General features: G+C 43.6%; 6 protein-coding genes across 10 annotated transcripts; 1 reads left to right on the forward strand and 5 right to left on the reverse strand.

Annotated features, from left to right (window-relative positions):
• The first annotated feature begins 10878 nt into the window (after positions 1–10878).
• CIT (citron rho-interacting serine/threonine kinase) lies at positions 10879–84417 on the forward strand. 2 transcript variants are annotated; one of them, XM_074920706.1, is made up of 47 exons: positions 10879–10974; positions 11738–11879; positions 13175–13350; positions 14658–14759; positions 14962–15104; positions 16040–16133; positions 17451–17654; positions 18873–19026; positions 26388–26568; positions 33762–33867; positions 34728–34871; positions 36201–36320; positions 39796–39966; positions 40239–40292; positions 40839–40892; positions 42026–42166; positions 42537–42662; positions 45515–45610; positions 47262–47378; positions 47795–47904; positions 50801–50975; positions 52326–52523; positions 54668–54721; positions 62289–62486; positions 62967–63160; positions 63670–63805; positions 64213–64317; positions 65722–65862; positions 66028–66135; positions 66834–66996; positions 67243–67407; positions 68637–68774; positions 69033–69213; positions 69422–69513; positions 69804–69908; positions 70788–70957; positions 71948–72028; positions 72239–72374; positions 73632–73771; positions 74636–74728; positions 77031–77139; positions 77265–77393; positions 78257–78337; positions 78955–79033; positions 79149–79331; positions 80208–80511; positions 81012–84417. In XM_074920706.1, exons 1-47 carry the CDS (start codon positions 10879–10881, stop codon positions 81033–81035), a joined length of 6213 nt encoding a protein of 2070 aa, XP_074776807.1. In that variant the 3' UTR covers positions 81036–84417. The 2 variants fall into 2 exon arrangements, with proteins under 2 accessions (XP_074776807.1, XP_074776808.1); XM_074920707.1 differs by lacking the exon at positions 42537–42662.
• Positions 84418–86478: 2061 nt separating this feature from the next.
• PRKAB1 (protein kinase AMP-activated non-catalytic subunit beta 1) lies at positions 86479–95592 on the reverse strand. The gene is made up of 8 exons (XM_074920728.1): positions 95552–95592; positions 94131–94305; positions 93091–93257; positions 91260–91353; positions 90139–90253; positions 88739–88872; positions 88165–88233; positions 86479–88082 (listed from the first exon to the last, which is right to left on the reverse strand). The coding sequence occupies exons 2-8, from the start codon at positions 94293–94295 to the stop codon at positions 88005–88007; spliced, it is 822 nt and encodes a 273-aa protein (XP_074776829.1). The 5' UTR covers positions 94296–94305; positions 95552–95592; the 3' UTR covers positions 86479–88004.
• A 7171-nt stretch (positions 95593–102763) lies between these two features.
• Positions 102764–120112, reverse strand: TMEM233 (transmembrane protein 233). The gene is made up of 3 exons (XM_074920736.1): positions 119875–120112; positions 112662–112796; positions 102764–104621 (listed from the first exon to the last, which is right to left on the reverse strand). Exons 1-3 carry the CDS (start codon positions 120061–120063, stop codon positions 104610–104612), a joined length of 336 nt encoding a protein of 111 aa, XP_074776837.1. The 5' UTR covers positions 120064–120112; the 3' UTR covers positions 102764–104609.
• Positions 120113–134799: 14687 nt separating this feature from the next.
• On the reverse strand, positions 134800–199882 carry CCDC60 (coiled-coil domain containing 60). Of its 3 annotated transcripts, XM_074920716.1 has the most exons (14): positions 199093–199882; positions 174202–174285; positions 171467–171558; positions 157295–157471; positions 153079–153201; positions 152038–152142; positions 150261–150351; positions 148188–148416; positions 143417–143504; positions 142702–142800; positions 142202–142324; positions 140712–140843; positions 137942–138131; positions 134800–136494 (listed from the first exon to the last, which is right to left on the reverse strand). In XM_074920716.1, exons 1-14 carry the CDS (start codon positions 199501–199503, stop codon positions 136396–136398), a joined length of 2043 nt encoding a protein of 680 aa, XP_074776817.1. In that variant the 5' UTR covers positions 199504–199882; the 3' UTR covers positions 134800–136395. The 3 variants fall into 3 exon arrangements, with proteins under 3 accessions (XP_074776817.1, XP_074776818.1, XP_074776819.1); XM_074920717.1 differs by lacking the exon at positions 142702–142800 and having other exon boundaries at positions 142202–142330; positions 143414–143504; positions 171467–171573; XM_074920718.1 differs by lacking the exons at positions 142702–142800; positions 174202–174285 and having other exon boundaries at positions 142202–142330; positions 143414–143504; positions 171467–171573.
• Positions 199883–221609: 21727 nt separating this feature from the next.
• HSPB8 (heat shock protein family B (small) member 8) lies at positions 221610–225720 on the reverse strand. Its single transcript, XM_074920734.1, has 3 exons — positions 224807–225720; positions 223583–223646; positions 221610–222356 (listed from the first exon to the last, which is right to left on the reverse strand). Exons 1-3 carry the CDS (start codon positions 225183–225185, stop codon positions 222197–222199), a joined length of 603 nt encoding a protein of 200 aa, XP_074776835.1. The 5' UTR covers positions 225186–225720; the 3' UTR covers positions 221610–222196.
• A 2558-nt stretch (positions 225721–228278) lies between these two features.
• SRRM4 (serine/arginine repetitive matrix 4) lies at positions 228279–278402 on the reverse strand. 2 transcript variants are annotated; one of them, XM_074920720.1, is made up of 13 exons: positions 278153–278402; positions 257136–257279; positions 254644–254727; positions 254240–254311; positions 252727–252753; positions 251874–251924; positions 248849–248947; positions 247714–247870; positions 238935–239272; positions 237127–237339; positions 236750–236860; positions 234999–235145; positions 228279–234392 (listed from the first exon to the last, which is right to left on the reverse strand). In XM_074920720.1, exons 1-13 carry the CDS (start codon positions 278281–278283, stop codon positions 234128–234130), a joined length of 1839 nt encoding a protein of 612 aa, XP_074776821.1. In that variant the 5' UTR covers positions 278284–278402; the 3' UTR covers positions 228279–234127. The 2 variants fall into 2 exon arrangements, with proteins under 2 accessions (XP_074776821.1, XP_074776820.1); XM_074920719.1 differs by having other exon boundaries at positions 247714–247876.
• Between the last annotated feature and the right edge of the window lie 9956 nt (positions 278403–288358).

Below are 288358 nucleotides of genomic sequence, written 5' to 3' on the forward strand. Positions count from 1 at the left end.
ATTGCTTCCCCAAATTTACATTTTAAGTGGAGAAATTTCAGCAAAGGCCAAAGCGGAGGGAAGCAACTACCTTCCAAAGCTTTATTGAATATCCTCCCAAAAGAGGCTGTATGGCTTGCCTGTGCCACACAGTCTGGGCCAGCGCTAGTAATCCTTGCTCCTCCCTGGGCCAGTTTTGTGCTATTCAGTGTCAGGATAGGTCAGATACATGCTGTGTCAGTTTTACCCCACTTTTTAACTCCAAAAGAGTAACCTATATACAAATAACTGAAATATTTATGCATTTGCCCTTCAAGTGTTTTTGTTTTTTTAGTGTTTCAGAAGTTACTCTGTGGGAAAAAGAAAATGCTTCCACATAAAATGATATGTCTGCAGAGCTCATGAAATATTGCCTTACTCTTTGGAGCATACCAACATCCCTCTCCTGTGCAGAAGCCTCCCTAGGAACTTGCTGTGGGCATGAACAGTAAGAGCAGGCTACTGTGATTTTTATGGCATCTGCACATGTGTCACCCTTGGTTGCTTCAGTTTTTCTCCTGATGACTTACTAGCTCAATAAGGTGTAACATAACTAACTTGAAGTGCTATAGCCATCAGAAATTGGAAAATCATTCAGCAGCACATTTGGTAGTTAGCCTAAGAGCCTACCCCCAGCTGATGGGGGAAAAGGCTTGTGGGTGAAGGAGGTTATTTATGGGAATCATTTGCTCCACTGCTGTAGAATTAGGTCTTAGAGTTGAAAAGAGAATCTGTAATAAAGGAATCTACATTTTGGAAAAGTGCCTCGCTCTGAGCTTTAAATAATGCTTTATTTAAAAAGCTGGAGTTTTATTTGTGTTTATAGGAATAAACTAGGGGTTCCCCTCTGCTAGCATGTGCTCTGGAAATGATCTTCCAGCCTTTTGTGTTTAGTATTTTAGCATGCTTCTATTTAACTTTAGTTTTCTGCTACCATTAATTGTATCTATTAGTTGTTGGTCTGTTAAAACCTTCCTATATCTCAGTTCTTTGGAGAATAAGAGTCGTTGGAAATAGTTGGAGAATGCTGTCTAGGCAAGTTATTGTGTTTATAAAACAGAAACATTATGTTCCTCTTTATTTACAATAATTGTAAATGGAAAATTTCTCTGAAATTACATATCCCTCTTTCAGACACCTGAAGACCCATTATCACCTCCATAATTTTTGTGTTGCTTTCTCTATGAGAGAAAATGTCCTTTATTGGCCTCTCTCAGAAATAGTCTCATCAATTGGGAACCGATTTAGAATTCTTTTAATTCAGCAGATCATTAGAATATATATGGCACTTCCAGGGAAAATCAAACCACGTGGGAACAATAAAGACTGGCAGTTATGTCTGTTCAACAGTAATAGTCCAGCATCTAGGGAAAAAATTATGATGTATTTTTCTTCTGAAGCCTATCAACCTTCAACTAAACTGGGTTTTGTATTTTTAGCCCATTAAAAAAATACCAATAGTTAGGATTTTTTTTTTTTTTTTTGGGGGGGGGTGGGGGGGCGGGGACGGGACGGGCAGAAGATGGCTGAAAAGACAGACAGCTGCAAGGACTTGCAGCAGATTCTGATGCTTTATTTTGTTTGACCTGAATTAACAAGCTTCCTCTGTTGAAATATCATAGTCTATGTTGGGAATTATGTCAGGAAGCACAATATGTGCAGTGTGGGTGAGTGAGCTTGCATAAACTGTCAATGAAGATCAATTATAGGAATTATTGAATTACACATTAGATAAGAAGCAGATGATTTCTTTTTGCATGCGAGTGCAGTGTTAACTATTTTTGTCTAAATTAAAATATAGCCATATAGGCAGTGAAAATCTGTCACTAAGCATCACAAGCTGCCCAGGCTTATTGATTATTTTTTTCTTTACAATTGAAGTCCTGCAGTCTTGTGGCTTTGGCATGAAGCACTGTGCAGATGAAGCAACAGAGCATCAGTCTACTAACAACGTACAATTTATATGCAGCTTGGGCAGAAATGGCCCCTTACAAAAGACTAGATAGGGATGAAAAGGAAAATGTTATTTCGCAGTTGCCATTTTCTGATGTGTTGGTACTCCCGATTCATGCTGTGGGAATTGTGTGTTCTGCTCGTACCACAGCTAGGCAGTTGATGACAGGGTGGTGAGACGGGCTTGTTTCTGCACCTCCGTCATTTATAAATACCTTGTATCAGCCTGTTTATTGGATCTTTTTGAATGTTGAGATGGCATTTTTGCCACAAGAGGCTATATATAAAGTGGGAAGACTGGTTCTAGAATAGCCATCCTTTAGCAGACTCTACACAGCTGTTGAACACCACTGCCAGCATTGCCTGTCTGTGCCCCTGGCTCACTTTGGTGCTGAAGAATACCAGCTTGACAAAACAGAAAAATAGAAGGATTTAAAGAGCCCTTTTCAAGAGAGAAATAGCTTTTCTTATTTACAAGAACTAGATACCAACTTTTGATAGGCATCAGAATGAAACCCTAGAGAATATAGGGAGGACAGAGGTGCAACAAACTACGCAGCCTGTGTGCAAATACTCTTTTATTCCAGCATCCTGTATTCTAAAATGTAAAATCTTTATCTGTTCATGGTGGATTGAGTTGGTGCAGAACCCAGCCTCCTCTGCTGCTTTTACTGCTGTCTTCTGGGGGATTTTAAGTGGTTGTTGGTGTGCTGCTTTGGAAAGGTTGTTAGCAAATAGCGATTGCATAGCATAGATTTTTTGGTGATTTTTTTGTAATTTTGAGGTTGGATACTGGGATTTTTCTGATAATTTTTGCTATGAAAAGCTGACTACTTTCTGATTCATGTTTAAAAGGTTTAAGAATTGTATTATGTATTATGTCCCAACAAGTCTGCGCCTCTCTTTTTGTTTCCAAGAAAGTAATTGCTATTAGCTGTTTTCATCTACTGGCACAGCTCATAAATGCTGCATCTGATCCATTTCAAAATTTCAGAGAATGAATGCACAAGTCATTGCTCTGAGGAAGACTGGATAGCTGAATGATAGGAAGAGCAAAAAGTAGAAAAGTAGTACTTATGTAAGTCATTCAATTCTAGAGGAATTTGAAACAAGTAGCATAAATCCACCTTTTATTCAAAAGCAATTTTTAGAACATTAGGTCCATCTGCAGTAATTCAAAAATATAGGAAAAAAAAGAAAAATAGCCTTAACACACCCCCCCCCCCCCCCGAAATGTTTATTACACAAAAACTCTTTTGCATGGAATCTCCATTCCTCTTTCAAGACTTGTATTTTAGTATCCAGCCTTTGGCTAAAAATGGCTAAATGCAATTCCTTGGCAGACCATGAACATTTCATAATTGCAACAACCTCCCACCGTGCTTTTTTTTCGTTTGTTTGAGGAAGAACATACTAATTTCATAGCCTTTTCCTTCCAGGTAGCAAGGGAAATTTAAAAGTGTCAGAAAACAATGTGACCCAGGCCAATTACCATCAGGAATGGTGAACAGCACTCCAAGAAGAGTGATTTGACCATGCAGGGACCTCCAGAGCAGTCAGAAATTGTCATTCAGTTCCTATATGAACATTAAGTTACTTCACTGTTTGTCAGTGTTATCTCTTAATCACTTATTCATCACATTCTTAACATGGAAAAGCTGTTTAAAAAATCAGAATCCCACAATAGTCACAGTAAAATATTTCTTGGCCTCCAAGCAAACAGTATAGAACTAATCCTAGAAGAATTAAATAAAGTAACGTGTAGGCTGTCATTGCTAAGTTCTTCAAGACAGGAATGAACACACCCACTCAGAGCAAGAACATCTAAAATCTGTAAAGTAACAAAATCGTGATTCCAAATGAAAAAATAGACGGGAAATCGTACCTACATTTCTTTTAGTCTTACCTGGAAGAGTCCTTCTACATTAAAGCTGTCATTGCTTCATCTGATGCTTTTATTTATACTCTGAACAAAGTGCTACTATTGTTCTTTTCTACCCTATTATTCATTGTTGCCACCATGCTTATAAGGCTGCAGTGCACAGATTTTTATTTACTGGAATTTTAAAAATAAATCTTCAAAAGAAAAAAGAATTTCTTGCAAGTTTAGTTATATGAAGAAGCCAAGTCTACCTCTGTATCTAAACTCGCCAGAGTTAGTAAAAAGTGTTTTTTTTTTAAAAAAGAGCTACATAATTTTAACAGACATATTTTGTTTCATCTACTTTTTTAATTTCAATGCTTCAGTCTGACAGTATTTGTTTTACTAAGCTGTACGTAAGAGGGAGTGGTTTTATCTTGCTTTCAAATAACAGATCTTGAAACTCTGTAGTATGTTGTAGCTACATCTGTCAGTCAACACTGGGCTGCAGGAAAGCACTTTATACCTCCCAATGTCTTTTACAGCAGGGGCGACCAGAGCAATTGCCTCAGCATGTGGATTTGATATGAGCAGGCTCTTCCCATCTGAACTGTAGTTTGCCACTGGCATTGAACTGACCTATTAAAAAAAACAAAAAACAAAAAACCAACCAACAAACTAACAAACATCCATTCAAAAAGGGGGATGTTTTTCACTTCAGTGGAAAACTGATTTAGTGACGCGTCTCTCCCCAGATGGCTGCTTGCCATTTTGCTACAGAGTGTAGTTTCAACATCAGTGTAACCTTATTTATTCCAGAAAACTCCAAACAATAACCTGTTCTCCCCAAAATGGCAAAGGTATAGTGAGATATGAGTATCTTTCAACGCCATCTAGCTAACTCCTAAATTAATTCACATTCTTACACCTTTCTGGAAGTCTGCCAAAGAGATATATGGGTATGCATGGGTCTGCTACTCATCAATATTGGATAGGGAGATGTCTGTCTGGCACATCTCTGTTTCTGGCTGATCTCAGGGACAGAGATCAACTAAGAGCGTACTACTTAAGAAAGAGTGATTCTCTTTGGGCACTTTCCCTTGATGATGGTCAGATTTCCAGTTTCCAAATATAGAGTGTGAACTGCATTGAGTCAGAAATTCTTTCACCACAAATGAGGATACACAATGTTCCACAGCCCACAGGAGGGTGGGGAATGCCAGGTTTCTAAATGGAATCCAACACATGGCAATGAAGCCCTGATGACCATCCTACAGGCAAGAAAATTATTGTTGTAAACTAAAGGGTGTCTATCCTGTGGATTTGTTGATTCAAGGCAAGTCCTCCTGTGAACATCTAGAATTCATATGTCCTAGGATCAGTATAAGATAAAATTCTGATGATGTTTTAACTGTGCTCTCAAAAGAATTTTGTATCCTCACTGTAAAGGTATCTCTTCATATCTTCTTTTGGAATCTAGGTAGAATATATTTGATATTGCCATCTTTTACATGATCACCGTATCTAAATTCCAGAGTAACTGAGTATTTTCTTATATGCAATTTCTAGATGATAAACTGCACCTGTCCCGTTCTAGGTTTTATCTTCTACAACAGAGTTCAACATTGCTTTCCTTTCCATATCAGTGAAAACATGCAAGTAGTTCTTTAGCTACATTTAAAACAAAATGTTTATTACAGCTGCTCAGATACTTTGTTGGTTTTGCTTTAATTAAGCCCCTGTCACTTGTTGCTCTGCAACACATAATTCCCATTAAGTCATGACAAATTTAGTTTTCAGCTGCTCCAGGAGATGTTAATGTGAACACATCAATATTCATGTGCCTTGACAGATCGTGAGGTTTAATAAATTGCTTTCTATAAAACAATTTTTGTGGAATCAGGGGTGTTCCTGTGATAGCACAAAGGAAGCCTGAACCTGAAATATATAAAAGATCATTTGCTTTTCACTGCATCTGAAAGTTAATTATTTCTCCAGAAAGAAGTATTTGTTTTAGGATAAATATAAAAAATAACGTGGAAGACAGTTTTTTAAAAAAAGCTTCACTTTCATGTGGTTAAATGCTCTGTTTGCACATAAAAAAGACTGTTAGTGACCCAACTCAGTTACCATTTCATTTTGGTCACACCAGAAATTTATCATGTTTTGGCTTATAGAGAAATCCAACATATGGCTGTATGTTAGGAGAGTTGGATAAGAAAACAGGTAGTCACTGAAAAGTGTGTACCGGAATGTGGGATCCTTAGAACTGAGATTAGGTCTGAAGAGCATCATATATTTCTGTTTGCATTTTTATAAATAAATAAAAAGATAGATGGTGGCTATGTATCTAATAGGAAGGCTACCATTTATATTTAAAACATTGTTTTAATGGATTTTACTTCTGTAAATATAAAGAAAATAAAAGCAATGTATAAACAAGCCCCCAGTGAACATTATCACCTCTATTCTACTACTACTGGCATATTGCTAATACAATCCAAAAAAGCCGTTAATATTAAGATCAGAACAACCTTGAAAAATGTTACCAGCTGTAGCTCTGCACCTAACTCCTAGTGGAAGTCTACAGAAGAAACACCTAACAGCCATTTAGGTCTTTTAAAGTTTCATTTCCGTTCTGCTTATCCTACGAGAATGGTTGCAGAGTGGTCTTTTCCAATAATTCTAAGGAGGAAATTAAATATGCTGTAGAAGGAAAGAGTAATTGTTTTCCTGGTGATTATTTCTCTTTGTCTTCACATCTTTCACTGAAAAGGAATTTACTTTCCTCTTCCATAACTGTTATTCCTGAAGATGTATTGTGTAACTATTTCTATCCCCTGTAGTATGCATGACTATTACATCTAAGTTAGATATTTTGTGATAGTTTGGGAAAAGAAAGAAAAGAAAGTGGAAAAATATGTGCCTAGGATCTAAGGATTATTTAGGTCCCATTAAGCAATGGTAGAGCTGCTATTAGCAAGGATTTGTGATAGTATTGAAGTCAGCCAAGTTTCACCCTTTATTTTGATACAGAAAGTGGTAGCCCAGTTATGATCAGGTTTAGGGCTAGGATAAAAATGGAAGAGCTTGGTTTATTACAAGATCTTTTAAATACTGGCGAGTTAGAGAAAGGGATAGAGCAGATAAGGGATGATTTTTTGTTTTCATATGCATATAGATTAGCTATGGTAAAGACCAGCCATAACATTCAACAAAAGAATCACTGAAGAACATGATTTATAACTGGGGTCCACATACTTTGGAAGCTTATGCTGCAAACTGCTCCCAGTCTGCATGAATAGATTAGCATTAAAATTGGGAAACAACAGAGCTGAAGAGATTTCCAAGGTAGGACAAAAAATAGGAGTTTTTTGGTCATGCTTAGCTCTTAAAATTGTGATAGCACAAGCCTTTTTCATTACCTTCTGGCCACATGTAAAGGTGGAAGTTAGCATTCTGGGAGCAGTCACGAGTGTCTTGCTGCTCCAGAGATGAAGACATTTAGGAGTGATGCTGCTGTAAATACAGAAGTTCACAGCCAGATGGTGTTAGGGGGGATTTGGCATCTCTCTGCCCATTAAAATCTGGCGATCTTAGCTTGGATGAAAATTTGTGTGCCAGGTTCTTGGCAAATAGTTGGCATACCTGCATGCCTGATCTTTTACTTTTACATTTAGTTAGTGTCTTAGACCCCGAGCAGCCTGAAGGGTGTTGCAGTGACAAGCAATCTTTGGAACACGGTCACCTTGGCGCATCATGCAACAGAGTGAGGGAGGAGAATTTTGGCCAAAGAAATAAAGGGAAACCCCTACTCTTATAACAGAAGAATGCCAAACAGATGGTAACCAATTCAATTCATGGTGAGATGGCAAAACATGTTGAGCACCATATTGGGAACTGTTTAGGGAAAATCACAGAGCTATTTATTCTGTTATGCTTTTGAATGACCTATTAATTTAATTGTAGGGAATAAGCCCCTGTTTTGTACAATTGCAGGTCTGCTGCTGATCCTTCGAGCGAGGTTATCCACAGGAGTAGCTGTCATGATCAAGAAGTGATATATAATTTGACCGTTATAAAGACAAAGAGCTAGTGTAATACGATTGCTCTTGATAAAAGTATCAAAAGTATGAAGGAATCACCACATTCACTCTGAAGACTTCAGATCACCAATTTAAAGAAAAATAAAATGTGTGTTCTTCTGAAAAGGTATTTATTGTCTTTTTACCTGAGACATCAGAAATGGGTATTATCACTGAAACTGCACAGCTTTTCTCTCTCTCATCTCCTCCCTCCATCTGCCACTTCAGATTCTTTTCTTAACGTTTGATAACAGTTCTGGTGCAGCTGTATTTTTATGCTACTGTTTCGTTTTGCTGGTAGACATTCTTGTCTATGTCTTTTACATGGCAACAAAGAAAAAACAGTAAGTGATCTACCACATGGATTCTAGCAAAGTATATATTTAAGGGTCTTCTTAAAGGGAGCTAACCTAATTTGAGCCCTCACCTAAATTATGAGGAAAACTATCTGTTCCAAACAATGCTTTTGACAGCTTTCTTGCTTGCAAGCACACAACAGTACGCAAACAAAAAAATCTTTATTTGGAAAACTAAATTACAGACATGAAAATCATAGCAACTAAACTCATACCATTGTTGAACCTGCTGGGCAGTTGAGAGGCCAGTTATCCAGTGGAGGGAGACTTGTTAGCCAAGCAGCTCACCTGGCTGGTTAAATTTGGGATATTGTGTGGGAGACCCAGAGCTAATGTTCATGTTGTAGAAGGGAAGCCTAATGTGGTTGAGATGAAGACTTTAACGACCCATCTCCCCATCCAGTTTGTGGATCAGTGTTCTACACCATCCTGCAGAGCAGATGGAAAGAGAATAAGCCACTCCTTGTTAGTTGAACAGTATGGAAATGAGCTGTCAGAAGGAGAACCCAGCTCATCTGCTTCCCCCATTTTCTAAATCTAAACCGTTGTACAGATACGGTAATTTCTCAGGTGGTATTGTAAACAGTGCAGATATTTAACAGTAATTTTTGCAGTTAAAAGAGAGGGGTCTAATGGCATTTGTGCAGGAGAAAGTAGGCTGGAGAAAGTCAGAAGTGCCTAAAGTTCTCCTCTTAGTTTGGATGGCAGACAATGAGACTGGTCCAAAATCTAGGACAGAGTACTGTTAGATGTGATAGGGTTCCAAATACCAAGGCAGAATGTGGTATTTTACTAAAATGCACTAGCGTGAAAATTGACCAGTTTATGAAAAGGAAGCTCTTTATTGCACTTCTTTTTAAGAGCTGATCTCTCCTGTGCAATGCAGCTGTGGATGAGACATAAACAATGACAGTGTCCTGAGTGGAATCCAAAAAGCAAATTTGCAGTGCAGGTGGTGGACAATAAATTAGATTTTAAAAACTCTTTTAGGTTTAATACCTTGAAATGAACCCAGATATGTAAGTTTCAGACAAGAATACACCAAAAATTTGTCATTGTTCCAGGGATGGACTGGAAGAGGTGGAAGGAAGCACAAATCTGTGAAATGACTGTATAAAGTCACAATGTAATAAATCCATCAGTGCATTACTTTATCAGCTCGATGCCAAGCCAGTATTAGCATAATTAAAATGATTGCTGGATAGCAAAACATGTTGCTTTATGTCACTGCACAGCAATGAATTTTTAAGGAACCCCATCACCTAGACTTCTGTTACCAGCTTAAATCCTGCCAAGACACTGTGTAACAATGAACTGTACTTTGATAGCGCCCTGTGTTCTGCATAACTGATGTCTGCAGATAGAATCAGTGCTTCTTGCTGATGTTCTCCACTGACATCACTGCACGGATCCATTGTTAAACAAGGTCGTGCTGCATTCCACTTAACATTTTGATGGATGGCACGTAGGCACTTTGGAGGGGATGCCGAGCTGGAACATTTTCACCAATGCTTCACCTGAAAGCTAATTACCCTATATATGAATAAAATGGCCGCACACATCACACGCACAAAAAAATCTGGCACATGAAGGTCAAATAAGCATTTTACAGAAGCAAATTTAAAGCTTCTGAAAACGTTTTTATTTCCCCTTTGGCTGTCCTACCTGGCAGTTAGCTGCTGCCAACTATGACGTCTAGTCTATGGTTGAACGAGCTCCAGTCAGAACTACTAAGAATGAGTCATTTTTGCCTTTTTACGATTTAGGGGAAAAATAAAAAAGGTAAAATACAGGACAAGTGGTGTTAAACTCTAGGGGTACAAACCCACGAGAGCAGAGCAGCGTCTCAGCGACAGCACACGGCTGTGTCCCCCAGCCGCGAGCTGGCAGAGCTCAGGCCCGCCGAAGGCCGCGGGGCCCTGCCTTGTCCCTTTACCGCTCCCGCCCACAGGCCGGGCGAGCGCGGCCCCGAGCGAGCGGCTGCCAGGCCCGGAGCGGAGCGGGCCAGGGGAAGCCCCACACCTCCCGGCGCCCCTGAGGGCGGGCCGGCCGCGCAGACGGCCAGCCGGACGGTTACAACCGTTGACCGCCGCCGCCCGCCGCGGGCAGTGACGCGCCGCTGACGGCCCCCGAGGCGGCGGCGGCTCGTGACGGGCGCGCTTCCGCCAGGGCGGCCTCGGGATTGGCTGGGGCGGGGCGCTTGGCGCGCGTCCCCGGAAGTGATGGCGGCCGGGACCCGCCCCTGGCTCCGTTCAAACCTGGATGGCGGTAAAGCGGGGCGCGGCTGGGGGGGCGCGGGCTCTCGCGTCGCGGGCAGCGGCTCCGCGGGTCGCTGACGCCGCCGTTTGGGGGGTGTGCGCCCGCAGGGTTTGTTTTCCTTTTGCAGCCTTTCCCTCTCCCCGCCTTGCCCAAAATCATGTTAGTTGCTGTGCCACTCCGCATGCGCTTAAAATTGCTAGTTTTAATAAATTTTGTCTCCGAGGAAATACAAATCTTGCTTAATTTATACTCCCCCCTTCCTCTTTATATATAAAATTAAATGCCTCTGCTTGAAAGTCCTTGTTTTCTTTTTCAGGTGATCTTTTATACAAGATAATCTGTAAAGATGTTGAAGTTTAAATGCGGTGCCCGAAATCCGGTAGAGGCAGGACCGATGGAGCCCATCACCAGCAGAATTTCTCGGCTAAATCTGCTCTTCCAGGTAAAGGGCATCTGTCCTGGCTTTAGCTGTTCTTGGTTTCACCTGTGTCCATACCCAGCGTATCACAATACAGCTTTGCATGTTTGTGTGGACACTCAAAGTGTGCCTGTGGGGTTCTTTGGAGAAAGGGGTAAAAGAAGGAGATACACACTTTGAACTTCAACAAGTTGTCTGGTTTGCACAACGTTCAGTGGATAGTAGCTGATCTTATGTTTATGTGCATCTGTTAATGTTTTAGCAGCCTGAGTAGATTTTCCAATGTAAAGATGGAATATTACTCTGTCCTGTAATCTGCAGTTTTTTCATGGCTGGTGTAGCTGAGGGTTTGTCATGCAGTAGGTTTACCTCACCAGCTGCTGTTTGATCATCTGAGGTTCAGCAGCTTTTCCTTCTAGTGCTAATATTGATACTGACTGCTTAAACCGTTTGTACTATGAAAAAACCACATGGTATAATGTTAAGAAAAAAGCCAGTCAGATCAGCGTCATCAATAGGATGTAGACAGTTTCAAGAAAGCTGTGCTTTGAACTTTAACCATCTTTTAAGGATTGCTTTATCTAAAAGTAAAATACCTGTAACAGCTATTACAGATAGATGTACTGAGTTGATATATTTACCTCACACTCCTGTATCATTTGTCTAATTTCTGAGGTAGTGATTTTAAAATGGATAATATATAATCTGCTCTATACATATGTTATTGATTTGAGGTTTTTCATTGTTGTCTGAGACTCCATCTGCTGTTGCTTCTTTTTTTTTCCAGGGGAAGCCACTCTTTGTGACTCAACAGCAGATGTCTCCTCTCTCCCGGGAAGGCATCCTTGATTCTTTATTCGTTCTTTTTGAAGAATGCAGAAACCCTGCTTTAATGAAAATTAAACATGTTGGGAACTTTGTCAAGAAATGTAAGTTTGTTTGATTTAATTTTTTAGTTTGTTTGTTTGTCTTCAGTTGCCATTTTAAAAGAAAATTTCTAAGAATCTGAAGGCTTAAATAATGCTTTAGTCACTTTAATTCATAAATGACTGTAACCCAGGACTTTGAGCATCTGACTTTTTGTGGGCAGACTCAACATTGCAAAGGTGATTTTGGCAGTTTTAGTAAGTAGGGCTTTGTTCAGGTCCAAAAAGGTCAAATGCAAGTGGCTTTTGAATTGCTGTGACTTGAATGTGCATCCTACTTAGTCTGTACTATATTTATAGTTGAGGAGGCACTTTCTTTAGAAGTCTCTGAGTACAGCTTACAGCAAAGCTCCAAGTATGCACTATAGAAGGATGTCAGAAGTTGAGAGCGGGACAGTGACTAGAGGTATGAGAAAAAAAATACAGAAAGGAATTTGGTAATCTTTGACTTTTTCAGCTTGAAGTAATCTTTTTGGATTCCATGTGTTATCTGAATTTTGCATGTGTACAATATAAATAGTAATTCTGTGCTTCAGAAATATGACTTCTGATGGAGTGAATGTTTTACTGATAATGTGCTCAGATTCTTTTTGGGTAAAAGAGAAAAAAAGGGTTCATCAATTTTTCTATTAAGTTACACTGGAAAGCCATTTGGTTAAAAGTAACTTATCGTGCCCTTTATAACAGTTCCATCCAACAGTTTCTAAATATTATTAGAGAAGAGTAATTTTCTGCTAGTCTGAATAATTTTTAGAACAATCTACTGTGAGCAGTTGATTATCACAGTGTATGCTGGTTGAAACTAGTCAATGGAAAACTTGAACTGAATGTCTGAAATAAATGTCTATGGTTATTTGTTAAACAATAGACTAGTGCCTCCCACAGGCAGAGGAGAAAACCCTGCCACTTGACTCGGTAGAATTGGCCGGGTGAAGCCCTCAAATTTAGAGAATACCCTTTGTGTTGGTAAAGGAGAGTTGGAAAGAAATTGGAAACAAAAGAGGCTATCAGCCTATGGTGTTATGAATGGGACAGAGTTATGGTTGCTATGGGAACTGTCTTAGCATTTCCTGATTCTTTTGTATGTACCATATTTCAGTCTTAACTATGCATTAATACAGTCTTTTTCTAGTTCTTAGGCATACTGGTTGGTTTTTTTTTAAGACGCATATTCTGGAATGATTTAACATTTCTTGGGAGTCTGGAACTAAATGGCTTTTTTGTGTTTTATTCCCTTTTTTGTGTTTATTATGAAACGCTACTTGGCTAATGTAAAAATAAGTGTTTTATTTTTATAGATGCAGAGACTATAGCTGAATTAAGGGAACTGCAACCCAGTGTGAAGGATTTTGAAGTAAAGAGTGTGGTTGGCTGTGGTCACTTTGCAGATGTAAAAGTAGTAAGAGAGAAAGTTACTGGTGATGTATATGCTATGAAGGTGATGAGCAAGGAGTCCTTGTTGGCACAGGAGCACGTATGTATATTTTTCTGTTATGACAGTAGAACAATAAATTGCAACTTGTTGAACATTTCCTTTTTGTCACTATTATTAGAATTAAGTTTAAAGTGTATCTTGGGAAGGATCATCTTACATTTCAGTGAAGTAATGCATTTGTAGTTTTTCTGTGTTTAAAAGCCATTGTCATAGACTATGAATCTATTGGGTGAGGTGCCATTCAAAACAAAAGATGGCTCTTGTCTTAAAGAGCTTGCCATCTAATTGTAAGACAAGAAAAAACAGATGAAAATACTGGATCAGTATCGATCAGCTTGATGATAGCTTGAATTTTCAGGCACTCCATTAAGTTTTTTATTTTAAAGAGCGACGTAGAATGTCAAGAGTGGGTGTGAAGGCAAACTGTGGTGACTGGATTTTTATGGAGAGCCTCTCACTAGCTTGAGAAATGTGTTACTTGAAAACTTAAAAAAGAGATAATGGAGGTTGTTATCATAGTTTGGTGAGAAACAGAAGTTAATCTTTCACTAACATGACAAGTAGGACAGAGATACTCCATGAAAGACCTCGTGAATTTATACAGCAATATCTGCATCACTTGGTCCCAGTATATGGTGCAGTTAGATTGCTGCTGAGATCCCTTAGCGTTGTTTGTGGCTATCAGAAATGAAGATAAACTAAAATTACCCTTGCTATGGAATAGGTTGACAAAAAAGCAAAGTATGATACTACCTTCAGCATGTTCAGCCTTCTTGAGTGTGGGTCAGTGGAAGTAGGGAATGTTGATCTAAATGAACTTGCAGTATCTGTTATATTAATTCCTGTTGTCTGGCTGCACATCTGAACAGTTAAATAGTTGTTAGAGGATGATTTCAAACAAGCCTTGTATTTTAATACCTCAAAATGAATTTATTGCTGAATTAGCTGTAAGACACTACCCTGTAATTGCTCTAGTTTCTTTTCTGTTTGTCTGAATCTTTTGAGATTAGTATTATTTTGTTAAGGCCAGTCTGAATGAAGTCAACCAAGACTGCACTCCAGACTGGTAGATGCTTCACCAATTTGAAAGGGAAGCTGGCCTTTGCTGCAGGGACTATTCAGTTGAAAGCAGCCTAGACCACAGAAGGTGTGAGGGGAACAAAGGAGTAGAATTCCTTTTTTTTTAAAGGTGGACATCACAAGGAAATAGCATTTAATATTTTCTGTGTAATTTTTTTGTGATTTGTGCCTTTGGCATAGACTCAAATCTTTCTGAAACTAGGAGATTCTAATGTATTCTAACTCATTTGCATCATGATATAACTGAACACTTCCTTTTTTTGTAGGTGTCATTTTTTGAGGAAGAACGCAGTATATTATCTCAGAGCAGCAGTCCATGGATTCCACAGTTACAATATGCATTTCAAGACAAGAAAAATCTCTACTTGGTAATGCCTGGTCTTTGCTTCTTTTCTCCTCTATTGAACACTATTGCCATTGTTCTGTTGAAGAACAGTGTGATGGTTGAAATGTGCTCATCTGTAAATTTTCCTGCATTATATGCCATATGTGTCCAGTGTAATATGGAGTAGCTGAATCAAATATCTTTTGTATATACGAACCATATGTTTTCCTTTAAAATTTACGTAGGTTATGGAGTATCAGCCTGGAGGGGACTTACTGTCACTCCTAAACCGATATGAGGACCAGCTAGATGAGAGTATGGTGCAGTTTTACCTTGCAGAGTTGGTGTTAGCCATTCACAGTGTCCATCAGATGGGTTATGTACACCGGTATGTAGAGACTGCTTTGCATTGCACATAATATTTGATCAGTATCATTCCAGAAAAAGTGTTCTGGAATGGCGCATTCTTGTTTTTTTTATATTTAGTCCTCTTTCAGGACAGTATTTCACATGCTGTATCAGAGAAGAAAATTAGAAAATTAATCAGACTCAAACTGGAATTTTAGCTGAAGGCATTAACTTTGATGTAAAGTTCAAACTAATATCAAGAAAGGATTGTTACATATATTTTCTGGAGGCTTAGTAAAAAGAAGCCTTAATGTTGCCCTACAAAAAATGAAAATATTTTCCAGAGATTGTTGCTTTTGGCACCAAGTAGTATGGGAAATTAGTGTAATTGTTAAAACTTGTTGTGTGCTGATTGGTGAACGGGGCGGGATGTTGGAGTAGTTAAATGAGTTTTCTAAAGATCATATCAGGGCTTGAAGGCTGTTACTATAAGCATTTCCAAATCATATTGGTGTGTAATAAATTTATTCCATTCTGAGGCTTTGGAAATGCTCTGAAATATTTTAAGTTCCAAGCAGCTATAGTGGCTGCACTTAAGCGCATAGGCTGTGGCTTTCTAATACAAGCTAGGTGCCTGGATTTGAAAGATGTACAGAACAAGTTGTGACGAAATTTGGGAAGAAAGCTACGTAATACTTCCACTGTAACTCAGTTACAATGTAGTCCAGGTGCGAAACCACCTTCTCTTTCCATCATCTGTCAATAATTATTAACTTTCCAAGAAATAAGGAGAACTTTCTTACTTTCATATTTGATTGGAAACAGAATGACAGTAGGAAATAAGAGTCCCACTTGTTACGGTTTTATGCAACTGAAGACATGATTGAGCGTCGCTGAGTAGGGGTATCTGTTCTCTAGATGTGACAGTGGGGAATGGTATGGAAATGGTACTGATTGCTTTCTTCTTGCTTACAGAGATATCAAACCAGAGAATGTTCTCATTGACCGAACAGGACACATTAAACTGGTGGACTTTGGGTCAGCTGCCAGAATGACAATAAACAAAATGGTAATAATGTGGATTTAAGCTTTGTCTATGACTTGTTTGGATAGTCCAGTCAAAAAGGGAAAAACTAACTTGTTATCTGTTCCTTGATTACAGCTTGTTATTCTGCCTTTCTTGTCCCATATTCACAATGATATGTTTCCATTTATGAATGGCTTTTCAAACATGAGCTCAAGTATCTTTTGCAGCTCTCAGAAGATAGGTATTTGCTTATTAAAATTTTAATACACAAGTAAGGTAAAGGCAAGTCTACTTTCTCATGGTGCTGCACTGCAAAACAAAATCATACTTCTAGGGATTCTTACAACTGTTCAGTGCTGTGTTAAAGAAGGACATGGACTTATAATTGTTTATAATTGGACTGAAAATTGTGTTGTTTGCAGCTAAGGTGGCATAGTTTTGAAGACTGGGAGCCCTTGATTGAAATGAGTCATATTCCAATGTTCTGGGCTTTACTCACCAGAAAGCACTATCTTCAAAGCTGTGAATTGGTTGAGTTTTTTTATGTTGCTTGTAAATTTAGGTAACTGCATACAATTTCAAGTGATAATTTGAAATTCAAATATATCTAAGTGAGAATATGAAGTTCTATACCAGATTCCTGCCTTGTTTTACAATTTTTATTTTTTATTGCATTTTCTTAGTATTGTGACTCTTGAAATTTTGTTTTCCCAGTCCTTCCCTTTTCACTGCTTCTCTGCATTGCATTTGTCTTTTAAATTTTTTCTTTGCATTATGTTTTCAGTCCTTTTCAAGTTTTTCTGTTAGTTGCCTGTTGTTTTGTTTCATTCTTTAAGCCACTCAGTGCAAAAACTATCGTAGTTTTGGCTCTTAATTATCTTTCTAAACACTCCAGAAATTCAAATACCAGTACTTAGCTGGTCATGAACACGAGGTAAAAAGGTAGGGATGACACAGAATGCAATAAGGGTAGGGAATACTTATGTCTAAATTTGACTATTTTTGAAATTTCATCTATGATGTCCCTATTAATACTAGTTGAAGCAGTAGTGCTAGAGTATGTATACTGCTTAAAACATCACTGTTTAGTAATCCTGTTGATACTGCTTTTCTACTTTAGCTGTTTGTACTTTCTAGTAACAGTTAGCTCCAATGATTTGACTCATTTTATATCAACTAGCTTGCTTTCTGTTTGTTTATCAGCAGTTTCCGTAACCTTGTACTTTTTTGCTTAACAGCCTTGCTTAAAATTCACTTGGAGGGCTGAAAATTGTGTATCATTTAAAAAAAAAAAAAAATCACCAAGATCACAAAGAACAGAAAGTGCTGTAATTTCACTTGGTGTATCTATGCTTCTAGGTCAATGCCAAGCTACCTGTTGGCACACCTGACTACATGGCACCAGAAATGCTAACGGGGTTGAATGGGGATGGCAAAGCTTCTTATGGTCCAGAATGTGACTGGTGGTCCCTAGGAGTCATTGCGTATGAAATGATTTATGGAAGATCTCCATTCACTGAAGGGACTTCAGCAAAAACTTTCAATAACATAATGAACTTCCAGGTAGAGAGAATTCCTTCCATGTTCTTGAGTAAAAAGGCTGTAACTAAAGTTCTGTGTCTTTTACAGCGTGAAAAGAAGCTGATGGATGTCTCTTACTTTGTCATGTTCATAAAATATTTAGAATATATGCTTTATATTGTATTTATATGTCTCTGTATTGTAGATATTAATTTTTTTTTGGTAAAAGGTGTCTAAAAATAACTGTCTGAAATAAAAAATTAGCTGTCCATCTTGAGCAACTATAATTGCAGCATTTTAAAAATAATTTAAAAGAGGGATTAAAAGGGTGAATTGTGGCTTGATAAAGTTTCTGAGTCTTACTAAGTGTTTCTGGATAGTAAAGGTAAGGGCTAGCTATGAAGAGCTACAGAAAGACTTGAGGATACTGAGTGTCTGCATGATGAAAACATCACATGAAATTTAGTGTAAATAAATTTAAACCAATGCATATGAAGGGAAAAGTATCCCAACTTTACCCAGTGGTGGGCTCAAGAACAGTATCTTGATGTTATAATCTATGCAAATGTTAGTTTAGTTCTTGGTAACAGTCCAAAAAGCAGCACATAGAATGGTAGGAGTTAGTAGGAAAGAAAAAGAAGAAAAAAAAAAAATAGTGTGTAGCTGGGAGGAAGTGAACGGAGAACGGTTGCTTATTATCTTGCCTAATATGGGAATCAGGTGAAAGTAGCCAGTAGTAACTACATTGCAAACATAAAAGGGTACTTCATATAGGACGTTTTCATGCTGGGGAGCTCTTTGCTCTAAATTTGCAGCTACACTCAAAGCTACACTTGAACACATTATGTGTTCAAGGAGTGACTAGAAAAAATCATAGAAGAAGAATCCATTGAGATCTGGCAAATACAAAGACATCATTCTGGTTCAGAAAATCCTAAGCCATAGATCCTTGGAACTTTGTGAGAATTTTCTGGGGAAGTGTCTTGTTTTACTCTTCCATTTGTGTAAGCCATTGGCCATTGTTCAGCATAAGATGATGATCTGGGACTACCACTTGTCTGATCAGGAATGGTTGTTCTTGTGTTCTTTACTGCAGTAAATGCATATAAAACCCTATCTGGAAAAAATGCACAGTGCTTTTATTTGTATGCTATAAATATTTATCCTTTGTGCCTGACATATCTCAGAATAACAAAACTTAATCTTACTGTTGTGGGACTGTTTTCTGACTGAACAGAACTCCTTTTCTTTCTAATGCAGAGATTTCTGAAGTTCCCAGAGGATGTGAAAGTTAGTAGTGAATTTCTTGACCTGATCCAGAGCCTGCTTTGTGGGCAGAAGGAAAGGCTGGGTTATGAGGGACTCTGCTGCCATCCATTTTTTTCTAAAATTGACTGGAATAATATCCGTAACTGTAAGTAGAATAATACTGTATTTATAAACAGTTCCTGGTTTTTTGGGTAACATGAAAATTCGTACAATGTCAGTATTTAGGTGTGTTTGATCTGAATAATTATTCATAGTGAAACAAGACTGTGTTCTGGAGCAGGTGTTTTTAACAAAACAATTAATTTTGTTTTTTGGATAGGATATGTTAACATCTCTCAGGTGAAAATTGTAAGATAAGGTCACATTTAATACAATTCTATATGAATTTCTGTTGCAATTGTCATATTACTGCAGGCACTAGACTGGAAAATCAAAATGGTCCTTTCCATGTCCTTCCTCAGATTAAAATGCATCATTCTTTCAGGCCTTTTACTACTCAATTTGCTTAGTTTTGGTTTAATCTCATTAGTTTTGGTTTCATCTCATTATTTTTGGTTGTATCTTTAGCTTTCTGTGTTTCACCACTTGTGACCCAACTTAAGGTTGTGTTGTTTTTTGTTTAGGATTTTTTAGCTCCTGTAGGTGATAAAATGTCCGTGGTCCTAAGGGCATTGGAGTTTTTCCTCAAAGTCAACGTGGCTAATATAGGACTAATTTTTTTGTCAAAAAACCTGTTAATTCCACTCGGAATAGAATAAAAACAGTGAGGCAGATACTTTTCTATGCAGAAAATTGTTTATAATACTGTGGAAACAATGGAATTTTAATATTCGGAAGTACTGAGGCACCAGCTCCGTGGGCAAAAGCAAATATTTCACAGATCATCCAGTGATCTATGTATGAGAGCCTGACTTGTGCTGGATAGTATTTTAAATTATTTTGACTGTAAGATTATCTGGGCAAGGAACATGTCTGCCTTATATTCTTTATCAAATATGCTGTAAGAGCAATGATTGTGCTCCATTTTCCATGATAAATTGCTAAGCCAGAGCTGCTACTTTTGATGACTATCTCAGCACTTCAGCTGTCAGCTCCACAGCATGTTTACTCACTTTTCTGTTCATTCATTAATTTTGAACTTGTGGAGCTGCCGTTCTGTTAAATTCTGTTTTTTCTGCCCTTTGAGAGCCATTGAGCCTTCAGTCTTTTTCATAATTTTAGCATACATTTCCCAGACTTCAGCTCACTATGCCTTTTTTCCCCAGAGCCCAGCCTAAGCCACTAGTTTCCATTTCTGAAATTTTTGTATGGGTTTAGTATCATACTATCTCAGATCTGGAAAAAAATGGCATTTGAACATATGTTCTGGTGTTTCCTTGGCAATTGTCTGTCCAGTATTCACACAAGTGCACAAGTTAATTGAGTGTTCTGCCATTTCATGTGACAGCAGTGATAGTGCTGGACAAGCCAGTAGGCAGCTGTGATGTTGTTACGATGTTGAAATAATCATTTGGGATTTCAAAAATCCCATTTCTGCAGCTGGTCAGTGGATTGCATCATTCCCTGTAATATCCGGACCTACCTACTGTGAAGATTCATGCAGTTTTGACCTTTGACTTCATTGTTATGTCTCATACTTTATAAAACCCCACTGTAACTAGCACAAAACACAGCAGTCTTCTTGCTTTTAGCAGCAGATTCAATGTATCACCTATTGCTTTGCTCTCTGCAGTGGTTCTCCATTTGCAGGTTTATTCAGAGCAGTGTCACTGTCATTCTATTCAAAACCCTTGTTGGGTTTGACCTGGACTATCTAAAAGTTAAAGGTTTCTTTCTTATCTTGACCTCTGCTGATAGTAGTGTTTAACTGGAGCAATGGCAGCCTGAGAAAATTAGGAAACAAGTGAGTGATGGAAGAGGTCACAGGATTTAGATTTAGATGAAAAAAAAATCTCACTGCCTCAAATTAATCTGGTCAAAGATTTTGGTGGTATGGAATGTTGGACTTGGTGATCTTAAAGGTCTTTAACAACTTGAGTGATTCCACGATTGTTAAATTCTGTGTTAGCACAGTCAGACTTTCCTCTAGTCTGTAAAAGCAGTGTTGTTATTTCTATTTCAGACTGAGAAAGGTAGGGAAAAAATGGGTACCCTTCCCTTTCAGGTATTTAAATTATCATGCTGGGAACTCCAGGATAACCATTCTTAACGCACCAATTTTGGTTAAGAATGTGTCTTTAAGGGTTTTTTTGGTGTTATATTTTGTTGTTATGGTAACTTATGAAACACTTGACTTTGCAGTAAACTCTTTCCCAGAGGTGTTTAGTTGCCTCTAAAAAAGCTCCCAACTTCCTTGGGTTCAAGTAGCATGCATCTGTAGAGCAGCTCTTCACTTACAGAAACTGAATCCAACCATTACATCTAAGGTCAGGTTTACCTGAATCTGTGTCAACAGGTAATTTTCCCCTTCCTTGCAGTATTTTACTGAAACCTATTTAGAGATTCTGCTTTGTGTATTTGTTGATTTCTGCTAATGAATTACTTCTGAAGCTTCTAATCCTCCCCTCCCCCCCAAACAAAACAAAACAAAACTTTCAAAAGATTTTGTTAATTTACTTGATAGAACTTTCTGAAAATATTTTTGAATTTGTCTACCTAGAATAAATATATTTCTATCCGTGTTTCAGCTAAATGATCAGGATTTTAAGTGGAAAGTTGACAACGGAACTACTTGAGTGCTTGATATGTATGTAAAATCAGAGGTAGAGAATGGGAGAATGATATACTTATCAGCAACAAGGTTCCATTCTATGTAATTTGGGTATTTTGTTGATCACCTTTGGTTATTTGAAATCCATAAATTACATCAGCTGTTTAATTTGGAACAAAAAATTTGCCTGCTGAAGGCTAGCTGAGAGATGATCAGAAGACTCACTGTTATCTAAGCAATATATATGTATAGCATAAAGAAACTTTTATTTTTAAAATTGTTTTATAACTACAGTCCAGGGAGGTCTTGAAAATGGAATGGCATATTTGGATTTGCATGAGGAAACTGAGAAGAAAAGAATGTCTTGTGCAAACAGAAGAACTTGAGTGTTGAAGACTGATTTTTAGGCTTCTGCTGTTAGGCAGGAACCCAAATCTCATTGTTTATAAGTCTGAGACTTCCTTATCCTTGTGAACCCAAAGTTGTCATTCAGTATGTTAACAGTTAAATGTGTTTCATTTAAATGCTTGCCTTCAGAAAAACGTGTTCACTTTTGTTTCTCTAAGTGGAGATCACTTTCATGTCAGCTAGAAGATCACTTTTATTAACAGAAATATGTGTTGGATTACTGTCTTGACAGAACAGTAAAGATGATATTGTATCAATTGGTTAGAACTAGTATAATGCCTTTTTTAAAGTTAAGTGGTCTTAGAGAAAACATCCTTAAATTACATAACTGGGACTTTTTATTTTCTGTTTCTTTTTTCCATAACACTTTACTCAAATAGGCCTCTTGAAGCCTGAGGAAGAGTAATGCCTAACCTACTTAAAAAGGCTTTGTAGATGCTTTTCCTCAGAAAGCATATATAGATCATCTTGTAGATCAGGAAAAGACACATTTTTACTCTTACGAAATGTTCAGTACTTCCTTTAAATTTCCAATTTCAGCTAAGTCTTTCACCGTCCCAGGGGAAATGCAGTATCTCTTTTCTGAATTTGCATGGAAATATTTTGAAAGGATGGAAAGACCCGATTAAGGCAATGTTCCTTGAACTAGTCATAAATACACACACTAATGCAGAGTTAAAAAAAACCCACTTCCCTCCATAAGAGACATTTTCTCTAATCTTAATGATAAACTGGTTAAAGTGCTGCAGTGTATGTGTGGTGGTTTTAATTTTTGATTTTTTTCTTTTTTTTTTAAACTTAGCAACTTACAACACCCCCTTTTCTTCTGAAAGTCATTCTTTGGAACAGATGGAAGAGGGTTACATCCTTCCACAAGTGGGGAGGTATCTAGGCAAGCAATTGGCTTTTTTAAAACATGCAGTTCTCTACAAGATACTTTAAATGGTAAACAGAACATGTACGTTCATTTGTAACATACAGGAGGCAGAAAGAGGTCTTTATACCCAACCAGTTTGTATGAGTAGAAGTGTCAGGTTTACTGTTGTTTTGAATAATAGTTTTGCCTCCCTTTTGGGTGAGCCTGAAAAAAGTGAAAATTTTTCACCTTGTCAGATGCAATGGCATGGTTTTAACATTTAGTTCTCGGAGGCTTATCTTGACCCTACTAAAGGATTCTTCTCTTTAAAGAAGCAACTGATAAGCACATCAATGTATTTGCGTTCACCAGTCTTCATCTTGTTTGGAAAATACTATATTTGTGTGACAGTGTTCTTATTTTAGGCAAGAAATAACTTCACTAGAGATTGTCACCACGTGACCCACACTGGAGAACAAAATTGCTTGTCTGTTTTAGCTTATTTTTACAAGACTACTGTTTATTCTGTAAATATTTTGGACATCAGACAAAGGACTCTTTAGTTTTAGGAATAAAAGACTATGAAGAAGTTACCAAATAATTAACAAAATCAGACAGAGTGGGTCTAGCTTTTTTTTTCTTAAACGTATTTCCTCTTACTCCTAAGTGAGTCTTCCTCCAGTGTCCTGAAACTTCTGAAGAAGTTCTTCTCATTTTCAGTCACTGTTGACAGTTCAGAACTACTTAACATCTAGAGGTGTTTTTGTTGAATGACTGTTCTTTCTAAGTTTTCCTTTTAGTTGCTACTATTTCTTGATACAAATATCGTAACAAGGTTATACTGCACAGTTGCAGAGCTTTTGGACTGTTAGTCATGGATTTTTAGTAAAGGCAAAATAGAGGACAAATTATTTTTCATTATTTTTTAATCTAGTGTTCACAATTTTTCTTCTTTGTTCACATCTTTTATTAAACATTAGAGGAAACTGTAGTCTAAAACATTGTGTTCTTTAAACTAGTTTCCCACCAGCCCTAAAGGTTTGCTCTGTCTTGCATTTGGTTTTATCTTTTTGCATCCAGTGTTCCTGCATTGAGTGCTTTTCATCTTTCTATGTGCATGCTGATCTTAGGCATATTTAAATTATATTTTCTTTTATGCATGTGGTTTGACTAGGAATTCTTATTTTTGATAAGAGGACTTTCTTTTTAATTACAAGGGCTTGAAGATGACTCTTAAGATCTTCTTAGCTAATTTCTGGTGAGAAGTAAGGCACTAGATCTATCTTTCAAAGATGAAGTTATCTGTCAAACTGAGGAGTATATAACAGGATTGTTACACCATTATAAAAAGGCAGCTATGTTGGTTTTTTGCTGCCTCTTTAAGAAAGATTCTAGACTTCCCCAGACGAAGTGAATAGTTTGCTGTTTTCTCTATTGCTTTACCTCAAAGGCAATGTTAAAAACCCCACAGCAACCCCTTCCTGTAAGAGGATATGCAAAGTTCTTTCAGCAGAGGTCCTAAACTAAAAAATATTAATCCCTGAACTTATCCTCCTCTGCTATGAATTAAATGTAACTTTGGATTTATTTGCATTAAAGATGATCTACTTACAAACTGGTTTCTTTTGCTTCTCTGTTTTTAATCATTAAGAACATATGAAAGAGTAGCTGGACATTATCCTGACATTAAGTGAATTTAAAAAAAATACAGATGCTAATCAAAAATCTGTGTTCCAAAATTATGTTTACAGTACATAAATGTCAGCATTATATTTGATCTAAATTTGTATTATAACCAATGAAATAGCAGAAATGAATAAATTTATTATACTGACAGAAAATTTAAATGTTCTGGAGCCAGTAAGTAAAACTGCTTACTGTAGAACCTATTTAATTTATATATTTTCCCCATTTATCTCATTCTAATGTACTTGGAACTAATGTACGTGAGCAGCATCCGATCTGCTTCGTGGAATTTCTTCTCACTTCCCTGCTTGGGAGCAGTGTCAGAATGGCTCCTTGGGGAGCTGCTAACAAAGCCTGCATGTGTAGTTGTGATTTGGCAGTTTATACAGACAGATTTTTTTTTTTTTTTTTGGCTATTAATGCTGGTCTGGTGGGTAGTTTAAGTGTACATTTGTCTAGAGAATGAAGAGTTAAAAAGCGGGCTGTGAAAGGCTTTGGCAACCTAGAGGGAGCTAGCAAGCTCCAGCCGTGACTCATTCTGCCTGTGTCAGTCAGATAAGCATCAGCATCTGTCACGAATGCAGGCAGGTAGGGTTAAACTCCGAGCATGCAGAGAGTGAGGAGCAGGGAGCCTGCACTGCAGGGGTTGTAATGTTTGTTCCTGGTTCTTCAATTCTCATCAGCCCTTCAGCTACAGGAGATCTATACTGGATCCATGGTAACGGTTTTAGCACACTACACTTCCATCAGCTTGTGACAATGGGCTGTGTTCTAGCTGCTGACTGAAGAGCTGTCTCCTTTATAGAGCAAAAAAGAGATTAGTAGATGTGCGGGGAGTGAGGACCTGAGTGATGAAATAAATAAATTAAAAAAGAAAACCTTACAAGACGTGATTTAATGAGGTAGGAATTGCACAGCAGGCTTTTGCATTCATTCTCTTCACACGTAGCCAAGCCAGCAGGTAGCTCGGGTGCTGCACATCATTGAGAAGAACTTAGTCTTTTGTTCAGTTGGTTCATTAAACTGAAGCAAACATGAGAAAATCAGCTGAAATTAAACAACTGCTTAACAAGTTAAGTAGTACCAATTTAGAAATTCTAGTAAGAAATACATTGTAATTCCTGCTATTTATACCTCTCTTCAGAACTGATTGTATCAGAGCCAGACTGCAGTGGTGTCCCGACAAGAGTTCCAGATCTTCAGCAAGCTCTTTTAGACAAATAAAATCTCACTGATATTTCTTCCCTTCCTAATGGCCAATTAGCTCCTAGTAGCTATAGTTTATTAGAATCTTCCAGGAGAAAGACCAGTTTGCTGTTGAAGTCTATGCTGGGAAGATTCTTGGTGCTACTAAAGGGTAGATAGATATGTCCCTTATCGGACTAGCAAAGGATCAGGCTACATTCTCATGTAGTGTCATTAACTGGATAGGTTGGAGACATTTTATTTTTCTAGATGAATAAGAATTGAATTACTTTTAGCTATATTACAGTAATGATTTTCTTAGCCTAGTGCTTTGATTTGATTCAATGCATATGTCTGAAAAAAACCCCTAATCTGAAAAAAAACCCCCAAAAATCCCAAATCCAACAATCTCAAATCCCCAACATAAAACCCAGTTTAATCTGTGTCGGAGACATTCTGCCTGCAGAGTGGTAGCCATGTTGGTAGCTTAAGGGTTAATCTCTTGTTGCTGTAATACGATTTGAGAGCAGCAGCTCAGTCTGCTTGTGTTAGCAAGATTAAAAGCAGGAGCTGCAGTGCCATTGCAAGCACTGAATGAGTGGGACTGTTGCAGAGTGAACTGTAGCTGAATTTTGTCTTTTCTTCTTGCTTTTTCTACCAGCTCCTCCCCCCTTCGTTCCTACTCTCAAGTCTGATGATGACACCTCAAATTTTGATGAACCAGAGAAGAATTCGCGGGTTTTATCCTCTACGCGCCAGCTGAACCCAGCAGGCTTCTCTGGTGAAGATTTGCCATTTGTGGGGTTTTCATTCATCAAGGCATTAGGGATCCTCAGACCAGAGTAAGTAGGAATTATTGCTTAAGTGGATAGGATCGCTGGAAAAATGCAAAGGTTTGTTACAGTGAGGATGGTGTGTGTGGGGAAAAGCTGTTTTAACTGGCCTGTACTCTGCTTTAGGGAAGCTGCCAGATTCTGTCTTTATCTGTTGCTGCTGTGGCTTGTGCATGTCCTACTGTTCTGTGATTATTTCTGGGATGAGGGGGAGAGAAGGGAAGGAAAGAGTGATTCTAAACCAGTTATTGTTAAAATTGTTGTTCAGATACTTTGAATTAGTTGTTGCTGTTAACCAGGGAGAGTAGGTGATTGCATTTCTGGTATTGCAGATCCCTGAAAGAAGGAGAATACTGAGGAGTTCAGAGATGGGAAAGGCGGGGGGGGGTGGTGATGTTATTTTTTTGGGTTGGAGAGTGGGCACCAAGTGCTGGGGAATGTGTAAGGCTGAATCAGTGATCCACAGAAATGGAGCTTCACTAATCTGGGAATGTGCAGTGGTGGGTCAGTGAACAAGAGAAGGAGCTTCATGGCAGCTAACTGTGTGCTCTTGGGTCAAGTTAAATACAAGGGCTGGACATTGCTGTATTGTGTGTTAAGAGACTGGAGATTCAGATGAAGTATGCAGGGTATCTGTTTGTGGAGGAAGGTAAAGATCTAGAAAAAATGGTTTTCCATTGAAAGAAAACATGCTTTCTGAGAGAATGGAGTCCGAGGAAAAAGAAGAATATAAATAGTATGGTATAAACCATTTGGTGTGGTGTGTGCTTAGTTTCTGATAACAGAGCTATTGAAAAAGTATTAGTGCAGTACCTTAAGTTGAGAAGTCCTTACCTCAGTATCGTGAGGCCTCAGGATTGCAATGGCTTTAGCTGGGTTAGTGGCTCAATGCACTGGGGCACTGTGTTTTTGTGTGAAGCAGCATTCACTGCTGCTAGTTAGTTCGCTTAAGGGACTTTGTTGTCCATCTGTCTTAATCAAGTTTTTATTTTTTTGTCATATTGGTTGTGATAGTCACTCTGCGGTAAGTGTGTAACCTAACCTGGTGATACTGTTCACGTCTTTGATCTTGCCCAAACCGTGAATCAAGGTTATATGATGGTTATGCCAGTAATAAAAAGGGAATCTTTGACTTTTCCTCCTCAGCAGAGTTGCTTTTATGACAAAAATGGAAGGGAGAGGACATAACAACCAAAAAAGTATTATTTTGGTGAAATGATCTAATATTGTCAGCAGAATTAGAAAAATGGAATGTTATATCTGTAGATACCTGGGGTTAAAATCTATTTTGATTTAGAAGTGTAATAACTTACGGTGTTATCTTTTCTGCCTGGGGAACTGCAATCTATCTATTAAGGCTACATGATCATTCATGTAACAGTCAGAAGAGGCTCAACAGTGACCATATATGTATGGTAAAAACGTATATGTAATAGGGGTCCAGAACTAGAACTGAAGAGGACTGTGAGGTAAAGTCGCAGGAACAGTGGTGTAACTGTGCTGGAGGTTGAAGGCTGAAAAGTAATATAGATATAGCAGATTGACTGATATGTTTTCTTTGTGGAGCCAGTACCGAAAATGTGTATTGAAGATTTATATTTGAATTTTGGTGATAGATGAGAAGGGGCACAGGAAAAGAATTTAGAGATTAATGTGCTCTAGAGAAATTTTGACTCAAGTAAAATTTCTGCTTGTTGTGGCCTTTTTTTCCTGAAAACACATCATGTTTTCAATTTTCCCCCAAATAATTTTAATATAAGCAGGTCTTAGTGGTTTCTTTTTTTGAATGAGATCTTGATAAAGGCACTTAGATATTTTCAGCAGTAAATACTTGCATTTTATTCTAAAAAGATGATTTAAATATGGCTAAGAGAGTATGGAGACTTTAAAATATCTGTATTTAAATAATGCAGTGACTAGCTTATTCTCAATATCACTGCAACATCGTGTCATAACGATAACTTCTTACTTATAAAATATTGTGTGATGTGTGTTTTACTTGAGGAAATAGTCATGTTTCTGTCCACGCTAGCTTGAATATCAAATTCTAGATGGGGAAGAGACCAGTAAATGGGGGATAGGCTTATCTGTTGTGAATCTTGGTATGTCATCTCTGAAAGGTCCTAAGTCATCAAGTTTATCAGTCCAGAATTTTTCTTAGAATTTTTCCTCCTGAAGTATAACCCTTCTGGTTGCTAAGTGATGCAGATCTGTTTTCCTGTGTCTGCAGCATGATAGCTCTAATGCCTCTAGTGCTGCTCACAGTTAGGCCAGGAAACTGCAGAGTGCCATTAACAAGGTCCTTGAAACTTTCATTGCTTTTAATTTGAGGGCTGTCAAGCTATGAAGTTTGGGGTTATACCCTTGCCCTTGTTTAGTGGACAGTAAGCAGCCATAGCTGAGCTAGGAATTTTAAATACTTCAGAGCAAGAGCAGTTCAAAAAAAAATTGGACAGAAGAAGGATGAAAGAAGTTCTGTTTTCCATTCTCCTTTCTCCCAACCACTTAGGGTTAGAAGGGTTCACCTAAGTCACTTAAACCTGTTGCCAGAAATTATGTGGTCAGTGTGTAGTTCAGAAGGGTCCACTGAATGAAAACATTCTGCATGTTGCCCCGTAGCATGAGTTTTGGGAAGAATTTGTGACCCTATAACACACGTAAGATTTAACAAGAGTAAAAGGCATGACAGTAATGTGTCATAAGAAACAATCAGGAGAAATCAAGGGCATTGCTTATGTCATAGATTCCTGTACTAGAAAAGTGTTTGTTAAATCTCCTGTATGATTCTCAGAGCTGGCATCAGGCTGCAGAGAAGGACTAGCTAACTCCTTCTCCCATCATGGCCTCTGAATTCTTGATTTGGGGGAGAAATGTCTGTCTGGCTGCAAATCTGGCTGGTGGTTTGGCTGTGAGCGTGTGACTGTGACAAGATAACAGGCAACTGAGAGTTTAATTCCATTAAAAGCCAACCCCACCTTACTTCCTGTCCCTAACTGTGGCTGGTCTCCAGTGCTTAGAACAAGTGAGAAAAACCCTTAGATGCCAGAAATACACATTAAGTGATGAAAGAAAATTGTTCTTGTCCTTTGCAGGTGACTAGCACAAGCCCTAAGGCATAAGATAAATATCTTATAAATCCAGGGTTAACCAAATATACCTAAATACCTAATAAAAATAAATACCTAATAAAATATACCAAAATACCTAAGAAAAAATACCTAATTTAAAAAAAAAAACCTATTTATGATTTACATTTTTGCATGCCTCTGTCCTCTTTTAGACTGGAGTAGGGAGCTAAAGGGGTTTGACTACATATGATACAGAACTCAGGTTAATACAAAATACTTGTTAAACCAAAACCTAGAGATATATATTCACAGACAAGGCTGACAGTGGGACTAGTTTTTAATTATCAAAATATAATAAATGTAATCTTAGTAATTAATGAATTGTAGTCTGTGAGGGTTTGGTAGGTCCAAATCTTTTCTGTAAGTTCCTAAGTAGTGGTATTTTTCAAGATTTCTTTTTTTTTTTTTTAAAAAAAAGGATGTGGATTCATGATATTCATTATAAAGTACTGAGAGTTAAAATGGGCCATTTTTCTAAAAAGAAGGAATACTGATTTCTTCTAACAGTTTCTTGGGTTCTGGTAAACTCTTTCACCAAAGATAGATTAAAGAGGAAGCACAGGATGAGCATACCAAAAATATGCTTTGCTTCAGCTAGCTCTATTCACAGATTGATGGTATCACTGTTTGTTTTTGGTTGGTTTTTTTTTAGGCCTGAGCAAGCATTTAAGAGGGGGCGGAAGGTACAGATGAGTATAATGCTAAAAAGAATAAAGCATGAGGGACGGGGGATGAGATTATAGGCATGTTGTGTGGGGGCCAGGATTAGGACAGATGGTGTCAATCGTTGTGAGAAGGAAGAAGCACCAGGTGAGTTGGGGGTTTATGAGTGGCATAAAAGGACAAAGGAAGGTATGAAGTGTGATGCACAAGAGACGTGAAGATATGAGTTCGATACCCTAGAACCATTTAATAGCTTTTCCTATACTAATACTTTTTTTTCTTTGTGTCAGCCACATTAAGACTGGAGGAGCTTTTCACAACTAGCACCATTTTTGATAGTTCTGCTGGTTGAGGCTGTTGCTGATCTAGCTGTGAAATCACTAGATAGTCAGCTGTAAGTTAACTTGTTTTTTAGTCATGCAGGCATGCTTCTTTTGAAAGTAAATTGGCACAGCTAGTGCTATCAGCATTTGGTACTATAGACTTGACTTTGTTTTTAATCTTTTATTGCAATTTTCTTGTTGATATATGCTGGTTACCTTTTGTTAATATTTTTTTCACACTTCAGAGGAAACAGCAGAAACTGCTCTGTTGTGTTAAGAGAATTGATCCACACGTAGCAGTTAATTAAGCGAAATATTCTGAGATGGTACCAACTTGAATGATAGCTTTGCATCATGGCTTTTGATGTTGGCTTGTATGTGTTTAATTTCTGAGATGATGCTGACTGAGGAAGAATATAAGTGCCCCAGCAATATGGGTATTTTCCACCTTGTCATGCTGTGTTGAGAGCATGACAAGGCTTATTAGATTAGTCAGTATCCCATTTCTCTTGACTTCCTCTGTCTGCCCCCTTTCTGATACTTTGAAGGCTGTATGGATGTTCATGAAGTTGTTCTGATATAATTTGTACACAGGAGAGAATTACTGGGCAAGGATGTCTCTTAAAAATTGTGTCTCCTGTGCTAACTGAAATCACAGTCACTTGGAAACAGTACATCTTATCCCCATGGCAGGAAAATTGTCTTGTCACCAGGACATCTATTTTTAAGGAATTTCTTCCTTCCTTCCTTTGCACAGGGATGAGGAAGAAAGATTGTAGTTCTAGTTTGTAGCCTTCTCTTTTCCTTACAAAACTGACACCAACCCTGAGGAGCAGCTCCCTCTACAGTCACTTAATGAAATTCAAACTTCAGTCAGTGCGAGTCTCCTGTGCTCTGTCCCATCTCATCACTCCTGGCTGAACAACGTGTCTTTGCAGAGCTCTGTATCTTTTTGCCTGAATCTGTCCTGTTACTTCCTGTGTTACCGTGCATATGGATGCTTTAAGCTGGCTTGCTAGGAGAAATTTTTGAAATGCAAAATGGTGCCTGTAATATTAGGCTCTGAGTCTTTTAACAGCAACTAAAATACACAAAAATAACACGTTAGCTTCTTTAGGGAGGTGAAAGAGAAGCAGCAATTAAAACCAGGTCTGTGAGAACTGGCTAGAGTTTTCTATGGTATGTGTTAGATTTGAAAAGAATAAAAGTAAAAAGGTGATGGCTAATGTTGAAACTATAATTTAAAAAAAAAAAAAATTACTTTAGCCAGTACAGCTGAATTTTTATGATAAAAAGATGTTCAGACTTGTCTCAGTATACATTTGCAGCTATTTACATATATTTGATTAACATTTTAAAGCAGATTCCTTAGTGTCTTTTTTAGTTAATGTGAGCTTTAATTTGTATTTTTAGACTGCTTTTCTCCACTATTCATTTTTAGCCTTGTTTGTACACCCAGCTGTTATGGGATTTAATATGCATCTTTCTCAGATGGTTGCTTTTTCTCTGTAGGAGTATAGACACGCTTTATAAATTGATTTTTAAGTATGATAATTTGATGGATATTGGATTGATTGGTCCAGGACTAAAGGAATGCTTTATAAAAGCATTCACTTCTAACAGCTGTTTTTTATTAAGTCCTGATCATATCTGTATTGTTGACATGCAGGATTCTTTCTTCTAAGTTTTTTCCCCGATCAAATTTCTATAGAGATACTAATATTTGACCTTTCAAGGCAGAATTGGTGGATTTTGCTGTGTTTGTTTGCTAATATCAAAGCAGTGTTTCCTAATGACTGCTTAAGGTGGTGGTACTGAAGATCTGTTTTGATACAGATATGTTGCAGCATTTTCATAAAAATCTGTGTGTCCTTTTTGTGACTATCCGGCATATCTATTTGGATTAAGAAGTAGATTTTTCTCAGAAAATGGTGGTGATGGAATCAAACTTTCCTTGGTGTTAAGAGACTGTGCTGCTGTGTGTGGGTGTATGGCTATATGCAGAGAGCTGCTCAAAGCTCATTTCTCTCCATGGGGATAACTGGCTGCATACCAAACTGTGGCCAGGAGAAGCAGAAAGCAATGTGTGGGCAGACTGTATGATCTTTTATTAGCACCTTCATTGTACTTCTGCATTTTCATCCATCAGTTAACACTGGTTTCATCATTAACTGCTTAAATATCTAGTTTGAATCATTTTATGCGAGGGAGAACGTGATTTTTTTAAAAAATTATGTTTTGATGTGTGTACTTAATTTTTTGGTTGCAAATTACATATTTAAAACTGCAAAGCACTAAAAATATGCTCCAAAACATTGATGGCTTTCTATCCTTTTCTAGAAAGAATTGAGACTAACAGAAATGGTAAATTTCTTAAACGTTGACTCCCAATTAGACAGAAAGCTTAAGAACACATAAATATTTTCCTCAGGTTTCCAGAGTCAAATTTTTTTTGAATAGCATAGTTGTGTGTCTCAAAAAAAATTACTTATAAGTGAACTCTGAAGTTCTGCAGTGTGACTAATCATATTGATTGAGTTTGTAGGGATCATATGAGTTGGGTTAGGAAAGTTGCAGTTCAATTTTGATTCACAGAAGGTAACTAAGGATATTAAATTCTTCCTGTGGTGCACAGTATGACATGTTAAAGTTTTTAGGGATTTTGTACTTTGATGATAATTTAAAGACCCATTTAAAAATAAAATGCAAAATAAAAAGCAATTCTGAAAATTTGTTATCTTCCCAAATGGCTACATTGAATTCATGCTCTGCTTTTGTGACACTTATAAATTTGTACAAGTTATGCAAAAATGTTGCTGTGATTTATTGTTTTGCACTCTGACATAAGTCACTGATAGAAAATATTAATATTGTAACTAGAAGTACACATGGATTATTTAATAATGAACTACTGTCATCAGGTTTTATGGTATGTTTGATCTGAAATGATGGCTGTTAGACTGTGATTGCTGCATCTTTCTTTTATCTTGGTATAAGTAAGTACCCAATGACTTTACCAAGGCTGCATAAATGCAGGTGTTTGTACCTTTTGCCTGTATTCATGTGCTGTTTGGCTTTGCTCTTTTAGATCTATTTTTTCAAGTGTGGATTCTCCAGCCAAGGTCAGCTCCATGGAAAAGAAACTTCTTCTCAAGAGCAAAGAACTCCAAGACGCCCAGGACAAGTGTCACAAGGTATTTATTTATGCGATTGGCCATCTCCATTGCTCCAAGAATCTGCAACCACTGTATGCCCAGGGATCTGTCAGATGCTGCTGATCATCCAGACTCGTGGTGGGCAAAGTGCTTTTCCTTCAGTGAGGTGGCTTCCCGTTCAGTACAAAGGGAGATGAATTTAGGCCATGCTGTTGCTCTAGATACTTTTATCTTAACAAGAAGTGGCTCTGGATTTTAAACAGTCCTTTTCTCAGCGTGACACAGACGACTGCTTCTTCCTGCAGCCTCTTCATCATACGCACAATTACGGCAGTACTGTTCTGAGGTTCTCTTCCTAACTCATCAGCTTCTACTTACGTAACTGTTGTGTCGTCACTGGTTATGGTGAACATCTTATAACAGTTGCTGTGCTCCAATAAAGGGAACCCGGTGGAGTCTTTTAAACTTACTGTTTGTTTGAGACTTTTATGAGAGTTCAATTACTTTTTTCCCTGCTCTGTTCTGGATTTGACCATTTGCTCCTTACAAGGAGATGGGGGGAAACCATCTCCTGGTCCAGCATGGATTTGGGATAAGGTTAAAGTGACCCATCTCTGCAAGTCAGGTGAAAAATGATTGTGTCTTCTTTGCTAACTGGGGTTCGAAGAATGACTGAATATGAACAAGCAGCTTGAATGAATGGGGTGACTTAGACTTACTACTTGTCCTTAAGAAGAACTGTGCATTCCTGGAGCAGAGACAATGGTATTGGAATTTAAACACCATTTGGAGAAATATAGCTAGAAGTCTCTTGGAGACAAATTCCTTGCAGAGCTCTGAAAGTAGCAGTTAACAAAGCTTTTGAAGCCCCCTTTATAACCTCTTGATATTTATTGCAGATGGAGCAGGAAATGACGCGGTTGCACCGGAGAGTGTCAGAGGTGGAGGCTGTACTTAGCCAAAAGGAGGTGGAACTGAAAGCCTCTGAGACCCAGCGATCCCTCCTGGAGCAGGACCTGGCCACCTATATCACAGAATGCAGTGTGAGCCCTTACACCAGTCCTTTCAGCTCTGAAGGCCTGAAATCTGGTGGTCTTTGCCTTTCTCTTCCATCATGGTTTCAGTGGGGTACTTGATGGAGAGAAAATAGTATGTGAGAGGATAGCTGTTCAACGTGGAGCCCTGGATTGTTTGCAGAGGCTTGCTTCTCAGTTTTATTCAAACTTTGTGTCGTGGTCATGTGCTTAGAACATACAGAATAACTACTGTCCTGGTCTTGCTGAAACTATTAATGTTTGTCTTACTGGCTGTGCTAGAACATGCTTGGATTTGACTTCTTGCAGGTTTCTTAGCCAGAAGAAGATGGGGCCTAGTCAGTACCTAGACAGACATCGCCAAGGACAAATAAGAGCATTAAGAAACAATGGTGTTGCCTTCATCTGTGGTATTCTGAGTTCAGACTGATCCAGTTCCCCAGTGTAATGTTAGGGATGATGCTAGGACAGGTGCTATTTTTCAGGTAGAATACAAAAATGAAGCCTTAAAACCATGTCTTCAAAGATCGTTTGGCATTTTTCGTGGGAGCTGGAATGTCTGCTCAGTTGTCTTGGCAAGGTTCCAGTGAGGATATTTTCATTCTAGTTAATAATCTCTGTATTTTCAGTTGGTTATAATATTCTGTTTCCTCTCTTGTACCAAGCACAAAAATCCAGATAATACTCTGTTTCAGAGAATTGAAAAGCATTTCTGATGGGTTTATTTGTTGGGAAGCATAGCTTAAAACAGAGTGGAGTGAATTCCCTACACTAAATGCTACTAGGTAAATAAATAAAATTCAGTTTGCATCTTGCTGTTGAAGAATAATGCACAGTTGATAGGAGGACCACTGGTCTGTCAAAATTTGCAGGTAAGGTGTGTGGTGAGATACAGAAGCAGCTCTTCTGTTCTTTGTAGAAGTTTAACGACGATTGAAGGATTTAACAGCAACAAGAAAAATGAATAGGCTTGTTAGTAACATGAAGTTGAAGGGTTGTATCTAGGTTGTGAATTAATAGTGCTAGATAAAATATAGATAAATGCTGTCAGTAATGGATGCCTTGTGATCTCTGTTTTGTTTTTGTCTCTAGACCTGATGTGAGGAAGTAGAGATTTGAACTAAGACTTAAGTGTAATAAACAGTGTTCGTAAAATGGGCTGTTTCTATCCAGGTAGAAGCAGCATTGGCTATGAATTTCTTTAGGGTTTCATCACTGGTGCCTTGATTTTTTTGATGCCTCACTGCAGTCAAGGAGGCATTTATATAGCTAAAGATCTTTATTATGCAACCATCTGAAAAACGAAAGACTATGTATTGAACATTTTGCTTTCTGCAGAGCTTAAAGCGAAGCCTGGAGCAGGCACGGATGGAGGTGTCTCAGGAAGATGATAAGGCACTACAGCTACTTCATGATATCAGAGAGCAAAGCCGAAAACTGCAAGAGATCAAAGAACAGGTATACCTGCTTCTTTGGGGAGCAGAGTGGCTATCTACAAATGGGAATTCTTGGCATATTCTAGCTCTGTTGCCAGGATTATGTTTTATGTTGGTAGGCTGTGATGACTCCCAATCTATGTATTTTTACAAGGTTTCTTAAACAAAATGGGAAGCAACAAAATTACACTTTTGTGTATAGTAAGCACAAACTCCAAACTTGCAAGTTTTTCTGTTTCTAGTCCTGAAAGTATCTATAAATTAGGAGAAAGTTGCAATGCTGTAGTAATATGGTGCCTTAGAAATGACCTACCAATTTTAAATGGTCAAGCTATACAAATTTCACAACAAGTTAATGAGCTAACCTTAATTTTGTGTTGTGTTTTTTTTCTTCTTTCTTATATGGCCATTTAAAATGCCTAATAGTCTTTCAAAACAGAATCTGTGTTGCCAAACTGTTCTGTTCCTAATTTAATCTATTTTCAAAGTAGATGTTGTTAATTCTTTTTCCACCAGAAGCTTGTTGAAAATTCGTTAATCCATACAGTTGTTCATAAGGGGGGTGGAAAAAAAAGTCAAACGAAAATATGGTGACAAATATGGACCTTTTTAGGATTTAAAATGGTCTACAAGACACAACCCATTCAGTTTTGTGAATAAATAACAACATATTGTATTGAGAAAAAGAAATGGAAATTTGCTATGGTGTTTAAACACTTCTTTGCAATTATCTGTAATTTTTCATCTTCAAAGCACTTTACAAACATTAACTGACTAATTTCATAGCGTTTGAGACAAGGAAGCCCAGAAACCTTGGAAATAATTCTCCAGACATGAGCAGCTCTTATGTAAAAAGTAATGAAATGCAAAAACAACCCTCTGGATGTAGCAGGCCTCCATAGACTTCTACTGCATGCTTCTGGATGGTTGTTTTATGTAATACAAGGGATCTAAAGCTCATTACTCTCTGTTCTGGTGCTTTGTTAGCAAAGTTGTTTTAAATATTGAAATGTGGAACATAGTTGGCGATGATAAATATCACTAGATTCTTAGGCAGTACCAACACATGCAACAGAGGAAAAACAATGCAAGTAATTTTTAATCAAATATTTTATCCCAGAATCCCTTAACTTGGATTGTGAAGATTCATGATGACATAAAAATATTGCTTAGGTTGACAAATGAATCTGTAATATCCCGCAGACTTTAATTTCTGGGGTGGTCTTCTGAGCTATCTGAACCCCATGTGCAAGAACACCACAACAAAATATGCAGAGATGTTTTTGCTGATTCATACCAGCAGGTGGATCTTAGTCATTAAAGACTTAGATCATTATTTTTAAGTCAGAGGGAACTGGGAGGTGAGATGGAAGAGTCCCTTAGAGTTTTGCTGTTGGAAACCCGAAGCTTGAGAGAGAATGAGTAAAATTAACAGCAAATCATAAACTTTAAAACCCAGTAGTTAAGCATTTGGTATTTTCAGAGCAAGACTGTAAGTTCAACTTAACATCATGTACTTGAATAGAAGAGCGTGATGGGTTTGCGTTTCCTTTTTGTTTGGGATGTGTATTTGATTTTTGGTTTGGTTTGTTTTTTTAACTAAACCTGTGTTCTGGTGTTGATGAAGACCCATATGAATGGATGAACTTGCAACAAATTGAAATCTGTGTTTTTGGAAAGGCCCACTCGTGTATGTAGCTACCCTCATGTGATTTGCTTCAGGTATATGCCCTGGGCTTTGCCTGTCCGTTAATATGTGCTTAAGTACATCTTTGATAGTTTTTAAACTATGACTAATGCATATACGAGAGTTATTGTTCTGTGTTGCCTTGAGTGATGTGGCCTGTTCCTCTGACCTGACCACGAGATTTATTTAAAGATAGTCTTGAAAACGTGAAGAAACAAGAAAAACTGAAATGTTACTAATTATCTCCTCTTCTTCCTTCTTTTCTCCTTCCCCATTCTCCTCCCTTCCCAAACACTCATTTTCACAGTGGCAACTGTAGTCATACCTATAATTCTTTGGTCAAGTGTTGCTGATAGAAAAGCCAAGTATTTTAGGAAGTCTTAAAAAATTATGATTTCTGAGCAGAACATGTATTCCTTCAAACCATTCTGCCTTTTTTATTCACAAATGTATTTGTACAAAATGAATATTTGAGTTACTGTATGCTTGCTTATTATTAAAAGGCTCTAATTTTTTTCAGCAAGAAAAAAAGATCATCCATAGAGACAATAACTGGAAAGAGTAGGCCCCCTGTCTGCCTTACAAATTGGAGGACCAGTTTGGGGATTACAAACCAAAGAGCCATTCTGCCATGCTCCCTGTAACAGATAGTAAAGCAATCTGTTAAAGGCCCAGCTTCTTTAAATACCTGCATAAGGTCTCCACGTTGCTAGAGAATCACAGGCTGACATTAGGGTCAGTGTTCATGCGATCATTTGTCTATCTAGAGAGAGCTGGCTGTCTGGAAGAAGTGATGACAAACCTGATTTTGTCATGAGACAGTTACTCTTTTGAATATGGGGGTAGTCAGGCGTATTGTAAGATATTAAAATGGAAAGAAAGATAGACTCCCCCACTGTCAGTCCTTTATAATCTTTATTCCTAGCTCTTAATGTGCATGTTTTGTACTTTCTCAGCTTCATTAAAAAATAATTTATTTTGTTTTTTTTTAAAGAGTAATTTTATAAAATGTATACTTACAGGACTTAGTAAATGCTAAATAAACATACTTAAATTTGTTTCTTTCCAGTGAGGATAGGAGAAGCAATCTCACAAGCTCGTCTCAGTTTGAATACCCAGTCTCCTTGAGACAATCAGTTAAACATCCTCTTCTTCTCTCATTCTCCCCATCCAGATGCCCTGTCTTGTAGCATTGTGCGTGGGGAATCATTACTTCTGCCTGTATAGGGTGATTTTTAGACAGTTTTTCTAAGTTAATATTTGATTTTAGGTTGTCTCCCATACAGAGCAATATGATCCTTTTTAACTATGTCAAGAGAAAATAGCTGCCGGCTAGAAGCCACAATATGCTACCCCTCTGCTTCTCCTTTCCTTTTACCCAAGCTGTGCAGATCTGTGGTAATTGTCATGTTATCAGCCCAAGAAAATGTATCTTGAGGGAGCATCTGGGCATTTAGTAGAGACATCAACTCAAAGGCACATTTCTGTTTCAGAAATTAGAAATGTAAGTAATTTTTATCATTTGTTTGTAGATGTATGTATGTGTTTCTGCAGTGAAGCCACTCTCAGAAAGTCAATGTTTTGACTTTATGAGGTATTGACATGAAAATGGCAAGACTCAAACCAGAATACCATGGATATGATATTTTATTTAGCTCTTATTGTTATATTTTGTGCTTTACTTTTCTTCCAACTATTTTTAAATGTGACACTTGCCTGCAGTCAGTATTCTGGGATCTGCTGTTCCAAGTATTTCCCCTGTTGCCTCTAAAATGGGATACCTTTTCCTTCTCTTCCACCACAACTACAGGAATATCAAGCTCAGGTAGAAGAAATGAGGTTGATGATGAATCAATTAGAAGAGGATCTTATTTCAGCTCGCAGGCGTAGCGATCTTTATGAATCGGAGTTGAGAGAGTCCCGACTGGCAGCTGAAGAATTCAAACGTAAAGCTACTGAATGTCACAACAAATTGCAAAAGGTAGTTTAGGCTTCATGGGAGAGGGGGCTGATGCTTGCCTGAATTTCTAGTGCTATTTTTATACACACACATATAAGTTGTGTGTGTCCTCTAAAGATTAGTGTGGTTTTGTACAACTAATACAAAATGTCTTTCAACTGTACACTTGAAGTAATGTAATTTGTACTTTGTGTAACTGCTTGTGTGTAAATTGCATGAGGTGATGACTATATAAGGACCAGTGTACTACGACTTTTCCTGAGACTTTTATATATTTTATATTTAAGTTACAGGTTAAAGATCAAGGGAAAAATGAAGCAGGAGAGTTGTATTCCAAATTGGAGAAGGTATGCTACTGTCCTGGAGCTTGCTTCCTGGGTCCATATTATGCACAGAAACCAAGAGTGTCTTTGGCGAGTCAGTGGTGTGCACAGCCTCACATCCCTCCCTATTTTATTTTATATATAAAACAAAAAAATCTTCTTGGTGTGACTCTCTGTTCTTTCTGATCTGATATGAAGCTGTGTCTGGATATCCTGTTCTTAATGCATTGTGTACAAAGACAGGCCATCATATGTAATCTGAGTTTGGAGCTAGGTTAGTGATATAAAAGGGCTTTCTTTATGAATAAAGAATAGCAAACGAAAACTAAAAAGAAATCTGAGTATTCTCACACTGAACTATCTGCTTGGTGACCAAAATATGAAATCAACCAGAAGATAGTAAAATGGGAGTAGATTTGCCAAGGAACACTTTGGTGTGTTGGAATTTGTGGGGAGAAACAAAGATTTTGGGGAATTGAATTAAAATAAATTTGGTATCATAAGTAGAAAATATTTTTTCCTTTTTGATTTTCTGACACTCTTTCCCCCCATTTTTTTACTTAACTGTAGATCAATACAGAGCAGCAGGCCAAAATCCAGGAGCTTCAGGAAAAGCTGACAAAGGTAATGTCTGGGTGGTGAAAGTGAATTTTCCACAAGATTTTCCAGTAAAACCTTAATGCAGAGGAGAGACGCACTTTGTTTTATCCTTAAAAATAGAATTAGTCATAGCATGGGGGATGATAAGGAAAAGGGGGTGGGAACTGGTATCTGAAATCATTGGTGTTCTCAATATGCTTTTGGCTCTTGAGACATGTCAACAGTGTTTATTTTTACAAATGAAGCTGAGTCAGAACTGGAGTAGTGTAAAGAAATTCTAATTTAAAAGGCCAGTTTGGGCATGCTATATGCAATGCACTTGTCCCTTGCTTCTGAAGACAAGGTTCTGATGGTTTTGGCTCACTAGTAAAATGCATGTTGGACTTGGTTAGTCTCCCAGTATTTTTAATTGCAAAATCACTTTCCACTTCAGTTATTCACAGAAAAGATGTTGGATGATAGGGGTTCACAACAGAATTAAAATACCTTAGCAGTGTAAGCTGAAGGAAGTGCATAATATCTAATGTTTGCAGTTGTGGTCAGTCTGTCACTTAAGAAGGCACTGTAAGAGCGGTAGGGGAACTTTTCTTACTGGGATCTTTCAGCAAAGAATAAAGGAGTTGTCATAATAGTCCACTGAGAGAGCTTTTCAAATTCGGCAACTGCTGAGAGGGGGCTTTTTCAAGGTTAGTGATCTACAATATGAATAGGAGGCTAAAACTATGTAGAAATAGTACTTCTAATATTTCAAAACAGTTATGTTTTAATGCTCCCTCCCCTCTTCTCTTTTCATTCTACAACAGGTTATTTTCTTAGTCTTTTAGTTAGAGTAGTTTCTGAATTCTTTCTAAGAACTTCAGCTGAATTTGGAGGTAGACTTTACTGTGAGTACAAAGAGACAATTAGAAACTTGTAGATTTCCTGGATTCTCATTTTTTTTGTGAAACAGAAAAGAATTACATAACAGAAGTTAGAATTTGGGTTCCTGCACATGTCTGTAGGTTGTATTAATTTCAGACTGCTAGGCCAAAGTTCTGTGGCAATTTTATTCTCAGTGTTGACCATCTTAAGGTTATGAACTTTTGACATACCAAGTTTTTGTGTGTGTGTGTTTTCCTTACAATACCTTTTTTTTTTTTTTTCCTTTGGACATTTAGGCTGTGAAAGCTAGCTCAGAGGCAACTGAACTTCTTCAGAATATCCGCCAAGCAAAGGAGAGAGCTGAGAAGGAGTTAGAGAAACTGCAGAATCGTGAAGATTCTAATGAAAGCATGAAGAAGAAATTACTTGAAGCGGAGGTGAGTGGAGAATGTCTATCTAGAGTAAATTAGTTATTGGGATGTGTCTCAGCTTAGAAACCCTTATCTGAATGACTGTGGACAGCCTGTATTCCTGTAGTAAGTATTCATGGGAAAGTGATGTTAGACATTAATCCATTTTTAATTAAAAAGCAGATAGGTCTTTGAAGAAAACTGAGAGGCTTTTTATTTTCAGTGAGAAGTCAGTAAGGATATGTGGTTAACATAAGGGATTTGAGGCATGATGAGGATTTCAAATATAAAAGACAACCATATATTGACTGCTTCAGATGACTTTTTCTAGAAACTTATTGCTTTGTGATAATGCAGAGTGGGTTAGCCTAAATGGCAGTTAATAATTACTCTACAGGAACGGCGCCATTCTCTGGAGAATCAAGTGAAGAGATTAGAGACTGTAGAACGAAGAGAAAACCGTCTAAAGGAAGATATTCAAACCAAATCTCAACAGATTCAACAGATGGCAGAAAAAATTCTGGTGAGCAGAGGTGAAAATGAAACATAAAGGGTAAGAGTTTGTAAGAAAGGGTAGGAAAGGAACGGAAGACATAGAATTGCATTGAATAAGGTGGAAACTGCTGAATAAAGGGGTTTGTTTCTTGTACCAGTCATACTGGAGAAGGCTTAAGCACTCAAATACTATTAGCAACTTTAGTTACAAACTCACTCCTGTACCTTTAGTCTTAATACTGCTTAAAATTCTCAGTGGGAACACTTATAAGTCAACTTAGTAATATTTAAATTAATTACCTAATAAAGTAAAACAGGACAGGATACTGCAACAATAAAAACATTGATATCTAGCTTTTAAACTAAATTACAAAGAAATTGAGCGATCAGATCTACTTGAAATGCTTACACTTTGAAGCAGAGAGAAATTAGTCATCTAAACTGTTTGTCTCCAAAGATAATATTTGTCAGGAATCCATTTTCACCCACATACCTCCTTTGTTGGCAATTTCTTGTTTCTCTCCTTGTTAAACCAATTAAATCTTTATAGCGGGTTGGTACGTCAGTCTACAGTGAACCAAGCAGAGGGTGTTCCTAATACTTTGTAACAGGAAGCATAATTTTATAGTGGAATAATTAAATTAATTTTGTGTTTCTCATGAGATCTCTTTCTGTGTTGCCAATATGACAAGGAAAAAGAGAATTACATCTTATTGGTAGCAGTCCTGAGCATAGCCACACCTGAGGAAGGCCAAATGGAAATTTTAAAATAACTGTATTTGGAGTTAACAGATGATCCATACTTATTCTGGGTAATAGCTGCATATGTAGACTTCAGCATCAGAATGCCTAAGCGTGCTCAAGAAAAGGTAGAATTGGTTCTTTAGTGCTGTTTCTTTCAAATTGTTTTGATAACATGAGTGCATGGTAAGTAGGAGACTATGGTTTTGCTGGGCTCAGAGCCAACTTTATGTTTAGAAATAGTGTAAAACTTTGAATTGTTTCATAAGCCTCTTGTGTATGGTTGGGATTTGTTCCTTGGTTTTGATTACATTCTCTGTGGAGGAAAAACTTGAAGGGAATGGAGAAATATCGACTAATTGTTTTACACTGTGAGATATGTTTAGCTCTTATAGATAGTTTCCATGGAGTTCTAACAGAATGTTGGACACACAAAAGTATTTTATAGGAAAGTCAAACAGGCATTGAAGAAATAAGCCTACAGAGTCCTTCCTAGTCCCATGCAGTTCTGATCTGGGATCATAGGGTAGTAGTTTTCATTTTTCTCCACTGCTACCCTGTTTGCTCCCTCAAGTTGATCTCTTTTAAACACTTTTGACCTTTCCGAGCCATAGATCGAGAATTGCGTAGAATAAGGTGGAAATTGTTGAATAAAGGCATTGGTTTCATGTCCACTCATCTAGCAGTCCTGAGAGGTACCTGCTGATCTGCTTGAATAAGAAGTAAGAAACAAGTTAGGGAAGATACTTATTACTGCTTGAAAGTGTAGATTATTGATATGATGCTAATAACAAAGTTAGTGCTACATAGAGAATAGTAAATGAGAACTAGAATGGTAAGAGATTACCTTTTTAAACCCACACTGGCTGTTAAGTGCCACTGCAGAAACTGATGAAGCTTCTGCTACAATATGAGCAGTCTGATGCTGGTAGCTTTGAAGCTGCTGCTGATCTGGTTGTCTGATTCTCTGCCAGGACCTGAAACGTGTGGGCTTCTGGGGGAGGTGAGTTGTCCCTCTTGTTGCTGGGAGACATATTTCAATTGCAAAAAGCAGCAATCTCCGTTCCTTGTAGAAGTGTCGGGTACTAGGCACTGTAGATGACCTACTTTTGTTGAACCTCCTCTTTGATTCTCACTTCTGGAAAAAGAGGTCTACTGCAATTACTGGAGAAAAAAGGTCTTAGCTTGTTTTCAAGATGAGGAAGATCAGAAAAGAGAATATGAAAAGAGCTAAATTAGAAATATCAGGCAAGTTTCCTGTGCTATGCAGTCACGAAGGTAGACAGGAGACCTGGATGCATCCCAAAACCTGAACTTGTCTATGCAAGAGTCAACCCAGTGGTAATGAATGACAGACATGGATCTGCCTCTTGTTCTAAGGAAATTGTTGGAATGGCAAATACAACAATGAATGAGCATAAAGTTCTATACACAACTCTTGGAGGAGTCCTGTTGAAAGGTGATTATAGATATATCAGACAGCAGAAATAGCTGACTTACAAGATACAGAATTATTTCAGTTCTTACTGTTCATGGCTGAAACTATCTGATGTGAAGTAAAGAGGTTAAAAATATTCTGGTATGTTCTACCATATCTATGGCATCCTGTACTTTACATTTTCCAAGCAATTTATAAATAGTTATTCTGACAACATTTGTCTGAGGAATATAGCAAAGTAAATACTATTCCCACTCTCTGAATTTAGAACGAAAAGCATAGACAGCAGTGCCCCATTATTGAGCTCTTCCATGAGAAAACAAGTGAGAGACCTTGTTAAAAATAGATCTGGACTTCCTGTGTTGCCACTTCTATAAAGTGTTTATAACTGCTTGTTTTCACAAAATGTCCTTGGCCCATCTTTGAGAATATTTTACTGGGAAATGGAGATTCTTACTGTGGAAGTAGAACTCTTTAGTAGTATATCTGCTCTACAGTAGATGGGTCAGCAACAATATGCAAAGCTTAAAACTCATTATGTGCAGCTTTCATGTTTTTTTACTATCACAGCCCCGGTCTTGGGATTTTTATAGGGTGAAGCCTTAAAAAAGAGAATGAATGAATGTTTAATACCTGTGTAACATATACACACAGCACCTACTATTTCTTTGTGTCTGAATATGAATCTCTGCTGCTTTTAGGAGCTGGAAGAAAAGCATCGTGAGGCTCAGATTGCAGCACAACATCTGGAGTTGCAGCTGAAACAGAAGGAACAATTCTATGAGGAAAAACTCAAAGTAAAAATATCTTCTTTTCTTCCTACAAGCTTTTGTAGGTAGAGTGAGTTCAGGGAAAGACAGTTGCCTTTAGGCTCTGATTGCTTTGTATTATGAGTTGCCTTCTTGCTTAACACTACTGAAGTGTTCAGAGAGCTTAGTGGAATCTGAGTAAGTTTTTCTTCTAGCCCATGCCATTGTACCTTATCTGTCTTTAACACTGCATTAAAACAGGTGGCACCTGAAGTCAGAACTATAGGAAGGTAGTTGCTGATTGTAATTTGTCTGTTGCTGACTAAACAATACCTACTTAATGCTATTGGATCTCACATCCTGAATAAACTTTCTGTTCCTACTGATGACTTCTATGAGTATTCACACAGCCTACCTGCAAGTTTTAAATTTGGCAAATACTATAGCATTTCTGGAATTCCATCTTCTTGGAGCTGTAACATCTGCCAAGAAGCCACAGAAACCACCCACTTTGTTTTTGTCTTTTCCAGGGTAGCATAAGACAAACAGTTAGAAATAGAATCATAGACACCGTCTAAAATTAGGAAAAAGAAATTGGAAAATAGGAGTATGTGCACTGTCTAAGGATTTTTTCTAAAGAACCTGCAGTACATCAGCCAGTAAATGCATTTTGTAAGAATCTTTGTTTCTACTAAGCATAATCTGTTTTCAGCAATCTTTGTCTAATACGTTTACCTAGGACTTCAATTCTACATTTCAGCTTAAATATGAGAGGATGTAGTATTTAAGAGGAGAGAAGAAATTTCTGTAGGATAAATATGAAGGAAAAAAAGAGAAATAAGAAGGAAGATCAGAGGTAGATATTGGGGAAAAAAGAAGTGGTGACATAAAAAATGGAAAAGAGGATAGGGGTTGGAAAAAAACTAAAAGAAAAAGAGAGGCAGTGTGTTATGGCAACATATGATATAAGGTTTAGTAGGAGGAATCAGGAAACCAGGTGAAAGGTGTTCAAAGGGATGAAAGAGGACATGGGATGCTTGTAACTGGAACAGTAAAAAATATCCTGTGGGGTTCAGACTTCTGCCTTTGAAAACTTTTCTTTGTAGGAAGTGATTTACTGATTTAAAGCTCTGGACATACATGTATAACATTCCTTTTTAAAAACATGTAACAATTGGTTACCTTAGTCCTGTTCCTAATGACAGGTATTTGTGCCACAAAAAGAAGTGTTTTGCTTAGCGGTTTCGTTTTGTGTCTCTGACTTGAAGAATTCATGGGGTCTCAGTTACATTCTCTTGCATACTTGTGGAACTTACAAATTGCTTCTGAGCCAGGTTGGTAGGGCAGCCAAAAGATGTGCATTACCTTATTTCCTCTACTGGACATGTTGGGGTATAAAGTTTTTCTGTTTTCTGTCTGGAATATTTCCTGAACACAGTTTATATGACTTGAATAATTTTTAAAAAATCTACAGTATCTCCATGTCTTCATAAAATTCTATTATTAAATTCAGTCTTCAGAGATAACTGAGGGAGTGCTCTTTTCTGGTGTTCACTCTTCCATGGATTTTATGCAATTGCATCTTGGGTTTAATTTTGCTTGAGACTGCTTAAAAAAAGTGTCTTGATGATTTTCTTTCTGCTTGCCCTTTGCCCAGTGAAACAGATATAACTTAGACAAAAGTAATGTCTTCATTTAGGTGTTGGAAAATCAGATGAAGAAAGATCTTGCAGATAAGGAAGCGCTTGAGAATATGCTCAGAAGACATGAAGAAGAAGCACGTGAGAAATGTAAAGTCCTGGCTGAACAGAAGGCGGTATGTATAGTTGAATTGGAAATCAAAGCATTTTAAAACTAGCTTTTTGAGACTCTGATTTCCAGCAAGATAATCTTGTTTGAGGTTTTGTAGAGCTGCTTTGAAGGAAATCCACTGATTAATACTGATTTTAAGACATGGGGTTTTAATTCAAGATATCTTCAAGAATATTTCCTTAAATGTAGCAGCATAGCTTGCTATGTACCCATCATTTTGTGCATTGATAATATAATGGTTGCTTTCTCCTAAAATGAAAAGCAGTTGTCAATAGCTCCAGTTATCCATCTGTAATGCTCTTTTGGCCACTTGATTGGTTTTCTTCTTTTTGTTTCTGGGAAAAGTTCAGACATTTTTAAAACACTGTATTTATAATCACTTCTGTTGTGCAGTCTCAAGGGCGCATTGCTCTGTTTCAGATGATCAATGCAATGGATTCGAAGATTAGGTCACTGGAGCAGAGAATAGTGGAATTGTCCGAGGCCAATAAACTGGCAGCAAATAGCAGCCTTTTTACCCAGAGGAACATGTAAGTATAGCAACTGCTATCATACTGGGCACCACTGAATGATGCTCAGTAAGATCTATGCTAGTAATGTAAAAGTGATACTTTCTTGCAGGCCTGCTGTGCTCCCTGCTTCTTTTTCAGTGATGCAAAAATTTGCTTGTGCTTCAGATAGTTGTGGTTCACTGCATATTTTGTGTTTCCTCAAACATGACTGGGAAAATTTGTTGGTGTTGCAATGTTTACTTTGGAGCCTTTCCTAAGGCTGGTGCTTTGTGCAGGTTTACCAGATATGTTTAATGTATAGTAATAATTTTAATGTCTGAAATACTTCTGGAGAAGTGTATATAACTTTTTTACACATACATATTTCTAATAGATCTATATTTTCTTTGGTTCCTGCAACGGTTACATGATGTTGAAATAGAAAGCAGTAAACACCTTTCTTTCACAAACATTCCATCCTGCCCTGATGGGTGAGAAGACAAGTAAGAAAACTAGATTAATTTTTTTTTAAGCAGAGTTTTTCTGCATGTTCTTGACTTGCCAGTTGTGAGAGTGAGGTGTGTTGCTGAAATGGACAGAAGTAAGGTGAAGTAGGAGATACCCCAGCTTCAGATTCAGAATGCTGCTTCCATTGATTTTGTTTTCTTCCTAACCCAGATAACACCCAAATATTTCTGTTGCCTTCTCAACTTCAGCCTCTCTTTAGTTCTCATCAGTGACCAGTATAATAGTCAGTTCAGTGGTTTTGGCGTATACTACTGTTTAAGATCTAATGTCATCTTGAATCACTCTGTAATCAGCAATTGCTCTTGTGGTGAATACTCGTTTATTAAACACAGAGGAAATCTGTGTCATATTTTTGGTCTGCATGAACTTTATTTTGCTTTGGATTTTAGCTGAGGTTCCTTGTCCTTATAATGATGTTTTTCCTTCATAAATGACTTAAAGGCATTCTACTTAAAGTATAGGAAGAAGTGTGGCTTGTTTTCTATGTCCTGCAAGGTAGGGCTAAAGTATTACATGCTCTTACTGAGTTAAGAGATTGATCAGCTTCAGCTTTTGCAGAAAGGTTTTCAGTGTATGTCAGTTGTTGAATGCAATGTCAGATAGTGTCTCTGTGGGAGGTACTTGGATGGATTCACCTATAATATTGAATAGAAATTAAGCAAGGATTAATTTTGGCGGAGTTGCTTGGGTTATTTTTTTTTCCTTTTCAGTGGTAATTATGCTCCAGATATGTAATGGCTCCAATTTTTGTTGTATTTCAAATATTTGGCAAGTTATTTTAGCCTGAGCAGCCAGAAATATTCGCAGAAATAAAAAATTTATGTTGCTTATGCTCCAGATGACCTCCAGTTAATCACCTAGGAAGTTTGTTCAGGCAGCAAAAGCCATAACTTACCTTCAGTCTGAAATAAAACAAAAGTAATGTCTCAACGAGTACCTGAGAAGCATATGCAAGGTCTAGTGCCACAGTCATTGGTGCTGAACTGACTGTAAGAACTTAGCTGAGCTAGATGCATCCTCCTAGAGCAGGACAATTGACTGGAGATCCACAGGAAACAAGAAAAAAATATAATAATGTTTGCAAGAAACATAATTTTATGGATTGGTAGAGGACAGTACAGATTGGTAGAGGACAGGAATTAACAGTTCAAGAGAAACTTGCTTTATTATGCATGCAGGTAGCTAATGAAGTTGTATTTGTTTTGTAAATTGTGGTGAAAATCTATAAATATGTTGTTGGACTGTGTTTGAAATCCACAAAAGCTACAGCTAATCTGAGCATGTTTGAAGAGGAGAACTAGTGATTAAACCCTTCAGAGGAGAGGGGAACTCTGCTAGCTTTTGTTCCATCAGTATCAGAGGAAACTAATGATTATCAGACTCCTGAGAAGAGAGCCCAGTAAACATCAAGAAGTGAAATAGCACCATTTGACAGTTCTGACTGGCAATAATCTGCAGAGGTAAATTAAAAGAGAAAGGGTGAAAGGGTGGTTTTGTGTGCAATGCACAGAAATGTGAGTCAGAAGACTTAAGTTCTATTTTTAGTTTTGTTAAGTCTTCCTGTTTGATCTTGGGCAACCCACATAATTTCTCTGGGATAGGATTAATAACATCTTATCTCACAGTGAACTTCTTAAAATATTAATTCATTAATATATGTAGAGCTTTGTGAAACTTCTAAGTAGAAAGCACACTATGAGGCAAAAATTTCCAATGCATGATAAAATTATTCCAGGAATTGTAAATAATGTAGAAAGACCTTTTTTTCCTTCTTTTCTTTTTTTTTTTTTTTTTAATGTGGGTATTCATTTCAAATTCTTATGGTAATAATTAATCGTTGCCAGCTCTCAAAATTCTTCTGAGCAGAAGTAATTATTTTTTTTCACTTTGTAGATTAAGATTTTCATCAGAGGTGACAAAGCTTCACTTCAATGTAGGTCAAGTTCTAGGTCCATTACAACTGGAAAAAAACCTCAGCAAAACAACCCCTCAAACCCTAAACCATAGGGTTTCTCTCATCTCAGAAATCATTGTGTGAAAGCAACTATTCTTAGCATTTCTTTTTCCTGTATAGAAAAACATGTAATAAGGAATTGGTGAAATGAGAATGAACTGTAGCTTAAATGTTGTTGTAGATTATTGTGTACAAGATTAATTTTTCTGTGCAATATACAAACATGGAATTTAATGCTCTGGGCATATGTTGATGAATATATTAGTACGTGGATCTTTTGCAGGCAGGAATAAAGAGTTGACTTTTTTTTTTAGGTTGGGATATAGAATTTAAGCTATGACCTTAACTATTCTACTTAACAGGAACCTTGTATATTCTTCCTTACTTCCTCCCAGTGAAACGACCTATGCTAAGGACATTTTGGGTTTGTCATTTGTGCTTTTCTCCTATTAGGAAAGCCCAAGAGGAGATGATATCAGAGCTCAGGCAACAGAAGTTCTACTTGGAAACACAAGCTGGAAAGTTAGAGGCCCAGAATCGAAAATTAGAAGAACAATTGGAAAAGATGAGTCACCAAGATCACACTGACAAGAACCGCCTGCTGGAGTTAGAGACTAGGCTGCGAGAGGTGAAAACTTGGGTTTAATCCCTCCAAACAAACTTAACTTGAATGTACCCCATGTTAAGTATTATAGTGAGAACTAGAATTAATTTGATTTAGTTCTGTGTGTCATAAAAAAGAGTATTTTAAGGTATATTAATTTAGTTTGGTCTAGCAGTACTTTTTTTTCCCCTAGGAATAAAAAAAAAAAATTAAAATTGATCATTAGAGGGAGATAAAAGTAAGTATTAAGGATTTGTCATTCTTAGACCTAACTGAATCTGAGCTTTTAGATCACCTTGCTTTCTCAGGATCATATTTATGGTTCTTTGTACAATATCCTTATAAAGTTGTCCAGCTAGAGTGGTTGTGGTGGTAGAGAATAGAAGTTCAGCTATGTGCAGTGACCAGCTTAACCATTGCCTTAGAGTCTACAGAATAGAAAGTAAAGGACACAACTGAATTGCTGTAAGAAAACAGGAGACCTGTTGCTTCATGCACATTTTTCAGAAGTTTTCTGGAAGGAAACCTAACAGTAATATGAAAATATGCATTTTAAAAAAATTGTGAGCTGTGCTTCATTTTTAGTTTTGTATCAACTAGTTTGGATCCACTTCAAATCTTCTTTTACCTTCTCCAGTCTCACTCCACTAATTTTCAGCTAAGACTGAAATCTTGCCTTTAGCTAAGAGGGTTGGACGACCAACACATGTCCTTGTTTGACCGGAAGTTGGTTGGGACCAGTGTAAGATTTCTGGCAGGCTTGTCGCGCATCTACAGCACAACAGACAGATTCACTTGGGATAGCAGACAGCCTGAAGAAGGTGCTAAGGTTTGGAATTGATTTTGAGCACTGAGATCTGTTCTGCTGCTTGTTCATTTCTTATCCATTTCTGGAAATAACATGTTTATCCCTGAGTATGCCTCAAGAAAACCTTCAACTGAAGCCATTCAAATAAACCCAAAGCCAGATGATCTGGTTGGTTTCTTTAAAAAGACTCTGAAAGGAAAATGAAATATGAAAGTCAATTGCAAAATGTATGTAATGTTTACGTGCACGTAAAGATTAGTATTGATTAGTATTTTATATCAACGTTTGATATGTGATATTTGAGTCACACCTAGAACTATTCTTGTGCCCTAGTTGTTGCTTCAAAATGCCAGGTTGCTTTTAACCTTTTTTCAAAGCAAACCAGTAGTTTTTAGGTAGTAGACAAAGCTGTGTCCTTGACTTCTCAGTGACTTAAACAATCTGTCAAGATGTGATTTTTGGGATAGACATGGCAATAGCATCTTAAAGTGAGGTCTGAAATGAGATTACATTGCCTCTATTTTCTTTGTTAGTAACTTATATTTGGTATGCTACTTTTTCTTCAGGTTAGTCTAGAGCATGAAGAACAAAAGCTGGAACTCAAAAGACAGTTGACAGAATTGCAGCTGACACTCCAGGAGCGGGAATCTCAAATTACTGGGCTTCAGGCTGCACGGACAGCCCTGGAGAATCAGCTCCGTGAAGCCAAAACTGAACTAGAGGAGACTACAGCTGAGGCAGAGGAAGAGATTCAAGCTCTCACGGTGAGCCCTAAAATTTGTACTATGAGCTGTGTGTGCAGATTAGAATTATGTAGATGCATGTTTCATAAAGAGATTAAAATGAGTGTATACTATTTAATTTTAAAGTTTCAGAACAGGATATGAATTGTGCCTTATGTTGATAGAGGCAGGAATGGCTAAAATGTCGAATTTTGTCTTATTACCTTTAACCATACCAAAACTTCCTAGTAGTGGTTCACTGCTGCCAAAACTGTAAGAGCATTATTACTTTTGTGAAGAGGTGAAAGCTGCATAGAAAACTGTTTAGAGTTTTATTTGGTGATTTACTTACTATTTAAATAGAATCTCATGAGTTTGAAAGTACTTGATGATCATAAATGTTGTGATGATTTTTTTTCTCTGTTACCCTGCTTTGATGATACTTATTTGGGGAAAAACACCCCAACAGATTCCTAGGAAAATAGTGTCATTAGAACATAATTTTATTCCAATGATTATTTCATTAAAAATTGTCACGTGTGTCTTGCAGTCTCTGGTGAGGTGTGTGAATGATATAAGGGAAAAAAAAGCTCAATTCCCTGCCCTCTGTAAATGGAATTTTAAATTATATGCTGCTGGTTGCTGTCTCTTGAGTACAAAAAGATGTTTTCAAACTGCTTGATTCTAAGAAATATTTCCTTCATTAAAGATTCCCAGGGCTGTGGAGGGAGAGAGTGGGGAAGTATATGACCTGCTACCAGCTAACTCCCATTGAGCAGCAGTCTTTAATGACCTTCAAATCCAGTTATTTTGGAGTGTTGAAAATGTGCATTCTCTTGCTCCAGTGGCACTTGATCAATGAACTGCTCCGAATATTTCTGCCATTGCTATTTTTTGGAAGGGATGGTGGGCTCAGCTGAGATAGGTGCTTGTACTGAGTTGATGCTTTGAGTAGATGAATGGGAGAACTGTTCACTTGGTTTGGTTCTAAAGCAGGTACATGCTGGGAAAAGACAGCAACAACATCAAGGCTTAAGGGTAGCTGAATAGAACATGGCATCAGTTTCTTTTTTGCTCAAAACTGAGGCGGTTCCCTCCCAGCTGAAAGCTTTGTGTAAGAACTAGTATCAGTGCCAATAGGATGGTGATGTGCTTGGTATATTTACCATGACCTGTGTTCGCTCAGTTATTGCTTCAGATAATTTGGCAAAATGATAGTGCTTTTGGACCAGCTGTTGTAAGATAGTTCAGTTTGGGCTTGGGAGTATTTCTGTTACAGATTTTTTTAATATACTTTTTTTGGTTTTCACGTTGCCTGCTGTGGTAAGATGGCTTTTCAGCTCTCATATTTGACTTCTGTTGAACATTTTTTTCCTGTTTAGTCTCTTGGCTCTAACAAAAGTGTTCTGAATGAAGAAAGGTGGCTGGATGTGCTAGTGCACTAACCTTTCATTTGTTAAGTTTTCAGATAGCATATGACATTAGACTCTTGTTAAATCAGTTTGATGAATTTTGAGAGAGGCCATGAGGCTGAAGCAAGAACTTTTGCTTTGTCATGCTTTGCTTGTAAATTAGAAGGTAAAATGGTGCATGCAATACTGCATTCTTTAAGCATTTGCACTTTTCCGTACTTTGGATGCTGTCTTCCAAAGAATTGATTGTTATGTTTCATCACTGCTTTTTAGAGAGGCTCAGGATTAAATGGTACTTTATGGTAGGAATCATGTAGATTGACAGAGCTGTTCGGGATAGCTTGCATAATACTTCATTATAGTTTTTCTTTGCAAGTGTTAAGCTGTGTGCAGTATTTACTTTCTATGAGATACCAGTCTAGATATGGAAGTAAAACCAACTCAAATTTAAATGTCAAGAATGTACAGACTTAACATGGAATCGACATGTCTTCTGGTGACCATTTCGGATGGAACCTTTTACATAATTTCGTTCTCAAGTTTGTACATTTTTCTAAAGTAGTTCAGAATTGGGAGTGTAAGTGTGTTTTGATTAAGTAGGATGTGACTTTTGCTAATCAGTTCTTTGCCACTACAGAGTGCTTTCATAGCCTGCAGCATCTGCCTTCCAAACTTTGCTTGCTGGTAGATTGTTCTGCAGTTTGTTTAGCAACAGCTGTTGGATTCAAGTTCTAATGTATGAAAAATTGATGATTAACTTCTTACCTCCTTTAGGCACATAGAGATGAAATCCAGCGTAAATTTGAAGCCCTTCGTAATAGCTGCACAGTGAGTATTAAACACAGATCATTGAATTATTTTGAAATTAACAATAAGGAAACAAACAATTTATGTATTTAATCCTTGATTACACTAGTTCCTAATGTGGACTTCTGGCTTCAAGGTGTTAGTAGGAGCTAGATGGATTGGATCTGATTTCTTTTAGGTTTCAGGTAAATCTCAATTTTGAGGTTTTAGTCTGATCATGAAATCAACACTGCTTTTCTTTTTGGAGAAGAAAGTAAATTAAAACATCCCATTGCAGTGTAGCTAATAAGAATGGTGTAGCAGCTGCAAAAAATGGTTGTAGGTGAAGATCCTTTCTGGTCACAAGAAGAAAAGATCTACCCGTCCAAATCCTGAGCTGCATTGTAGATCTAGGCCAGAGTGGAAGAGCCTTCATGCTACTCTGGGTTTTAAGGAGGACTTTAACACTGTTTGAAGAGGCAAGAAATGTTACGGTTCCAAATAATACATTGACACGTAGTCATCTGCTCAAAGAGCAGAGAGTACTGTAGGATCTTAATTTGCACCTTCTATTGCTTGAGATCTTTTGACATGCTTTTAGATGCATTTCATCAGTTGAGGACAGATGTTGGAGGGTTTGTCAATCAATAAAGATTCTTGCAGATTTACACTATCTTCAGATTTATGGTGCTTGATGGACAGCATCTGTCTTTCAATTACATGAATTACAGAACCAGCACTGTCCTCTGGATCAGCACTGATTGCCAGTCATCCTAGGCTTTTCCTCCTTACCCCACCCTATAAGCAGGGCTTAACTGCTGGTTTTTTATCTTGATTGTTTCCCTACTTCCAGTGATTTCCTCACACTTACTTTAGATCTACAGCATGAAAAATTATCTAATGTGCAAGTTTTCATCGTTCAAAAATATCTTTTCAGGTGAAAGTCTGTTTTCCTCAGTTGCTCTTCAGCACTGAGCAAGGGGATTCATCTATTCTGTTCATAGAATATGCTGACATGAAGAAATGAGGAGGTAGAGTTTACTGTAGTGTGTTAACCTCTATCTAAAAGAAATCCTGCACAAGAAACTTTACTTTTTGTTCCCTTCTTTGTTTACTTAGATTGGTCCTCTAGCTCCATATGTGCTATCACGCATCTCACCTCCATAGCTATCTTCTTTTGTTCTCTCTTGCCCTTTGTAGAGAAAGACACCTTTCTATGAAAATGCTCATGTGATCTCCATGCAGGCAAAAAACAATTATGGAAAATCTGTAGCTTCTTTTCACTGCATGTTAGGCTGCCTTTCAGAGGTTGTAACTCATTATCTAGTAACACTTTGGCTCTGTAAGTGTGGTGAACAATCTCCAGCAGTGAAGTGACCCGTGACATTTCAAGAATGCTGAGTGCTTCAAAGGTTCTGCACAAAAGGATGTCTAAAAGTGTTGTGCATTGTAAGGCCCTTCAGTGGGATAAGTGGGATCAGACATCCTCATCAATAAGAAATTAATTAAATAGTTCCTAAATGAATAATACATGCTCATCATACATTCTCTTTCCAGCCCAGAGAAGGCATGTATAATTTAACTAACCATGGATAGAAACTTTCTTGTTCTGTGTTATGAGTAGTTCTTCTAGCTCTCCATCCTGTCTACTGAGGAGCATGGAGAGAAGATAGAGGACAATCTTCTAGTGACAGTGAGGGATCAGGCAACGTTTATTATGGTGCCTTCACCGGAAGTTTCAACCTCATTTTTCTGATTGTGACCAGTATGATGCAGACTTTGCTTTTTGGCGACCATGTGATTCTAATTGAAAGTGATTAGAATTTATACTCCTTTTAAAATAAGATAACACTTCAAGAGAATAATTGTGATCTGCTGGTACTTACTCAGCATGATAATGAGTGGGTTTATTCTGTCAGCAAGTTTTCAAAAGATACCCCTTTTAAGCTGAAACAAACTCCTTGAACTAGCCTGGCAAACATTGGTATGGAATTATTTTTTATTTAATCTTATTGAGAAGCCCAAAACAACATATGTTATGAAAAAAGGATTAGACCGGAAAAAAAATTAAAGATTGAATTACTTCAGTACTTTCATAGTATTCAAAAGGTAAATACTTTCTTTGGTATTTCTTCTGTTTCTCTAGCTTCACAAAGGTCACACTTTCCAATTGTAGAGAAGGCTTACATCTCAACTTTGTGTCTGCTTTCCTTGTACCCTCATTGCACTCTTCTTCCTTATGCTGAGGTCTCTGACCAAGTAGGCATCTTTTAGGTTCTCCTATTTGTTCACTTTAAATTTGCTCTGTTTTGGGGTGCATACATAAAGACCATTGCTATGTTGTCAGTTGTAATTTCTGCCTGTTTGTGAATTTATATTCAGTTGCTCTGATATTTCTGCATTGTTTCATCTTGTGACATCTTTGTTTTACTACTAGGAGTCAAAAAGAAAATGCTAGCATTTGCTTTCTCTGCCTCTCAGTTGTGCAAGAAATACTAGGATACATAATTACAATAAAAATCGTAGACTGTAGTACCTGCTGTACACACACACAGATGCATGTGGGCTCACATGAAGAGCAAGATTTTATCATAATCTTCTCACAATGATGGTTCAACCAGCAAATCTGTTGAGAGAGAAGGACTAGTTCTCTACATTTAAAGAGCTATTCTATCAAAAATATAATCCATTGAGTGTTAAAAGTATTTTCCTGGCAATCAGAAAAAGATCAAGAAATAAAAGACACTCTGAAATAGGAAAATTTATGTATTTGTCAGTTGTTTCCAACTGCCTCTTAATTACAGCTTGTTGCTGGATCATCAACACATTTGAAGTTAAAAATAAAACTAAGTTAGCTAAATAAGAGTAGAATTGTTTCAAAAATAAAATATTCAGTAAGTGGATGGTAAAGTCTATAAATATTTAGAAGAAAAGAATTCTATAAAGTATTTCCACAAAGCTTAGTAAAATAATATTGTTATTCCAGGGAACCACCATCTGAATATTCTAGTTTTTTTCAGGTACAGGCAGTTGTTTTTTCTCTAGCAAGGAGAGTGTCATTTCTAAATACTAACTGGATATTGTATTCCCATTTTTTCAAGATTTCTCCAATAAAACAAGGTTTATCTTCCTTGAGGTTCTTTTGTCATCATCTTAAGTATTAACATTAATACTTAAGTATCTTAAGTATTAACAAGCTTGATTCTGCACTTGTCTATGAGACTGGATATTGAGGCATTAAATCTGCAAGCCCGTTAGGCACACGTATCATTTTAGTCATGCATAAAGTCCTGCTGATTTTGGTCTAAGATCCTGATTCCACATTGGCTCAATGAGTTGGCATAGAAGAATAGTCTGTGTTCATAAGAACTTTCAAAACTGTGTCTGAAGATGTTTTATACTTTGAAGCTAAATTATGTTTCAGAGTAAAGGGATCTTTCCCACTGTAACAAGGCTAAATAGCCAGGCAAAAACTTTGAGATGGCTTTGTTAAATTTGTAAAAAAAAAATAAAAAAAAAAAATAAAAATTGGCTGTTGGGTGGGATGGGTTATGCCTGATTCTCATTTCACAGAAAATGTGATGGCAGATGCCAGTTACAGATTGAACTGGAGCTTTGTAGTTTTTGTAGCCTGACAAAAAGTCAGAGACTTCTTGGGTGTTGATGAGGTGTTGCTGTGAAAGAAGCTACTGGGACCTTCACCATGGATGACATCATCATCATCATTTGAGGCTGAGGCTCATGGTTGTAGAGGTAGCTCATCTAGAACTACAGCAGAGGAGTACAGGAGACTATGTTTTAATGATGGGTTGGTGTGGGAAGGAGAAGAATGCAGACTGTGCAGTGTCTTGCTACTCTGCAGCTACTAACGAGAGCAATGTCCCTCAAGCTAAGCCATGATGAGATTTTGGAGACCGAGATCTCTGTGTAAGGTGTGTTTCAAGTCACAGATGTTGTCTGACTATGGAAAGGGGAAGAAAATGAGGAGTTCGTTTTTATATATACATCAGACAGGTAGAGATACAAGACTGGTATCTATCAACAGCAGTGTTCGTTAAGAGTCTTGGTATTTCCCTGCTAGAAAAGCTTTGTCTCTTGGATCCAAATGTGAGTATGTTAAGACAAAGTGAGTCTGATGCTTGCTCTTGCTTCCTTCTCACAATAATTTGGGGCTGAGAGACAGCTTTTTCTTTTTTCCTATTAACTCTGACAGTTAGCTTTCTAGTAAAGATTAATGAGGGTGGGGAGGAGTGGAAATGGATAGCGTAAAACTATGCATTAGTCTGGAAGTTCTGTATTAAGGTTTTACAAAAAATTTCATTAAACTCGAAACACCATGCTGCTGGATAGCATCCTGAAACAGTTAACCTTGGTGTGTCCTGGCATTTTCCTGCATGTTTGTTGGTATCTGAGAACTGAGACGTCTTCATGAAGGAACGAGGTTATGGAAAGGTTTGCAAGCTGCAGTTAGTAGTATTCTAAAACTGGTTCCTCTTCTCCTTTTTCTTGTGATTTTGATACATGGAGTATATGGATGAAATTTTGTACATTGTGTCTGATATTCAAACCTAATCATCATGGCCCTGAACTGATTGTTGCTATATTTAATTTGTGATGCTTGCCTGGAGAAGTTTTTGTAGGGCCAGGTATAATAGCTGTGAATCTGTGCAATCTCACAATAGAGAAACACTTTGCTTTTCTGAAGCTATTTAATGGGGAGGGAATTGTGCTGAATTTTTGCTGAAAAGCGGTTATGCTTGGGTTGCTCTGTAATATTTAAAAAATGAGATACAGTCTTCTGTATCAGTATAAAGATAAGTTGTCTGCTTAGATGTGGCATGTAGTGAACAATCTGACAGATTAGCATGGTGTAGTTAGATTCTATCTCTCCTATGGATTAGTCATGATGAAGATGAGCATAGATTGAGGAAAAAAGTTCAGTTGCTCTGAGTGATGATACAGTGACAGAGATAAGGCTGCCTAGATTGTCTGGAATTGCTTTTCTAAGCTTTCAAGTGTTTGGTTGTTTTATAAACTTTAAATGTGAAGATTTTTGTAATTATATTACAGGTTTCTAAAGGATATAATAGTTTTCTTACAGACTTTCCTTTAATGTACTTACAAAACTAATTGCAGAATAGCTCAGGGTTGGTTGGTTGGTTTATTTGGGGTTTTTTTGCCTGGGGATTTCCTTAACTGAAAAGATAAATACCTAAAGGTATTAAATCTTTTCAGGTATGGGATTCTGGCATAGGTTGTATGTATGTATGTATGCTGAAGACAGCATTTCCTATCAAATGTCATTTTTTGATCTGTGTTTGCTTTCTTCTTGGTTCCCAGACCAGGCATTTATACCATGTCCCATTTTCCAGTGTCAGTATTATCTATTGCTATTCAGGCTTTATAGTATCTCTAAATTCTGTAACCCTGTTGGGTTATACACAGCTCTAGGTAGCTTTTAAAAATGAGATTTGTCAACAAATTTCCCCTCTCCCCATGAAAAAAAGGAAAATTGTATTGAGAAGAACAAATTTTCACTCTTTAAAAAAGTACAAAAAAATTATATAATGTATTTGGAATTTAAGCCAAGTCATTTTGGAATTGTCAATAAATATACTGTTAGGAAAATATTCAAGGAAGGAGATCACATCACTTCTTCTGGAACCCTGCTTTGTTATTTGTCTTAAGTTTTCCAGAAATATCCTACTAGATAAAATGTAACAGTGAAATTAAAATGGTCTGGTTTAATTTTTTATTTAGGGAAAGAAGTCAAAAATCTTAGAATCTAGAATAAAGGCAAATGGCAGCTTAACTTCGAGCCCTTAAGGGATAAAATCAACTTGAAATACAGCCAGTTTTAAAAAAATTAAGTAGTTTGACACATTAATTCTGCATGTCACCTTTTCCGTTTTGTTTCCCCCATGTCTGCTTTCTTGTATTTCAAAACTGGTTTATTTTTTATAGAATATATTTATATTAATATATAAAATATATGTGGAAGAAACCACAGATGTATAAAAGATGTCTTAAAACTGCCTAAACATGTGGTGTGGCTAAACATAAAAGAAGTAGAAAAATATTATCTTACCTGGCAGTCAATAGAAGTCTCAGATGTTACTTGTAAGAATGGCAGGTAAAACACTGTAAAAACAAATGTTATTTTGTTCCTTTTAGTTTGTATAAATACACTTCTAAGGTCTTATCCCTACAGCCATATCGACACTAACACATCCTTATGACACAGTCTATGTTCTTTGAAAACTTGAGGCATTGAATACATAGAATACGTATTTTGAGTAGGGCAGTAAGTGTGCTCAAGAAACAACCACACAATCAGATTTTCATGAGATATATTGTGTTTTAGCGTATGAATCATTTTGATTTGACCCTAAACATATGGGTAGTAGGAACTCCCCTTCACCCAGCAGGCAGTAATGTCAGTTGGACTTTTTCTGCTGACAGTTTAAAAACCAAATACTGTTAATTTAGATCTAGGAGAGGCACGGTAAAAGGCTGCCAATATATGCATTACGGATTCTTCAAAAAGAAATGGTTGTCATCTTTCCAGATAGCTGAGAAGAGCTGCATGCTCTATGCTCTACTGCTTTAGATATTTAAGTCTTTGGCTTGTGTAGGGAATTGGAACATTTAAATTCGAATGTGTGGCCAACTGTGCTCTGGGATTTTATTTTTTCCCATTTAATGAAGTATCTTATTCACTTTTCTTTGACATCTAGGCAAAAAAGCCTCTAGAACGTATTTGTAAGAACTGAATATCAATTGTATAGAGCTTTCCGGTTTCTGAAATTCTCTTTATTAAGCTGATTTCAAGATTATACTGAGGTTCCTTTCTCTTCTGTTGTGATAACGTTGGTTTTGAGTTACCATATAATGCTATTCTGATTAAACAAATGGACGCTTTCACATCATTAAAGGCAAGGCTATTGTCCCTGTTGAATTTTTGCTTTTCATTGATTTTTCTGTTAAGTCTGTTGTGCTGCCACATTCTTTATGTATCCAGTGCTGCCATCCATAACGCTGTTACTTTGATAGAATATACTTCCTAAAATTTTTCTGCATTTCCTGGTTACATATAGTAATATAAAGGATTGCTAAGCAGATTCATCAGATTTTACTTCCTCTATTGCACCTCTTTTTCAGTTTCCTTAAATAACATACTTCAAAAGCCTTTGAGATGTACTATCCTTATTTCACTTAAGGAGAAATTGAGGCAAAAAAAAGTAAAGTGCTTTGGCAAAGCCATGCTGTAAGTCAGCAGCAGATCTGAGAATACAGCCACAACTCCTGATTCCCAATCCAGTGCTTTAGATGTGACAGTTCCCTCTCAAATAATAAATTGCATTGCAGCGTATTTATACTCTAAACCAAATTTTTAAAAAGTCAAGCTATTTTCTGTAAGAAACAAATCTATTCCTAATTGAGGTATACTTCTGTGCATAAAACCTACCACTACAACATTGTTTTTGTTTAAATTTGAAAAAATTTAAAAGCCAGGCTGTCTCCTTGCTTGACAATAAATGGCTTTATGAGAACACTTTTTCAAAAAACTGTATCACTGACATGTAATTTAATTTATTTTTCTTTCTAGGTGATTACGGATTTGGAAGAGCAGCTGAACCAGCTCAGTGAAGATAATGCAGAACTGAACAATCAGAATTTCTTCTTGTCCAAACAACTTGATGAGGCCTCAGGGGCCAATGATGAAGTTGTCCAGTTGCGAAGTGAAGTTGACCATCTCCGTAGAGAGATCACTGAGAGAGAGATGCAGCTTACCAGTCAGAAACAAGTAAGGCTTTATAAGTCCGGATCGCGGTCTCATTGTGATAGCTAACGAATTATTTGAAAGGCAAAAAATTATTTTTAATCTGGAAACTATAAGAACATGCTTCCACAAGCAATGACTTAGACCAGTTATCGTTTAAGCCTTCCTTCCTAGAGCAGTTGAGTGAATGGAAATTTTTGGTATTTCTCATTGTATTTTCGTGCAATTTTATTTAGAAATTTTGTACTCTTGAAGATGTTGTAACTTAAAAGTATGCATTTTAATTTTGTGACCCTGGAAATTTCAAAAATTTCATAATGAGATAGAACTGACATTAACGGCAATCACAAGTGAATGTATGGAAGCCTTGAAATAAATGGGTTGTGATTTACCAGCTTATGTTTGCTGCCAATTTGCATGTACTCTAATTTAAATGGTAAGGCTGAAGCTTAAAGTGCATGCTTCATGTGGGATGTGAGAATTGATAGGAGGATTTATTTTTAGACTATGGAGGCCTTGAAGACAACATGTACAATGCTGGAAGAGCAAGTAATGGACTTGGAGGCCCTGAATGATGAACTCTTGGAGAAAGAGCGTCAGTGGGAAGCATGGAGAAATGTTCTAGGAGATGAGAAGTCCCAGTTTGAATGTCGAGTTAGAGAGTTGCAGAGGATGCTGGATACTGAGAAACAGAGCAGGTCTCTCCCTCCTCCTCCTCCTTTTATTAACTTTTATGAAAATGTTCTATAGAAGCTAGTACGAAAATTATATTTAGAATAGGATATGGGAGTTGATACTAAATATAAATTCTTGTGAGGTAGTTCTAAAAATGGTTTATTAGTTAATAGTCATTCACCAGTGATATTGTTCCTTTTGTTTCTTTGCAAGCGAGGGATTTGTGGGGAGTGGTATTTATCATTGTAACTTATAAAATGTCTTGATTTATTATCTTCTACTTTATTATATGGAAAAACAGTCTTTGATCCTAACTGCCCCTGTGGGGTCTTGAAATTTTCAGACTGTAGTTCTAGCAGGGGCAGGAACAGGGTTATAGAATATAAAAGGGTTGCAGCAAACAGGCAGGCTTTATAAAGTAACATCCTGAATTTGAGGCAACCCCCTGAAAGAGTTATTGATGCCACTGCATGCTAAGAAGAGGTCAAGCCCAGAAAGGAGTTAGGTAACATTATTTTCCATTTTAATACAGAGTGAGAGCAGATCAGCGTATTACTGAATCTCGCCAGGTGGTAGAACTAGCTGTCAAAGAACACAAGGCAGAAATTCTAGCCCTCCAGCAAGCACTAAAGGAACAAAAACTCAAAGCTGAGAGCCTTTCTGATAAGGTAAGCTAGACTTTCATGATTAGATGAGATACTTTTCTAGAGATATTACTTGTAGAAATGTGGTCTTGAGCAGCTTTTTCAAGATGTTAGAGTGAATTTAAAGACTGAAGGTCATAGAATAAAGTTCTGTCTTTGAGCCAAAGACCTCGGATTTCCTTTTAGAAAAGACTAAAGCAGAAAGCAGCCTAAGCTGCTTGGAGTGTACGGTGAAGTCCTTCAATAACTTGATATCTGCATTTGAGCAATGGCATATCAAAATAGTTTGGTTGGTTTTCCCCCCTTATAGTAAGTAAAGAGTAACTGTATCATTTTTCTTTAGCATGTGCTTGGTGAAGTTGCATTAGCATTGTGGAACTCTATATTTATTAGTGTTCAATATTATTCCACTATCTATCCCACCTGCCTAGCTCAATGACCTGGAGAAGAAGCATGCTATGTTGGAGATGAATGCACGCAGTTTACAACAGAAGCTTGAGACAGAAAGAGAGCTCAAGCAGAGACTTCTGGAGGAGGTAACCTTGGAAACTCATAAATGCAGAAGGTTCCACATCTTGAGGGGGAAAAGTTGTGTGAATAGCAGTGTTACACATCCATCCTTCTGCTGTGTTACTGGGCACAATAATAAAGTTGGGTACAATAATAAAGTTGAGGGCTTTGTTTTTACTTAAAACTTTGCAAAGTGTGTGGTTGCGTCAGAGCAGTGAAAGTGAACTGCTCCTCAAGGGCAGGTGAGCTGGCAGTCAAGGGTGACAGCAGGTCAGGCAAGGACAGGGATGTTGCAGCCAGTGGGCACAGTGCCACAGTACCTGAAGAAGAGCAGAGCAGGCTTGGTGAAGGTAATCGGGTTCAGCCAGTGGCCCCGTGATCATTACAGAAGGCTGTAGTGATGAAGCACGTCCTAGGTCAGGTCTGCAAGGCAAGGGCCGTGCCCAGGCACGGCATTCTTACAGCATAGCTCTGACCAGACCGAGTGCACACACTGCAGCTTAAAAACAGCTCTGGAGCCAGTGTGCTGAGGGTGCAGGGGTGGAGGCCACAGGTGAGGCTTCTCACAGCTTTTTTCATAATTCAGCTAGGTTCACAGAAGTCTGATCCAAGGTTACACACCCGCACCCTATCAGTGAGGTGTTGGGTGCAGGCAGCCAGGCATGGGCAGTGGGTGAAGAGGTTGCAGAGGAGGCTTTCAGGGGAAGGGTGGTTACAGACAATTAGACAGGGCAATTAGAGCCTTTTGGTGTACTTGGGGTACTGACAAGGTGTCCCAGGGTTGAGAACTACATTATGTATCCCAGTGAAAGATCTATGGCTCTTGTTTTATAACATATGAGCCCTAATGGTTTTCATACTGGGGGACTTTCTCATTAAGAAAGTCTAAAACCTGAAAGAATTAGGAGTAGTTTGTCATGTGCCCTTTTCTGTTTCTACCTGGAAACAAAGATGTAAACAATTGGACATAGATTTTCTTATATGACTGTAGAGGAAGGAGTTTATCCTGGTATAGGAAATAATTTATCTTTTTTCATTACAAAGTATTGAGATGGCTTCTGGTGGTTGTAAAGAGAGCTTGAGAAAACGGTATCAAGAAATTCTTTATGTATGTGCAGTCTTATTAACAATTACAAGATTTTAAATATTTTAAAAAGGAAATAACTTGAACGTGCAGTTGAAAGAAATGGTGTTACTACAGATCAATGTAAATGGACTACATAGAAATGCTTGTTTAGTCATAATGATTCTGAAAGGAAGGAAAACTTCTAGAATACTGTAATTTTCTAGCTTTTAAAGAATTGCCTGTTTACTTTTAAGTTCTCCAATGATGTGTATTTTGCAAAGAGTGATAAGTTTTAATAGCTTTTATTTATTATTACAAACAAACAACAAAACCAAAACACTGGCCTTTGTTTTCCTCTTAACAGCAGGCAAAGCTGCAGCAGCAAATGGATTTGCAAAAGAATCACATCTTCCGCCTAACTCAAGGTCTGCAAGAGGCCCTAGATCGAGCAGATCTTCTGAAGACTGAAAGAAGTGACCTGGAATATCAGCTGGAAAACATTCAGGTGAGGATGAGGAAGCAGTAGGCAGGACTCTGTGCTTCCAGATGTGATCTACGGTTTCTGTGTGACACTTTCCTGATACTATTTTTTAGCTCTTTTCTGCTATTGAATTTTTTGTTTGTTTCTTCTATTAAGATGAAATTTCTTCTACGTATGTGTGGTTCACAGGTTCTCTATTCCCATGAAAAAGTGAAAATGGAGGGCACTATTTCTCAGCAAACCAAACTTATTGATTTCCTGCAGGCAAAGATGGACCAACCAGCGAAAAAGAAAAAGGTGGGTGAAAAAGGTTTGAGAGGCATGGAATTAAATGATGGTTTTGTGATGAGTTATGTGCTGTGCATTCATAATATTCTGTTTTATTTTTCTTTGTGTAACACAAATGTGTCCTCATTTAAGAGCATTCTGCGTTGCTGAACGCAAACTTTTCTAGGCAGAATGTGTTCATTGTGGTTTTTCCAGTATTTTGTTATTCCTACAATACTTATGTTACAACCCAGTAGCTACACCTCAGTGAGGCTGTAGAAATACAGAATTTTAACTATGCTTTTATTTTTAATGGTAAGTATGTGTGTGTGTATGAACATATTGTGTATCTAGAGTGGTTGTCTTGTAGTTACAGCATAGGATTGATTAGTCAGGCGATGTGACTTGTGTCACATCTTTGTCATAAGCCGTTCTGTCATTTTGAATTAAGTAATTTAATTTTAACCAAGTATTTTGAGATCCTCTGTTTAGATGCTTTCGGAAACTCAAGGTGTGAGTACTAACAGGTAACGTACGTCCCTCCTTTAAATTAATCCATATCTCAACATTTTCTCTCCAGTGCCAATATGAACTAAAAATCCATCCTTACGCATATCAGAATTACCATTAGGCCCTCTGGCCGGACTGCCACTAGCTAGTTTCACTATGCCTAGTTTAAGCCATCTCTTACTAGGAGTTAGGAGTTGTCTGTGTGTTTCTGTTGCTAGGGCCTGTTTAGTCGGCGGAAAGAGGACCCTTCTTTACCCACACAGGTTCCCCTGCAATACAATGAGCTGAAAGTGGCACTGGAGAAGGAGAAGGCTCGTTCTGCTGAGCTGGAGGAAGCTCTACAGAAAACACGCATTGAGCTCAGATCTGCTCGTGAAGAAGGTAGGGGTTAACAGAAAAGGTGAATCTGGAAGGAGGCGCACGTTTTTGGTCTGAAAACGTGCCTTTAATTGTGTGCCACTATAGCAGTAACATATGTTGTTTAATTCTAATCTACTGCTGTGAAGATGCAATAAGGCTGCACTTTTTTCTGCGGGCTGTAACCACTGACTGGTTACACAGAACCACTGCTATGAACTAGTGTTTCATATTGGTTATGTTAATGAGTGGCATTTATCTCGTCTATAGCTGCTCATCGGAAAATATCAGACCACCCTCATCCATCTACTCCAGCCACAGCCAGGCAGCAGATCATCATGTCTGCCATAGTCCGCTCGCCAGAGCACCAGCCTACTCCGATCAGTTTGCTAGCGCCGCCCTCCAGTCGCAGGAAGGAATCCTCCACACCAGAGGGTAGGTTCTTGCTGAACTTTACTGTTACTGCTTTTCTGTCTACTATTTCAATGCAATCTCTTCTTTTTAATTTCAATCCTAGATTTTTTTCACGATAGGAATATTAGATAAGTTTTGCTTTTGGTTTAAAATTCTCTATTTGGATTATATAACTTACCTCTGGAAACTTCAGCAATAAAATAATTATTTAGCATGAATTGTTTTAAGAGCTTGGTTTTTTCAGAGGAGTATGTTTTCTGTACTACTCTCTGCATTGATCAAAAGGATTTATGGTTGTTTCCTTAGCAGTTTACATCTAAACCGCAGATTTGTTCTGCTGAGCGGAAAGATTCTATCAAGACTTTTGGTAAAGGGAAAAGACTTCTGTTAGGCATAAAAGGAAGATACTAGGTCAAATACAACATTAATACACTATCAACTAGAAAAAGGGGATAACCTTGTATATCCTTGAGAATGGAAGGGAGAGGATCATTGGAAGAAATTGAAGGATTGAGGGCTCCACTCATTTATTCTTAGTTAACCAGTATTCCAGAGTGAGCATTGAACCAGAGACTGAACCAAAACCTGCAGCCTTTAGCTCGAAAAAGCCAGAACCCACAAACTGCTCTGGCCATCAGAGGTAGCTGGGGAGGCACAAGATGGGTAACTTGGGTATGGGAAGATGTCCTCAGAGGCAGATCACAGACAGCAAAGAAAATCATGTTCATCAGTAAAAGCCTTGAAGGATAAACTCTGCTCAACATAGATCCCCTAACAGGGATTTTAGGTGTGCTTTAAGATATGCTGGCACTGATTGTTCGCATGAGGGCTGTATGAAGGCGGCCTGCTGTGTATTGATTTACGACTGTATAGGTGTTGAAGGGTTTGTTAGCTATAACCAAAATTGAGAGATGAGTTTAGCACATTGTAAGAATTGGAGCTGAGTGCAGACTTGGAATTTAGATGGTTTGATTGACATAATCTTGCTACAGCAAACATTAGCCATTTCAGTTCTACAGTCTGTTCTCAAGCAGCACATTCTGTGCATCTGTATAAGGTAATTACTGAGGTGGTAATGTAGCTTAAGATGCGCAGATTGCAAAGGAAAATAGACAGTGTCTATGTTCAGCAGGGCTTTGATAGAGATATGTAGTCACTTTTTATTACCTGGGCCTTAAAATGACAAAACCTACTATAATTTTCATCCCTATCACAGTTTTCATCCTGATAATAAATTTTATACCTTCCAGAGTACAGCCGACGCCTGAAAGAGCGAATGCATCATAATATCCCACATCGTTTTAACGTGGGGCTAAATATGAGAGCAACAAAATGTGCGGTGTGTCTGGATACTGTGCACTTTGGACGGCAGGCATCTAAATGCCTTGGTAAGAGCAGAGTGTGTGTATAATGGTAGAATGAAAAAGCATCAGCCGTCTAGAACAGATTTTTGGTGAAAGCTGAAGAAAGGATCAAGCATGAAGACTTGGAACTAGTTGGTGCAAACATTCTACATCAGAAAACATCTGATGGTTTAGAGTAGAAGGAGATTCTTGGAAAAACTGGGATCTGTGCATTAGAAGTTGAGGCAGCTGTGTCATGATTTTTTGTCTTTTAACAGAAGTTTTTCTCTGTCCTTTTGTCAGAATGCCAGGTGATGTGTCACCCAAAATGCTCAACTTGCTTGCCAGCTACTTGTGGACTGCCAGCAGAATATGCCACGCACTTCTCTGAAGCATTCTGCCGGGATAAAATGAATTCTCCCGGTCTGCAGCTGAAGGAGCCAAGCAGCAGTCTGCGTCTTGAAGGATGGATGAAAGTGCCAAGGTATAAACATGAATCTCGGTGCCATATCAGGTGCTGAAATATTTGGAACAGTTCCTTATCTTACCTTGGCTCTTACAATGTGATAATTGCTACGTTCCCGTTACAGTTATGTACTACCACTGAAATTTGTCTTTCTAGGAGTTGCATGCTTGTTTTATTCCGAATCCAAGCAGAAAATCCAACCTGGCTTTGTTCTTATTTCCTTCAGGAATAATAAACGTGGACAACAGGGCTGGGACAGGAAGTATATTGTTCTGGAAGGAACGAAAGTGCTCATTTATGATGCAGAAGCAAGAGAAGGTAACAGCATTTCTAGCAAGAACATTTTTTTTTTTTAAATCTTCAGATTTTGTTTGGTGAGTTGAGATGCTTAAAGATCATCACTGCTTGCTATGGCCATACCTGATTTAGCTAAATCTTCTATAAGAAGGCAACGTTGTTTTTGTAGATCGTTAACAGTTTTATTAGCTGGAATGTTATAATAATCCAGCTGTGACGCATCCAGTGTGTATCCACTTCATTCTGCTGTCACAGTTATTTTCTTACTACTTGTTTGTTCTTTTGTAATCTGTCTCCCCATTCTCCTGCAGCTGGACAGAGGCCTCTGGAGGAATTTGAGCTCTGCCTTCCTGATGGTGATGTGACTGTTCATGGAGCTGTAGGAGCTACTGAACTTACCAATACAGCAAAGACAGGTGAGAATCTTATGTAGATGAGGTCAAATGGATTTCATCTGGCTTGCCATCACCTGGCATTCTGTTTGGCTGAATAGAATTTTCTCCCTTTAACTTGCATTCTGTAACTGTGTAATTTTGAGGTTACCTCTCTTCGAATTACATGAATAGGTCAGTCATCTAGATTTAGTTACACACAGGCTGTTGCTTCTGTCATGGTAGTTGAACTGTGAATAATATAATCATCAAACCAAATGGAAGTAAATTTTAAGAGTTTTGTAACATACTTAAAAGCATTCGGTTTATTTAAATTTCTTCTCTCAATGCTCTCTATCAAGTGTGAAGTGTCATAATTCATGCCACCATTGTGCTCTAACCAGAAAGTCATTACCTTAGAAATACTGTGGGGTGTATACAGTCTCTTATTATGAAAACATGTTGATGTTTTGATTTGTATGTATTGAATAGAACTGATGAAAAGATTATGTATGTCTTGACTTTAACATTAAAGGATACAGACTGTTAAAAACCAAGGTTTCCATAACCAATTTTTACAGATTTTTCTTGAACAGTACAGGGAAAACTTTAGTCAAATGGCTGTTTTTGTACTTTTTTTCACAATGGAATTTCTTTCTCTTATGAATAAAAGGCAAGAAATTATTTTTATTTAGTAAAGACAGCATTGTATTTATGGATTGCATACATCCAGCTAATACTTAGCTTTAAGGAGCTAGCCTGTGCAGGACCTGTAAAAGGAGAAACCTATGTATAAATTGCCATGGTAACACGTCATGATAAATACAACTTCTCTCCAATGAGGCTGAAAGGTGTTGATTTTAAGTCCACTGACAATATTCCAAAAACTAATCTAAGTCTTATTCTATCTATATAACATCTCAGATGTGCCATATATCCTAAAATTGGAGTCTCATCCACACACCACTTGCTGGCCTGGTAGAACACTCTACCTGTTAGCACCCAGCTTCCCTGACAAACAGCGCTGGGTCACAGCACTGGAATCAATAGTGGCAGGTGGGAGAGTTTCCAGAGAAAAAGCTGAGGCTGATGCTGTGAGTATAAAAGTTTCATTTAATAATAAAATATTCTGGGAGGGAGCAGAGTTTTGAAAAATATTTTTTCGGTATTTGACATACTGAGGTTTAACTGAAGGTAAGTTATTACTTCTGCCTCATGATGTACCATATAAGTACCAGGAACTAGTTCACTGTGAGACTGATGCTCTAGATTACAATACCCTTCTTTAAACTTGGGGAGTGCAGTAAGAGGATCCCAAAATTATATCTCTCTAATTCCAGCAAATGGAAAAGGAAGAAAGAGCAGTTAGGACATGGTTTAAATCCAATCTCATAATGTACCACATAGAATGAGCAAACCTGGAAAGAAAGAAAGAAAGAAAGGAAAAACAGCAAAAAGCTCCCTCCTCAGTTATTCTTATGGAGTTGGGGGTTTTTGTTTCTTCTGGGGGAGGGGTGTGTGTTTTAAGTTTTATTCCTGATAAGAGGTTAAATGGATTTGTTTTGGTTTTGGATAGCCTTTTACATCATTGATGCACTGATAACTTTTCTGATGAAGGAAGATTTGATGCTCTGACATTGTGTATTAGAAGTTAGCTCTGGAGGCAGGGAATATCTGACTAGCAGGAAATCATCTCTTTTTCTCATGCTAGGATTCCTTTTGTCTCCAAGAAGAGTATATGCTCCCAACGTTTGGACTTTTTTTTTTTTTTTAATCCTTCCCCTAGGAAAATTTCACTGCTCTATTGCAGGAGCCTGAGGGAAATGGAAAGGATAGAGACAGCAGTAGGTTCTGTCTGAGTTTAGGTTAATTCTGATCGGTTTGCCTAACTGTGTTTCAGGTAGATAAAAGCTTACTGATTCTTTTCTAGGAGGTATCCCTGCAACTTTTAGCTTTCTGAGAAAAAGAAATCTATGCCAAGCATTTTGCCTGCCTGAAATGATGACCTTACATTGTTAAAATACTAAGAGAGAAACAGATAAAGATTAACTCAACCGAAAAAAAAATCTTTTTGTCATTTGCAGAAATTGCTCGGAAACTCCCTGCTGAAGCTAGAGGGTGAAGACCGTTTGGATATAAATTGCACAATGCCCTTCAGTGACCAGGTAATAATAATGTTCAGTTGGGCCTTTCTGAGTATTGGGTATTTCACTCATGAAATTAGTAACTTGATGACAATATGTGTAATCATATACTTGTTTGTTGGTTTGTTTTTTCTCTTCACTGGTAAACAGTATCATTCAAGTTTGCTCTTGCAGCATTCCTTGTTCTCCTCACGTAGTGCTATTTCTATTTTTTTCCTGTTGTCACTGTAGGTAGTACTGGTGGGTGCAGAAGAAGGTCTCTATGCCCTGAATGTACTGAAGAACTCCTTAACGCACATCCCAGGAATGGGTGCTGTCTTCCAAATTCACCTCATCAAGGATCTGGAGAAGCTACTCATGATAGCAGGTAGGGGGCTATATGTTACCATTTGTCCTGCAGTAAATATGTGGTAATTGGTTTGTACTGCTAGGAGTACTGCTGTGCCAAAGGCTTACAGGCTTTCTTCTGTTTTTTATCAGTACATTGTTAGGAATCAATTACTGTGGTTAACACAGTATTTTCTGAGGCTTTCTTGTAAAATGAATGTGTGAATGAAGGCTCAGTTAAACCTTCGGGAGAAAGTGATTTCTCAGTTTCCAAAGGTGAGAGAAGGAGGAACCAGGGGCAAGATACTTCCAGCTTAGGGGTTTGTCATAATTTTAAATTCAATTTTAAAAGCGTTAAGATGATCAGTGAGTATATCTCTTCCTAATCACTACATAACCTTTCTTTTTAATGTAGTCAACCACTGGAGGACCACGATGGGATCGCTGTGGCCTAGGGCCAACAACTCTTAACCTCTCTTTCTCTGAACACTAATCCATGTAACAAAATTGGGGCTTCTTTCATGGTTTGTTTAAGATTCCTTTATGAAAGGAACACCAGCTTTAATCTCCATCTGTGGTTTTCCAGAGATAATCCTTCCTACACTGATGTAGGCATGCTGAAACATTAGGGCGTATCTTCATCTGAAAGCCCAAATTATCAAGTGTCTCTATGACATTTGTAGGGAATGAAAAACAAATTCTCGCTCTTGTTCTGTTTGTTCTGCATTTTTCACCCTGTAAAGATTTAAGCTGTCCGTACTTTTTGTTTAAAGATGGTAGAGAAAAAAGCAATTGGAAAAACAAAATCTCACACAAAGTTAGGAGAAGGCTATGGTACTGTATGACTAGACTTCTGAGAGGAATTGGGCTTGGTCTGTAAAGCAGTTTTATTAGGGCACTTCTGGGAAATCCATTGCTGGTTCCATTGGCACGGAGAGGCTAAAGGACTTTACTTTAAGAAGTTCTGAAGGGTTAAATTAAACTTCCTGGCTAATTTTGAATAGTGTCCTAATGAGGCCACTCTCATTGGCATCTACTAGACCCTAGCTACACTAATAATCCATGGAGAGAATAGTTGTTCTCCCAGTGGATTTACTGCCTGTTGTGTGGTTGGGTTTTTGTAAGTTTTCTGTTTCACTTTTCATAGGAATAATATGGAATGAATTCTACATGGTGCATCGTGAGTGTTACCACAGTAACAGCCTGTAACGATAAGCTGCTGCTTAGGCAACAGAACAGACTTTTATAGAGAATAGGGAGTTTTCCCTTGACGAAATGTAACCATTTTTGTTTCCAGGAGAAGAAAGGGCTCTGTGTCTTGTTGATGTAAAGAAAGTGAAGCAATCTCTAGCTCAGTCTCATCTCCCAGCCCAGCCTGATATCTCACCTAATGTTTTTGAGGCTGTCAAAGGATGTCACCTTTTTGCTGCTGGCAAGGTAGGATACTGCTCCCTCTTGCCCTCAGACCACCCTTTAGACTGCACTGAGTTGAATGTTAATCAGAGCAAGCATCTTTATTTCACTGGCGACAAATCCAAGGTCTATAGTCTTGTTTTAAATCTTTTTCTTCAAATAAGAAGAGTATAGGGGCTGAAGAGAGGCTGAGCTGGAGACAGCATGGAGGACCTACTACTCATATGAATCAATTCAGTCAGGATGGCATGATGGTACAGCCTAAGCTGCTACATAACACATACAGCGTAGCATAGTATAACTGTGTCCTTCAATTTAGAGGTTTATAATTAGTGAATTCCATCCACTGCTTGTTCCTGAATGTCACGTAACAGTTTCCAGGCTAGCAAATTTACTTAGGTGTTTGCGTCACTTAGTAACTCTTGATATTTACAGTAATTCCCAGTTTTAGCATGGAACATTTAGCCACAGCAAAAATTCCCTTTAACAGTTACTTCTACAGACTACTTTGATAAAAAACTGAACATAATTCGTTTCAAAGTGATGGTTAAAGTGACAGTTTCAGGGGTTAAAATGTAGACCTTACCTATTTGAGTTTCTTATCCCTTTTGATGATAGATTTTTCTGTGGAAAACCAAATTTTTTGTTAACTTCTTTCAAGTATAAAATAAATCATAGATGAAGTTCAAATTCACATTCTTTTTTGAGAATGTGAAGAGTCTTTTCATTATTTCACTAATTCACAATAACTACCCTATTAAAAATGTACTTGTTTATCTCTGCAAAGTTCTTTCTGTGACAAGAGGTACTCAGATCTGTTTCACATGCTCGTCATTAGAATTTACCCTGTATTGCCATCCTGAACCATACTTGTAATCTTCCTTACAGGTTGAGAATGGTCTTTGTATCTGTGCAGCCATGCCCAGTAAAGTGGTGGTTCTACGATACAATGAGAGCTTGAGCAAGTTCTGTATCAGAAAGGTAAGCTTAGTAATTCCCTTCACTAGTTAAGGTAATTCACATGTTGCACTAAGACTCTGGGTTTGGAGCAAACATCTTAAACCTTTTTGCACGCCTAAGAAAATTTGTTTGCCAGCTAAAATGATAACAAAATGCAACGTGTGCTGACTAAAATTGGAGTAGGCAGAAATTGCCTTTAATAAGAGTTGGCATATTTGGAGAGATGCAGAACAGAACTGTGGTTTTGGTTTTGGTTTTTTTTTTTTGAGATACTGGACTCAGCTGTAATCATACCCTTGCTTATGTACCCAGAAAATTATCTTAATTATCCAGCAGTGTTCCCTCACCTCTATTGTCTTTGGAGGAATCCATAGCAAATGACTTTTCCTTTCTTTGCAATTAGGGAAGCCATGGGTATCTGAATTTGTTTACTGTACCACTGAAAATCAAAGGCTATTTGGTGTTACTCCATCTCAGGACAGGCAGCTGTTTCCCATACTTACCCTGATAAACGTGTACTTTCTCCTGGCCAGCCAATGAGGCAGTAGGGTATGGATGTCCCTCAGCTGTGTGTAACCCTGGCTACCTGCAGCCCCAGCACTGTGTGTTGCTTCAATCTTCCCTGCTTGGAGGTGAAAAGCAGAACTACTGCAACTCTTCAGACAGACAGCTGCAGGCAGATAATACTCCGAGCATCTAACCCACTATTCCTCTCAAAGCCAAGTCCAATTAATTGTCATGAATAAATTTCATATGCTCATACACGTCCAGAAAAAAACCCAAATAACAGGGATCTCTCTGCAGAACAAAATGTTTCAACACTGCCCACCTCAAAATGGGCTGGTACCCAGAAACTCATGTTCTCTCCAACTCACAAATTCAGGGGACGTTCAGGTTAAACTACATATCCCACTGAGCTTCTGCAGGTTCCTTTGAAGGCACTGGTTCAATTTACAGCTTGCCTGAGGTTTTTTTATCCCCACGGAGTGCTACACTGGCACTGCTGTAAGGAAGCACAGTCGGCACAGTAATTCAGATGCTGGCCTCCTTGGAAGTAAAGACATGTTTGATGGAGAAGATCTTGGCACAAACAATGTGGATGCCAGCAAACCTGGAACAGCTACAAGCATTGTAGCCGATACCAACTCTTGCTCACAGCGGAGCAGCAGCCGGCAGGAAACACTGAGGATGTACAGTCACCGTCCTCTGTTCGTGCTGCCATTCACCCCCGTAGTGCCGAGTGCCTTGACAGGGGCTTACATGCAAAACATGCAAAGGCGTGTTTCAGGAGGCAAGTTTTCCTTATCTTCACTAATCCAGACAACTGAATTTAGATCCTAACAAGATGGCAGCAAGCCCAGAATATGTTTTTCTGTTCTGCCAACTAAGTTTCCAGATAAACTGGGAATTATGCAAGGAATCTTGTCCTCAGAAGATCTGGGGAGCTGTGTGTTGTGTCAGCCTAACCTGCAGAGCTATCCTAGCTGTTCAAGCACAATGGAGGTCTTGGTGGACAACACGTGTGTTACATTGTACAAAGACAGAAGGGAGATTGTGTGTGTTTGTCTTCCTTTTGCTTAAGGAGCTATCAAGCTAACTTCTTAAGTGTTAGCAGCAGAGATACTTTAGTGAGCTGATTCTTTCTGTTGGGAGAATCACAGCGATGGACAGGCCTGCTGACAAGAGTTGCTCTGTGGGTTATGAAGATTTTGGGAGTTGACTGGGGTCAGTCTTGCTGCAGTTGTCTTGGGATCTTCCGTTCACATTTCTAGCAGCTGCCCTGATTCCTGGTGACTTCCAGGCGAGGAAGTGGTTGTTCTAGCACAGCTGCTCTGGAGCTGGGGCAGTTTTGACTGATAGGCTTCCTAGTGACAAGGCTGGCATTCAACCTGAACTGCTCATTCCTGGTCTTACGTCATCTCCAGAGGCTGTTCAGACGTGCAGCCTCTGGTGTGGCTGCGACCTATTGCAAGTAGGGAGCCACTCCCTACTGCTCCAGAAAACTGAGCTGCAGAGCAGAAGAATGTCTTCCAGAATATCATGTTCTTCCAAAAGGAAGAGGTTCTTATTAGGGCTAGCACCTGGAGTTGAGTTGGCATGCGAGGCTATACTCAAGCAAGTATCGCTTCCAACAAAACAAAAGGTTTTCTTCTCGAGAGAAAACATACTTTTCCATACGCTTTTGAGAGACTGTTAGTGACTTTGAGGTTGCTGTTTCTCCCTTTTGTAAAGATAAATTGACAATATATAATCTTCCAGAATAAGCAATATCTGTAAACTGTTACAGGGAACTAATATCCATCCATACTTTCCTCTTTTCCAGGAGATTGAAACCTCTGAGCCTTGCAGCTGCATTCATTTGACCACTTACAGCATCATCATTGGCACCAACAAGTTCTACGAAATTGAGATGAAGCAGTATACACTGGAGGGTAGGAGACACTTCCTGAGGAACACCCCAAGTGGCTCCACAGATTCTTTTGGTGGGGCTTTTCTAAAGCAGTTTAGAAAAAAAAGTTGGTGCTGACTGAGCTGGTTTTCTTCATTCTCTGTGCAGAGTTTCTGGATAAAAATGACCACACTTTGGCCTCTGCTGTGTTTGCTGCTTCCACCAACAGTTTTCCAGTCAGTATCATCCAAGTGAACCCAACAGGGCAGAGGGAGGAGTACCTGCTGTGTTTCCATGGTAAGTGTGTGGTATGGCTGTGCAGTTGTTGCACTACAGCCGCTCTCTTTGGTATCTGAACTGTCAGAAGGTACCTAAGTACTGTTGGAGAGGGAAGCTCAACAGACTTGACATTCTAGCACCTGGTAGCAAAGAGCTGTTGAGGACTGTGACTCTAAAATCCCTGGAAGAGTTGTGGCTGGTGGTTTAAACGGTGAGAAGATGCACAGGGCATTGGCACTAGAACAGCTCTTACTGATCCAGTGTGCTGAGGTGCTCTTAGTCAGCTTCCTTCTGGCGTAAGAGATCTCTGCCTGTGGGTCTGTTGCCATGTGTGGGCTTTTGTGCCTGAAGGGAGGGGATAGTAGTCAGTGCTAAGTGAAAACAGGTGTTTGATTGTCTTGTTAAAATATTAAGGGGGTTTCAGACTTTGGCTTTCTTGTCTGGTTTCCATACAGACAGATGAGACTTTTTAATCTTATGATGAAATAAGAGGGTGTTGTTTTGTTGTATAGCTGCTTTTGTTGGCCCTCTAGGATAGTGTCATGAAAAGGCACAGGAAGTCTTCAAAAGCCCACTAGAAGTAATTTTGGGTGAGTAACAGTAGGAGTCTCAGTATCTTCCCAACTGTAGATTAAATAATAACCTTAACTGGTATAGAGAGACCTAGAATTGCAGTACCTTTTGGTACTAAAAGTGTTCCTACATCTAGGCAATTCAGCGTCAATTAGAGTAATTAATGACACTCTAGGGTTTGCAAGATAGTAAGCACCCTGCCTGCTAAAAAGCCCAGGATCAATTGCCTCTGTCCTTCAAAAATAAATGAAGAAAATTCAGGCACATGCTCTTGACATTACATGACATGACATGACTTTTCTTGGCAGAGTTTGGTGTCTTTGTGGATTCCTATGGAAGACGCAGTAGGACAGATGACCTGAAATGGAATCGCTTGCCCTTAGCTTTTGGTAGGTGTTGAGGGACGTTCACTTGGATTATGGGAATTGTTGAAACCAGGAAGCATCCTTGTGGGACAGGTATCCTTCACTCAGCACTTCTGATTCCTCTTCCCACTCCCAGTTCTCCCAGAAACTATGGGGATTTTCCCATGATTTAAGATCATTATAAATCATTAAGATCAGATGACAAACCTTCTGAAATAGAAACTATTTGAGGAAAACTAAACCAAAGTTGGATTTCCTTAATGTTCCTAGTCTGATGTGATTGAACTGGCTAGTGGGATTTTTAATGTTGCTTCAAAGTTTCTGAAATGGTCAAGAAAATATCACATCAGTGTGGTTCCCTCAGGCTGTTCACACTACCTAATGGGATTTTAGTTTTAAAGTTCAGTTAATAGTCTATTTTTAATGCCTTTTTCGTGATACTTTGGTTAGTAAAATTCTTCAGATACAGACAGTTTAAAAGCAACAATCCTTTAAGCTTGCATCTCCCTACTTAGTGTCTGTGTCTTATTACAGAAAATATGTTCCCTTAGTTTTCCTAAGGGGCTGTGAGACTTTGTTGTGCTCACTGATGCTTTTTAGAAGTTTTTAACTGAGAATTTTCTTTTGTGTTTTCTCTTCAGCCTACAGGGAGCCCTATCTGTTTGTGACCCACTTCAATTCCCTTGAAGTGATTGAGATTCAGGCACGAGCTTCTCTAGGGTAAGTTGTTCTTTTCTCATTACTTTGAACAGCATGTGCTGCAAGAATATGTATACTTGCCAGAAAAAGGCACAGTGTTGTCATTGTGAAGACTCTTTCCTGCAATTTTACCCAGAACTCCTGCACGAGCCCACCTGGAGATACCAAATCCACGGTATCTAGGGCCTGCAATTTCATCTGGAGCTATCTACTTGGCCTCCTCCTACCAAGACAAATTAAGGGTGATTTGCTGTAAGGGCAATCTAGTGAAGGAGACCAACAACGAGCAGCACCACAGAGGATCTTCCGCTACACGCAGGTACGATGAAGTCGGTGTGTTGTGGTCCCTGTGCACCTCGAGAGCAAACTCTGCTCCAGGTGGCTTTTCCCCTGATGCTGTGGGATGCCCTTGTTCCACTCTTAGAAGATAGAGGCTGGCATTAGCCAGTTATTGTAATGCCAGAACAAGGAGTAGTGTCGCTGATGTTTTAAAATCCAGGAGGCAAAGAAACATTAACTCTGTATGTGGGAATATGTGAGTAATCTCCACAAATGCTCTGCTCTCTTCAGCTGGCTGTGTTGCGAGAGCACTGTGACTTCAGAGCTTGGTGAGCTCAGATGCCATTGACATGACACTAGACATTGACTCACTGTAACAATCTCTAAAGCAAGAGCCCCTTCCTCTTACATAACGTGTATGCCTCAGGGAGACAGCGCTGGGCAGGTGTGATATGATTGTGTTCTGCTCAGCAGAACAGTGATACTTCAAAGGGTGAATACCAGGGTCAACAGTGCCACTGTGCGTTGACAAACTTTAGAAACTGAGGCTTGTAGCTCATCCTGACCTGGCCTGAACACCTGGAGCTACTTTTGTCTGTGAAAAAGCATATACCAGATTTTAGTGTACTTTCATAAGGAAAAATACACTGCTGAAGTTTATGACTGTACTTTTGTGGCCTGTTAAGTAGATGTGACGTATGTGAGCAATTCATTAAGGCACTTCACTAGTGTGGCTGACGTGATGGATACTCAGCTATCAAAGTGTCTTTGCACTTTTCATCATGCCTCAGGGAGGTCTGATGCTTTTTCACCTAAACACTGCTGGCTGCTTGTGGAAAGTTATATTTTTGCTAAAGAAAGCGTAACTGAAGTTTTTGTTGCTCAGCTGTTCATGTCCATTGTTTTTGAATGACAGTAGCCCTAACAAGAGAGGTCCGCCCACATACAATGAGCACATAACCAAGCGGGTAGCGTCAAGCCCAGGACCACCAGAAGGCCCAAGCCACCCTCGAGAGCCAAGCACACCCCATCGGTACCGTGAGGGCAGGACAGAGCTGCGGAGGGACAAGTCACCTGGGCGACCGCTGGAGAGGGAAAAATCTCCAGGCCGGCTTCTGAGCACCCGCAGAGAGAGGTCCCCTGGAAGACTGTTCGACGAGAGCAGCCGAGGACGAATGCCTGTGAGTGGTGCCAGAACTCCTCTTGCTCAAGTCAATAAGGTAAGTCTGGAGCCTGGAGAACTTTTCTGTTCTCGGGAAAAGATGCATCAGAGCTGGTGGTACTGTAGAGTACAAAAGAGCAAATCAAATCTCATCCCCCTCTCAACTTCTGCTAAAACAGAGCACATACGGTGTAACTCACTGTGAACACCTTCCCTTGTGCCAGTTCTGTAACTGCAAAAACAGCTTGACTCTGGAACAGGCTAAAGTCCTCCAGATCTAAAAGCAGAAGTGCATTTCCTAACTGCAGTCAGGTTATTGAGGGCTTGAAGGGGGATGGTGTCTGGAGAAAGGAATGTGGGAGCCTGCTGTGTTCAGGGTGGTGCTGACAGTACTTGCCTTTGTCAGTGGATTAGGAGTGATGGCACCTGGCAGCAGGCAGGCGTGCAGCGCTGGCTCAGCGGCAGTGCCAGGACTGAGGTGATGGACTGCTGCTGGCACCCGGGCAGACGTGAGAAAAATACGTGCGACTCGTAACTGTCATTTTATTTCCCTGCCAGGTCTGGGACCAGTCTTCAGTGTAAGTCTCAGCTAGGCAAAGTTACTCATCTTGACCTGCAGGAAAAAAAAAGGAAATATACTGAGTATATGCACTCCATGTCTGCGGCCTAGTTACCAAAACAGCATTCCTGGGCCAAAGCCCGCTCCGCATCAGGAGACGTGACGCTTTTGAAGATTGTTCGCATCTCAGTTAATTTCTCTGCACTTTCCTGCACTCCTGTTTTTGCACTTTGTACTACTGTTACTCTTTCAAGCAGTTCATGAACTTTTTGTACTCACTTTAGTCCCTAGTGGTTCATCAAGGAAATTAAACGGGACTAGAGTCCCACCCCAGGTCTTTAATGTGGTTAGCACCCCTTAGCAGATAATTGATCATAGTTCTGAGACATGCTGGGAATTCCTGATGGCCTGGAAACAGAAGGGCCAAGGTGAGTGAGTCTTTCAATAGGAGGTGTGATTGGATATTCTCTACAGAACACAAGAAAAATTACTTCTGATCAGTCCGTTCACCTGCCACTTCTGAAAGTTATTTTGTTCTCACTAAAATTGCTCTAGAGCAGCTCTGATGGGGAGGGAAGAACCCTGCTTTAAACGATCCCATGTGCCCGGCCCTGAGACAAAGTGTGTTACCTATAAGCTACTGGGGTGTAAGACTTTATCCAGGTCTTCTGCATGACAGTTCACTGCATGCTGCTGCACCATCACTGGCTGCTCTCTCCTTTTAGGTTGCTTTGCTGAGTAGTGTATAGTACCTCACTTGTAAACTAACTGAAACCTTTAGATTACGCTGCAAAATAACCGTTAATTACTCTGGAAATTTGGCAACGAAGAGTTCACAAGCCTTATTCTATGACAAGAATTACAGTCAGGCTTGTGTTCTCCTCTCAGCATTGAACATGGTCCTGACAGTCTCACGTGGCCCCGAGCGAGGAGCAGCCCCAGGCTGGCTCTTCCCGTGACCTGTAACTTGTCGTACAATAAGAACCAACTGTCATGGCACAAGAGGATACTCACAATGAACAGCTTTAGCGGTTACTGAACACCTTCGCCTTTGCTTCTGCGTATCTAACCTCGAGCCCTTTATTGCTTTCTATTCTCTTTTGCTGTGAACATGAAGCAGAGAGCAAATGATTTTCGAAGCAGGTTTTGACCATTCAATCTGCAATAGCAACATTCTAAGTGAACAACCATGTTCTTTACAACTGGAAAGAGCAAAACTGCATCCAATCTTCCCTTGGCCACACTCTTAAACTTCTGCTAGTCCCTTGCAAGCCTGTGCTAACCTGTTCTAGAAACCCATAAAAATTCAAATACCTTGTCAGTGTCCTTTGGCGAGTTTCATGAATATTGTATTCCGTTCTCTTGTCTGTTGGGTTATTTTAGGTCAGATGATTTGGCAGGAAACTTGCTGAAAGTTTTTGTCTCTTGGTCTGAATATTTTGAAGGGTCACTGAGATCAGTCTTTAAATCTTTGCATCTCATGGAAGATCTTCAAGACCTCAGAAATGGGCTTGTTGAGTCCTGAAAGTGTATATCTTGTGTCTTGTTCGTGAAATGCTTCCTGCTATAGAAATAGCTCAAAGGACTGTACATATTTACAAGAAACTTTATATTCGTAACAAAAGGGAATTGAATTGGTTTCTACTTTTTTATTGTAAACTGTGCGTTTTTCAACACTAGCTTTTTGTTTTAATGGTGGTTGTGGACAGCCATCTTCAGACGCTGGAGGGGCCTCAGCTTAGTCCTCCTCGCTCCCATGAAGAAATATTGTAACATTAAATTGCAATTGAAGCTTGTTAGCATAAATGAGGTTTTAGGTCTCTAAAAGTACAGGATTTTTCTTCATTACCTTTTTATTATTGACAAGGGAGGGAACCAGAGGGACAGTTCAAAGCTCCACCTGGAAAGTATTGAACTTTGTTGTTGAACAATAACCAAATAAAACAAATAACTATCTTGACTGGCATGGTGAAATGAACGCTTCCTTCTCTATAGAGTAACACTGAGCCATCCTACCATTGCACCCAGCATTAGAGGCTGTGTAATCTATAGGCGTCAAAGCTTACCAAAGAGCTAAACCTGACAATATTTAGCATTTTAATAGTTGTTATTCCCTGAACAAGTAGCGTAAGTGGCTTCACAAAAACAAAGCATGTTCATAGGAACTAAAACAGGTGGATTTGTCCAAATATTTTACTAGAGCAGCAGTCAGCTGCAAACACCTACAGCTAAATTCTGCCCTCACATACCGAAACAGTGCTATGGGTAGAGGTAAGACACGTGTGAGTATCTGGGAAAACAATCTCGCCCTGGTAAGTGACCCACACATCTTGAGCTGGAAAAAATAATTAACAATAGTGTGATCTAATGACAGGTTTGGGATTTATCCCGGCAATGTACTGGTAGCAAAGCGGACAGAGACAGTTACTCATCTCACCGCTGTAATATGCTGGTGCTTTAAGGCCTAATAGCTGCAACTTTAAAAAAAACCAAAAAAACAAAAAACAAAACACGTTCACAAATCAAGTCAGATTGAGTACAACCTGCAGAGTTACTGTACATCTTAACTTACACCTGCTGGGAAAACTTGCTAGATCAGACTTAAATGTAAATACATCTATTTTTAACTGAACCAGTTTTTACAGGGTCTGAAGTATTCTTTCACAGGAAGAGGTTTTTAATATTCACACTGCTGCCTACAGTAACTTAATTTGTCCTCCTACTGTTCAGTGTTTTTGGTTCTGTGCACGTAACCACCCCCTTACCCCCAATAAAGGGCTTGTTGGAGGGTGTGGGGGTGGGTTACTAATAGCTCCTCTTACATTTTGGTCTACATGACATTCTTCATGAAAATGCTCTACATAAAAACCAAGCTGCTTGATTTATCTATTGTGCCTACTATCTGATGTATATGATGAAATGCTAACTTGTTAAATGTTCCTTTATTTCTATTTTACTGTGCACAAAGAATACTTATTTAAAGCTCATTGTTGCAGTCCTATGATGCATGATCAGAAATGTAACAAAACTAAAATAATCCAGAAACTGGTGGAGTAAAAAAAAAATTATTTATTGAGCCTTTTGATTATCAAGAACCCTGCACAAATTCACTGTCAGCTTGACCACCCCACACTGTGCTGAAATTTAGGGGGGTCGGGGAGGGCAGGGAGCTCTTGTTATTTCTGCCCTAGACACTGAATGTAACAGCTTACTCAAGAGACCCAAAAAATGACTATAACAAAAGTCTCTGCATCTACCTTAAAAAAAATGTGCTCTCCTAGCAACAGCCAAGAATAAACATAACAGCACAGACTGTGAGCTGTGGGTGGGGAATGTGAGCTAATAAATCCAACTCTTGATCCAGCTTTTGCCTTGGGAGGGATTTGATTCATCCTGTTACAATAAGAGAACACAGCATGATTAATTGAATTCATTCACCTGTCAAGCAGAAAACAACCTAGCAAAAAAAAAAAAAAAAAAAAAAGACACCCCAAAACCACCCTGCAGCAAAAACCCACCAGCTTGCATCTGCCAGGAGCCAGCCCTCCCACAGCAAAGAGGGATTGGGGGGGCTGAGGGGCTGCTGTGGCTTTACCTGGACAAAGCTTGTGGCTCCTGGTAGATGGTGGTTGAGGCCACAGGTGTCAGGGAGCACCACACCTCTGCCACCTTGCCTGGCCCCTGCCTGCGAGAGGCCCCTGGGCAGTCGCGCTCTGACCTGCAGAAGGAGGTGGAGGTGATCCCAGCACAGACCCTGCAGCTGGGCCGCTCGCTGCCCACAAAGTCTGGGCTCCTCACCCCAATTCCTGAGGCAAACAAAGCTTTTCTGGGGGCTGCAAAAGCTAATGGTGCAGTGCTGGCTGCAGATCATGCACCAAGAGCTCTACTATCTGAGACACGGCTGTAGGCTGCAAGTTAAACAAAATAAAAAGGTTTCTATAAAATAATTGGTTCTGTCCTGTGGTTCCACCATACCAGCACCAATGGAAAACTGGAGTGAGTCATGGATATATGTAATTGGAGAAAATTAATCCACAAAGCTTAGCAAGAACTAATAAGACTGAGTCCATAAATACCATTAAGTCTTGCATACTTTCACCTTCCTGTTTCTCAAAGTTTCAGCTTCTTTAGTCTTTGACTCATGAAACATTTGTTTTGCAACTAAAAAAACCCAACCAAAACCCAAAACTTATTAAGCTCCCTCTAAGCACCTCTTTCCTTCAAAAAAAAAAATTATTTCTGCGTTATTCAAATAAGAAACGTCTGGTATCATTTCCCTGCTGGCACTAAAAGCATTTAAGAAGACTCACTGCATGACTACTGTCTGCCAATACACTTGCGCATCTACTTTTCTCTGAACACAGCTGAAGAAAAAAATGCCTTCCAACACTTGTCTCTGCTGACGCTCACCCTACCCGCCAGCCTCAGGCCTGCACAAACGCCCAGTTTGCTGCCACAGCAGGTGACCCGCGCTCGGCCTCCCGCAGCCCACCGCTTGCCCTCGCCAGCCGCGGGAGCACCTGCAGGCTGCCAGCCCTCCTCCGGCGCCCCCGGCCTTCCGCCACCACTCCACCACCGGCAGCAGGGCAGGGCACGACAGTCCCGTGTCCCGTTCCCCCCCACCCCGTGTGCCCCCCCCCCGCCGCTTCCGTGCACCAGCTCCGCTGGGCACCAGCACCCCTCTGGGTGCCACCACGGACGGAGGGGCCGATATTTAGTGGCAGGGACCTGACAAAGAATGGCTGCGGTCACACGCTTCACCAGCACAGACTTCTGCGCTTAAACATCGAGGTGCTTTGCCTGAGTTTCCATGTCGACAAAAGGCACTCCAGTTCAATTAGCTAACTGGAGCTGTTCCAACCCAGTTCCCTTCCTGGCTATTGATCTCGTTGGTCAGTGCCCCAACACAACCAGCTCAAGCTAAGAGGAACCTCTGGCTGCCCCGCCGAAGCACATGGGCCTGCTCCACAGGTACCAGCACCCCACGGCCTCCTCCCCATCAGCATTTTCAGGTGCTGAGCCATAGGGCAGAGGGTGTGGGCTGTGCACTGCGCAGCCATGCATGTGCCCGACACCACAGACCAGAAACAGCCAGGGAGAGGCTTGGGAAAAAACCAGGCTGCTTGAAGAGTGGCTGGAAGAAAGAGAAGCCTGTGGGAGGCCAATACCAACAATTTCAGTACTAAGGAACAGATCGCTGGAGCTTTTAAGTAAACAGACTCTTGTTCTTCCTGTAAACTTTACATCACAAACACACACTAACACCTCCCTCCTCTTCTTTACTGACTGACTGGAAACGGACAAATTATATCAGGCTGCATTTATGAATGAAAAGCTTGCACAATCCACCAAGGCATAAAACTGCAATCAGGCACTCACAGGTTATAGAAAAAAAATAACAACTCACGGAAGCTAAGGTTACCACAAATGAGAAGGATAATAACAAATCAAGTCACCTACTTTTCTTGAAAATGTTTTATTTGTTTCTAAAGAGGCTGAAAACAAAAGCAATTCCATATTTGAGAATACCAAATACTATCCATAGCACAGAATGAAGAAAGAGTTTTCAGAGAAAACCATTGCACCAGACCCAGATCTACTCAGCTACTCAGGATATTGCAACAAGGCGAGTGAACAGATCTGAGGATGGCAAACCACCCTTCCGCTGTGGCTGGCTCCCCTGAACGCTGGCTGCTGCAGCTTTCATCCTCCTTGTGGATTTGTGCGATGTGCTCCTCTCTGCAGCCGGGGCGGGCGGGCTGGTTATCATTGGCACAGTCACTCTCAGGCACCAAAAACCAGAGAGCAGGACCCAGCAGGTCCCCTCTGAGCTGGTTCCTCCGGGGCAGGCCCGAGGCATGCCGTCAGGCAGTTTTGCATTAACGTTGCATTTGTTTTGGGATAAAACAGGCTGCAAGTACCAAGTACAGGCACCCTGGTGTTACTATACTCTTAGAAAAGATAAACAGAATAAAAAGTCGCAGAGATCCCCACAGCCCTGGCTGTGGAAGCACCAGGGATTTTATACCCACAGTCAACACTGCAACCTGGAGCAGAGGTCCAGCTCCAGCCCTGGGCAAGGAGGGAGCAGCGCTGCTGTACCCAGCACCCTGCAAGGGGCAAGTTTGGCCACTGGGATACAGGGGACTTACAGTCACTGAAAAACTAAGCCCTAAACTGAATACATCGATTTCCTCACAGCTACCTAGCCCAGCTTAAGGAAGTCCTTATCAGTGACAGCAAGAGAAATTGGTTTCAAAAAGCAGATTATTGCAAGACACATTTATCATTTACAGAAAAATCCAGCCATTAAAAACAATTGTCTTTACCAGAAATTCCACAGGGGAAAAGTTGTATTTCAGTTCTCATGAAGAGAAAAACTATAGAGCTATTCACAGCAGAAACAGTGCACCCCAGTCTACCGTAAAATAAAAATGAGCTTGTTGGTGATTGTGTCGCTGATTTTACCTAGAAAAGGCTGCTACAACATCATCGATATTCACACTTATTTCAGCCGTGCAAGTTCGGAACTTGCTACTGAAGTAATTGCATGTTTGATGAGTTATGAAACAGTAATGGCCTTGCTTTTGCTGAGTGTTGAGCTCAAGTAAGATTCCACAAGAATCCTGAATTCTAGACTTTGGGCTGGTTTGTCTTTGGGCTTACAGTCTGCCTCACTGCTAAAGGTCTTTAATCTGTTGCTGCCCTCACATTTTTCAGCCTAAAAAATTGGTGTTTTTTTAACTGAGCTGACACTGGGCACTGCGACCTTTGCCATCCGTCTAGTTGCCATGAAGCTGCCATCTCCAAGAACTTCCAAGGTGGGACTGGGAAAATAAGGCAAATGTAGGAGAACTTGGAAGTCTCAGAAATGATATGAAATCAGAGTTCATTTGCTACAGCACAGAGCAGGAGTACATTTGGTTAAGAGAAGAATTCTTTTTCTGAGACTGCACTGGCCCAGAACAACCAGTCACAAACTACTACGATGTTCATATCGGCTTGTACAGCAAAGTAGTCACATATTTCTTCTTGTAACGATGTGTAGCGCTAAGCACCATGACTCCATCCTACAGGAGATGGAAAACAAGTGAGCATGTTACATGGTCATCTAAAAGCTGCAAGTGTGAAGAACACGCCCTGGCCTCTCACCTTGATAGAAAGTGCGTAGAGGTGGTTCAGCATGACATGGTTGGGTTCAGGGAGCAGAGCAGGATCACACTGGGGAGTAGAGGAAGTGAGACAGGGTGACAATAACGGAACTCACAGTGTACTCACCGCAGCTGATGGGCGATAAACACCAGCTGTAACTAGCCGCACCCTCAAATACGTCGCACTGCTGCTTACACTGAGTCCATAAACAAACACAAAGTTTCAGAACAATCCCAGACTCCACCAGGGTGAAACCCTCTGCATCCTCACTGGACCATGAAACGGGCCTCAATTATTTTCTATGTGCTTCTGACATTTTAACAGTATTGCACTGGGAAGATTAGGGTTTCTGTGAGTAAAATAGCCATCTAGTTTTCTTTCAGCTTTGAAGAGTCAAGCAGAGAAATAAATTTACTTCAGACAGATCCATCTGGACATATATAATAAGGAATTTACCAACACGGCAACTATTCTGAGGTTTTTCCTTGCCTGTCCCCTGTCTGTCCCCAGATTTTTTCCCCATCTGTTCACACCCTCAAGGCCATTATTCAGCAAAACAAACTAAGGTACTTACAGAAATGCCTGTGTCCTTATTCAGGATGACCTGCAACAGGTGGGGGGGAAGAATAGGTGGCGATTTAAAGCGCTCCTCTGCCTTACAAACGTAGGGCTCCTGGTGGTACGGTCCTGGGGGCGAACTGGACAACTCTGCCAGAGAGATGTTAAATATTTATTCTGAAATAGCCTGTAAGAATATCTGCTCTTTATAGGTACATTTTTAGTGGTACTTCGATTTTCACATCCAGAAACATGAGGCCAAAAGAAATCAATGGCACATAAGTACAAGAACTGCAGCAGCTGACGCGGTGCCAGAGGATCAGTCACTGCCCACAAAGTGATTTAAGATGTCCAAAGTCTGTCTGACTTGAGCCCAGCTGGGAAGTCCTGAGGGCCCCACTGCACTCCAGCACTTCACTGTCATCTCTGCCCAGCACTTCTCCAGCAAATACCTAACAGTAAACATTGCTCTACAATGTCACCTCCAAGGGAAGCACTAAAAACATGGTAGGCACATGTAAAAGGCAGGTATTATTCCCGTGCAGGGACAGGGTAATAGGAAGGGCTCTTTAGAGTCTAAAGCCATATAACGAAGGGTTCTTACAGCACATGGAGGGGAAGCATCTACCAGAATCTTCTCCTGGCTTCCTGAAGCATCCCAAGTCTCACAAATCACACCCTTTCTCCAAAAAGGCTTTCTCCAGGGAAAAGTTACATAGATCAAAAAACAACCAAATGCACCTTCTGCCTCAGAATCCAAGGACAGGTCTTCTGAAGGAGGATTTAAGGTGCTATTTCAACCACAGTCTACATCCCTACAAAGGTCTATAAAGAACAGGTGGCAAGGCTGATCTCAGGGATGACTCAAGCTAAATCTTACCTCTCTTTTGTTACACTCAAATATGAAACTTAAAGCAAAAATATAATTTTCATATCATTCTAAGATATAGATCGTTTGTACTAAACTAAGAGGATACGACATATTCTTGAGCCTGTGTTAGCACTACTAAGATACACCTAATTGCTACCTCTTAATGTGCAACTTCTGACCCATCTCCTTAGCAGAGAAAGGAGCAGCGTAGGCTGTCAACACTGGTTTGATGTTGTAAGGTAGAGACTGATCCACCACCGAGTGTGCCGAATCCAGCCATTTCACACTGCACAGGCAAACAGTTGTTAAGCACCCATGACTTCCTCCTAATTGGATCGACAGTGGCCTGTGTTGCTCTGTCAGAGGCTTCCCCCTTCATGCATTCCACTTCCTTCCTCTGTGCATTTGTGATTCCTGCACGCATCCACAGGGCCTGACAAAAGTGGAGGTTAATCTATACTGCAGCTTTAACTCCAGATGAAAAGGAAGATAGAATTTTTAACAGCTCTAAAAAGTGTGATATAAAATCACCAGTAAGCTCATACCAGACATGTCTGAACATTTTTGGGAGTCCACCATCAAAGCATCAAATACTTCAAAGTCAGTTTTCTTCACCTGTATGATGTTGTTGACGGTACCTAGCTGGCTGGTTACTACCGGCTGGGAAGAAACAAGATACAAAAGTCAGAATAAAAAAGCTGGCAGGACTATTAGATTCTCAAAGCTCACAATCAGCCTTACCAAGAATGAGATATATTGTTTTTAAAATATGCTGGTACCAGATATGAAAAGAGCTCAGCATTAGTCAGTGTTAGGTTATGAGCAAGTGCAGGATTTAGGACTGAGGGGGATGCATGTCAGTTGAACCTGCTAGGTTCACAGCACTCAGTAAATTCTCGAGCTATAGATAAGGCTAGGATCAGGTTTGGGCTAAAGTTAATAGTGACAATAAAAGGAGCTAAACTTGACTTCTGGCTTCTACAGGGCTTTCAGATCCAGGCTAAGATCTGCATGGCCTAATGTAGGACAGAGTATGGTTGGTATTGCTGGTTTCCTACCAAAGCTAAGACTGGAGTCCAAAGCAGAGGGTTCAAAGAGCTAAATTTGCTGCAAGGTAAATTCTGCCAGGTTCTGCAAGGCTCGCCAAGACAGCAAGAAGACAAATCAGCAGCTGTGAACAGTTAGTTCTGAAGCAGGTAAGGACTGCTGGGTGGGCTGGGATTAAAGCTCATTTTATAGCAGAGGAGAAAGTGAAGGCCTGGTAGATTTTGGCACAATTACTGGACCATGAAAAGATCTAGAGCAGCAACAGCAACCTTCTGGCACACATAGCTAGTACAGCACAGAGATTTGGGCTGTCAGCAATACTACAGTGCTTTAAAAGACAGTTTGGCACAGCACAAGAAAAACTCCCCACTTCTTATAAACCCATAGCCAAGAGACCTTGTCACCCATTTGTTACAAAATCTCCTGTTCTTTGAGGCCATTAGTCTGATGCCGAGACCTAGGCCAGCTGGGATCAGAAATATCTCTCTTTCCAGTTAAACAGTCAGTTTCTGTTGTTAACCTTCCCTCTGAAAAGGCCTGCTATTGGTAGAGAAACCAGCCAGTTTCTCATCGTCAGATGCCTCTACGAATAAATACAGTGAATTGAAGAAAACATCACCTCTGAAGGATCATGTGTCCACTGCCCATCCACAAAGAACTTGTATTGGTGCTCTCCTTCTGGCAGGTCCAGGATTGCCACAAAGTTGTTGTGACTGAAATTTAAGACAAACCATCAGCCCTGAAATATTCTGAAAAGTGCATCAATCTGTACACTGTGACAAAAAATGTAACAGAGAATACGAGCCTCCTTAACATGCAAAAACTTAAAAAGGCAGTGCCACATTTAAGAGAATCTCACGCAACTTAAAGGTAAAGGATCAAACTGAGGTTAATGACAATTTACTCTGTGATACTAAGTCCCTACACATTCAAAATTAGTATCCCCATTCCTGGCATCAAGGAATTAGCACTGAGCTAAACTGAGCTAAACTGAGTAAAGCCATCCTCATATCTTCACGTTACTTGCTAGTATGCAAGACCTCATTTTATCTGCGAGACTCCTGTTGATGGAACAAAATGAGCTTACTCCTATTTCCTGGCCTTTCAGTATTTGCCATCATAAACTGCATTTCACAAATGCCCATGAAATGAATAAACAATGACCAGAAGGTGAAAGTAGCAACTTGATACTTTGGGTATGAATAGCTGCTGCTTGGTAATTTTGATACTCCTGCGTTGTGAACTTCCCAATTCTTCAGAAGTATTTATCAGCATCTCAAAGAAACTAAGAAACAGTTGATCCTGTGTGAACAATTCAAACAGGCCACACAATGACAGCATCTACTTCTCCTCAAGTAAGGAGCACAAGCACACCACCACACAGCTGGATCTGGAATTCCAGTTCAGAATGATGAACTCCTTCACTTGAGCATATTTGATTTAGTAACATGATTTTATGCAGCCTCTAAGGAGATCCAAATCCTTTCCCAGGATATCTAATCTGGCAAGAGACAAACCTGGTGGGTTTTGTGGGTTTTTTGGTAGAGAGACATTTTTGTCCTTCCAGATTTATGTCACCATTTCCCATCTCCCAGGCTTTCTACTTACAGTATGACAGTAATACTGATGTTCCACTGGCCTTTTTGCCAGCTCCTATCTTGATAATTTATTTCACATTGTTTATGCACAGACCAATCCTCCCATACCATTTCATCAGGCCACTGTGCTCCTCTCTCAAGTTTCCTAAGAAATTAAGGCACTTCTGCAACAATGACAATGCAGGTAGTCACTCAGAGAGATAAGAAACACCAGAAATTGGCAGGAGACCAATCTGTCATGGATATGTCATCAATGACAAACAACAGCGCTCAGATCAACAGCTAAATTCAGACTCTCTGCCATCCATTAAGTTTTAAATTTTTGGCTTAAATGAAATACTTAGTCAGGTATAGAATTAAGAGCTCCAGAGCTCTCTAGCAGGAAAAAGCACTTGCTACCTTAACTCAGATTTATTCTCTTGTTCATGTAGTTTGCCAGCAGGTATCCCAAGCTCAGAGTTTCCTAAGCAGAATCGGGATGCTTTGAGCTGAGCAAAAGCCAATGATCCGGCAAGAAAATACATGTGCCATCAGAGATACTATGCTTATAACCAGTTTCACCTTACATACGCCAGCTCTACCCCAGGTAGCAGAGTCTGCACAAGGATTGTTTTGGGTCATTCATGTGTGGTTCCTAATGAACAAATCACTCCTTCAAAACTGACACACAGCTCAACCTTCATCCTGTGCCATCCAAGAATCAAAGTCAGACTCTCAAGGGCTTGAGGAGAGCAGCAGGACAGGGGTAAATCCAAGCACCACACCAATCTATCAACTGACCACCTTTCTCACCACACTAAGCATTCACAGTCCGTAGGGAATATCACTGACATAGCAGCAGCAGTTTATTACCTCCTTGTCAGAGGAATTTTACTCCAGTTGTTGAAGGACCCAGACAAATAAACTTCTTTCCCTCCTCCAGTCCAGCGAAATACTGTTGGCCGAGCTTGAGTAGGGGTTTTATCATTCACTTCCAGATCTTGTTGCCAAGCTAGGAATTCTTCTTTCTCCAATGGAGCCTACAAGCAAAATGTCTTAATCAAAAGGAATTCTCTCCTGGCAGAATTGGACAACCTACATTTTACCGAAGGCATTTTTTGCGCTCAGTCACGATTCTCTAAGCTACAAGTCTCCAAGTAGTTTTTGTCAGATGCAGATTAGAATCTGCATTTCTAGATGCTGTTCACAAGTTCATTTGCACAAATTCTGCAAAGATGTTAAAGTCTTCCAAATCTGCAGAAAGAGCGGAAGGCAAAATAATCCCCCTTCCTTCAGCCTAAATTATGTTTAAAAGAAATGACTTGAGCTCACAAAAGTCTTCAAAATATACAGATAAAAGAAGAGGGAGAAAAATAATTAAGAAGAAATACCCTTAAGAAGCATTCAGATTACAGAAACATAGTAGGCACAAAATTTGTAGTAGGCAGAAAGATTATGAGTTGTCTATAGGAAACAGCTCTGACCAACAATTGCAATCTAAGTGTAATTTTCTTTTAGATATTCTTACACAATACACAACAAGGCATGTCTAACAATCCATCTGATACTGAGCAAAAAAACCTCAGTTAACAGATCTTTTAATATGGAAAATAACAGACAGGTAAAATGTCATTGTTAACTGCAAGAGCATTAAGGATCCAAATGAAGCTGGGGCAATGTACTTAAAAGCTTTGAGTCAGTTACATTTTATTTTTTCTACAATTAATTCTTGGCAGAAACCATGACGTATCTGCCTGAACATCAATGCACTATCTCTCCTTAGCATGGGAAGCAAAGGAAACAGTTGTGTGTGTAAACTCAATGACAGAATCATTGAAGGTTGCTAACAGCCCCACAACTGAACAGCATCCTCAAGTTATCAGTGTTAGAAAACAAGAACAAGCCAGCAGTACCTTCATTTCCTCTGAATGGAACAAGTCTGCATCTTCAGGACTGTCCATTAAAATTTTTGGCCTGTCACCCTCTTTTGTACTGATAGCTCCTCCTGAGCTGTCACCTCGGGATGCCTTATGCCCATGACGCTCCAGTCCAGCTCGCTCACTGCTCGTGTTCCCCATTTTTAAGGGCCTAAAAGAGCAGGAAAAGCCAGATTAGCACATGTACTTTTGAAGTCAGAACACCCGCAGGAGGGAGAGCAGGTTTGTCAGCAGACTTGGATTCTGGTTTTGAGTAAAAGACTCTAAGAAACGTGATTAACCCAAAGTGGTTAAAATTCTATCACACCCAGAGCAAAGACACTAAATGACAATTATTAGCTACCCTTAATAATGTGCTAGAGCTCAACATCCAAGCATCTCTGCCAGACTCAGCTGCTCTAAAAGCTGACCAGGCAGGTGTCTGTCACTGCAGCACACTGGCATTCTGTCTTCCCAAGCTAAGTACTTGTTCTGCTTTCTCAACACCCTTACGTATAACGTTCTACCACGTCGGTTGAAACATCAATAGAACTTTTTGTTAGAATGCATCAAAACCTCCCTACTAGAAATGTGACTGCACTAGAAAATCAGAAGTTAGCTGGGGCGGCCGCCTGCTGAGGATCCTTACAGCGGCTGGCTGCGGCTCTAAAGCCCAGCCAGCACAGTCCCACTGACGCTCCACTGGAGACTCTTCTCAGGGAGGGCCAGGGGGCTGCTGTGCGAGAAACACAACCCTTCCTCCTGCTCCACGGCCCGTGCGGCCGCTGCCACAGGGAGGACTGAAAAGTCTGAAAGACTCCTTCCAGGAGAGGAGCAGCAACACAGGGGTGGCCAAGGGGGCTGTGTACGAACAGGGCCCGGCAGAGCGCCCAGCAGGTACCAGTGTGCGTTCGGGATGCTGCCCAGTTTCCTGTAAACTCCAGTTACGGACACTGCCCGACTTTCAACTGTACGGATGTTATCTCAGGCACAACCTAAAACCAGCGTCAGTGAGGGGGACTTAAGTGAACACACAGCTAAACAAATAAATAATGTAAGTAGCACAACAAAAAAGCAGGCGTACATACAAACGCTAACTGGTTATGTGAGACTGCAGCAGTGTCGGGCCTTCTAGATCTAGATCTTCTCTAGATCTTCGGGCGTTGATTCTGCGAGTCGGACTTTGGAGAGGCCCAACTCCCCCCGCCCCTGCCGAGCCCATCGCCGCCGCCCCGCCGCGGGCCCGCCCAGCACGGCGGCGGCAGCTCGGTTCCCCCGCCAGCGCCCAGGAGGCCGTTACGAAGGCTCCGGGCCGCACCCGCCCGGCAGCCCGGCGGCACCGGGGTCCCCACAGCCCCCGCCAGCCCCCGCCTCTCCCCCCAGCGCCGCTCCCGCCCGGGCCGGCCGCGGACACGCACCTCCCGCCGCCTGAGCCCGCCGCCGCTCCCCTTCCCCTTCCCCTTCCGCTTCCGCCCGGCCGCCGCCCCGGGCACAACCCGAGCCCGGCGCGCAGGTTCCGCAGCGGCCCCAGGCCCCGCCGCGGGCGCTCGGGGGGCGGGCGGGCTCCGTGTCGGCTGCCGCAGCGGGAACCGCACCCCCTGCCCGCCGTGAGTGCTGAGCCCTGGGCCGGAGGAGGCGGGCTGGGCCTCCCGAGCCGTGTTCGGGTCGCAGCGCAAGTTGGTTCTGGGCACGCTCGGGGGAACACGAGTGAGCCCCGGGACGCTGGAGCGAGGCCATAAATGCGCTTTTTAACGGGAAACGGGAGCAAGAGCCAGCTGCACGGCTGCTGACAGCGAGGTGGTCAAAGCTGCCTGGGAAGCCACCAGCACACGGCTCTTTCCTGGAGGAAGCACAGATGGGAATTTAAGTCCTTAAGTGATAAATGTTTCCCAAATTATATTACACTCATATATTTCTCTAACATATTTCTGTAGGCATTTCCAATTACACTGCCGCATTTTACCCTTTGCTCTTCATCAGCTGTCGCTGTCTTTCTTCTACTTTTCTAACAGGCATAAAACTGTGCGGGCTGCAGGTTCCCGGGTCGGCAGTTCTTTTTACAAGAAAACTGTTGGGTTTTTTTCTTAACAACGGAAGCAACCAGCAAACAGAAGGATTCCTACCAAACCGAAGCGTATCCTTGTGGCACGCTGTATGTCGCGGGAAGGATCCTGCCGGGACAGCCAGATCCGACGGGAGTGCCCGCCTGGCTCCCGCGGCGGGTTTTGGAGAACAGCTGCTCCTGGTTTGTCTTTCATGGGTAGAATATCTCGGCACGGGACAGCCTGCCAGAGGGGGTGCGAGGGGAATGTGTGTGGGCAGCTCTTCCCCAGCCCCTGCGGAACAGTTACCCTGCTATAAAATGCAGCTGTTGTTATTTTGATATTTCACACAGCTTAGCACTATTAAATTCTTTGTCTCCAAACCAGATTGTTTTGCTCTCCCTAGTTCTTTTTTGGCCAGCACCAATGCACGTGCCTCTGCCTGTGCTGGTTATGTCTGCAGACCTGGAGATACATGCTACCGTGTCGTAACCATTGTGACGATCTGTTTACAGTCAGACTCATCGCAAGCAGCAGTACCTTCACTCTGGGGCCCATCCTCACTTCTTTGCGATGGTTTTTGTTACTTCTAAGAACCACAGGCAGGTAATAAACTGCAAGATAAGGACTGCTAACAGTTCATGAGGCTGTGGGAACTATTCTGTGGTAGGTCCAAGCATTACTCCAAGTTCTGCTATTAAAATGTGATGGTTCCTCCCTAGCTGTGATGAACCATCCATCCATGGTGTGATTCTGTGTAAAATCTTTGGGAATTACTGGCCTGTGGACAGGACAGAGGCAATGGACGCCTGCATTGTGACCTCTTGGTAGTTGGGCTTCACTGTTGCTGCCTTCTCCTCTTTCTTTTCCCCATGACTGCTTTCTCTTCAGCCCTGACTCTGTCAGTCATGAGAGGTGGGTGTAGCACAGCCCTAGAGCCTGTAACTCTTTGTGAGGTGCCTGGTCCCCATGAATTATGAGGGTTGGATGACATTACACCATGACAACAAGTCTTATGTTGGGGATTTGCCACTGCTGCCCGCTAAATCATCGCCCTGCCTCCTCACAGGCATGTCTGTATGCATGGTCCTCACATGCACTGGTGTATTGTTTTCTCCTATCAGCCTGAGTGGGAGCCCAATTTCCTTACAGCTGTTAATGCAGGAGATGTGAGAAGCAAGAGATTAGCTGAAGAAATGCCACATGGGCCTGGCAGAGCTCATCCACCCACTGATTTTCTGGAACCCTGAAGTTTTGCTCCACCCTTTAACAGCATCTGTGATTTTTTGCCTCCTTCCATGCTCTGCAACCTAAAGGGCATAAAAACTCCCCCTCTCCCGTTCCATCCAGTTACCAGCCTCCACATTACAAAGGAAGACTACAAAATACCTTTTCTACTCCTGCCCCTTTACATACCTGTTTTAACCTTCTTACTGCCAGATGAGGATGTAATAGATGGGGAGCTGGTTCATATTCTTCCATCAGGACTTCCATGTGTCACAAATGAGGTTCCTGGTTCACTTCCCTAGTGAGAATGTCAGAGGTGTCACTTGCCATTGAAATAATTTAGCAGACAACTCTCTCTAGTTTTGTAAACAGCCATCTCTCAGATGGGGGACATAGCAAAAGACCACTTAGGCTTAGCCCTTGCTAAGCACTCCTGACATTGGTACCGGAATAATTTGTTCCTTAACTGTCTAGTTGTATACATTGCCTTACAATTCTGGGGGATGCCCAAGACTAGTGATCGTAAGCACCGTCACTGAGAAGGAAAGAAAGAATTAGATAAAAATATTCCTCTTGTTTCTCACACTAGCTGCTAGCATAACCTTCAAGAAGACTCTTAATCACTTTTGTCTTTAGCTGTTAGCTTTCCATCAGCCAAAGGAAGGTGGCGATAGGTTGGGTGAATATTGCAAAATCTTTTAGTTAAATACGAATTCAGAACTGCAGATTATTTTGCTCTTGTGTATTCAGGACCCTGCTTGTGTTCACTACCCACATTTCCAAGGAACAAATACTCACCTTAAGCAAACCTTAAATTTAGACATCACAAAAGCAAATATGAAATTTTGGTACTAGCAATCACACCAACCATGTGAATGCCCTAGGACTTACGTTGTCTGCTCAGGAAAAAGAAGTGGTGGTATCACGGAAATTGTATGGCAAATCACAACAGTTTGCATTGCAAATGGTAGGCTGGAGGATAAAAGCATCAGGGGGAAATGTAACTAGATAATTTTGAGTAAGAAATTCCCTGGGCAAAAAAAAGCACAGTCTGCTTTCAGACTGTCCACAATCCATAAAACAAGATAAAAGTAATCGATTAAATGCTTTATCAGGTGTCATGACTGTGCTACACCACCTCACAGGGCAATGCGAGGTTTTAAAAGGAGATGCTTGTAAAACACCTGCAGGGTATGAAAAGCCACATGCTCTCTGTGTTATTTACCATGTCACCAGCCACAAGCAAAGGTCAGCTCCTACCACTACTCACATCTACCTTCTTTAATAAACATGAACTAGACCTGGCTTGACTATTAAGACTCACATGAAGCATTTTATTCAGAAATTAATTTTAAGGCATTTTGGTTCTTGGCTCGTAAGATGATGAGACTCAGCAGACTTTGTCAAAGTTCTAACAATCATGACAGAGCACTTTTGGTGCTGTACAGGCTGAGGGGTCAAGCGAAGTGATATCTTTACTACTGAGTCATTCTACCCCCTCAGAGATATCACTTACCATCTTTCTTCATCAGCTGACTCATTTTTAAAGAAGGACCAAACGATATATCTGAGGTCAGGAGAGACCAGTATTAGAAGAATGTATGATTTTGATTAAAAGGGGTGAAGAATCATCTTTTCAAACCTTTCAGGCACAAAAAGTCAAGGCTAAACTTGTGCTAGCCCCACAGAAGGGATGGCACTCACCAACCACTTGTGCTCTAGGCCAGAATCTCATTTTCACTGTTTGGATTATCTCCTGGAGTTGGTTAAAATCAAAAGGCAATTAAGTCTCCACTGAACACTGGTTGAGATATGGGTACAGGATGCTGCCATGCTTCACCATTACCACACAGCCTGCTCCGGTGTGCATTCCTTAATTTCAGTGGAATTTCCCTTTCTCTTACCCCAGAGTATGTATTGAAAAAGAAATGCATTGGGATAAAGTCTCAGACTGTGCAGTTTAAAGTCCTCATGAATCTGCTGGTATCTGGTAAAGTCTTTTGCTTGACACAATGCAAGCTTATTTAGCCCAAGTCATTGCAAGTGAAGTGGAAGCTGACTCAGCCCTACAGTTAGATATGACAAGAAGAGCCATCCTCAGTCATGAGCTGGTAGATCAAATTCAGACATGCCATAAATCACGTTATAAAGGACACGTGAGCAAGTGTTTCTTGTAGCCTCTGTGCCACGGAGAGCGAGTTAGGTGGCAGCAGCAGCAGAATGTATCCGACAGTTCAAAACAGGATAAATTTAACTGCAAAAGCCTTCCAATTGAATTTCTTACTACAACCTTCCTTTCTGCCTTGGGCTCCCAAGTTTGTTCCTCCATCTTTACATTGGCTGAGTGATCTGTCTCCCAACCCCATCCTCCTTTTAGGTCACTTCTGAATTTAGCCCATTTAGCCAGGCTGCCAGGGAGTGATGCAGAGGAAGCTGGGCAGCCTCCTTAAAGGCTCACTCACATTTCAGGGACACATGCCGTTGCTGTGCATGCAGAACATGCCGTTGTGCTTGGGAAGCGGAAAATTGTGAGCGCACATAAAAATCACTCATAGACCATTGCATCTCTTCTCAATTCCTCTAGTCCAACATAACACTGCACACACCTTCAGACGCCTACTGATTAAAAATGAGGTTGGAGATGGGAGGACAGCAAAAGGAAACCAACATTCAAGTAGTTTCAGCCTGAAGGTACTACCCATGAAAAACTGAGGGCTCAGCCTCAGAAGAGCTGCAGCCGTGCAGACATGCAGACTACCCTGCACAGGCCTTCTGACGTCTCTGACTTTGCCTGGAGGTATCTCGTCCAAAGTCAGGGTAGCTTCCACAGGTATTCAACTTCCTCTTAGTTTACCCCATTATCAGGAGTGAAGGTGTGGTGATATGGGCTCTTCCCTCCACGAAACAACACATTCTACAAAGGCTCCTGAACAACTGTCAGGTAACCAGGGTGTGGATTACAAGCTTGGCCCTGAATCAATCCAGTAACTCACCATAAGATTCTTCATATTAAATCTTACTTGCCTTGGAGAATCCAGTCCTTCAAGGGCATCCTCCTGTGCATGTGTGCACACACAGTGGACTTGAGGTAAAAACTAACTGGGAAGATGACTCAGTCTCTCCCCTACTGATGTAAAGCAATAACAAAATCCATCTTAGATAGCTGACAGACAAAGTTAGGGGGTCCAGGTAAGGAAATGAGCTTAGAGAGATGCTTGCACACAGTTCCAGCACATGCACCTGGACTGATTCTGAGAGCGATGGACACTGTGGCAGCAATCAGATGCAACCTGTCTCCAGGCTGAGAGGCAGGACACAGTTCACACTGTGAGCACATTTCCAAAGATACAGCTACAAAAGCAACAGCTTCTGAAGCCTCGAGCCACACTGTTCATGGATTGTGTTTGCAACCCCATCAATTGAAGAGCCACTGCTGATCTTCAAGTCACAACCTGTAAACTGGGCAAGCCTGCAGTGAGACACCCGAAGAATTTCATTTCGCATTGTCCCCTTGATTTTTTTCTGCTGTGCAATCTGATGAAACATACACTGCATGTTGTTTAAGTGTCTGGCTGACCCCCTTCATATGGTAGCAGAGAAACTCCTCTTATATTTAGAAGCCGTCTTCTAGGGTTACATATCAAGATACATGCACACTGCTGTTTTGCAGAATGCAGCTGCCCTGTAAGAAGTGAAAGATGCTAACATGATCCAGGAGCTGAGGCCAGCAATTTCAAGTTTCCATCTGTCTCTGCCTGTAATACACACAGGAAGGAAGGAGACCTGGACTTCAGGCATTAGTTGGTGCGTTCAGCATGCAGAAAGACTGCACCAAAAAATGGAAGCCTGGAGCAGCTTTGTGGAAGGAAGAGTGTTCACCTGCCCAGGACACAGATGTTGAGCTGAAATATGTTTTACCGCTTCTGCCCCCCCCCCCCCCCATTTCATGAAATAACATCATTCAGAGCATACATATGGCAGCTCTTCTTTTTTTTCCCCCACCAAAAATTGCAGATGCGATGCGAATAATAATGGGCCAAATCCAAATCTAGGTGCATGTCAATGAAGAGCAGGTAATTTTCAAAGTCTGTCACAGATACTAGAATTTGTTTATATGCCCCTCAAAATATAAAGCAGGCACTAATTCCTCAGTCAGACAACTGCATTCTGCCTTCCACACCTACTGCTATTGGCAGAGGTCTTGCTGATTTGGGCAGTAAAATATCGTTAGTTTCCCTATGCTTGATACCTCACTTCGTACAGGTCTGTCATACCTACAACAGAATGATTTGGTTATACAAGGACCATATTCATTTCCAGAACAAGCGGCGTTTCATTGCATTTCACAAACATGGTTGAAAATTTATGTCAACATAAATAAATTAAGAGAACTGATACCAGTACATTAGTAAAGCAAAAATAAGACTACCTGTGACATAGAAGCACTAAAGGACATTAGAGGAATTGCTGCATTTTCCCCTCCCTGTCACATTAAGTGGTTTAATATAAAGCCTTTATTTTTATACCAATCAATAGCACTGTAAGGTAGCAACATTTATCTTGGCTCAATTCTCAAACAATGGCTCAATTCTCAATTATATTAAGAGCGAGACTTCAAAGATATTTATGAGCACCAAGATGCAAGTTAGATTTCCAGTATGGTTTTCAAAAGCATCTGAACAAGTCAGGTGTCTAGCTCCTATTGATCTAAATCCTTGCCAGGCACTTTCAAAAAATACTTCAAGTTGCCTATCCTGATCCTCTATTGCCTGAATAACTTTGGAAATCTTTCTCCCCCCTCACACCACTAGCTGTGGTTTAGTTTACAGTACTGAAGTTTATTATTCTGCAGAAGGATGAAACACTTTTTTTTGGTACACCCTTTCTGACTTTTAGTACACTGACATAGAGGACTGTCACTACAGCAATGCAATGGTGTTTACTTTGATGCCAGCAATTCGAGGTGGTGAAGATCTGACCTCTGTTACCTGCTGAGACACCTCGTTCGGTGACCTCATTTGACCACTTTTTGACCCTCATGGTAGGAAAGCCCCAAAGAGACCATCGAGGGACCATTTTGAAAGGGCCTCAACACTCTCTGGGTGCTATTTTGAAAATGAGGCAAAGAGCCTACCTTGCTGATATTTTGAGCATCAGCTGATCTCTAGCAACTTCTGAATGTACTAGCTACATTACAGACTGGTTGTACAGTATCATGTAGGTCAGAAATCCTGGTTTTGCTTTGTTCCATTTCACTCTGAAACTGTCCAAGGGGTTAGAAAAAGGGGTATTACTCTTTCAAATAGAAAAGGCAACAAAACTTAGGAAAGACACTTCCCACATACCAGAATGGACATGAATTAAAAGTAATTTTATTCCACTTCTCAATGACAGTTCTATCATATCTGGTAATAAGGCAAGCTACCAAAAGTCCCACAAGACATATCAGACCATTGAAAGAGTATTCAAAAACCAAAGAGGAGTTCACAGAACAGCCAATTCTTCGGATCATCAAAATCAGTGGCAAGATTCCCACTTGGACACATTCAATCAGTATAAATGCTGAAGAAATCAACTGATTTCACCAGTGTTTGTGAAGTTTTATACTGGAGTAATTAAGGATATAGGTGATGCATCACTGACTTCAATGAAAAAAAGAATTTGGCAGAAAGAAAAGCGAGTAAGCACATAAAAAGTATATTATCAAGGCACAGAAAATGCATGCTACTTCCAGGCATATGTTTTAACAGGTAAAGGTTTCTGGGAGCCTTTTTTTTTTTTTTTTTTAATAGGTAGTTGTACTCCTGCCAGGCATGGTTCTTTTCTCACTTGCACCTGCAAAGCTCCCATGAATTTCTGGGTAGTCTGTCCAGATTTATGTTAGTGCAAAGAGAATAAGTGTAAGTCAGCATAGCTTGCTTGAAGATGTAGTAACAATTTAAAGCAAATGGAGCAACAACCACTGAAGATGTAGCCATCTGTCTTAACGCTCACCAGAGCTTACTCCTTTTAACATGGAATATTTGTGTGACGAAACAAATATATTCTTTCCAATAGTTTTCAGGTAATAAAAAACAGCTGTCCCATGCTAAGTTTTCTTAAGGTATCAAGAAACTGCAGTAATTTAGAGGCCATCAATTTTGTAACCTTAGGCTGTTCACTGAGTAATGTCTTAGGATCAGCAAGAGTGTATGTAACTATGTGAGGGTACAAAAGTCTGTCCATCTCTAACTGCATCGATATATAGACTATTCATAGCAAGATGAGAGGATGAACTAAACAAAAAGACATGAACAAAGCAGAACACAATGAAACTATGTGACTTGCTAGAGGAACAATAACAAAGGGATGCAGAAGAACATCTATTTAAAAAGAAGATCTTTTGTCAGTTAAAAAAAAAGGAACTTTTTACATATGTGAAGTTGAAAGAGGAAAATATGATCAGTGCAACTTTAATGCAGGACTGGAGCGAAGTCAAGGGAGTTCAACAATGAAAGACAACAAAACAAAAATAAATCATCAACAAAAATATGGATGCTATGGAAGAAGAGTGTCTCTTAATAATCAAGTGATTAAAATCGGTCCCAGGTGGTTAAAAATCCAAGGTAAAGACCTAAAAGCTGAGGATGACAGAAGAAAGCAGCCGCTGAGTCAGAGTACGCCCACGACATTATAAAATCACATAACAGGATAAAATCACAACCCCATGGTTATGATTGTGTTATGCTGAGACTATTTTAAAGTAATAAAAATATCCTTAATGGCCTGATCCAAAACCCACTGGAGGCAACAGAAGTTCTTCTACTAGCTTCAGCGGGCTGTGCATCAGATCTTATGTTGCAGACTATAAACAGTCTAGATATGTTGGCTTTGTCTGGCTAAGGTCAGCCAGGGAACATCATGGATCCAGCATACATTCCATGTAAATGAGAAAGAAAAGGGAGTTGATAGGGCAAGATCTCATTATACATTCGGGTAAAAGAGAAAATGCTGCTTTATACTGAGATTTCTTATAAATAAATAATTTTGAAAACCTGGTCACGCCATGCTGATTAACTAACTGGACTATCAGTTCATCCACCAGCAACATGCCTCTGCAGACTTGTAGGGTTGAATCTAAGAGTCTGGAATGAAGGGTTTCCTTCTCTTCTTCTTTTTCCCCTCCCGAGATTTACATGATGATATCCTCCAAGTGCAGTCCTGGTCTTCAGATAGCATGCTGCAAGGACACAGAAATATGTATTTTTAAAGGAGGAAAAGACAGAGAGTTTTCTTTGTTAGATTAAATTATTAATTCTACAGATCTAATGGATACATTATGCCACATTAGTGGCACTTGTTCTCTTAACAAACATCCTCTAGATTAGTGGTTCAATACAGTGTTGAATCAAAGAGCTATGTTTCTAATGGCACCAGTCATCTGTCAATCTGAGCTGAATTTTTAAACTGGGTTACCTGAATCAATGCAAGTTAGGATCTTTCATTGCCAGGAAACAGGCTCTTATCTGACAAAGTTTCATGAGGTCAACAGCATCTCTGCTTCTTTGAAGTGATACATAAAACAGTCAGGCAAGAACAATACTTTCAGCAGTAGACAACTTGGTAAATACATCCGCAATACATGGCAGATGTTTTAAAAAGGACTGGGTAACCTCTCTTGTGCACCCGCATTAGAAGAAAGATCTGAGAAGTTCCCCCAAATTCTTGGCAGGTCTCAAACACCACCCACGGATGTACTGATCTCCCTGGTTTGTCCCTGGATGCCTAGCTCTCTGCCGGAGTCCAAAATATCTTCTCCATCAAGCAGCTATCTTTTAGCAGCTCCTTAAAGAGAGTTTTAGGACATGAGGCACTAAACAGTAAGTATATCCTGCAGACAGCATTAACTCCCGTGTTGATTGTCTCTTGGATGCTACTCAGGACTCCAGTGGGCAGAATCTATTGTGGGGACATTTCCTCCATGTGCAGATGAAACAACTGGACCAGAATTTTTAATGTGGCTTGCTAAGGAAATGAGGTTGATATAATCACATTGCCCCTGTGCATCTACATGTCTGCCACTACTCAGCCACTGAAGCTGATTGAACACATCTGGCAGAGAGAGGACTTTAAGATCTTACATTTGTACAAATCCAGTAAAAAGAGGTAGGGTATCAAGGAGTTAACCAGTTAGCGCCCTTACTGATAGAAAAGCAGCAGTATGAGCTCACCGACTAGGTGGACACCAATAATTAATGTGGGTAAAACACGACAGGAATTCCCTGGCTTCAGACTTTGTGCTCTATCAGTTAGCAGCAGGTCAATCCCTGTAGTGAAAGGCAGGTAGTCTTCCTTGACTCTTTTTTTCTGTGGTAAGGTACAGAGAACAGCATTGCCAATGTAAAGATCTGGAGGCTGGCTGTGTAATTCCTGTCATCTTACTGCCCCTCAGTTTATTCTGTCTCTAAAAGAGAGACAGTCCCTCAGTGAAACTGCTGCAAAGCTTTTGAGAGTCTCAGGAAGGAGACAGCAGAGATTTTAAAAATAATCTTGCATGCCTTTTCCCCCTGAAGAATTATTTCTAAGTTAGTAAGAAAAACTTACATATACATCTGTCCCCATTGCACAGTCTAAACGCTTACTCCTTTTCCTTCTACCAGTAATTACCAATGTTGTATTACTGCACATATGCTTGATTTAAGGCCCTGCTGATTATGAAACAGTATAAGCTAGTACTTTCCACACAGCCTGGCTGTGTCTCTGTCTTCCTTTGAAGCCATGCTGACAGGTGGTATTTCTGTGACTCCCATGGGGTGAAGTTCTAGATCAAGTGAGATTAAAGAAGGGGTCAGAAGTTCACACTCCTCTACGAAAGCATTAAAATATCATAATGGTTTGCATGAAATTCCGAAGTCACCGAACACAACAACGCTTCTCACATGTTATTACCAGAAGATAATTCTACCCTGCCTGTGGCCCTGGAGTTCAAAATAAACAAAGACAATGAACTTCTGTTGTGAATTTAAAAAGTCTTGGACACTGGTCCATTGGCAGGAGTTTCTTGCATTCCTTTCCTGCAGTATTTTGGCTACCCTTCCTCATAGCAAAGCTGTTGCCATCTCTCTCAGAGCTCTACAGAAAAGCTTATGTCTTTAGTTCACTCTAACACCTCTTATTAGGTCTCCACATTTCTACTTGACTCACTCCCAACTTGCCTAGTCTGCAGAGAACCACTATAGAGGTGCACAGAAGACATGGGCTTTATATGATGTTTTGTGGCTCAATTGGGACACAAAACTTATGTGAGCTCTAGTTCTGCCCTGAGCAGCTTTGTCAAGTGTCACTCAGATGCTAGAGATAGTCTAAAAGTATGTGCTGCAAGAAGCTGCATATTGTTTCAGACTAACAGGCTGTGCAGCAAACCCAGCAATGGAATAAGAATGCATGATTCCTGTGGTAGCATGAAGTAGAATATGACATGTTACAATCCAGTTAAGAAAAGGGTTTGGAATACCTGGGGTGTCCTTCACTTAAGTAAGAAGGTCCCAGCCAAGATTATGTTTCCCTAAATCCTGCCAGTAGGACTCAAATGAAATCCAAAGACACCAAAAGTCTTGTGTATTCAGAAAGCAAAACAAAACAGAATTTGGAATCTGCTCCAAAAATTTGAAGACTGCTCTGAAAACACAGATCATGAATTACTGGACAACCCTCAGTCACTGCCAAAATTATTAGCTTTTGCTGATCAAAATACTTAGGAAAAGACAGGAAGGCTGACTTGAAATCCCTTCAAGTCAGTGCAAAGGCTACTAACAGGCTTCATGAAGGAGCGTAAGAACAGAGGCAGTGGGTCAGAGCAAGCAGCCACCTTTGCAGCACCTCCTCTCTAACAGCGACATCTTACAAATGCCTAATGGGACTGTGTAAGAAAAGGCTATGTCCAGGGTGATACTTCTCCCTCTATTGACTTCCAGCTCTGGCAATCTGCAGTTTAGAAACATCCTGAGCCCAAGATTGTATCTGCATCTTTGCATTTAAACTTTTTTTTTTTTTTTTTAACTTCATATGCTACTGTTTCAAAACATTTGTAATTTTTGTATCCACAGCAACCAGAAGGAATAAGTCCCACAGCTGCATTGTATGTCACATGGAAAAGGACTTCCTTGATTAAAGCTGTTTTCCTGTGGTGCCACTTCATCTCATTCATAACAGACAACAATAATCACTCTATTCCACTGCCTTTAACAACCAGTTCCTAAGCCTTTCTTTCCCAAGCCAAGGAGATTGTGTCTATTTTGTCTGTCCGCATATAAAGGTTTTTGCATACCTTGCAGCCCTTCTCTCTGTTGTGTTTTGGTTTTTTTGTTGTTGGGGTTGGGGTTGGGTTTTTTGGTGGTGGGGTTGGTTTTGGTTTTGTGGGTTGTTTTGGTTTGGTTTTTATTTGTGTGGATGTGTGTTTATATATATATATACACTGCACCTTTCTTAAGTCAAGGACATCAGGACTAGAGGCAGGATTCAGGATGTGGTTCCAGCTGCGTGTCGCCTGTCATTAGGTGTCTTGCCATTCACTCCCTAACCAGGCACATTACAGCTGATTAAGGCCACACGCAGGCTATGGCACACAGCTCTGCACTGTTTCAGTTAGTAGTGATGCCTCTCATGGAAGGATATCAAATATATCCCTTTTCTCACTGCAGTTCTTGATGGACAACATGCCTATGGGCACATACACAGGGTTAGACTCAGTGGTGACACAAATACTGGTTTAAGTTACATCTGAGCAAGCAGTGGAAGTGTAATTCAGCATTCAGGACTGGCAAGGTAGGAGTGCAGGAGAAGCTGACAGGAGAGGGTAAAAGTTATGGAATGGAGTAAGAATAAATCTGGCCTAGTGTGGAATGAGGGGCAGCCCTGATTCAGCACACACCACAGCTTAACTCTCAGTGATTCCTCAGCATAATGAGGAACACCCCAGTTTACATTGATCAAGACAGACAAGTTTTATTGCTGGGCTGTTCACTCCAGTGATGCAAGTGACAGCTTCCCCTTGTCTACATTCAGGGTCATGACTGCAGAAGGTAGATAGTTCCCAAGTGCTGGGTGGGCCCTGTTCCAGGCTATATATATATATGTATCACTATATATCTTGATATATAGTTTGCTAAAGATAACATGCCAGTGTTGAAGACAAACGAGGCTCTCCAAGGCAGCAGCAGAAGCCCTGAGTTGGCTTAGCACTGAGTTAATCTTCAAAATGAAAAGTCAAGGCTGTTTCTTCCATGCAGACGTAGGTGTCGCCTGCTGTTATTCCTGTGCTACCGTTGCTCTGCAACTGAATAAACCAAAGGCAGCATGCGAGGCAGCTCAGGGCTCAGAGGCAGGAGTTTTATGAAAAATGAAAGGGTCTCCCATGAGTCCACCAGTATTACTGGGGGTATAATTGGGAGTATAACATCACTCTTTGTTCAAAGCAGGAATTTCTTACACTTCCTCTCTGCAGCTTCTACCATATCTACCCTCAACACCCCTGACTAGATGTTTTTCTCCTGGCTGAGGCACGTGAAGTACCACAAGAGCTCCCTCAGCAATGCTTAAAGCACAGGTATTAACCCCTTTCCTAAGCAAGATGGAACACATAGTAGTTCTGGGTACTGAAAAGAGAGAAGAGGAGATGTGGGAACAAATGGATAACTTTGGTTGGAATTTTTAATAGGGCATGTGGGTTTTGATATCCAGAGGCTACTGAAATTCAGCAAGTTGGGCACTGCCCTCATTGAACTAGTCTTCTAGAAATGCCATTCATAGAGAGGAAATTACTTTCCAGTAAATACTGAAGGAATCTGCATCCAGAGATGGAGAAGTATTTCAGTGCTCAATTCACAGTGGTTTCAATGAGAGATGCTCAAGAGTGGCAAAGAGAGTTTTTTTGACACTTAAGTTGTGCGTTTGCACTGGAGACAGAGAAACTCTGTTGAAGACAGCAAGGGACTGCTTGGGACTGTGCAAGAGTGGTGGTGATAAACCACAGGGCAGCATCCCCCAAAGTGCTGGAGCAACTGCCTGGCATATCAGGTGCCTTGACCCAGATGGAGCTTCGGAAGAAGGATGTAACTGTCCAGGTGCAGCTGTGGGGAGTGACTGCTGCCTGTCTTTGGGGCTGGGACATTGGTGGCCTCTCCAGTGGAAGTGGTACTCTGAAGCTCTGCACTTCCAGGGAAATGAGCTTCAGGAGGAGGTGAGCAGACTGCAGACCATCAGCATGCACAAACAGGAGACCAACAGGGTCTCCACAGAGACTCTGCCTGAGCTCTACAAAGCAAAGGATGAACAACTGAAAACTACACTTGAACAAGAGCTGAATGGAGACTTACATTGATGGGGAAGGCCTGATGTTTATGACTTCTGGCAGGAGAAGGAAGGCTCCTTCTTGGCCTGCAGATCCTCCAGGACATGTGTAGCCAGCCCCCTGGAAGAAGGTGAGGAGTTGTTTTGAAGGAGACTTCAGAGTCAGCTGAGCCTGAATCAAGTTTTTGTACCAAGAGGAGAAGTTGTGTAACAATTGATAGAGATTCCCTCCTGCCAACCTGACTTGGATGTCTCAGGTTTGTTGCTTTCCAGCAGCTCAGACCCAGGATGTTGTGGAAGAACTCCCAAGGCTCAAGGCTCATCCAGCCCTCAAACTCATTATACCTTAGCAGGACCACAGATAAACCAGAATGAGCTAGTGACATTTATCAAAGGGTTTGTGAATACTCAAGTAACACTCTGTGAGAAGCTCTAGCAGTCATAGGAGAACAGATAAAGTACTAACACAGAAATGGAATGGTAGGGTGGTAAACAACAAGCCCTAGGGAGAAATACATCATAATATGGAAGGAGAATACAAGGGAGTACTCCCAGTGGTAATTTCCAATGAGACTTGTCCTTTGAAAACCAAAAGAAGCCACATGAAATGTCAGCAGGAGCAACTGGGTAATATGGTAGCTGATGAATTTCATGATAAAACACACAGTAATGAATCCTGGAAAGGTCAAGCTTTTCATACATGTTGCTGATGTCTAAATTAACTTTCAGAAAAAATGCATATGTAGGTCATGGAAACATCAAATCTGTACCTAATGGTAAACAATGGTTACAGGGCTAACTATCATATTATTCTATTAGGCTATTTTGTACTATCCTACAAATACTGAAGCATATATATTAAAGTTAGTATGGAAGTAATTTACCATTACTTCACATTAGCAGAGTACGAAGCAGCTGTTAGTAAATAATCTTGACCAAGGTACAAATGGATGCGAGATAACTGCACAGAGAATGCAATGCCATCCACACCAGTGGCATGTCGAACTCAAAGACAATTTAATGTAAAATATAAATGTCCAAGAGTAAGGCAGCAAAGGGGACTCAGGTAAGCGTGGAGGTTGGAAAAGGGCAGTTGGGTGCTCCTCATTTTCACATCAGAAAAATAAAGAAGATCGTAGCTCCCATCAAACACTTTCTTAGAAGCAAGGGCTTTTTGGAGTGTGACACGTAAGAGGGAGAAAGGGAACAGTGAAGAGACTGGAAAGCCAGAGAGCAGGGTGAATCCAGTAAACCTTGAGTCCTCACAAAACCCAAGGTACCATTTGGCCAAATCTCTATGGAAACTACTCAATGAATACAGAAATTAATATCCCAGCAGTTCACTGAGGGCTCCCAGGCACCTGGCAATGCTTCCACCTAACACAGAGATTTTTCTCTTAAAAAAAAAAACACCAAAAACCCAAACAGAAAACCAATTTTTAAAAATCCTCAAGAGACAAAGCTTAAGATAAAACCATAAAGTCACCTTATACCGATTTACTGCTGCTTACTTCCTTGAGGGTAGGAAAGAGAGGTGAGTACAAATACTAACTAGATGTAAAGTGTTAACTGCCACTAATATCTGGCAGTGGGCATAAAAAAGCATTCACACGTTCAGCACACAGGGTCCTACTGTAGCAGAAGTGAAATGTTGACTACAATTAAATGTAGGTAGTGTGCCCTGGTTAACGTGAATGCTTCAGGTCAGTGCTGTCTGCCACTCCTCAGGCTGCCCTTCTCTCCTACTTAAAAAAAAAAAAATATTGAGCTGCTATCCTTGTCTGAGAAATGATGAGTAAGGTAGTAGAAGCGAACAGAGGAATTTACTGCTGCTGTCAATTACAAAACTTGGCACACCCTGCCTGAAGTGACTTGGTTTTAAATCTGAGGGCTGAGCAAACTGAACACAAGCTGAACCAAAGACAGATTCATGCTTGCAAAATGCATGGGAAATTAATGAATATACAGTAAGCTTCTGATTCTGCAGCACCATCCACTAACATCCTACTGAAATGGACCCCATCCCCACTAAACTCCCTGCAGTTCAGTATGGTGTACTTCAAATTTTTGTCTGAAAACGTCGTACATGTTTAAACAGCTACCCCATTCCACTCCCCAGAGGTGTCTGCATTTCAGTGGTGGATGAGGTGATCTCTGTTTATAGTTTATGCATAAGTTTGCACAGCACACTAAAAGGCTCTCCAGCCAAAACAGCCAATAATAAATTGATTTAAACTGGTTATTTTAATGGGAAGTGCACATTACTATGGGGCAAAGAACAGATTGTCACACAACCTTAAGAAAGGATATCAATACCCTAATTACTTTTGTCCTCTTTTCCAAATAAGCTCACAATCCATCTCGGTAACCACTTTGTATACAGAGATTTATTTGTTGAGCTTCTTCACTATTGTTGCAGGTCAGTCACACAGCACTGAGAGCAAACGACCTTATCCCACAGCAAGCCAAGTCAAAATTACATTTACAGTCACTTTTGGTATAGTTATGGTCACCTTAATATCAAATAGTAAAATAGCAATTGACTGTCACCTTCTCCTTGCAAAGCTAAAAGATCTGTTGGACAGATTGTGAGATGGAAAATTAGCACCTGGAGACTGTATTACCTGAAATCTAAGGATCTCTATGCACTTGGTCTTACAGATGGTAAACTGGCCTCAACTGGAAAAACCTTTGGGAGCTGCAAGAGTTTCTAGAAAATCCACTGCTGCTAAGACACAGTTGTTTGCATTTGACCACGGACAATTCGAATTTTCTGAATTGCAAAAGAAGTAAAAATTGCTCTTTTGGAAAACATGCACACATCCCTAAATTTTAACATTAGTAGATAGTTCTGACAATCTTTAGTTTCACATTCTGAGGCCCGTGCACAGAGGAGAACTGCTTGCATTGGAACTAGTAGCATTTTGCTTACCGTTGTGAAATGAACTACGCAATAGATTCCAATGATGACAAGGCCAATGATAATTGATGCAACAGCAACCCAGAGTGCATTGCGACCCAGTCTTTTTGACCCTTCTATATCTCCTTGATTATAACTGTTTAAAGCCTGTAGAAGAAAAAAAAGAATTTGTGATTTATTTTTTTTTTTAAACGGAAAAGCGACACAAACCAATGCGACTGCTTGGAACTACTTTCTGTGCACATTGGTACTGTAGAAAGGACTTCAGAAAATGGTGATTTACTTTGTAAAAATCAACTGCCAACAGTCCAAGGTAATCAGGGAGTCTAGTTTCCTGTTCCACTCATTTTCAGTACAGCTCTTTTATTTTCAGTGATGAAATATATTCATATGATGAGTTTTCTTGTACACACCAGCATAAAAGCTGTCAAATCAAATCAACTCTAATCCACCCACATAAATCAGTGGCTTTTATCTCCGGAAACATTTTTATAGTATACGTGAACTGTTAGTTGGCCACTTCACTCGCAGTGAAATAAACTCTTATGCTTTATAGAACCATAAACATGAAAAGGAGCATAAATAGGCTGGGTTTTTTTTACTGAAAGCCTCAGGAAAACTTCTTAGAAAAAGCTTACTAATTTCTTATTTTTCCAGTGTTTTACTTTTCAAAACAAAATTTGAAGAATTAATATTAGGTAGTTTCCTGATGGTAGAAAACAAAAATAAAACAAAGAAATACAGATCCATCTGAACAAAACATCTGAGTGCCATCTTCAGGGGCTGGAAATTCTGTCCCCTCGCATTTTTTGAATACACTGATAATTATTATCATCTTATACATCAGACATACAGGTATTAGCTCAACAGACTTGAGTTTATTTCTATCCACCCGTGATTTGGCAGATGCTTTATAATTACTACATATAGAGATTGCAAGGTGTAATAGGACCGCTCTGATCTTCCAGACTTTTGTGAGACAGACTGTAGGATTTTCTGATTTAATTTCTGTTTTAACCAGACCATATTTTTAAAAGAAAAGATTCAGTGAAGGACACTGAAGTATTCCAGTACATGAGTGTAACTGTTTGTATTAACTTTTTCCCAAGAATAAGATGCTATCAAAGAATTTTTTAAAAAGAGTATTATTACTAAGAATTATTTTGTAAGATTAGGAGAGTTTGAGTTCATAAACCATGACAGTTAGTCCAGATTTCTTTATCAGATTGCATTATTAAACTATCTCAGCATACTTCCTCAGGGAATCAGGTTAGTTCATAACCTGTTCTTCCCTAACTCTTAAGTATTTCAGGAAGTATCCCAGAAATGGGAAGTGCAGGAGAAGAAATATGGGGACCTGATCAAATGAACTGTTCTGCGGACTAAATAATTCAGGTTGTCTTTAGAAATGAAGAAATTTAGAAATTTAGAAAATGACTGCATGAAGTATCACCAAGTGCTATTAGGAAAGTGCTTTAGTTATGAATTACTTCTCGTAGTAAAGACAGAACAACAGTTACTCAACAGAATGAAGATCTGAGGCTGTGGAGAGCAGGAAAGTAATGAACTTCAGAGGATACCAAGCATTGTTGTAAAAACTTTTTTCCCCAAGCAGAAAAATAATGAGGGACATTATCTCTGTGTTGCGTTGATTAGTGAGCACACAGAAGTTAATGGGCTAGACGCATCCTTGGTGTTAGCACTGCAGTAAGATCACTCGTGCCAAGACAGTCCCAAAGCAATGAAGTCTATATTCCTAGAATTGCATCTCAAGGATAAGTGCAGGTACTTATTCTCTGGTGTCTAAGAAAGACTGAGCTGCTGATGCACTCTTGCTCTTAAAAGAGCACTGATACATTTCTTCCCTTCCTGGAAGCCTACGTGCCTATACATTCCTCTATTTTATTTCCCTAAAGAATATCGCTAATACCTCTGCTCTGCTGTCAAATTTCATTGAGGTTGGCTAGTGGACTTAAAGGATACAGTGGGGAAAGAGGGAAGGGATGGAAATGAGAGGCGGACACAAACACACAGTCCAGTAGGATGATGTCACCTCTGATCCTCCACCAGTGCAGTCTCCTGTTAAAGGGTGGCTGGCACAGTTCCTCTCATCTAAGTTACTCCACTGCTTTCAGAAGTCCTGTGTACAGAAGAGCTTTCTTAGGTTTTCTCAAAATACATTCAGGAAGGTCAGTAAAAGGACTATCAGGAGAAACTGGCTTGGCTTGGTCTCGAGCAGGCTGACTTCTCCTTCTGCCTCTGTCAGCAGTTATGAATGTGACTGTGGCTACAGGGAGAAACATGGAGAAACATCACTGATACCCCAGTCCTATACTTTGTTCCCCCCCTCCCCATCAAAGAACTCGCTTTGCATGACATCTAGAGGGGTCCTGTAAACACTCTAAACTCAGTTCCCCTACATGTGGTCTCAAGACTGAGACAGAGCTGTATGTGAGACATGACAGCACCAGCTTGCAGTTCTGTGCAATTTTACTAATGTACTTAGGAAGTCTGGAGAATGTCCCTGTGATTTCTGCAGGTGCTGCATGAATAATTCAGCCTGTGCGCTTTAATAAATAATGTCATTTTAATATAAATCCATGATGAAGAGGAGGAAAACAGCATTAAGGATAAAGAAGAGGATTTGGGAGAGACATGAAGGAGACAAAAGTTTCTTTATTAAGAGGTTTAAATTAAATGGCATAACTTAGCATTCAAGAAAAAAATAAGAGGTTTGGGGGAGTGGTTAGGGTCTGATGCAAAGCTCTTTGAAGTTCATTTACTTCCATCTGCTTCAAAAGGCCCTTGGATCAAGCTTTCAGTTTTCAACATTAGACACAGACAACATTAACTGTTAAAGCCTTAAATGTTACACCTGTTTATCTCCAAGGGCTAGGCACTATATACAGAATACAGCATCTGTGTGTGATATCTGGTCTGTCCAACTTTTAGAACTAATTTCAGCCATTTTCTATCTAATACTATATGATTTCTCAGGTTTCTGCTATCTCTCTCACTATGAAGTCATAAACTAAATTAAAGCCACAGTTCCACAGCTGCTTATTTACTTGAGCAATCTCAGTGACTTCACCAGGTTCACACACATCTATTTATAAAAGATATTCTCAGTTCAACAATGAAGCAACTTAACCTCATATGAACAAATTTCCTGAATTAGCTACAAACTATTAATCCCTTTTAACATGCATTTTCTGTTCCACATTCCCAGAGCACCGTTTACGGCAAAAGCAGAAATACTACTGAATTACTTCAGAAATCCTCCTCTACACCTCTTACAAATCTGGCAGACCAGACTGTGGTTCTCTGATCAACATTTTCTAGGCTTTCCATAAGCCAGGCTGTAACAAACTTTATTTGGCTGTGCCTGGAAATGAGACTCTCTATTTCAAACCAAAGGAAGAATGAGACATGCTGGCTCAGTATGACTCGTCACTGTGAAAACAACTTATAGTGAAAGAGAAAGAAGAGGGGGGACACAAGGAGCAGTTCAGAACCAGGCTTGATTTCTGCTTCTTGGCAAATGAAATGGGCAGATGATGAGCAGGACACGATGAAAGTGGTGTTGCAGAGGAAAAGCTTACCAGTTTGCAGAGATACGGGCCATGCAAAAATGTTTTTAAGAACAGCTGCTGAGTCTTGTTGTTTAATACTCCTGAAATAGGTACAGGCTGTCCCACGGGGTGTTAGATGCCCAGGTACCGACAAACTACTTACAAAAAGCTGTATGAATAATGAACTTTCCAAATAAACTTTCCAACTAAAGAGAAGTACAGCTGTACAGGAACACTGGTTTCTATGCTAGTCACTGACCTGACCAAAGCCAACACACAGTACATGGCTTGTTAGGCACGCAATTAGAAGAGCGGGATCCCCTCAGGAAGCAAGTTCCATCCTTTGCTGTCCCATGATTTCCACCACCCTCTTACTCGTTGTCTCTGCTTAGGGAAACTAACACACAGACAAGGCATCTGAATCCAAGGGTAACAAATACGGTCAAAGAACTTGTTGCCGTCAGAAGCAGATGAGCCAAGATGGTCACAACTTGACCACACACATTGTTTGAAACATGCAAATGATTAAAGAGAAATGTGTCTACATAAAGAGGGAGTTAGGAGCAAACAATGAGGGAGAAACAGCTTTTGAGAGACTGTTTTGAAGTTGTTACACATCTAAAGCGCTATGGAATTAGATGACTAATTCAACATACAGTTCTCTGAAATAAAGACAACCAAAGGTGGTGAGAAAGGCCAAAGTTCATTCAACTATCAGAGCTCGGTGCTGGTATTAGAAATATCCAATTAATTTCTCGGAGTTGTCCCACGGCCTCCCTCTAGCTCTGATTCCATGAGTCAGGTACAGCCAGTCCACTTGAGCCAGGTCTCAGCTACAAGGGCAGTTCACTGCCAGTTAGGTGCTCTTTGGGTTCACAACAGGGGGAAAAGACACCACTGCAGATAAGGAGCCGAAGAGCTCAGTGACACAATGCCTAGCTGCAGCCTCGCACCAGAGAAGTCTCTTCTGTCACATGAGTCTCCTGACTTGGTACCTGCCCCCCACACTCCTGCCCCTGATGCCTGTGGTCTCACCTACGTGAGAAAGAATAGGGCAAGTCTGAGCGAGGCACCTCTGGGGTTGTGTGAGCCAACTAATTGTACAGCAACACGATACAGCTGCTAGAAGCAACAGGAAGCAGAACTGATGGCATCTGGCTGGAACTGCAGAGGAGCACTGAGAACAGCAATCCTACAGCCAGCAGTCCTGGCCGGGACCCTGGGGAAAACAGATCTCCATTTGCTATAAATGCCAAACAATCCTCACATCTGCCAGTGACCAGCAACTAGTTTGGGGGGGCTGGTCTTGTGATGCCAATATATCAATGGACACTGATGCCAGTAAGTGTTCATTCTACTAGCTAACCTCTTACCCCTGTCATGAGAAATAGATTTCTTTCACAAAGGAGGTATGGAACAAGAAAAGGTTATTATCACAATAGGGGGAACTTGGGAGAGGTGGATTCTAAAAATACAGTCAAGGAGGTAAAATCTGAAATGGTAAGGTTTGTGCCCCCAAAGGTGAGAACAAAGTGAGGAAACCAGTGCTGGAGTTGTAAATGGGGCAGCAGAAGAGACTGAAGACAGATCTGTCATTTAATTCAGGGGTGTGTTAGAGCCCAGACTCTACTTTTAGAGTGAAAACATTGCCTGAATTCAGAGCACTGAAGGAGGACATGACCTAGGCAAACAGGGTGCTGAACCATGCCCCTCTAGAAGCCACCAGGACTTTTCTTTCCAGACCCATTCTAAGAAATGGAAATTTATAGAGAACTCCACTTTTATGGGTCTTTATCTCTTCTGACACAAGATCTCAGACAAACTCTGCAGACTATAAAGGTATCGTCTTGTCGGAAAAGAAAATAATCCACTCTTGCATCTCAGTGTTAACCCTTAGCAACTCTAGGAAACAAGCTGAGAAAGAGACAGAGGATGTAGATCCCAGCAGAATAAAAATAAAACCATCATTGGTCAAAATGCAGAACCTGGAGTTGACCTTAATGGAGCAGTTACAGGTTGCAGCTCCAAAAGGCAGGGGAATCAGGCTGTGGAAAAGAAGTTGGACATGTTACTTTCACAGAAAAGGAGAGGTTTTAGGTAAGAATGCTGTTGAAACAGAAGGCATTCACATACAGTGGAGATTACTGGTTTGGGTTTTGTCTCCCCCCTTTAAGGGAGTGGGCAGCTGAGACCTGTACAGACTGTTTAGCATTCAGGAAGTGCTCTTCCCACCCTGGTTTCCACATATCCCCCCGGTGACAGTTACTTACACCTGACTCCAAACGCCTGCATGAACCAACTAGGGCGTGGGTGCAGATTTTTCCATATGTGGTGCAAAAATCTTTAGAGGCCAAATTCTGTCCTTGACAGTTAACTTCTGTGCAGCCCTAGTGCTTTGGTGAAAGTACTGTCACAGTGAACAGATGCTCGCAGCCCCAGATCACCAGCTCTCATTACTTTATATAGCACCCTAAGTGTCCACAGACAGAAAGGATGCTGGGTACCAGCAGAACCAAATCTTCTCAAAGCAAGGAAAAATGCATGTTGTATAGTTAACAACAAAGAAAATAAACACATAGAAGAAAAATTAAAATGACAGCTAATACTTATCCAGACAAAAAAAGGTTGTGAAGATGGCTTTGGAATAGCTTCTTCAAGGAATTTGCAAGCTTAAGGCACGTATCCCAATATTTAGGTGTGATTTCTGATCAATCTTACTGGTTTTAAAAGAGTGTGCTTTAGTGTATATTAGATATAATTATTCTCACACTTAATTGCAAAAAGAAACAACTATATTTTATACTTACCTTTTCAGCCTGGCTGTCAGAGAAAAGGATGAAAATACACAACATGTTTTAAACCCTTTTCAGCTCCTAAACAACAGAAATACATTGCAGTATTACTGATTACACTGACCACGTATCCTATTAGAAAAGTCTGGATCTGACTCTGCAACTTTTAACTCAAAGAAGATTGTGTTCTAACAATCCTTGTGAAGTTAACGGGATTGGTGGATTATTAAGGACTACGCAAATCCCTCATGGTTTGTACGAGTAAGGCTGTTCTCTCAGTGTACTTGATACTCAGTTTTATAAGGGGTTTTGCCAGCAACCTACTATCATTATCGTTGTGTGTATTATTCTAGCAGACAGTATCATGCTAAAGAATTTGTTTTCTGGAAAAAAAAGGCACTTCTGTGTGATTAGCTGTAGTAGAAACCACACCTGTTCCTTTGCAAATCTAATTTCTGCTCCCCCACTGCCACTTTCACACACAGATACTATGCCCAATTCAGTGTGCAAGCTAGTTGATGTAACAAACCTCATGAACTGGGGTAAACCTCCCTCTGCTATCTAGTCCGATGCTGAAAACTGGATTTGAGCTGCCTTTAACTCCCCGTTTTCTATCTGCTGCTGGTAGCTAAGCGGACATCCTGGCTGAGCCGCTGATGCTCTCAGGCTCGCTGCTTCACCTAACTTTGTCCACACACGCCCGGGACAAGCGGTTAAAAGGCGGCGGGATGCCCGGCAGCCTGGCGGGTCCCGGCCGGGAGCGGCGCGGCGGGGGCCGGGCGGGCGCGGAGAGCCGGCGGCCGCCCCGCAAACCCCCGAGCCCAAGGGGGCCGGAGCAGCCGGCGGGGTGCTGCTACTCACCATGACGGCGAAGACGAAGGCGACGATGTTGACGGGATAGGCGGGACAGAAGCAGGCGAGGATGCTGAGGAGCAGGTAGTTCTTGGGCCGCGGCTGCGGCGGCCCGTCGGGCAGCTCATCCTCGATGTTAGTCTCGGGGCTGTTCTCCAGAGCCCTCTTGATGTCGGCACCGGCGGGGAGCGCGGACATGGGGCTGCGGTGCGGCGGGCGGGCGGCTGGAAAAGCCCAGCGCCGCGCCCCGGGCAGGCGGGACCCCGCCGCGGCGCCGAGCCAAGGGACCCGCCCGGCGCGGCGCCTCCCCGGGACGGCACCGCCGGCGGGGCGGGGGGCGGCGCCCGCCCGCACCTCCTGGGCTGCCCGAGCCCTTAGCCCGGCAGTCGAGCCCGGGGCGGAATCGGAAAAAAGGAAAAAAGGAAAACCGGGCAAAAGCCGCCGAGTGTTTCCAGCGCCGCGACCCGGCGGCGGCTGGCCGGAGGCGGGCGGGGGTTCCCCGGCCAAGCCCGCTCTGCCCCCGGAGCCCGCCCGGGGCCTTGGGCTGTTCCGGGCTCTCCCGAAAGTTTCTGTTTTCAGTTAAAGGATTTTGACTGGGTTTGCCTTACCCCCGGGGAGCACTGCGCTGTGTCGGCAGACTCCCGCCTCCAGAGCCGGCGAGCTCCCGCAGCAAGTGGCGTCAGGTCTGCAAGGGCATTCCCTTTGATCTGGGCTCAATTTGTCATCTCCTCACCCCCGTGACTTGCGAAATTTAGCAAAACCATGAAAGATTGCCAGAAAATAACCAACTTCAAGCATTTTAGTGGCTCAGGCCCAGCGTAATTTGGCCAATTTTTAGCAAGTGATTCAGTCCTTGCTGAACAGAGCATCTGTCAGGTGAAATTCGCTTTGGGGGATACAGGAAGGGGAGCAGGGCAATGAATCTTCATTTATGGTTAAGGTTATGGAAAAAACCCTAAACAAACCACAAAACAAGTAAATAAAGATCTGATTCCATCGTAGGTTTGAGGTTGGTGAGGAAAAGTATGACAGCCTGCACCCAGAAGGGAACAGGCTCCATTTCTGCCATGTGGTATAAGAAAAAAAACTTTATACCTGCATGGACCTTCAGCAAAATGAAGAGACTTCTGAACAGATGGACGGTGGAGTTGAGATTTTGTTCTGTCTGGCTCCCCCTGTGTGCATTTCATTAACTGAAGTTACAGAAAACTGTAAGTTGTGTTTAGAGCTTTATGAATGAGCTACTTTTGTCACTGGAGGTTTTACAATTGACTTGAATAGAGCCACAGTTTCCCGTTTCTGGATGTCACCCTACAAGATAAAATGCAGTCACCACAGTAAAGACATAAGAAATATATGTGCAGTATTTTACTTTCATAGACATTAATCATCTCTCATCTGCATGTCTGGAATATAATGTAGAATGAGAATCTGCTGATCTATCAGAATGTCAAAAGAAAAGATTCTACATCTTTAGGAAAGGGTAAAAAATGCTGAAGTTACTCCCGCTTGCCAATGTACCTATTAGTGTTCATGCACAAGCTCTCTGTAGCTGTAAAATCTCTGATATGTTTGCTCTCAGGGGCCTTTATACACCAGACAAGCTCCGGAAACACAGTTCGCATCACACCACACAATTACTTTTAGAGTTAAGTTCAGTAGGGATGGAGGCCATGGACTTACCCTCTGCAAGGGGTCAACATCTTCTGGAGCCACTCAAGCCTTCAATCCATGAGAACACTTTCAACAAAACATTGTAATGGCTTAATGAGTTTGAGTTTGTCTGCTTGTAGTTGAAACACAGGTAAATGAGAACTCATTATCAGGGATGTGAATGAGAACACCGAGCTCACTTGCGGCAGTTTGAGCTATTAATGTTGAACATAAGCACAACAAAAGGCTGCCAGCACATCAGCTCTGGAGAGAAGGCAAAGTTGTGTGCAGAGGTTAGCCAGGGAGACTTGAAACTGGGCTGTGAGGAAAGGATGTAGATTCTTCCTGTCTAACATCAGACATTTAGTTTAAGGACCTTTGTGGAGGACCTCCAAGAGGGTGATTCAGAGACTAGTGAAGTTATCAGTCATGTCAGGCCAACAATCTGCACAAAATCTTCCTCTGAGGACCATGAGCTGTAGGATGCATCTGAGCTCTGTTAAGTTGGACCATGTGAATCCCTTCCCAGGGCTCCCAAAGACACAGACCTAATAGTAGAACCTGGGGTTCCTTGTGCATTTCTAGAAACAGTAAAATTTAATTGTTCAAATGAGGCTGCTAAGGGATGCTAATGGATTGTAAAGAAAGCAGGAGACAGGAAGCGGTGAGATGTGTGGAGCTACAGAAGATATTATAGATATTCAGGGGCAATTTGTGATAACAAGAGCTCATTAAGAGGTTCTTCAGACAAAGGTTCTGTCATGAGGCAGTTATTGTAGCTGAATTTAGTGGTTTGTTTTATGTAGAAGATGGGTTAAAATCCAAGAAGTATATCCTGTTAGGACAAGATTGATTAAATTTTAAATGGCACTGACTTGTAGCCACTTACTGAGGTAAAGAAAAAGAAGGAGGTATTCAGCCAATAGCTTGGTTTCACAGGCTGCAGTGATGGAGGGTAGTTATATTCCCCATAACCTGGGGAAGGCTCTTACCTCAGAGGAAAGAGCCACTGTGCTGAGATGGCTCAGCAAAAAGCTGTGAAAATTATTTAAGGACATTAACTGAGAGTTTTAAGAAGTAGTTCCATGGAGGACAATCATAAAAATATCCCTCCAAGAGAATGAGTCAGAGTAGCCAGCATTCTTCCTTACAGCCTTACAATGCAAGCTGAGTCTTGAAAAAGGAACTGATCACTCTATGCAAAGCAGAGATTTTCCCAGTGATGTGAGTAAGGCAAGATGCTGGATAAATTGCTTACCATGATGGGAAAAGCAGATGGGCTAGAGACATGACAGGTTTCAAGATTATTTTTTCTAAAGGTCTTCTTCCCCTGATTTCAGAGGGTGCTACAGCTCAACAGCAGGATTTGTTGTAAGGCAGAATATGGTCCCTCCACCACACTTTGCTGTGTTGCTGGCTGGTAGGACTCTCCTCAAAGGCGTGTCCATGGCTCATAGTGGTTCTGGAAAGAAGTTCCAGTGTCTGCTCACACAAGTCCATATAAAGATCGAAAACGGTAGTTTAACGCTCAGAGGTTGTTGGGGACTAACATGTATGTCCAGACAACATGATACAAGGAGCTTCCTCACTGGTTCTTCACGGCACTGAGAGAGCCGAGACTGCAAATCCTGAGCGCTAAGAACCCTTCTCAAGTGTAGAGTCACACCAGAAGGAGCTGGTGGGACCTTGTAATGGCCTGAGAGACTGGTCAGATAGGCTAGGCTTCCCTAGCTTGGTGTAAGGCGAGGGAGGAATTTCCAGATCACAGTTCTTGCTGGAACAACGTGGCAATGCCAAACTGGCCCTACATGGGGCTGTGTTTGATCAGCACAGTCGGTCCCTATGCAGCAGACCTGGTGACGTTCACAAACCTAATCTCAGATCACGCTCTCCTGTGACAAAAATGAGCACATTGCTGTTTCCCAACTACTCTTAGAAAAAAAGAAACTAACTGAAATTTTTTAAGAGTGTGCAGTGTGCCCAATGGAGTAATAGTAACCTGACATAATGCAAACAGTGTCTTCCTAAAACAAACTGTTCTTCCTCAGTATGGTCACACAGCTGCCCACCATTGCCTTTGTTTCCAACCCTTCTGGGTTATTAAGCAGAAAAAAAGGACCATAGAAATAATAAAGGAGACCTGTGAGAAACACCTTTATAGTTTTCCAAAGAACTGTTGTTCTCTGGCTAGAGCATGTACTCAAGCTGTTCCAAATACAGCAGACAAGATGCTTGCAGGAACCTCTCTCCACCCAGTCTTAAAAACCACTTTCAGGGAAGGAAGTCACATTAACAGGCAATGACCATGTGAGGCTCCAAGCTGAGTTCTACTTATCTATAGAAAAAAATCCTGTCAAGCATCTTCCAACATTTATCCTTCCTAAGAGAACAGTGAACCTGGCTACTATATAATCCCAGGGGAAAAGCATAAACTGGAAATTAAGTAATTCGATATCTAAAATTCTCATACTTTATCCATTGCACAGTAATTTAAAATTCTTCATATACTTCATCACAATATCTCATGATAGTAAAAACCATCCCTGTTTTACAAAGGGAAGAAGCCAGCCCCCGGGGATGGAGGCTACGCATACACCGCAGGGCTGGTGCTTCTGCCATGTGGCTCAAAGCTCTGACTCTCCCCCTCCCCCAAAAGCTGGAGATGAGACATGAGGCTGGATGGAGGACTCCCATACTCTGAAAAGGAGCATTTCAGCTTGTTTTAATAACTGCTTGTACAGAAGTATTCTATGGGGAAGCAGGGGAAAACTAATGTACCGTTTTATTTTTAAAGACGATTCTGTATCTGGTCATCCCGGTCTTGACAAGTAAGTGGGAACATCCCTCCCCTGCCTGCTGTTCATTCTCATGATTGCCAGGCAACATTTAGCACCACTTCACAAACTCAGGGACTGTGGCTATGAAGGAAAACAGAACTGCCTTATTGGTTCTTGCTGCTAATAAGTTATAAAGAAATCTGTGTCACCCAAGCAGCGATTGGAGGGAAATGACTCCCTGTCTGTTCCCAGTCAGCAATGCCAAATGAACCAGTGGCTCCAGGGTCTTCAGTTTTTTGTCTTTGCAGGCTTACTGCTAAATCAGTCCTTTCTTCTGTACATTCTGCACATTTCAGTGTCCAAATCTGCTTTGCACTGATAGGTCTTTGCTTAGAAGCCTCTATTTACAGTGAACTGAGGTGAACAGTCTTTTTTACTCCTGCCTGGACTTCAGCTGTTGAAAAAAAATTTCTTTTTTGAGGCCTTAAACCCAAATACCTCCACAGTTTGAGGTTTTCAGGATTTGGACCAGAACTCTGTGTCTGGTGCTAATTGTTAAGAGAGAGGCCATATTTCTGATTCTATATTGCAGTTAGAGTTGAACAGAAGTTACAGAGAACCCTGAGTGAGGGTGAGATATAAGAGAATAGCTGCCCTGGTTGTTACTGATCTTCAGATAATCCTTTCTAATCTTACTTGCTTGGCTCCTAGGACACTTCTTATTACAAATACAGAATGTTTATGCAGGTGTGACATTTTGTCCTGGATTCAGAACAAGGAATGAAAGTAACTCAAAATAAGGACTAAAGAAGTAGCCTCAGTGTGATGGCAGTGAATATACTACTATTAACCAACAGAATGCTTGGATAAAAATGAAGATTATAACTAAACCAGTACAGCAGATGACTAAGCAGTACTAAGGAATGCAGGACTATTACAGTTTGAAGTTAAAAAGGAAAGAAATTTATTGTAATTCATTGTGTTGACCCCAACATAGCTGTGCAGTGAAGGTTTACTTGCAGGCTCTGTGAAGTAGCCATTATGCTTTTGGTTTTAGATGTTCTGGTATCTCCTAGCTGCTGTTCAGGGGATTATGTTGTTTGTATAGTGGAGCTTGTAGACAGAAGCAATTTGTACAGGCATGCTGAAACCACTAAACTTACTTAAGCATTAAAAGAAATGAGAGAGGAGAGATTTGGGAGGCTGCTTAAGGCTGCTTACTGCTACCTATCATTTAGTGATTCAAAATGAGTATTTGGATCAAATTCTTTGTCAACATCAGGCAAAGGAAATTGTTATAATAAGCTATCATAGAGACAGTTGTTCCTAGCTCTGAAATAACATTTTGTGACACTGTCAATAGAGAAACTTCTTAAGTTCCTTTCAGGCAGTGCTGGGTAATGACAAACTAGAATTCCTTTATCCAGGAGGCAGAAACTAAACCTACTTGAGGGCCCTTAAATTCCAGTTGATTCAGTGGGAGCCTAGAAAAGGTGTTGTCAGTTTATGAGGTTGAATCAAATCAGTACAGTTTACTGGTTTTCATACATATTATATATTCACAGTTACACTTTTCCTAAGACAGGGAGCTGCTGTATTATTTAACTGAATACTGTAGCCAGGGAGTTACAAGAATAATTTTGATGGTGATTTCTCATGGAAAGCACAGTAGTGAGTGGACTTATGAAGACAGAGACAACTTGTCTGAAAATTATTTCTTTTCCATGAGAAACAGGTAAGAGTCAATATCAGTGCATGGCACAAATCAGGAGGTATATTTGCCCTTTAATAATGCCATAAATAAATGAGAACATTCAGGAATCAAAAGCTAAATTCCCAGTGGCTCTTTTTTTTTTTTCCAACTTGCATATATTTGCATTACATTGCACTTCAAGAATTAATTTAGACCTTTCCCTAAGTCTGTTCATATCACTGTCCTTGTTTCTTGTAGTGTATAACCAGTTAAGGCACAACAGGGGCATGTCTCATTTTTCCTGCTTTTGAAGTGGTCAGAGTTTAATACGCAGCATATTAAGTAATAGAAAGTGTAATGGCTGGAAGAATGCATGTTGCCTTCCTTAAAAATGGTGGCTCAGGATGCTTTTTACTGTTATATTTCTGTGCGTATTACTGGGTCTGTGGGGCTGATGCATTATTCTACCACTGGGATTTGTGTATGCTGATGCTGTAATAGGTATTGTGAGAGAAATGCTTTTCTTAGTTTAAACATAACTTTGCTATTTTAACCTTGCAGCTGTATACTCTTTATTTTTTGTTGTGGACTATAACTGAGGGCTGTGGCTTTGCAAACAGAGGTCTATGATAAGCTGTTAACTTCGGTAAATTATTCATGATAAATAAATATGTGAACAGGGAAATGTTCAGATAAAAATGAAAGCTTCTTTCACAGTCTGAGATTGTTTTTTCATTCACTGATAACCTTCTGAAGTACTATCATAATTTGAAGCCAATAAATAAGTTGACTGTGCACTTAAAACACATGTGAAGATGTCTTTTTATGTTTTTCATGCTCTGTCCTTTTTCATTCTACCTCCTGGCTTCTGACCTATCTGATTTAGTCCCTTATCACCATTAAAGGATCCATTATGCCAACTCAGACAGCAGTGGACATCTGCTCAGAGCGTGGGTCACCTGTGCTGTGAGGAGCCCTTGTTTTATCTCAGTGTTCCATTTCCCTGCAAATGAGTTCATGTTCTTGGAAATTTTTCTCCTCGTGACTGACAAGACAGTCTGTTGTAGTGGTCCCTTTGTAGCAGTAAAATGGCAGGATTTCTCTTACTTCACTTTAACCATCTGAAAACAGAGCATCGCAGCTCAGCTAAGTCAAATTTCCTTCAGAATCCACATGGAGAAGAATGAAGCTGAAGTGAGATTGCATGCCATAGGATTAAAAGTTAAGGAAGATGAATCCCTGGCAGAAATTTTGCTTATGTCACTTCCAAAGCACGTTTTGAGTCCATTACTGTGCTAAGAAGTGTTCTCAGCAGCTGCCTTCTGTAGCATGCCCGAAAAACTAGAAAATTTAGCTGTGCTGAAGAGAAGCAGTTGCAGAGGCTAAGAGCCCTTGCAAAAGGAATATTCAAAGCCTCTCCTCTAACAAAGGAGTCTAGCATACGTGTCCTTCGTGTCCTCATTACCTTTCTTCTTGGGCCGGGGGGCTGGTCCCTGGTTACTACGGGCCTGTCTGCGATCCAGGGTGACTGGGTGCAGCCATACCCTCATGTGTCAGCTGACACCTGCTCTTTGACAGGCAGGCGCAGAACAAGAAGTGTCGCTGTACTGTTCAGTTTGACTGATGAGGGACTCACATGTGCTTTTTGCCAATATCCAGGGATGTACCCAGTGGTGCACACACTCTGCTGGCATTAATTGCTGGTGGTGACTTAATTGCTTTGACTCTGGCTGTCACCCTGCCCTCTTCCTTACACATTGGCAGCAGTGAGACTTTTTTTCTGATAACGTCCCATGGACCTTAGTGTGTACTTATTGCCTGACTGAACTCATGTTTGGATTTGCTGCTCAGAGTTAGCAGTTATTAAAACTCTTAGATAGACTTACATCAGTTTGATTGTGCTCTGCTCAGGTTTTGCAAGTGACTGAAATATTAGTCGTTTAGTTGAATGTATTTGGAATATGTTAAAATAGACTGATTATGTTTTGAAACTTTTCTACATCTAAGTGCAGTGTTTTTCAAATTCAGACCTTCATCTGCTAAGACTGTTATCACACACTGACGTTCCAGTGCTAGTTTCTCATGGACAGTATCATTTATATAACCTAATTAAAAACAATGTTAATAGCATTTATTTAAAATACATCATTAAGAAGACATATTTATTTCTCTGTCACTCTATGTGGACAGCCTATACTAGATTAAATCTGATTTTACCTGTTTTCTTCTACGAATAGTTACTACTAGGGGGTTTAATAGCAGACACCACCTCAATTATATCTTACTTTCTTTTAAACCGGGCACCTTTTTTTTTTTTTTTTATTTCTTGTTATGAGAATTCATTTCAGACATGGCTGTGCAATGCAGTGCTGTAAATTCAGCCTTTTTGAAATATTAATGAACATTTATTTTCTAGGAGTTCCTGAAAACATTTATAACAGGCCTAGTAGTTTAAGAATTTGAACAATTTTGCTAGCTTGAATGATATCTGTATTATCAAAGAAACTGCAAACTACGCTGTACTAGCAAATAACGGAAAATTGTTGTTTTGAATAATTTTAATAAATTCAAGTGTTTCAGGATTATTTAATACTATTTCATATTCTATTGAGGCATTTGATAAAGACAATTTAATTAGTTCTCACTCACCCCACAGTCAGTCTGGAATCTCTTCATAGACTTCTCTGGATCAGCTCCAGCTTCACACAATAAAAAAAGAACAAAACACAGGCATGGCTCTGTGTATTGCTCTGTGGCTGGACTAGGTCACTTCTGTTAAAGTAGAGTAGGGCTTGAACCAAAAGGCTAAATGCACCCATTAGGGAAAGTTTGGATCTGGACTCAGATCTGAACTTATGGGATAAGCTGAACACTAATTGTTCTGTAAATAATTAATAGACTTAGCACTTTCCCACTGTGTAGCACCCCATAGGAACCATCTGTTTTTCTCTCACACATATATACATGTACTCTTCTTTCATTAAGGATTCCCAAATACAGTAATTAGAAGAGTCATCAAATTTAGATATGACTGATCAATGCCCCTCCAGCTTTAATTCAGTGTAATTGAGGTGGCCTAGAGCACACTGGTGAACATGGCCCAGAACTCATTTAACTATTACATGAGGAGAACACTGAATGGGAAAAAGGCAACTGAGACACCTTTTCTGGGACACAAAACCCACCAGGAAATAGCCTGGATGTAGACATGATTATTTTTCTTAATTTATACATTACATTTATCACAATTGCAAAAAAACCCCTGTTTGAATGTATAAACTCAGTGTTCACTTTTGTCCTGTGATGTCAAGTCAAGTTGCAGTACAGATAAAGCTACTGACCAGGTAGATACCCGCACGTCAGACTGATAAATACGTAAATATCCTGTTCTGGGACAGAACTGCCATGCTATGGTCCATGACTGTCAAAAATCCAGATCCAATACCATCACAGAAAATATGCTCCTTGGAGGGCTACTCAGCAAACTAAGTTTTAGCCACATACCTCTAGCCAGGTGACTTCTCTTAGCCCGCTCTATAGCTAACAGTGAGAGAACTGCTTCTCCAGAAATGATCAGAATCCAGAGTACCTGCCCTAACTTGTGTGGGGGTAGGTACTTTCTGGACTCTGGATTTCTGTGTGGGTTAAGGGCTTCTCATCCCTTTAGCTATAGAGGGGGGTTGTAATTGTAGAGGAAGACTGGCTACCTAATGTTCCTTGCCTGTGACTGAGGAGTCTGATTGCCCATTGCTCATCCCCACACAGTTTCCCTGCTAAATGATTATTTTGTTTAATAATTCCAGTATTTTCTTTTTACACTTCATGCATGAGAAAATCTGGTCATTCTCTTGCAGAGTTTGGAGAGGGCTTTTAATAATATTCAATCCTTACTCATGTCCTGGATTCTTTTTACAAGCTTGCAGTAATCAAGTCTATTTTTTTCAAAAGAAAAGCTTGCTTTTTTGTCACTTTTATCTCAGCCACTTAGATTATATGTGTCACAGTTCTTCCTTTTTTCCTACAACAAATAGGACCGGCTGGGCATTGCAATCTTCCCTCCACACATTCTGTGTGAAATTCTCATTACAGACCATACGTATTTCCCTTACCTGCCCTACTTTGTAAACATGGTTTGTAGAACCATAGGCAGGAAACAGCCTCTTATGGGCAAGTATTTGTTATAGAATATTCTGAGAAATATTCTGATAAACTATCTGTGCAAGACAATGTTTTGATGACTGTTATAGTAATCTGGCACTAGAAATAAATCAGATGCCCCAGCTGTCAACCATGATGGGTTCTTTTAAAAATTGACTACAATTTATAGCATAAATCCATCATATATAGCTGGGTGTAATTTACAGTGCAATGTATTAAGATATAGCCACCCTAATAAAAAGCTATATATCAGGCAGAAGAGAAACTACCATTTTCCAGGAAAAAAATAAAAAAAGGAAAGAGATGTCAACAAAGAGAAAAGGCTTTCTTTTTCAGCCTTTCCCTACTTTAGGGTCTAATCCCGCCCCTGTGAAGTGCACTGTAAAAGTCTAGTTCAACAATGCAAAAATCACAATCTTGAAAACTGGCATTGTTAATCAGGACTGACACCATTGAAAATAATGTGGGGAGTGATGCAGTAATTAGTCCAAAGCCTGCAGGTTTGTGTAGCTCCAGCGTGCCAGCTTCTTTGGCAGGCATATTCTGATGGGAAAGAGTTAACTCTGAGGTTGCTCTACTTTGTGCAAGAGCAAATTATTTCCCTTCCAGTGGAATATGACCTTTATTTCCCTTCTCAGCTGCAGAATAATCTAGGATCTACCTTTTATTCCTTAAGACCACACAAGGATGGAAATGGCCACCTGCTGCAAAGAGGAAAAGAGTCACAGTCAGCTGTGGCAGCATCCTCAAAACATGGAACGCACTGGCTGGTCCAATCGGATGAATGCTGCTCTTTCCCTGCCCTTCTGGCACAGCAGGGAAAGAGCATTCCTCATGCCTCACTGTTGAAAGGGATCCTGAATGAATATCCTTTCTGCTTCCAATTACCCTGATAAACAGATAAATACAACTTCAAGCATGCTACAGTGACACTGGTATAGTAGACTATTACCCAACAGTACCAACTTTTCCCTCCCTCTCCAATTTTGTCATAAAACACAAGCATTAGGTAGACCAAAATGCATCTACATCCCACTGTTGCCATTGGCCGATGACAGATGATTAAGATGACCACGAGAAACAGGGCAATTTCAGGGTGTTTCAGGCCCCAGTATGTCCTCCTAACTTCTCATGAGCAGCTGTTTATGATCTTTTTAGGAGTAGGAAATACATTGATTTCTTTTATCCAGTAGTCAGTTAAATCAAGGAAGCCAAGGTTTTACTAAAGAAAAACACCCAAATCCAGGGCTGCAAATTTTAAAATAGGAGGAAATTACATTTCCTACCCAAAACTGAGGGGTGGGATGGAACAAGCCATGCCAACCCTTGCGTGGGTTGTAAGAGAAATGGAGAGGGGAAGATGTCTCTTTCCAAAAACTGTTCTTCCAGCTTCTCTAGACGATGAACCTGGTGGGCTGGCTCAGGTAACCTTCCCTGATACAGAGCCTGCGATTACTTTCAAAAGTACGATTCAGTTCCAGCCAAAGTGAGAAAGATTAAGCTTTACTTCCAATCATTGTGCTCCAGGCAGTGGATGAAGAACAGTCCTATCTACATACACGTTTGGTGTTGTTATTTCTACTCTGATGATTCAAAACAGCTCTGATATTATTTTCCATAAACCAGTCCTTAATAGTACGAAATCATTAAATTGTTACTTAGATATGCTTCCCAGTAAAATGCCCCTTGAAGGGGCCTCTGAACCTTTTAACATCCAGAAAGAGGTTATCAAGTCTTTGGAAGATAGAGAAGTAGGATAGGGACTTCAGCAAGAAGACTGGTCTGTACAGAAACCACTCTGCCACTAAACAGCTAAAGGATTTGTCCAGATCAATGACCTCATGCCCTTGGTACATGTCCAGCACTCATCCTTTTTTGGAAGCTGCATTTAGGCACATGAGGAGAAATCTCACCAGAGACAGGAAATTAAGGTTGGGGTATCTGAGAACTCTTCCCAGCTGCATTCCTTCTGTCACATCTTTTTTTCCTCTTTGATTACTTTCCTTTAGTGGTTGGTCAGCTTTCCTACTGGGAAGCATATTTTTATTTTCCTTTGTATAGGCTCCCTGCGTAGCCGAAAGTATGGCTACAAGCACTCAGTTAGTGCCCTGAATAAAAGATCAAGCTGCTGGTTACAAGATCAGCCGTTTCACTTGTCATAACAACCTATTCTGATTTTACAGCAATCAATAGTCAACAGGGTCAGTAAGAAGCTTTCCATTAACCTTAATATCCTGGGGTTTGTTAGCTTGAGCTTTTATCTTCTGCAGTGCTACAGCAGTGATATTTATTAAAACTTAGCAAAAAGAATTGCTGTTATTGATATGTGAGGCTAAAGATAGTTGCATCTCTAACATGCTGGCATGGTGCCATTAATTTACAAGACAGCAGAATAGAGTGGCAATACATAAAGATGAAATTCTGATTAGAAGGACGTACTCCGACTTCTGAATACCCCTACAATGACTGTGACATTTACTCACAACAGCCTATCTCCAAGAAAGACAGAGATATTTATTTTATATCCCAGTTTATAAAATGCTGCTTTTTACATCCAATGTAAGACACAGTGGGAGTGTTGTTGTTGATATAATAGGATGGTTGGCTCCTTTTCTATCATGGTAAAATCTTCCCTATGAAAAGAGTAGGGATGACAGTTTCAGAACCATTGTAAAGCAAAAGGGAAGGGTGAATGGTCAAAGAGGCATTATTATTTTATGAGTTTTCCTTGCCAGCCTACTATCCAAGCAATTCTCATGCAACAACTTTCTGTCCTGCTACCAGTGAGACCCAGGACAATGTTATTTCAGTTTCAGAGAGGTGTAATCTGGGAAGGGTGGGGTTTAAGATGACACTGGGAACAGATCAGGCAGCAGGAAACAGGATCAAGATTCTCTGAGTTCAGTGCCAAAATTCCCCAGACATCCCTTCAGTGCATCAAGCAAGTGACCAACCCAAGCTTACATGGCTTTTTTGGCTAATGGAATTTGTGAATGACTGGCCCATTAGCTGAAATGGGCAAGGACCAGAACAGAATGGGAGGAAGGATGAGTGGATGGAACACTCACCCAAGCGGCTCTACCACAAGCTCTGATGAACTTCAGCAAATTGCTTGGACTCTTGGTGCATCCATCTCCGATATGTTAACTGGAAGAGTTTCAATAATGCCAAATGCCAGGTGTTTCACTTTGGCCACAACAACCCCCAGCAGCGCTACAGGCTTGGGGAGGAGTGGCTGGAGAGCTGCCAGTCAGAGAGGGACCTGGGGGTGTTGATTGACAGCCCGATGAACAGGAGCCAGCAGTGTGCCCAGGTGGCCAAGAAGGCCAATGGCATCCTGGCTTGTGTCAGCACTGGCGTGGCCAGCAGGGACAGGGAAGGGATCTGACCCCTGTGCTCGGCACTGGTGAGGCCGCACCTCAGTGACTGTGTTCGGTTTTGGGCCCCTCACTACAAAAAGGACATTGAAGGAATCAAGCGTGTCCAGAGAAGGGCAACGGAGCTGGGGCAGGGTCTGGAGCACAGGTCTGATGGGGAGCCGCTGAGGGAACTGGGGGGGGTTAGTCTGGAGAAGAAGAGGCTGAGGGGAGACCTCATCAACCTCTACAGCTACTTAAAAGGAGGGTGCAGAGAGAGGGGATGAGTTTCTTGAGCCAAGGAACCAGGGATAGGGCAAGAGGTAATGGCCTCAAGTTGCACCAGGGAAGGTTTAGACTGGATATTAAGAAGCATTTCTTTCCAGAAGGGGTTGTTGGGCATTGGAATGGGCTGCCCAGGGCAGGGGGGGAGTCCCCATCCCTGGCGGGGTTGAATAGTTGGGTTGACCCAGCGCTGAGGGATCTGGTGTAGTTGGAAACGGTCAGTGTGAGGTTCATGGTTGGACTGGGTGATCCTCAAGGTCTTTTCCAACCGAGATGATTCGGTGATTCTGTGAAATGGGTAACTCTGAACCTACCTTCCAAGGGTCTACTGAAGCAGTGAGTTGAAGATTGTGAGACTGTTCACAGAAGCGTTTGGGAGAATCTAAGATAATCTTCAGGTAAAACTCCCGCAAGTTGAAAAAGCCCTGTGAGACTGTTCACAGAAGTGTTTGGGAGAATCTAAGGTAATCTTCAGGTAAAACTCCCGAAAGTTGAAAAAGCCCAAGTCTTCTTTTATCTGGATATGGACCTGTAGCCTCTTTGTATTGTTCCAGTCCTTTAAACTGGCAGACAAAGACTTGAATAAGGTCAAGGATGTTCCCTGAAGAAACTCCAAGTTTGTCAGGAAGCAGCGAAAGAGAAGCTGCTATTTGGCTCCAGAGGACCTCTCCTCTACCTCAGAATAAAAGAAGCGGAATTTTTTTTTTATTAGGCTGGTGCTGGACGGGAAGAAAATACAATCTATTTTCTTTTTAGAGGAGAAGTCCCTTTTGTTACCTGGTGGCAATAGGAAAGAGAGAATAGCCTTGTCAAATGAAAACACACATAAGATATTTCACAATCCCACAAAAACATCAGAGACTCCTAACATTCAGCATTGACATCCTGCTTTGGGAGCTCAGAGAGCTGCTCAGACATTAGCTAATTACATTTGGCACAATCATCTCATCTTACATGCAGACAGACACATTAGGTCACATGCTTGGCTGGTATAAAGTTTTTATTTCAGCAGCATGGTTCATGCACTCCAGCTGAGGACAAGCCCTTTTGTTTCCATTTCTTAAATTTAAGAAAACCCATAGCCTTCTATCTGCAGTTCCATACAGTGAGGAAGGACAAAGATGAAGATTTCACTTTTGTAAACACAGTTCAACCAGGAGCTCTCAAGCTGCTAAATTAAGATTTCTTTTTGTTTGCCACAGGGTAACACAGCAGCATTGACACTGAAAACTTGACTCCAACCATGGTGAAATGGTCCCAAAAGAACAGCAGAATTTGGGTTTCTCAAAACCCATGGAGGGCTGGAAGGAAGTTAGAAGAAAAGGGAGCATACAGTAAACAGAGTTGAGATCTCACAGGTCAGAAGGAGACCTCATCTGGCTCATTTGGCAGAAGCAATGCCACCAATTTACTCAGGTCTACAGAGTTTTGGAGGGAAGTTTGCCCCTAGATTTTGAGGTGGAGGGAAAAAAAAGCACAGATAGGGGAAAATAAGGCTTTACTACCTGTGCAAATGCTACCTTATCGCCACCACATACAGAATGAGAAAAGTGGGAGTGCGACACAACTTTAAAAGCTTACTTTTCTCTGATGGCTGTAAATCAAAGTAATCTGTGCTCTTGGATCTTTTCCTTGAAAAACATTTATCTCTTGATAATGAGGAAGGGACAAAATATGGCCATTAATCAGTGACGTATTGCACATCAGTGGTCATTCTTCTCACCTGGACCCTATGATGGCATTGTTCCCCCTTGCTGTGCCGGACAGAACAACGGCATTTCTCCCCAGTTGGTCTTCTGGAAGCTTTGACAGGCAGGTAAGCAGCTCATTGAGATCATCAGCTTAGAAGGTCACTGGGTCACTGATTCCATCACCCAGCAATTGTAACCCACCACGAAATACACAGTTAAGCCCAGACAGGTTCACAAAGGTCATGTATCTATCACTGTCGACGAGTTCAGGGGGGTCAATTCTACTGTCTTACCCAGCAGAGTAATGGCAAACACATGCTAAGGTAATCAGGGCAAAACATACCTTCAGGTGAAAATCTGGGAAATGCATTTAAGGATGCTTGTTTTTTCAATAAAAGCAAGAATTAATCCATAATCACATAACAACTACAGGATAAACTCAATAAAACAGCTGAATTACAAAAAAGAATTAACGAAAAAAAAAATTGTCTTAAAGATACCCTGTTCTTGGGATATTTTTTATAAAGGAGAGCTAAAATGAAGAGCAGAGACAATGCTATTTAGATACAGAAATCAGTACATCTGTACTGAGTTATTATACTGTAGGTATTGTCTGAAGAAATGACATGACCCGTGATGAGAAACTCAGTCTTCATCGTGCATGGTTGGATGAGACTAAAATCTGACAATGTGTCCAAGAGATCAGACAGGAAGGAGTAATAGTATTTAGCTTTTATTTTCTATGGCTGACTACAGCCACAGGAGCACTGTAGAGGGACAAACTTCACAGCTGTGCAAGAGTGGTCAGTGGGACCTCCTGAAGTTAACTCCCCTTCCCTCGTCTTCCTTGGGGCAGATCTCAACAGGCAGTTTTCTGCTTGAAGACAGCTGTAGCTAGAAAACCATCTCATCTTGGATTAAAAGGTGGAGGACTGTGCACTGAGGGGAGCTACTCTTGTCTGAAACCACTTTCTGAAATCCTCTTCTGGCATCTGCACAATACTTTCACGTACAAACTGAAAGAGAAAAAGGTTCTTTCCTGAGCTTTTGATTCATGTGTAAGAGACATAACATGTGGGAAAATTTGACCATTGTGACAACAGAACAAATGTAATGGCTTTCTGCAGACAGTATAGTGCTCTGTATCACCAAAATATTTTTAATGCAACTTGCAGAACTGCTGGATATGCTCTAAAATGAATTAAAAGGAAAACTCTACAGTCTTTATTACAATTTATATTCTGAATCCTTCCAAGTCAAGCCTTTGTGTTTTAAACTTACAGCTGTCTTCTACCTACTATTGCAGTACATACATTAAAACAACTCGAAGTGAGAACTTAATCTGGAATCTCTGTCAGTATCAGCCAGTTCATATTTAGTGATGCTCTTCTAGCTCCTAAAATGCAACAGTTTCCTTTATCTGTTCCAGTCAGAAGGAGCACCAAACTCCTCCTTCCTCTGTGGCGTGCTTTGAAAGACAAAAATAAATAGATAGGAGATCCAGCTATGCTCACGTGTTTTTCTGTATTACTATTGCACTGTGAGGGATCACAATGCAAAGGTAACCAAATGTAAACACCAAAAAAATGGGTCTAAAACCAGCAAGCAACAGAGACTTACATATTGAACGTTAAGGCAAGGCTGCCTCTCTGGTTAGTGACTGTGCAAATTAGAGCACAAGACAAAAAGGCTATTTTTATAAGACATCAAGAAAATACAGGTAGCTTGACCTCGACATGTTGGGTCCTAAAACCTTTGCCTTTGTAAGGCACGATTAACTCTCAGTGTATGTAAGACACAAAGTAACCTGCTGCCTCTCAGAATTTCTGTTGGTCTTGTAGCTTAGGGGAAGTAACTGTGATGAGAACAAAAAACACAAGGTGGCACCATTGCCATTTTTTCTAAGTTAGTGACCTGGTTAGACTACACACCAGTATGCATTCTATGTATATTCTCTTCCCTTTCTTGTGTCCTTCCTCTTCTGCCAATTGCTTCTAGAACAAGAGCTGAGCCCAACTTAAGATCTTGAAAAGCAGATCCTTTTTTTTTAATGTTGCTGAAGCAAAACAAAGATATCTGCAGAGTTCCTGGATCAGTGGTGTAATACTTGAACAGCTCATGGATGTAACTGCTGGGAATCACAGGCCTTTTCAGGGCACAAGAAGTTAATGTTTCTCTTCAAGTGTCCTAACAATTTATGACAGATGCCACTTTTACTGTGGCAGTAAATAAATCAACAATGACATAATAATAAAATTATACTGATTAATAATCCAATACTTGTCATAATGTCTTTCATCTGAGGAGTTCAAAGTGCCTTGTAAAAGGTGAATGGTAGCATCTTCATTTAGTGACGTCCTAAATTATTTCATCTGGTAACTTTCCACTGCATGAATTTCACCCATAGGTGCCTGCTCTCCCCACCCTCATCACACAGAGAATCAAGAACTAAACTCATCTCACCTCCACAGCTGCAGCAATTTCTGGAGAACACAGCTCCCACACTTGTAGATCAGCCAGAGCCTTAAGAAAAGTGTCTGGATGAATTTTCAAGTCAGGACTCTTGCCATATTTTTCCAGTTTCTTTAAGATTTTCTGTACATAATGGTCACTCTTCACAGACTCTGGGAGTCTGGCAAGCAATACGGGAAACCTTTAGCAGAAAGAGGAACAGCAATAAAAGAGAAGCCATGGGAACAAATGCATATCTGATTAATAACTCTGGGTTTGCCTGGCATTTCTGCCACTTCACCACCTCCATAACTTCCACAGAAAAAACAGCTCTTTAGGGAATGCAATACTCAGTGTAATTCTGAGTGAATAATGAGAAAGAGCTTTACTTTATTGGACTTGTGCACCAATTCCCTCTGCAGAGCATTGAAATAGATGCTTCTTCATTGTTCATTTAAATTTTGGATGACAAACTTGGGTATGAAAGGAAATAATAAAATCCTAACAAATGTTTCCATTTTACTACAGATTTGTCCTCTTCATCTTTTCTCTATTTATTTTGTTTAGGCTCTACGGATTTTCCAGTGCAATCAGTGCCTGATCTGATACACTTTCTGATTCTCTTTACTATCCCTATTCCCTGTGCTATCATCATTCTCCTCTCTCTATGTGCTGACACAAATCTCCCCGATGTAAGTGCACTGTAACATGCAGTCTTTACCATCTCACTCTGAATACAGAGATTCAGAAGAATTACATATTACAATAAAAATAAAATCATTGTGAAAAGAATGCATTTTTTTTTTCTAATGTTCTGTATAAATTCTGCAGTGCTGCTTTGACAGTCCTGGAGACTGATGTTTCAAACCTTTCTATACCACACATGACTGGGGTGTGCTGTGGATTTCATTACAAAGGGCTGAGGCAAAACATCAGCAGGAAGAGCTGCCTCCCTCCAGTTTAGGATGCATGTTACCGGGACAGCAGGAAAGGGGTGAGGAATTTCCTCCTTAAACCAGTAAAAGGGGAAAGATCTAGGTTCTCATCTTCACTATGGCCAGTTCTACACTCAGCATACCCTGCTGGCATGTGCATGGCCAACTCCTTATTATCACTGACTAGATTACCCAGGTTACCATAATCGTGTCACACACGAGCCGTTTATAACCCATCCATGATTACGGTACTTTATTTCAGAAACGAGGCTATGTTTAGTGTACTTACATCGCACTGTTCATATTTTATATTATTTTCGGTTTTTCTCACTTCATGAAAGAGATAAGACAACTCGACTGACAGCATATACTAGTAAAGTGTTCCTACTGTGACTCAGCTTTCTTGGCAAGGCAGCGTTTGCAAGAATATGGGAAAAACCAGCCCTACTGTAATGAAAAAAGTGGTATGGTGAAAGCCATTTCTCCGTCATGACTTGTGTCTCCACAAGGGGGTTGACCAGCCTTGTCAGAGAATTCCCTCTTCATATCCCTCATGGATAGCACTCTGCAGAAGGGGCCTGGCCTAGAAAGCTGTACTCATCTAACTCTGCTGGCACAGTCAAAGCAAGACAGCCTCCTCACTGTGGAAGCACGATTTTCATATGAAGGAACAGTGGACTTGGAGTACTATTCTTACACTGGAGGAAAAGTAAAAAGCCATATTATAATACAGTCTCCTTTATACTCATGAAGCTTTGTCTAAATTAAGGCCTCTTCTAGAGGGATTTATAAGTATAAAAGCAAAACCACATCCACTCTAGTTTCAGGGCTTATTTACATGCCAGATCTTAAATTTGGGAGAAAGCTGGAGCATGTATGTTTGAAAGCTAAAACCAGACTTCTGCTAGACAGGCCAAGACTAGGTTTATTCATTAATGCATGACTGATGTGTTCCTAATGAGTCCTAGGCCACCTGCATTTTGGACCTGAGATTAGAAATGGACTTTCTGTTATCTCAAATTATGAAGGACAGAAGGCTTACTAGCAAAGAGAGCAGGCTGAAAAAAAACAACCAGCATTCCATGCAAGTTTGCATACTCTATAATCCCAAATCCAAGGAGGTCTCATGGACAGGGCTATAGGGGACACACTGCAGTATTCTGGTAGGCTATTCCTAGTGTGTATCTGGAAGTTGATCACTGGATACAGCTAATATCCTTTCAAGCATAAACTACTAGTAATCTGCAGATCTGCTGTACTAGGAATCGTTTAGGTGATTACTTGCTCTTGTAAGCGTCACAGTATCATCCATATGCAGTTCAAACACTGGCAGGGAAACATGTTTCTTTACATAGATGGACAGGTAAATCAAAGTCTCCTTTGCCATCAGTTTTAGTACTGTGAATGTTCAGTTCAGTAAGAAGCTGTGAATCTAACCCATGTACATTTATGCAGTCTCTCCCATCTGCAGGGTACAGTGTGTTTTACACACTTCCTGGTGGAATAAGTCTCCTATAAAGCTGCACACTGGGGAGGGCATGCAAACACAAGGACTGAGTGCTTTTTGCCCAATGTCACTGGAAAGCAACTCATCACTATCCCCTTCCTTACCATTTCCAATTAACCTATTTGCTGAGCAGGCTGAGATCTTCTCCTAGAGATCATATCTGTATTTTTGTTGCTACCAGTTTGAAAAGCCTGCATTTGCAGCAACTGATTCAATGGTTTTTAGGGATTCTTGGCTTTGGGGAGAAAAAAAGGAAAAGAAAAAAAGCTTTCTGTACTAAAGACAGAACTCTGGGACACTGGCCACCTCATTTGAACTGAGGATTTCTGTGCCTCCTTACCAATTTAGTCTACTTTCATCATGTTCTCTTTCAGATCTTGTGCTCAGCCGTCTTATTCTTTCCATGTCTCTTCTGAAATACTTCAATTGTTTCAAAGCTTCATATTTTTGATAACATCGGTCTTCCTGCCTCCTACAAAAAAACCTTAAAAGTTAAAGCTGTGTTTTAAACATTAACATACTTCTGCATAGTTAACTGGGAAGTTAACTAAGGATGGCAGAAAACAACGAACGTGAAGAACACATCCTATGTTCAGTCTGTGGACACTAATAAAAATTGTTGGTTTTGCAGTGTTTTGTATACATTAATATTTCTATAAACACATTAAGTGTTTATGTTTTATATTAACTCTAGGCTGGAGGTAAGAAATGAACTTCAAAATCAAAACATTTAATCTAAAATTCAGCCTCCACTTTCTATCAGGTATCCACTGCTTAAAACTAAACAGAATACTGTACAGTGATTTAGAGTAAAATATTACTTAAAATGCAACAGAAGAGAGGTGAAATATAGAGTGACCTGAGCTCAAATTCTGACCCAGAGACTGAACTCATGTATGCATTCCTACAAAAAGTACTACTAGGTTTTAACAAAAATAAACATCTGCTTTTCTTCCCAATAAATTACTTATACTGTATCCTGCTAAACTGAGGTTTCATCTCCAAATGGTGATCAAACAGAATATACTTGTGTGGCTGTAGGGAGAATGGTAAAATAGCTGCAAGTAATAAGTTTCCTTCTGACTTGCCCTCCCATACTGTAGAATGCTGGAATGATTAGTTCCTTATGCAGTCACAGCAGCTACTCAGGGAAGAAAACAAGGACCCAGATCCTTGGAGACAAAAAAAAAAATCTAAGTATGAAATGGAACGGAAGAATGGAAAGAAGAAGGAAGTGAGAGGGGAAAACTGTGGCTATGAAACCCTTCAGAACAGCCATGTGGAGAAGGATATCGGGTCTGATGCTTACTGAGACAAAAGAATTTGCACAATCATAGGTGAATGTTTCTGAGTAAAGGAAAAGGATGGCAGGCTTCAGCTGGTCAACAACGTAGAAGTGTCACTAATCTGGGAAAAGGTGTTAAGAGAGGACACTGAGAAGAGTCAAAGTAATGTTGAAGAACAGTACAGTGATCTCTGATCTAAAAACACAAGACAGTCATGCAGACTGTATGTAGACTGAATCTATTCTTTTGTCTTTGGGTGAAAAGGACTAGGATGTCCAACGTAAATATATCCAATGTTTTTAGCAAAAGTATTTCCAGAAAAGTAATTCAGAAATATCTCAAAACACTGCTGTAAATATTTAACCTGTAATATATTTTTTGTACACAGACAGTTATAAAATTTTCTATCATCATCCCTGTATTCTTATTTTAATGTCAATCCATACAAATGCATCTTTAAAAGGCCTGAAGACAAGTCCTAAATCTGGTCAGAAGCAAGGCGTGTAGTGTTTTAAAGAGTATACAGAAAACAGTCTCTTCCTACCTCTCAAGGGTCACTAGGGTATCATGTAAATGACAAGCTGCTTCTTCACGTACTGCTGTGAACTTTCGTCTCATATCAGCACGCAAGTTAGATTTGCTTTTAATGAAAGAGCCGATATGGCACCTGCAACTAAAATAACACAGAAAATCAGAATTAATATCTTGGGGCAACCATCTGTGGTAAGCACCTGTGTTGCTCAGAACATACAGCAATGTGAGCCCATATAAATTCTGAGATCTCCTTGTTCTCAGTAACAATCCAAATTTAAAATAATTTCCTTTTTTTTTTTTAAATTAAAAAAAAATTGTAAATAATATTAAATTTGGATTTTTATAGTCACATCCTTCCAGAAAAGTGCCTTTGCACTGCACTGAAATGTACTAAATGTGCTGCAAGGTTTCACTGGCCTGCTCTGGTCTTATGTAATAAAATGCTCCCCGACATTTGCACACCAAATTCTTTTCACACAGAGCTGAGTTTATACAGACTTGTACCCTTACCCCTGCCTTCTGGGCCTCTGCTTCCTTGAGAGTATACTCTCTTGGTCCTTAACGAATGGCATGTTTACTCTGTAGTTCTTCTGAGCCACTGGCAACAAGCTAAGACATGACAAGGTTTAAAATAGCGTACAGAATGCTTTCTTCAGAATGTGAAAAATTCTACAGGTGCTGATAAAACATTCTTAATATTACAGACTTGCTGGAGCTATCTGGGTACAAGTTTTATTTCTCTTGACCTCAACTCAAGGGGAAAAAATGCTTTAGCAAAGTCTAATTGTAAGAATGGTTTGTCATGTTGAGCTTATAGCTGTGGAAACCACCACTGAACTGAGGAATGAGGGAACACATCTAACATAAGCTTAGCTGGAAATGTTGTAGAGAGACTACTGAAAAATGCAATGGTAGAAACAGAAACAATTCTACAGGAGTAAGATAGAACATCGCTTTTTCTACAAAGCTGCTGGAGCATAAGATCTATTCTGTTTGCAAAAACAAGACCCACGGGGTATTTTCCAGAGAATACATACTACTTTCACAGCAGTAAAATGGGCTGTTCTGCCACCCACACCAAAACATGTAAACATCATCTGAATTTACTGAATGCTGGATTCAGTTGTTCAGAGGAAAAACAAAAAAAAGAAGAAAAAAAAGCATAAGCTCTGTCCCAAGGAGTTGCTTCTCCTAGTCATTCAGAAACCATCAGGCAACGTACCACTGCAATCCAATCTTCTTAACCATATCCTCTTGTTTATGGACATCTTTTGACACCTCTTCAATTGTTATCTGGGTGACTTTCTGTAGGGCTGATAAAAAAAGTTCTGTAAAAACATGTGAACTCAATAGTGCATTCCTCTCTTCCTTGCAGAGAGGATGCCATATATGCTGGCCTGAATGAGACATCCTAAAGAGACCTGATACTTAGTATTTCAAAAAGTTAAAGTTTCCTCTAAAAAAACCCAGCTGTTTTAAGAGGTTTCAAGATACCCAAATACAAATGCACCCAATTCATTAATTACTTTTGAAAACATAAGCTTTGTTCTTTCAGCTGCAAAAAAACCAAACTGATCAAGTAGGAGATACTAAATATTTTTTATATTAGATGCCTGTAAGAATAGTGTATTAGAAAAACACGTAGATTTGAACAATCTATGCAGAAAGTCTATTTTCAGTTCCTGTACTGTGTTGTTAGCATTCTACTGGCGTAACTGTCAAGTCTTCTGAATTTCTAAGTCTACTGTATCAGTTTGCCATTCTCCTTTTAAATGTCATGCAGAATTTAACATCAACAGGTATCTAATTACCTCTCTCTGTCTCCTTATCAGTGTCCACTAAAACTTAAGATGTGTCCTCAAGTAGCCCTTCATTGGCTGTAGTTTCACGATTATCCAGATCTCTCTCACTAATAACACTCTTTCTTCTCTCTGCCTTCCACTGTAATGTGAATGCTTATATTCTCCTCTCCCCTGAATACCTGGAAAGCCAATTTAGCTCACTGTTTTCCTTCAAATTCACATCTTTGTTTCCATTCCCACTGCTGTTTCAGTCCTGCTTTGATGCCAGACCCCTAGAGAGACACGGAGAGGGCCATCTTCTCTGTGTTATTCCCTCCAATCACTCATGCAGTAAAACAACTGTCACACTTGTTTTTAAAAAATCCCAGTGTTAGCTGTCAAATTTTAAGTTATCCTCTGAGGTGCTCAATATGTCCTACATGATAATAATTGACATTTTACTGAGCACTCAACACCTTGAAGTTGTAATATCCAAATTCAAAAGCTCCTACTTTTTTGGGAAGCACCACATATAGTACAATAGAAGATGACTGCTGAATGTTGACTGTGTTAAATAGCAGCACAAACTATTTCTACTTGTTAAAAGTACAGATTTGAATATTATACCATGAATTTATAAATGTAAGACTTGGATGGAACAAGTTGCTGGGCATCAGCTAATGGGCTAAGATTTTAAGAACCGTACTTATAATGAAGATCCTCTAATAGCTGTGGCCAGGTGAGTTTCAAGAGTGCCAAGGTCCCAGTTGGAAACTCCCAAGTTCTAGCACCGACTGGTTCTAATGATGGCTCCACTGTGCCCCTTACTAGTCTCAAAGCATAAGCCTGTAAGATGCTGGCTACAACACTGAACCTTCTAGAGCTCTAGAGCTGAGGAGCAGTGTGAATGCAAATGCTGACCCCCACAGGGTCTGGAACCTGACATCAATACAGGCAAGGAGCCTCTGCTAGAACTAAAGATGCACTCAAATCTCATCTGCTCTTGGCATGCAGCATCAGAACCCTTTTTAGAAGAACACAGTCCTTTTCTATTTATGTTTACCATCTGGACAGATTGAGTAGCTGGATATCTGAAACCCATCTACTCCACAGATAACGGTGCTTTGGGGGAAGAGGGCTATACTAAGCAGTGGCTGCATTTGATGTTTTCTCCAAGATCAGTTGAGCTGTCTACAGCCCGTTCTGAAAGCAGACCTGTTGGCAGATTTGGGAGGGAGATGACAGGAAGCAAACCAGGGTTAGTACCACAAAGACAGAGCTTCTCTTTCTGGCTGATCAGCAGAAACAGAGGGCACCTCTCTGCCCTCCATTTTGTAGCATTAGAACCTGTTCCAATTCTCCATCTGGAGAAACTGGGAGAACAAACACTCAAGCTTGTCCATATTCATAATATTTTTGAAATATTAACCTCCAAAGCCATGAACTAGTCAGACGTTAATTAGAAAAGAGAAAAACAGCAAAGAAGAATGTAGTGATTTCACTTGACCTTGATTTCTATGCCTTAGTAAATCATCTGTGAAATGGGGTACTAATATTCAGACAATGATCAATCCCAAAGAAAAGCCCCAAATTCAGGTGTAAGTTTTATAATGAAGACTCTTTGCAGAAATATTTATACCTCCCCTTTAAAATTATGCGTTTGACCGAATGAAAAGCTAAACTGCTGGCTAGAAAGCTTTGGAGATAAAATCCAGTTAGTGTTTAATCTCTCAGATACAGGTCTCACATTTTACTTCATAGTGTGAAGAAAATCTGTGTCATTTGAACTGATCTGCATACACACATTCTTCATTACGCAATAACCATGAAAAATTAGGTTTACATTTAGTACATTTAGATCCCATAGTCTCTGCCTGTATGAAAAGAGATTTTTTTTTAAAATGTGATGAAGGAAGCAACCTTAGAACACTAATCTGCTTTATAAAACCTTTGACTGCTTAGGTGGGGACTGAATGATAAATGAGACTACCTCAGCAGTGACCCGTTGTTACACCACAGCTGCAAGGACTGCAGTTTCCACATTTACCTTTGCCAACATGATGTAACATTTAAACTTTTGGACTAGTACAGGTCCTCACTCAGCAAACAGCACTGAAAAATCAAATTTGTATAAGCAGAGATTCTACAGCAGCAGTCCCCAAACTACAGCATTTAAATTACAGTTCGATAAAAGGCTTTATATTGAGTTATGACTTCTTTCCTTAAAAGAAATCTTTCTGTAAAATTCACACTCAGCTGTATCTGCTAATTAGCTGCCTATTACAGCTGTATTTGCTAATTAGCTGCCTTGCCTAGAACCTCCTTCCCATTGCTGAAATATATATATATATATATATATATGGATGTGTGTGTGTTAGGGTTGTGTGTGCTCTCAAAGTCATGTCTGTATGGGTTACATGAAGCTTTGTGAATTTGGGGTATAAGGCTACAGGGCATTTCTGATTTGTCCATGAAGCATCCTATAATCAGAATTCTGGATTAAACATGATTCTAGCAGCTTCCCAGTTCATTATAGAATTTAACCTTTGCTACAGAGCAGCCCTGCAGAAACTAACTTCCATATATTTTAGAGCTAGGAACATAATCCTTGAGGGAACCAGACAGGTAACTCAGGCCAGCCCCCTGAAGTCACGGGCAATCATGGGATAGCTGTTGCTCCAAAGGGTACACTGAACAACCTTCCCATACCTCACACATACCACAAGAGATTTCCTTATGTCTCACAGCAAACGGAAGCTCCCCAGCTGTTACAGCTCTCAGTGTTATTTTCAAATCCCATCTCAGGCACAAACCAATTGTTCACCTACATCTGTAAACAAATTGCTTGCAATTATAGCTTGGAATTCTCCCCTACTCCCATTCATGTCAGAGGAAGGTCATTCCTCTGTGCTCAGCACCATGGGAAGCAGCAGCTGGGCAGGTAGCGTATGATATTGGCGCAAGCTTCCCAATACATCCATCCAGCTTCTGTCTGTCTGACCCAGAGAACATGTCCATTCCTTTACATTTAAGAGCAATTAATTGTTTTTTCTTCTATTCATTTAAATTGCTTTTGGACTTGACCATACTTCCAGCAATATATTGTAGCAAAGAATTTCTGAGTTTAATCATGCATTGCATGAAAACACTTCCCACTGCTTTAAATTTTCTGTCAGATAATTTCATTTGGTGTGCCATAAATCTGGTGTCAAGGGAACTTGTGAATAACCACTCTCTAATCACTTCTCTCCATGCACTTCATGATGTTACAGAGATCTGTCATAACGTTGTATTCAGCTGTTTCTTTTCTGTACGGAAGAGCCCTAGTCTATTTAACAGGTTCTCATCTGGAAGCTCGTCTATGTCTTTAATGTATCTCACCACTTTTTTGCCATCAAACTTTACTACTTCTGATACCAGCCTGTCTGAGTTGGAAGGAACGGAACTGAACTGAAGGAGCACACACAAGACATCTGTATTTTTGCACTGTGTTTTCTGCTTTGTCTTCTACTTCATTCTTAGGGTTCTTCTTGCCTTTTTGAGAGCTACTGAACATTCACAGAAGTATCCCAAATGACCCCAAGAGCTCCTTCCTGAGTGGTAATTTAGGAGTCTAGCAGGGCATGATGTCAGCCTAATAATGATGACATAAATATCAGTTGAAAGGTGATTATCTGTAATAAATGCTAGCATGCTTTTTTGGTCCAGCTTTACTTAGAAGGAAGGGAAAAGACTTAAGATTACCTAGCTTTGTACTGAAATTCATTGCAGAGCTAACAGATAAACTATTCTGTCAGGTCTATCAAGCACAGGTAATCACTGATGGATGAGTAGGAAGAATACAGAGGAAGAAACCCCTAAGTTAAACAGAACCCCCTAAATTAGACAGATACATATTCAGTGGATCAGTTGGTTATGGCAGAGAACATTTCCACTGTCTTCACCACCTGCTGACCTTATAGATGTGGATGACAGTCTAATTATACAACTACTGTAACTGAATATTAATTAAAACTCTTTACTTAATAGTCACAAGGGATTATATTGTCTTTGAACCAATTTGCTAATAGGGAGGGCACAGAAAGACTTGTACAAAGTTCCCTATGCTTGAAGAGAAATACAATGGTACATCTTGCAGTGTCTTTGACACAGGTTCTCACTAGTAACACCAAACACAAATCCATTTGATATTGGCAGTCAAGAAAAGTGACTTACACGGGAAAAGAGGTGGTTGTTCTTTAGCTTGTGCTGACTCACTCATAACATCAGATGAAGCTACGTTAACCTTGATGTTGTCTTCAGAGCAAAGTACAGTGGAAGTTTCACTGCCACGAGGGGTTTGACCACGGGGAGATGACTGACTGCTAAGCTGAGAGATATGTGGAGTAGATATCTCGTTTATCTTCCTGCTCAGTGGATTGTATCGTGCTTTCCAAGCCCATTTCTGCACATAGAAGAAAAAAATTAATAGAATGGAGGGGTTTTCTATAGTGATTTGACAACAAAGAATCATATTTCTGTAACTAATTCAAATATTAGATCCTTCTGGTCCTCCTGTAACCTCACCCTCACAGATTTTCTCTAGTGACTTCAAACAAGCTACTGATTTCTTGGGTAGGACCTCCTCCATTTTGTTATCTTTCTTCAATACTCCTCTGCTGTAGCATTAATGCCAACAGATTAAGGTAATTTGTAAACAAGTACCACCGAAACTGTAGAGAGGGTTGCTAATAGAGCCACCTTCTCATGTACAGGAAAGTATAGGTCAAAGTGGTTTGATAAATGTTTGGGTCTCCTCCCACCACCCAGTAACTTGGCAAATGAATTTCATGTGTCAGGAATGTAAAACTGAGTCTAAAAGCAGACTGAATTCTGCAGGTTTGATAATCAGACCAATATGTATTTTTATAAAGCAAGTGCCCCTGCAGGAACCCAATATTTCCACTAGAAGTTTCATATCAAATATGAAAAGCAGTCCAAGTAATATTACCGTAAGTGACAGAAAGGAAATTGTCATTAATTCAGGGAGGAAAAAAATAAAAGCCTCAGCAATGTAAATGCTAAAAGACACATCAAGACTGACATGTACTACTTCTGCTCATGTTCATTTGGACCTGATTTTAGAGAATTGGTAAGACTGTATGGAAAAAACAGAAAGCCTCATATTTAGAAACAACTCTGTTATTTATGTGACTTGCTAACTTTCCCTCTGTTTGCTAACAGCAGGAAGAATATTTGCATAAAACCCACAATCTTAGTCTTTTAAAAGTTTCACAACTTGCACTGCTTATTCCCCAACAGAAATCATAATCTTCTATTGAATCACTTTAATTATTATGTCATGAGAGCATGAGCTGCAGGTGTTGACAAATAACAAGAGCAAATAGCCTGCATGTAACAACAGCTCATATTTCTAAGAGTACCTCACCTGTGGTTCTAAAAGCAGTTTACAGAATTTGTTTAATTTAGCCTTATAGGAGGCAAAGCAAGGAACTAAAAGCTTAAGCAAACTGCTGAAGATCAAAATATAAGATATGCTATAGAGTGAGAAACCCACTGGTTCTTTATTGAGTTCTTGTGGTTATACTCCTAAGCATCATTCATTCCCCCTTCATTTTCCTCCAGTTGCTTCAGCAGTTTCAAAAAGAAAAGTTTTTCTGAGGTTTCAGAAAGATAGTAAAACAGTTACCAAGTGTTAAAGATAATTTTATAACGTTTCATTTCCTCTCAGGTATTGACTTTATTTTTCTTCTAAAAGGCTTTCATCCAAACGGCTTGTTTTCTCCTTTCTTTGGCTTTGCTTTGAACGTGGCGAGTGTATCTGATTTCTTTAAAGGCCTCAGCATTTGGCATTTGTTTCCAAATTTATCTTTAAATTTTGTGTAAAAAGGCAACCAAACAAATACTGACTAGAACTTACTAGAATAAGGTCTCCAGGCTACCAGTCCAAAATCTCCACGTGACTGAAAGAGACCTATTCGTGTGAACAAGTACTGCTACAGGACTCTGGGTCATAAAAAAGGGGGCAAATGCAAACAAGAGGATAGTTACGTTTTAGCTGAATATTGAATTCTTCCCACACCAGTACTTATCACTAAGACCAAGCTACAGCTTCAATCAGCTACATGCTGCTCCTCCTATTACCTAGCATCAAATTGTTTTACTTCAGAGCGTAGACACACAAGTACTCTGCAGTCACAGAGCATAAAACATGGTTTCACAAAGTTCAACTAGGCAACAAAACAAATGCTTGAAAAGTTGCGATTAGGTCCTAAGGAAGAAAGTTACCTTTGTGTTTGTAATAAACAGCTCCCACCTGTATGTTGCTAACTTTTCCTCCTCAATTTCTTTTACTGTTTTTTTACAACCACCAGGGTCCCTAAGTGAAAACAATTTAATTAGTTTTCTATTTTGAGAGTCTTGCTTTTATTATAAGTTCTTTTAAGAAATGCAATAACTGGAGTGTAAATGGTGGCTGACTGCTACTATGATGTATATCTTTGCTTATAAGAAATGGAAAAGGAAAGACATTGCAAGGTATATAAGCCATGATTAAGTTACAGTCACAAGTGAAGAACCACCTAAAGAAAGCACAGTCATTTTACAAACTATGATGCATGCACTGGGCCAGATTATGCTCTCAGCTTCCTCTGAGCAAGTACTGCAGAATTTTGTCCAGTATAGCAAGATTTTATGGATAGAAATGACAAACAGGTTCACATGAGTTTGATTTTTCAGTGCTGTTGGCTGAATAAGGACCTGTACTAGTCTAAAAGTTTAAATGTTGTATCATGTTGGCAAAGGTAAATGTGGAAGCTGCAGTCCTTGCAGCTGTGGTGTAACAGGTCACTGCTGAGGGTAGTCTCATTTATCATTCAGGCCCCATCTAATCAAAGGTTTTACAGAGCAGATCAGTGTTCTAAGGTTGCTTTCCTTAACCACACTGAAAAAAAAATTTCTCTTTCTGTGCAGAGACTGTATGATCTAAAGATAAGCTTAATTTTTCCATGATTACTGTGTAATGAAGAACGTGTGTATGCAGATCAGTTCAAATGACACTGAGGGAGAGGAGTGATGGTTAAAGACAGCAACAGTGAGCAGAAAGTAGTATACAACAAGAGATTGCACTACTTCAGAACCTGGAAATTAATCCAGAATTTATGCATTTATGCTCTGCTGTCAGACTGTATCCGTGAGACTTGCTGACAAACTGTTTCTTTTATCCCAGTCTATTGGTTTGTCCTTATATGTAAAGGGGTGAAAAACCCATCCACAATACATACTGGACTGATTTATCTCCTCCAATTTATCAGTTTAATTCTATATAATGCTACTATGCCACCTCTGTTATACATAGGCACAATTTGTCTTGACAGAGAATATACAAAGAAAAACAACAGATTTGAAGAGCTCTGCACTGCAAATCACAGCATAAACCGTTCAGTTTTACCAAACACTCATGAATAACTTAAATATATGTTATGTCAACATGATTATATTAACTAAAAATGTTGGGAACTTAAATTAATGTTTACTTTTAACAGTATAAAAGTGCAGAAGCAATGCATCTTTTACAAATACCCGTCACTGTCATACAAAATTGATAGAATAAAACCAGCTACTAAATATCATTTAATAACTGGCTTTGTTCTGTAATTATAACGTACATGGAATTCCTGTTGAGTTGACTGGGATAACCCTCCAAGGGAAGGCTATGGAAATATACATACATCTATTACTACATGGATTTAATTTGCATAATTATTAGCCAAAAGAGAAAAAGGAAAGAAAACACAACTAAATTTGGCTGGCATAGCTTGGTATTTTCTCCTACCGTTCTGCAACTTGCAAGAAGAGAACCATGCTGTGCTACTGATTGACTGTACAACTCCATGCTGACTGCATGGGGACAAAGTGGATGCAAAATTTCTTTATGTTGCATGCCACAGAATTAACAACATTTCACTCAAATAGTTATTACTTGAAAGAAGAGGAACAATCACATATAGAGGACAAAAGATCCCAAACTCCTCATCCCATCTACTGTCATGCATTGCAGACATACCTTGGATTCCAGCAGGTTAATATGGAATGTATCGAACTGTTGGATTCAAGAGTCAAAGCTTCCAAAAGCCAGTGTATGGCACACAGTTGTCGGAAAAGATGTTCACTGAAAAGAAGAGAAACAAATGTGTATACTAAAAAGTCAGGGAAACAGTCAAACTGGCATCATGTTGGCTGAAATAGATACATCTAAGCATTTCCATAGCAGATTGTTGTTATTGTCCCAGTGAATCCTAGACACCTCTCAAGGTTTTTTCAATGTTGATACATAACTCTGATTCCTGAAAGCGTATTTTTGGATATGAAATTTTCAAGGGACTTATTTTGGTGACGTGCTCAGTGCTTTCATACCTATGAGGGTTCCAGCATTTATCCCTTTATGGTAGGGATGCTTATGGGTTTTGGATTCTACAGTAGATTTTAAGTTTTGCATTTTTGAAAAAGCAGTGTGTGAGTTTAAAATGTTGGACCCATCTTCTTCTGAACTAAGATTATCTTTGGCATTTTAGCTTATTCCACATGCAAATGTAAATAAAGACACTTCTGGTGAGCAATTGGGTTAATGGACATAGAACAGAATAGATAGCGAGTATTAGTGACTAATACAAAATATATACATGTGTACACAGTACAGGTACTGTCTTCTCCCTCTGTCTTTTGTAGGTCTACTTTTTTTAACTAGGAAAATTCTAATTTTGAGAGCCTTTCCTGAAAATGAGCGTAATCTTGAAAGCTGTACCACATAAGCAAAATTTTACACAACTTAGTGCTGAGTCAAGATCAGCAAGGCAAATTATGTGCGTTTGTGTACATATGCACATACAAACTTTTCAGTAACCCATTAGGGTTCAATCATTTCAAGTTAGAATTGAATGGTTGCTGTAAAGACAGACTGTTTCACCTTAAACTCCTGAATTTCTCAGTATACAGCTAGAGCTGCTGTTCAGCTGGTAAAAATGTATGTGCTATGCGTCTGTGTTGCTGTGACTTTAGCTTATGTTCTACCAATGAAAACAGGACATAAATCTGCCTTCAAATGTACCTTTTTGCTCCAGGGGGGCTTGGAATCAAGACACTGGTATAAACTTGAGTGAAAGACCGTAAGGTCTTTTTTTTTTTCTTCTTCCCTGACTTCCTCAGGGGGTTGTCTTCTATAAGAGAATAACTGTGGCAAAGAACAAATACTGAAGTTAAAAAAAGAGTATGTGAAATGAAGACATTGCCAATAAGACTGTTTATTGTGTTCACATCACCACACTCCCTATTCTCCTCCTCACATTAAAAAAAATCCCACGTAGGTGTATTTCTAAATTGTTAATTACTGCATTTATTATCATTTATTAATATTATAAACCTGATATTTATGTTTACCAGGATATATAATTATTACTTCTAATATGTTTACAGTGCTTTATAATTTATAATTATAGTATTATATGTATTTACATATTTATACTACTACTTATTATTAGTAATTAAGCATTTATGTGAAATCAAATTTGGGAGCAGGCAAAAACCCATGACTGATTTGTTTGAGAACAGATGCTGTGATACTGCTTACATTCCATTACACTTGTTTTCTGTTGGTATCACGCCAATGGCATCAGTGGGATTATATACACAAGGCCAAAGTTTCAAGATGTGCCTATAAAATTCTGTTCAATTTTTCCTGGGTTAACATATTGTGTGCACAGAAAACAAAAAATATTAAGTTGAAAAGATTCACCCCAATGTAAAAGAGTCTGGAGTACTGGCCAAACCAATGTTAACAGAAAACTGAGCTCTTCACTGTTACAAGCCTGTCTGGCCATTTACACCTGTGCAAAGCATTTATAAAATGCTACCAAGCAAGAAAAGGAAAAGTTTACAGCTGTTTTTCCCAAATGTAAATAACTACCTGCACCTGGTGTTAGACAATGGCGATTCAAGATTAATAAGAGCAGTGAGATATTGTAGCCTTCATATATCAATAGTACACAGAAGACAGGAGGTCCACACAGAAAATATAACATGAACATAAATTAGTATAAAACTGAAATGGTACTGGCCATTAAAAAAAATACCTGAGAGGTTAACTGAGGTCTGAGTGGTGGGTGAGTCTTAAAGCTATATGCAGATTTCTTTAGCAGAGACTTCCTAGATGAATGAATCATTCTGGATTAACATTTCCCTTCCAGATCTGAAGCAGTTTGGGGATGCCAGCTTACTGCTGCCTACTGTGAACTTACAAATAGTTGGACCAAGAGTTGAGGAGTGTGCCCCAAGCATTCCACTGATACAAATTTTCTAAAGCAAAGCAGCAACTATAAATGGTACATACAATGCTGGCATCTCAGCACTATATTTACACAGAGATCCACACGTCTATTTTCTTCAGTTAATTAAGAAATGAATAAGCTTACATATTGTTTTATCTAACAAAGGAGATATTTAACAAAGATATAAGCTGGCAGGTGTTCCTGCTGTCCCAAAAGAAATTTCTTACACAAAACCACAAGAAGTGGACTTGTTCACTCAGATAATCTTAGATAAATTGTAACTGCAAATTTGTACTTATTAGAGGTGATCGGGCATGAATTCCACAGACTTTGTTGTTCACAACAACACGTCTGCCTCGTGCTTCCTCAAATCACACTTTTGATTTTCTCTTCTCTGTAGCCCTAATGAACAACAGAATGCCAGAATAGACAGTGGAACCATGGTATACACATTGACATGTTTGACAAGAGTCCATATTCCTGCTAATGAGGAATAACTAATATTTACTTCTACTTTGTCTACTCTTATGATAAGAAGCTGTTACCAAGTTAAGAGTACTGATACATTCAAAACAGTCGATAACACAATTAAATGCTACAACTTATACAACAGCAGTAAAAAAGTCCCAGTAGAGGGACTAATACTTGCTGTTGTCTTACAGGAAAAAAGAGGAAGCGAGGTGGGAAAGGCCTACATTCAGCACTGGAATCTGTGCACACAGAACCATGCCATTTCACCCGCTGTGAACGACTGAAGCCAGACATCATCTGTTAAAAAGACACTTTGTGCCCCAAAAGTTTAACACAGAGCTTTTCCTATTCCATGAGGTTCCTACTTTTTGAAGTCAGCACTGTGAAAGTTAGGAGTGAAGTAAGTCTCCAAAACAGAAAACTATCTGTATTTTGCATCTAGGCTCTCCTGCCCTGACCCCCTTAACGTCTTTCCTACTGCAGACAAGCACAGGTATAACAGCACACAACTGGAACTAACTTGTGCTGACAGTTCCTGCATGTGTGTAAATCACATGGGACACTTTGAATGAGTAAAGGCACACCTGTCAAAGCCACACATCTCTTGTTTCACATGTGTTTCATTGTGTATTCCCATACCACCCAACACACCCTGGAATTGAGAAAATTCTCCATAAAACTCCTCAACCTGTTAAATCTAATGATTCCCCTGTTAGAATTTTTGGCAGATGTTACAAGGTCTTTCCTCTAAAAATGAAGTTAAACTCTCAATTAATATTAGTTTTAATACTAGTGTTACACAACACATTGAAAATATTACAGTATATCAGGATTACACAAGGAATTTTTGCTAGTGTAGATTTTGATGTTAGTTGTAAGAATTTTTAATAAATTTTTACAATACGCAAAAAATCTTGGTGCAGATGTAGAATTAAAGTGGCTTTGTCAGTATCCACCCACAAGCCTGGTATATTCTGCACTAGTAAAAGCTTTTTTACTGCTAGGAGAAGCTATACTTAACCGAAGATAATTTTGCCTATGCAGGTATATCTTCATAAAGGAAAGAGGAATGTCAAATCTTTTTAGGTCAGTCTTGCTGAAGAAAGAAGCCTTTCCTTACAAGAGAAAATAAATTACTTCAGTAATCTGAATGGTCACAATAATAAATGCAATGGTATTTTTCATATCAGTAATGAGTTATCTGTCTGCAATAAGTGTGGATTAACTGAGTTGTGGGCAGATAGAACAGTTACATATCAAAAAGAATAATAAGCATGAAGTTTGCAGAAAGCTTTCAGGGATGTTCTTGTGTATTAATCTTTTTTTTTTTTTTAATCAAATAATTTTGTTTACCTAAAATGTTCATGTAGCTTTCATTAACCTAGGATCGAAGTTCTTCATAGTGCCATTTAAATAATTCAGTTGTAGGTGACTTAAGTAAGGAGAAAGTTTTAGATAATGCACACAGTAGAAGCTAACATTCCAGAATACTTTGACTCATACTCTATACCTTTTCTCCTTCCATAACACTATCACCCAGTAATACTCTATTCCTTTCACATCTTTTCTAGCTATTTGGCTAGTGACCGTTTAGAATGCTGGATATTAAATGTTACTCTAGTAAATATGACACTTTTCTATTCAGAAACTCTCAGCCCATCTATGCTACTTGTTTGCTGTTTGGTCTGGGTTTCATATTAACTGGAAAGATTTTATTTCTTATTTTTTAATAATGGTTATATATTGTCCCTCTTTACGACTAGGGTGTGACTGCATCTCAGATGAGTCTGGAGACTGAGTTTTCCAACTTGAGAGTCAGTTCATGGCAAAAAGGTAAGTGAGAGGCAGCTGGTACCTGGGAGTGACAAAAGCCACAACAAACTGATGAGAAAAGGCTGTTAGAAATGGGTAAGCTTTTGATGCAATAAAGTTTCCAGCTCTAGAACAGCTATTCTGTCCTGATGAGCAAGTATTTAATTATCACACAGTGAAGGTTGACAAATGGAAGACAACTACATTGTTGCTAGAGGCATTAGAGGTGCACTGAAAAGACCAGTGTGAGCCAAAGGACTGAAGACTATCTCATGATCAAATGGAGAGAAAACCTGAAGAAGGTAGTAAGAGGTCTGAACTAGGGAAGAAACCCACTCTGCAAGCTAAGCCACTTACTCTGCTGAATGCAATTCTTTTTTATGCTCAATGCTGTCGTCCTACTGTGAGAACAAAAGCATTGCACAAACTCACCAGGTCTCTTTCCTTCTCAGAGAAGCAGTTCTGAGCTATGAAAGCTGAGTTCACTAACCTTCTGCCTACTAAATTTCTTCCTTTTTAAACAGCATCTCAAGCTGCTTCATTCTTCCATGCTCGTGAAGTTTACAGCTGCTCACCCAAAATTTTAAGCATTTTCTCTTTCTAGTTCACACAAGTAGTAATATTCTGCCTCAATACCAAGTAATAACAGAAACTGGAAATTGTTGGTTTTTCAAACCACTGCCCTCAGACCACCAAAAGCCCTCTGAGTTGACTTACGTGTTTATTTCTTCCTCTGACTCCTCTTCATCGGAGGAGTATTTAGGTGGCTGGAACTCAGACCTCCATCTTGTGCCCTGAGCCTGCTGGGCTTTCAGTGTGTTCTTCCTCTCCAGTGACTCCTGATGAAGTATATGGAAGTATTCTCCACCTTGCTTCACAGAATTGACGTGATGCCTGACAAAAATCATCACAAGTTGTCAGTGCACTAAAGACAAGCTTTCAAATTGACTGATTTCTCAGTTGCCCACCAACTTAATTTTTAACAGATTTCACATTCTTCTATATTCAAGAGTTCAACATTAGTATTTTCTTCTGCAGTATGATAACAAAGGACAACAATTCCCCAGTATAAGCTGGGAGATCTTTCTCTTATCTCTTTCAGCACCACACAGGTTAACTATTGGATGTCTTGAACTCAGCATCAGTTTGTCCACTACTTGATTTAAGAACACCCTAATTCTAATTTATAGCAGCCAGTTCACCACTGGGCCCCTCACTGTCTTAAACTCAGCTGTCAGAGCCTGACAGGCACTGCCCTGAAGCTACCTGTTAGCTGCTAAATTCCACTTTCTGTCAGAAGGCTGCATTGTTAGTAACAGGGAAGGTGCCAGTGAAGCCTGTGAGTGAGCTGAAGACAGCAGGCAGGGTATTACTGCAAGAGAAGAAAATAAAGAAGAAACCATAATGCACTCCCTGTTGGATGACAATGAGGGTAAAAAGAAGTGAGCTAGGGCAGTGAAAGGGATATGGCACACAATTACTCTATAGCCTTTGATTAAAATGTTAGCAAGAATGTAGCAGCTGATCCAAGTCAGACAAGCATGCTATCCAGGCATAGGACACATCCCTCTAAGTTAATGTGTTGCTGACTTTTCAATCAAGTGTCATCAGACTGTATCGATTCTTTCAAACACAATCTAGGCTTGAAAGCTGGGCCTCATTTGTTTTACTGACAAGTAATAACTCCCTTTTCTTGTCAGACCTGTATTAAAGCACCTGAAGGTCATATAGGGTGCAAATTTCAGGCATCGAATTCACAAGTTCTCAAGGGAAACAGTTTACTACTTCCTTGCTTCCCTTGATGAAAAACCACTTGCACAATTTAATGTCAACAAAACCAAAAACCCAATCCCCAAACCATTATTTTTTAAGTTCAGCAACTATAAACACAAGCCTGAAAACATTTCCAGTTCAGGTAGATAACCTATCCGCTATATATTTTTACACTAACTTCGGAAAAAGAAGAAAAAAGATAAGAAAATAAGATGTTCCTGATAAGAAATGCTGCATGCTTCAGAAAAACGTAAAGATTTCAGAGTCATGTCAGGCTGGCTTAACGTTCTTCTTAAGAACCTAGTATTTCGCAAAACAGACTCCTCTTTGAATCCTAGAAAATGTGTAATGGCCTCAAATTCTTGCTTTATGTCCTTTTTCAGTATTTTTCTCTCTTTTCTTTCCGTCATCTATCAAGACACTTGTATGTAAAAATATTTTTTCCCTGTCACAGTTCTTTCCCTACATTTCTGCACCCACTAATGTAAATCTTCCTTCCTAAAGAGCAAATCCCCTGCTGTAGATGTGTATTATAATGCCACAGATAGCGAGCAGTGTGGTTATTACATGAATCAAAGACAAGTGGTAGAGAAAGATAATTATAAACTAGAAAGTTCTTTCACACTACCAGCCATAACCAGTATTATTGGAGCGAGATGCATAAATGGGAAGTACAATCAGTACTTTTTCTTAAGGCTAATCTAATATAGAAGGCTTTAAGATGTGTATACCAAAATCAAGGATCACTCTCATATATCCATAGGAACAGGAAATGTTATGCACACTTGTGAATGAGCATTTTTTGTCTATGACTTCCTTGAAGTCTCAGGTATTAACAAAAAGCAGCTCTACAGTCTGCAAGTACGGAAAAAGAAATAAAATAGAATTAATGTTCTAGAATGCAACACATAAAAAAAATCTGTCATAACTACCTGATTTAAACAAAAAAATCCTCATCCTCTCATAATTCCATATAATTATTTCTGCGATATTTATGAATGACCCTAAAGGTTCATGGACTCTTGTCAGCCAAACAGTAAAATAAATCCAAACTGAAAATACAGAGGTGACCAATGTACTTTTCTACACTGTAGATTTACAGTATATTGCTGGAATAGGATATAAAATATTTCTTCATTTAAATTCTGGCATCACAATACTCTGTTTATATAAAACTTAATAAATTTAGCTGCACTGTCTATTTGACAAGTAGGTGAGAATCGTTCATTAAAATGCAAATATGATAGAGATGAAATTTGGAATACATTTATTAAAGTAATTGAGCTTCAGTCAACTGTAGTCACAACACACATTTTCAACTGCTGTTCAGAAAAAAAGGTTTTGTCTTATTTTTCTAAGTTAATATCTTTATCAGAACAAAAATTAAAAGAGTTTCCTCAGCAAAAGTAATGTACCACAGAATACTTCAAGTTTTCTCTACAGCAATATACTCTTATAGACAAGGTGACATGTGCAAAGAAGTGACCCAGTTGGGTACTACAATACAGAAACAAGAGTATTTTTAGTGCTTGGTGTAAGTACGTTCTTATTAAATTACTCTTTAAATCCTTTAGGGACTCAAGGTCATCAGTTAATTGTAATTCATGGCCATTAAGATACTGGGAAATTGAACTTTTACTGCTAAGATTTGATATTCTTGCTGCCTGCCTTTGAGTAAGAAATGACTCACAAAAATAAGAGGAAATCATAAATTTGTCTTAATTATAATTTAGGTGCTAGAAAAACATTAAGAAGCTATAAAATAATGTCAGAAATGTTTGCATCAGGGTAAAGACAAGCTAGATATTTACCAGCTTTTTTTAACTTCTGTTTAGAGATACCGAACTTAAGTACATTGGGTCATCTTCACTAAATTCAAAGGAATCATACTATTTGTCCCACAAGATAAAAATCTTACAACCTCACACCTACTTTGTACATAAACAAATTCAGTGGGAGATGGTTTACTAAAGGAATGACATGCACTCCTGAACATGGAATGCCAAATCCTTGCTCAGGTAAGCTGTTATTTATAACTCCAGCCTGAACAGAGCTGCTAGAAAGATGGGCAGAAGGCTGCACACCCATGTGGCTGCCCCTCTGCTAAGCAACTGTATTCAGTGCTGCAGGTGGTGTTACCGGGGTGCTTCAGTCTCATGAACTCCTCCTGCTAACCTCCCTCTGTCCCATTCCTCGAGGTGCAAAGTAGCAGCAGTCTGTCTACACCAGCTTGATTCTCTGCTGAACCTTATATTATGCTTGCTGCAACCAAAACCTGCAAGCTGTAAAATAACTATGTATCTATTAAAAAATTTAGCTACATACAATATTTCTCTGATCATGGAAATTGTCAGCCACTGTTTCATAAAATGGCTTATTCAAGTTTCTTACCTTAATGGATACAGCCTTTATATCAATTAAAGCTAATGACTGAACATCTCCTGCTCCATAGAAAGTATGGGGCCTTTTCCAGAGGCTTATAACCAATTGTAAATATAAATGAAACCAATGTGGCATTGCTCTGAAAGCCACTGAGCACAGACTTTCTAAATGCCATTTCCTGTATTTTCATAAAAGCATTTCAATCTGCATCTGCAACAACTCCCTACTGGACCAGTAAAAGCTCCTCTTTGGGCACAAGGCCAGACCCTGCTGAGGGTACTGCAAGGTGAGTATCAGCTGGGCTTCACCTAAATCACTGCACTAGTGACAAACTGAATAACTGAATATGAGCAAATGCTTCCCAGGTGAAAAGCAAGTGCAATTTTAAGCACACTGTCACTTAAAAGCATCTTGTGAGTAAAAATTTTCTATAGCAGAAAAAAATACAAGCAACAATCCATTTCTGTATAAAACAAAGCACAGGAAACTTTGAAACTACAGTAAACACTGCTAAACTGTATTCTGAACATTGCAGACTCAAACCATGGATTAAAACCCAGTATAATTCTTCTAAATGAACACTTAGCATTAACTGCAGCCATGCCATCATGAGGTGTGATCCCACCACAAATCTCAAATGAGGCCGATGAGTATTTGGATCCTGAAGAATTCAAAGAAATACCCACTGAAGGAAGTGGTGAGAGCAGCGAGCTTGCTTCATTTGGATTATACTTGAAATCTATGCCCTTAGCTAGTTGTAGGGGGCACTTTGGTACTAGAGGGTCTGTCTTTTTGAACATATAATAAAATGGAAGTCCTGACAACCTGAAGTTATTACAAATTCTATGATAATCTTTTCAGGAGGGCAAGCATTACCACCTGCATTCTCATCAGATTTTAATTGATGAAATGTCACTGTCCTTGCTGCTGTTTCAGTTGGAACAGGACACTTCTTTTAATCACTCCACTCCCCCAAAATACTATGTTCTGTGTACGTGCATTAACATACATCAGACTCCATTTGAGCTGTTGCTGCATTCTAATAATAGCTGTAGTAATTCTTATATGTCCCTTAACTTTCTGACAAGGCGCTGCAACACCTAAATACCTAATAATTGTAAAACAGTAGGAAATGCCACGATAAAAGAAAATCCATATGCACACAGCGCTTTTCTTATTTACAAAGCACACACAGAACAATAGGAGGGCAAACTCTGCATTTGTTGTAAATTGTCAACAGTGATACTGATTTATACCAGTGGAGAACCTGTTCCATTCTCTTATCAGTAAATACTGGAGCTGCCGACTATTTCACTCAGTTCTTTAGTGCCTTACATTCAGCATTGTAATCTATGCCAGTATGTCCCAAATTTATTTACATACAGTCTGCTTCACACATTTCCTGAGGGTTCTAAGGCAGTTTCATTGTAAATGAGAATTAGCACATTGTTCACTTAAAACATACTCAGTGAGTTATTACAGGGTTACACTACTTACCTGCTGAAATTACCAAAAACTGTGGAGTTAGATTTACATGGTGGTGAACCTGAGCTAGCAAGTCCTACTATTGAGCTCTGGGTTTGGGGCATATCCTGAAAGCTTGGCACGTGGACAATAAAAAGCTAGCAACTATTCACAATTAACATGTAGATACTAATGTAAATTAGTTATGAATTCTGGTTTGGTAGTGCTTACAGCCAAGTTAGAGATGCAAACATATACAGAGGCAATGGAGAGTCAGGAACACACTGGTTACTACTATTTAATGGTTCAGTAATTACACAGTAAGAACCAAATGGGTAAATACTCATACATCTAGTCTTAGAAGACCAGATGATAATGACATCAAAATATATTAAATGTAGTTACTAACCCACAGAAACTCAGACATATGTCATTGATCATTTACCATACTGAACCATTAACCATCCTGGCAAGGAACTAAAGTAGTACCATAACAACATCTGTCTTGAGTAGCTGAAGACGTACAAACAATCTGGAATATCCACATTATTTCAGATGTAGATTCCCATTTTATTCTCCTGCAGATGAGTACAATATTCTCTACTCAAATGTCTCTGTTTAAAAACCAAAACCAGGATATGCCTAATGGAAAAATGCATATTATCACATGAAAATCTGACCATAAAATAAAGTCCTGAAACAAGTGAAGTTAAAATAAGACATGAGCGAATTTGTGGTATTTTCACAGAAGGTTGTACAACAGGAAATAAGGATCTTCAATAGTCAAAACAACACCCCACACTTTTATAATAGATATTGCTAGGTGAATGTATTAATGTATTACTGCATATTTAAAGATGTCTCAGAGTGGTTTTCAATTAACTACAAAGGCATTAAAATACAGAATATGATGCTTCCATTATGAAATGAGACATAACCTCTACTTTGAAAATGAGGAGAGGTTTTCTAACATTGAGAAGCACAAACATATTTGGCTATCTGGAGGTACAAAGAACAACATACCAAAAACAATAGTTTATTTTTAGTTGGAAATGTGTTCTCAACCTAGAAAGAATGGAGGGCAGCAATCTCTCTTTTAAGAAGTCTCAGAACATAAGAACGGGCACACGCACCCAACCCTCCACTTGTGCCATGCTGTAACTCCTATTCCTGGTGATCTTCATACAAAAGTTTTCTTTAGGTGTAGACACATTTAGGCTTCCAGCTCTTGGTGTCTCTGGAGAGGTACGTAAACAAAGGTGAGTGGGGGAAGTACTTCCAGAGCAGCACAGAGAAGACAGCTTTGTACTTATAAAGGGCAGAAAAAGATATCTGTGAGATTTCAAGACTTTGCTTTAAATTCTTCTCCAAAAAGCTGTAGGGAAACTATTACTAGAACTTCAAGACAAAAATTCATCTGGAGATTTCTGGGCTTTCCATTTTTTTGGCTGTAAGAATGTACAATAACAACTTTATGTTCATATTACTGACAAAAACTCACTGAGTGGAACTTCACTGAAGTCCCTGATCCTCTACCAGAAAACACTGCTGATTCAAGATTTTTCACATGAAAGTAGAAACCACTCCTCACAATCTCGTGTCTTACCCTACCACACAAAGGTATTTACAGAACAATGACATGTTACTACTAAATAACAGAAAACCCATTTTAAGCATTAGCTTTGTTCAAAAATTCAGTGACGATGTGTCACTTTGTATCATAATATGTGGGATTAGACTGCTGTATTTAGACAGATAGTAAAATCTAATGAGCAATGGACTAGTTCCACTTATGAAACTTCAGACATAAACAAACATATTTTTGCACAAAAGACAAGGAGATTGAGACTCAAATGAATAGCCTGGAAAGGCAGAAATGTTGATGGGAATAGCAGTCTTTCCAGTGATTGATGAAGGAGGCAATGATTCATACATCCATACACTTAAATGGTTGTCTTTGCCAATGACTGCTGTCTAATTAATGCGAGCCATCATTCACGTAAAAGAAAGTTTTTGCTTCTGGAAAAAAAAATGCTGGAGACTGCCAGAAGTGACAGTCTAGAAACATGCCAGTTAGAGTGATTTCTGCCAAGCAGTAAAAGGGCATAAAACACTGGTTTCCAAGCAACTGACATTATGAAGTATTAAATACATTGGAAACTAATATTGTCAGATAAACATTTCACCTTCTCAGTATTGTCTCAGGCTCTCCTTTGCTTCTTAACTCTACATTGCCTCTTCTCCCTGCTTTTACAGACTCCACTGTATCTTCCAGTAAACCACATGAATTAAGGAATGCCAATTTATCATAATCTCTATAGGCTAACATCTTCTTTATCTGCATATGTTAGAATAGGATCGTATAGATTGACAGGTAATGACAGACAAGGTCATAACCAAAACTCTAAAACCAACACATTTCTTGCCATTTAAAATGTTCCAGTAGTAGCTGCCATTTCAATCACAAAATTTAAACAGTTTTATATTAAAGTCAGCTACACGGCCCTGCTCTTTGGGTAACAGTCAGTCTAACTGTTGTTGCAGGCATAAAGAATGCATTAGTAGAGGCTGGGCTTTCTGCATGCAGAGTGACTTTTTTAGAGATCTGCCTTCAGGAAACTTAAACCATTTTAAAGAGTCATCCAATTTCTAATTTAAAACATAAAAAGCAGCCAGTTAAAGTGCCAGCAGTTTGACATTTAGCTTTATTTAACTAGCACAGTAAGACAGATGCATGGGAACCATTTTCTTAAACTATGGGAAATGCAGTGCAGAGGTTTAGCATGCCCTTTTTCCAAGTAAAGGCTTGACCTGCTCATGGAATGGCATGGACACTTCCCCTCTGAGCTTGCAGCTCAGAGCTCTGGACTCCTAGACACCACTGGCTGAGGATGACCACAACTTGTCATTTTTAGACAGGCACCTATGCTTAGATGACAGTCACTGTGCTGTTTCCAGTTTCTATCACCTTTCCTACCTTTGTGGTGGCTTGACCTTGGCTAAATGCCAGGTATCCACCAAGCCGCTCTATCACTTCCTCCACCTTTCCCCTTGTTTCCTCAACAGGGCAAAGAGGGGAAAGAAAATAAGATAGAGCAACCCTTGTGGGTAAAACAAAAGCAGTTTTAATATAATCAAAGTGAAGCAAAGGTCCACACGCAGAAGCAAAAACAGAAAACAGATTTATTCTCTACTTCCCATGAAGAGGTGATGTGGGGCCTTCTCAGGAAGCGGGGGTCCCATACATGGAGTGGTTGCCTCGGAGGACCAAGGGTGACCCCCCCCCCCCTTTCCTCCCAGCTTTATACTGAGCAGATGTCACATGGTCTGGAATATCCCTTTGGTCAGTTCGGGTCAGCTGTCCTGGTGTGTCCCCTCCCAAGATCTTGCCCACCCCATCCCACTGGGGGAAAAAAATGTTGGAAAGGTGTTGTGTGAGCACCACTCAGTAGTAGCCACACCACCAGGGTGCTACCAACACCCTGCCAGCTCCCAACATAAAACACAGCACCGTGAGGGCTGCTATAGGGGAAAACCAATTCCAGACCCAGTACACTTTTGCACAAAAAAAAAGTATTTTCAGCTATTTGAAACAATATGCTTATTTTTAAGCACTCTTTTTTTGTGGCGATGTTTAACAAGAGTATTTCCAGTACACTTGCATCATCTTGGTGTGCTGAGTTAGTCTACAGAAATGATTTATGGCAACCTGCTTTTATTATGGAGTTTCCAATACTTTGGTGATCTCTTTTGCTATATAACTGTTCCTACATCTTTCTTCAGCTTATTAGCTATAAAGACTTCTACTTTCTTGGTTCTCATACAACACATTCTCATGCAAGTCTGGCTTCCTTAACATTATTTCTGAATTACACAGATGTCATTGGAAAAAAGCAATAAGAAAGGGTCTCCCTCAGAGCTAAATGCCGTTTCAAAAGGGATGTGCTTCTTGAGTTTGCTTTGTTTTAGTAAGAATAGCAATAGAAATAAAAATATAATTCCTAGCTCAATGCTAAAGATATTTGAATGCTCAAGGACAAAGGTGGTGTCTTTTCTGCCATGCTGTATTCCACCCACTGAATCTGATGTTGGGAAATACTTCATCAAGTAAGTCAGAGCTACTCTGTGTCTACATGGGCAATCTCCACTGGAAGTAAGATATATTGATCTACAGAGGAAGATGTATTATCATTATCTACAGATTTCCCAAATGGTTTTTCATTTTATGCTGCACAAAGATAAAAGCAAATTCCTTCCTACATTTTAATGCTGTGTTGAGGTAAAATGATATCTGAGAGCTGACGGGTGTCTCCCTAAAGTGACTGGGTACAACTCATCAGTAAGGATGAGCTGGTACAACTTTCTACTTGGGACCAGCGACTGACAGTTTTGAAAGGTGAGTAGTTTGAGCAACCCCTGCATTCTGTCATCATCCTCTTTTATATCATGATGAGGACTCAAGAAAGTATAAGAGAATATTACTGAGAGGAGGTATGAGGTCATAATTATAAGGTATATCTTCAGTTTAATTATGCTTTTAATGTGTAAGGTAGAATATTAAAGCTTTATGAATGCAGCTAAGTCTGTTCCGGTAATGACTCTTCAAACATTTTTGAGATAATTTAAAAATTCATACCGCTGTGCTATGTCACTGTGATCATTAAAAAACTTCCTCACAGTTTGTTCCATTATACTCTTTCATACAAACAAGCTGCAAGATCACAGGCACTACTTCTTGTGAATATGTATCAATTAACGTCCAATTAAGACAACTGCTGCGTGTTCCTTTTCAATCAGGAGGAGGAAAAGCAGCAAAACCTAAATCCACAAAAGGTCATTTGTATTCACTGACTCCCTGTAGTATGTATTAGCATGCTGCTCTGCTAGCTTGACTGCTTTAGTTGAAATTAAAAGTTGCCACCCTGGAGAAGAAAACTCCAGTTTTCTTCTTTCTTTCTTGCGTTTTCCATTCTGCTTCTTTTTTTCTAAAATAGCTCCTTTTCTATAGTCTGAAATTGTTACTAAGAAATATTGCTGACATGTCCTTTGGTCCAAACCAGCAGTGCAGTCATTCTCACTTGAAATTACCTCTTCCCACAACTTTGTATCTCTTTATTTGGTTAACAAGTCTGTAGGTTTGATTTCTTTGCTCTTCTTACTGTTCTTTTTCCTACGTGCAGATTCAAAGTAACACTGTGCAAACACTCAAGATGAAGGGCTAGCACATTGTCACTGTTAAAATGTCATACAATGACACTCAAAGACTATTTCCAGACTTATGCCACACAATAAAAATTCAGAAGTCAGTTAATGTACACCTTTGATTTCCAGATATCAAGTCTATTGGATATTTTTCCTGCATACTGGGTTACTTGGCTACTGTAATTTCAGAAAGCATTAGAGAAGGTGAGTTCCTATTTCAGAAATCAGTTTGTCTGACTTCTCAAGCAAATTTCTCCATAGCCATTATAGCTCATATCATACTTCACTTCTTAAATAATATAAAATGTGGGATTCATGATTTAATTGCCACAGTAAATAGAATAAATTATATTAGGTGTGTTACAGGATCCCTATGAGGATTAAAATGTAAAAAACGTGTGGTATTACATGATATGGAGAGGCAAACTTCATTTGAGCATATATTCAGACAACAGTGCTTTCTAGAGACTAGCATTAAAGTGACCATTGCCTACACAAGAGCAAAAAGGCACATTTCCCCTGAATGTACTAAGCAGCCTTGACTACACCCTGACCATACTAAACTCCTGATCTTCAAAAAACAAATGTGTGTAAATGTATCATTTACTGTTGAGTAAATACAAAAAGTAAATATACATTTATTTGTGTGGTAGCTCAAGATTTAATATTCCCTTACTTCATCTTCCATCTGCTTTAAATGTCATGGAAAACTTGTGGTGAGGAATGTTTCCACCCAGGCATTTGAAATCACATGAAGCTAGTCTGGAACGCAACTGTGAATTAAATTTATGGGACTAGAAGATGGCAGTGTTGTAGATACTTTAATAGGTAGGTATTGTCTTACTTATCAGCACTTCAAACTCTGCTTGGAATAAAGTGGAGTTGGGTTCTTTCCATCTTTCACATCAGTAAAAAGGATTATGCAAGCCAAATTAAATATTTAACAACAATTGCACAACAGCACATCTGCAGGTGTGGTACAGGTATAACTGATCAAGACATAACAGACAATTCTGTAGATAATGTACATAAAGGAATATAATCTTGTTTGTCCCTTTAGCCGTATTGGCTTCTGGAGGTGAGAAGAGATGAAAGACTAAAACCTGGGGGTTTAATCACTCAGAGAAAAGATATGACATCGCAACACATTAGGATCAAATCTATTCACATCATTAAAAATCTACATTTAACATAATTTTGCAGATTGCATTATCATTAAAAATTCAGTGGAAGGCAAATCTGCATTTACCTTAATGTGGTACAGGAAACAGAAATGTCTTCAGTTAAAAGTAGGCTAGACTAAACACTTCATCTCTTATAGGAAACGACTGCGCTCACGCAGAGTAATGGGCTGGCTCTTTTAAGAAGTCTTTCCCTGGAGCTTCTAATTTAGTAGGCCAGTTTTTGAAAATAAAAATAAAAGTCAGATAAACAGAGGCATCACTGAAGTCTAGAAAAATAAGTAAGGCATTTATGTACCTGAGAAACCCAGGTTCCAATTGTAGCTGTCCCAGCGATAATTAATCTTACATCCCCAATTTGTCTTTCATAATTTACTTATGAGAGTAATAATATTTATCCACCTAATGCCTAGCAGTGCTGCAGAGATTAATGAGACAATGCTTGCATGTACTTGAGTACCAAGTATTGTAAGATTTATCATACTAACGGCATAAGATATTGGTAATAAGATTAAAAAATTTTAAAATCATTTAAATAGGAATGGTAAGAAAAAATATGCCCTATACATAAAAGAAAAATAATTTTTTTTTGCTTTCAGTGACAAAAGCAATCCTCATTCACACTCTGCCATCCATATCAATTCAAAACTATGCATTCCTGCAGTGAGTTTAGTTCAGATACATTGCCTAAAATTTACAGTTTACTTGACAGAGTTGCAGAGGGGTCAAGTGATTTGCACGAAGTTACATAAAAAGTTAGCTGCTAGCCAAGAGTTAGGATCAGTACCTTGACACTTCATTTGTTCAAACTGTAAATTGTAATGAAATGAGTTTCCAGCTTGCTTCATCCAAATGTCTAAAAAAATCAATTATTTAGGTTTTAAAAATCAAACCTTTCAGTACCAAAGGTGATGGTCATTTTCATCCCACAGAACACTTGCAAGTATTTTTTGTCCTACACATTTAAAAATAAAGAACGTAAAGAAACCAAAAGCAAGCTCCAAGCACCTGCAACTCGTATATCAAGTAGTAAACTGATCTTTGGCAGGTTATCATCAAAAGAACTTTAACTTGACCTCAAGGAGACAATCCCACTGAAATTTAGCAACTAACAATGAATGCAGGCAGTCAAACGTAACTAATAGTGCATTTATGGCAAACCCGAGTCATGCTTTATTAAAATGGCTTATCTAACCTTCAAAGTACCCAGCATTTATTATTTTATGTTTATTACTATTTTTGGCCAAGTTTATCAAGTGAAAATTCACTAAAAGTGAATTAACAAAGCAAATAATAAAAATAATTGAGGGCAGAGAAGGACAAAGGGAAAGAATGCGAAATTTAATGTTATCATGAGTAACCAGTAAAATTTAGAAGTTGCTCTGATGTAAAAATTTGGGAATACTTAAAAATGCTACATTACTGTGAAATGTAAAGTTCCGATTCCTCTACAGTACTATATGCAAAGAAACTACTTTTCTCTAACTTCTTTGAGATTTATACAGTTACAATCTCAGGCAGACAATGGAAGAGCCTAAATTGTCTTCAATATGTTATGCTAATACAGTATGTGTTCTCTTGACTGCCATATTTGCTTAGGTTTAACCTAATTATTAAGTTTTTATATAGACGTCTGTCTTATTGCTGCTTGCTTTAATTCAATTATTTTTATCAAGTGAACACTCTTCAAAGACTTAAAGTCTAGGAACCTTATAAACACTTGTGTAATCTGTACCCTGCTGGGGCTGGCAGTGGTAATTTGTCAGTTTTATTTGCAGCAGGCTGTAACTAAACCTTGCCAGATGTAAATCATCTTTTTGTACTACTGCTTGCTGTTTCAGTTGCAAATGAATCCCATTTCTTAGCTTAACACTCACATCAAGAAAGCTAGAAGGTTCCAGGAAAATTTAGAAAACCCTAGTCACCTACTACAATGCTTATTATGCCGTCTAGCAGCTGTTTAAGTTAATACTGAGCAAATAGAGTGAATGGTCTCTGTAGGCAAGTTTGGAGTGCAATCAGAATGTGTGACTACAACAGAAGAGCATATTGAAGCCTCAATCTTGTCAACTTACGCACCACCGGTAGTGACAATGGTGAAACATGGGTGACAACACAGCCTAAGTACATTGAAGAGTATGAGTGCCTAAATGGGAGAGTAGTCTTTGCCAAAGTCTTTTCCCATTAGGTCTCCCTGGGTTTTGGTTTTATTTTGGTTTTTTTTTCCCCTCAAATGAGACCATAAGAAATGCCCTGCTGGGACAGAACTTTGTGTCCAGTGGCAATAGAAGATACTTTCTAGGAAAAGCACACTGAGCTACTTTCTGTGGTCAGTTCCATAAAATAATGGTTGCTGCCCAAATTCAGCTGGCTAAAAGATATATAAAATCCCAAATGCATATCCTATTGTTACAGGTCACTACCCATCAGATAAGGGGCACAAAAATCTATTCCTTCCATGTCAGCATCTTCCTGACACTCAAGTTGGTATATCCCAAATCAGTCTCTGCAGGTATTTCTGTAATGGTGGTAGATATTTTCATTATTATGTTCCATCACATAATGGACATTGCTCATTTTTGACTACTTTATTACCAAATCTTGGCACAGCACTGTGTCATGCAAAGGACGTAACAAGCAACTTTATGAAGAACACTAAAACCATGTAGTATTAATATAGACACAGCTATCAAACAAATCATTCCTTGTACAGCACTCACAATATTTTCAGTATATACAAAGCCTACAAAAGAAGGATTGTAAAACATCTTTTCTAAGCTGTTAGTACAGTTGATTATTTTGCTTATAATCCAACTGCTGCCTCTGCAGAACCGAAGTTTCCTTTAGCCTTGACTGGCCAATTTTCGTGTGCTCTGGATTGCCTTACCTTGAGTGAGCTAGAGCTTTACTAAGAGTCCTCAGCTCCTTTTCTGTTTCTCTAAATGGGGAGAGCCTCTTCACTGGTTCCAGAGGATCAGACTGAAAGTGATCAAGCTGAAAAGAAATATTATTGTATTAATTAAGAAGACCTTAACATAAAGAAGGTATGTGAGGTCTCATGGTTCAGTTTTAATCACCAAATATTTTCTGAGATGATCATCATCTGGGACAGCATTGTGTCATTTCACAAGCATGTAAACAATCTTTATATGATACTGCTGTGCATGTCCATGTGTACATGTGTTCCAACAGCTTTTAACTCATTAGCTGACTTCAAGTTTGACAGAGATCTTACAGGCAGTTAAGCACCCACAAGCTTGATTAAACTATGAGGCAGGAAGAAGAGATTGTTCAATGGCCTAGACTTAAGGAATGACTGCTGTGAGTGCTTATGCATTAACAAACTACAAAAAGCATGCATGGGAGAGAAATCTTTTAGAAGTCCCAACCCAGAAAATATTTCAGACTCAAAGCAAGGAGGTTGACATTCATAAAAACCAAAAGAATAAGAAAAACTCCACAGACAGAGCCGGGTTTGGAGCGCAGAACATAATGGGTTTATTATTTTATTTCTCTTATTAAGAGTGTACAAACCAGGTCAGCAATTTTACATAAGGGAATTAAAATCACCTGCTTAATACATTTTTCAAAATGCCAGCAACTTTTTTTTTTTGTCTGAGCAGCTATGGAACTGAAAAACATGGGAGATGAAAGCTTATATTTGTTGTTGAACTAGCCCTGGCTTAGAAGCACCCTTGGGGGGTTTCCAGAGAACAGCTACATCAGTTTTGTAGAATTACAGCTGCATGCTGTGCATATGCAGTGTTTTTGTATGTTTTAGGTAATAAAATATGCAGCTGAGGCAGTGTTCAATGTGCAAAAAGTACACAGCTAGATTGCTATCCATTGGGAGGTGCAGTGCTGGTGTTTGGAGACTGAGGTGCAGCCTAAGGTATTCCTTGAGGCAGATCTGTGCATTTCATAAGTGTCTTATTTTTCTGGACACCTTAAATTTCCAGTAAAGGAAATAAAGATGATCCTTTATTATGCACTCAGGAAAGTATGCAATAGGATAACACAGATCTCAGTTGGATCTGTGCAGAGAAATGCTCACCTACTCAAGAGGCTGTAATTCTTATTTCAAATCTTTATGCACATCTGAGCATACTGGTTTTGATTGCTGAAACAGGTGGCACTCTACATACGGACAACACTTATGATAAGATTGAGCCACATACTTTACCCCTTTTTAGTTGTGGGGTTTGGGTTTTTTTCTTTTTGGTTCTGAGAACATTCTGGAAAGTGCAAACAAAAGACAAGACTTCTTTTTGATGAGATAAAAATAATAATTGTAAATGAGAACTGAAAAGAGAAAAATTATTAATGAATGCATTGGTGGAATGTTTCGGGTATTCAAGTCAGAGTGCTTCTGTCAGCAAAACAACTGGCACAGTTGCACCTCTTAGCAGGACCTCCACAGCACACCTTACTTTTCAACTTTGTTTGCTTCCAACAAATCTGACTGATTTGAGTTAGATAAAAAACGGATATTAAATATTGCGTGGTCATAGGTGAGGTGATATTGGATGCTGAAGTCAGGCTAACACACATGCTTTCTTAAAGAAAAACTAAAAAAATAATTTAAAAAATCATTAGTGTTAGTTCTCAATTTTCATATAATGGTGAACGTACCATCCTTTCTATTTTGTTTACACCTTATTCTTCTCTTTTTTATAAAAAATTATGGTCAAATCAGCTGCCTGGTATTCAATTTTGTTCTAAAGAGAAAGGAGATGGATCAGATTTTAAATAAGCTAACACAGACAATGCATAATGAAAAATTAAATCTTTTTCCAGGATTGTCAAATAAAATTCAGGTAAATTGTTAAATGCATATAGAGAAATTAAAATATATTTTAATTACAACATTTTATTTATGTATTACAAGGCTTGAATTGCTTCAGGATAGATGGCCAATGCTACTCTGTATTGCTGTATGACAGGCCCACGTACACAACATATACTTGGATGGTCTTGGATGAATTGGAACAGACTCACCACAGTAACTGTTCTGTGCTGACCAAAAAGTGGCATTTAAGTAATATTATCTCCAGGCTTTTTAATATTTAAAATTGCAGGTTAAGGTCACACCAGACAAAGGTTGAAAAAATAGATATAGGCTAGATCTTCAACAACTGTTAATTTGTACAGCTCTACATAACACCCAAAGGAATAGAGCCCTTTCAGCTTCAGGTTTTTGAGATCCAAAGATGTGCAATATTGACCTATGTACTTTAATAAAAATATGAATTTTTGAAATAAAAAGACATTTTGAATGTATTAGCCATTTCTGTGCTAAACTGCAATATAGTTTAAAGGTCAGTCTTCTAGAACTGATGCATGGAATAACACAGCTAAACTGAATTTTCAGAACACTATTTTTACCAAATTACAATAGAATCCTACAACTCATGAGTGATTTTTTCTGATACCTTCAGGAGGAATTTTACTAGATAAAACCTATGAAACGTTCATCAGTCAGCAAAAGGCTTGTTCCTGATGTACAATAAGGCTTTAAACCTTGAATTCAACAAACATATCTATACAAATAATTAAAACATGATGTTTGCCTGTTGCTTTCTTTAAGTTCATCTTGAATCAAAGCTTCACCAGTAGTCTCACCTCTGCATTGAAAGAGTCCTCGTCAGTATTTACCTCAGCCACTTCCTTGGGTGTTTTTTCTTGTCCCTCTTTTTTCACTGGTTCCTAAGAAATGAACAAACCCATGTAACTGTACTTGAAAGCCTGCTAGTTACCCATACCATAGCAGGTCATAATTTTCAAAATTGGGTGGTGCAAATAGGTTTTTCTACAGACATACAAACTAAAGCAAAAATAACGGCTAGTCTATTGTAGAAATGCTTAAAACATCACTAAGTAACTCTGGTGCACAAATGGATTCTCATATGAAGCACCTGCTGACAAACTACTGTGCAAAATGCATACATGCTTTCTAAACTACTATGCTTAAATGCTCAGAAAATGTAACTTTTCTCTTGAAAGACTGTTACGTAGACTACTGTGGCTAACATAAGAAGAAAATCCAATTTTCAAAACCAGGAATAGAAAGTGACTTACCTGTAATTGCTCTTCCCTGAAGATACACACTGTGATAGACCACTATTCTGGGGTCCGTGCTTTCACCCAGGAAAGGCACAGACTCATAAAAAGCCCTGAAGTCAAAGGCAAGCACACTTTCAGAACTCCTTCAAACGTCAGTTTATTCAAATGGAAGGAAGACATATTCCCTCCTATTAAAAAAACCACGTATAGGTAGATTAATAAAAGACCTTAGATCCCTCAGCAGTGTATAGTGCTCAGGCTAAAAGGATACGAAAACACTAATTCCTTTCTGCACTAGTTACAGATCAAAGAGCTCATTTATTGATACCAGCAAAGTAAAGTAAAGCTGGAGGCCCTAGCAAGTCACACCCATGTAGTCAGGGTAGAGCTGATGTATAAAAAAGGCTTCACAGAAGACTCAAAGCTGCAGATGAAATACTTTCTATGCTGTATAGCTTTTGCACAACAGAGCAAAGATTCAAGTATCTAAAAAAAAAACTTAAGAGCAGAGCATTTTGCTTGTAGGAATCTTGACTTGAGAAGGCACAAAATTCTTTCCAAATTTATGTTTCTATTTAACATTTCAGCAGAACAAAGGTTCAAAGTGTAAGGAACAGTATCTTCACTCACTGGAGAACTGCGAACACCAGCGTTCTAATGACTGAGGCAGCCCACAAACAAGTGGAAAACTAGGGGGAGGGAAGCAAACCCAGACCCAGAAATGATACTAACAGCCAAGTAAATGGAATCAAAGGAAGATTTTCTGTAGCCAGCATATAAGGATGAGCTAATGAAATGTCACAAGGAAGATGAAAGGCTCCACTGTTTCATGCAACTGGGGTGCACTTGACCAAGACTGGTCAGCAGCAGAGACAGGTGGCAAATTGACACTACTCAGGAACACAAGTCTTACAGAGGGCTACCAACAAACCTGAAAGCCCACCTCAGTGATGGAGAAAACCTCATTCCCTCACTGAACAAGAGAGGGATCATTTTACAGTCTGAGTGAGCACCTATACTTCACTCTTAGGAAATGCTAATCAGAGATTACTGGAGATGAACATACATTCGGTAGGAAGAGTCTGTTACACTGAATTTTAGGGAAAATAAGTATTTGTCATTACATAAATTTAATCACCAATATTTAGTATATTGTTCCAGAGTTCAGTTATTTATTTTAACCATTTGTAGTAAGAAGCAGATTCTAAATACTAAATGTCTTTATCTGTGAAAACAGGCTTTCAAAAGTAGACTGGATTTTAGAAGTGAGTTGCCAAACAAAACTGTTTTAAAAACATAATCACTTCCAGCATAAAACTGAAATACTCAAAACTACATTCTTGTATATTCATGAACACAATGATCTATACAGAACATAAATAATGCTAAAACACAAATAATTATTTATTCATTTTGATTTACCCTTCCAAATTTCAGAGTAGTCTTAAAGGTAGAAGGGGGCCAGATGGATGGAACAGAAGACTTTGTAGGTGAAACACTGAGAGAAGCCGGTTCAGAAGTAATTTGGCTTTAAAATTGGAAAAGTTTTCATATTTTGGGCAATATTTAACCTGTATCAGGGAACACGATTTTCTGAGTATAATGAGAAAATCCAAGAAATTCTAAGTATTTGGACATCCTGCAATCTTCTGTCTCCTCTTCTGTTACTATTTCCGTATGGCTATCTTCTCTGCATTGCACATCTATTTATAATCTGCAATGCTAACACCACAGCATCATCCCATAGCACAATAAGCAACAAAACCAAAACCCGTAAGCTTGTGTCAGTTTTCTCATCACCTCTGCCATGGGAATAACATGCAGCAGATTTGCACTGATGGGACTTTTTTTTTAATTGCACATATTATCTGTACTTAAAGAAAAAGCTCAAAGAAATCTGATCTGGACTTGGAGCAGAGCACTCCAGAAACAGAATTTCCATTCTACTTTGCTCCTGACACTATTGGTTACTTTTTTGCAAGCAGAAAATATTGAGAACAGCCAGGTACCACTGCTTTTACAGCTAGTGATACCTTGAAATACATGATTAAAACTAACTGAGAATAACTTGGTAAAGGGAAGGAAGAATGGTGGAATGTAGTGCTAAGGTTTCAATGGCTTGAAAGCACCAGTACACTGATCACTGGTATAGGGTGTGGAGCCATGTAGCTATATTAAAGTGTCTAATGCCACAGAGCACTGAAGAAAAGTTCTCAGGTGCAACATTTCCCTGCATCCTACCTCTGGCCAGCCACGTCTGGCAGTTCACGAGGAAAGGAAGGACCGCTGTGAATCTACCTCACCTTTGCACAGCTGCTCAGGGACAGAGGTATCACACACCCCCACACAGCCCCCACTCAGGCACTGATAATGTGATTCAATCAGCCTTATCACAGAAAACAGGAGGGAATAGCTTCCTTTTCTACATTATCTTTCATTACAGTGTCATGTATTGAAAAGGTGCAATATGAGCTTAAAATGGTAACACTACATAATTATAAAAAGTAGAACACTAATTTGCAGTGCAGATATAAAAAAACTAAGCAAAAACAATATTTGTATGTCTAATTTGTTAAACTCCATATATAATAACCATCTGAACAATCTTTGGAGTCTGGGTGTTGGGTTTTTTTTAGCGGTTCCAACTTACGAAGACTTCCATCATAGTTCATCTAATTTGCTTTTAAGCCATCAAAAGGCCTGTTTCAGTGATCATTTCTGCTTTCATTATAGTGAAGTAACAAAATCTCATACAAGTCCATATGTAAGAAACAATTTTAAAAAACAAAAAAAAATATCATAAAGTAATATATATGAAACATCAACTTCAAGTCAGATTACATGAGGAAATGACCCCAAAGTTTTCCACAACGATTACAGTCATTTTTCTCGAGATCACATCCAGCAGCACTAGGCAAAATGAACTACAACAGTACTGCAGTAGGTGGAGCTCGATGCCATCTGATTGTCTGTAGCTCCGGTTGACCTGGAGGACACCCCTGTCAGGGCTATCACAGGTGGCTAAAGGCACCCAGGAAGCCCTGGCATTCCTGCTTACTGCCTTAGACAGCTCTTTGTATGTCCTCTTCATCTGTAGAAAGAAAATTGAACGCTCTTGAAGTATTTCTGTACTAACAAATTCTTTCCAGTAGCTTGTTTCGGTCAAAAAGCACTGTCTGCAGACCCTAGATTTTACCCTAACAATTCCCAAATATTTCACTTTCTCTTCTAAATAATTCTGGGGATTATAAATTGTTCAATTCTGCCAAATCCTTCCTTTTATTAAACATTCTCTTGATTTCACACACCTGTCATCTTTGCAGATGTCATTCTGTAAGTTTTGAAAATTTCCGGTGTTCTTCTCCAAAACTTTTTGTTGAAATAGTCTGAGTTGGTGGCATATATACCAGTTATAGATGGAGAACCGAGGTACATTAAGCATACTTTCAGGTTGCATATTTTCAATTTTTTGTTTATGATGATTAAAGAACCCTTTTCCTTTGCAATGCCTTAAGTTTTTTCATTCTGGATAACTCATTAAGTTTACATGCTATTGCCAAAAATAGCAGATTGACACACCTATTGCACTCTTCTTCCTTCTAATATATCACTTGAATACGAGCATTATGGTTTCATTTGCAAACTGTGAATGTGTTTTGATGAAAATAAATCAGCACAACCTCATCACAAGCCAACATTTAGTTATCCAAATGCAAGATCGACCTGGTGAAATATTTTTTTAATTTTACAAAAATGTTTAGAAAGCTTTTATGAAGCACTACCTAGAGACAACTGCTGTTCTGCAGGTGGGATTCAAAATGTTGAATTTTAAAGGTAGCATTCTAACCAGGTACTCAGGATATTTTTTTTTCCCCTATTTCTTTTACTGCTGCTGCTCAATACTGACCCTTTCTGCCCTTTCACTAGAACGTGGGAACATGCAACAGACATCAGGACCAGAAGATTTTTCAAATAAACACAAGAGGCTCTGAGGCAAAGGACTTCACTGAGAATATATTGCAGAAAATTTAGATTTTTTTTAAGAGTAATGCTATTTTAGTGTTTCAGGTTAAAAAAAAAAAAGACATAACTAAACCTGCAGATATAAATATACATCAGCAAAGACAAGATACCTGATTTGTTAAAGTTGTGCTGTACCATATCAATAATGTAAAGCACTTTGCAGTTGAGAATCTCTGTTGCCAAGGGGAACAATTGATAAGAGCTATTGCAGCAGCTTCCGTTCTTGGTTTCTGGTCAGAAATGGTCCCAGTATCAATGGAAAGGGGCACCCATCCCGTTGTTTTACCATGGGTAGTTTTAATGAGTGAGGGAATTCCAGTCCTGTTAGGTCTCCTACTGAGCTCCAATGAACACATTACTGTCAATACAGACACATCAGGAAAATGGAAGGAGACAGCTGAAAAGTGAGAGAAAGGTTGTCTGCTAGTGAAGGCATGAGAAAGAAATTTGGAATAAGTAGATTCAATTTCACCTCTGTGAGAGATTTCCTCTGACACTCTAAATAAAACATTTAACACCTTCTCCCAGCTAATAGAAGCCTTTTTTTTTTTTACTACAATGAATTTTGGTACAAACTCCACAGCCCCTTGTGCCTCTACTCCACATGTCCGAAATGGGAAAAATAACACTTCTCTTATTAACATCCATGAAGCATTCAGATATTATAGTGATGGAAAGCCTATGTACAGAAAAACTGTTATTTTCATAACAAAACCAGCTCAAAGAGCTTGTCATTGCTTATTCCATAGACTACCCTCCATTTCTCATACTCCTTGGGGAAATCCTCTTTATATTTTCTTGTCTCCAAAGACTATTTACCTAATTCTGATAAGTTTAGTAAATTTCATAAAATAACTGGATCAAATTAATCTCAGTTGTAATACCATTGCTGTCAGTGCAGTTACTTTTAACCCCTTAAGCAACTACATTATTTGAGCTGCCATCTTTATAGTCTCCATAAACTCTTTTCATTAAGATTTGAAAATTTCGAAATGTGTCCTTGAAAGTCAATGTAAATAAGCAAGCAAAAAAAATATTATCACTTCTTTGTGACATCTCTCTAAACTGCTTATACCTGTCTTCTGTTTGTGTCATTCACATGGTCTCCAGGCAACATGCCAGTAATTTAGGTATACACAACAATCCCAAAGCCATTTATTCACATTTTTTGTTGCATACTGGCAAGGATAATATTACTCAGCCTTAGCTAATGTTTTGTAGATATTTTCCCCTACTGAAGTCAGAACTACAAATGTCCTCACCAAATCTTTTTCCAGAAGACCAAATGTCCCAAAGATATTCTGGATTGCCAAAAGCCCATTTTATTAGAAATTAATCTGTGCCAAACTTAAAAAATAAAATCCTTTTGCACCACAAAAGTGCTCACTTCCTTCTTGCATTTAGTAGAGTTTAAAGTAGATTACAAAAGTTCTGAAAAGAACCCTTTAGGCACAAAGGACACTCAGAAAGCAGAAACATCTACAAACATCTCTAAAAAATTAGTTTCTTACTTCCGGTAGTCTAACACAGGATTTCTTATTGGAATGCTATGCTAAAAACATGGAAGTTCATGAACCAAGGCAGGAGTACCTAATAAAATTATCGGATCAATATCTGCTACAGCACAGAGTCTCTATTCAATCCAAAAGCAACAAAACAAGAACATGCTCTTCTGTTTTATTTCATAGTAAGAACAAAGTTAATTTGAGAAGGAGTTGGGGGAAGACACAGCTGGAGAGCAGAGTTACCAGCCTCAGGAAATTCAAGGAAATGTAATTGAGAACAAATTATCTCTTTAATTACTTTTGACCAAATCAATAAAAAACAGGGAATAAAAAAGCATGATGACTGCCACCTGGTAGAGGACAAAAAACACCAAAGTTGAAAATTACCACAAAACTAAAACACAGCCATGTTAAGAACAAAGCACTTCTCTTACAGAAGAAAAAAAAGAAAAAAAGTGAAGGATATTAGTTCAATAATCAAGCAGTGCATGCAGAAATTAATGGTTGGTTTTGGCCACTGTTCACTGTTCTCAGCTGTGAAGACTATTAATGCTTTATTATGTTGTTTGAATTTCAAATTGTCCCCATCATTACTCAGGGATCAGAAAAAAAAAAACCAAAACAAAACCCCAAGACCTCCTGTTTCCTTCTGAACTTCAATGGTTTCTCCCATGCTGGTTTTTACTTACTAAACAATGTAGGCATTATTTATTATTTAGGTTTCAGGCACAGCACTTATTCTTGTCAGTGTGTTAATAAAACAGAGCAAGATCTTACCTCTCCTTTGGCTTCATTCCCAGATATGAGTAGTAATACTCACACCTGGAGGTCACAAATGTGTAGCTAAGCATGGCTGGCTCTGAGTGTGATGGATGGGACAGTCTTCTGGCTAGACAGAGATGGAAGGACTACAATGGCACCCAGTAGCAGTGAAGACTCCAAAGCCTATCTATCTATAACACTTACATGGTCCCCATTACTACAGTAGTTTAGCAGTTTACCACCTTTAAGACATTAATCCTCACAACATTCTTGTCAAGTAGGAGTGTGGTATTATCCTCTTCGTTTATATGAAGAATGAAGGTAGAACAAGATAAATGACTTGTCCCTGGTCACATACAATGTATACCCAAAAAGCAGGGTAATGAAAAAGCAGGTCTAGGAAGCCATAAGCTTGCATCTTAGTCTGGAAGTCCCAGATCCCCTCCCAGTCTGGCTGAATCTTACAGCAGTTGTCACTGAAGAACGCTAGAGGTAGCAGGTTTCTGAACCTCTTCCTTTCTCCTCAACCATGTTCTAGTTTAACATTCCACAACTGTTCTTCATGTGGATGCTGAGCACTGAAGTTAACATGGATTTCAGATGTGCTGTTGATACCTTGACCTCTGCCTTTTTCTCTGTCTTATCGCGACTCCTCACGGAGCTTAAGATCTTCAAACAGTTCCTTTGAAAGTCTTGGCATTTATATGCGAGCAGGACAATCTATTTATTTTACGGGCTGAGTAAAAGAAATTTCACTCTGATGTGACTTTTGCTTGGATTTGTTCTTGAAGGGAAGCAGAGGCACCATTTTCCACCTCCAGAATTCTGCATCTAGTTTCATAGCAAATATACTGAGATGACTGGCTCCACTGACCCTTTAGCAAACACTTCACAAGGTGTCTGACAGTGATCACCTGCTTTATCCTGCTTCACAGTAGAGCCCGTTTAGTTTGAGACTAAATTCTATTGTCTAGTAGAAACTAAGTTTCACAGCACCAAGGAAGCAGCAAGGTGGCCTGTAGCTAAGCACTAATTCTCTAGGGTGTAGTTCTGCTTTCTCACAGGTCCTCATACTCAGGTGTTACTTCAGCAGGCAATAGCAAAGGGTTGCAAAATGCTAAACTGACTCAGGAGCCTGAGACAAAAGTACACTACTGTGTAATAATCTTCACACTACACTGTGCCATCTGAATAGCTTGAGTGTTTTACAGAGGTACAAACAGAATTAGCAAAAACAGTGGCCTTAAAAACAAGTAGTCAAGAAAGGTAAAGAAATTAGTCAGTTTACAAAGATGTCCATATCTCAGTGATTTTTAAATAGTAAGCTGTCTTTGAGATACACTCTTTCCCTAGAAGTAAATAACTCCTCCTTCCTCTCCTGCCCAGCTTGTACCTTAAACTCATGCACAGACTAAATCCTTCACACAGGGGTAGTATGTCATTCCAGCCCCACCCATGCCAATTATTTGTAACCTCTATGCAACAGGCAGAAAAGACAGGATGGCAATGAAGGATCAAGCCAGCAAATGAAGTGCCTTTGTTCTCTAAACCCACAGTCACATTAGTTTGAATTTTCAATAATTTTGAAATTCTACATTGCAACACAATTTTTTCCCCCCAGGAATATGTCTTACAGTTTTTTGAATAGGTCTTATTAAAGTGCAGACATATCTAAAACTTACTTACTTTTTCAGTGGAACAGAGCTGACTGCTACTAAAAATATAATCACTGGTCCAGGAAAAAAAAAAAAATCTCAGAAAGATGAGCTACTTCCTATTTCACTGTCAGACCTACAATGGAAAAAAATTTCAAGTGACAACATAATGCAGACAATACAGTGAGATATTCTATATAGCCTGAGGTAAATGAAACTGGATTTGGAGTCTTTTTCCTTTTTCTTTTAAGTTGCTCTAGCCCACTTAGGGAATAAATGGATTTGGGGCCATTCCCACAGAAACACATTCTCTGAGAGGTCCTGGGAGCAAGCTTGCACCACTCCTACTGGCTTTGTCGATAAATAGAAAATGTCATCCTGCAAAAACTCTTAAGCAAGTATTTTTTATAAGATTTAAAACTATTTTAAACCCCAACAATAAAGAAAAACACATTGAAAACCACAATATGACAGGTTTCCTGGCTCAATTTTCTCAAACAACAGCTGGCCAAATATGCCAGACTCGCAGGAAGGAAAGAGCTGGCTGTGCTTTCTAAAGGACATTATTTCAAACAAACTAGATCTCAACTCTCTTGATCTTAAGAAAAAAAAAATTAGTTGGCATAGGGACAGGAAAACTATTGGTAGAATGAACAACTACTTATGGTTACATTCACCTCTGGAAGGAACTGGGGACACATAAGCAAGCCCAGTTTTGCCTTGTAAACAGAATGCACAGTGGATCAGTACCAAGAACTGTCTCAAGCTCTGAGACAGTTACTGTCATAACTTTCTTTAGAAAAATCTCTTTCATGCAAGAAAGTTGAGTTCAAAATGATCAGTTTTATGTGGGTGATTTTGCTTTACTGATGTCTCAGAACACCTGATAGCTTGTTAGTACAGTTCATTACAATTGATTGCATCCACCTGTATTTGAGTATTAAAAAAAGAAAGGAAAAAGGGCTTAAGAGAATTTTCCCAGTACTTGAAGTCAAATTACTGGATTTCTAATTACATGAGCTAGCTTTGTGCCTACTCAGCACTTATTTCTAGAATGTCTCAACCTGATGAGGTATCCTTATTTTTTCTCACATAGACGAAGCCAGCCCATCTGATGTGAACAATGATTTGTTAGAAGCCTCATAGTGGATGAAGCTCTGATTTCTGGGCAGCCAGACCCAGAAGTGGTTCATGTCCTGCATCCAAGGACAAAGTGATTTTTCCAAATCATTTATTAAAGAGGATGGGCAGGACCAATGGAGGCTGGGAATAGCAATGCCATAGAAAACCACAAGTTTATTTGATTAATCCTAGCTTCCAGAGCTCTATGACACTGGTTGCTCACAGACAGCATCTGCAAAAATTCAAACTTTGCATCAAAATAAGTGTTTGACTGTAAAGTACCAAAGTGGTACATAATGTAGTCATCATTTCCACGATTAAAATTGGGTACTCTCAGATGACAGTAAAAACACAAGAAGGTGCTTGTGTGGGGGCAAAAGAAGACCTAGAACTGTGATAACACCAGAGGTTTAAGACACTATAATTGATTGTTATTTCAGACTGCATGAACCTATTTGCTTGCAAGGAATATGCTATAATTTGTTTTACCGTGATCCTGATCCTTCTCTAGAGAAAAAGCTGTGAATAACTGGAATAGCCATAGTGATTTTTGCTTGTATTTTTATATTCACAGGACACAAAAATAAGACAATAATCTTCACCTCTGTCACAGGCTTTACTTTGGTTTGGCATAGTAAAAAGAATGGACATTACTGAACCGCTTTCACAGTAAAACTTTTAATGGTCTCTTAGTAATGAACTTTCGTCCTATGCTGAAGACTGAGGATCATCCTATTCAGGATCACGCAAAAGAGGTCCATCTTGGACTTGTCCAATTATAGATTATTTGATTTACTCAGAACTAAGCTAAGAAGCATTCAGTCATGTGAACACACATACTTACCAAAGCCCTGTTGAAGTAGACAATTTTTTTGGTCCACATACCTAGTTTGCTAAGAAGCTATAAAGTCTAGCATAGTCTTAATCAGTGTGGAAGACTGTACGTATTTTAAAGGTCTGAGAAGTCTTAGGGATATGTCAGGAACCTAATTTCTGGACAATCCACATGGATAGTGTAGAATTAGCTGTGGGACTATGACACATTCTAGGGAAATGGCAGTGTTTTAGGATGAATGCTTAAGCTAACATATTCTGTTTCATAGCTCTGTTTTTTGCTGAGTAATATCTAAACCTCATATAACAACAGCCTGAAAGTGTTGGAAAGGCTGGATAGCAATACTGTGGTTGAAGAAGAAAATGTCAAATGTATAGGGAAAATTAATCCTGAGCTTGTTAAAGCAATTGTTTCACTTGTATCTTCCCAGCTCACTAGTGGCACTCTTAATGTTATTCTGGGATCACCGTGACTCATGTTTCTGTAGAAGAAAATAACAGAAAGCCAACATTAACAGAAAGCTCAGCTGATTAAACATCACTTCCTCCCATCTATGGCTTTCCTAAGAAAACTTGTGTGGAGGAGAGCTGTGCTAACAGATTGCTTTCCAAGTAAGGAATCTAAATGAGTTATTACTCAGCCTAAAGAGTTATCAAAAGTAACCACTTTTTTTTTCTCCAAAGTGGTAGGTGATATCTGTAGATCTTGAGCTTTGGACAAACAAACATTACATCCATTTCAGGGAGGGGAGAGAATGTTTTTTTTCCAAAGACAGCTAAGATTCAGCAACTAGGAAAAACAAAATCCTACAAAGAAATGCTAGAGAAGTTTAGTAACAGTAATTCTCTTCCATCACCACATCACTTTAAAGCATTTTTAAAAGGATGAAGTTTTCTAGCCACATCCAGATAGATAATATCCTAATGCACAAAATGCTGTTACAGATTCTCTCCTCTAAGAATGCAGACAGATTAATCAGAATCTCCAAGCAGATTGCCAAAACCAAAACTTTTGTTTGGTGTTACTCCACGTGCAGTGATATATCTAAGGTCAGAATGTAACTTTGCATATGGAATAGCTAGACAATGAGAACAATCTAGTAGGATCATTATGGAATTTATCATTTTTTCAAGTTGTGTTTTGTCTTTCAAAATTTAAACTTCTACATTTATCTTGCACACTGTCTAATCTTTTGGATATTCTAAATCACATTCTTAAAACTCAGATGATTGAGTTTGTATAATGAGAAATTTAATGACCTGTAAAATGAACAGAATGCATCTGCCAGCCCTAAAAAAGTAATCTTTCCACCACATGCACGTCACAATATGTGACTGACAGTTCCATTGTTATTTTTCCAGGCAGCCACTCCTGTTGCTTCCCTAAAAGAAACACGCATTTTTTGATTTAACATGAAGACTAAGATTTTTTAAATGCTTAACTGTTTCTTAAAACATTTTTCCAATAACACTAAAATAGAATAAATAAAGAGTATACAATGGTTGCTATATAAATGCACGTACCCCCCCAGGTAAACTGAAAATACATAATTTACAAACAAAAGACAAATTCTGAACCACCATTTTATTTCACTGAAACATACCTTTGTTAAAGGGTCATATTCTCTACTGGAATAAAGATCCTAAGTGAATCCATAGTTTGACAGGGATGAATGTGGTCCACACTGCAACAGCAGAATGAATGTGCAGCCACAGACTGGTTGGCATCAACTTCATCCATGATAAACATGAGACAGATTAAGGTGTCAAGAAAAGCATCTTTGAGGCTGTGTTTTATGTAAAACTACAGAGTAACCTTTACTCCTGATACCAAGTTCAAATCATCCCTTTTGTCTATACCAAGGTTCTACAAACACGTCTGCATAGGTTTTAGTAGCATACAGAACTAAAAATTACCTGTTTAAAATTATCTATTTGTAATTAATACTAAAACTTAAGCATGCATGCACACAACCCCCCCATTTGTACCTAGTGTAGGCTGGATCATAAGATTAAGTTAGTTAGCATTCTGGCACAGATTTAACTAGCTTATCTGCAAATAAAGCTCTATACTATTTTATATGCGACTTACAGAAAGTCTTAATATTTAGGTACTCTACACCTTTTGTAAAACAAGTTCAGTCCAAATCGCTAACATCTGACACATAACTAAGGGAATAAACCACAGCTAAACCATCAAAACTTGACTTTCCAAAGGACAGCTATTTTCAGAAGCATTTTGTGATAGCCATGCCAGCTGCGCACACAGACTGCATTACATCTGTGGCCCATTCTCCTCAAGCACTGTCTTTGTTTTGATTTCCTATTTTGTATTCCATTAGTTTTAAGGCTGTATGCCATACTGCCATTAAATCACCGTTTTCAAGCAATAGCATCTTCCAGCTGACCTCAGAGCAAAATAGCACAAAGACTTACATTCATACAATTTGCTGTTACAACCAACAGGTGCTGGAAAGCCTTACTCCAAAGCTTATCTATCTTACATAGCTAACTTGGTCTGACTTACCAGTTATTGCCATGCACCAACTCAGATCCCACATAGATATTATCAGCTAACACTAATTTAGGAAAACAGCTGAAAGTGAAATACCTGAAGGGAAAAAAAATTACATACACACTATTTCACAGAAAGCAGCTTTCTTAAAGGGAAGGATCCAAACATTTCTGATGAGCTAATGGAAATGGCAAAGTCACTATTTGGAAAAGGTTTGTTTTGTTGGATTGTTTTTGGTTTGTTGGGGTTTTTTTATTTTTTTAAAATCTGTTTTTATCTGCTTTAACTTAAAGACAAAGTGAGCTCACTGATAGCAAGAGTGATTTCTGACTGTCAGAGAAAGTTGAATGTTTCTGTGTTGCTGAGCTTTTAGAAGAAGTCAGAAAAAGAAAAAATAAAGCTTTCATCTGATGAACCTGGATAGGGATCACTAGGATCCTGCCAAGGTTTAATTTCTCATTTTTCAGGGATTAACATCATTGTTTATAGTTCAGGCTGTTGCATAGTGACACAAGCTCTAAGCAGGGTGACAAGAAACAAACCCAACCAAACAAATAACAATTCCAAGACATAGCAATGCCTCTGATGGGAGTTTAAAGTTATCTTAATTTACAGAAATCCACCTATGAGCTTCATCAACAATGGCAGCATTTGTCGAGGCAGAGCTCAGGGGTGAAGTGCCCAAGAAGCCTCCAGCGACAGTACAGCTGTCTGTACAGAGGATTCAGCTCCCTGAACTGTAATGAACAATTTGTCTCCCAGCTTTGATCTGCTGTCAGTTTAGCTGACACTAACTCCAGGAATTAATTTCTAACATTTCAGGGTAACCTAATAAAAAAAAATTGAAACAGTGCACGCTAGATCTCTGTAGATAACTCATCACCTGCTGCAGGTATTAACAGAAAAGTTAAATGTGTTTCTGTTACAGTGCAAAGGCTCTCCACTTCGTGAATGCATAAATACATAACCCTAAGACAAAGCATCAACAAGGTAAAGCAGCATAAAGGACAGAATATTTTAACCATATGCTCTAAGTTAATACTGTGTTGGTCCTATGATTTGAGGAACTTCTTTAGAGAAAAGGCTTCCTTTGTACAACTGAACACATCTTTCATTGGAACGATCTGCTCACTTTGGAAAATGGGTTCACAACTAGAGGGAGACCAGCTTCCAAGTTTTTAAAACCATCACAACGGAACTGGACTAGAATATGTTTGGGGCTTAATTACATTTGTTATGGATTTTCAATTATTTTGTCAATGTAATAAATGCACTGTATGAAAGTCGTAAATACTTCTAGCTCTGGCGTAACTAATCGACACTAAACAGAGCAGTAAATACCAGCTTTAGAAAACATTTAGGAAGGGAATATAAACTCTCTTTAAATTCAGTCCTACTGTTACTCTGTCATTATGCTGCAGATGGATCACCATCCATGTCAGTCCACTCTGGGCAAAAATCTTTGTCAGCAGCAAACTGCCACTATGTTGTGGTTTAAAGTTGTCACACTTGACCATTGTGAACCAATGGCAGTCACACCATTTGTCACCAGCCAGCCAACAAACCTGCCAATACCATTACACCTGCAAGAAAGTACTAGTCCTAAGAGTTACCAATGACCAGACTTCCAGTCCTTTCCTGTTTCCTGTTCCCCTGTATCCAGGCACACGTCTGGCAGTAGGTTGTGTGACAGGAGGGGAATGTTGCTTTCTGGGCTCTCAAGTGTGATTTTTAGTGGGGAATGCTTTGCATGTAGGCTCTATGAAATAATGTTCACTACCTGCGGTACTGTGTCACAGCCTCTCTGACATATTCAGCACAGCCAGTTGGCAGACCACAGATCAAGATGACCAGTAGCAACTGGCAGCTGGGGTCAGACAGTACCACAAATACACAAGGTATCAGTCTAGTTGTGGGAGAATTCAACCATAAGTCGTATTCTAAAACTGTCAGACATGACAGATTTGACTTTCTGCCGTTAACTCACCAGTGAAAAAGATAATGTTTGTCCTTTATTTTTAGTCTGTCATTATGAGATAACTTCATTTATTCTTAAAACAAATAGCTCCCCAAACAGTAGGACAAACAATTAGCTATGAGGATCACGTTATCTGACAAAGCCATAAATCTTCCTCTATCTGAACTGGGAGCTAACAGATTCAAGGAGTGCGAGCAGTTAAAGAATGACTTTGACAGGAGAGGGAGAAATCAACCAAGACAGAGCAGAGTTCAGTAACACAGGGTTCCTGAAGCACTGAGAGGGAAATGTTGACACACAGTGGGACCAAATGATGCCACACAGGAATCCTGGACAGATCAGGATTCTCAGTATGGAAGACCAAGGAGGCTGTCTGATCACTGGGAACAACTGGTTGTACCTCCAGGAAAGAAATGAAACACAGAAGCCAAAACTACTGAATACATTTCAGACTGAAGTACTGCAGTCCAAGGACTGCTCTAACGGATGAGGAATGACATGATTTCACCCTCCCAGAAGTGCCACAGGCATCAGCTCAAGGCCAAAGACACAGCAGAGTGCACTCACAGTGACTAGGATTAGCCAGAGACTTCAGTGGGTTCTGTAATTTACTGCAATCTAATTGCAGCAGAGAAAACATTACAAATAACCCTAACAGCTTTGCAGTCTCTTTATCTAAACATACGGATTGTTACCTTGTGCCCAATGTAATACAGCTAGAATTTGCCTTTTATTAGTAAGGAAAGTTATTAAAAGTCAAAATCATTCTTAAAAAGGTAAGATCTGTAATGGATGCAGTGTATGAATGTGTGATTACAAATTTATCACAACCACTTTATGAAGAATCTTCTGACCCTTAAATGAAATTGTGTAGGTGTGCAATATGAAGTAAAATGCTTGCGGACAAACATCTAGCAGTGTTTCACTTGAAGAACTGTACCTTACTCCATGATTACTCCACTGAGGTTGATAGACAGGAATACGAAATATGAGCATTCTACCCCCATCAGTAACGACGGTGGAATCTATCTTTTGTGCCTGCTTAGATTAGCAGAGAGGACATATAAACCTTTTAGCAGTATGTCATTGAGAAATTAAGTTAAAACCTCCCTCTTAATACACTGGAAGAAAAGGTTCCAGGCTACAATACCCCAAACAATGTCACAGCCTAGTTCTCACAAAAAACCCACAAAGTAACTCCTTTTTCCAAATGAAGAGCATCCGAAGTAACATTATAGTTACTACCCCCGTTCCTCATACCTTGCTTTTGAGCTCTTAATGTAACGACTGACAGTTATATAGCTGCCTAATTAACTTGACTATTGTTCCCTAAAAATACTCTCTATCTTAGCTCTCCTTCTGTGCAAGCAGCATAACGTTAATTTAATAGAAAGATCACATTATACTACAAGGAATGTAGTGACATTCCATTATGTCCTTCTCTCCCTGCTTACAGTCCTCCCCCGTCATTGCTGCTATGCATTCAACACTTTTTCTATAGGCATTTCATGAATAATGAGAAGCTACTCTAGCCATGGAAAGTGCTGCCTTCCACTGCTTGCAATTTAAGATACATCATTCTACAGTCTCAAGGAAAGCGAAACACCACCAATCTGATTTTACACAAATGGTTCTTCTTCTGCAATCCAAACTTAAGCTTGAATTATTACACTTCCCCCCACACCCTGCCTTCATTCACTTTGCCTATGCAAGGAAATATTCCAATTTAAGTACACATTTCAAAGTTCTTGCATTCAGATAAGCTTACCCTGAAACTGTTATTTTCTATATGAAAAGGATATTTTCTCCTCTGCCATGCAATGTTTGGGGCAAATTAGCAAGGTCTTCTGCCTAAACTTCAACTTTCTTAAACTGCTGTCTGGTCTCTTCAGTTCATGTCTCCTTTTTCAACTGAATACATTATTCTTCATCACTTTCTATCCTGAACTCTCAGGTAGTATTGCTCTGCTCTGTTGACCAGAGTTAACCAGAGATGACTGATAACGACCTCTACATTCAGTCTGCAAAGTGCTTTTAGCATCATTTAGTGTAAAACTGATGTATATTATCCTTCCTAGAAACAAGAACAACCCAACCTATCTACAAATCTAGTCCTGCATTTCTACATCAGTTCCAATTTTTTTTGCCCCCCTTGTGAATATAAAAGTCTGCACATTGTTCATGTTCCCCTGCCCTTAATCAAACCACCTCCTACCTGTGATCACATCCAGAGAGGTTCCTAAGCTCCACATACACAAAAGACCTGGGCTTTCCTACCTGAAAAATTTTCTTACAGTTCTGGTACACATACATTCATTCCTGACATAACTCCACTGAACATAATGTTAGAGAAATCCACCAGCGTCTAGTAAGATCAGCATTAACATTCCTTTGTGCTATCTGAATGACATGAAGGAATAGGAACCAGAAACGTATCCATTGAATACAAAATGTTAAGCCTACTGTCCAGGGCAAGTTCTAAATCAGTCATACCCATAAACAGTAACAACCATTTATTTCTTCCATAACACTTCTAGTCAAATATCAAAATGTTTTTCACCATTCTCTCCCAAAAGTAGCCATTTGACAAAATGTTTTCAGTTATCAAAAGTCACTTTTAACTACCAGTCTGAAGCCAGGGAAGCACCATACAACGTGTGGGAATACAACAGAAGATTGGTGAGGAGGACTGTTAACACACTCAAGTGACTTGCAGCTGGGGTGCCGAAAAACACATATATCACACTAATTGTTGCTTAGCTGTGTGTGCATGATGGGTGGAATGTCTGTGTTTAGGTAACAGACCTGTGAGAGACTCAGAGGCACCCTATCAAACATCCTTGAGATTCCTGCCCTGCTGTGGGAAAGATCAAAGCAGAGTGGAAAAGTACCCTGCAAAAATCCCCGATATATACAGGTAAAAGCAGCAGGTTCAAGATCTGTTTCATTCTTTGCCTCTTTCTGGCTAGCAAGGACCAAGCTCTGCAGTGCCTGCATCCCTGCCTGCGTGCCTCTGCCTGGGTGTTGCTGCGGAGATCCCCCGAGTCACAAGGTAACAAAAATAAATTTACTCTTTGCATTTCATCTGTGGTTTTGTGGTTGTTCTTGTGTCCTGCCTGTGCTGGCTAACACACAAGGAATAGTCTGTTTCTTCCATTGTGTAACCCACAGAGTATTCGTATGCACACTTTAAGAGAAGCAGACATTAAACCTGTTAAAAATCTAATGCTTTGAATATTCACTGTAAAGTGTAACCTTTGTAACGCACTTCTCTCCTGCCCCAGGCAGGATATTGCAGATCAATTCCCAAACCTAGGTGAGCAATGTGCTTCGTTATAATGACAACTCAAGCTGTAATCACAGAAGTGTAATGCACCATGACTGTACCAGCAGCCTGACATTTGGCAAGTTTACTAAAACCTTAATAACAATGCATTATTTCATTTGATATGCTTCCCTTAATTCATTATGGAAGCGGCCTTTAGGAACAGAAATTGAACTTTTGAAATTGATTAGACTGTTTTGAGCTTAATAGCATGGAGATTGTGTGGACCTTACCAGTTAGCTGCTGTTCTAGAGATATGTCAGACTAATTCAGCAGTCATAAAACCTTTATTTTTATAGAACATAACATTTTCACATAGTTAGGCTCAGGTCAGAAGTACCACCTAACATTTAATATTCACTTTAGAAAGTAAAACTACCACTCAACCAAATAAAAGCCCAATATTAAAAACATAGTTTCCTAAGCATATGCCCTATCTCTAGTCTCATTTACATCACCATTTTTGTTTCACACTCTAAAAGACAAAGCAAGAACATCTACAGTAAACATCGAGATCAGGATCAGAAAGTTCTTCACTATAATACCAGGTTTATACTTTGCATATGCAATTAGCTAAGATAATTCACTTCGCTCAGTCACTTTCTCCAAAGGTGCAAGAAAGGTAATGATTGTCAGTCTCACAAGGCCATGAAGAAAAACCTCACGGTACATGAGTGCTTAAATGTTATGGTTAACAGTAATAAAGCCAACTACTTCAGCATTGGACTGCTGCTTTTCTAAAATAGCCAAAAATCTCTAATAGACATGTGAATACAGTGGCAGAGCAGATCAGAAAGAAGAATAAAAAATGAAATTCAGAAATTCTGCATCAACAACAGCTTCACTATACCTGCTAAATAATCTCAAATACTTGGTCGGCAATGTTCTTGCCCTCTTGCTAGAATTACTGCAATATGATGTAATATTCCTCATTTTGTCCATGGACACATGCAAATAAAAATTTTAATTCCTCAAAAGTGATGTGACTGACATCTTTCAACTTTTTAGTAAGGGCTCTCAAAAATTAAACCCAAGTTAAAAGAAATAGATTCATGGCTCAGGCTAACAAAGATAAATGAACTTAATTAATTAAACAATAGTAGCCAGTGTACAGACTAACAGCCTAATCTGATATAACATTTGTTGAAGGAGGCAGAAAACTATCTGCTATTGTGATTTAGGTATATATCCAAATTTGAATAAATATGTCTAAAACTGAACTTTCCTTCTTAAATCATTTTCTCTGTTCCAGTTTTGTCTATGATCACACCATTATCCATCACCTCACTTCACAGCTTCCAATTCTTTCATTCCACTCCTCCTTGCAGTACCACTCTCACATAACCAAACTGCTCCAGACTATTAGTTCAGTCACCTAAAGCTGTACCCTCTTCAGTTATTCTGTAGCCAAATTATCCACAGGCTGCTTATTCACCACTTTCTAATATGACCTTAAACCTTATGCATTCAGGCTTACTAACATTTAATAAGGTGTACATAAAAGCAGCAATATAATGGTACATTATTATTACATTGCAAATGTCTGATGGGTCAACACCTCCTCAGAGGGGTGAGAAGAAAGTCACCTATATGAGAGAGAGCGCGATGCCATCAGACTGTTCCAAATGTTCTCTGGACTTTATTGTTGCAAAAGACAAAGGCATCTGTTACTATTTTTATAAAGGAAAAGGAGCGTAGTGTTACGGTTGCTAACATAGTTAAAGGCTATAGATGATAAGACTGTTAAAAAAATACTTGAGCAACTCATTCTATTTACTGGAAATCAACATTATCTGTAGGATGCGTACGAGAGTTTCACTTGCTTGTTGCTAGCAGTGACCCTGGTGAAAGCTGGAAGTACATGTACATCAGCATTCATCATGGTAAGTGAAGCAAAGATATCACATCAGATGGATAACGTACACAAATTCTGCCCTGCCCAACGATTACCATGCTGAGAGCTTGCACACATCCGTTATCGATAGAGGTTATGAAGCCTGTAGGAAAAGTCATAACACCCACAGTTAGTTTCTCCCCCATGCACACAGGGCAGAACAGCTACTTCTCTGTATGTTTACTACGGAAAGAAGAAAAAACCCATCACTTCACAGCTTGTATCTGGTTAACACCAGAGGAAAAAATAAACCACGAAACCAAAACACAAAAAGCCCACAACACTCCTTTACCTATTAAAAACAAGAAAATGAAACAAGAGAAGGTTAGTCAAATAAAAGCTATCTGCAAAATCCACCTATGTTAATCAGGCACAAGAAATCTCCATGGAAACCTAAGTCAGGCATACCTATATAGGCATTGTATGGTAGGCTTTCACATGGAAGCATCATGCACTGGTGACAAAGTCCTTCAGACATTCCTTAATGTACATTCAGCCAGGTCTCTTGGAGGTATAAAATGATGCAGCCTTTCATTTCCGTAACAAGCAGTAGAATCTTTCTTACAATTCAGAGTTCATAGTGTCACATTGTAATCACTGTGCAAGCACCTGCTTCTTTTGTTTAACATGTTCTGTACTTAACATCACTAATATGTTTTGGCAATAGCAAGGTGATAAACTGTAGTCAACTGATAGAAGTCAGTAGTTGGACCACTGCCCCTTCTTGTGCAAACTATTTCTTTCTCTTCTGTCCTGAGCATTTTTAACACATAGGCTTATGGCCAGCTGTAAGCTGCTATGAGTTTAGAGAGCAAGAAAAAAAATGAGGAAAACATTTTGTTGAAATTTCGTGTTCTTCAGATAGAAAATTCCAAGGTATTTCTGAACCTTCTAAATCTATAATTAAATTGTTTTTTTTTTTTTAAAAATTACTCAGGCATAGCACTTCTTAGATGCAGGTGTGAGACCAGGGTTGATCAACGACCATATATTGGTTTCTCAATTCAGAAAGCATTAGGAATGTCACCACCCCAGCAGAGTCTGGCCTGACCAGTTTCTCCATTTTGGAGGTACTAGGAAGACACCCATCACTAATGTTTTCCTGCTCTTCCCAGAGCAATAAGGAATTATGACTGACCTTCACATCAGAGAGCTGGCACAAAGAAGGTTCTTTGCATTATAAGTTCTGCCTTGAAATATATGGTTTTAGTCTTCTGGAAAGCAAGGTTTTAAATTGGAAATCCTGACAGATCTTTAACTGCAGCAATAACAAATAACATCAGTGTAATTTCTCTTGAAAGAAATTGCTCTGTTTTCTACTCCAGTTTCCAGCTTAAAACCTTTCATTGCTGATGCTGTTGTCAATCTTATCTAGTGACCTATTTACCCAAAGCACAGAATTACGGAACAGAGTTTTATGATAAGTACAGAGGAGGCTTTGACACTAATAACACTTAAGAGTTTGTGAGCTTGGATTGTTTTTAGGGCTTGGTCAGAAAGGCCACCTTTCTTTCATGTAAAAAGTCAACAAGCCACCTCAGAGGTTTTGCAAATGAATTTGTCATAGCAATTAAGGGAAATAAGCTATATAAACATGATAAAAGGTGACTAACATCACCATGCACCGTTACATTAAGGAATAAGAAAGAGACCTTTAACACATTGCTCTGAACACTTAGGAAATAAAAAATACTGTCTGGATAGCTACATTCTTTGACTTTCAATGAATCAGTGCTGTCTGCAATGCGCTCCCGACCTTTGAGAGGGGAAAAAACCTCAAATTGAATGAAGTAATGTCCAAGTATTTGTAATGGTAACTTGAATAGCTCTACCTAGCAGTATGGATATGGGCTGATATTAACAGAATGCAGAACCAGGCAGCCCCACAGTATGACTCCTCCCTCACCCTCCAACAAGTTTCAAAAAGTCAAGAACATGAAATCCATTGGGTAGATGCTTCGTGTAGCTACTCTGGTTAAAATGCATGGTCCATTCAACTTACTAGGATTCTTAAAACCATAAGGGTCACAAAATCCACATCATTGTAAGAGCTGACCACTCAGTTACACTTGGATAATACTGTACAGGAAGGGTAAAAGAAGCCTCCTTTTTGTGGTTTTTTTTTGGGGGTGGGGGGTGTTGTTGGTTTTTTAAACACAAATGCTACACTTCCTGAGCTTCCCCCAGCCCTTGCTAATATCGCTAGTAGTTTGGAAGGGGTTTATTTTGTTAAAGTGAGTTGCAGTGGAAGGGAATTCTTCCACTGCCTTGGCCCAGCTTTACTTAGTATTTTCAGCATAGAACAGGTACTGTATTCTGTGTGACCGCAGTACAGCAGTTTCCAATGCAACAGTGTGAGCAGCCAAATATCAGACACCAAATTTATTTCATAAAGATACAAAAAGCATCCATGAACATACAGCTTTTCTGAACACATTTGTTGCCATCAAGTAGATAAAGCATCCTAAACGTGCAATTATTACATATAATATCTTATGCCCATCTAATTTTCTATAACCATCCCAGCATACTTACTCAAATGTTCTTAGCTCTTAAAATCTATTTTTTAAAATAATACCAGTTTAGAAAGTAGCATTTGCCAGCAGATATTAGCATACTCAAGTCCTGTTGAATTCACAGGGCTTTTAATCATCATCTTGTTGTTTACAAATTTTACTGTCATTCATCATCGCAAATCATCAGCTGTACTTGTGGCTGAAGAAAACGCTAACTCAGAAGACAGAGATGAGTGCAAATGCATTAATCAGAGAGCATGATTTTTACTACCAGGAATGTTATGCTCTCAGACACCTATAATTAGACATATCCAGTATCTACAATCTTCTCAGTTACTCAACATATTATGGAGACTTCTAGGTGTGGGTGGGAATGGGGTAAATAACACCCATATAAAGCAAAAATACAGGTAATACAAAGTATTTTTAGAATTAGGCTATAGAAACACATTTCTGTTCCAAGTATCTCTGAAAAACACACAAACAGATTTCTGCAGAGTACACTGGCAGCTTAAATAGAGAGAGCTGGTGTGGGAACAGCATGAAATCAATGGGGCTTCCTCAGTTTGTGGGAATGGAGGGAAGCTGAGGACAGGTCAGATAATTAGTTTTTTTTTTTTCAGTTTTTCAATTTAGTAACGGTTACCTTTCAGGAAAGGGAAGAAAAAATGGTTAGTCTGATATTTTCTGGACTATGCAGTGTTTTTAGCACTCTCCAGAAAAAGGAACAGCAGGTGTGAGACTACATTCCCCTCTGATGGCTTCATGAATCTAAAGCATAAACCACAACTACACATTTAATCATCATATAGATTATTTTCTGTATAAATTGTATACTTTTAATTCGGTAAAAATTAAGAGGTGAGTTTCAAACAGGTTTCAGAGCACCCCTAATGATCAAATCCTGGTATCATTATTCAGTATCAAAACAACAACCACCACAAATTAGCCAACATTTTCATGATTATCAGAATGCAGAGGGTATCTGCAGTTGAAAAAAAAAAATCTTTAAAGCCACTTCTAATATTCAGAAGGAAAAATGTTTTAGACATTAAGGGTTAAAACAGGAACACTGGCAACACTTGCTGGATGTTGAGTAATTTACAGAAACAAGCCTCTGAGTGAGGACAGCCAGCAAGATGCTGCTTTAGGTAGTACATAAAAATAAAGTGAATGCCACCCATTGTCTATTTAGAGCTTAAAGCACTTGATCTAAAACTTTAAGCTCTGAACGCAACACACACAATCGGAGCAGAAAATTAAGTAGTGGGTGGACAGAATCTTTTCTGCCTACCCTGAATAATAACCACGGTGCTTCTGCTGCAACTATCAGAGACTATCCCTTGGGCACTCCATTAAAAAGCACATAGCAAAGTGTAGGCTCAAAGTCACAGACTGATGTTACAGATAGGCTGGAGAGACTTCACTCTCTTTCCACAAGGAAAATTGCTCTCTGCACAAAACAGCACAGAAAACTCAGAGCTTCGAGTCTCCTTGCATGAGGCCAACAGCACTGAGGAAAAGAAACCAAACGGCAGAACACTGCAAGCTCATCTCAAGCATCAGTGACTGAGTTCTTGCCCTGTGGTTTAATGATTCAAGCTTGACTTAAAAGCAACTTGAGACAGTTCAAGACCCACGAAGTTTGTGGGTATGCAGCACTAAGGGGACGGGGAAATATAACCACACAAACCATCTACCTATCACAGACACTCCTGGCTAATTGCTTTATACCTTCCTGAAACCCAAATACAGATGCCAAGTAAAATACAATATATTTAATCCACTACCTTCAAAGCCATCCCTACTTATGTAAGTTGTATTACAAGCACTTTGCTTTTCATACCATTCCTATGCTCAACTTCTGAGCTTTTCACCCACTTCAACTGCCTCATTTATCATTCCAGCTTTTTAACCTCACGCCCTAAGTATGGTTTCTCTCCTTTGATTTTCAAGACTTGTTACCTTTCCCTATTTTTCCTTAAACACATTCTCATTATCTCATGTTTTCCTTTCCATTCATTAGCTTTTATTGTCTGTTCCATTTTAAGCGCTCTCATTAAGAACTTTATAAAGACCGGTTTCAAAAGCCAGTTACCAAATCACATTAGAGCAGTCCCACTTCATATAAAAATGTTCTGTACCATCATCAAATACTACATCAGATTGTGATTATTCACAAGAACGCATGGAATATTGTTCTAAACATTTCTTTAAACAGAAATAATTATTCCCTTCCTTGGAAACGGAAGATTAGTTTACTTACAAGAAAAGCCTCCTTACTATTCTATTTAAAGCGGAACCAGGAAAGTCAGGCCTACCTGTGCAAGCTGCCCCAAAGAGTAGAGGGTGAGTTTCTTCGGGTCTGTGTAGAGAATCTCTCCAAGCTCCTGATAAGGCTTCCCAAGGGGGGTGAAGTGTCCCTGAGTGAACTGCTTTTGCCTCCTATAGTAGCTTTCCCAGAACACTTGTTCTCTTGGAGGTTCACTGCTTTTGTAAATTGTTCTGCTTCTGGCCACGACCTTTCCTTCCTTCTGAGCAAAGCCAGGCAAAGCCTGAATGCACACAAAATCTTGAGGATTCAACACTTTAGTGGCTGCCAGCACCGTGGTTCTGCTGTTCTTCTTAGGTGGACCTGGTGCCACAGGTGCCTCGAGTTTGCTGCCCCTACCTGCATTTGCTACCGCAGGTGCCTCAACCCTGCGGTGCTTAGGTGCATCTAGTACTGGCATTGTCCCACAACGGGAACCTCGGTGTTTTTACTTCCTAAATTATTAAAAACTCTAGTTGCCAGTCATGAAAACACATACCCACTGCCCAAACTCTGAAGCAAGTCTTTTTAATTTTCTAAAGCGTAGCCCAGCAGAATTTGATGCTAAGGTCTACACGAGGTCTCGTTCCCCTCAGCAGCCCCTCAAGGAGTAGAAAAAAATCCTGAGGGGTTGAGACACCTAAATCCTAACCAGTCACGTGGGAAACCCCCAGAGCCAGAGCACCTCCCTCTGCAGGGTTTCCTTCAGTAGAACCTCCTTTACACCTATCTATAACACCAGCACACCCGCCCCTGCCCGCGGCCCCCACGCCAAGGGCCTCCCAACCCCCGGGGACCAGCCAAACCTCCCGCCACCGCCTGCCCCGAGGCGCCGCGGGGGGCGAGGACCGGCCCCTCCCCTCCCCCGCCTCAGCGGCGCCGCGCGACACTTGACGGCCAACACGCCGCGTCACTCGGTTGCCCGGGAAACGCCGCGCGGCGCCACCGCACGTGCACGGGCACCGCGCGCCTGCGCAGAGAGGCCCGGGGGGGGCGTGCAGGAGGGGCTGACGCGAGGGGCCCGTGCGGGGGGTGCGGGGATCGTGCGGGGGGTGCGGGGCCTCATGAGACAAATTAAGTCAGAATCCAGTAGAACTGCCCAGCAGGAATTCGCTATGAGCGGCGCTGGGGTCGCCCTGGGGATTCTCCACCATGAGGGCTCCCGCGAATGAGCAAGGGACATCAGTTGGCACACACACGAATCAGAGCCCTATTCATTAGGTTTCCTGGAAAGGGGCGTCTTATGATAACGGGTTCCCAGAGTTCATTTACATAGTTTGGGCATGCGGAGTGAAAATAGGGTGAGGGGCTTTGGCGAAGTGGTTGGGGGAGGGAGTAAGCAGTCTTCTTCACAGTGTTCGCTAGTGGACTCTCTTTCCAGAGCGTGCTCTGTGTAGTCCAGGTGTCTCCCTCCTGAATCAGCAGAACCATCCTCTCTATAACAGGGTCTCTGTGTCTCTCCGTTTGAGCCCCCTTATTTCATTCTAGGGGTTGCCCAAGTGTCCACTGAAGGCCTTGAGTCTGCTATCAGTGATTTACGTAGGGAGCTTAACGAGCTGGGATGAGCCTCTTTAACCAATTAATAAGAGATAGGAGAAGAGGGAATGGCCTCAAGTTGCACCAGGGAAGGTTTAGACTGGGTATTCAGAAATATTTCTTTGCAGAAGGGGCTGTTGGGCGTTGGAATGGGCTGCCCAGGGCAGGGGGGGAGTCCCCATCCCTGGAGGGGTTGAAGAGTTGGGCTGACCCAGCGCTGAGGGATCTGGGGGACTTGGGAAGGGTCAGTGTGAGGGTCATGGTTGGACTGGAAGATCTTCAAGGTCTTTTCCAACCTGTGATTCTGAGTGTTTTAATCTTACCTAAGCAGACAAAGGGACCTAAGGAAACAGATGAGAAGTCAGGAGTCCTTGAGAAACAAATAAAGCAAAACACAAGCAAAGCTTTCATATATCACATCACAGTTTAGTCTTAATAATTGTCAGAAATTCATTTGTTTGAGCCCTTTCATTCCCTTTCGCTCGCACAGGCCATGCACAGGGTGCTGAGACTTGCATGGGCCGTTTGTGGGGGGCTGAGCCTCACACAGGGCCGTGCACAAAAGGACAAGCAAAGAGTCCTTTGGGGGGCTGAGGCGCAAGACTTGCAGCAGGGTCTGTGTGTGGGGTGCCCGGCGCCCCACGTGGCTGCTTGCTCGCCCCTAGGGATGAGGCTGCGCCCTGCGGCTGTGCCACTGAACGTTGCTCCAGCTCCGAAGGGCTGGGGGGAGAGTTGCAAAGGGATTCCTCTTGCAAAACCCACACTGGGGGTCACCAGGAGACAGCAATTAGTTCAGCATTTCTCCAAGCATGAGGTTGCCTATAAAGATGGAATTTTTCACCTTTCTTTCAGCTGAGGGACAAGCCAAGGTGTTCCCCCAAGCTTAGGGACACCAGAGCTTGTGGCCAAGAGAGGACAGGGCCGTAAATAATGTGTTTCATCTTTAGGTAAACAGAACTTGATCACTTCAGAACATTGTTAGAAGGCTCAGGGATTAAAGCACTGGGAAGTGGGAGACCTGAATGTCATTATGACAATAAAGGTAATATTCATCAGTATTTGAGTTAATTAAATATAATCCTTGGCTTCTCTCCCAGGCAGCAGCTTGGGGTGTGTGGCAGAGCAACCCCAGCCCCCTGGTGCCAGGGGGCCTCAGTCAAGTGCAGCTCAGCCCTTGAGAAAACCCATCAAATCTCACTCCTCCTACAACCGTTTTCAGTAAAAGCCTTTCAAACTTCACTCAAACCTTGTCAAACAAGCAGTAACTGGTGGCAAATGAGAACTCAAGATGAATTTAATACTGTATCTATTCAGCCCTAAAATACACGGACGATCAGCAGCAATAGCACATTATTTGAGGTATATGATTTCCAGCAGATTGGGTTTTTTAGCCTGTCAAGATCACTTCAACCATTTGAATCCTGTGAGCTCTCTAAAGGGATGGGGTAACTGGAAACACCTCCTCCTTCCCTCCTCCCCATCTTTCCTATCAACCCTAAAAAAAAACACCCTTGCAAATATTTCCCTGCATTTTAATCTGTCTAACACTTCTTTTCTATTACAACTTTTGATTTAGAGTGATGTGACCAGACATGAGAGGGCAGAAGCGGTGAGCTGTGGCCTAAGGAGCAGAGCTGGGGGGCTCCTCAGCCCTGAGGCTACAGGAGGATGTGGGGGACGTTTTCAGCTGGGAAGGATTCTTCCACCTCATTTTCCTCCCTGGGTTTTTATATTTTGCAGGCTGAATTGTTCCCCAAAATCCCATGTCTTGTGTGGCTTTGTTTTTCAGGAGAAACTTCCCACCCACACGCAGGTTGAGGCCAGAGGTGCTTACACATGGATCTGCTAAATTGTGGAGCTGGAAATCCAATTTCTGCTACTTTTCTCATTGGCTGCAGCTTAATCATAGATGTTTCCAGCTGAAAAGAAATATTCCCACACCCAGTGTTTGAGACAGCTATGAGAAATACCACAATTTGGTAATGATGACCCTCCGAGCACCTGCTTTTGTTGTACCTGGTGTACGAGTGTGTTTTCAACTAAAACATTTGAGAAAGAACTAGTTTCAATGACTTCCCTAATACAAGTGGTGACATCTCATCTAGCACCTGGATTTCAGCTCTGGGGACTTCATGGAAATATCTGCTAGACAATCACTATGTGAAAAACATAAAAATGGCATTTTGTAGCAGCCTTCATGCCTAAAAATGTGCTTCTACATCCATACACTGATGATTTGCATCAGAAGATGGTGCTTGATAGGCTTTGCTGTTTGGTTTGTGTTTGGAGAAGCCTCAGCTCAACTTTCATCTGCAGCAGGTTGAGACCTGCCAGGGGCTTCGGGTCCTGGATTGGAAGGACCCCAGCCGAGGCACATCACCCACAGCACCTTCTGCTTGTTTAAATTGAGTCAATCCAGATGCTGCAAGTGCTGCTGAGGAGTGAGGTGGGCATGCGGGAGCCGCCCTGCACCCACACCCTGCAGGATGAAATGCTTTGGAGTTATGCCCAAAACACACGCTGCTTCCCCAGCAGATACATTTTTTAATGGCCTTAAAATAACCAAAGCACTGTTTGGATTCATCAGGATGCTCAGGGGCCAGGGGGGCTGGGAAGGGGACGTGCCCAGAGCAATGTCCTGCTGGTGCTGGGAACACCCTGTCTCTCCTGGTCTCCCCATTTGTGCCCAGGTCCCCAGTCCCACCAGTGCGGGCACTTACACCCCATAGGCAGCGCGTGAGTGCAAGCCTTGGGACAAGGCTGTTGCAGAGATCATCATGCCTTTCTCCTGGCTGTTTGCAATTCATTTCCCCCAAAGTTTGTCACTGGGAGCCCATCCTGCCAACTCTTTCCTGGCAAGAAGTTCCCTCCGGAGCCCCGAGCTCAGAGAGGAGCAAGCTGCCTGTGCCTGGCTCCTAAGTGTCCTTTCCATATAAATAGGCTCCCTCCAAGACAGAGAAGAATGTATTATTCAGAAACAAACAAAAAAGATGGAACTGTGGGTTCGCATTTTTGGAGACACACAAAAACATTTTCCTCCCACAGCTCACAGAGACTCCCAGGTAAAGCTCTTGTGGTGACCAGCTCCTGTCATCCAGCCGAGCCAGGTGGATCCTCCCAGCTCATTCCTTCCCCAGCTCCTCCACCCTGTTCATCCTCTAGTCCCATTTTCAAGAAATACTCCATGCACAACAGGTATGCATTTTTTTTTCCCTTCCATGTCATTTCTCCATCCAGCTGACAATTTTTGGTGGCAATTTAACAGCTTTTACAAATTACATTCCTATCTTTTCCTTGGTTATTGTTAGAGAGGAGAAAGTCCCATTTTTCACTGCGATCCTTCAGGTTTCTGCTGTCACTGTATTTAAGACTTTTTTTTTTTTTTGTCCTTAGCTTTTATTTTCTTATCCCTCAAGGGCAGCCTTGGAAATTCAAAGCTGTTTCCTGACTATCAGTGGATCTGGTATTCTCTTTTGGCAGCTCTGCAGCAACTGTCTCTTTTCCTTCCATCCTTCCACCTAAATGACACCCTTTTCTCAATAAATTACCCTTTGTCTTTCAAAGCAACGTTTCCACTTGTGGCAGTTTGGATATATAATAGTTACATCCCAGTGGGTACCTTCAGGAGCATCAACTAACAGGCCAATACAAACTCAGTGGTGCAGAAAATAGAGAGATTTACGTATTTTGGGCTTTATTTCCCCCCGAATAATTGGGCTATGCTCTGAATTTTCAAAGTTTGGGTTTAAAGATATGGTTTCTCATCACAAAAAAAACCTCTCCTGGAATGGAGGGATGGCTGATCCCGTAGCAGGATTCTCTTTTTTCAATAACATCCCTTGTGGTCTCTGGAAAATGCCCAGGGCAGCCAAGCCCACCCAGCCGTGCCCCCTGGCATAGAGCTTCCTGGCCCCCGTGTGCTGACCACAATGCATAAAGCACCAAAACCTGCTGAAAGCACAAATCCAGCAGCACCAACAGTGCATGCCCAATTCCCCTGCCCCATTTTGGGCATTTAGCAATGTTCACGCATCACCAGCGAGGAGCAGCGGGGAGGCAAGCAACAGCCGGAGCAGAAGGTGCAAGGGGAAGGCAAATGGAAATATCACCTGCAGTAACAGCCACGGGCCTCTCGCACAGTCCCTAAACACATGCGAGTGGCCTGGGGAGGTTTTCCCCCACCCTGTATGGCAGCATATGTTGGAGTGGGCCGGGTTGCTTCAAGTGTTTGCAGAGCCTTGTCTGGAGAGAAAGCGGCTGTGCCGCTAGGAATGAGGAAATCTGTTACATCATACTTTGCAGTTATCCAGCGTTCTTCACTCTTTATGGCAGAAACGTGCCTGAAAAACAGCTGACCAGCAAAAACCCTGATTGCTTATGCTGCAGAGGAAACTGATTTTGCAAACATTTCCTAACAATAAGGACAGTGATCGATTAGCGCTGCTGTTGCTCATGATCCCGCTAATAGAGGGTAAACATGCAGCATGGCTGGAGCAGGCTCAGCTGGAGCAGCGGCTCTGGGGTGTCCCCAGGCTCCCTGTGGGCAGGGAGGGCTCCTGGGGACCACCCCCCTGTGCTGGCTGGGTGGTCCCCATGAGCCCTCCCTGCCAACGGGGACATTCACACACCCCACACTGCTGGAGGTGGGGATGCAGCAGATAAAGCTTGGGAAGGTCGGATGCTCACACCCTGCTCCTATTGGATGAGGATGGAGACATTCAAGCCCAGGGCTGGTGACAAGAGCATCTTCCCTGGCTCCTGCAAGCTGCCCAAAAGCAACAGATTGGACATTTTTGTAGAAGTTGTCAAGATCCAGACCTTGGCTTTATCAGCCTGAGACTTTCTTCTTGCAGCCCGGCACCTTCTGTCTCATTTCCAAACACCAGACAAGCCAAACATTATTTTACAATCCCAGCATCTGGCACGCAGCTCTGGGCAAGCCTCTCAGCCTGTCACTGGTGAGATAAATGAGCCTGTTTCAGTGGCCGACTTCATAAAAATATATGAAGAGTAGTTAACAAAAGGGTATTTCACAAAGCTGGGAATGCAAATGCAACCTCCGAGATAACTAATTAACTGAAGCAGCTGTAAAAAGGGGAAGCAGCTTCCCATCTGTGGAAATAGATGTCATTTTATAGAGGCTCTAATTAGTTATGCCCAGTCCTGCAGCCGTTTCTTTGGTGGTACACGCAGGCTGCCTCCTGCTCTGCACCTCCCGGGGCTTTCTAGGCAAAGAGGGGGAGAGCAAAGCTGGGGTTTCTTGAAAAAACCCTCTGTGAGGATCAGATTTCAGCTGGTACCCAAGCACCAAACGAAGCCAGGGTCGGTGGCTGGCGCAGCAGCGTAGAGCCGACAGGCCCAGAGCAGCAGCAGCTCTTGGCCCCGGCTGTGCAGCAAGGTCAGCCCCAGTGACAGTCCTGTCCTGGTCCTGGGGAAATCTGCGCTTATTCATCTCCTCTGAGCGACTCATGAGGATGGTTTGCGGGGTCCGTGGTTCAGCAGCAGGGTCCCAGTGGGGTTACTGGTTCTCCCCATCATAGCTGCTGCGGCCTGGGGGCTTTCGTGTAGTTTGGGTGTACAATATCCACAGTGTGCCTGGGAGGTGTGCTTGGGAGGGTTAATTCAGCAGAGCTCTGGGTTTGCCAGCTTTTATTTGGTGGGAGGCAGCACGTTTACAAATACAGATTTACAGTCACCTTGTTTGAGTCATTGAGTTGTCACCTCCTTGAGAGGGAATGTTCCTGCTGGGGCAAAATCCCCTCCCAGCTCTTCCATGGAGAGGGATTTTCTTCCCTCCTCAAACCTTCCCAGCAATTTTGGGGCAGAAGCTTTAGGTTTTGATACAACCCATGCTTTGGGCTGTACCCCTGCTTTGCACCAAGAGCACAGCTCACACCGAAGCGCTCCCCAAGGGAATGCTGGCACCCAGAGGGATCATGCTGGGGTTGCTCCCCACCTTGCCACTGCTACAGCCTGCACCTGCCCCTTTTGAGCTCTTCTTGTGTAATCTTCAGCTTTTTCTTTGCTCCTCCGCCTGCAGGGATCCCTGCAAACCCCCCAGCCTGCAGTGAGCTCAGCAGGATTAACACTGGAGCGGGGCGTACCACGGGAATTAGTCACCGCCAGGACCTCAGTCAAGTGTTTTATTTAATGCCCTTTTCCAAAGGCATTTGTACTTGAAAAAATGAAGAATTATGAGCTCTCTGCTAACAAGCATGACTCAGAGGAGCTGTGGGCACACAGCATTTAAGTGAGAAGTGTCTTCACAGCCCTGATGGCAATGTGGGTGAGGAGGGGATTGGGGCTGCTGCCACTCGCCAAAACAGCCACAACCCGCCTGCCACCCGCTTTCCTCCACCCACAGCAGGGCTTTGCCCTCTGCCATGGGAGAAAGTGCTGCTGAGAAAGTGGGTTTTGCATAAAAACCCAAATCCAAATGGCTTACATTTGCACTGCCAACAGCTTTGCCACAGAGGGAATGGCTCTGACTGCCAACGGGGAGGGGCCACCACTGAAACTGTACCCAGCAGCTTGGCCACTGTCTGACAGCAACCGGAGCTGCTCTGGACAAAAAGCAACTCTGGCATTTAGTGCACTGAGCAAACCTATGCCCAAAACATGCAACAGGGCAATGCTCTGCTACCAAAGGCCATGCTGCCCCTCACTGTGCTGTCCTGCCTCCGTGGCTGCCAGGAACTTGCTCAGCAAGAGGTTCATGGGACATTGCCAACCCTGCCAGGAGCTGGCTTTAAAACAACATGCTTTTGCCAGACATTACCTGTAAACTGACCTGGTGCAGAGGCCCATGCATGGAGCACCGAAGGCACAAATACATGCAGAAGCCATTTGGGGGTTGTCTGACTCCCTGTGCCAACACCCCAGCGCTTGCTTCGGCGCCGGTGCCACAGCAGGGCACAGCACGGGCATTGCAGGAGCAGGGAAAGTTACAGGAAAAAAATAATGATAATTTATTCAGCATTTCATGACACATCATCTCCCACCTATATCCAGCACCAACCTTGCTGGGAATTAATGCATTGGACATCATCAGCAGCTGGGAGATACTGTACAGGGGGAGGACAACCAGCGATTCAATTTATAGGGACACAAGCCTTGAACTTTCTTTGGATCAACTTCCAGCGCGTTACCGGGATGGGGGGGCAGAGGCATTTGGAAATCCTGCCAGCTCTTTCCCAAAGTGGAGGAGGAGGAAGCTTTGCCTGCACCAAGCCCAGTTACTCCCACCCCTGTAGGGCCCCCGAGGGAGCGGCTAGGACAGGGGCCCTGTGTACCCCAGGGACCTCTCCTCCGCTGGTCAGGATGGGGACAGTGACTTTGCACAATGCTGTGTGCCGGTGACTCGTGACACCGCTCTGCCCCAGCCAGCCACAGCAGCTGGCAGAGGCTCGCTGGGAGCGGGTTGCAGCCCAGGTATTACTAGACGCAGTGGTTTTATTTCTGAGGGCAGCGCTTTGGCCAAAGTTCAGCTGGTGCAGTTTGAGCTCCAATACCAGGATGGGTGCTGGATGCGTCCTGTCCCACCAGAAATGCTTCGGTGCCAAGGGGTGAAGGGGCCCAGCCTGGACAAACATCACCATGTCCCATGCATGCCCCCATCCAGCCACATGGCTTCCCACAGCGAAGTCTTTCATAACCCTCCTTTTGTTATTATAAAAAGAAAATAAGTAAGAGAAGCGATGACAGTAAATGATCCTAAGCTGGGGCACGCATGGCTCTGGGTTGTGCAGCACCAGCTTTGCCAGATCACATAACGCTCCCTGTTTTGCACTCCCTAGGGAAATTTCCTCCCCTTTTTGCAGAGCTGGAGCTCTCAGAAATCTCTCCTTGCTGCTGTCCTACTTAGAGAGGGAGAAAAAAATTAAATAAGAGCCCATACAACATCTGTATCAAGCTGCAGCATGTTCCTCCTCTCCTCTGGTGTCACACAGCATCTTCCCCGTGACTCGCCCAGCCCGGGCTTGCAGAGCAGGAGCGCTGGGGCAAACTGTGGGGCCGGGGCTTGGCATGGGAAAGCAGCCAGGCTCCACGGCTGGAGAGGGCAAAGCGGGCGCTGCCGTCAGCCCGGAGAGGTGGGGGGTCCCTCCGTGCCATCCTGGCGTCTGCGGGATTGGGGTCGTTTTTCCAAGCCCCTGAGCAGCAATTCCCAGCACGCACACAGCCGGCTCCTCAGAGCTTGTCAAAACTTCCTCAAGTGCAACACTGAGTCTGTGCTCCTGGCTGCGGCTTGTTAGAATAAATTGAAACGTAGAGGGAAAGTCATTAAGATCTCTTTCATTAACACCATTCCTCACAGGCCTGGAGAAGCTGAGGTTTTGTCAGATCACGTTAGCACCAAGGCTTTGCTGTTTCCAAACCTTGAAGAGATTCTTCCAAAAAGCGCAACCGCCCCCTCGCCTGCTCCCCTTTCAATCCTCAGCTATTTTTATTTCACTCCTTGAGATAAAAGTATGTGTGTGGGGGAGGTATTTACACACACATAAGAAAATATAGATGCACATAAAAATAACCTGATGATTTGAGAGAGACATTTCACTTCTGCAGAGCTTTCCGTTCTCCATTCCTTTATAAAACCAGAATGCTGAAATTGTTGAGGCTCGGGGCGGGGGGGGGGCGGTTGCTGTGGCTCTCGTTGCAGATGCAGTGAGCATCCTCCTGCCCACAGCAGGCTCTGCTTACACACAGGGTCTGAAGTCCCTGATGGACGAGGTGGCAGCTGGGGAAAGCATGCACTGGGTTAGTGCTGAAGTTCCTCAAGAGAAAAAATAAAGAGACTTTTGTGACCCTGGAAAGTTTATGGCTCACAAATGCAGCGGAGATTAACTCCTACAGAAATCTTCTTATACCTTATTACATTCATGATACATTTCCAGATGTATAACTGTCTTCACGATGCTTTTATGTTTGAAATACTGTTTCTGAAGGAAAGCGAAGGGGAAAGATGGGTGCCCAGTACCACCAGCCACAAGCCAACACTGCCCAGTCTGGGAGCTAGACTGTGCCTGGACATGGGGATGATGCAGCATCTGCCCATCCCGCAGGGAGAACAGCCCAGGGGCTCACAAGCCCGCTGCTTCTCCTGCACCCTGCACATCCCATGGGATAGATTTAGCACCCACTGACCCCAACAGGAATTTGGGATCCATTGGGCAAGACCGGTGTCTAAGCAGCACATGGATTTGGGAGGGAGAGAGCTCACACAACAAGGCGGGCAGGCTGAGCCCAGCGCAGGGTGAGCATCTCTGCCAAAACCAAGACAGCTCATGAACATGAGACCCAGGGCAGTGCTATCACTGTCCCTACAAGCCACAGCAAGCCAGGACGTCACTGCTGCCCTGCCGGTGAGCACATCATGGGCTGCACCAGCCAAGCCAGCATAGCTTGGCTGTACAGAACATCCTCACTGGCTCCGGCCTGGGGGAAACATGATTGCTCTCGCAGAGCCCGGCAGAGACGGTGATGCACTTGGGCTGGCTGCTGCCAGCCTTGTTTTGACTTTCTTTTTAACAGGCTGCCGCACGCAGCATTCTTAGTGACAAGTGACAGCCTTGTTGCATTAACAGCACTCCACCAAATGGCATTACTATTATTATCTGTTTTCACGAGTATAATAGATAATATGACTACCCCCCTCCAAAATAACCTGGTGTTTGAAGGAAAGATTCAGATTATTTGCTGAACATCTCAAGCTGTGATACCGTGTCGTACCAGGAAGCGTTGCTGTGTGTTACACACACCATACCTGCAGGAAGCTTCTGGCATTAAACCGCAGGATAGCAGTCACTGAATCATTTTGTAATTGCAGGAAGAGATAACAAGAAAAAGCAGCACTCTGGCAAAGCCTGCCTGGCCAAGGTTATTTAAAAATACCTACCCCCAGCCCTCATGGCTTTCTGCAGCTCGACTGGGTGCCAGAAACCCCACACTGCTGGTGAACATGTGCTCCCTGTGGGCTCAGTCCATTGAAATAACTGCTGGGATCTCACCCAGGATCTCTTCTCCCAAATTCTAAGCCAGATCCCACTACACTGGAAAAAACACAGCAACGCACCCCGCCAACGACCTCCATTTTGTGTTAAGCACAAAGACATCTCGCCACCCACTGGGAGCAGCACCCTGCCTGCCGGATGAGCCCATCTGCTGTAATGAATCTGACAACACTGGAAATAATTTTTAAAAGTGTATATAAAAAAATCTTGCCTGGAAGTGGACTGAAGGGGCAGCTGCCCCACATGGCCCAGGCTTGGATGGGACTGGCAACAGCAGTTTCTGACCCAGCAGAGGGTCAGAGGACCCTGGGTGCTCCTCGCCCCATCAGTATTCACTGGCACAAGTGGGAAGGGAGGTATGGAAGGGAGAAAGGCTTCTCAGGAGCCCAGGCACTGCTCTCCTGTCATCCCCAACACACTCTCCTGGGAGGCAATGCATCCAAGCCTCACGGTCTCCTCTGAGCACCCCAGCCCACCCCGGGGAAGTGAGACCCGTCAGAGGAGACAAACCAGCCTGCACACGTTTCTTTTGCCATGACTAACAGCTTAAGTAAACGACTGGGTAAACACGCTAATTTTACTTTCAAAACAAAAACAAAAAGCCGCAAAGTCCTGTTCTTCTTCCTTGAGTAAAGATAAGTGTATAACTATTGGTATTTGTCCTCTCAGTGCTTTCACAAGTTGCCAGCGTTTTAAAACCTGGCAGCCACTACAAGACAAAGTGACATATTTAGCTCAGAAGTGAAAACGCTCCTCACTTGTGAATGCCAAGGAGGGGGAAAAAGAAAAGAAAAAACTGCGAGGGAAGTGCCTGCTGCCCCACGGAGTGATGCTGGGGAGGCTCTGCAGCGTCGTCTCAAAGCTGGGGGGATGGAGCCTGTCCTTGGGGACAGCTCTGGGGATGGCTGGCATTAGGGTGCTCCGTTCTTGCATTTGGGAGTCTGAGCACCCTGCAGCAGGTGGTTTTCCAACAAGAAATACAGCTCCAGCCATTGCATCTCACTCACGCTGCAAACCCCAAGGCTGAGCCCTGACACCTTCTCTTTGCTTAGAAATGGGTTTGGGCCCCCCACCCCCACCCCCCCTGAAATCCCAGCCCTGAGAGCCACCTTTCTAGGGAGCAGATGGGGAGGTTTGTTGACACAAAGGTTTCCTGCATCTACCTGGGCTCTAATTTTATGGCTCCAAGGAGCAGCACCTCACCCACACCCCCAGAGCTGTCGCTCCGCTGGGTTTGGCAGCTTCTCCCCATTGCTCCAGGCTCACAACATGGTCACGCAAAGGCCCCGAGGAACCAAGTCCCGCAACCCCTCCTGCTCCCCACATACATCCCAACCTCCACAGAGAAGCCCAGACCTGACCCTTCCAGGTTCGGGATCTCTCAGTGTAAATTGCCATCAGATGCAGGACTGAGACGAGGCCGTTTTCTAGGCAGTGCACCATAAGGATCTCACTTGCTCTGTTTGATGACTCCTCTTGTGTTGTTTCAGTAGCAGGTGGTGGAAGGGGGGAAAAAACCCTGTAAAATGTTTAACATCCCTTTAGCTTCAATTTATCTGAAGAGAATTCAAACAGCACAATTTCCCCCTGCCATCTGGGTGCCACTTTAAAAGACATTTTCTCATATCATTGCAATTTCAGAAAATCTTGTTGTATACTATGGAAATGCAGGATGCTTCCCATAAATTGTGCATCAGCGTGAAGCTTTTTAAACCTCAACTGCAGCTTATAATATATTTTGACAGTTCACAGACAGCACCCGAGAGACTTTCCCAGTTCCAACACCACCCGTGCAGGAGAGCCCAGCTTCGGGCGCTGCTTGGTTTTGCCTTGTTTTTCTTTAGTAATGGGAAGAAGATTCCCTTGCAGAGCTTTGAACCTGCTTGCCTAAACACTTGAAGATGCAGGCTATTGCATATGGGTGCACACAGGTGCATGTGTCCGTGACTTATGATTCCCAAAATAGCACTCCAAAATAGCTTAGAAACACACTGAGCTACTCCAAAACCTTAGAGAAATCTCAAAGGTCCTTGTAAATGTCCTGCAAGCAGGCAGCCTGGAAGAGGAGAAGGGCTCTAGTGATGTCCCTGCTGCACTCAGCCCTTCTTAGACACTCCAAGCCACTGCAGGGAAAGCTGTTCCTCACAGACAGCCAACCCCAAAACACAGCTCCAGAGGAGAGGGGCTTTGGTGCCCGCATGAGCAGTCACCTTCAGCACCCCAGCCTGAGCAGAGACTCCCAGCCCTCAGTCCCAGCCATCAGCCAGGTGAGAGGGACACCCCAGACCCCAGCTCTAAGCCTTGGCTTTGCTGACCTCGGGGCCAGAGCCTCGACCCCTGCCCACACAAGCAGATCCCTTAATCACGGGGCAAACTCCTATGACCAGTGATAGACAGCTCAGCCAATTTCTCGAGTCCTGTGAGAGCTGTTTGTCCCTGTCCCTCCTTGGCAGAGGGAGAGGCAGAGCCCCTGTACATCCCGGGGTGCTGCTCCCCTCCAGCCCCACCAACCGCCTCCGCTCAGGCATTGATTCACAGCCAGAGGAAGTGACTGAGGAATGGATTGAAGGGTTAACACAGGTCAGCGGGTGGTTAGCGTTAGTCGCCTGAAAGTTTAATGATCACATAACTAGAGCAAGAGTAACTCTGGAGCAGCCAGTTCATCAAGGGGATGATCTGTAGCCCGCGAGGGAGGGGGCATGTGGCGACCGGCCGCGCCTCCCCGCGCACAGGCAGGGTGTGCTGGCAGGGCTGCGCCCACTTCGCCTGCAAAGGGTGAAGCCGCAGGGCACGGAGCCAATTTTAAATCCAGCTGGTCCTTCCCTGGGGGAATCAAAACAGCCCCCCCCCCGGAACTGTCACCAGCTACACAGCTCTGCTTGCCCCGACACGTCCCCATTCCTGCCAGTGTTTGGGCACCCCCAGCCTCAGCAGTGGGGTGCACAATCACCATCATCGGCCACGTCCTCTGAGGTGCCGGGGCTGGACCCTGAGACAGCCCTGGGCTGGGCACATAGAGGGAGTCACTCCTTCCCAGGGGACACAACAGGAAGGGAAAGGTGGGCATTTGGGAAGAGTAGCGACTATGTTTTAAATCCAGTGGGTTTGCTTGGTTTTGAAGATACTAACGATTTTTCCCACGTGGGTCCTGTGTGGCAGAGGAAGGCAGCTGCCCTGGCTCCACAGGAAGAGCTGGAGCCAACACTGAGCCATGCTCCTGGCACAGAAAGGCAAAGCTTTTGTTATCAAACATCACCTGTCACTGGAGGCGTCTGGCAGCTCACTGAGGTCAAGGGCTAAACTCAGGTTTGGTAAATGCAGGACTGGGTCTACACCTTGCAAATCGGGTCTGGATGAGGCCAAACCACGATGCTATCATCCTTTGTAATTTAAAGAAAGAAACCCAATCTTGATAAATACCTGCTCTGTGCAGTTCAGGGAAGTCAAGGACATTTCCAGTGAAGAAATGGATGTCCCTGAGGGACCAAAAAGCCATCTAAGGGCTGAGATCAGCCTTCCTACTCCACGCATGTCACTTCATGAAGGCCTCAGTTTCCCCATGGTACAGAGCAGGACACTTTCAGACCTTGAAATGCAGGATGCATCTTTCAGGTTTGCACTGATACCATCAGAAACCAGCCCTGGGAACTCAGGTGGATGCTGGTTCTGTGGTGTTCTTCCCAAAGTTGGCTCCTGCCAGATGCAGCCTCTCGCAGCTCGCTGGGGAGGAGTTGAAATGCTGAGCACGCCTTCCCGGCGTTCACCCTGATTTTCAGAAATTGCAGTAAATCAGTACTGCTGCAAATTGGCCTCTTTTTTTGGCTCTGCCTTGATGTAGAAAGGAAAACAAATGGAGTTTTAAAATGCAGCTAATCAAGGAGTTAAAGAGAGGTTAATCCTAGTGGATTAATCAACTCACAGAGGGATGGAAAGGAGGCTTGGACAGGGAGGAGCAGAAAAGCAGCCAAGCCTGTTGCTCCTCCCAAGGTCTACGGCAAGTTTCAGGGAGAGTCTGGAGATGGTGGCAATGCTCCTTCTTCCACCCAGCTGCATCCAGCATGGGGACCACACAGGTTTGATCTAGCTAATAACAAGCAAATCCCAGGCATAGGTACACCTTTCTGTGAGAAAACACTGAATCCTCAGTGCATTTGTTATCACCCTCCTGGGAAAAATAGTGAGCAATATTTGACTTCACTACTTCCACCTACTGTCCATCATCTCCCTTTGATAAAACCCAGGATGTGGGGCGGTCCTGTCTGGGGTGAACCCCCCGCAGAACTCAGGGGGTGGACAGGGAAAGGAGTTTTGAAGAGAACCGAGCTGCCCCGAGGCTTTCCACCACCCCCTGCAGAAAGCAGCACCTGCCATGTCTGCCCTGGCCACCCTGCAGGGTCCAGCCTGTGGCTCCTGCAGCCAAACCCAAGCATTCTCCTGCCCAGTAACCCAAGATATCAGCATCCGCCTCCCGGCACAGCCAGGCATTCTTCATGGAGTAAAGCCTCTTTATAGACAGCTAATTGAGCTTAGGCATAAGAAGGGCTTGAACATAATTAGTGACAGTGTAAGCAAGGAGGTTTAAAGAAGGTTATTAATGATATACACCACTGTATACAACAGCATAATCACCAAAAAAATATTAGATCCATTAAGTATCATTATCAAAGCCTCGAGCTAATAATTTAAGCTTAATTAAACTAATACGTTTCTCCAGCACTGGCAGCAGTACTCATCCCTTGGAAGGAAGCAGCAGCCAGGAAGGCTCAAGCATTACTGCTGACCCTGGCCATGGCACCAGTGCCCGTGCTGGCCCTAGGCTCCAGGTTCCCAAGAGCTGAGCTCACTTCCAGATGCTTTTAGAAGCAATTCACTCATTTCAACAGGAAACCTTTTGCTTTAACAGCTCAAAGACCTGGTAAGTAATGTCCTACATGGGCATCTAACACATTGCAGAAGGTTTTCCCCACTGGTGGCGAGCCCTGTCCCTGACCTGGGTCAGGCTGGTGCTGCTGGTCTTTGCTCCCTGGGGCCTTTGGCTCGAGCGTTAACACCATTGAGGAGGACAGTGACATCTCCCAAACCTCCCTTAGCTGGTGCAGGAGCAGGGGTCCAAGGTGTCCCCCTCCAGCACCCATCTCTGGGGCTGCCTGGGTGCAGACAGGGCACCGATCCCACTGCCTCCCCACACACCTGCCTCCTCTCCCTTGTTTTGAGCAGCTCTTTGGAGACGGGAGGAGAAATGACTCTGAGCCAAGATGGTCATGATGATCTCATTGCTAATTATGCAGAGAAGTCATTTAGCTGTGGCTGCGTGTGATGAAGTGATACGACAAGAATAAAACCTCACAGCCACTTTGCACATCACAAACTAAAGAGAAAAAACCCCAAAGTGATCAAACCCAAGCACCTCAACCCGTGTCTGCCACTCCGTGAGCCACTGTGGATGCTGTGCAACCCCCAAACCCACTGCAATTAGGGACAGGCAGCTCAGTCTGGGAAACAATTAAAAATCCCATTAGCTTTGCTTTCCCCTTGCCTTTGTCTGGGTCTGATTTCTGCCCCAGTCCCAGCAGCAGGATCATCACTGCAGCAGAACTCACCATCACTTTAAAGAGGAGGCTAGGATTAGCACCAGCCTTAGTAAAAGCACTCACTCACACCTCATTTTACCTTCACGCTGGAGATGATTTAGCTTGATTTATTCTAATTAGTTGTAATTTATTGTTTTAATGAGCTCTTCTGCAGGCTTTTTGTGCTTTCTAACCACACTCCTTGGCTGCTGTAATACCTTTCAAGCAGGTCTTTTAATAAGGAGAGGTTTCCAAGGCTGCCTCGGATAGAAAGCTTTTTGTTGCAGTGTGAAAGAAGAAAATTAAGAAGAAATCTGCTTCTCCTATAGGATGGGTTTGCTGTGGAGCATCTGGCTGGGAGCAGGAGGTTGCACTTCAGCACATCACCCAAATGGCAGGAGACGGCTCTTAATTACCAGCAGCGTTTGCAACTGGGCTTAAAGACTGACAAAAGAAAACAAATAGGAGAAAAGTCTCTTTCCCTCAGCTACAGCTCATTATTCGAGGGAGGAATTAATGGCTAGAAGATGTCACAGTGCCTGGAGGCAGCTGTGGCTCCATGAAGGGGTTAGTGATGCTTCACACCACGGTCACACACACACTGGACACGCAGGAGGGTCTGTGCTGCTGCTGGGGGTCACCAGGCTTGAGCCTCAGTGCACACCCAGTCCTCCCCTGAAATTGGTGTGGGCAGAAGCATCCAAAATGATGCCATAACTGGCATTGTTTTATCTATGGAGGTCTCTCTTCCCCTTCTCTCTGCTGGGATGGGCAAAGCTTCAGGAACTTCTTGGTCTGCTCCCTGCAGCAGCTGTGCCAGTTCATGGCCAGGAGCTCCTGCTGAACTTCCTGGCTTTTGGTTTAAAGGACACAGAAAGGCCATCTTGTCAGCCAGGGCGAGTTATTTCTATGACATTGGATTATTTCATTAGAGAAAAATAAAGTTTTGCTTCTCTGTCCCCAAAGCCATCATGTGGCAAAGTCTTTTCTTTGGAGACATCCAAAATAAAGCAGATTAAATTTGCTTTGCAAGTAGAGAACAAAACAAACAAAGCAAAATCTCCAACAGAAGAGAAACTCCCAAAGAGAAACATGAAAAATCCCAAATGACCCTGACTTTAGCAGAGAAACATTTGGATGGTTACAAGATATTCTCTGGGGGTAAAGGGGTTGGCCTGTACCAAAGGGGCCCAGGTTTGTTTGAGAAATAGTGAGAAACCCTTGGGGAGCTGGGATGCTCTGGAGGGCTCTGGGAAGGAAAAACACCCAGAAGTGTTATATCAACTCCCCTGTGCAAACCCAGAGATAATCTGCAGGAATAAAAACCAGCTGCCAAGTGAGAGCCTGGAGAGCTGCGTGTTGCCTGGAGGGGCTGGGGGGAGGACTCAGAGGATGCTGGAGGAAAGCAGGCTGAGCTCCTGCACACCCAGTGGTGCATGCACAGCTCAGAGCTGTACAGAGAGGCTCCCAGAGTGGCTGGGAAGCACAAACATCCCCATCAGCCAGGAAAAAGGTCTCTGTAGCCACCCAAGGACCCCGCACCACAATCTAACTGTGCCAGGAGCAAGCGAGAGACATCAAGTGCATCTCTGCCAGCTGAGCCAGCATCCGTGTCCCGAGCCACGGGCAGGTGTGGATGCCAGAGCAGTGCTTGCCCAGAGCAGAGCTGGATGCAGCCTTGGGAGCTGCTCTACTGGCATTGGCCGCAGCTCTGCCCAGGCGCGAGCTGGCTCCTGCCACGGGAGCTGGAGAGTCAGAAAATAAGACCAACCCAGTTCTTCTAGGAGAAGAAACTGGGCCTCTGGAGATGCTTGGTGTATCTGGACAGCTCTAGAGCTGCTTGTGGATTATTTACCCTGCTCCACATGCTGCCAACCAAAATAAATCAATTCAGCTTTTGCTTCCATTTTAGGAAAATAAATCCTCTGGGACAGGCTGGGAGCTGGTGCCCTGTGAGGAGCCACGTGTTCACCCAGCCTGGCCCTGGTGGGGTGTAAACCGCTGCTCAGAAACTGCTCGGCCCCACTGGCCCATGTCCCTGCCTTGCCGAGGGCCAGCGGTGCCAGCAGAGCCCCTGGGGCTTCCTAAGCAGCTCAGGACAGACAGCAGGACGTGGCCAAGAGGTTTATCCAGCCTCCTCCAAACCAAGCTTCCTGCCGCTGAGCTGCCCCGTGAGCTCTCCCAGGGCTTGGGTGACCTTGTCCTTATCTCTGTGTCCTTCAGTCCATCTGCAGCGGCTGGTGCAGGCAGGAGGACTGTTTCCCATGATGCAGCCCCCTTATCTCATGGCGCTGCATTCCCAGGCCCGAGCCCTCCCCATCAGCCCAGCCCAGCTCCGTGTTTGCAGCACCAGGAATCGCCCGCTTGTGCTGCAGGAGGGATCACCACTGTAGAGAAGCTAGAAAAATCTTCCCCCCGCCCCCAAAAAAAAAAAAAAAAAAAAAAAAAAGGCCATATGAACCGCCCACATTTCCCTCCAGCTGCCCAGGAGAGCTTTGCTGGGGCTTAGAGCCAAGCTTGCAAGCTCATGGTGCTGAGATGCATTAAGAGCTGCTGGATTTCCAATCTCAGCCCCGGCATCTTCTCTCACCAGAGCGGACACACTCTTCTTGCTCTGGCTGCTTCACGGGCAGTGAGGCGCGTGCTGACACCGGTGGCAACAAAGAACCTAATGCAAATTGCCCAACATCCGACTGCTTAATTACACCAGCCTCTTTCAGATGTGATTGTGTATTTTATCAGAACTGATTTCTTAGAAAGAAAAAAAATAGTCTTTCAAACATCTGCTCCTCTCCCCTTCCTGTCCGGGGCACAGCCCCATGACTGCAGCATCAGCATTGCTCTGAGAGCAGGATTGGAAAGGCCTGATGAGGATGGCTCCTCCTCCACCTCCTTCAGCAATAAAAATTATTTGGCTTTGAATGATGTGGATATCAATAAGTCTAACGCTACTCCAGAAGGAGAAATAAGGGAGAACCAGCCTCCCAGAGCGATTCAGACAGAGCCAGCAGAGAGGTGCTGCTGTGGTTGAGCTGCCCCACGCAAGGTGAACTGCTGATAAACACAGTCCTGTGCCTTCTCCTGCGTGACAGGGGTCCCAAAATACACAACCCCGGGTCTCTAGCCCTCCTGAGCCCCCTCAGCCAGCCCTGGGGTTGGACCTACAGGAAGCCTGCTCCTCCAAGCCCAGAGGATGCTCACCCACAGCACCTCCCTGTTAGAGCTGATATTAAGCTATAAACTGTAATGTGTTATGACACCACCTGATGCAGTGTAATTGCTATAAACCCATGAAATGTAATGTAATTGGCAGAGTGGCCATTATAGCATTGTGTTACAGGTCTAATGGCTTCAAGCTGTTATCTCACATGCAGGCTGAGGATGAGCAAACAGCTCCTGCTCCCTTCTGGCCCCAGCTCTGCAGCAGCCTGGTGCCCCAGAAACACACATTTCCTACCTCATCCTCCTTAGACACAGCGGAAGATGCTAGTGCAGAAATGCTCCAATGTTTCCAAACTTATTTTTCCACTTGCAGAAACACCAGTAGAGATTACTTTTTTAAAACCTCCTTCACATCAATAATGAGGCCATAGTTAAAAAAAAAAAAAGGCAGATCTCCACTTAATTATTTCATTAGTATATGATACTCCAGACAATCCAACAGCTTGAGAAGCTGCTGGCTGCACAGGTCCAAGCACACTGCCTGTGTAAGAGGTCCTTATTGCTAATTGCTGATGCCAACCTCAGCCATTAAGAAATTATTGCTAATGCATCTTACAACAGTCTTTATAAGACATTATTAAGGAACTCATCAGAAAGCAGAACCTAATAAAACAGAAGGTGATAAAAAAAAAAGTCTTCCCCCAAACTGCAGGATCAGCAGGAGAGAAAGCTGGGAGCCATCATTTCACTGCTGCAGCCCCAAAGTTGAGCCTGGGACACCCTGTGCCCCAGCCCTGGAATGCAGCTGCAGCCTGGGGACCTCCTCATACACCCGGGGGTGGGAGAGAGGCTCACCTGGGGCTAATTCCCCCTGGCAGCCCCCTGCAGACTCGCAGCTGGTCCCCTGCTCCAGCAGCCCTGCTCAGGGGAGCTGTCGTCTGCCACTCGTGGGGTGCACGGTCAGGGCTGCCCTGGGCCTGCATCCAGCCGCTTGCTCGGGGGTGCTGAAGCCTGAGGGTCACCCCAGGGACACATGTGCTTCTTCTGGGGTCCTGTCCATGACAAGTGAATTGACGGGATGGGGCACTGGGGACAAAATCAGGGTTGGGCCTGGGGATGTTTTTCTAAAAGACTGAAAAAAAAAAATTCTCTGAAGGTCTGAGGAAGAGGAGAGACAGTGTGCTGGAGAGGTGTCACCCATGAGGCTCAACAGCTCCACGCGGCACAGGGACACGAGGCTGGAGCTGTGACTCGTGACTTTTTTGCTTTCCATCCTGGTGTCGGTATTACATTTCGAGGATTATATTTTATTCATAAAAATTGCTGTGCTCACAGCCACGCCTGGCAGAGCTGTCGTGAGTGAGCCCGGGGCTGGCTCCCATGGATGGGCGTGGGGGTGTTGTACACTGCCTGGGGTGCTGAAAATTAATTGCTGTTGAAAATTAAATATAATATATAAAACTGGGACAATAGCCCCCAGGTTCCCTTCTGTGACCTGGAGTGTGGGTACCATTGTGGCCCCTGAGCACCGGGGCCAGGGTTTACGGCATGTGATGGGCTGTTGTTGGTAACCACATCCCGAATGAGCCATAGCGGAGCATGTGAGGTTGTATTTTTAACTCCAAGGCCCTGGTGACATGGAAAACCGAGTGCCCAGTCCAGGTGCCACGCAGATCAATGGAAAAACTCCTGCTGCCCATCGGCACCTCTGCTTTGCCAACCCCGGGCAGTGCAGCTTGTTAACAAATCTTACCCAGTGCTTCACCCCCGGGAATGGTTTTAAGGCTGTGTGCAGAGCCCAGCAGAAAGCACTTGCCGCTGAGGAATTAGCTGGGAAGTGCTTCCCTGTGGAGCTGCTGGTGGGGACCTGGCAGAGTGAGATGGAAATGGGGATGGTTCAAACCTGACTTTCTCAGCTCAGAGGCATTTAGCATCCCCAAGCAGGAAAAACATTTGCAACCCCTCAAGAGGGTAAGGAAAGGATGAGCCCATGGTCCTTGCCAGGCTCGGTGCCTCCCTGACACGAAGTTAGCTGGGACTCAGCATTCACTGGCTGCAGAAAAGGCTCAAGCAAATCCTTCAGCCACCCATCAGTGCAAACATCCCCACACATCTTTCTTTTCCTTCCCCCCATGGGGAGGATCCCATGACAGACGAGGCGAGGTGGCACGTGATGGCATTCCCCCTCCTCCCTGCCACCCTCCCGTAGCCCTGCACCTGCCCCGCTGGGCTCAGCCAAGACAAGCAGAGGCTAAGAACATCGACTGGGTTTTATTCCTCAGGTCTGACAAGTAAAAGCACAAATTGTCTTTGGAAAAAAAAAAAGAAAAAAAAACCCCAAACCAATGTTCAAAGCACGCAGACGGTTTGCGTTTCTCAGGACGGAGGCCGTGCCGTCAAGCTCCGCCACCAGACGCGCGTCCTTTGCAGAGATGTAGTTTAAAAAAAACAACCCACAGAGGAGGAAAAGACACATGTCAATTTTAGAGAAAAAAGGGCCCTTTTTTGCTATTGTTATAAATATCCCCTCTGAGCAGCTCAGAGCAAAAAATAACTGTAACAGGGACATCCGTTCTGCTCGGCCCCATGGGCACAAAATATCTACCGGCACCTCAGATGGCTACAAGCCCTCTGGGATGGTGGCCTGGCACCCGGCGTGCATGCCCCGGCTCTCATCTGGTCCCCCTGTGGGGTGGCGGGTGCTGCCATCCCCACGAGCAGCACCCGTCACCCTTGCTGGAGGCTGTCCAGACTCCACGCCGCAGGGGGCTGGGGAGCAGGGGTCCGGGAGGAGAGGGGAGACGGGGGGAGGGATGCCGGGGTGCGGGAGGGACGCAGGTCAGGCGCAGGTGGCTTCCTGGCTCTCGACGGGGATCTCGCTGCTGCAGCCACCCTCGCTGTACTGCTGGTAGGGGGGGATCTGGGGCGCCTCGATGATCAGCAGCCCCTCTGGCGACAAGGAGGCGAAGACCGTGATGGGGTCCACCTCATAGGGCAGCCTGCAAGAGGGGAGGAAAGATGAGATGGTTTAGGAGCTGGAGGGCCGGGGGGCTGCTGGCTTGCAGCATGCTGCATCCCTGGTGGACGTTGACCCTTGGGAAGCCCACACAAGACCCCCAGCGTGTGGGGAACCACTGATGCCCAGCCAGCAGCCCAGGCACAGGGCTCAGCAAAGCCTACGTAATTACTGGAGCGCCTGGGAATGTGCCGGGGATATTTAAAGTGGCCTCCTGGCCTGTCTGGCCCCTTTGAGTGCTCTGTTTAATCTCCCCGGCAGATGTGTTTGACAGGATGTCACCCGCTGCTTGTGCCGCCCAGGCTTCTGCAAAGCAGGAGTAAATCATCTCCGTGCCGCAGCCCACGTCAGCCCCAAGCCTTGCCCGTAAAAGGAGCCGCCGCGGCTGCCGAGCGCCGAGCAGGAGGGAGCACAGTGCTTGCCCCAGCTTTCCTGAGGGAGTTTGGGATGCACAGGGCTCCTTTGGGGTGGAAAAGCAAAGCTGAGCTGCTGCCAGCTGAGGAAACCCTTCCCATGCCCTGGGTTTTGCTGCTTCCCCCTGTTAAGCCCCTGAGCCCCGCGGCTGGGGATCTGCCCCCAGCATGGGCAAAGTGCCGTGGCTGGGGCTCGCCTGCCTCCGGACTTGCCTTTCGCTGTTGTTGTTGCCAAAGTGAGCCATCGCGGTGAGTCAACGCGATAGCAATCTAACTGACATCATTCGGATGGATATATACATGTACATTCACACACGGGGATGTATTTTGGAGCTGATGGTGGTGTCAGCCCGTCGTGTGCCGCTGAACCCCGGGGGATGCGCAGGCACTGTGAGCGCGGGTCCTTGCACCCCTCTCGCTCCCTGCACCCCAGGTGGCTCCGAATGCAGCCCCAGGCCTCGAAGAGACTGACAAATCCCCCAGAGAAAGACCTCCTCCTCTTTTACCTCCCTTGGGAAATCACAGTGTGGCCTGAACCAGCCAGGCACATGCTGCAAAAGGGCAGATTTTTGGGTGAAAACAGGTGCAGGAGTCCCTGCATGTGTGAGCCGGGACACGGGGACTGGCAAAGCTCGGCCCCAGTGCCATCCCCGTGCTGCCTGTGACCTGCCTGCACCGCAGGGACAGGGTCCCACAGCAGGCAGCAACATTTGGGTGCTGGTCAAGGGGATGTGGCAGCCCCCCCATGCCCCAGCCCCTTTGGCAGGGGGACATCCCAGGGCTGGCTGGTACCTACTGGATTTTCTTGGTGAAGTTCTTGGAGACGATCCCTCCTTCCACCTGCTGCTCCTCGTGTTTGCCTGCAGGGAAGGGCAACACCCCATGTCACCACCTCACTGGGAGATTACTTTTTTCCCCAACAGACAACAACAAAACCCAAAAGGAAAGTTTTCAGAGGAGTGGTTTCCCTTCTCCAGCACAAATCCTTCCCTCTGAGGAGGGCTCTGGGAGCCTCCTCTATGTGGGGAAGGAGGTGCCAGACAGAGCACACCCATATTCCCAGTGAGAGCCTGGGGTCTTGCAGGCTGCCAAGAGCTGGGGCTTCGGAAAAAAGTCCCAAGACATAATAAAACCCTTGGAGGTGGCAGTGTCCCTCCTTGTCCTGCTCACCAGGCTGGGGTCCCCTCCACCATACTGTCAGGCTGGGGATCCCTGTGCCTGGAGCCTCTCTGAGGTTAAAACCACACTGGTGGCTGCCCAGACCCCCCTGACCTGTGGTTTTCCCTCTGTGATGCCGTGTGCCCCAAATAAATACCCAGGGCCATGCTGTGTGGCAGCCCCCAGCCCACCTTGGGGACCCTGGCCTGGGGCGCTTGAGGACGATGCGGAACGTCAGTGCCAGGCTGCTGAGATGCTCAGGACAAGGTGCCCACGGACACCCCAGATGTGGTGCACCCCGCACCCACTGTCCCCACCATTAACTGTATTATTAGGGAAGTGCTTCTGGCTGGCTTGTCTCCAGGCTGGGGCCTCTTGGGCCTGGGGTGGAGGCCATGGGGCAGCTGCCCCCCACTTCCCAGCACTGGAGGGGCCTCTCTCTTGGCCCCTTTAAAGGGAACCTCCCTCTGCGCCAGCCTCACCCCAGCTATAATTAACTGAGCCAAGCTGGGGCCCCTCTCAGCAGCTCGCTGCAGGGTGCCGCTGCCTGCAGCTGCGCCTCCCTGACCAGCCAGGGCAGAAAGCGGGGAGATTTACCTCAAAGGAGACTTGTCCTTTTTGTTTTTTGCAGCAAACCACCAGCTTGTGAGCTGGGTCCCCCCATGGCACCCCTGAACTGCCCATGGGGCTGCCCCAAGCCCTGCCTCAGCCTGGGCCTGCTCCTGAGCACAGAGCTACCGCCACCGGCTTAAAATAAAGATGATTTTTCATTTTATGGCAACTTCTTGAGCTGGCACGGGCAGGGCAGGACCAGCTCCTTTACATGCCCCATCCTCCTCCTCCCCAGTGCCTTCACTCTCACCTGACACCTCGACGTAGCCATCCTTGGTTTTGACCGTCAGCTCCTCGGGTTTGAAGCTGTGCACGTTGACGCACACCTTCCAGGGCTCGCGGGGAAAGGGCACGGGGCTGCGGCTCTCAGGGTACCCCCCGAAGCGGGCGCCGTAGCCGGGGCCCATGGCAGAGGTGCGGGCCATGCCGGCGCGCAGGGGACCCGGCCAGGTGGTGGTGAGCCGTGGCCGAGCCCAGTCGGGCCAGTCTGCCGTCAGGTCCCCAGGGAAGGGTGACATCCCAAAATCATCGTCCAGCAGGCGTGAGGTCAAGCCAGGCTCCCGGAAAGGGTCGCGGACGCTGCGCCTGCCGGGGTAATGGCAGGAGAAGGGCATCTGGCTGTCGGCCATGGCTTCCTTCAGAGGGGTCCAAGTGTGTCCACGGGGCTCTCCCACGGAGCCTCAGCCTCTGCGTGGCCGCTCCTGGCTGTGAACTTGCTGAGAGAGCCCGTCCCGGAGGAGACGCATCCACCCCGGGCAGGACACGGGCACGCGGGTGGGCGCTGCGGGGACAGTCCCCTCCTTCCCCGGCACCAGGTGAAGGACGACGGAGAAAATCAATTCAGGGCTGAATCACTGGGAGCTGGAGGAGCGCAGGAAGGACGGAGGGAGCTCTCTGGCCGTGAGAAAATGCTTCCTGTCTGGCTGTGATCCCAGGGACCAGGGAGAGGAAAATAAAACTTCTTCTCAGGAGAGGGAAAAAAAAAACCAAACCAAATATCCCAAGATTAAAAAGCTTATCTCTCCCCTCTCGCTTCTCAGCACTTTATGTGCGACTTTCCCTGCCGTTCCTGGGCGAGAGCTGCAATAAATGCCTGAGCTTGGAGCCGAGAAACTTCTCTAACCTTCCAGCCGCCGGGCGAGCACTATTTATACGGATTTGGGAGGGGGGGTGTGTTTTGCAATTCCTGCCCTGTCAGCCGAGTATTTTGGAGAGGATGAAACAGCCATGGAGAATCTGGGCTGTGGCAGCTGACCTCTCTCTCCAGCCTGAGGATCCTGGCTGCTGTGGGGCCACGGCACTTCAGCAGCTGCCCTGGCTTCGCCACCCTGCACCCAGCCCACCTGCCCAAAATAGCCCCGGAGCTCAGGGCCAGCTGCTTTCACCCCAGAGTCACCTGTTAAAAATACCCCCTCAGTGGGGCTGGGCCATGCTGCTCCCTGCACTGTAAAGCCACGTGTCCCCATGCCACCGAGCAGCCCGCTGTACTGGGAAATGGGTCATCGGTGGCACACCTAGCGCAGCGCTGTGAGGGCGGTGGGACCCCACAGGTGGGTGTTTGAGGGATGCTGGGGCAGGGGATGGACCCCTTTTGTGGCCAGGAGCATGCAGCACTGCCCACAGGGCCCAGGTGCGAGGGGTCCTTGGGGATGCAGGAGGAAAGCCGTGCTCCAGCTCTGCTTCCTCGGCTTGCCTTCACCAGGCAGGCCCGGAGAAATGACCCTAACCGCAAGAAGGGGGAGAGGGACCCTGGGCAGCAGACAGGCAGGGTCCTCACAGCGCTGCTCAGCACCTGCCTCCTCCTCGCCCTCCTCCTCTTCCTCGCCCCACGGCATGCCCCGGCCCTGCCGCAATCGCCGTGCACGGGCAGGGCGAGGTGTTAATCACAGCCGCGCTGCGGCGGGGCTAATTACAGGGCAGCGGCGGGGAGCGGGCAGCGCGCCGTGGGAAGAGGTGCGGCGGCAGGGGGGGGTGAGCTCCCGGCCAGCATCCACCCGGCAACAAGGCCCCGACCATGCAAGCAGGGGGTACCTGTTGGGGACAAGGGGCTCCCCATGGAGGTGGTCCAGGCACAGCTCTGGTGGGCGATGGGATGTGCTGGAGGATGGGATGTCATCAGCAAGGTTCATGCTAGATACAGGATGACTTCCTCATGCTGCATCCTCCCTCCTGGCTCTGCCTCATGCTCCTTCTCTCTAGCATCTGCAATTTTTCTAATAGACTTGATGGAACTAATTACAGCAGGAAGACTTTAATGCAGCACAGGCCGTGCAGCAATTCAGCTGCTGGTCACTCCAATGGCATTAATCATGCTGCACCGACGCGGCATCGCTGGGGGAGGGAGCTGCCTCTCATGGTGTGGGGTAGGGCTGCTCCCCTGTGCTCAGCTCCTTCACCCCCACCATGTGTGGGGACAGTCAGCCATCACAAGGGTCTCCCTGGGGACTGAGGGGGATGCCTAGAGATGCCTGGGGAGGTCCCAGGTGCTGGCTGAGCACCCCTGGGTGTGGGGAGGCAGCTGCCAGTGGAGAGGCAGAGCATCCCCCTCCATCATCTTGTCCTGCCCAGCTGCCCCTGCCAGGCTGGGGGCTCCTGCTGCTCAAGGGTGACAGCAGGGTGTTGTGGGGGACATCGCCACACACTGAGCCTGAGCTCAGCTGGGCACCTCTCGCCTTGGCTGGGGAGCAGGATCACCTCAACGCCCAGCTCTGCACTCACTCGGGCAAACACTAGCCCATGGGGAGAGGGGGACAAGTTCTGAGGAGGTTTTGGGGTGCCCCATGATCTTGCCATGTTTCCAAGAGCCTCCTAACATCTCCAGTCCCACGATTCCCTGCGTAGCTCCAGGCCACCCTCCCTCCCTGGCTAGGAATCCTCCCTGTCGCCTTGTTTATCCCGATTAGTCACACGTCCCCTCCCGCCGGCTCTTGCTGTCTCTGGGCCATCCCAATTTAGCTCCTGTTGTCACTCCAAATCTCCCGGCTGCGTCTCACTGCCGAGCTGGCCCCAGAACATTAGTTCTGGGGAGCATGAAGTGGCCTCGCAGCCTCCCTCCTCCTCCGACTGACCTGCAGACACTGCCCTGCTTCCCCCCTCCATGGATCCATCCATGCTGCAGCCAGACCCTTCCTGGGTGCCCCTCTGAGCCCTGTTGGGAACAGCAATGGGGGCCTGGTGCAGTGCTACTGCTCCCCTGTGGGGCTTCCAGCCAGTCCAGGGGAGGACCCCAGGGTGAGAGGCATCATCTGGGGTGACAGAGAGTCCCCACTGCCCTGTTGCTTATGGGGGAGTTGGGGGAGTACCCCGGCTCCTGCTGAGGAGGTGACCGCAGCGGGACCCTGTGGTGTGGGAGCACCATGCAGGGCTTGGAACGAGGGCTGTGTGTGCAGGGAAGGGCACAGCCCTGGGGAGAGCACCAGCGATCCCAAACAGTGACCTCCACGGAGAGACAGCTGCGTTTCTGGCTTGGGCTACCAGTGCCTGAACAGGGCGAGGGGATCCGAAGTGCCTGGCAAAGGGCAACAAAAGCCTGGCCCAGCAGGGGAGAGCTGCCAGAAATACTAGCCCACAACTTTTTTTGCTTCAGTGCCCTGAGGAGCCAATCCTTGGCAGCTGGGAGAAGAGGCACATGCCCTTCCCTTCAGAGCAGCTGAAACAACCCAAAATATCCCACCACGCACAGTCAGGTCCAAAAGGAACATGACAAACAGGGCTGCGATGAGAAGGAAATACTGTCTGAACCTTTATTGGAACCCTTTTTCTAACCAGGCTAACAACTCAAATACCCCAGGAAGACTAAAGAATACAGTATGCATTTTGATGGAGAGCAAAGGGGGGTTTACAGTGAAGTCAAATGAACAGATGCAGCGGTGCCATTTGGTAAGGAATTGACCAACAGGGGAGAAAACAAAGACATTATTTTCCTCGCGGCTTTTCTCACATCTTTACTTTTGTACTCAATCTTTTCATTCCCTGGGTTTCAAAGAGGGACAGCTGCCCCCAGGCCGGTGAGGTTCAGGGTGTTGTTCTCTAGGCAATAGCCCAAAAGTTGGGATGCTTGACCACGAAGCTGTTGCTATGACAGCGGATGTACCAGTGCTTCGGAGACCCTCCCAGTCATGTGCAAACTTCCAGGTAGCAGCAAAACTCATGAGCATTATTTATGCCCTGGTAAAGAGCTAATAAAACCCCACAGGACACTAAAGGGCAAAGTCTTCACTTAGGCACCGGAATCCGTCCCTTTCTCAAACAGATATCCTGAGAGCCCCGAGGCTGAGCGCCGCGCAGCTCCTGGCCAGCTCTGCGGAGCAGCCCGGCGCTGGGCACTCGCCTGCTGACACCGGAGCCGTATCCACCCTCTGCCAGCCCGGGCAGCTCTGCAGGTGAAGAGGACAATGGCTCTGGTGTCGGTGGAGTGACACTGGCACCGATTGTGAATTTTAGCTTTTTCAAAGCTGGGGGAGGATGCCTGCAGCGAGCTCCAGCTTGTGACAGAGAGGACAGGAGAGACTTCCCCAGTCCTGGCCTGGCCTGGCCGCCTTTCCTGAGCTCGCGCCTGGGCAAAGCTACTGGTTCTGTCACAAAGCTTGGGGAAGGGGGCAAAGTAGGACATGGCACGAGGATGAGGGTCTCAGGATGGGGCAGGGTGGACATCCTTGCTTCCTGGCAGAGACCACAGCACTTCAACCCTATCCCTCTCCTCACATCAATGAAAGGGTGACAAGTCCCCCCTTTCCCCAGTAACTAGAGAGCCGAGATGGGGTGAGTGGTGGGAGATCAGAGATCGCTGGGATCTCTGACAATCCAAGGAGCTCTACCTACGTGGCGTGGAGGAGGAAGAGCAGGGTTATTCCTCTGCCACAGCTGGTCTGTTGCCTTTGAACACCCAGCACCTTTCCAGGGGGTTGTGATTTGTCAATAGAAGCTGGTCCAAGAAGATGGAGGATTTTCCCCTGCCTTGCTCATCTCCATCTAAATGAGGTTCCTCCCTAAATCACTGGGGATTGAGCTCTAAATGAACCTAATTTGTCTGCCAGATGCCTCCATGCCAGCAGGTGACAGCCTCAGTAATTCACCTCTCTGATAACCTCTCTCCAATGAGAACATTGGAACATGAGAACAAGGCAACACCTCAAAGGCTCCTACCTTTGTGGACCCAACGGCAAGACCCAATATCTTTTTTTAAGTAATGCTCAATAAATAGAAGAAATAAATATTAAATAGAAGCTAAATCCTCTCAGCCTGTTCAATATATGTGCAATGCATAGCAAAATAACAGTGATTGGCTGTTGCAGACATTTGGTCCAAATTCAGTCCCCCAAAACAACAAAAACATTGAGAAAAGTTGCAGTCAACATAAAGAAATGCTCAGCTAAGTGCTGTAACCCATGAAGAAAAGAAGTAACAAAATAGTGCTTTAAAATATCCCTTATCTTCAGCAAACCTGCGGAGATTGTGTTGGGTTTTCTGGAGCCTGGCTGGGGTTGGGAGAGGTGGGATGAGCCTCGCTTGGTGTGACAAACCCAGAGCCAAGGCAGGTCCAGGGAGTGGGGAGAGGTGACAGCACGACTCTGGGGTTGGGGACATTTGGGAGTGGGTGTTGTGATGTGTGCTCTGCCAGGGAAAGGAAACTGGGGCACTTGTGGGATGAAAACAAACTCGTGGGTGGGAAAGAGCCTCTGTGTTTACGGAAAGCAAAACCCGCTGAGATAGGGCTTCCAAAAAATGGCTGAGAGATTTTCCTGAAGCCTTGAGGCTGCGGCTGGCCCTGGGCATCCCTCGTGCAGCCGACCACAGGTGAGCAGCGATTCACCAACACCAAAATGACCAAGTTGCCTTTCCACAGGTGAATGCTGCTCTTTGCAGAAAGCACCAGCAGCAACCTGAGACACTGGACGCAGAGAAAACAATCCATAAAAGCAATGAACGAGTGAAACAACCTTAAAAAAAAGCACTGGCAAAAGGCACAGAGACAGAAAAGCTCACGGGCTTCACACAAACCAACAGAAAACCCAGCTGTCCACTGACAGGGAGGGTGATGTTCCAGGTTGTACTAAAAATTTTAAATAAGTTAAAAAATAAATACCACCACTGAGGAAAACGTATATGCACATGTGCACATATACACGTACACACACAGACTTGGTTAGGTCCTGTCACCAGAGGCTGGATTTTGCAAGCATCTTCAGCACGGATCACACTCTCACGGTCTCGTTTCTTTAGTTTTTCCATGGGTGGGTCATTGCGCAGCGGTAAACACGGCAGGGGAGTCCTAGCGACGGCATCCTCCCAGGGAAACCAGCGGTGCCTGTGCAGAGCAGCTCAGTTTCGGGTTGTGCGCTGGCTGCGGAGCCAAGGGAAACAGCAGCAGTGGCCAGCTGGCACCCGGCCGGTGCGAGCACGGGCCGGGAGGAGACTTCCCCTTGCAGCACCACAAACGCCCTGCTGCTCAGCTGGTTGGCGAGAAGACCCTCGCTGTCACCTCCGTGAGGTCCTAGGCCCATTTCTGTGGTCACATCCATTGCGTTCCTGCACAAATCTAATGAGAAACCCTGGATTTTAATATGGGAACACAGACGGCTCTGCCCTGCGTGCCTCTGTCCGTCACACGCTCTCCGCCCTGCTCCAGAGAGCACAGACAAAGGGACACGTTGGCTGCAGGAGCGACCGTCACTCCTCCAGCCGCCTCATCGAGAGGGGCCAGTGCTGTAAACCTTTACACAAGAACAATGGCATGGATACATTCAAACAAACAAATAGATCCAAAAATAACTTATTGTTTGGGAAAAAAAAAAAAAGAAGATAATAAATAAATACTGGTAACAGTGACCACCTGCATCCATTCTGACATAGAATTAAAAATAACAATAATAATAAATAAATAAATAAATAAATTACAAGGTTTACTCCAACGCAAGTCTGCTCGGGAATCCCCAGGAGCGTTTAGCTGCCACGGACTGTCCAAGCAGAGGCAGTCCTTGAAGCAGGGATCAGCCGGACAGGTCCGCGAGCTGCTGCTGTCAGCCCCCGCAGAGTCATCCCCCGTCCCACGGTCGGTTAGTGCTGCTGACCCTGATGCGGTGCTTCAACCATCCATCCCCAGACACAAGGAACTCAAGTCAGTATTGTGTTTGATATTTACACCAGTTGCACAAAGCCCCTCTTTTCTTTTCTTTCCTAGTTTTTCACCTCCTGACTTGCTGTTTCCTTGCAACAGATTCATGTGTGCGTTAGGGGGTGTTAAGGAGCATGAGGCTACATTTGAAGTGGTAGGTCTGGGGTTTGGGCTCCCAGCACTGCCTTGGGGTCTTCTCGGGGAGCAGAAGGATGGGGCGTTTCAGTATCAGACTGGGAGAGACTCTTTGGGGAAGAAGTGTGAGGTTTTCAGCCCTTTACAAGAAAGGGAGGTCACTGCAGAAGATGGCCAAGGGGCTGCTGCCAGGGCCAGCACAGCAGGGGAAGCAGTGGCCCTCCAGGGCTTTGATCCCTCAAGCACAGCCCTAGAGCGTTTGCTCAGCCCTACCAGGAACACTTTTCTCTGTGTCCTACAAAGCAGCCTCCCAGGAGACAGACACATGTCCCCACCAAGCCACTGACCACACCAGTGCCCAACGCTCAGCCTTGGCCACCCTCATCCTCACATTACCTGCAGAGAGCAAGGCGGGGGATGAGGGGCTGGGAAAAGGGAGGGCTGTGGGGGTTGAAGGCACAGGACAAGGGGGACCAGCAGTAGGAAGGATACTGGGAAAAAGGGATACCTGGCATAAAACTTCCCCTCGTACCACCCTGGTGGAAATACACCCCATGCTGATGTGCTTTCCAAGAGAGGACAGGTTTCTGTGCTTGCTAAGGCGATCATCCAGCTCCCTCAGACACCACATGGCCCTTGGCCCTCCTCCACTGGCGGCTTTGCCCCTTTACAGCTGCCAGCGGGCTGGGGTACTGTAGGTAACTCTTTAGTTGGCAGGGGGTTGCATTTCTTTCAAGCCCCTCTCCTCCTCCACCAGATGCTGGCCCCACTTAGCCCTTTCTGTGACACTTAAACGACACACCTCCTTGACTCATTAAGCCCAAACTCGTTAATAATCATGCAGGATGGAAGGGGAGGGTATGGAAAAAGGGAGGGAGGGAAGTCTTAAAGCCAAATTAGCGTCTCTATGCACCCAGGTGTTGTAAGAGAAAGAAACTCCTCAGCACCAGCTCAGCCTGTGCTGGGAGAAGCCTTTGTTACCCTGCAAACACAGTAATTGCGCAGGCAGCTGGGCTGGCAGGCCTGGCAGGGAGACAAAACCCCGGGGCCCAGGGCTGCCCAGGCAGGCAGGGCCCTCCCGCCGCTGCCCGCGGCTTCTTGGAAAACCAGGCAATTAGTGGGGGGTCCTTTCTGCCCCCCTGCACTGCTCCATCCTCCCAGTGACAAACTGGGCACAAGGGCATCCAGGCCCTGAGACAGAGCAGCTAACCCTGCCTCAGGGGAGCCTGAGGGTCTCAAGGAGAAATGATTTCCTGAAATCCTCCTGGCGCTGCTTAAAAACTGCTGCCTGTTATGAGGAAGGGGGATGAGGGTCCCCTGGCTCAAGCAGTGTCTTTTAAAAACCCATGTGCTCTCCCTACACCCCACAGCTAGGCCATCTCTGTCTCTCCTTACAGTCCCAGCAGCACTGCACACCAAGGGCAAGGCTCCCTTCTGAAAAACCTAAACCCAAACTGCCAGATAGTTCCTCCGAGAAGGGAACCCCCCAGCCCCTATCTCCCACGCCTTGGCCTGACCCTCAGCACACAGTGTGGCACCAGCTCCCCTCTCCCTTGTACGCCACTGGCCCCCCATCTACTTCAGACCTCAGCAGTTTGTTTGCAAGCAAGTCGCAGTGCTGGGGGGAATAAAACAACCCGGCGAAAGATGATGCATACCTGGTAGGAAAGGGCAGGAGAAAGAGAGGGAATGTGTTTTTTTTTTTCCCAGGAATTACGTCAGGAGGGATTTCTAGACTTCTATTTATAGCAGGGACTGGCTGACCAGCAATAAATAAATGTTCTCTCATGGGAGAGGCTTGGGCAGAAACTCTGGAGGAGAGACCCAAGGGACCTGATATTTGCCTTGGTGGGGACAGGTCACTCCCACTCATCACCAAAGCTTCCCAGCAAATTCCTCCCTAACCGGGTCTCTCCCTCCAACAGAAATTAATTTGCTGTTTCCTGGTTTGGCAGAAGGGCAAGGAGCTGAATTCTTTCCTTTGGACCAGCTGGTAGTGCTTTGGAGAGTGGCAGCGATGGGCAGACGGGGCCGTCAGGGAGGATGGAGCAGGCCTGTCTGACAGAGCCTCTGTGAAGCACCGAGCCTTCCGCCAGCCCTGGCCTGGGGAGCTGGGCCCGATCCACCCACTCCGAGACGTGCCGAGGGGGCTGCACCGGGCGCACGAGGGCTCCTACTCCGGACCGGGGAAGGGGGACCCGGCGCTGCCACCGCATCAGTACTGGGGATGATTGCTATCGATGGCCAGGTAGGTGGGAAGGAAGCGGAGAATGCCAGGAATTTGGAGGCGACGCCAGCACACGAGCCGGTCCGCGGCACTCCCTAGCGCCGCAGGCTGTCGGAGCTGCCGCCTGAGTCAGAGCTCCTGCTCCTGCTGCGGCTGCTCCTGGGGCCCGAACTCCGACTGCGGCTCCTGCCCTCGGCGCTGCTGCTGCTCCAGCTTCGGCTCCGGCTCGTCCGGTAGCTGGAGTAGCTCCGGCTCCGGCTCGGGGAGCGGCTGAAGCTGCTGTACCAGGAGGAGTAGCTGCTGGCGCTGCTGGAGGAGGAGGGACTGGGGCGGTAGTAGGGGATGGGGCGTTTGCGGGCGCTGTGGGGACAGAGAGACACGGGTTACCAGCAACACAAGGGCGGATTTACTGCCAAAATCTCCACAAAGCACTGTTTACTCTGCACACACTCCCCCAAAACGTGACTGTTTAAAAGAAAAAAAGAGATCAGGTTGCTGACAGGCCTTGGGATTCAAACCACCCACTCCCACAGCCCTGGGGAATGTCCCAGGCACCAAGTCTGAGGCTGGGCTCTGCTCGGTCTTGTCCCAGAGAGCCCTCAGTGTGAAGGTTAGAGTCCATATTTGACTCTCAGCAGTGTGGGACATTTACCACAGGAGAGGGTGAAACAAAAAGCCTGTGGGGGATGCTCCTGACACGTGATGGGTGAGTCCCTGCTCTGACTTCATCTGCCTTTTGGATTCAGCTGTTGTAAATGAGACCCGCCTGCCCCATCCTCACTCTGCCTGTAGCTGGCAATCCCCAAGCTTTAGGAGGGGCAGAAGGGCCTGCTCATCAGGACCCGGGAAACGGGTCTTCTCCTGTAGAAACGTCCACTGGCAAGTGCTGGGACCAAGGACAGCCCACATCCCCCTGGGGAGTGCCAGCTGAGCCTGCCTCCCAACCATGGGGCTGCATGGCCTTACCTGGTGATGCGCCGAGCTTCGAGGTGGCTGGGAGAGTCTCTCCTGCGTTTCCTCAGGGGTGAATAGGACCGTCGCCGCCGCTGCCGGTCACGTTCCCTGTGCGACTCCTTCTCACTGGAGCTGTACTTGTGCTCTCGCTCACGGTCTCTGGGGAAGGCACAGGTTGGAAACAGTCACTGCTGGGTTGTTGTGGGGTAGGTTTTGGATGTGGAGGCACAGGTGAGCGGAGGACACTCAGCTCCAAAAGGGACCACTCTAACCAAAGTGGCACCAGCCCTGCACACACTCACTGAGCTGGACAAAGGGACACTCAACTGGCTGGACAGATGGACACCTGCTAATTGCATTTGGGGTTTCAGCAGTGTCTCCTGGTGGTCCTGTGCTGCCAAGCTAAGATGGCTTCCACATACCTGTGTCTGTGGATACACTCTGTACTTATCTCTGCTAAAATTGCTCTTGCTGGCCGTGCCGCAGAGGCAGGGAGAACAACTCTGCCAGCAGCCCCCATGTAAGTGGAGGGCCCTTGGTATCCCTGCAGGGCTGTGCGGCTCCACACAGCTCGTCAGGAGTGCTGGTGTTGCTATGGTTTTCTCTTTTGTTAAATTCCCATACACGTCAGCACAGGCCCTTCTGTGGAGTGTAGCTGACTTCATACACCCTGCTCAATGCCATCTGCAGAGCAACATGTTACAGGTCAAGGGCCTGATCCTTGAACGCAGGAAATGTTCTCCTATACCAGCACAGGGATTGACACAGACTGCAAGAATCAGACCCTGGGAATGTAACAGTTCAAGGGTGCAAAATGTTCACAGCAGCAGAGATGTTACCAGAAATACCTGCCCAAAGGCATCTCTAGGGCTGAGCTATGAGATGTGTGTTTTCTATGGTGTGTGAAGGGAGCAGACTTGCCTGGACTGTATTTCCCTCTGTAAGGCTGTGTGAGTGCCACCACGAGGGTACCTGGCATCTGCCCATGCAGCAGGGGCACTTCCCAGGGCCTTACTCTTTGGTAGAGCCACGACTCTTGAAAAGTGGGGTCTTTCCCTCCTGCAATAAGATCCCTCTCTTACAAGGGCTGTAGCGGGCTCCTTGGGCGATGAAAGCTGTGGGGAGACCCAACCAGAGCCTAACGCTCTGCCCACCATTTACACGAGCACGATGGAGAGGGGCACTCCCCGGGTTTTTCTATGAGGCATCTCCCACTCGCACGAGGCAAACACCACCAAGCAGCCATCTGCGTGCTCTCGACTGCGTCGTGTGTTCCCGCAGGAGCTCAGAGCGGAGGAACAGGCACTTCACCTGCCACATACTCTGTCTGTGAGATTCTATGATGCTTCAAAGCCAGGGATAAAGCAGGTCTCCTTCCCAAAAACCTACCCCTAAAGTGCTTTGTGTGAAATTCCCCTGAATCAATGCAGGGCAGTCCCTGGCTATAGGAAATCTGCTTTTCCCATGAAAAGTGAAAGGTTCATCTCTGGGATCTTCCCTCTGCAACCAGCACCAGCTCTGGGGCAATAAATGGTGAGAAATTTCCACTGGACTGAGAGCCAACATAACATACTGCCATATGCCTTACTCTGTGTCCCCCTGCTCCCTCTCACCCTGGTGCTGAGGACTAAAGCACTCAGTGAGGAAGCTGAGGGAGCAGTCTGGGGCTGGCAGAAGCCAGCAAGTGTGCTGGAGTCCAAACAAGTGATGGAGGCAGTGGGAAAGAAAGAGGCAGCAGATATCACGTGAGGAGACAGCTGTACCTGCTAGGGCTGTAGCGGGAGTAACTGGGGCTCCGACGAGGCCTTGAACTCCTGCTCTCAGGGCTTTTTTTGCAGGATTTGGAAGAGTAGCTGGGGGAACGTGAAGAAGACCTGGGGATAGGCAAGAACCATAAATGAGTTAGAGGTGCTGGAGGGTGATGCTGTACCAGACTCCTCTGAATCTGGCCTCTTGGGGAGTAAGAGGTGCCCCATATTTCAGGGTCTCAGCTCAGCTGCGGGTGGCCAGTTCACCCCAAGCCATGTGGGTCCCTAGGCACCCCCCAAACTCTTACACCTCCTGCTGCAAGGAGCCTGCCAGCCTGCAAGAGTTAGACATTGCCCAGGCTCACAGAGACAGCCATTTTAGCTGGCCTTACCTCTTTCCTGAAGAGCAGGACCTGCTTCGGGAGTACCTGGGAGAGGCCTTGTGGTGTGAGGAGCGGGAGCGGCTGGAGCGGGGGGAGGATCTGCCTGTGCTGGTGTACGACTCGCTGCGGGAGCACGGCCTCAGCGGGGAGCTGTCGGTTGGGGACGGGAGGAAGTTTTGCTTCTTCTCCTCCGAACAGCTGAGACACAAGGACAGGCACCCTCTGTGAACATATATTTGGACAGTCATTGAAGCTGTGACTGAACTGGGACTGGTCCCTGGCTGAGGGGAGCACCATGCTCCAGCCAACAGGTACTCCCATCCTCCCATTCCCCAGCTGGGGAAAAAAAAAGACCTCCCGGCTCCCCAGGCTGCTATTGCAGGAGACCCTGTGTGTGTGGGTCAGAGCCTAGGAGCTCACCCTCCAGACTGTGCCAGGGAAGGGCTGTGGAAGAGGTCTCAGGTGGTGCCCCATGGCCCATACACCAGAGGTGTGTGGTTGGCAGAGCCTGGCTCAGGCCAGCAAGCAGTGCAGGTCCTGGGGAGGGAGCGAGGTGAGAAGTGCTGGAGCGAGGGAAAGCCAGGGCAAGGGCCTGTGCTCCAGCCTGGCTGTGGAGCAGCATGAGTGGGCACTGAGCGGGCACGTCCTGTTGCCTTTGGACAGGGCTGCCTGAATTCCTCCGCTTCCAGAAGTGCCCCGGGTATGAACTGGGGTTAGAGCCCAGCAGCGATGCAGCCTCCCAACAGCCAGGGCCAGCTGCAATCCCAGCTCCACCCATGTGAAGGCAGAGTTATCCCACTGGTGTCACAATGTGAAAAGTATATACAGCCCTAAAATTTTACCCTCTGACTGAAAATCGAGGGCTTTTTCTTCCTAACACCAATTCCCCTGGCTCCCTCTCCTCTCTCATTCAGTGTTCCCGCCCCCAGACCACATCCTGACTCTAACTTTCAGCCTTTAAGATCCGAGGGCCTGAGCTGAAGAGCTCCCTAACACCACTGACTGAGCATAGCCTGGGGTACCAGCCACCGCGCTTCAGCACCTTCAACCCCAACATCACCTGGCAAACCCCCAGGAATGGGAGGTGGTGATGGAACCTGCATCTACTTCCCTCTCCTGATGATGACCTGTGGCACCAGATGGTTGTTTGACTCCTGCCCCAGGCCCTGATGCCCCGTGGCCCCAGCACACAGATCTGCTGTTGCGTTATCCTGCAACCAGCCAGGCACTTGCCCTTCCCTGTGCTCCCCATCTGCAGGAGATACTACCTTGTCACCCAGGACCAGTCCTGAATGAGCTGGGAAGGGGCAGGCTGGATTTGGCTCACTGGACAGGTGAAAGAACAGCCTGTAATGGTTTTAGTGAAGATGAACCCCGCTTCCCTTCCCCACAGTAAACAGAGGGAGAGAATTAGCATGGCAAGCCCCTGATGCACCTTTGAGATTTTGCCCAGAAGCGCCAGCAATTCTTTCCTTTGACATGGTCACACCCAGCTGGGCAGGGATGTGTTCAGGACACAGCTGGACCCAGGGCCAAACGCTGCATTAGCCACATCAATGCCAGAAGAGCCGGCACAGGCGATGCCCAGGGGCGCAATGGCTGAGTTTTCATCTTCCTCCTCAGGTTACAGTATTGGTCATTGCTGGGTTCTGGACTCCAGACTGGCAAGACCGTGGGTCTGATTTATATCTAACTGCCTCCAGACCACAAAAACCTCCCTGCCAGCTCACCACTGCAACTGGCGAGCAGGCAGGAGATACAGAGCAACAACGTACCAGGTATTTGGCTGCCAGCAGCAGCTACTGGTAATCACTGACCTTCGGTCTTGTCCCTGGGCATCTGGAGACAGATTTTCCAAAGCTGTTCCCTTGTTCTGGGAAAAGCAACTGGTGAAGGAATTTCCTGAATCAGAGCTGTTATCGCTGTTGGCCAGTTTGGGCTTCCCGGACGAGAAGGCATGGCCAAAGCCATCATGGACTAGACTTCTTTTCTCCTGGCTGTCCTTTGACCTGGATGAGCTCGTTTGAGTGGAGGGAGGGGAGGAAGTATCGTTTCCTGAGTCATATTCATGATACTCTCCATTCTGGCTGGCTAGGGTGCCAGGCGGGCTGTCTGTTTTGGTAAAGAGGTCAGCAGAAGACCCTGACTGAGAGATCTGAAAGCAAAAAAGCCATTTGGCATTGTTTGAACGGGTTTGGGGGGGATTTTTTTTTGGTTTTACTTTGCTTTTTTTTTTTTTTAATTAAACCCAGAAATTTTACCATCATGATGCACTGAAACAAAAGGAAAGGAAAGAAACAAAGAAAGAAAGAAAGAAAGAAAGAAAGAGAAGAAAGAGGCGAAGAAAACAAAAGCACATATCCCTGAAAGAAATCCACAGTAAGAAGAAACTTCTTTTCCCCCTGCTATGATAACGGGAAGATTTAGAGATCATGCAAAGAGTATCAGCATGCGATTCATGTTAAACAAAGGAGTTCAACAAAGTAAACGGGCAACCAAAGAATCAAAATAGAAAAAAAAAAAAAAAAAGGTATAACAGAGGACAAAGCCCTTATTTAACCTTAAAGAGGGGGAGAAAAAAAAAGGGAGGGGCATATACATATAAAAAACCTACTTAATCCTTGGAAAGAAAACAAAAATGAAACAAAATCTTAAAAGAGTGACTTTTTAAAGCTTCCTTAAAGAGGCTGAATGAATGTCACTGAAATAAACAAAGAAAAATCAAATCAAATCAAGGGCTTCTGTACAAAGTTAAAACTGGCAAATAAACAAGTTTATCACTTTGAAATTAAAAAAAAAAAAGGAAAAAAAAAAAGGAAAAAAAAAAAAGGAAGGGGGAGGGGAAAAAAAGAAAAATCCCTCTGGAAACAAAAGGTATACAGATACTTCTTTATGTGCTTTTTTTCCCCCTGAAGAAGATATAGCTAATGCACTCGAGTGACCTCTAATAAATTCCCTGGTGTCTTGCGGATAGCATCCACTTACCCATCAAGAACTCCTCCTTTAGTAGGTAAGGTGTAAGAAAAAAGGAAGAGCGGGCAACATAAGTCCATCATTAGAGTCTCAAATTACATGAAAAAAACATAAACCCTCTCTTCAATCCACACTGCCAACTGTTCACTTGCCTCCTCTATGCAAATGCCATGACTGCTTTTTGTCTGCTTCCTTGTCTCACTTATTATTCATTTTTGTTTCCTTCTGCTTTAAATTAGGCTGGCCAGACTGTTCCTGGAGGCTGATCGCTTGTGCTGAAACGTCGCAGCTTGCACTAAATCCCCTTGGGTTTCATGGAAGTGACAAAGGGAACTCAAGTGAGGGGAAGAAGTAAAAAAACATTAAGTAGAGGAGGAAAAACATCCCTCCCCGTGCTGCACTGTAGACTCATGGTGAAGGGGATGGCAGCCCTGCTCCTGCCAGCCTCTGTGTGGGGGTTCAGCCATACCCTGGCTGTGGTTCAGTGGGTTGCTGAACCCAGCTGGGTCAGCAAGGACCCCAGACCCTCATAGGCTGCCCTGGGTAGGGCTGTTATCTGGGACCCTGAGCACCAACAAGGGGATTTACATCATTTGAGTGTTTTATGTTAGTGCTAATGTCTGCCCTTGTATGGGGTGAGAATTAGGGCCAAATGTGGACCCAGCACATCTGCACTCCTGTGTGGCCTCCTCCTCTTTCACTCAGATGCTCTGCTCCCCTTATTCCCACCCATAAGGTTTGGTCCAGGGTCCTTAGAGTGCGGACACATAGATGTGGTTCCCTCCCGCTCAGGATCATCCTCCAACACGTTCCCAGCAAGTTGTGCTCCCTCAAACACCTGCACACGTCCCCATGCTGTGCTCCAGGGCACACAGTGCCCCCCCTCTATGCCGTGCTCTCTACGCTGGGGACCTGGGCCGTGCCCTCACAGATCTGGGGTATTCTGAGCCCAGAAAACCACACGGAGGAGACCTTGGTCAGTTGTCACACTGCAGGACCAGGGCCAGTCCCTTGGGAGAGCTTAGCCCTGGGCTGGCTGGCACAGGGACAGGGCTCTTTCTCATCCACAGAGGAGTACAGACCCAGCCTGTGCCACCATTCACATGGAGCTCCTTCATCCCATGGTGCCTTCACATCCACCCTCCCGCCCTGGCATCTGATCTGTGTCCCTTGAAGGTGGGGGTGGTGGTGTTGCTCTCGACCTAGTTCAAGCGGTGCTAACTGGGACAGGGACGGCTGTCTCAGACACATGTGCTGATCCAGCAGCCACTGAAACCAGAGCAGAGCTACCAACACACAGAACGGCTCTCTGCACATGGTCTGCGGAATGATGACTGCCCACAACATCCTCATGCTCTGAAAACACCTGCTGTTGGAGGATCTCCAAGTACTCCCTATGTTGCTAGAGAGATATTACTACCTCTGGGATAAGGGACAGAGGGACAGGAATTAGTTCATTCCAGCAAATCCATACTGGAGCTGGGCACTCCCCCATGCCCACCCCATACTAACTTCTAAGCCATGCTCAGTCCTAACTCGGAGGCATCGAGAGCCCCAGCAGCAGATGTGGGAAATAAAGTGATCCCTCTTCACTAGCCAACTTGCACCTTCCATGCAGAAGCCCTGGGCAGAGCAGAAACGTCTCCTAAATGTTCCCAGCTAGGAATGAGCGGAGACACAGATTGCAAGTCCTCATTTCAGCATCTGGTACTGCTTCTTGCTACTTCTCAGCTCTAGCACTTCTCTACCAGTCCTTAATTACTCCGGTAGAAAATGAAATGTCAAAGGAGCATAAGAGAGCAGGTATCCAGCTCTGGTTTTCACCAGTTCTTTCTGAAACCCTATGCCACATAGAGAGCCCTGAAAGAACTGCCTCCTTGCTATGAACCACTGCACTCTCCCCACCACATCCCAGAAGATACAGGATTGCTCTTTCAAATATGGCACCAGATATTTTTTTAAAAGGTGGATTATTGTTTGCATTAGATCTGAACCTTAATCAAGAATCAACCAGCTTTTGACCACCTTTTATTGACAGGCATAAAACCAGTACATGAGATACTCCAGGGCTACAGATGTAGGAAAGGCCTGGAGTAGGCATGGGGCTGCTCTGAGGGACACTGACCCCAGCATCACACAAACACTTGGCTTCTTTTCCCCAGTCTAAACCAAAAGGCTTTTATTTCTGCCAAGAAATACAGCAGTGTCTTGGCATTTTGAAACAGCTTTTAAGACTGCCGCTGGGACCTGGGGTGCATGCTTTTGCTTTGCCTTTGCTGAAGTCTACCTTCAGAGTAGAAACTGTTGTCAGCACATCACCAAAATCTGTCAAATGACCAGGAGATCAACAAGCTTCTCTGTAGCTCAACATCTGTGGTAGCAGCACTCTGGGAAGAAGCAACATGTGGATATTGATGAAATACAGAGCCCACTGTCCTTGTGAGAGCTTGAGGGTCTGGCTGGGGCAAGGCAGGTGCCATGGGGACACACAGCAGCTTCCCAGCCCTGACCACCTCAGGGCACCAGGCTGTAGCCAGTAGCGTGCCATGGGCTCTGGGAGAGATTTCTGTCCTGCAGCCAGAGGCAGGACAAGTCTCAAGGTGCTCAACTTGCCTGTCTGCTCAGACAAATTCTCCATCTGATGACTTTGGGTTTGCTTCTGGTCCCATTTTACTGCTTCTGAAAGGCATGCTAGCCACATGAGATGGAAACAAAGTGCCACATCTGAAAACACTGTGTGGAGTGCAATTGAATTCTAATGGCTTTTTATTTTTCCAGGGTGTCTTATAAGAGCCTGCTCTTTCATGAATCTAATTTTCTCTATGCGAACATTTGGATTTTCTTCCCCCCTCTCTAATAAGTAATTAAATAATCTCAGTGAACTTTGCTTCCTCCAGCTTTCAGCAGGGGACCTACTGCTGCCCTCAAGGGAAACCAAGATATATATTTATTGGATTTTTTTTGTTTCAAATCATTATTTAATCAAGATGAAGGGGGAGTAGAAATGAGGCTCTCACTCATACTCCAGACTGTAATTTGGAGTGCAATCCTAGACCAAGAGGCAGCACAGTCTAATGGGTTACAAAAATACAATCACTACTCGTCTTCCAATTAAACTGAACAAGTCCATTTACTGTGCTGCAAACAGCCCTGAGGCAGGAGATGACTATACATTTTCTCAGCCATAAGGCGACTGAGACCCATCAACAAGCAGCATGGCACAGCCGCACTTGGAGGATTTCTTTCTTGGGTCTTTTTTCTCTTGTTTTGCAACTCACTTCAAAGTGGAGTTAATTTCCTTTTCAGAGGTGCATAATGTCTCCCTTTCCCTATTTTTCTGTGCATTGTGATAATGAAAGGAATAAAAAAAAAAAAACTTGTGCCAATGACCCCGGCAAGCCTTGCTCTCAGCAAGGGCCCGGCGGACATCTGCCGAGGAGCTGCTGGCACAGGGAGCAGCACCTGCTGAGAGGGGCTGCTCAGGGACTGGGCTGTGTGCCTGCTCGGGAGTACCTCCCTCTTCCAGAGCAGGGGCTCGGGGGGAGACCTTCAACTCTGCTGATGATTTGCCCCAGCTGAAAAGCCAACCTCTTATTAATGTAGCACCAAAAAAATAGCAGTGCTGTACGAGTACAACATAAACCCTTTTTTCACAACTATGAATCCCTGACTCAAGGAATATTGAGTGAAAAATACAATATTTTTTTTTTTCCCCCGCATGGAGAGTTCAGAGGGAAGCTTCTTCTACCACAAGGGCTAAGCTAAGTTTAGGACCACAGAGGCAACGGCACAACTGTCCCTGCAAGGTCTGGTCTTGGGTTATTTGGGGCTGGATGGCAACACTGCTGAGCAGCCTGGCTCACAGATCTGGTGCTGTGGTAAATTCCTGCAAATGCCAGGGAAAGATTTGTTCCTTTGCAAAGATCTTTTCAGCCTGCTGGGTGCAGCCAGTATTATGTGACACAGACCGGGGTGTCCCCCTCTCTGCTCAGGCCAGGCTGGAACTACTTGGGAGCAAGGGTTTGCCTTCCACCACCTCCTTTGGTACCTGGTGTAGAGCACAGCCCTTGAATGGCTGCACACATCCCTCCTTCACCCCAGGCTGCTGGTCTCCCTGAGCTGTGAATTTACTGGGCAATAACCAGGGGTAACCTCTGTCTCCTGACTGGGAGGGGAAAAAGAAAAAGCAAAAAAAAAGAACAACTTCCATATCTATGGAAGGCTTTGCCTTTCTGCTCTTAACAGGCCCTGTTTGTTGTCAGAAACATGCTGCCTAACAGTTAAAAGAATAGCTTTTCCTGTGTAAACCAAAACCCAGGCTAGAAAACAGTGAGCAACAGCAAGCCAGTATGGAGGTCTGCTATAAGGTTTCCTGGGCCCTCCTGTACACGCTGTCCCAGCCCTTGCACAGTATTTCCCCACTTCTGCCTTTTGCAGACGCATAAGCACAAAAATAAACAGCATCATTTGGAACAACTGTACCCCACCGAGACTCACTGAAAAATCTGGCTCAAGTCTGTGTTAATTTGTGACATTGTAAATGAGTTTCAGTGGAAGTAAAGGAGCTGGCAAGGAAAGCATATGCAGCGTGCAGTTATCTTCATCAGGTACAAGAAAGGCAATTAGATTCATACCCTGCAGGTATTTATATTGCACTGCTCAACTGAAAGCACAGTGGCATGTAATACATCTGTGTCAGTGTGGAATAAAGTGTCTACAGTGGGTTTAGGGTATTCTGTTCAGAAATAAACGCTGCGTATTACCCACAGTTTCTCTGCATGCTGAGGCACAGACCCACAATCCTATTCTCAATAGGTGGCTATTGCAGCTACGTGGGATTAAAGGGAGAATGAGAGGGTGAAGCTTGGAAATTCACTGCCAAAAGGAAAAGCAGCAGGGAACTTCGGGGTGTGTGTGCACGAGTGAATGTGTGCATGCATCAACTTAACGTACAAAGGCAAGAGGGAAAGAAGCGGCAAAGTAGATGCATGGGCAGGGCATTATCTTGTAGGTTTTATCCCTCATAAATTACAGGTAGACCTAGTTAGAAATTGTGGCTGTTGCAGTAGAAAGGAAGGAAAACAAACCTGGGGGGTGGGGGTGGCAGAATTTACCACAAAGTGCTTCACATTTTCAGAAGAAAAAGAATATAGAATAGAAATTGGCTTAAAAAGCAAAATCTTTGGTTTGGAAGTACTATAGCATTACCCCACAGGAGTTTGTGTATTGCCTCTCTGGGTCTCTTCTGCAGGTTGGGATCCTCCCTCGACAATCCCTTTCCTTTGGAGATACAACAGTGTATCTCCCCAGGTAAGGATGGCTTGGCTCGGGAGCCTGGACCAGAGGGAAGGGTAGGAAGTGTGGCACACCAACCCACATAGAGGACCAAAACATGGCAGGTTTTAATCCCAATTCTGGAATTTTCCACAAAATCTTTTCCGTGGTTTTTTTTGGGTTGGTTTTTTTTTTGTTGGTTTTTTTTTTTTGATATGTGATAAACATTTTCTGCAAGAGCACATTTTCATTTTATAACACATCCAGGCTGCTCTCAAAGTAGATTCTGACAGAACTAAGCATATTTATAGAGCAACCATTTACCTCACAAAAAGGAGAGGCATCAAAGAGTTGTGTACAGTCATTAATAAATGAGACTAAAAGTTCCCATTCCATTTTTCCCTTGCCTGTTTTGAGACTACATGATATTTAATGACCTTATTCTGAAAAATTTCAGGGGCAGCACTTAACCAGGGGCTTCAATTTAAACAAGTGCTTAAATGCCTTTTGAATGATGTCCCAAGAGAGCGTTCTTCTTTTTGGGAACAAAAGGACACTAGTGGGTTGCATAGTAAAGGTACTGATGCCTTTTAGTGATTGAAATATTTGCCTGTGTTATTAACCCTTACTAGAAAGAATGCAGCAGGGTCTGATGAGTTTTACTTTGCATCCATCCCTTGCATCTGTAACTATAAAGCTCTGATTTTCTTTGCCCTGCAGCTTGTGTGCTCATTTACCCAGAGTGAAGCAAGTGGAAAGGGGAGTGCAGCATGCTTGAATTTAGTTCATTTTAAAGCTTTTACAATTTTAAATTAGAGTTTACTCTTGCCCAGGGAACAGAACAGCTGGCAGTCGGCCTCACAGGACTCAGGGAGCCTGGCTTCAGAGAGAGGAAACCTAGTACCAATTAAAAACCAGGCTTAGACTTGAAAATATTTATGTAAAATATACAGCTTGAACCAAAAAACAACCTGGTTACATGATGCAGTCTTTGGCTAGTTGATTTTTTGAGAGGAGCTCTTAACTCATTCCTACCTTCCCAAGTTGACAGAGGGCAACACCCCTGGTTCATGGCAGTAAAAGCTTCCTCCCTTGTTATTCCTTCTTTGCATGTGCGCACACATGCACGCAGCTAAGTGTGGTGTGCAGGTTCTGCTATTCACTCTACCTTATACGGTTTTGTAAGCAATGACTCACATGTGCACTACACACTCAGTAGATGTATATAACGAGAGCAAATATGCATATCTATAATGTTGAGAGACAGCTTGTGCCTGTCTGTACCCACGTATAATCTCTGTGTATTTTGATAAGAACGCTGTCTGTGTGGGTGAGCGGATAAAGTCTCTCCTCTTGCTGGCACTATCTATCTCATATCTGATGTAGCTACTGCGTATGGCTGAGCTATTTCCAACGGATGACTGGGCCTATAGGAGAAAATCAGTTCCCCATTACATACCACTTTGGGTCTTGGAGGACTCTACTCAAGACACCTCCAACGTTACACATCCACACACGAGTACCAGATTCTGCACTACCTTGAGTTCCTATGTATCAATTTATCTCTCCAGAATGCCTATCAGATACTAACACCATGATCAAAGAGTATCATACCTCTGCTTTGCAGCTACTGGGAACAAAGGAAAAGGAAGACTTCATATCAATCTCTATCTAATATTCCTCTCCATCTCTTTCTCCCTCAATTCTAAGGCATGTATTATATCATCTCTTTCCATGTATATGGAAAAACATCCCAAGGCACTGAGCCTGATTTTACCCTCGGCTGCACATGCACTTCCCATTAGCATCAATGAGAGCTGCTCGTAAGTTCCGAATTTGGCCCCTGGGCTTGTCAGTCCAGAGCAACAGTGATCTGAGAAGGATCCTCATAGTCAGAAAACATCCCCTGCCAATAATCACCAACTCATTAAATGTAAATGTTTCTTTTATATATGTTTGATTCTTTCTTCCCCTGAAGGACTAAACTTTTGGACGTGAACACCAGTGAATTAAGTTCACATCCAGCTGAGCAAAGGCTGCATAACAAACACTTCCCTGTAAAATATCATTGCTGGAGGCCACTGGTTTTTGTTAAATGTCCTCAATTCATTATTCATAGGCTAGAACCTTTGCAAATTTTTCGTCTCTTCAACCCCACCCTTGGTGTGAAAGTGCTGAAGGAAGGAATGACTTTAAATACATTGGAGAACAGCACCATTAATAAATAATACAGTTTTAACCAACTTCGTCTAACATCACTATAATTGAGTTATAAAAATTTCATATCAGATTTCTTGCCCAGATTCCTGTGGCTAGTTCAAGAAAAGAAACGCAGTGTATAATACTTACTACTTCCTTAGGAGACAGGAAGCTGTAGAGCGGAAGGGTTTGGCTGGCTTTTTGGCTGGCCTGAACCTCTGCAGAGGAGCTTCGCTTTGCCGTGATCTTTGAGTGGTGCCGGGAGTGTCTTCGCCGTGTTTTACGCCCTTCCTCCCGAGACCTGGGTCTGTGCCTCCAGAAGACACGAACAGCCAAACCGTTATTCCTTGGTACTGCAGTAGTGCCTGTTACCAGCTCCATACAAACCCTTGGCAGCTTTGTGCTAGGCTGTTGTATGTGGGAGAAGGTCTTCCACATGACTGCTCAGTGGAGTCATGAGGGAGAGAAAAGGAGTGTTTTGCTTTTCCACTTTAAAAAAAAATATTTTGCATTCAGGCTTTGGACCTTAACCTCAAATTTCATTTCCAAGTCATGATTTTATGGTGGCTCAAGGCAAACAATACTTTCACACAGCCTTGAATGCCACTGTGGTAATAAACCTCCAAGAGAAGACACACTCTGGTCTTGCATGAACACCCCTCCAATTACTGATTGCATTCCTACCCCCACTGATCATCAGCTTTTCACAACAAAATTCCCAGTAGCTAGGAGGAGTGAAGTGGGAGAGTGGGGGTGGTTTGTTCAAGTGCTTTCAGAAAACGTGAAACACGAACTCATGATGTATATAAACTGTGTGACTTTCTATTGCAGTGATGCCGGGTCTAGCACCAGCATCCACTTAGCTAGCCCCAGGATGAATATGTCATCCACAGGACAGAGATTTTAATCAGGTCAAAGACAGTGGCTATAGATTGCCATGGGCAAATGTATTTCCATTACTAAGACCATGTTTAAGGGTTTCTGGGGACATCAGCAGTACAGAGCCCTTGGGCTGGGGAAGGGAGACTAGGCTGGAATCAGCTGTCATGGGCTGATCATCAGCCACGGGGATTAGAAGTGACTGCTGGACCGAAAAGCTGCAGCCACGGCTCCTTGAGGCAAAGCCCTTCTATGGCTGAGCCCACAAGAAGCTCAACCCCCAGTATGTGAGCTGGGATGTGGCTCTGCACAGAGAGTTTGTGGATCACACAGACTACAGCAGTCATGTCCTTGAGCCCACTGGGAAGTGCTGCAGGACACTCAGCTCAGGGAGTGGTGACATTACCTGCTTCGGCAGCTGGGGGAGTGGGAGTCAGAGCTCTCTGAGCGAGAGTGGCAGTGGCGGTGGCGATGGCGATGAGATTTCCGCGTGCGCCCACGAGAGCTTTAAGAAGCAGAGAGGAAAACCACCATTAGTCTAGCAGACTAGGGGGATGAAGGAGCCAGCAGCTGGGGGCTGAAGTCAGTAACATTCAAATCAGAAAGGAGATCTGCATTTTAAACCAGAGATTGGTGTATGAAACACTGTGCAGGACACCAAGGCATGAGAAATCTTCATCCCTCCACAGCTACACCAACATTAAGGCAAGCCATTTTACCAAGATCTATGCTAGCATTTTAACTAAGTTATTAGGATGGCTCTGTATCCAGCTGGGGGGGAAGATCTATGGACTAAATGTGGGACTGCAGCAAACAGCGCCAATTGTTGCTGCTTTCAAGACTTTAAAGAGCTATGTGCTTGCCCTTCATCCTGCAGCCTACCCTAAGACAGCCAGGAAACAGTCTGCAACCTTCCCACTGCTCAGCCTTGTTGGGGGAGCACACCATCACCCCCAGCCACCCATTGAAAAACTCCAACCCTCACATTTCTTGTTCCAGCCCTCTCTGTAGTGCAGCCTCCTTGTTAAAGAGCATATGCAGAAGAACAGGCTCCAAATAACAGCACTCAGTAACAACCAGTCTTCCCCATGCTCTCTAGGTGGGAGGGTCTGGCCAGTCCTATGGGCAGCTCTTATGGCTGCTATACAAACATAAAGTGCAGCTCCCCTAACTGCAGCCTGTGCTCTGCACAGTTCTTGTTTGAGGGGCAGGACCGTTTCACCTGGCTTCTTATAGGTGCCCAGTCACTGCTGCTCCCTTTTCTGACAGGGCCACAGGACAGTTACCAGCAAAGCGCGTGCAGGGACGCAGGTTCAGTGCCTGGCTGCTCCCCCCCTTGCTCCATTCAGGCTCTTACTGATGGGTTACCTGGCCCTATTACTGAAGGGCTGTTGTTGCCCACACCAACAGCTGAAGTCCTGCATGCAGAGAGCAGGGTGATGTGGGGGACAGGCTACTTGTCACCTGTGCCCATTCCCTCTCATCATTGCCCTCCACAGCAGTTATTTTAGATCTGGTAGCATAACCGTCTGCTCAGGCTGGCATTGCTGTCCAGCAGGCAAAGCTAATGATGGGGACAGTCTGGTTTCATGGCGACACTGTACCAGTCACTGACAGCACTAATACGACCTGCTTGGACAGCATTTAGCAATTTGCCACTATAAAAATTCAACAAATCAATTGCTTGAGAACAGCATCTCCTTTAAGACCTCCAGGGTAATTACTTGAACTCCGCCTGGCTGTTTTCTCTGATGCTTTTCACACCCTATGATTATATTTTTAAAAACTTCACATTTTGGGATCCTCCTTCCTTATTTCCATACAGCTGAAATCAGCAACACTGAACATCTCTTCCTCACATGGTGGATTTGTGTGAAAATCCCCATATTTGCTCTTCACTTTCTGCATCAGTCCCTCCAGTTTAAGAGTTTTCCCTTTCTGCAAGAGGAAAAACTGGTCCTGTGTGATTTAGATAACCAGTTGCTCAACACAAAGATAAGCCAAAGCCATGTGATTATACAAAAATCCTGATCCCAGATGGCTCAAGGGATCTATCTGATCCACACCCTGGAGCAATAAGAAGGTTTGCAGAAAACAGGGAGTGGCTCAGCTCTGATTTGTGAGCTGAAAGATGAGGGTTAAAACGCCTTGGCTGGTTTATCCCTAAAGAGCAATTCTAGCAGCTCTCATTCCCCTAGGTCAGGCAGGACACCTGATCTTCATTTTAATCACACTGTTCAGCTACTGCGTACTGGCCAGTGCTGCTCTGGATTGGACAGATGCCTGCTTTTATTGATTACTGAGGAAGCAGAGATTTCTAGGTGCATAGAAGCCCAGTTTGAGGAAAAAAAAAAAGTGGCTGTGCTGCTGAACATGAAGAAATAACAGAGAAAAGAAGATGGGCTTTCTGCATGCAATAGAGATGTCCTGTGCAGGCAGCACAATGCCCTGCAGCTTGTGGATTCCCAATCTCTTCAGTCCCAGTGCGTACTGGGGTGACCTGGCAGTGTCAGGGGCTGCTGTCCCCCCATCTCCTTTCTGTCTAAGAGCTAAAAGTTGTGTTGTTGGGAAGAATTAAAGGGCAGGTCCTACTAATACCAAACAAACCAGCAGATTTCCATCTGCTAGCCTAGTTTTATCTCTAGTAGGGTATTCAAGTCCCAGCAAGGCCAAGCAGAGGTTTGGTGCCCAGGGTTCAGCCCCAGAACAGTTTCCTTGCTCTGAAAGCAGGTGAGAAGCTGCAAGTTGCAATTCCCAGGAGAAGACAGAGAAGACTTACAGGCCTTCCTTCCAGCCCTGAGCAACCACATTTTGTACCACACCCCTTCACTGTGTCTGTACCATAGTACAAAGATTGTGCTCTGCTAACACTCCAGGACAGATGGGAACCTCAGTCCCAGAATTTTACAACCTCCATCACCTCCAAACAATCCCTTCTCTTCTCTAGTCCCCTTTGCCGTCTGCTCCCATTCAGCTGTGCTGTATGTTGTGAGTAGCCCCTACTGTAACCTCCTCTGAGAGCAGCAAGCAAGGAGGAGCTAAGGCCCTTCTCATTAAGTGTGCCAGCCAGCCCATAGGGCAGTGGAGACTGGGGCACTGCACTCTGCACATCTGAGTTCATCCTCTCACGCTGCCCTCATCAGAAAAACTGAAGTCTCTGCTCAGGACTGGATGAACACGACACTGTACATCCTTGTAAGATACAAAGAAAGTACTGAATGAGGTGGCACAAAAGAGAGAGAGGAAAGCCCCTACAAACCTTTTTCCATTCCAGCAAAACCAGAATTGCTGGTTTTAGCTGTGAAATAATCCTGAGAATTGCTTAGGGCTGTGCAGCCGGTGTTAGCTCCAGGGGACCCACCACATCAAGCACTTCCTAGCCCCACAGCTCTGCACAGGCAGGGCAGGGAACTCCATGAATTGCTACTTACTGTTTTTTGTGTTTTCTTTCTTCCTTTCTCTTACTTTTGGGGCTTGAAGAACTAAATAAGAAATAGCTAATTAATTCGGAGATTTCTGTTCTGATAAAAAGCTGCACAATCACACATCAATGTTACAGCTAGATTACCCAAGAGCGTGCAATAAAAATGAAAGGGATTAATGATTCTGCCACAGCGCAGGGGGGTCTGAGTTCCTGCTGACAAGTCTGGCTCGTGGGCTTGGCCAGAAAGGATTCTCAAAGGGATCAGCCATCCTGGTGACTTTGTGTTTTCCCATAGAGAAGATGAATACTTGTTAATACTGTACACACACATACTAGAATCAGGAGAGTTGCTTTGCCTATTGCTTCCCACCCTAAATCAATTGAACCCGAATAAACTATATATAATTTTTTTAATAAAAATTGGCTTTGTCTGATTATAACATTCCAGTACACACCTGGAAAGCCACTGACTCTGTTTCAAAGATGGGCACTGCTGGGGGATGTCACACTGTTTGCAAATAAAACCATAAGAGAACTGGAGTCTCAAGATGCACGATGGAAGCAACATGGATAAGGTTGCCAGGGGCTAGGTTATAGCAAGAGGCCTTTCCCAGTTGTGTGCTTGATTGCACGGGTTGGGCTGGAGACCTGATTCCTGTGGGGTCTGAGGATTGCATAAGGCTGAATAAGGAGAGGGTAGCCCCAGACCCACAGGGAATGGGGGGACCCAGGGGGATTCCACAAAGAGACACAGAAAAAAAGGGCCTTCTCCCACCCAGTGAACATCAACCTTGTGACATCTTGAAGAGACCATTAAACAAATATTTCTAAGGGACAACCCACACTTTCTCAACTCTTACCTGTGTCTTCTCTTCTTTGAAGATAACCTGCAAGACACAATTAGGGACATTGAATACAGGGTCTCACAAAACTGGAAATATGAATCAGAGAAAACATGTTTAGGCCCAGCATTAGTCTGGGAACTGTGAGAAGGCCTCATGTACCAGTTGGGAAGAAAGGCCCTAGATCTCCTTTAGCCAGCTGGCAAGGGAGTAGCTGAGACGTGCTGGCTAGTACACTCTACAAGTAATTGAGAATACGATCCTCACAATAATAAGTCTGTAGAGATCAGACACATCCCCTGTCCCTGGTGAGTTCTTTTTCTATGCTACTGCCTCCACGGTCTTGTGCTGCACTTAGTTTGATGGTGCAGAGATGAACCCATTCCCTGGTTTTCTGTATGAAGGACCAAGTAGCAGTCAAAGGAAAAACCCTTTCTATATAACTCCAGAGCAGCCTCACAGCCGAATTAGTGTCACGCCTCTGCCTTGCCTCCTGGAGTATCACAGGGATGACACAGGAGCCACTGTGCTGGTGGTCCTCATAGAAAACCCTGGGAGCATGGAGGATGCTCTTCCTTGCAGCGAGACCTGGCCCCAGTACACTGCCCAGCCTGCTGTGTCCCACCTCAACTTGGAGCACAACATCCTGCAGAAGACACAGCCTGAAGTCCTGACTAGGTGAGACTGCCTGCGGCCAGGTCAATTGGGATATGTTAAGAAACCCTCTGTGGGAAGGAAGTATTTTAAAAGAGTTTCTATATCTTTGTCTCTCCTCCTCCCTCCCTTTTCTTAAAGATTCAAGCTCAACTTTTCACCCTGTTATCCATTTTTGGTAGCTTCTCTCTTTGGTTCAATGTATTATAAATACATGAATTTTCCAAGGGAGATGGCATTCACTGTTCTCTTCAAATATTGATTTAACGGTTGAGAGAAAACAGTGAAATATTTGCAATTTTAAAATTTAATTGTGCTCTTTAAATTAAAATAGGCTTCAGAAGGGGAATGCAGAGGCAGTCACCTCGGGCTGGGAGGGGAGTCTGAGATGTAGATGTGGGGAGCTGGTCTGAGCCTTTTCCTGGTCCAAACGCTGACACTTTCTGCAGGCTGGGGGAGAAGGGAAAGGGACCGGTACAAGCCCCAGGTGCTGACCCCGTTGGCATCCCAGAGGGTGGGAACCACATGAAACAGGACAGCAAGAACAGCAGGCGGAGGCTCTGCAAACCTTGCACTGATTTGGATGGTCTGTCTCTCCCCCAACACCCCATATTTATCTGTTTGCACTAAGTGTGCACCCCATTTTGTGCCCTCCTCGCCCAGAGGGGTGCTGGCTCTGCCTGTCCTTGGCTGTCTGGCTTTCACCTCTCAGCAGGGCCCTGTCCTCTGGGCGGCCATTTGAGGGTTTGATGTCTCTCTCCGCCTCCTGACACTGGGCTTAACCAGCTGCCGAACGGCAGTAATGTCTTCTGCCCCTTGCCCCCCCCCCCCCAACAGCCTCTGCCAGCAGGAAATTACATTTTCAAGGGAAAAATACCTGTTTCTTTTTCGCTTCTTGGAGCTTTTCTTCTTCTTCTTCTTCACAGGTGAGGGGCTGTAGGAGGGAGACCTGAGGAGGCAGAGGAGCTTTAGAGACCTTAGGGCTCCCCGCAGCCCTCCCCAGCCACACCAACCCTTACCCCGCCCCCAGCAGCGTCCCCCCGGGGTGGAGAGGGGCTGGGAGCCCCCGGGATGGGCTGTGGGGTGAGTCCCAGCCCGGCCTCTACTGCCCTGAGGGGAGGGTGAGAAAATGGCGGCACCTTTCCGGCCTGTGGAAACACTCAGCCCCTCGCCTCCATGGCCACCCTTACAGCCTCCATTTTACACCGACCTTCTTCCCTCACACACAGCTGAGGGCTGCCGGGCCCCTCCTGCCCCACACGCCTCCGTGGCCACCCTTACCTCCTGCGCTTCTTGCGGCTGGATTTCTTCTTCTTCTTCTTTCCCCGGGCTGGCGGTAGTGCACGCTCCCCATCACACGAGGGGCTGGAGAGTGGGGAAAAACAAATAAATATTCAAAATAATAAAAACAAAACCTGAATGAGCTCACATGGGACTGTGGTCTCCCATGACCACCTCAGGGACATCTGGGGCAGAGAGATCAGTTTTCACAGTGGACCTGGGGTGTGGGCAACTGCCTAATTACCCTCTAACGAATAATTTGGTCACAGTTTAAATGAAGTGTCTCCTCCGCGGGTCTAATGGAGATATAATGACACAGCTCCTGTACGCCACAGCAATGCCAGCTGATTATTTCAAATGTGTTTGCTGAGGTTAACAACTCCGTAACAGATTTATAGGTTTTGTTGCTCTTTGTAAATATGCTTTAAATAATTAATTGGCATTTAATTTGCATACAATAATTATTGCAACCAGATGGATCTAACTATAATAAAAGACTTGACATACGTTAAATAGAAATTGATTAGAAATATATATATTGAGATGCTATGGTAATTTAATGATATGCATCTTTTACACAGTTGTTAAACCCTGAAAAAACCTCCTGTAAATTAATTTCTTTTTTAAACTTACAATACTGAATTGCATTATGTTTCAATGAAAAGCAAATATGACAGTTAAATTAATTCAGAGCACTGGGCTGAAAATGACAGATACTCTGTGGCTACTTGTTAGCCAAAGCAAATGCTTGTAAAGTCGGGGGCAGCTGGCAGTGGTCTGCAGATCCCCAAACTGACCTCCAGATCTGTCTATGGATCCCCAAATAGATCCAGGGGTGAGCTTTGCCAGGAGCACAGCCAGCTCCCCAGGAACTCTGCAAAACTGTGGACTGCCAACCCTAAGGAAAGGGCAGACACTCTTGGAAATGAAGGTGCTGGGTTTGTGCATCAGTTTCTGCACTTCTCTCTCCACAATCAAGACTTGCCACTAGCGGAGAATGTGTGAAAGAGGCCCCACATTTGAAAAACACTGTGGGATCTTTGCTACAGAAACAGGCCAAAAAATTGAGCAGTTTCTGCAGAAAGAATAAACAGAGCAAATGTCACAGCACATTGACCTGTCAGTGGCAGGGAGGACTCAGGGTCCTGACACTTGCTCACCCAGGGCTTGAATTACTACCAAAAAAAAAACAAACCACACAGCCTTAGAAAGCCAATTGCTTAGTGCTTTTAATACACTCTTTTTTCTTCCTCTCCAAATTGCTCTGCAAAATGAAACTGTATGCTAATGCTTCAGTTGTGAACTGTGAATAACTGTGTTAAGTGTTTCTGGTGCAGTAAATCTGAGGTGCAACAACACCATGGCTCCAAGGAGGACCCAGATACTCCTTCATACTCTTTCTCCTCCCAAGGATTTCACGAACCAGCAGAAGTGCTGCTGAGATATATGGTACACTTCAGGCTTGGTGGATTTTCTTCTACCTTAATGCAGGAAAAAACTGTGGTTTTCAAGTGAGCTCATTGTGCTAAGCTCAGACATATCCCCAAAGCCACCCTAAGGCTCTGCCCTAGACCAGGGACCCATCTCAGCCCCTCAGTTATGAGGATGCTCAAATCAGCTACCATGTGCTTTTCCCTAGCACAGATTTGGGCTCGCAGCAAACAGGTCTGGGGGTGTCTCAACACCCCCTTGCCCAGGGCCCCCAGGGCCATGGCCAGGCACTGCCACAGCCCAGGGAGAAAACTCTGACTGTGCCATGTGGCTGCAGGCAGTTTCTGTAGAGCCCTTCACCCTCTCGCCTTTTGCCTTTGATGTGGAAGCTTTCTCCCTGCACTGATCTGATTTTAATTGTTTCTTTACGATTGTAATCAAAGTCTAATTAAAAATACGCTTTAGATGATTGTTCCAGTTAGCCTGAAATCTGAAGATATGAAATGTGCTTTCTTGCTTTTTCTTTTCAGCATCTTTAACCAAACAGAGAGGCTTTAATCCCAGAGACAGTTTAGCAGGCAGGGCTCAGAGACCCTAGCTGCTTTATTTACAATGTTCAATTCATTTTTCCCCTCTCAAGTTGTCAGGGGCTAATAACAAACTGGTAATGAAGCTGTGTCCTGTTGAAGCCAATGTTGCTGGTCTGATCCAGGCATGGGGAGATGAGAATTTCTGAGGGTGATTCCCAGCCAGGGGTAGCCTGTGGTCCTGGTAGTGCACAGGGATGCTGGCAGGTTGCCTGTCTTCCAGCCAGGACTACTTACAAGAGGGCTGGTAAGAGCAAGACGTGGAGTGGAAGTGAACTGCAGGTTTGCAGGTTTCTCCCTGCAAACACACACAGGAGATTCGTACAATTGCATACACTTGCTGTACACTAACACAGTGATTTAAGCCACCCCCAGCTCTCACAGACCCCCAGTGGGGCTGGGTAAACAGTAACAGATACCTCCTCTGCCATTCCTCTGCTTCGGCGTGACCCTGCTCACAGCCCTGGCTCCTACCTGCGGGACCTGCGGTGAGCATGGTCTCTTCTCTCCTTCCCTTTCACACAGCCGTTGGTGGTGGAGGCCTCCTTGACTGCACGGGCACTCAGCTTTTCGGGACGTCTGTCCTCCACGGGGTACGGCAGGCAGCTGAGCGTCCCACTGCAGGAGCAAGAGGAGAGAAAGATCAATAAAGAACTGTCCATTCAGCTGGGCTCCTTGGCTGAAGGTTTCCCACGTACTGGGGAATCCCCTTTCCTTTCTGCAGGCAGGACCTGTGCTGCTGTGAAGGAAAGCTGCAGGCTGCTCTCAGGCCTCCTGAGCCCGTGGTGCTCAGCCCTATGGTGGGAAACGTTCCAGAAAGCCCCATTTCTAAGGCAAGCCAAGCCCCAGTGTAGGGCGTGTGGTGCTCAGCTTTCAGGCAGAGATGCCACAAGCATCATGCAGCCAAGAAGCAGCTGGAGAGCCCCATACTGTGGGAACAGCACAGGGTTCGGGTCTAACGCAACTAATGACATCAGCACCTCTGATCATCTTCTGTGTTGTGGGCTTTAGCTCACCAGCTCTACAGAGACAGCACTGGTCTTACACTCTGGTAGAGAAAAAGCTTTTGCATTTTAAATACCATTCTCCAAACCTGCTATTGCGTTTCTAATACCTTGCTAGCACTCAGAAGCACTCCTCCCCACTCCTACAATAGGGTGGTGGGCCACTAAACACACCTGGTCCTGCTGAAAGCTCAAACTGGAGAAATTGGGACAGCCCAGTAGAGCTTAGGGGAATCACCTGGACCAGGCAGGTGGCTGCAAGAGCCCTGGCGAGACCATGAGACTTAGCAAGGAGCAGAGTCAGGGCAGGGAAAGCCTGGGGTGAGAGGTCCCCAAGAAACACTGGGGCTTGGGCAGGGCAAGCTGAAATGGAGAAGAGAAGCTAAATGGAGAAAACAAACCCAAATGAGCCTGAGCTCAGACACTTGAGAGGAAAGTAAATCGGTTTCCAGGCCCTGAAGCTGTTTATTTCAAAGAATAGAAAGATTAATTGAAAGCCATAAACCATGCTTGGCAGGGGTGCTGAGAACACTAAGGTTTTGGTGTCATCCAGAGTATGATGCGAATAAACAAAGCAAGCCTTAGCATGTCCAAGTCCAACCTGGTTGTGGGGTGGTACCAATGGTGGTTTGGGCTCAGCTGGCAGTGAAAGTGTCCCCATTTCTTCCCATTATCATTTTGAAGGCAATCTCAGGAATGGGCTGTGGGGTTTAGCCATCCCCAGGTCAGCTCTGCAAGTTCCCACTGCTGTGTCTGCCACCTGACCTACCTTCTCCCTTCAGAAAGCAGCACGCTGAAGCTCCCAGGCCATGTGGACCCTGCAGGAGCAGGGGAAGGCTGGGATGTCACCCTGCCAGCTCCACAGCCACAGTGGCTCAGGGATGCTGGGAGGGTGCTTTGACTGCAGAGACCCCCACAGTTGTCAGACGTGGGCTGTGGGGATAGGAACAAGGGGCCAGGGCCAGGTGCATGCTGCACACCTCATTGATTAAAATGGGGCTAAGAGGGTGGTTAAAGATCAATGTGATGCTAAAATGGTACATTAGCCCCAATTAGGCATGGTCAGAGGTTTGCATGCCCGAGGGAACATCCTGCTGCCTGCCCCAGCCATGAGCAATAATTTTCAGGGCTGGAGTTAGCATAGGAGCACCTGCAGAAGAAGGGGTCATCCCCCTCTTTCCACCTGTGTTTTCTCTCATAGCTGACTCCTTGGAGCCCAGCCTGTAATGCCGAAACATTTAAGGATGTGCATCAGCCAAATACAAGTGACAGGGGTCAGTGGAGGGAAGCTGGGTGAAATATTTCTGGCCCAGGACATGCAGGATGTGATGGTCCCTCTGGCTTTAAAAATCTATTACTCTGCTTATAATAAATCCCCCAGTTACTTCCCAACATCTATGTTATTTTTAACCATCCGGGAAGCTACATGGTTAATTGCTTTCTTTGTGAAAGCTAATTAGCTTGTGGCCTTTCCCGAACCCCTTTTAAGAACAGTCTTCTGAGGCTCAATCATTAGGATCCATTAAAAATGTCCCCAAATTAATGACCTGTGCAAAGTCTGGGCTGGATCAGCTCCAGCAGTGGAGGCAGGAGGGTTCGTCCCCGGGCTGGTGGCACGCTGGGGTACTGCTGCCTTGCAGGAGGGACCCGGGCACAGAGGGCCATGTCCCTCTCACCCCGGCCCCCGCTCCCACTAATGGGATTTTCAGGTTCTGGTGTTAAAATATATTGGCCTTGAGGCAACCAAGGACTCCTGTCCTGCAACGCGCTAGGAGCCATTTCTTCTGGGCTTGGAAGTAGTTATTGATGGAAATAATTATTCTCCAATTCCATCAAAGGCTGGCTTCAGTTCAACCAAATGGTCTCCTCTGATGAATGCTGAGAGTTGCTAAGCTCTAAACTGGCTGGTAATCCCCTGGCGTTAAGCGCCATAGACATTGATTGAATATACATATAAAAACATACTTATTTTTTTCTGTCTTTCATGACTAATATGAAAGTGCTTGCAGTTTGGTGTGAACGATTACTGTGGTCTCAAAGGAGAGGATTATCACACCTTCTGCTGTCGGTCCCTGCCTGCAGAAGGAAGGAGAAAGCCTCTGCGGGTGCTTTGCTGGAGCCGGCCCGGGAGGGCAGCAAGGGTGCTCAGGGCAATGCAGCTGGGAGCACGGGGCTCGCTCAGCACAGGGGACGTGCTGCCCACAGAGACTTGTGCTGGAGCAGGCAGAAGGAAGAGGAGGCAGGAAGGATGCCCAGGGTTTGCCCTGCTGGGAGGCAACACTGCTCCACCATCGCAGCCTCTCTGCCCGACGTAGGGGTTGCATGTTTGTCCCTAAGGATGCATACCTGGCCATGGGCAGCCAGATCCGCACAAGGCAGCTGCCCACCCATCCTGCCTGTCCTCAAGTTTCTCCATTTCAATTAGATAATTCAATTTCTTGCACTCATTTTTCTCCTTCCTTCCTTCCTTCCTTCCTTCCTTCCTTCCTTCCTTCCTTCCTTCCTTCCTTCCTTCCTTCCAGCCCATACATCAGACCTCTCCAGAAGCACCATCCCTGCTCCTGACAGGGAGACCCCACGCAACGGGTCACCCACCCGGCTGCCTGCAGCCAGCTCAGAGCAAAACATGCCCCGTGCAACCTCCTGCCACAGACAGCTCGCCTTGTCCCTTCCCTTTGCAGAGTCTCCCGCCCAGGAGGGGTTTTTTGGGCTCATGGCAGTTTTTGCCATCTTTTCAGCAGCTGGAAGGGAAGCAGCAGGCATGCAGGGATCTTGCCTCTCACCAGTCCAAGCCTTTCACCACTTTTCACAGCCCATCTCTACATTTTGGTATCAGATTTGGGCTCTCCCATGTTTTCCTTCCTTAGCAGAATGTGTTGAAGGCAGAGGGAAATGATCTGTTGCTACTCTAATAGGAATGATGCAGAAAAGGTCACTGGAGGGAAAGAACCCAAATATTCCTAATTTGAAGGGGGGCAACATCACCGTAAAACACTATGGCCATTTGGAGTGGAACAGGGCAGGTAATGGCACAGGAGGTGGGGGGACCCTGTTAACCAGCTGCAAAGTGGGGAGGTCCCTGCTTATTTTTGCAAACTGCCTGAACCACTTCCCACAAGCCTTTCCCAAAGGCACAACGCGTTTCTGAATCCCACTGGGCTCCCTGCTGCTGGCAGTGCCTCGCAGAGCCTCACCGCCTGAAGCCACCCCATCCTGCCTCCCTCCCCCAGGGGGCTGGCATGTCACCCCCAGTTTGTAGTGGCACCATGGAGACCAGTTAATCACGCTGCGGCCCCCACACTCCACAATGGGTCCCTTTGGGACTGGATGTCACTGTTTGCTGGGGAGGAGTAGAAAGTCACTGACAGGCTTGGCAGGAACCTTTACACCGGGTGTCATACCGGAGCCTGAGGTGGCCAGATAAGGCCACTTCTTTGCAGAGGCCAAGGAAAATGCAGGGCTGGGGAGGTCCCACAGGGCATTTGCAGGACTTGGGAGATGTGCTGGCCTCAGCAAAGACCCCTCTTGATAAGGACATGTTGTGGCCTCTAGAGCTGCGGGTGAGCCCCATGGGTGAGTTCTGGGGGCTTAAACCAGCCCAGACATGGGAAAATATTCCCCCTCCATTAGCTTACATGGGATTGCACTGCCCTTCCTGCCCACAGACAGATCCTGGCATCCTTCACAGAGGATGGGGCAAGGGCACGAGGCATTTGTTGCCTCAGGGAGCAGAGCTAACTCACAAACAATCCCTGTTCCTCCATCCTGGACCGTTGCACTCAGTGCCATGACCAAGTGCCATCTCATCAAGCCATGAAATGTGGCACTTGGTGACACACGCTTCACTGAGAGCCGAGCCCAGCGACACCCATCCCCTCCAGCCCTGCAGTGACATGCAGTCGGTGCGGGTTTGGTGTGCACTTGAAATCCCTGTGTGCTGGCGTCTCAGTGCTGCCAGGGCCAGGCAGCTGCCCTCCCCTGCCTGCAGGCTCCTGCAGCCCAGCCGAGCTCCTCTGCCCCAGCCCCACAGCATTCTCCTGCCACAAAGTTTTCATCAATCATCCTTTTCCCCTGCAGTAACTCATCTGAAGGGGAGAGAAAATCCAGAAAATTGCCTTCCTAGTGACCTTTCAGCTGCTGGACCCCGTCACCAGGCCATCTCCCACCCTGCAATGACATCGTCCCTCACCTCCGCAGGACAGGATCCAGAAGTCCCAGCCCTTGGTGGCCATGCTGCAGCCCCTCTGCCCTTTTCAGCTGCTTTTCAAGCAGCAGTGTAAGCACACTGGGGCTGGATCATGCTAACCAAGTCTTTTCTTGTTTTATCATTTATTTTGCTTTGCACATGAGGTTGTGTTGGGTGCAGGATGCACCCAGCCCCATACAGAAGCAGTTTGGAGGCCTGGAGCACTGGCTGCACTTGGCAGAGCTGCACTGACAGCATTTCCAAGCTCAGGACAGAGTATTTGGGAAAGTCAATATGGAAACTTTACTGCCGTGCCCTTTCAGCCCTGGCTGGCTCCATGTTCCTATCAACTCTACAGCCCCTGGTGAAAAGGTAGGAGCAGCTCCAGCCAACTGGAGCTCCGAAAATGAAACAGGTTGAAGCATCTCTGATGAGCCTATTAGTTGTGAATGTTTCACTGGCCTTAAACCAATGATGGATGCCTTGCCCGGGGACTGGGAACACCCGCGCGTGAAAGGACACAGGCGTCGGGGGCAGACACACTGCTCTGAGGGGAGCTGCAGCTGCTCTCCTGAGTAATGTGCAAAAAGTGCATGGACACATGATTGAATAGCTCAGCTTTCCTTTCCTCACCTGGAGGTTTTGGCTGTGCAGGAGGGGGCAGGCGGTGGGTTGGAGTCCTCACTCTCCCACATCCCTGTGTCTCTGCCGCAGCCACCTCCAATGTGCTTCTGCCCTGGGCTCTGGCCCTGGCAAGGGTGGGCTGAGCTGCTCGCAGCATTTCTAAAATCCACCACTTTGGGCTGAGAAACCTTTTGGCACTGGCAAAATGACCCTTTTATTTTCCCTCTTGCTCTCTGACTTTGCTCATCTGATTGAAAAAGAAAATGGTTGAACCGTTCTTTTGTCCCAGGAGAGGGAGGGGACAGAAAAGAAGGCTGCAAAGACATTTCCAAGCAAAAACTCTAGCAGATGTGTTTACGTAAAGCTCTTTGAAATATGCACTAAAAATACCTCTTCAAAATTAGGAGATGGGGGAAATTGTAAGTGCTTCCCACAAACACACACACACACACAAACACCCCATGGCAGGTTCTTTCCCCACCTCGTTCAAACCGTTATTATTAGTGCGGCAGGAGCCCTGCAGTTTGTTATTGAAAATTATAATAGCAAATCACCGAGATATTTTCCCTGATTACACAGACTCCAAGCCAGTTCAATTTTAATCTTCTCCCCGCTATTTTTTCCGTGCATCAGCAGAGGCACCAGCTGCAGAAAAGCTCGTGGTTTTCTTGAGGCAGTTTAAACACAGAAGAGAAATACAATTCTGTAATGTACATTTTTCATCCAATTTTTGCCAGCCGTGACTCGCCTCCCCGTCCTGCTCCTGGGAACCCTGCGTACTGCTGCAAGCCCATATGCAGCGGCGGCTCCTTTTGCTTCTTGGACTCCAGAAAGGTTTAACGATCGCTCTTATCACATCCCGGGCCAAAAAAGCAGCTTGGCTCTTTATTTTCCAGCAGTTGATTTGCTATGCATGGTTGAATCAGAACAGAGGAGCTTCCCTGCTGGAAGAGGCCCGGGTGGCGGTGCAGGGTCAGTGCCAGATGCTTTCGGGGGATGCTGTGCAGTCGCAGCCCACGGGGACGGCTCTGTCCCGGGCACCAGCTGGCCGCGGTGGGGCTCCCGCTGCGCAGCACTGGATGGATGGCTCTGGCGGAGCGTAAAGCTCCACGGAGGAAGGTGATGCTCTCGTGGACCATCTTTCTTAGGCAGGGTCAGGCACGAGGGTGAGCACAGCCTCTCCTTGCTCCCCACGGCTGGGTCGCCTCCTCCCCAGGGGCACCGGGACCCCTGTCCCCCTTCCTTCCCAAGGACCCGGCTGCCTTGCAGGGCTCAGCGTCATCTTCCCTTGCTGCCAGCAACCCAGGATGGCTCTGCCGACCGCCTGCCAGCGACAGCAGAGATAAACCCGAGGAATATGGCATGCGGTCGTTTCGTTTCTAAAGAAAACCTGGACTGTTGCCCCATCTCAAGCGGTTTCTACGGCATCTTGTGCCTCCCACGCTGCCGGCTCAGAGGTCCCTGCAGTGCTTCATGCCTGTCAGCACCTGCAAGCTGGCAGGCCAGGCTTGCTCTCAGGGGGACAATCCTGTGCCTTTCTATCCTCAAATCCTCCTCCTTAGACAAATAACCTGCATGTTCCTATGCCTGTAAAGAAGCCAGTTTTGTCCCCAACCAGAGAGTAGGAAAGGAGCCTTGACTGTCCCCAGTGCCCACAAATGCAGCTGAAAGAGCCAGTGTTGCCATGCTGTGCCATAGCACAGCAATCCTGCACATCCCTGATGCACGTTTTGGGGGACTTCAGGCTCCTGAGTGACCCTGGTGGCACAGGGACTGGTCTGAGGAGGGACTGGGGCTGAGAGCTTACACTACACCCTGCCATAGCTCCACGGCCGCTCTCCTCCCTGCCAGCCACAAACTGCACTCCCAGACCCCATCCCTGCCATCAACCCCCAGACAGTCCGGAGCAGCCACGGGGGCAACTGCTGGGGGCAGAGCTGATGGCCAGGCATGGGGCAAGCCTAGCAGCACCTCGTAGAGCTTGTGATTAGGAAAAACCTGGATCCGAGCTCAAATTTCTCATTAATTGCTTGCCCACAAGCAGTGCAGGGCAAAACCAAGCAGGGTGAAGGTTAGGACTGTGGCATGGAAGGAAGCCCAGTGGCTGTGGTTGGGCTCTTCCCAACACAACACTGGGAGCTAGAAGCTGAAGAGCACAGCAGATGACACTCAGCATTTTAGGAGGGTTTTAACAAAAAAACTATTCCAGACCCTTGCACAGGTTAATCTGGGATCTTTGGAGATCACTATCCTCCTGGTGGGCTTGGGCTTGCTCTTTAATGAGGAAACCACCCTGTGTGCTGCCAAGCGATGGCAGGGCCAGGCCACGGGAAGCCACATCCATGGTGCTCAGCCATTATGGTGCTCTCTGTGATGCACCAATTCCCTCCTTTGTCCAAACCCCCATGCCATTTGGCATGGCAAATGGCAGTGAAATAGTGTATTTACCAATAACATAGCTCATTAAATTTTAATCAAATAGGGGATTGTAAGCACACAGTTACCAGGAGCTCCTGGGAGTGCTGGAAGATCACTTTAAAAATGAATTAGTAATAAGGCATGTTGGAGTCAGTAAGAAGACGGCTGGAGAAGGTCCACCTGGAGCAGCAATGCTCCCTTTGCTGCTCACATAAGGCTTTTTCTTCGTCTCCCTTAATTTGCTTTTTCTGAACTGCCACTGGAAGAAGAGGGGAAAACACATTGGAAATCCCAACACTCAGGAAACTCAAAAAAACCAACCTGTTCACACAGCTGCTGCCTGCCAGCAGAGCTGTCCTGGGAACGACTCTCATTGATGGGCAGAGCATGGAGAAGACAGCTGGGGACAGGGACACTCAAGTCACTGCATTCCATTAATAAACCACCCCCTGAGCCCCCCCTCCCCGTGCCAGGACACAGGCATGCATGCTGCCTGCAGCTGGTGAACAGCAATACCAAGGGCTCAGCTTGAAACAACTCTGACATGAAAAATTGCTCAAACTCTCCAAGGAGAGACGTGTGGGTGCATCCAGATGGGTATTCCCAACCCAGGTGTCCAGGGGCATCACCCTCACAGGACAGCACCAGTCTCACTCTGCCCCATGGGGCTGCCAGACCTAGAGGAGTCGAGGATAACTTTTTCTGCCAACCCCACCATTCACCCATGAGCAGCTCCTGGGGGTCTGGCGAGACGGGGGTCCCTGGTCACATTTCGGACTTGCCTTCTGAACATCCATCCCCCCACAATGCCCAGGGTTGCACTGCCAGGGCCACATGGGGCCAGGAGGGCTCAGTGATGGCGCAGGGAGCAGATGTCCCAGCACAGGGATGTGTGGGCAGCAATTAGCTCCCACAGAAAGGAGTTAAGCAACAGATTTTTTCCTGCCGGAAACATGAGCCTTCAGCGTTCCCAGCCCAGGAAGGGAGGTGGCAAGAGGGCTTTAAAACCCCTGCTACATGCTGCTGGGTGCTTTTTATGGCCAGAAGGGCCCTTTGCCTCCCTGTATCACATCTCCTATGTCAGTTGAATTGGGAAATTACTGAATTGCACGTTCATAGGTGTAAGGGTTTGGTTTGACTCCAATCTTCCTTCTCTGCAATAACCCCTGGTCCCGAAGGAAAAACTTTGGTGGTCTTGCCAGCTGCCCAGGAAGGACTGGTGAGGGGGCTTTAAGTTAAGGAGAGTTTCTGGGAGGGAAGACAGAGCCGTGCTCCAAGGAGGGAGAGGTTGGCATGGCCATGCCATCCCTGCCATACACTGGGTACCGGGGTACCCAGTGCTGCAGCATCCAGGGCTGTCTGGGGGTCAGAGCCAGAAAGAGTTCTCCCTCTCTGTTCCTAGGCCTTGTCCCCAACCATCCACATCACCCTGCAACTCTGAACATTGTTTTAAATCATCCCAAAAAAGAAAGGGGAGAATATTTATTGGCTTGTTGCTCCTTAGGGGGAAGGTTTGAAGGAGACAGGTGGGTCCCTGGGCTCCTCGGCCGTATGGAAGACTCTGCCAGGAGGGCCTGGAGAGAATCATTTCCGTTTTCGGCACATCCATCTTTAATTGGGTGTAGCAATAATTTTATTGCTTGCTGGGATTTGTGAGGCTGAACTAATATTTGTAAAATGCTTTGCTATCCTCAGCTGAAAGGCAATCTAGAATGGCAAAGCCCCGGTGTTATTCACATTTGGATAATCCAGAATTATTCATAAACAAAATCAAGATTATGCAAATATATTCATTAGTTCTTCAGAATACCTCCAGGAAAATAGAGGAATTAGTCTTGTTAACAATTATATATTATGTAAGTGTGTGTCTAAGCACGCACAGACCCACGCAGTATCAATGCTGGGACACATTCGCCTGGGACTCATCTCAGGATCTCAGAGCGCTGGAGATCTTCGCTTTTGCAAAGTGGCCACCTCAATTTTGGGGTATCCTGATGCCACACAGAAAGCGACAGCACCCGGTGCAGACCCCTGCACCTCTCTGTGGGGTCCCATGGGCTGCTCTTCAGACAAAACAGCAGAGACATCCTCAGCATCCCCTCTGCACCCATCATGGACAACCCACACGTGAAAACCATCACGTTATTCTTGCCCAAACAGCCTTTGCTACCCAAATGAGGATTTTTACGGTACCTGCAATGTTGGGAGGCTGAGGAGGTAGGATCTGGATGCAGCCCCCTCACTCAGGACCTGCCCTTTTCACACTGCACAAGCCCTCACCCCAATACGAGCTTGTGCCCAGCTTGGCTTTCTGCAGTGCAACACCACTGTTTATTCAGGGTGTGCTGAGAAAGAGGAGATAAAGGTGCGTTGAAAATACCACATGGTTTAATTAATGCCACATGCCTTTCACTCTATAGGTTGTGTGGATTGTTAATTATTTTTATAAAGAAAATAATTAGTCCCAATCAAGGCAGAAGCTCTCCAGAATTACAGCTCATTAACTGCTCTCACATTTTTCTGTTCTATAAAAAGTCATGTGGTGCTGATGAAAATTATAGACCCTTGGAATCAGCATTAAATACAAATTCAGACAGTGTTACCATCCTATTACCATCAACCGCATCGACTTGGCTTCGGTAATTGCAGCTGGAGATGAAGTGCAGGGATTTCTGCTCTATACAATCTCTGAAAACAAGCACTCTGCCCATTAGTTTGCCGGAAACAATGTGACACCAAGCCCCAACTCTGCTAAGTATGTCCCCGAGGAGATGACAGCCACCAAGGAGAAAGGGGAAAGCAAGGCAGCTTTGCTGGGGATGGGAAGATGAGGGCTGCTCAGGTGCGGTTCATCTCTGGTTGGCAGCAGGGCTGATCCTACACAGAGCAGAGGGAACCATGCATGTCTGGTGCTTGTCTAAATTAGGAAGGTGAACCAGCTAACAATGCGGCAAATCTGTCCTATGGGCTGTGGTAGCAAAGCCACCAGTCCAAGGGATGGAAAGAGCTAGAAAATGCAGAGGGTACAAGGAGCAACATTTAAGCAGTGGGATTATCCTCATGGGTTGTGGAGAAAATAAGACACGGAGCATCCCCAAGCGTCCTGGTCCAAGCACTGTGCTGGGGCCAGCTCTATTGAACGCCGCAGAGGCCTCGCTCAAAGCCTAATTGAAAGAAATCACAGCGCGTTAAAGGGAGTTCAGGTCAAATCAATACCGACGCAGTGGGGAGGGCGAGCGGGGGGAGCGAGGCGGTGGCCGTCTCCCAGCGCCGGCTCTGCAGGCAGGGCACAGGCTGCGGCCGTGGGATTTGCTGCCTGCTTTTCTGCTGCGGAAGGGGAAGGTGAGACCTACTGTCCTCTGCTCTATGCAGGACAAACCCGTCGGCAGCACAGGGTGAGGATTGGCAGACGGAGCCTGTGGCGGGGAGGGGGCAGGGGAGCCATGGGTCCTCAGGATCCTGCTTTTCAGTTTCCATTAATCAGGGATGAACATGCCTTTAGTGGCTTTCGCAGCCTGGCAGAGCCAGCAGCCATCTCTTTGGCCCACGAGCCTCCACTGCAAAATTAACCCACCTGCCCCCAGAGTGGCAGCTCTCATGCTGACTGCCTGCCCTTGAACATCGAAGCCTGCTCGGAGGGATAAGGACAGGGAAATTGGGCTGTGGGTGGAAAAAATACTTCTGGGGGGCCCCCAAGGGCAATGGGGTAGTAACTATTGCCATGAGGCAGGAAACAGTGGGAGCCAAACCTGCCACTGGCACGTGCTGCTGGTGTTGTGCCTTTAGATCTGTCTCTGCAGGTGCTGAGATGCTCCACGGTCACAGCGAGGGCACGGACAGGGGCACAGTCACACAGCCTCAGCACACCCAAGGGCAGGAACATGCCTGGAGCATGAAACGGCTGTGTCGGCCAGCCTGGACTCTCCAAAACATCCAAAAAACCTGCATTGGCTCCTGAACCACACACAGGAATTCCAAAACTAGGCCAATGACTTCTCCAGCCATTGGACAGAATGGGCAACCGAGTCCTAGCATCCAGGGATGCCCTGGGATCCTTGTGGGAGATGCAGCCAACATGTGCCGTGTCCTGCAGCGCTCAACCCCGCACAGGGACCCTCTCGGCACAGCCAGGGTCTGGGGACACAGGGCCAGAGGAGGTCACCAGGAGATCAGGTCCATCCTCAATTAGGAGGCACGAGGCACAGTGGGCCGACAGCCCGTGTGCTCCACTGATCCCCGGGGGGTCAGGCTGCAAAACACCCCCATCTCAGTGATTAACCAGCAGCTCCCTTTGTTCCTTCTCTGCCGGCTGTGCCCATCCAGACCCCACTGCACCTCGCTCCCACTGGCACGCGTTTGCTGCCTGCCTCTCCGCTCCGGTGGCCCTGTACCAGCATCCTTCATTAACTCGGCCAACGCGTGGCTGATGGGCAGACAAAGGCAGGGACAGGGTGGGCGGCTGCAGCAGGCAGATAACCACAGAGCCCGTCACACACAGCAGGGAAGGGCAGGTGAAACATGGGCACTGGGATCCTTTGTTGCTTTGAGGGTTTTTTTCCTATATGTTCCTGATCTTGGAGTTTTTTGGCAAATAAAAACCCCGTCCCTTGGAAGAAGCAGTGCTGAACTCACTTGTCTTGCTTCTCCCCATTGTAACAAATCTGGCTGTGCAGGGGGAATTTGAAGAGGACAAGTGCTTCATAGGCAGTAGGTTCCCAGAGTTAAACCTCCATTCTCAGGAGGAGGTCAGCTCAAAGCCCTAACTGCCTCCCGCACTCGGTATGCACGGCCCTGGCCATGCCCACTCCACCAGAGGAGAGCTGCTCCACTGGCTGCAGACAACAGAGCAGTGGAGAATAAGTTATGATATATTTATGTGCTATTACACATAGGTGTTATATATGCACGTCTTTGGCGGGCTGTTGGTTAGACGGCAGCTCCAGCTGACCCACAGATTAATTCAGCAGGTGGTCTTTAACTGTGAAATCTCTTAATGCAAAAATATTTCTCTTGCTGGGCAATAGCTAATTCTTCATCCTGACAGTAATGTAGCTAAAATCACAACCTCCTACCCGGCTCTGCTCCAGTCACACCCCAACACACGTGCTCTCAAGCACACGCAAGCACAGAGATAAATTCAAAAAAACCAGCCCATTGCCAAAATGCTGTTGGGTTCCACCAGGATGATGCGTTGCTGGAGTTTGCTGTTAGTGGCAGAGAAAACCCATTTTCTCCCCGTGGCCCATGAGTCTCAGAGCATTTTCAGCCACCTGCATGTGAGATGGACATCTCAGTCCCTGGATCCAACAGCACAAAGGTCTTTGCAGCCCATACCAGCACAGCACAGCCTCCCTTACCCCAGGGATGAAGTGGGGCGAGAGGAGAGAGCAGAGCAACCCCGCAGGCAGCAAGATCCTGCCCGCACTACCCCGGACCCCTCTGTCCACCCAGGAACTGCTCAGGAGCAACTGAGAAGATGCCCTCCCCGGTGCCCCAACTCCCACCTCTGTGCCTTGCCAAGCCTCCAGTCAGGGCTGGGCAGCAGTAGCTGTTTCTCCTTTCATTAATGACGAGACATAAATTAAACATGAAGTGTTAAATGGGTCATTAGTGAAGCAGTTAGCCCCAACCTCACTGCCTCCAGACTAGGGATCCATCTCAGCTGGCCTGAGACACCAATAGAGTTTTTAATAGAGATTTTTCCCCACCTTTTTTTTTTTAAAGCCCTTCCTGCAGTCCTTGTTGCACTGGCAGGGAAAGTGCTCCCGCCGTGTGCGAAAAAACCTGCTATTTTTAAACTCCCAGTGTTTGTCAGCGCTTTCAGCTCGAGTGGCTGATGGAGAAGCCAGTTTTGCAGCACCCGGCGTCCCGCAGAGGGTTGCGTGGACTTTGCCAAGTGATGGTGGCACCAAGAAACGGGCACTGTGCCCAGCCATGCTGCCGGAGGTGGTGGTGCAGCCCGCTCATCCCTGGCATGTGTCAAATCCACATCACACCAAAGCCCTCTTAGGGATGCTGTGCCACTGGGATCCACTGCTCCTGCCAGATTTCAAACACCACGACCTCTGTACCTTTGCACGCACCTGTAAAATCAGCAAGAGGGGCTGCAAAGGCAAACCAGTTCCTGGGGTTTGGTGTTTCTCCCTGTGCTTTGCTGGGAATGCCAAAGGGCTCCGATCCGGGCATCTGACCCAGCCCTGTTTTCCAGCTGGTGGCACCGCCAGGGATCAGGGCCTGAGGAGCTGCGTATGGGTCTCCCGTGGGGTAGGGCAGGACTGTGGGTCGCAGCAGACTCATGTTCTGCTAACAGCAAAGAGCCCCTGGGGAACTTGAGCCAGACCAGGGGTGGTGGCAACCACCCACAGCCAAAATGCAGGTGGGATTTGATAGCCTTGGTCAGGCTTTGCAATGATGAAAAGGTTTCAGTGGCCACAGGGAGACAAGGAGAAAAAAAAGAAAAGGGTGGTCATGCATGAAATGATTTCATTTCAGTGATGTGGGGTTTGCATTTGAAAAGTTCATCTTATCGAAACATGTACATATAGAAAGGTCCAGCAACCTGCCACGGAGATGTGGGAAGGGGTAGGAATGAGACTGAGCAGAGAAGGGCTCAGATCCAGCCATGGCCCTCTGGAAGGAGAAATCTCCCAAGCCCGGGGACCCCAGAGGAGAGGGGGGACCCCATGCACAGCAAGAGTGGGGTCCACAGAGTCCCTTTCCGGGGACAAGCCACAGTGCAACAGACTGCCCTGGATAGTAGAGGCAGGATGGTGACAGCAAGGAGACAAGAGTGGCCTCAGGACCTGCCGGTGGGCAGAAGCTCCTTAGCAATCCCTGACATCAGGATCATTGCTGCTATTTATTATTTAGGGCCTCGCAGCCCTAAATGTTTCTTAGCTGGGCATCGAGGGAGGGATGTGAATGTGTGCATGGGGGCGTGGGGTTTAAAAGCCCTGCTCTCCTGGCTCTTCAGGGGCAGGAGACAAGCAGGGACAGGGGCTGGCCAGCTCTCCCCAAGCCAGGCAGGGATGGGTCTCCGCCCCACAAGATCCTAAACTTTCACATTTTGCCCTGGCCTTTTGCTCCACACTTTGGCACCTCTGTGAAACAGCCTCATCCAAGTGCTGGGACCATGCTGAGCCCGTCAGGGAGGGCACCCCATGGTCAGCACAGCCCCCTGAAGTGCTGGACCTTGCCGGGGCTGCACTCACAAGCCCAGCATCTAGGGGCCGAGCCTCTGCAGCATCTGCAGACACAGGGGCTCCCCAGCAGCTAGGGGAGCATCTGCAGGTGTCTCTATTTAAGGATAAAATCAAATATTCCTACAAAACTATCCTCTGGCCAGCTAGTGGACATTCCCCACTTTGCTTCCTTCCACCTGATTTCATCACTTATCTGAAGAGGAGGACAAGGAGAGGAGATAAGATACGGTGCAGCATGGGCTCCCTTCTCCCCAGGGATGGGGGCAACAGGAAGCCCCAGATTTGGAAAGAGCTGCACCCTCTGTTTCCCCACAAGACATTTTGAGCCCTCCCTCTGAATGAGGGCCAGGTTGTGCCCATGTTCTTGCTGGTGAGCATGGGAATTGGAGCCACGGAGCCAGATCTGGGCCCTGAGCAGAGCACTCAAATAAGCTTTTACAGGTCAGAAACTGCCCATCCTCCAAACCACAGTGTTTCCCACCACCCTTCTATTTCCAGTCCCTGCAGCGTTGGTCTGGGGACAACCCTCAGCCCCACACCCACTTCTGGGAGCTTTTAGGTGAGGGTGAAAAAATGCCACATGACTGCAACAGGGGTACAGTGGGGAAAGGTGGTACTTTTGGGGGTACCCAAAGTCTCTAAGATGTCCCCATCCATAAGTCTGGGGCTCCTATGGGGGCTTCCAAAGTGCTTTTACACCATCCCATGATGATGCACACGTTGTTTGGCTAAGGCACCCATGGGTGCTGAGCCCAGACATGCTGCCCAGTGCTCACGGCATCCCACTCAGCCTGGTGTGGGTCCATCCCACCAATGTGCCAGCTGGGCCACCTCTGTGGGGACAGAGGTGTCCCCCACCCCACTGGGGAGGCCAGCAGGGACACAGTCCCCAGCACCAGTCCAGTGGAAAGGCAGATGGATAGGGCCGGAGGAAGGAGGAGGATGAAGGCTCTGTGAGCAGCAGGGAGGGGAGTCTCGCAGGCACCCCTTGCTCTGCCCCTCGCTCTGCTCCCCCCACCCTCCCAGCAGCTCCTGAGCTGCCTAATTAGCTCTCCCCACTCCCGCCGTCCAGCTGGAGCCCGAGGGCAGGGGCAGACAAAAGCCTCTCTATTGACAGCCCCTCCAAGGCAGGGGCTTTTCTTCTCCCCCTCTGCTTTTCTTTTCAAGCCCTCTCCCCCCACTTGGGCCGGGGCCATGGGCTCATTAGTGCTCAGGCTCGTTGGGAGCGGAGGGAGCAGATGGCAGCCAGGCGGCTGGCGCGGCCGGCCCTGCTGCCGCCTCTTCCCGCAGAGCAGATGCCCGACCAACAAGGGGGAGGATTAACAGGAGTGGGGGGCTATCAGCACAGCATGGCCACCAGCGGTTTCTTCCTCCCTAGCAGCACACCCCGACACTGATGCCCAAGGGCTGCCAGGCGGCTGGGGATGAGCGGGGATCAGGGTCACCGAAATATGGCCAAGGAGCCAGAGGTTGGGATGGGAGAGACCTGGTCCCCAGTCCACTGGGCACTCTCTGCTGGGGCAAAAGTCACTGCAGAGGCCACGGGGGAATTGCAGCCACCTTCTGCCTTCGCTGGGGGTACTGTGACCCCCTGGCACTGCAGTGCCACAGCTGCTCCTGCCCAGTCCCAGCACAGCCAGGGGGGACACAGTGCCACCCTTGTCCCAGGAGGTTTGCTGCAGCAGCACCCAGACCTGTCCCCGAGATCACCCACAATGGCAAACCAGGCAGTGAAACTGTGCTTAATCCCACTTCAACAACACAGCCCTCCCTCCCACCCTGTGCACAGTGCACCCAGGGGGATTAAGGGTTAAAGCACAAATCCCCTGTGCTGCCCTGATGTGACCCACTTAGACCATCTGGCAGGGAGGGATGCAGGAGCCTCCTTTCTCCCAGCACTGCCGGTGCTCACCCGGCAGCACCAGCTGCCCCAGGAGCTGATACCAGCAGCTGCAGGCCCCAGCCTCAGCCTTGCCCTCACTTTTCATGAAGAAGTGGATTATGTCTGAGTTTGGGGGTGTTGGGACAGGGCAGCCTGTACCACAGTGCTGTGGTTGGCGGCTTGGGAGCAGGGAACCCAGACACCCCCAAAGCATCCCGCAAGCCCCCAGACTGCCACTGGCTCCACGTCCCAGGGGAACCCTGGAGCATCTCTCTGCCTGGCCATCCCTGGCACCCGCAGGTTCCCCAGCAGACGGGTGCTGATGAAATTCGCAGCAGCACCAGGAGAAGTCAGGCTGCTGGGTACCAAGGGGCTCCCAGCCACCGTTCCATGGCTGGGGTTGTGGCCAGGGAAGAGACCAGGCAAAAGCCCAGCTGAGAGGGAGAAAAGGGGATCCTGGTTGTGGGGCTGGGACTACACCATGGTGGTGATACCCATCCCCAAAGGCTGGGCAGAGACCGCAGGCACCTTATCACGGGAGGTGGTTTGAGGAGTATTTTCAGTTCACAAAAGCCAAAGCCCCTTGCAGCAGCCATCAGGTGGGGACTGCAACATCCTTATGGACCAGTGAGAGGGAGCGAGGGCACCCTGGCTCGGCAGAGGGGCTTGAGGCAGGGTGGGGTGTCCCTGTCCCTGACCCCAGCCCTCCCCAGCCCACTGGGCACACAAATTGCTCAAATCCCACCCTGGCATTTTGCCTGTGCTAGAGCAACCCCCCTGCAAAAGCAAAGCATAGGAGCAGCCCCAGCCCCGCTCAGCCTCCCCACACCAACCATAGCTGCAAAAGCACAGCCCCAGGCTGCACCCCACCAGGCCCTGCCTGGGGAAAGCCCCTTTCCCCATCACCTTGGTTTTTCCTTTCATGCTGCAAACTGGTCAATAATCCATTTACTTTGGCAGAGCCCTGCTCTGGGCACGAAGCCGTCTAGGGGTGTAGTACATGCCTCCCCCCCAGCCCCACAGGAAAGGGATTAATGTATTCTTTTGTTCCAGGATGAACTGTGGGTTTAGCAGAGCTTTAACCCTCCAAACCTCCCAGACAGCTTGATGGGAATTTAGATGGAAGAAGCTTTATCTCCAGGACCAGCAGCAAGGCGGTGGCAAAGGATGGGGCACAGGGCAGAGCCAGCTGGAAGAGGAGGGAAGAAAAGAATTTTTTTAAAAAAAATCAGTCTGCACCGGGAACCCCACTGCTGCCCCACAAGGATGTAGGATTGAGCCCTTAGGCATGCCCAGGGCAACCTGTGGGGATGGATTTGGGCTATGCCCACCGTGAGGGTTCTCAGCAGGACCCTTATGCTGCAGCTGAACCCCTTTGCACCCTCCAAGGGCACAGGCTCAATCAGAAAAACTGATGGGGAGATGGGCAGCACCGGCCCAGAGACCATGCCCATTGCCTCCACTGCTGCGGGAAGTGTGGGGCCAGATCCAGGGCAGAGATCCGCGGCGCTTGCAGAGGACCAGCTGTCAAGTGTGGGAGAAAACAGAAATCCAGATGGTCATCTTAATTTTTCATTTGGCTAACTGGTCTCCCCGTCTCCTCTCTGGTGCACTCTGCTCTCTGGCACTGCAGTCACTTGCTCTTAAATTAGCCGGGGGCATCGTCAGGGAAGAAAGGCCAATCTGAGCAGCGGTGCAGGGAAACCTTCAGGAAAAACAAACCCAGAGTGGAGCAGGGCACGGAGGCGGCTGCGAGAGGAGCTGCCACAAGCCTTGGGACTGTTCTCCCCACGGATAGGGAGCAGGAGCCTGGCTCTGGCTATTGCCGGACTACAAACCAGGTGCTGGCTCGGGGTGCTGGGGACACTGCTGTGTGCCCTGAGGGGGAGCCCCTGCAAGACGCCTGGAGATGTGAGCTCTGGCATCTCACAGGCGGGATCCTGCCAAGACAGCAGCCGCGGGCTCCCGGCAGAGCCCTGTGTGATGCAAGCTGTGCCGGCAGCCCTGATGAGAAGAGCCAAGGGACCACGGTCCCTCTGCTCCCCCAGCCTTTGGCTTCGGCCCCCTGAGCAGCAAAGCCCCTCTGTGACATGGGGGCAGGGGCGAGCGCAGCAAGCGCCCTGCAGACCCCAGGGAGAGCCCCACCGCGGCTGCCCCTGCTCAACACCTGTAGCCAGGGTGGTGGCAGATGGCTGCACCGCGGGGAACGTCCCCCAGCCCCGGCCGGCGGCACACAGTGCGAGAAGACAAAAGGAGCTGGGCTGCACCAACACCGGGACCTGGCAGCGTCACGGCCGGCTGTGCGGAGCACATCCCGGCGTCGGGAACCCATCGCGCAGGATCTGCCGGTGCCAAGGTGCAAAACGCAGCGAAACCGAGCTGGCGGGTCCATTTTGCTGTGCGCTGAGAGCTCCCGACCCCTGCACAGATGGTTCCCCTCCCGCTGGAGCTGGCATCGCCAGCGAAATGGAGAGGCACACGCGTTCGTTAACTTTTTAACAGAGCTACAAATGCTCCCAGCTGTGGTCCTCAGCCCGACCAGGATATTCGTGGCAATCCAAATTGCCATGTAGAGCCGTGCATTGCTCCTGGTACTTGGACTTGCTGTATTTCCCCAATGTCCTCATTTGTTGTCTTATTACATCTCTGATTACAAGATATATAAGCAGCACAGCTCACTCAGGCACTTTCAGGCAGGAGAGAGTGCGTGTGTGTGAGCCAGCACCCAGCCTGCTGACGGCCCCTTTGGGTGCCAACCGTAGCCTGATGCAGGGGAGGAGAAAGGCACGGTGATTCCTTTCCCTTAGGAAGGCTGAAGCCCTGCAAACACTACCCAGGGAAATGGGATTTGCTTTTCTTTGGAAGCCTAAACCGTGCCTTTCCCAATTTCCTACCCTGATTAGTGGTCATTGAAGAGATTGGAAAAATGCTCGGGCAGCTGGGCCACAGGGGCCGAAGTGACCCCCACATTGTATGAGCAGCCAGAGCCCCATTGCATGAGCAGTGGAAGCCCCGTCCCCATCGCCGCTGTGGCTCACAGCCTCCGCTGGCACGGGAGGCATCCGAAATGGCTCGCTCCCCACGAGCTCTCTGGTCTTTAGTAAGGCTGATCCCCCAACACCCAGCCCGCTGCAGGCCAAGCCCCTCTCCTCTACAGACCTGCTGCCTTCATGAAACTTTGGGTTGTTCCCCACACCGGGTGGGGAGCAGCCAGCAGTGGAAATACAGAGCGAAGAGAGAGGAGAACCAGTAAAAGCTTCCTTTCCTTATAAGAACAGTGCAAAGAGGATATTTTTAACCAGTATTGAGACTGTCAGCAAAATAAAACTGGTCTAAATTAGAGAGCACATAGTTGCAAGGAAGCCGCAGGGCTCCTTGCCCATGTGACAGCCCGGCTGAGCGTCTCGGGGGGTACGAGCAGCCCCCTTGCCTCATTTCACGAGTTTTGGCCATTGCTCTTCCTCTGGCAAACGCGCGGGCACCGGCCTCCCTGGGAGCGGGAGGAACAGGGCAGCAGGCACCCTGGGGGACAGCAGTGCCAGAGCTGTCCTGGCCCATGGCTGTGTGCAGGCTCCTGGGGCAGCCGTAGCCTCCGGGCAGCGCGTCCCTGGGGTGCACCCATCAGCCTCCCCCCGGCACCAAGGCAGGGTCCAGCTGGAGCGGGGCTGTTCCCCTCCCCGGGCATCACCTTCCCGAGGGTCCCTGGTGAAGGGGCGATGCAGAGACAAGACAACCAGCAGGACACACACCCCAGGGGTCTGCATGGCAGGGATAGAGGTGGCCACAATTTCTGGCTGGTGACCCACACCACTGCCCCCCCTCCATAGCCCAGCTAGAGCTTTCCAGGCCCCTGCCCTGCTTCCCTCGGGATGCAGGCAGCTCCCCGGCTCCAAGCACCACCGAACCAAAGTTTCCTGAGCCTGCTCCCCTCCGGAGCACAGCACCTACCCGGGGGGTGCCCAGCCAGCCAACATCCCCCTGCCCCAGGCAATGGGGGGGACCCCCAGGTCCTCCAGCCCCTAACTGGGGATGAGGGGAGGAGACCCCCCAGACCCTCCTGATGGGGGGGCACTAATTGGAGGTGAGGATGAGGCTCGGGGTGGTGCAGCCCCCAGCCGGAGGCAGAATGGGGGGTGTCCCTGAGCCCCTCCCCGCCGTGCCCTGGCAGCCCTTACCTGGGCAGCGGCTTGCGGGCCGTGATGCTGGCCACGATGATGCTCTCGGGTCGCGGCGTGGCCACGGCTTTGAAGGTGCCTCGCCAGAACTTCTCGAAGAGCTGCTTCTCGCCCTGCTGCACGCTGGCCATGGCCCCCCCGGCCCCGCCGCTCTCCGCGGTGCTGAGCGCTACATCCCCCGTACCCGCCCGGCCCCGGAGCCCGGTCCCGGTGCCCGGAGCCCGGTGCCCGGAGCCCGGCCCGGCGCTGCCCCGGCTGGCGGGGAGGTGTGAGGCCCGAGCCGCCCCCGCCTCCCGTTTTGTGCCGGCGAGGCGGGGAGAGGGGCCGGGCCCGGCCCCGTCCGTCCCCTCCCCGGCGCCGCCTCCCGCAGCCGCGGGGAGCCCGGCCCGGCCCGGGGGGGCGGCGGCGGCCCGGGGGCTGGGACCGCCCCGGTGCTGCCCTGGCTGCAGGGGAGCAGCTCCGGGGAGAGCCGGTGGCCCCTCTTGGGCCGGGTCCACTCCTCTCCCTGGGGAAACCGGGGACCGCCTCGCTGGTCACCCTGGAGCAGAGGCTCTGGGGGGCTCCCACCCTCCAGGCAGGTTTGTCGCCCTCACAGACCCATCTCCACCCCGGCGTCTGCTCCGTCCCCAGCACCTTCCCTGCTCCGTCCCCATCACTGCCTTCCCCAGCCGAGGAACCACTTCCAGCTGCTGGACCGTGGGCACCCCCACGCCTCGCCCTTTGTGGGGGACAAAGCCTCCAGGGCAGAGCACCAGCCTGGGTCCCCACAAGTCCCTGTCCCCCAACACAGGCTGTGTTTGCCCGCTCCCAACCGGTTACCCGCCACAGGTGAAGAAAGAGGGAGAGCCTAGAGCCATCAGCTCAGATGGCTGAGGCAGAAAGCAGCAGGAGGTAGACCTCTCTGTAACTGGTTCATACCGGGACTCCTACACAGAGGAGATTTTGGAAGAAACCCCCTTTTTTTTTCCCCCTCCACATCCCTTCCCATTTAACAGAGACTGGTGGAGGGACAGGGATGGCACACACTGCTTCTTGGCCCCAGCTTGGGGGCTGGGCAGTGCCAGGCTGGGAAACCCTGCAGTGGGTCCCAACCTGCTCAGAAAACAATTCCTCACCTTCCAGGGTAGGATTCAACCCACCAGGACGGGGCACATGGAGAGAGGGAGGGAAAGGCTGGGGCGGCAGAAGTGCAGTGGTGCGATTTCCCTTAGCCTCTGCACCGAGTACAATAAAAATGTCTTTAGGAGAAAATGCTTCTTCTACCAGATGCTTTGAAGCGCAAGTAAAAGCTGGTGACCTTGGATGAATGAGACTCTCTCTATTGTGCCTTGGAAACCCGCACGATACATTTATGTAAGCAACGGGGGGATAATGGAGCCAGGAACAATAGGCGGTGGGAGCCAAGAAAGAACAAAAATCACAGAGAAACTTAATCGCTTTCTTGCGATAAATACAAAATTAGCAGAAGGCTCATTCTGACAGCGTTGTCTGTTGAACTCCTCCTTCCCTGCTCCTTTATGCTTTGTGATCCTGGTGCCAGGGCTCTGCCCCGCTGGCACCCAGGGACAGGTGGCCCCAGCTGTGTCCCCACCCCAAGAGCCGCAAAGCGAGAGCCCGGGCGGCACACGCCGGCCGGCCGCTGGGGCTTTGTGCTGCGAGGCCGTGAACGGCTGGAGACGGGCGCTGGGGAAGCGGTGGCAGCGGAAGCGGGCACAGATCCAGCAGGGCTTTATAGAAACACAGTCAGCTCTGCCAGACATTGCCTAAAAAGCCCGATAGGGCAGGACGACATTCATGCCCAGCAGAGAGAGGCTCGCTGGGAGGCTGTTCCCCCCGGGAAACTGCTCAGAGGCAACGGGCACCACGCCGGGGCTGGGAAAGGCCAGCTGCAAGCTGCAACTCTGCTCTACCCCAGGACACATTGCACATGCCACGGGCAAGAGATGTCAGAGCGGAGACCCTCCAGGGACTGTCACAGCCGGCAAACAGCAGGGCAGAGCAGAAAGAGCAGGGGAAAGGGGCTTGAGTTGTCTAGAGCAGCCATGCTGCAAAAGCACGCTGGGGGAGGGCACGGACAGCACCCCGAGCAGACACAGCAGGCACTCACCGGCGCCGGGGCAGCTACCCACCGGTGGGAGTGGGTGCTGCCAACCACCCCATCACCCTTCTCCCACGGATGGGCAGGGACAGGCACTCAGAGCCCAAACAAATCCAAGGCCTTCTCTGGCCCTTCCAGCCATTCCCATGACACACAGCCTATTGTTAGGAGCCTTTTTCCCTTCTGAGCACATTAAACTCCAAGAGAGATCAGGTACAAGCACACACGTGCCCTGGTCTCTCTCTGTTTTGTTGGCGAATGACCCAAACGGGCAGCCTCAGCCCTCCGCTTGCTCTGCTCGTTGCGGCTCATTAACCAAATACCCTGCAAGGCATCAGCCCCTGCATCCCCCCGGGCTTTGCAGGATGAGTCCAACCACCCCCAGCTGCAACCAGGGCCCTTGTTGCACCCCAGGACATTTCACCCTCTTCCACTGGCAATCTTAGAACAGCTCTAAATGCCCTAAAATTAACTACCAAATAAAAGGAATAATAAATGTTTGCACTATTAAATTAGCAGCACGGGTGGCGTGTGGGCAGGAGGAAGGCTGCGATCATTACAAGAAGCCTCTCTCCTGGCATACCTTGTGGAGACATTGGCGAGCCAATTAAGCAATTGGCTCGATTAACGGAGGCTCCTAGGAATAGACTTCCCTGCTATAGAATAACTGCACTGTAATAAATTGTCTCATAAATAAACAGCCTGAAAAAGCATTACAAGATACCCAGAAAAAGCACTATATCATAAGCAGAAATGAGAGTTTACATTTCTAGTGTATCTATTAGCCCACGGCATTGCAAACACCTCCCCAAACCCAGGCTGGGGCCCCTGCAAGGAGCCATGGGGATGGTGCCACAGGGCACAGGCATCCCCCGCTGCCCCTCCCTGCCCCGAGCCCTCGGCGTGGTCATGACTGTAGTCTGGAAACAGCATCCCCTGAGCCCCAGCAGATACTGCCTACCCTGCGAGACTGCTGTCTGCCAGCGGCATACAGCCGGCGGTTATTCACCCCGTGAGCATGGCAATAAATGCCACCCCGGGTTATTTACAGCCCCAGCGATAACGTGGGACTCTGCCAGGTTCAAACGTTTGCACCCAAATGGGTGCAATAAACTGTAGCAGAGAGAGTGAGCCCTGGGATGGGAATAAGGGAAACAGGGATTTAGGGAATAGCTGCACAATTTCCTCCAAAGCAAAAAAAAAAACCCAACAAAACAAACCCAAAACCCAAACATTAACAAAAAACCTCATCCTTAGAGAGCTCTTCTTCCATGATTTGTTTTGGGTTTTTCTAAATGACACAAAGAGCTGAGCCTGGGCTTCCCCCACCCTGCATGGGGGGCTACAAACAAGGCTCTTGCCACTCGCTGTGCCCAGCTCCGCAGCCCTACAACAGCCTGCACCACTGAACACCTGGCACCCCCTCACCCTGCAAAGCCCTCCTCAGTGCCTGAAACCCTCTGGGGAACTCGAGAGGGACCTGCCTGGCTCAGGGGCAGGTGGGGATGCTCAGGATCCCCAGCCCTTCCTTCTCCTGTTTTATCCTCTCCCACATTTAAAGACCCCAATTTCCCTGTCCCCTCCCACCCTCAGACTTCGATTTTGGGGGTGATTGAGAAAAGAGAGCAGTCCCTGCTCTGGGTGAACATCGCTGTGGGCGTTCAGCTGCCATCAAGAAGGACAAGCTCCGGGGCTGAGGGAATAAGTGATCAGGAGGGCAAAGCTGTGTATGCTCAAGAGGTACGCAAGAGGAGGAAAAGGAGAAAATGTGTTTAACTAGGATTAAATTTTAATCTGTTCCCCCTAGTAGAGAGAAGAAAGCTGGGTTTGTCCTGGAGCTGCACAAATATTTTTCTATAAATGTTGTTTTGTTTGGGGGTTTTTTTCTTATTTGGCTTGCACTCAGTGGGAAGAGCCAGAGCCTGGTTTTGCCCAAACCGCCCCGTTCTCACCTCCACGCAGCATTGGCGCGGTGCCGCTCCACCCATTCCCCAGCCAAACAGGTTTACTGCAAATGCAGAAAATCAATAATTATCTTTGGAAGTATTCATTATCACTCAAGAGTCAATAAACAAAGGCTATGAGTGCCCTCTATTCATGGCACTTCAGAAGCACCTACCAATTACTCCCTTGACTAAGCCAGCCCTGCCTGGCAGGAGGGGGGCTCTCCACTGCGTGCTGCAACACGGCTGCCTGCTGCAATGTCTTCCTGCTTCGGCCAGGGAGGAGGAGGAGGAGGGAGAAGGAGGACGAGAAGAAGGAAGAAGGGGTCCTTGCTTAAAATAACATTTGCATCTAAGATGTGAACCCACATGGCTCCAGTTCGAATGCCATGGCAGATGCAGATGGATGCTGAGGTCTGACCATGGGGCTGCCCCAACAGAGGGGCTGGGAGGTGCTTAGTGGGGCTGGATCCAAGCTGTTTTCCCTAAGAAAGGTGGTGTGGAGCGGACCGAGGGGTGGGAAAGCAGCAGCAGCTGGTGGAACAACGTGCAGCAGCTGATGCTGAGCTGGGGAAAGCCCTCGGAGGGTGGCCAGTGGCTGAGCAGCCCCATGCCATTGCCAGAGCATCTTTAACTTGGTAAATGCAATTTGCAGAGTCAAACCATTGCAAGAGGGTGTTCATCATCTTTCCGGTGGGAAATATGTGTTTTATGGCTCTTCTTCCCTCACTGAAAGGCTCCCAGCTGGCCCTAGAGCCTTCACACCCCTGGGCAGAGCCTGGGACCAAGGGTGTCCCTCTGCCCATCCCCATGGCTAGGTACATCCAAGGATGAGGCACTCGCCAAAGGTGTCTTTTTTTTGTCCTTTTCTGTTTATGGAAGAGCCATTTTCACTCACGGGAAACTCGTGAGCACCCACAGGCCTGGGGCAGCTGCAAGGCTGTGCTGGCCCCTGGGTTGTGGGACGGTGGCAGTGGCCGCCCTGTCCCTTCCCTCCATCCCCCTACCCCATGTCTTGCCAGGTAATAAATAAGGGAGAGGCTGGGAAGGGGAGCTCCAGCCTTCCTTGAAGAGCGTGGAGGCTGCGGGTGCCAAGGCACATCCATCAGCGCCCGGCTTGAAAGCTTTGGGATGCTGGACATGGTGCGAGGGGGCTGTGGGGAGGAGGAGGAGGGAGGGGACTGATGCTGGGGGGACGTAGCTGTGTTCCCTTGGTCTGAGCTGATAAAGGATGAGAGTGCCCATGTCTCTTCATCAGTACTAGCTCCACCATTCCGGTGCAGCCCTTGGGGAGGGAGGAGGGAAACCTGTGGGCTTGGGGCATGAAAAACTGTGATGGAAGCAGGACCAGCACAAGGTGTCACCCCCAGGATGCAGGACACCCCCAAACAGGTCCCAACTGCCTCACAACGGTCCCAGGACACCTCTCCATCATCTCCATGTGGACACCAGGGACCCGTTGAGTCCCTGTGTTCCCTCCCCAGGGCCATTCGCAGCAGCAGGACCAGGTGTCTCCCAGCCTGGCTTTCTGTGCCAGCCTCGGTGGGGGCAGCTGACTTCTCCATTGGCAGGAGGGGGCTCCTCAGCTCGCCCGCCCATGCACCCACTCCAACAAAAGCACTTTTTCCTCCCCGCTCACCTACCAAGGCTGCCCAGCCCCAATACTCAGGCAGCACAAGATGAAAAGGCACAGGGCATTCTCAGGCAAAGCCATTTGAGCTGCCAGAAAGAGGGGAATGAAAGGGCAGGAGCAGAGAGGAGGCAGGGAAGCCAGACCATGGCCTTTTCTTCCCTTTGGCTCTAAAAAAAGCTCCAGAGCAGGAAGGGGGATGGAGGGATGGAGATGAAAATATAATTTTTCCCCTCTGAGCTGCAGTGGCCGTCACAGTGAGCTGGCCCCTGGGGACCATGCGGCAAAGCTGCACAGTCGCCGCTGCTCTCCAAGTGCCACTGCTGAAAGGTCACACGCAGCTGGCAGAGGGGAACAGAGGGGAACGGAGTGGGATGCAGCCCTCAGCATCATGTGTCTGGGCAGGAGAAGCAGGGCCCGGCTTGCCAGCCCAGGAGCAAATGGAGGAAAGCCCCTTGCTGGGCTGCAGCAGCCACAGGCAGCCCCTGGCCACAGCCAGAGGGTCCCAGCACCCCAAGGATACACCCAAGAGAAGAGCAGGTCAAAATGCAGAGCTGCTCTCTTCTTCATTGCCCTCCCCAGCTGGCAATTAGCAGCCTCCAGTCACACAAATAGAACAGTTGCCTATTGGGGTAATTACTAACTAGCGCAGTAGAGGCAGCTCAGTTGGATCCCAGCCCCCAGTTCAGGGTCTGGCTGGAGGGGGTGTTTGGGGATGCTCAACACAGGTTTGGGCTGCAGAGCTGGAAGGCATCAGGCTTTTACCTCCAGCTTGGGAATGGTGGGACAGGTCAGACCCAGGCTGCATGTCCTCCAAGCTGGCACTGGCATGTTCCCATTCCCAGCTCCCTCCAGGTCCCAGTGCCAGCACCTGCCCTCTCTTCCCCCAGCACCTCCCCGTGCCTGGCTGCACCTCACTGCACTGAACCCATGACCCAAACCAGGGGTAGGAGGAGGTTTGGTTTCCCCAAAGTACTCAAGCTTTAACAACCCACCAGGCTCCGCTCTGCTCACCTTCCCTTGGCCACCCTGGCTACAAGAGCCCATCTCCCCAGGGGACCTGAGATCTGGACGAGGTGGGAGAGGGACAAGGCACAATCGCCACCCTTTCAGTTTGCACTCAGACCTCAAAACTCATTTCACACCATGAGTTCTCCATCCCAAGCCTGCCAGGGATGGGGAAGATGTTGCCCAAGAAACAGAGCTGGCCACAAACCCAAAGCTATTTAAGCAAACCTGCCTGGGTACATTGATGGGACGAGCAGTTTGACTCTGTGCAATCACATCTCATTGAGTTTTTTTCACTGGCTTTTTTTTTACCCTCTGAATTATTGCACTGGGGCAGCAGTAGCCATGGGCAGAGGAGCCCTGCTCTGCCTCCTCGGTCTCTGCCACACAGGGCTGCCTGCGCTGCGGAGGAGTGAAGCAGAAGGGAGCAAAGTGCCATGTTCCAGCTTTTATAGACTATTACTTATAATGGAGAGGAACAAAAATACTGTAAAATAAAGCACTTGAGGGCATCAGCCTAAGCGTTAAATAGGCTTCTGCTAAAAAGCTGCTTCGTCTGAAAAAGCATCACGATTTGGATTGGAGGCATTACCCTGCTTCTGAGAAAGCTGGAGCTTTGATAAAGCTGGGGGGACAGGCAGCACCATCCCGGGAAAGGAGCCCTTGTGCTCCTCCTGGGGTGCAGGATGCTCGCTGCTCAGCTCCCTCCCACCAGCCACTTATAGGTGCCTCAGAAGAGTGCCCAGTCCCATAAAGGCTTCCATCCTGTCCCTGTGGAGCAGCACTGCCCCTGCAAAACATGCAGAGAATTTTGCAACATTAATGGGCAGCACAACTGCTAATGTGTAAACTTTTACTGCTCCGAAGAACAAACGGAGAGTTTGGGGAGCAGACACTTCCCATTAAGACACACTAATGAAATGTGAAAATGTTTTACTGTGCTGTAATTTTATATATTTTCGAACACAGCCGCAGCTGCAGTGCTGCTCCATTTGTGGCTAATTTAAGGACCAATTAAACTGGGCTAAATTACAGCCAAGTACACCACAGGAACTGATGTGACATGGGACGTGTCCAGGAGTCCCAAATCTCACTGACCTTGCCATCACCATTTGAGCTGGTTTGCAAGTCAGATCAAAAGCTACCAGCTCCTGGCACTCGCCAAAAGGTCACAGCAGATCCCTGAGGATGGTGAGATCTGCCGGCCGGGGAGCTGCGGGGGCCCTGCACATCACATGGGCTCCAGAGCAGCCGGGGCACCTGCAGGTGCCTGGCTCTCAGGGACGTCCTCTTCCTTGTTGGCTGCGGTCAGGAGCTTGGATGAGGCCGGGGCTGTGGCAAATCTTCCTGCTCTCCTTCACAGGAGCCATGATATCCTTCTTGGGGCCTCTCCTCAGACCCCAATTACCTCGCTAATGCTGGGGCTGCTGCTGCACAACATATCCCACAAGTTGCCAAAGCTGCCGCTCGCCCCAGCTGCCTCCTGGGGAAGTCAATTCACCTCAGAAAAAAACCCTGATTTTTATGGATAATAGAGGATCCGGTGGGATTTTGTTCTTTCTTTCAGGTAAAAGAAGAAATAAAGTACCTAACTACTGGGTTGTGTCTGCTGGTCTCACCTTCACAGCACCCCAAGCAGGGCTGGTGCCTGCACAGCTGGGTCCCAGCTTCCTTTAACAGGGATAGAGTCCAACGGCAGCATGGGTGTCCCACAGCTTCAGGTCCTGCGTGGTTTACGGTCCAGAGCCTATTCTCAGCAGCTTAGGGTTTGCTTTTTTACTGATTTAGCTAGCTGATGATGGCTTTAGGATTTGCTCGGGTGAGGATAGCTCAGAGGGTTTCAGAAGAGCTGCAGATTGGTGTTTCACATCAGCAGCCAGCTCAGCTGCTCCTGCATCCCCTAGTGTGGGGAACTGCCGGCTTTCCTAAGGGCTCTTTTTTTTTTTTTTTTTTTTAGTTAAGGTAATTGCAGTAAATCCCCTGTGGCCCCTGGTTTCCAGCTGAGCCAGGTTAGGCCCAATTTAGCTCAGGAAGAGCAGGGCTGGCATTGTCCCACAGCCTGTGGGCATACTCCTTGTGCCCAGGGGCACCCTGTCCCCACAGGCTCCCCCAGCTGCCCCTGACATCTCCTCCAGCCAGCCAGATAGCAGACTTGGCACAGAGCCCCTCAAAAGCTTTTTCTAATACCTACACACATATATGTATTTAATGGGCATTTCCCAAGGGCAGCCAGGGAGCTGAGTTGATGGCACAGACCCCAGGCAGCAGCACAGGATCTGGACCCAGAGCCGGGTGCAGGGAGCAGGCTCCTTCAGCTCGCTGGGCTCCAGTGAGGTCTAGCGAGGATGTTTGTCTGTCTGTCTGCCCAGATGAGCCACCACACTAGCACCCATGTGTTGGGATTGGAGAGTGGGGCTGAGCAGCCACCCTGGGAAGCAGGCACATGGATTTCACCCTCCTGACGCTCGGCAGAGGCTGCAGGAGCAGCAGGACAGCGTGGGGGGGTCTGGCACAGCTCGGGGCTCCCAGCCCACTCCCACCTGCTCAGGACACACAGCCCTCCCTGCTTCTCCCCAGAGTGTGGGGCAGAGGTGACCAAGGGCTGGCAGACATCATCTGCTGCCTGTCAAACAGTCAAGGCCAATGGGGAAGGCAACCCCATTGCCTGCCTGCCAAAACACCCACCCTGCTCCCTGCCTCCAGGTCCCCCCAGATCTCACTGCCCCCGCCCAAGACCCCAGCCCCTCCTGAGCCCCTCGGCTGGCAGCAGAGCCCACCTGCAGCCCCTTCTGCTCCCACTGCCTCCTACAAGCACCTGTTAACCAGGCCATGCCTCATAAACTCCAATTAGCGGGCAGGTCGTTGCCATCAGGCATCATCAAGCCCCAGCACCTGTGGCTGGGTGAGCAATAGCCCCGGGGGAAGCAGGACTGACCCTGGCATCTCCCGATGGTGCTGGTCTGGCACACAGTGGGCACGGATCCTGCTGCCAGAGGAGGCTACAGCCGGGGACAGACCTCCCCAGAGCGGCTGCTAGCCCCTCTCTAATTAATCCAATTACAACATTGCGTTGGCAGTGCAACCGATGGATTAATTGCCGTTTGCTCCAGGTAAATGGTAGGCGGAAACGCTCCGTGTTCAAACAGGCTTGTTATTTGCTATTAACTATGAAAGGCTCGGCCTCAAACCCAGCCGGTGAGGAAGGCGGTCCTGCTACCAGCATCATCTTTGCTGGGAGAGCAGAGAGCTCGCTCCTCCCCAGGCTCACTGAGCCCCTGTGGAGCCCTCATGTTGCTCCCGAAAAACAAATCCTCTCCTAAGACTAAATAAACAAAGATTAGGGGGACAATGCTGGGAGCACGAGTGCAGCGTGGAAGGCTGCTTGCTCTCGGATATATATTTTTTAATACAATAAAGAGGAGGTTATTGGAAACAATTAATTGTTCAGACTGTCAAGAAGATGAAAGTGTCAGGAGTAAACGGATGCTGGTCACGATTCAGCACTCATTAAGGCAGGAGAAGGATTC

This window comes from Athene noctua, chromosome 17 (genome assembly GCF_965140245.1).
Source record: "Athene noctua chromosome 17, bAthNoc1.hap1.1, whole genome shotgun sequence".
NCBI lineage: Eukaryota > Metazoa > Chordata > Aves > Strigiformes > Strigidae > Athene > Athene noctua.

What these genes read in the sequence shown, in the direction of transcription:
- CIT (XM_074920706.1), top strand. Translation starts at nt 10,879, where the DNA reads ATGTTGAAGTTTAAATGCGGTGCCCGAAATCCGGTAGAGGCAGGACCG. An exon ending in GTCACAACAAATTGCAAAAG is followed by an intron (nt 39,967 to 40,238) that starts GTAGTTTAGGCT and finishes TTTAAGTTACAG; the next exon opens with GTTAAAGATCAAGGGAAAAA. An exon ending in TACCAATACAGCAAAGACAG is followed by an intron (nt 69,909 to 70,787) that starts GTGAGAATCTTA and finishes ATAACATCTCAG; the next exon opens with ATGTGCCATATATCCTAAAA.
- PRKAB1 (XM_074920728.1), bottom strand. Translation starts at nt 94,295, where the DNA reads ATGGGGAACACGAGCAGTGAGCGAGCTGGACTGGAGCGTCATGGGCAT. An exon ending in AAAATTCCTCTGACAAGGAG is followed by an intron (nt 91,354 to 93,090) that starts GTAATAAACTGC and finishes CTTAAATTTCAG; the next exon opens with TCACAACAACTTTGTGGCAA. An exon ending in GGACACATGATCCTTCAGAG is followed by an intron (nt 90,254 to 91,259) that starts GTGATGTTTTCT and finishes GTTTCTTCCCAG; the next exon opens with CCGGTAGTAACCAGCCAGCT.
- TMEM233 (XM_074920736.1), bottom strand. Translation starts at nt 120,063, where the DNA reads ATGTCCGCGCTCCCCGCCGGTGCCGACATCAAGAGGGCTCTGGAGAAC. An exon ending in CCTTCGTCTTCGCCGTCATG is followed by an intron (nt 112,797 to 119,874) that starts GTGAGTAGCAGC and finishes TTTCTTCTACAG; the next exon opens with GCTTTAAACAGTTATAATCA.
- CCDC60 (XM_074920716.1), bottom strand. Translation starts at nt 199,503, where the DNA reads ATGCCAGTACTAGATGCACCTAAGCACCGCAGGGTTGAGGCACCTGCG. An exon ending in CTTTGGGGCAGCTTGCACAG is followed by an intron (nt 174,286 to 199,092) that starts GTAGGCCTGACT and finishes TTCATTTCTTAG; the next exon opens with GAACCAGTGAAAAAAGAGGG. An exon ending in AGGACTCTTTCAATGCAGAG is followed by an intron (nt 171,559 to 174,201) that starts GTGAGACTACTG and finishes GATCACTTTCAG; the next exon opens with TCTGATCCTCTGGAACCAGT.
- HSPB8 (XM_074920734.1), bottom strand. Translation starts at nt 225,185, where the DNA reads ATGGCCGACAGCCAGATGCCCTTCTCCTGCCATTACCCCGGCAGGCGC. An exon ending in TGGCTACGTCGAGGTGTCAG is followed by an intron (nt 223,647 to 224,806) that starts GTGAGAGTGAAG and finishes CCTTCCCTGCAG; the next exon opens with GCAAACACGAGGAGCAGCAG. An exon ending in AACTTCACCAAGAAAATCCA is followed by an intron (nt 222,357 to 223,582) that starts GTAGGTACCAGC and finishes CCCCTCTTGCAG; the next exon opens with GCTGCCCTATGAGGTGGACC.
- SRRM4 (XM_074920719.1), bottom strand. Translation starts at nt 278,283, where the DNA reads ATGGCCAGCGTGCAGCAGGGCGAGAAGCAGCTCTTCGAGAAGTTCTGG. An exon ending in AAGAAGCGAAAAAGAAACAG is followed by an intron (nt 252,754 to 254,239) that starts GTATTTTTCCCT and finishes TGTGTCTTGCAG; the next exon opens with GTTATCTTCAAAGAAGAGAA. An exon ending in GCCCAGGGACAAGACCGAAG is followed by an intron (nt 237,340 to 238,934) that starts GTCAGTGATTAC and finishes ATATGTTCACAG; the next exon opens with AGGGTGCCTGTCCTTGTGTC.